The following is a 253,577-nucleotide window of genomic DNA, read 5'->3' as shown; positions in this document are numbered from 1 at the left end:
ATCCAAACCATGTGTACAAAGCGCTGCAATGTCGCAGCCCTCATAGATAAGCACTGTAGTGGCAAGGGAGTCACAGAAACAATGAAGAGTTCATTGAGGGAAATGATTCACTGCAGTGTATTAGATGTGTCTGGTTCAGTACTATTCCCCCCGGTGCTGGCCTTATTGAGATATTAATTGGGATACTGACGCTAACACCCCTCCCCCGCCCCTTTTCCTCAATGGGACCCCTCTGTGGAAGAAGTGAGTTTGTTTTATTTTCTGCTTCTCGTTTTATCTCAGATGGTATTTCTGTATTTAGGTCTATGTTGTCAGTGTCTGGTGGGGATTGGCACTTAGGGCTGTGATCGTGGTAATGATGACTGTTGACGCTCTTGTTGTGACAGTGATATAATCGACCCCCCCCCCCACGCTAGAAAAGTTTACAGTAATTACATGTAATAGAACGTTTGTGCAGGTGTCAAGAAGGCAGGGCACAGGTAGCCTAGTGATTAGAACATTGGGCCAGTAACTGAAATGTTGCTGGATCAAATCCCTGAGCTGACATGGTAAAAATCTGTCTTTCTGCCCCTGTGCAAAGGCAATTAACCCACTGTTCCCTGGGTGCCGAAGATGTGGGTGACTATTAAGGCAGCCCCCCGCACCTCTCTGATTCAGAGGGGTTGGGTTAAATACAGAAGGAACATTTCAGTTGATTGCATTCAGTTGTACAACTGACTAGATATCTTTCCTTTCCCAGTACACATTGTTGGGAGAATCAGGCCCAGAACATCACTAAAATAAGCAGCTTCTGTCTGGACAGATGATACTGTATGGTCACAAAACACAGTCTGCTCAGATCCCGGACAGCGCAGAGACATCTTCTCATGCAGACTGACCTAACAGCTGTATGAGGATATGTGTGGTGTTTTTAAAATAAGAATAAGACATAAAAAGTAACAAGTATTTAAAGAGCAGCAGTAAAATAACAATAGTGAGACTATATACATGGGTACCGGTACAGAGTCAATGTGCGGGGGCACCGGTTAGTTGAGGTAATTGCGGTAATATATAGGTAGAGTTATTAAAGTGACTATGCATAGATGATAACAACAGAGAGTGGCAGCGGTGTAAAAGGGGGGGGGCAATGAAAATATTCTGGGTAGCCATTTGATTAGATGTTCAGGAGTCTCATGGCTTGGGGGTAGAAGCCACTTGCCACATACACAGGCCACTCAGGACCACAGTGCAAAACCCTCGAGAGACACAGACTTCTTCCCAGCAAGAAAGTTTGTGCTTCACCCTGGTGAAAGTCGCCAGCTCTTCCGGCACACGTGCTGGCCATCCAGTGCATGTGTAGGTGCGCAGGGTAGACAGTATGGGATCCTGTTCCGATGCTTGCTTCAGCTCCTCCAGTGAGATGGCTGACTAAAGGAGAGTGTAGAGCATTTGTAAGAGCACTGTTTCGTTGTCGTCTGGCAAGACGGTCGGAGTAGGAGCGTCAAAGGAGCTTGAGAGGGGGTCTGTCACCATGTTATCCCTCCTCAGAGTGAACTTCAGCTGATGGTCATACTGTCTGAGGTGGTTGGCCCATCTGTGCAGCCGAAGTGGCTTGTGGCCAGTTCATGATGCTGACAGTAGCGTTGTGAAGCACTGATGGTCAGTTTGGAGCGTGAAGTGCCTGCCATATAGGTACAGGTGTTATCTTTCACATGCCCAGACACAGACCAGTGCTTCTCTTTCACCCACAGAGTATCGTTGTTCAGTGGGGCTCAAGGCGAGGCGAAGGCATTGGGCCTCTCAATGCCATTCTGCAGCTGTGAGAGGACAGCTCTAGTGCTCCAGCTGAGGCTTCACAGGTGACAATGGTGGGGCAGATGGGATCAAAGTGAGCCAAGACTGGGACTGTGGTGAGCTGGCTCTTCAGTTAGCGGACAGCATCTGAGCAGGCCCATGGCACATCCAGGCCCATGGCTCATCCTTCTTGAAGAGCTGGCGAAGGGACGCTGTGGTCTGAGAGTGGTGGGGCAGAGACCGGAGGTAGTAGGCTGTCATGCCCAAGAACGAGGCCACCTGAGAGTCTGAGGTCGGTTCCAGGATGCGGAGGACGGCTTCAATGTTCGACATGAGCGGGGCAATGCCTTTGGCCGATAGGCGGAACTCCACAAACTTGACGGCTGGAGCTGCAAAGGTGCACTTTCCACCATTCAGGGTCAGATTGTTCCGCAGTAGAGCACTGAATACTCTGTGGATTTGGAGGTCAAGGCCATGGACCACGATGTCATTCAGATAGACTGCCACCCTGGGTATTCCAGCGAGGATGGTGCTCATCACCTTCTGGAAGCAGCTGGGGGCAGAGGTAAGTCCAAAAGGTATGCATGTGTATCTGAACACACCAGCATGTGTGCTGGCTGGGTGGAGGGGCACCTGAAGATAACCCTAGCGCAGGTCGAGCTTCTTGAGGACCGTGGGGCCATGAAATTGTGCGGTCAGCTCCTCAGCTGTAGGCAAGGGGTACTTACCCGGGACAACAGCCTTGTTCACAGCACGGAGATCCACACAGGTCCAAATTCCACCTGACTTTTTGGTTGCGATTACCAAGTTTGAAATTCAGGGGGCAGCATTGACTGGCTTAATGATGCCTGCCTCCTACTGTGACTGGAGATCTTTTGTGACTTCATCACGCAGTGCAAAGGAATGCACCGCAGGGGCTGCATGACTGCGGTCACGCCCGGGTTCACTAGGGGCCTGTGAGTAAAAGCTGTGAGGCAGCCCAGTCCATCAAACAGAATTGGCCAGTTCTGTTGCCATGTGCCGGTAACTTGGTGGATAGCTGACCAACTGTCATCTCTCAGTGCGATCCCCAAGCCTGTGAAGAGGTCGAGGCCCAGGAGGTTGGCACCCCGCTTTGCAACGTGAAATGTGAAGGATGGCATATGCTTGGCGCCGTAGTGTACTGGGACCTGGAGGGTGCCTGCAATGTCTATCTTGGATCTACCATACCCACAGAGGTCAGTGGAGGGCTGCTGGAGTGGTAGGTGACTGAGAAACTTGTAGTAAGTGTAGCTGCACAGTGCATGTATTGAATGACATATGGTTAGTGGAGACGGTTCAGATTTCAGTGTGCTCATGTTGAGAGCGAGATGAAAATAAGGGCCTATTCTGGGTGGAGCGAGTAGCTGTGGCAGAATGACACACTTTAGCCAAGTGATTGTATTTGAACAGTTCTTGCATATTTTCACACGGGCTGGGCAGTTTGAAGCCCATGAATTGTGAGAGCTAGCCCCACAGCTACTTTTGTTTGTTTGTCTGTGTGCCTGCTACACGGGCATGCTGGTGTCTGTGACTGTGTCCATGCTGCTATCGACGTGGGAGGGCGAGCGCAGCGCATGATCGTTGTAGTGAGCCTGCTTGGGCTGAAGCTGCTGTGTGAGAACAGCTGGGGGCTGAGTGTATGCTGCAGAGCTGTCTGTTAGCCCAGTAGAGCATTCCAAAGCCGTATCAACCTGGAGTGCTATTTTAATAGCTCCATCAAGTTGTAAATGATCCGATTCTAAAAGTAGTTTCTCTCGTCTTTTCACATACAGTGCCTTGCGAAAGTATTCGGCCCCCTTGAACTTTGCGACCTTTTGCCACATTTCAGGCTTCAAACATAAAGATATAAAACTGTATTTTTTTGTGAAGAATCAACAACATGAAGTGAAGTGGAACGACATTTATTGGATATTTCAAACTTTTTTAACAAATCAAAAACTGAAAAATTGGGCGTGCAAAATTATTCAGCCCCTTTACTTTCAGTGCAGCAAACTCTCTCCAGAAGTTCAGTGAGGATCTCTGAATGATCCAATGTTGACCTAAATGACTAATGATGATAAATACAATCCACCTGTGTGTAATCAAGTCTCCGTATAAATGCACCTGCACTGTGATAATCTCAGAGCTCCGTTAAAAGCGCAGAGAGCATCATGAAGAACAAGGAACACACCAGGCAGGTCCGAGATACTGTTGTGAAGAAGTTTAAAGCCGGATTTGGATACAAAAAGATTTCCCAAGCTTTTAACATCCCAAGGAGCACTGTGCAAGCGATAATATTAATGAAAGGAGTATCAGACCACTGCAAATCTACCAAGACCTGGCCGTCCCTCTAAACTTTCAGCTCATACAAGGAGAAGACTGATCAGAGATGCAGCCACGAGGCCCATGATCACTCTGGATGAATTGCAGAGATCTACAGCTGAGGTGGGAGACACTGTCCATAGGACAACAATCAGTCGTATATTGCACAAATCTGGCCTTTATGGAAGAGTGGCAAGAAGAAAGCCATTTCTTAAAGATATCCATAAAAAGTGTTGTTTAAAGTTTGCCACAAGCCACCTGGGAGACACACCAAACATGTGGAAGAAGGTGCTCTGGTCAGATGAAACCAAAATTGAACTTTTTGGCAACAATGCAAAACGTTATGTTTGGCGTAAAAGCAACACAGCTGAACACACCATCCCCACTGTCAAACATGGTGGTGGCAGCATCATGGTTTGGGCCTGCTTTTCTTCAGCAGGGACAGGGAAGATGGTTAAAATTGATGTGAAGATGGATGGAGCCAAATACAGGACCATTCTGGAAGAAAACCTGATGGAGTCTGCAAAAGACCTGAGACTGGGACGGAGATTTGTTTTCCAACAAGACAATGATCCAAAACATAAAGCAAAATCTACAATGGAATGGTTCAAAAATAAACATATCCAGGTGTTAGAATGGCCAAGTCAAAGTCCAGACCTGAATCCAATCGAGAATCTGTGGAAAGAACTGAAAACTGCTGTTCACAAATGCTCTCCATCCAACCTCTCTGAGCTCGAGCTGTTTTGCAAGGAGGAATGGGAAAAAATGTCAGTCTCTCGATGTGCAAAACTGATAGAGACATACCCCAAGCGACTTACAGCTGTAATCGCAGCAAAAGGTAGCGCTACAAAGTATTAACTTAAGGGGGCTGAATAATTTTGCACGCCCAATTTTTCAGTTTTTGATTTGTTAAAAAAGTTTGAAATATCCAATAAATGTCGTTCCACTTCATGATTGTGTCCCACTTGTTGTTGATTCTTCACAAAAAAATACAGTTTTATATCTTTATGTTTGAAGCCTGAAATGTGGCAAAAGGTCGCAAAGTTCAAGGGGGCCGAATACTTTCGCAAGGCACTGTAACATCCCCTCTATCTGAAAATCCACTGTCCCTCTGTACCGAGGGAGTGACAGAGAAGTGCTGTCCTCCGCTTGTCTGAGATTGTAGAAAAGTCCATAGCTTCGAGATAAGTGTTAAAACCTTCAAGCCAGTTAATCCACGGGACTGGAGGTTCACCAGGCACGGCAAGGAATGGTGCTGGTGGTGGTACGCTGAATTCAGCCATCCTCATCGCCAATGCTGTATCTAGCTTAGCTGTAAAAGAACGCAGATCTGCACAGATTCACATTGTACATTACTCTGTCATTTAATGACATGTGCCACTCATTCTGACAACCCATTCATCCGTAAAGCAGCACACTGTCGTAAACCATAACAATGTACAGTACGACGAACAGCACGACGTACCATACATAACAGGTAGGTGGATAATTTGTCCAGATCTGCATTAGGTTAACTAGCAATCAGACCACACATAAAATAATTCTAATCTGCATCAATTTTCTATAGAACTCCACAAGAACATAGAGGAATAGATGATAGGCAGCGGAGAGGCTAGGTGCATCATTGAGCATCAAAGAGTCAAGGCCATACAAATGCAATTTACTGTATAATAGATGTCTCTCGTCATATTTCTAAAAATAGTTAAATCACGTTGAATGAAATCCAGAAATTCTAAATAATAATTTGTGAATCGCAAACAGTAAAAGGACATTTTTTTGCTATAGCCTTTCGAATTGTGTCGCTGCAAAACAAAAAACAAGTGTGTATATATATTGTTCTGAACCAAAATATAAATGCAACAATTTCAATTATTTTACTGAGTTACAGTTCTTATAAGGAAATCAGTCAATTAAAAACAACTCATTAGGCCCTAATCCAGTGTCGCAGCTTTCACTGGGGACGGGAGGGACATGTCCCCCCAGCATTCTGAAAGAACATTTTTGGCCGCCCCAGTTTTATTGTTGGAATGTGATACAAAATGAGGCTACGGGGTGATTTAGGACCATGCGGACATCTCCAAGAGGTCAGGCTGTTTGGAGTGTTTATCCCCAAAAAATGCAATATTATGTCCCCTCCACTTCTAAAACCAAAGTTGCGCCCCTGCCCTAATCTATGGAAGTCAAATGACTGGGCAGGGGCGCAGTCATGGGTAGGCCTGGAAGGGCATAGGCACACCCAGTGGGGAGCCAGGCCCAGCCAATCAGAATAAGTTTTCCCCCACAAAAGGGCTTTATTACAAACATAAATACTTTTTGTTCTATTACTGATGCGCTGTCTGTTGCCGATCATCCTTCTCCTAAGTCATCCTATCGAGGAATAACTGCTCGGATTGGAGGCAGAACGGCGCTAAGCTTTCCTGAATAATAACACTTCAATATAGCCTAAATATTTAAATGTTCAAATGTATTACCTTTTATCTGTGGCATTAACACAACCAGTCACAATGTTTTAATCTGATTAGGCTACTTCAAAAGTCTCCTGTAGTCTAAGTCTGCACGTTCATCCACTCCACTCTAATATAATTCCAGCATATAAACTGCACAACGGCCATTCGATGAATGGAAAGAGAAGTCTGTTACAAAACATAAACGTTCAATGACATTTCGAGATTGTCAAACCAAGTGTAAGATGTGCCCCGGAGCAGAAGGCAGACGTTTTACGTGCTCCCAACCGATTGTGTTTTTTTGTTCGTTTATCTGCTACGTTTGTAACTCATTTTTGTACTATTTTGTACATAATTTTGTCGCTACCGTCTCTTATCACCGAAAATAACTTCTAGACGTCAAGACTGCGATTACTCACCAGGAACTAGCAGAATCCTTTTTCTTCTTTCACGACTCTGACGAGAGTCATGGAACAGGTCTCAACCCCAATGATCTGCGTGACGAGGAGGCAGAGAAAGAGAGGCCAGAGGGCGGGCTTCCTTCTGAGGAGTTGGAGGCGATCGAATAAACCCCCACTCCCCTCAATTCTGCTAGCAAACATGCAATCTTTGGACAATAAAATTGGGGAGATTAAACTACCAACGAGACATTATAAACTGTAACATCTTATACTTCACGGAGACGTGGCTGAACGACGACAATATCAACATACATCAAAATATACATCAATATCAACATCAACAAAGCTGGCTGCTTATACGATGTTCCCGGTAGGATAGAACAGCAGCGTCTGGTAAGACAAGGGGCGGCGGTCTATGTATTTTTGTAAACAACAGCTGGTGCACGATATCTAAGGAAGTCTCGAGCTATTGCTCGCCTGAGGTAGAGTGTCTCATGATAAGCTGCAGACCACATAACCTATCAAGAGAGTTTTCTTCTATATTCCTTGTAGCTGTCTACCTACATACCACCACAGTCAGAGGCTGGCACTAAGATAGCATTGAATGAGCTGTATTCCGCCATAAGCAAACAAGAAAACGCTCACCCAGAGGTGGCGCTCCTAGTAGCCAGGGACTTTAAAGAAGGGAAAGTTAAATCAGTTTTACCAAATATCTATCAGCATGTTAAATGTGCAACCAGACGGAAAATAACTCTGGACCACCTATACTGCACACACAGAGACGCATACAAAGCTCTCCCTCGGCAAATCTGACTATAATTCCACCCTCCTTATTCCGGTTTACAAACAAATATTAAAGCAGGAAGCACCAGTGACTAGATCAATTAAAAAGTGTTCAGATGAAGCAGATGCTAAGCTACAGGACTGTTTTGCTAGCACAGACTGGAATATGTTCCAGGATTCCTCCAATGTAATTGAGGAGTACACCACATCTGTCATTGGCTTCATCAATAAGTGCATCGATGATGTCTTCCCCACAGTGACCGTACGTACATACCCCAACCAGAAGCCGTGGATTACAGGCAGAATCTGCACTGAGCTAAAGGCTAGAGCTGCCACTTTCAAGGAGCGGGACTCTAACTCGGAAGCTTAAAAGAAATCCCGATATTCCCTCCGACGAACCATCAAACAGGCAAAGCGTCAATACAGGACTAAGATTGAGTCGTACTACACTGGCTCTGATGCTCGTCGGATGTGGCTGGGGCCAACAACCTCTCCCTCAACATGATCAAGACAAAGGAGATGATTGTAGACTACAGGAAAATGAGGACCGAGCACGCCCCCAATCTCATTGAAGGGGCTGCAGTGGAGCAGGTTGAGAGCTTCAAGTTCCTTGGTGTCCAAATTACCATCAAACTAACATGGTCCAAGCACACCATGACAGTCGTGAAGCGGGCACGACAAAACCTATTCCCCCTCAGGAGACTGAAAATATTTGGCATGCATCCTCAGATCCTCAAAAGATTCTACAGCTGCACCATCGAGAGCATCCTGGTTGCATGACTGCCTGGTATGGCAACTGCTCGGCCTCCGACCGCAAGGCACTACAGAGAGTGGTGTGAATGGCCCAGTACATCACTGGGGCCAAGCTTCCTGCCATCCAGGACCTCTATACCAGGCAGTGTCAGAGGAAGGCCCTAAAAATTGTCAAAGACTCCAGCCATCCTAGTCATAGACTGTTCTCTCTGCTACCACACGGCAAGTGGTCCCGGAGCGCCAAGTCTAGGGTCAAGATGCTTCTAAGCAGCTTCTACCCCCAAGCCATAAGACTCCTGAACATCTTGCCAAATGGCTACCCAGACTACATTCATTGCCCCCCCCTCTCCACACCACGGTCACTCTCTGTTGTCATCTATGCATAGTCAGTTTAACTCTTCCTACATACTCTACATACTACCTCAACGAACCGGTGCCCCCGCACATTGACTCTGTACCGGCACCCACCAGTATTGTATTGTTATTTCTTACTGCTGCTCTTTAATTATTTGTTACTTTTATCTCATTCTTATTCATATTTATTTAATTGCACAGTCGGTTAGGGGCTGGTAAGTAAGCGTTTCACTGTAAGGTCTACACCTGTTATATTCTGCGCATGTGACTAATAACATTTAATTTGATTTGATGCCTTCAATACTGAGTAGGGAGGGATGTATTTTCTGTTTGTCGAGATTGACATACTCTATTTGATCGTGGTGTTGAAAACATAAACCATGATGAAGTGCTCGAAGTTGGTTATTCGGTATGCTGTTATGCATTGCTTATTGGTTGTGTGTGGTGCATTGGCACAGAAACCTGTTAGTGGAAAATCGTTACATATATTTTCTATAATTATAAATACAGTGGTGTAAAGTACTTGAGTACAACTACTTTAAAGTACTACTTAAGTCATTTTTGGTGTATCTGTACTTTACTTTGCTATTTATATTTTTGACAACTTTTACTTCACTACATTCCTAAACAAAATAATCTACTTTTTACTCCATACATTTCCCTGACACTCAAAGGTACTTGTTAAATGTAGACTGCTGTCACGACTTCTGCCGAAGTCGTTGCCTCTCCTTGTTCGGGCGGTGCTCGGCGTTCAACGTCACCGGTCTTCTAGCCATCATTGATCCATTTTCATTTTCCATTGGTTTTGTCTTGTCTTCCCTCACACCTGTTTTCAATCCCATTCATTACCTGTTGTGTATTTAACCCTCTGTTTCCCCTCATGTCTTTGTCAGAGATTGTTTATTGTCAGTGTAGTGTTGTTTGTATAGGTGTGCGACGGGTCTTCGTACCCATATTTGTTTATATACATTTTTCTATTTAGTGTTATGGAGCATGTTACTTGGACATTTATTAAAAGACTCAATTTTACACTCCGTTTGACTCTCCTGCGCCTGACTTCCCTGCCACCTATACACATATCTGACAACTGCTTAGCAGGACAGGAAAATGGTCCAATTCATACACTTATCAAGAGACCACATTGTCATCCCTACTGCCTCTAATCTTGCAGACTCACAAAACACAAATGCATCATTTGTAAATAATGTCTGAGTGTTAGTGTGTACTCTTGGCTATCCTTACATTTTAAAAACAAAAAATGGTGGCATCTGGTTTCCTTTATATAAGGAATTTGAAATATTTATACTTTTACTTTAGATGCTTCAAATATATTTGAGCAATTACATTTACTTTTGATACTTAAGTATATTTATAATCAAATACTTTTAGACTTTTACTCAAGTATTTTACTGGGTGACTTTTCACTTTTACTTGAGTGACTTTCTATTAAGTAACTATACATATAGCATCAAAATGTGGATAGTCAGATTTCCCTGTAGCTGATCAATGTCTGCAGCCGGCTCTGATCCCAGTGTAATGAGACAGGCAGGGAGAGTAAGCTCGTCCATGGTGGTCGCCAAACCCTCAACCTCCTGGCCCGTAGCCCTGCCAGGACCTCTATACCAGGCAGTGTCAGAGGCCCGTAGCCCCGTAGCTCTGCCAGGACCTGTTCCCCAAAACCAAGCTGAAGTGGTCATAGCCATATCCACATTTGTAAACACAGGGTTGCTACAGTTAATGTTATTTGTGGTGGTGACCATTATTTCTGAGTTCATTTTATGAGGGGGAGGGTGCGCACATTTTCTTTACAGTACAAGGGGAGGGTCATGTGAGGTGGGTGCAGTTGCCCCAATACATTTCAAACGGTCCCTAAGATGCTACTGGTCCAGTGTAATGTGTTCCTTTCACCATTCAAAGCTAGTATGTTGGAGAAATACATCAGAGAACATAACATATGTACCAGAAAAGAGATTCAGAGGTGAGTTCTGTACTGTACACAGAAAATAAATGTACGTACAAATCAGACCGTGATCAAATGGATATGGCAGCTGTGTGGGAGGCGTGGGATTGCTTACGGCATATTGTAAAATTGAAAGAAAAAGTTGAGATTTAAGAGAAGCGAAGTGGGTGGAGTGTATCTACATTGGCATGAAATGTGTTTTATTACACTGATAAATTAATATTTGTGTGTGTGTTTCTGTGTGCGCATGTGTGTGAATGAACAGTGCCAATAGAAAGCATACTCCCTTGTAATTTTTTCAAATTTTGCTACGTTAAAGTGGTATTTAGATTTAATTGCAATTTTAGATGTTTTCATTCATCTCAAAAAGTATTTTTTTGCAGATTGTTGACAAAAAAATTGAATACCACTTTGTAACACAATAACGTGAAGAAATCCAAGGGGGGTGTAAACTTTCTATAGGCACTGTACGTGCTTGTGTGTTTGTGTGTGTGAGCGCTAGAGAGAGAGAGAGAGAGAAAGAAATATCACCTGGTGTCGGACAACTTTTTAAAATGTCAAACATCTGTGGAGAAAACAGGGCCTTGGAGAAGCTTTTGTCTCTTGTTCAAAGATGTGACAGAACAGTCTCTCTTTACCCTGGTACAGTCAGTGAGAGTGTTGACAGAGAAGTTGAAAGAGACCCAGAGAGAGAGAGGTGAGTATGGAACAGAAGTCAGGCCGAAAGGGAGACAACAACAAAAAGCCATCTTTAGATGTTAGATCTGACTTGACAAGACCCTCACCATCACCCTGTATTTTTAGGAAAATTGGGTGACTCCGCAAAAAGATGAAATTATCCAAATCTCCATTCTTGTACTTCCCAAGCTATTCCCAATCCTCTTAGACTGTCCACAGAAACCACACAGTTACAATATTTACCTGGTCTGTTGCTGACGGCAATACAGACTGCCGAATATGTCTGATGTATGTCTGATGCTCTGGAGATATTTTGATGGACATTCAAAAGAGCTACTACTTCAGATAATGTTTAATTACCATCCTTTGGGGCCTGCATGTTCCCCTTCGCTCGGTGACATCGTGACACTCTTTCTTGTGGCAACACAAATTGTTAGTAGAGCATCTCTTAATTTGAGGCTGCACCAGCAAAACAGGTCTCTCAATATTTAATGTGCTGTAAAAAAGGGATCAGATGATCTGTGTCAGAGGAGAGGAGGCCCTTGCCAAGCCTGATGTCACTTCATCTCAGGTTTGCGATTTATAAAATTACAGCCTGTAGCTGAGGGCTGACAGGAGAGATTACCAGCCCGCTCTGAAGGAGAGGTGCATCTCAGAGCCCCCCTGGAGCTCCAATCAATTCAGCTCTTGCCTCGGCTTCATTTTTTGTCCATTAAAATAACATCAAATTGATGACAAAGTAAAGCCAGCACGGAGAGCACTGTACAAGCCACCATTACAAAAGGGTACTGGTGATATGCAATGGAGGGTTTTGCATGGCAACATTGCAGTTAATGCTTTTGTTTCTGTCATTAACTCAGATGTTGGAGATGGATGTCCTTTTTGTAATGTAAGAGAAATGTTTTCACTGTTTTATGTAGTGTGAGAGGATAAATCCTCTCCTAGAAATACTAGAGTCTTTGTGTAAAGCTGTAGCGGAGATTTTCAATCCACTGTTTTTATTTGGGGGTTTCAATATAGTAAGCAACCCAAAAGAAAATGTCACCTGTTAAATTTAATTTTGGGACAAGCTAAGATGTCAATATTTCTGAGTAGGAAACATAAGACACGGGATATGGGCAGGATGTAAGATGTGTTTTTAATAAGGGATTTTTCAAAGCGAGAATAAAAGTGGATATATATTTTTTACCCATCCAACCCGGAAGCCAGCCGCACCAATGTGTCGGAGAAAACACCGTGCACCTGGCGACCTTGGTTAGCGTGCACTGCGCCCGGCCCGCCACAGGAGTTGCTGGTGCGCGACGAGACAAGGATATCCCTACCGGCCAAACCCTCCCTAACCCGGACAACGCTAGGCCAATTGTGCATCGCCCCACGGACCTCCCGGTCGCGGCCGGTTGCGACAGAGCCGGGGCGTGAACCTGGTGGCACAGCTGGCTCTGCAGTGCAGCGCCCTTAACCAGTGCGCCACCCGGGAGGCCCCAAAAGTGGATTTTGAGGTCTTCTCGGCTGTAAAAGATCTCACATTGTTTGAGAAGAAGTGGGCTTACTAAGGAGCGGTATGTTTTGTGGAGGAGGGGAAACCATTTTTTGTGGATCAAATAACTCTTTTTTTTTTTTAAATGTATGTTTATTTAAGAATGACACATTTGTTGTTTAATATCTGAAAAGGCAAAGTGTGCCATTATTTGTGTTAATACCTTGGTATAAAATAAAGTTTTTATAAAAACTCTAACCCGGGTGGTGTCCTTCGCACTTTACGTGTGCTCACTTTCACATTCAAACATTTATTTGCTGCCCTGACCTGACGTCGGCTGTCAAACACCCTCTGTCAGTCAGTGGACAGATTGAGTTCCAAATGGAACCCTATAGGGCTCTGGTCAAATGTAGTGCACTATATAGGGAATAGGGTGCCATTTGGGACACAGACCCTGTGCTGGCATTAGCATCCTGTTGGCTTGGAGAGTGTGGCCATTGTCCAGGAGGTGAGTGGAGTGATTCTCTGGAGCTCGCAATGACTCAGCACTCGATGGAGCCAATAATTGGTGGGTGAAGTGTAAATGGCTTGCTAATTTAATTAACCCTGACCACTGTAGGTGAGGGCTAAATCTGCTTTTTGGGGAAGCAGAGAGCCAGCCCGATTCTCTGTGTTTCCCTTTCCACTCAAACCCAGATTCACATTCATCTGGGTGGATGCTGGATCCAGACCACTAGTAAGAGTCACCATTGGGACAAGGCTTTTGTGGAACAGCTGGTTGTTCAAAAGCATAAAATGTGAATATAATTCATGGTGCCATTTGCGGAGGGGCCTGGGGGACAGCAGCAGTGGAGCAATGTTATTTTCCTAATGTGGCTAATGAGAGCTGTGGTGACTCAGGAGCCTATAACACACCACAGCCAAGAGCTTCGATTCCTCACTAACAGCGTCCGGTTATAGCCCCATTTCTAATTAGAAAATGTAGCCCCTTTCAGTTAAAACTCATTTACAGGTGGGTGGGCCACAACGTTCATTTTATGAAGCTAGATAAGGTCAAATAATATCTGTAGTCCAGACCAATCGTACCATAGAGAAATACTAGGCATATTTTCACAGAGGAAGGCTGGGATTCCTGCTTGCTCAGCATGCAGTGAAAGTACCAGCCTCAACCTCACCACAACAAACTGTTGTTTTTAAATCAGAGGATTTAGACATCTCTCACTATATTTCTCTCTCTCTGTCTCTCAATATCTTTCTCTCCTACTATATTTCTCTCTCATTCCATTCCTCTATTCCTCCATCACATCCTGTATCCAAATAAATCTTCTTGAAACCATCTGTCTCACAATGCAACAAATGCCTGTCTGTCAGTCTGAGAGTGGGAGTGGAGAGAGGGCAGAGTGAAAGCACATGGGGATAGAATAGGGCCATTATGGAGGCCAACTCTCCCCAGGTACAACATGGGGCCACATGAGTCAGGTTTAATCAACAAGGGGGTGCAATAGGTCTGAGATTTGTGGGTTTTATTTATTCGCACCAAAGAAAAGACATAACATTAAAGATACAAAAACTGGTAAAACGGTGTGCAACCACACCACAAATGTAAGTAAAACAAACAAAAAATGTGTTCAATCAGTTAAACAAAGCATATTAACTATAATTGTACATTATATACTCAGTTTACAAGAAAAAACATGTTTGATTATGTGTGTGCATGTGTGAGTGTGAGAATAAGAGTCAGGCTACATGTGTAAGAGTCCTGTGTGTAGCTGGTGTAGAGAGTCAGGCGCAGGACAGCAGATATGAGTAATTAACGTACTTTACTCAAAAAGACAAATATTCAAAGTAACATTACGAGCCCACAAAAACGGATCGAATTACAATTAACAATCACTCACAAACACAACCTGGGGAACAGAGGGTTAAATAATAAACAAGTAATTGGTTGAGTGAAGCCAGGTGTGTAAGACAAAGACAGAACAAATGGAAAATGAAAAGTGGATCGGTGGTGGCTAGAAAGCCGGTGACGTCGATCACCGAACGCCACCCGAACAAGGAGAGGGACCGACTTTGGTCGTGACAACATGGATGGGATTATAGGGTAGTTTGGTTCATCAGGCTGACCCGCAGTCTTCCCTTGAAGTTATTGAGGGATGATGATGTTTTTGCAATGTGAAGATAAGAATTCCAGAGTATAGTACCTCTCTATCTGATAGTCAATTCTCTATGTGAGGTGCAGCAGTTGGGAGGGTGAAGGTTATCACAGTGTCTTGTGTTATATAGATGGATTTCAGAATTAATCTGGAAGAATCCATTGAGGGGCTTAGGTAAACTGTCTGGGATGTATGCGTATTTGTAGATGAGAGTTTATAATTGGCATACATTAATGTCGTAAATAGAGAAGATACTGAGTTTCTTAAACAAAGTTGCAGATGGAGCCAGGTAATTAGAGGAGGTGGCTAGTCTTGCAAATGTATTTTCTAGGATGAGTAATTTGTTTAGGTAGGAGACATATGTTCTGGCCCAGACAATATTACAGTAAATGAGATATGGGTAAATTAAGCTATAGTATAGGAAGCAAGCCTGATGAACCAAACCAATAATCTGTCTGATGAAACCAACCGATTTCATCACTTTGCTACAGACAAATTGAATAAGATCTTTGCAGGATAACATTTCATCAATTAGAACTCAGAGGAATCTAGTGGATGTGACTTGTTCCATTTCATTCCCACCAATAGAGATTATGGCGCTTTTTTTTATTTAATTTTTATATTTCTTATTTGTGCAAGTGAATACAATAAAGTGTTTTTTTTTTATTACATTTAAAGATAAACAAATTATCTGGAACCATTCAGAAAATGTGGGAAGTACAGTAGAAGACACAGTAACAAGGTCATTGATATACATTAGGAATAATAAAGGTCCAATTATCAAACCCTATGGTACACATCAGCATATCTTGGCCCTGGTAGATGCACAGGCATTTGTATACATAAATTGTTCTCTATCATGAACATGTCTATATAACCAATTATATGTATAACCATGAAAACTGTAATAAAACAATTTAGAAAGTAATATTTAATGATCTACAAATGCTCAAAGCATCGTCAAATGCTTTGGATAAATCTAAAAAGATGCCAAGAGATCTGTGGAGTAGTTTTTACAAAAAACATATTAGTGCTCAAATAGAATACAGTGTTGATTTAAATGTTTCAACATTCTCTTATACACACATTTTCCTAGGATTTTAGAAAACATGGTAGTACAAATATTGGGAAATAATTTGTCAAATATCTTGGATCCCCAGATTTACAGAGGGGGATAACTTTGGCGATTTTCACATTTGTAGTAACAATACCAGTTTGCATAGATTTGGATGTATGTTAGAGGCTCAGTAAACGAGGAAGACACTGATTTTACCAAAGAGGCACCAACCTCATCATGACCTTCTGATTATATATTTTAAGTTACCAATTACCTCCGTTACATCAGGAGGATCAAATTGAGCAGAGACGGGAAATGTCCCTTAATGTAATCCAAGGGATTTCCATCAGTATTTTCTATTTTAAGTTCTTAAATTCACTTGAAATAACATCAAGATCACTATAGTATCATGACACAAGTCGAGACCCAGATGCAGACACAGAAGGCGATGGTTGGAGTCTTACAATATTTAATTATCCAATAGGGGAAGGCAAGAGAATGTTCGTGGACAGGCAAAAGGGTCAAAACCAGTTCAGAGTCCAAAAGGTACCGAAGGGCAGGCAGAATCAAGGTCAGGGCAGGCAGGATGATCAGGCAGGTGGGAAAGTAGTCCAGAGTCAGGCAGGGGTCAAAACCGGGAGGACTATCAAAAAGAGAATAGCAAAAGGAGTGTGGGAAAAAACACGCTGGTTGACTAACATACAAGATGAACTGGCACAGAGAGACAGGAAACACAGGGATAAATACACTGGGGAAAATAAGTGACACCTAGAGGGGGTGGAGACAATCACAGGAGCAGGTGAAACAGTTAACTGTATTATTTAAGGATTTTTGGGATTTGTTGGTAAAATATCGTTTTTGGTTTGAAGTAGGTGAGTAAATGTGTTCATATACTTTTACTAATTTTCAGAATTCAGGGGAGACAGGATTTTTTGAGCCCGGTTGTAAAGCAAGGTTTCCAGAACCCTTCTGCTGCTCTCTTGCGTGGTTTATCTAAGGGAAAGCAGTGTTGATATACAGAATTAAAAGATGTGAGCAAAGTCTGGTAAGCAGACTCCACATTGCACGCCTGCAGGCCTGATTATTATTAACAAAATCCCAAGAAATATCATCAATCAATATCTTAAAGAGCTCACAATTACTTTTGTTAAATATTCTACATTCCCATCTGTTTCATTTCCAGCTGCCAAGGAGAAGTGGAAAATTGGAAAGTGGTCAGTATAAAGTATACCTGTATTAGCCACATTGTAAAATTATTATCAATAAGGTTGTCAGATGAACTGGTAAGTATTGTGGGCTTATACGTAGATGAGGGGATACAGATAGCTGGGATATAAAGTATTTACTATTGACTGACGTCAGTGAGTGGTTCTCACTTTTAAATACATTTGTTATAATCAGTCAATAGTAAACAAATTGTATATGAATTATTAATCAAATCCAACGCTGGTGCAAGGATATCAATGAAACTACCAATGTCAGAATCGGGTGGCCGATAATTGGATGTATCTAACACATTTTTTGGTGGTTAAAAAAAAGTACAGGAGGGAATTTCTATGAAAAGAGATTCAACATCAATGTTATCACATGTAAGTGCAAGGTCCTCTCTTACAAAGAATGAACATGTTTATGAACAAAAATGGACTCTCCTCCTCCCACTCTTGATGTCCTACAGTGGTTAACAGCGATATAAGGAGACATGTCATGAAGCGTGGTTGTCTCTTCAGTCAATCATGTTTCTGAAAGGGCAACAATGGAAAACAAACTCAGCAAAAAAATAAACATCCCTTTTTCAGGACCCTGTCTTTCAAAGATAATTCGTAAAAATCCAAATAACTTCACAGATCTTCATTGAAAAGGGATAAAACACTTTTTTCCCATGCTTATTCAATGAACCACAAACAATTAATGAACATGCACCTGTGGAACGGTTGTTAAGACACTAACATCTTACAGACGGTAGGCAATTAAGGTCACAGTTATGAAAACTTAGGACACTAAAAAGAGACCTTTCTATTGACTCTGAAAAACACCAAAAGAAAGATGCCCAGGGTCCCTGCTCATCTGCGTGAACGTGCCTTAGGCATGCTGCAAGGAGGCATGAGGACTGCAGATGTGGCCAGGGTAATAAATTGCAAAGTCCGTTTTGTGAAACGCCTAAAGCGCTAAGACAGCGCTACAGGGAGACAGTATGGACAGCTGATCGCCCTAGCAGTGGCAGACCACGTGTAACACCTGTACAGGATCGGTACATCCGAACATCACACCTGTGGGACAGGATGGCAACAACAACTGCCCGAGTTACACAAGAACGCACAATCCCTCCATCAGTGCTCAGACTGTCCTGTAATAGGCTGAGAGAGGCTGGAGAGAGGGCTTGTAGGACTGTTGTAAGGCAGGTCCTCACAAGACATCACCGGTAACAACGTCGCCTATTGGCACAAACCCACCGTCGCTGGACCAGACAGGACTGGCAAAAAGTGCTCTTCATACTTAGGGATAGGCCATTTACGATTTACGATAGCTATTAGTGAAAACATGCCATGCGACTGTTTGAAGACGGCGCCCGACATGAAAATATTTTTCCACCGGCACAGATTTAAAACATTCACAAATAACGATTAAAATTCAATTACTTTTTGAAAATCTTCCTAATTTGTCATCCAAAGGGTCCCAGCTATAGCATGCAATGTCGTTTTGTTAGATATAATCCTCCTTTATATCCAAAAAAGTCTGTTTATTTGGCACCATCGATTTGAGTAATCCACTTGTTCAAGAGGAATCTGAAAATCTACCCCTAAACTTTGTTACAACAAGTGAAAATATGTTTCTATTTACTCCTCGGATTCCCTAAAATGTAATCAAACTATAATATTTCTTACGGAAAGAAGTATGTTCAATAGGAAGCAGGTGTGTCCTGTCTTCATGGAGCGCTCTAACACAAATTGCCAAGACTGTCACTGTACTAAAACTGATATTTATTCGTTTTGAAGTTACAAGCCTGAAACCTTGAATATTTTTTTATTTATTTTACGTTTATTTAACTAGGCAAGTCAGTTAAGAACAAATTCTTATTTTCAATGACGGCCTAGGAACAGTGGGTTAATATAGACTGTTGACACCCTGTGGAGGCCATAGGAATTGCATCCAGGGAGAATTTTCAATATGACCTTTAACTTGCCTTTCTAAGAGGATGGTCCCTCTCAAAAAAAAAGAATCCTGTTGATTTGTCTTTTGATTTTCTCCTACCATATCTATGGTGTTATATTCTCCTACATTTTAACATTTCTACAAACTTCGAAGTGTTTTCTGTCCAATGGTCACCAATTATATGCATATCCTGGCTTCAGGCCCTGAGCAACAGGCAGTTTACTTTGGGCACGTCATTCAGATGGAAATGGAGAAAAAAGGGGCCTAGCCCTAAGAAGCACTAAACGAGTCGCAGTTGTGTCTCCGGGAGTGATGGTCGGATTCACGTTTATCGTCGAAGGAATGAGCGTTACACCGAGGCCTGTACTCTGGAGTGGGATCGATTTGGAGGTGGAGGGTCCGTCATGGTCTGGGGCGGTGTGTCATAGCATCATCGGACTGAGCTTGTTGTCATTGCAGGCTATCTCAAAGCTGTGCGCTACAAGGAAGACGTCCTCCTCCCTCATGTGGTACCCTTCCTGCTGTCATGCTTGTTGAAAGGATCGGACCAAGGCGCAGTGTGATAAGTGTTCATGATAAATGTACTACTCAAAACACTCGAACAAAATAACAAAGAGTGAAAACCGAAACAGTCCTGTCAGGTTCAGACACTAAACAAAAATGTACTACCCACAAAACCCAAAAGAAAAAGGACAACTTATATATGGTCCCCAATCAGAGACAACTATAGACAGCTGCCTCTGATTGGGAACCACACCAACATAGAAATAAAGAAACTAGAATGCCCACCCTAGTCACACCCTGGCCTAACCAAAATAGAGAATAACAACCTCTCTATGGCCAGGGCGTGACACCTGCAGGCTCATCCTGACATGACCCTCCAGCATGACAATGCCACCAGCCATACTGCTCATTTTGTGTGTGATTTCCTGCAATACAGGAATGTCAGTGTTCTGCCATAGCCAGCAAAGAGCCTGGATCTCAATCCCATTGAGCACGTCTGGGACCTTTTGGATCGGAGGTTGAGGGCTTGGGCCATTCCCCTCCATAAATGTCCAGGAACATGCAGGTGCCTTGGTGGAAGAGTAGGGTGACATCTCACAGCAAGAACTGGCAAATCTGGTGCAGTCCATGAGGAGATGCACTGCAGTACTTGATGCAGCTGGTGGCCACACCAGATACTGACTGTTACTTTTAATTTTGAACCCCCTTTGATCAGGGACACATTATTCAATTTCTGTTAGTCACATGACTGTGGAACTTGTTCAGTTTATGTCTCAGTTGTTAAATCTTGTTATGTTCATACAAATATTTACACATGTTAAGTTTGCTAAAAATAAACGCAGTTGAAAGTGAGACAACATATCTTTTTTTGCTGAGTTTACATGTCTGAGAGAAGACAGATAATGAACAAGGTGGTCATTATTTTTAAGAAGACTGCGAATGTTCAAATGAAAGGTAGAAAATAAGCTTGTATAGGAATTAAATAAACTGTTATACAGGTTGTACAGGCTGCTTAACATTATAGTAATTACAGGTGATAAATAACTCTATGGTAAATTTCAGGAAAATGGAATCTGGATCAACATAATCACTGCTGGCTACCATAGATCCTTCTCCCAGATATTGCATTGGCTCCCTTTTTCCCACCGAGCACCAGGTGCACATTAGACTGGACAGAGCCTTGTATCATTATGCAGGAGAGCATATGGGGGAGAGGTGGAGAAAGGAGGAGAGGGAAGGAGAGAGAGATAGGCAAGGAACAGTGGGAGGGAAGGGTGGGTCAACAGCAGTGGTGATACAGAAATAAACAGTGTGCAATTACCAATCTACTCAGAGACAAGGTGAAAAATGGCAGATGTGCCCTTAACTGGAACCAACCAGTGCGACGTGAGAGGATTGCCAACAGAGACGAAGCAACTACACAGTGAACATTCCCTTTGTTTTCCTCTTCTCCCCAGTTGAGCCCAGCCAGACTGCTGATTTGAATAGCAGTTTTGAAAGGATGCTACCTCACTACAGATATGAATCAAGTCTGTTTAATTGGATGTGTGTTTGTGTGTGTGTGTGTGCATGTTGGAGGTTTGTGTGTGAAGATAACTGGTTGAATAAGATGACATGAACAGAACATTACGTAATCATGTTCAACACTATTCCTGGACACAAAGAAAAACCTATATCTTCTTACTATCCACCAACACCCTGAATCAAAGCTTCTATCCATCTTTCAAATGTACCTTGGCTACAGCCATTTTTCACTGCTGGAAATTCATCTCATGTTTTAGTACTGTAGCTTCTGCGTGTTCTCTTATTTCTCATTCCAGTCTCTCTCTCTCACCATGCCTCCTTTTCTAAGCAAAGTGTGTGTGATAGAGGCCGGTTGGGTACAGCAAACAGATACCCAGACTCAGTCTTAAATCAGACACAAACACAGGCAGGGCGGTGACCCCACCTACAACAGCGTCCTGCCGTGCATTTGGGAACAAAGTGTACCTTTGGTCTTGGTCTTACCTTTGGTCTTGGTGTGATTGGGCCTTTGGTCTTGGTGTGATTGGGCCTTGGTGTGATTGGGCCTCAAGCTCTTCTCTGTGCTGGCACCCCAATGGTGGAACAAGCTTCCCCCTAATGTCAGGACAGTGGAGTCTGAATACATCTGAAACCCTACCTCTTTAAAGACTGTATTAAATAAATCCCACAACTTTTGTATTTTCTTCATAGCACTGACTTTTCTGATAACTTCTTTGTTTACGGAAAATAGACTTGCTATGATTGTGATATGTTGTTGTTTCACCTAGTTATTTTAAGATGAATGCGGAAATCCCTTTGGATCAGAGCGTCTGCGAGATTACTAAAATGTCAATGTAAAATGTAACTGCATGGCCGTTCGTAACAATGACGCTGAGTTGAGATATCAGCAAATTGAAATGAACTGAACAACATCTGTTGAAGCCTCCAGTATATGGCTCAGCTGGAGAAGAGGTATTGAACTAGATTAAACTTTTGTTTTACCTGTCATGTACTTCTAGAAGTAGTGGGTGGAGGAGTCAGGCGCAGAGAGCAGGGTAGTTGATATGTGGAATGTTTATTCCCAAAACCACAGTGTCGGTCAACTCCACACACACGGGCGCAATAAGACCCAGTCCAAAACAACAGTGTCGGTCAACTCCACACACACGGGTGCAATAAGACCCAGTCCAAAACAACAGGACGAAAACGGTACGAGAACAAAATATTTCCACAGAAACCACACACATCAAATAACAGAAAACAAGCCCGCACAAAAGCTGGCAGGCCTACCGGGTTTAAATAGCCCACAATCAAAACCTAAACACGAAACAGGTGCAACTAATCAGACACAACTAAATGAAACAGAAAAGGGGATCGGTGGCAGCTACGACGACCGCCGAGCGCCGCCCGAACACGAAGAGGCACCATCTTCGGCGGGATTCGTGACATTACCTCTAAAACCCCAATAACAACCCAATAAGAAAACATGATAGGCCATGACCCTTTAAACTTACATAAAACAATTCCAAAACAATGATGGATTGTCCATAGCTTCACTGAAATGCAACTGCATAACAAACAAAATGCAAGTGTGAATGTGTTGAGGCTGACTACTATAGTAACTAAATGACGTTCAATGTTGTGAAATGTCACTTTCCTTAGTTCTTTTGTTATGTCTTTGTTTTAGTATGGTCAGGGCGTGAGTTGGGTGGGTTGTCTATGTTCCTTTTTCTATGTGGTGTTTTTGTGTTTGGGCTGGCATGGTTCTCAATCAGAGGCAGGTGTCGTTAGTTGCCCCTGATTGAGAATCATACTTAGGTAGCCTTTTCCCACTTGTGTGGTGTGGGTGATTTTCTTTTCGGTTTTTGTTATTGCACGTTGTTATTTTGTATTTTTCTGTGTTCTATTAAAAGAATCATGAACACGTACCACGCTGTGCCTTGGTCTTCCGATCCTTCCTACTAGAAGACCGTTACATGAAAGCTCTTCACTAACTGCAATAGAGCATCTTGAGCACTGACACGTTTATTGACATCCTCCGAGGACTCGCTAACATCTCACTAATAAACAGGGGCGAGAAGAGTACCTTTGAGGAGTCATGTTGACGTATATGTGTTTGACAATGTGAGAAACAAGCTAATTAAGAGCTATTAACAGACAAGCTGGCGTCGGTTAAAGCAACTGTTCCCTCAGCAGTGCTGCCAGTCAGTGTGTTCAGTAGAAGTTGATGTGCCAAGGTGGGTGTTAATGATGTGGAGGCCGAGACGCAGTGAGAGGCTCTGTGTTAATCAGCTCAGGCTCATTACAGACTGCTCTGGTCTGGTCTGTCCTGGTCTGGCACACAGGAGACCTCTCAGGAGAATCAACATGATATAGGTCAAGAAAACCACACGGTGTTTTGAATGTTATTATGCAGTATGTACATATTAGGTTGGGAAAATGTGGATCTCTTGAAAGGGGATATGCATCAAAATAACTATGTGACATGAAAAAAGATTAGCAGGTTTTACACACCTTGTCCAGACCTTTAGCTACTGACATTTCAGCTCTGTGTCACCTGAGATTTTAACCTCCAACATTCAGTCATTTATTTATTTCCCTTATACTGCCACTGAAGTTCCTCTCAAAGGGCTCAGTCCGTTTGTTTGTTTGAACATCCTGAACTCTGATCTGAAGAGAGCATGTGGGCATTAGAGAGCACTAAACGTCTGTGTGAGATCATGACTGCTGTCAAGAGTCCAACACTACCCACCTACTGTACGGAAGCCTTAGAAACCTTGTCCGCTTAACTAGCTAGAATTATCACATGGATGTGGTGAGTGAAAACCATGGATCCAGAGAGATGTGGTGTGAATGTACAAGTGAGAATAAAAAAGGTCTGTTTCTATCTCTTTGAGGCATGAGAAACATGAGAAACATCAGACCCATTATCTGGCTAGCATGTCTATGACTCCTGTTCTGACAGCACAAAGACAGGCTCTCCCTCTGCCACTTGTCAATTTACTTTAATTTCCCCACTGGATTAAAGGACAGGATCGGTAAGCCTGTTAACTAGCAATGTGTACCACAGAGAGTCTATCATCATAGTAATACCTTTTGATTGAGTATGAGGCGAATGTATTTAATTCTGATTCTATTGTATTATTTCAACTATATACTCCTACCTCCATAGAGATCCAAACAAATATATATATATTTTTTCACTCAACAAGACAGGATAAAATGCTGCCTAGAGACAAAATCAGAGGTCAGTGTGTATTTTTAATAGAATATAAGGGAAATAAACCAATTGAATCAAGACTTCAGCAGAAATATGCAGTACATGTTCTCTGTGACACTATGACACTGTCTCTGTGTATTGGCTTGATGGACAAATACTCACTCAGTGTTTCCTGCCTGTCAGGCTGGTTGACTTGGTGGCTGAGTGACAATATCAGCCTGGTTGCGTTGTAATGTCTCGATGTTTTCATTTTGTGTTTACGCGAATTGACTGTGGTGAATTGAGACCAGAGAGGCATGAGTCGCCCGAGTGAGCTGTGCTGCTGGTCGTGTGTGTATGTGTGTATACAATAGGACAGATGCTAAAGCTTAAGCATGTCATGATCAATAAAGGTTTCAAGTGTGGCCAGCTGTATTGTAAACATTTATTGAGAGGCGGCATACCATCCCAAAAACGCTTACATCAAAGTTTGTTTAAGTTTTTTGTGGATTTCTCTTCGCTTAATGACTATCTAGAGCTTTGCTGTTCTCTGACAAGAAATCAAATGATCAATTTGGCAGCTTTTTGGGCTTATAAAGTCTAATAGAAAGTCAACAAATAAAACCAACAAACTACTGTAGTCTCCAAAAGTCATGTCTATGGCCTTATGAATATTTGAGTTGTACAATAGTACATGTTAAAGTTACACGGAGAACATAGCCTTCCCTCAAAGCATCCCTATCTGCCTTCCAGAGAGCCTCCACCCCACAGGTAATAACTTTCCTCTGTCTCCACTCCGACGCCAGCAACACATTGTCTTTACGCTGCCTGCCGTTGGACTGTGCTGTAAGAGCGTTCGACAGTGAGACACCTGTCTCTGAGGCCCCCTGTGGGTGTCTCGACATCCGACGCCTTTGTGAGCTAGACCACCTGCTGTGCCGCCACCCTCGCCCACGCACACGGCCCCTTGATCAGGAAATGCAATCTGGTACAATTTGTGACATCCAGCATCAGTGGTGTTCTCCACAGTAATCTAAACAGTAATCAAAGCCTTGTGTCATAGAGAAAATTGTGCCCAAATCGTACGTCCCTTCCACGGACACGCCCCCCCATTAGTTGTGCTGTAAAGGATGCCTCTGCCGCCACTACCGACAGACTTTCCCTTGATTGCCATTCTCCCCCTCAGATATTACAATAGTGTGTGAGAACTTTTGAAGTTGTCGTTGCTGTGGCTGAGCACTTCCTCTATAGGTGAAGGTCTAGCCCTGCACAGCTCAATCAGATTTCTATTGTGGATACAGACTGTGAATCGTGCCTGTAATTAACCTTGCCTGCGACCTGAAGACATCCGCAGGCGTTACTTCCCTGAGCTAATGCCTAGCCTTGGGACATTCATTTCCACAAGTTGCTTCAGGTGACAAAGTTAGGTGTTGAAGTTACTTCACCAGAAAAGCTAAACGCATTGCAAAAAAAGTATATTTTTTGTCTCATATCATCATAGCACCTGCTGCCAATGTCGTTTAGCAAGCTCTAGGCAATAACATTTGCTGGTTACTCTCAATAAATCATTTTTTTCTGACAACCCTTCCAAAGAGCCTATTGGCATGGAGGTGGCGTCTAATTGTAGATTAACAGACTTGGTGACCCGAAGATACGACCAAGTTCTGTAATCCTCTGTGGCCCTTGGACTTTTATTTGCCTCCAGAACCATCTTCCTAGCTGTGTGTGGGTACAAGATACACATGCGTCCTCTACCAGGCATGTTTACCACTGTTCCAGTCATTAACCTTCTTATTTTTTGCCCTAAAAATGGTAAGTGGTATATTTCATTTTTTAACTATTGTTATGTGCCAATTGCCTGATTTACGAAGGTCAACAACTATTTTGTTTGTGAGTTCTTTGCCTTTCCTCATGGTGATGGATGGCAAATGGATTTTAGATATGTGGAAGGCCACAATAAAGTTTCTTAAACTGAGATGAACTTCAAAACGTTGATGCAGGTTGAATTTTATATGAGAATGTTTAGGGGTTCCAAAAATGTTGAAATGTATATTTATGAAAAAAACTGTCATTCTAAACTACAGACTACTCAGGTAATATATTTCTAGGTGCTGTCTATCCTGAGAAGAAAAAATGTGAAAAATTATATTTTAAAGGAGTGTTTTCAGTCTCAGATGATACTGAATGTGTTGACAACATTACTTAAAAGGGCTACAAACATCCCCTTACAGCGGGTGTTCTCATTTCATGTGACATCATCCCAAAACCTCGCCTCATTTGTGGAGTTGCTGTTGTCGTTGGAGCGCTGCTAACCTGAACGCTGCACAACCTGAATGATGAAAAGAGCTGAGGTAAACACATTAGAGTTGTATAAGTAGCTAAACTGAAAAACACATTTTCATGTTATTGTGTAATAGTGAGGACTTGTTGAGTGGTGTATAATGGCCCCCTGGCTGAGAGACAGAGAGACAGAGAGACAGTGAGTGAGTGGTAAGAGAAGTGCACTGTCGGTTCAGGACCGTGTACAGAGCATCAATTGTTTATTACCATATAGGTACATATGAGTGAGCGAGAACTGTCCCATCCAAAGAGACCATGACTTATTTCACCTCTTACAGACTGCACTATTTTATTCACAGAAGTCTGAAAGTCACACTTAATGCCTCTTGACCAAAAAAGGACAAAAATACAGTGTCAACGCATTTCAGAAATCTGAAGGGAACAGAGAACAACAGGGAGTGGGATATGGGAGGGAGGCGAGGGAGGAGAGTGAGATAGAGAAAGAGTGTTCGGGGCTTCAGCCAGGAGGACAGCAGCCTGTGCTGCGATGGAAGGCGAGAGAGAGGTAGCGAGAGAATGAAGAAACATAACTGTTGTCAGAAATCAAAAGGATAGATAACACAATGTCTGCTTGCTACATGCGAGACAGGAATAGTTCTCCAAACAGGTGGGGATGGCTAATACTGATGATTTGACCAAATATGTTCCTCTGCTGAACAAAGAGAAAACATTCCAGCTTCTCTACCAGAGTCCTCTTCATTTGTTTCCCTTATTCCTGCTCTCGTTGATAGGTTTACTTTAGCTGCATTTATCCTTATCCTACACACACACACACACACACACACACACACACACAAGCACACGCACACTCCTGTGCTCTTTAGATCTGAAATGAAGTGAAAAAGAACTGCAGACCCAGAGTACTGCCTCCAGCTATCTCTGGGATGAATGTGACTATCCCATTAGAAATAAACACCTTATATGCTGCCACAGAACTTTATTTTTATTTTCAGTCTGGTACCAAGATAAACGACATAGTCTGAATTCAACACATGTTCCGCCTTTTGCGAAAAGACTATGGTAAAGTACAGTGCAGGGTGTTAAACACATAATTGAACCTTTTTAGAGCAAACCTCAGACTGGTTCCAGTACAAAACAGTGTTGTGTCTTTGGCATCATTAAAAGTGAAGACTGTTATTTTATCAAATCAATTCCCTGTAATTATTATTACGTGATTAAACTAATCATGGTAATGTAATTAACTAGGAAGTCGGTGCACAAAGGAAAATCTTCAGATTGCAAATGTATAGTTTTCCGAATATAAGTCTTCAGATATTTTAATATCTGATCAATTCATCTTCTATTAATGAATTATTATTTACCTCACGTCAGTCTCATTCCAAACATCGCAAACTGTTAGTTATCTGCACAAACCCAGCCTTTACTATGAATCATCCATACACCAATTGGCTTAATCATTTATTTACTAACTAACTAAATAATCACAGAAATGCACAAACAAACAAACAGTAAATATGTTATTAACAAATGACCGGGAAGATTCCCTAGTGGGCTAAATCGATATGAAGGCTTGGTGGACAAAGGGAAGTGGGTGTGGACTGAGAGAGAAAGACAAAAGGGAGCACTATACATGGTTGATACTTATATTAATTGAAATGCTAATCCTTTGCGCATGAACGCTCACTCATTCAACGCTCACATCATTGAAATCAATACATATGTACGCCCATGTGTCGCCGTGATCTCTGTGGGAATCATCAGTCCGTCTGATGGAGAGTTCATCCGAGTCTCTCTCTCTCTTTCTGTTTCCCTGAAGATCAAATGCTTTTGTGGATAGAATGGATAATTCAGAGTACCATTCAGAAATGTTCTCATAGAATAGATGTTTTGGCGGTTGTTGGTATTCGCATCCCAGGTTTACATAATTTCTAGCTGCAGACTAGTAATTAGTATCTAAGATTTGCTCTTATTCTGTATGTAATAGTATAACTTTAGACCGTCCCCTCGCCCATACCCGGGCGCGAACCAGGGATCCTCTGCACACATCAACAACAGTCACCCACGAAGCATCGTTACCCATCGCTCCACAAAAGCCGCGGCCCTTGCAGAGCAAGGGGAACTACCACTTCAAGGTCTCAGAACAAGTGACGTCACCGATTAAAACGCTATTTAGCGGCCACCACCACTAACTAAGCTAGCCGTTTCACATCCGTTACACTCACCCCCCTTTTGACCTCCTCCTTTTTCCGCAGCAACCAGTAATCCGGGTCAACAGCATCAATGTAACAGTATAACTTTAGACCGTCCCCTCGCCCATACCCGGGCGCGAACCGGGGACCCTCTGCACACATCAACAACAGTCACCCACGAAGCATCGTTACCCATCGCTCCACAAAAGCCGCAGCTCTTGCAGAGCAAGGGGAACCACTACTTCAAGGTCTCAGAGCAAGTGACGTCACCGATTGAAACGCTATTTAGCGCCCACCATCGCTAACTAAGCTAGCCGTTTCACATCGTTACATGTAGGGATCGATAGTCTCAGAGTTCAACCATTTCCAGCCGTGTAGCCAATGCTCCACGTGGAATGGTTAGGAATTCAATAACTATTTGCAATCACAGCTCACGCTGTGGGTTTGCTTAGTTTGGTACTCAAACCTGTGCCACCTCAGTATACACCGAGGTACGCGTGGTCTGAAGAGGATTTCTTCAGGAGGAGGTATTATTCGTAACAGCAGAAAAGGCGGTTCTATGATGCCTGATCATGTCTGTGCTCACGGGGGCAGGCCAATGACTTTGTTAAACTTTAAAGGGAATACAATTCTCTCAAGTTAAAGGTTTATCATCACATTCCATCATTTCACAAATAGTTTAATCTTTACTCATTCATTTTATACAATATTTAGATGCAAACCTCATAATGGAGGCACCTGTATAAACACAAATATGAACCAAAACGGACCGGGTCGTAGCTGGCTTCTCCACCGACCGTTTACACATTCTCCAAAATATGGATATTGTTCCCTTTTCAAATTCTGGAATGTAGTGGAATTTGGCGGGAGTTCCTTTGTTCTACTGTGAAACTCGCTCTCTCTATACTGCATGGCCAAGGGGGAACAGTCTCCGCCAGGGATTTACGACCTGAGATAACAGAACATGGGTGTAGGAGAGAAAGAGAGAGAGAGAGATGGAAGCCACGATCTATACCCAGAAAGGGCCACGTCATAACAACAGCTACATTAAGATAATCACTCCATGATTGTTCCACCTACAGGTTTATCAAAAGAGGATCTAGAATTTATCCCCTTTCCTATTATAATCATAGACTGCTGAAGACTTCTTCACAGTATGAAACATGTATCTGCCACCTGTTTCAATCTTCTGCTCTACAAACCATCAATACACACCGTGAGAGCTCTCACTCTCCCAACAATTTTCTGTGAATGAGTCACATTCCTCTCCCTTAGGCTAGGGTATTTATTGACCGAGTTTCGCAGAGAAAGGGAAAGAGAGAGAAAAACGAGAGGGAGGGAGAAAAATGATGTTGTTGTTTGTTCTGCTCCAGCTCCCCGCTGACCTGAGAGAGTCTGTCCCAGGGGGCCGTGGGGCATTGACTGTGTGTGGTCCCTCTCAGGTCCTCATCACAGGCTTCACTGGCTACCTCATTATACACAGGCTGCTGTGGGCTTAATCTCCTTGTTTAACTGTGTCCTCTCCTTTTCTCTCTCTTGCCCTCTCTCTCTTCCTCCCTCTGACTTTCACTCTCTCCCTGCCTCTCTCTCTCCCTCCCTTGCTCTCCCTCCCTCTCTTCCTACCCCTGTTCTCCAGATGTCAGTCGACTTTGCTGCTAAGCTCTACTGGCCTGGTTTCCTTTTCTCTGCCACTGTTTAATTTGTGTTCATCCTCATCATTGTGCTCCATAGTAACCCTGCCCTGCTTTACAGACTGACATTAGCGTTGAGTAGCAGTGAGTGACATGGTAGACTGTCGATCGGAGAGATGTGTGCGATGTGTGACTGCAGTAACAAGCACCGGGAGATCTGTTGATGCCTGCCTTTGGTGAGTTAATGAACCACCATACAGAACTCCTGTTGCACACTGTGACAGTGTTAGACTGCTGGTGTTTTGATCTTGTCTCTTCTTCGTCTCAAAACAGTGCCTGGGGCTAGGGGCTTTCTATTAAACACCTCTCACATCTAAGCTTCCTTTAACAGTCACTTCACTCTCACTGGGACAGGTACAGTAAAGGTAAAGTTTGAGTACTGTAACAGAGGATCAGAGAATTCAATGAGGAAATACTGTAGCCTACATGAAACAACCGAAGCACAAGGCTATAGGCACTGTATATCATTAGTAAAAAACACTACATAATTAGAATAACATTCCATCTATTATGTCAAACCTGAACAGAGTCATGTTAGATAGGCATGAACCACTAAACCGAGATGGCACCATCCAAACTTGTCGAGTACGAGTGCTCCTATTCGATTTCACTTGAACAGCATTCACCCCCATTTGAGCGTGCTGAATATAACCCAGGGTAGTGTTGTTAGCATAGCAACAAGTAAGCGACAAGCTCGTCTCTGGCCCACATTAAAGGGCATTTGCCATGGATAGGGTCCACTAATTCACACTAATCCATCCAAAACACAATGACCCAAATCCCTTAAATCTGTCAATAGGGAAGCTGAAGCTTCAGATTAAAGGGTCACTGTAATGATAGTGGAAGCACTACTGTGCACTACTGTTCACTAATGACAAACAAGAAACGCAAAGGGCTTTAGAGAATGCACGTCAATGCAAAATATGTTTTATCTAGAAAAACGTCTTAACTACCAAGCCTTTATTATATTGTTGTACATTTGAAATAGACCCTTTGTTTTCAATAAAATGTCACCTGTGAAGTATATTCTGTGATTTTTGCCTTTATATATCAATACCAGTTATTGTAGTTCTATTATTACAGATATTTTGTGGTCAGAGACTCTACAGAAAGCACTTTGATTCAGGGGATCTCTCAGAGGTGAACGTGTATTTACCTCTCCAGCTCCTATAAGAAAGATAAACCAACTGGAGGGGAGAGAGTTTACCCACATAGCAAACATGCTGGACGTGTAGTGGGAGATCATTTTGGGGGAAAGTTATTAAAAGTGCCTTTATCAACATTTCAAATCCAACCCCCACTACAGCAGGAGGGAATGACGCATGCTGTCAAATCCACTGCTGCCAGTTTCCGATGCTCAGCACATCAGATTATCTGGGCTAGTGTAAGCCAGACACCTGGTTTTTATACATCTGCTGCTGAAATGTAATTTAGAGATGTGTCACCACGGTTACACATTAGAGAGGGAGAGAGTTATCGCTTGTGTACTCCGACAGCAAATAGAAAACAGCATTTCCTCAGGTGTGTGGTGGCACTATCGCAACAAATCAAGAGGGAGATCTCTCTCTCTCTCTCTCTCTTTCTCTCCCTCTCTCTCTCTCTCTCTCTCTATCTCATTCACTCCTAGCAGTCAAAATGGACCTCATTCAGTGGATGACTTCAGGTCAGCAGACAGCAGACCTCTGAGGCCCTTTGAAACATACTGTACTGTATGGCACACCACATAGATGGACAAACCAATATTCAGGGACTCTCTCAATTTTCAATGGCCTTTATAGTAATAAAGAAAAAACTATTCAGACAATTTCAGCAATTATTATGTGTTTTGAATATAAATATAATCACATTGTTTTAAATAAAACATGAATAATAGTGGAAGACAATACGGATTAAAGTCTGCTCCTGATGCATCCACTTGGTCCTTTAGTCATTTATTGGTTAAAGTGGAACTGACAGCATTTTAACAGACAAATAAAATCATAAAATCTGTCAAAATATAACATTCCCAGTTTAGGCTACAAAAGCAACTTTATAAGAGGATTTAAAAATAGGTAATATTTGACTCAACATTCCATGAAAAACAGTAAGGCATTGTCAGCATAATAGATTGATGCTGTTCAATACATGTGAAAGAATGCCGCAGTTCGTGGTAGAGTAGTGGGTGAAAACATTCACTTAATGAAAAGGGGTGATATAAATAAAATCCTTTCATTTTGTGTTGTAATACGGTTGGTAATAGGAGAGGTCTTTGGACTTTCCATTTTTGTATTATTTTCTTTGAAAGAACAACTAGTGGGTTTTGAATGCTTCTCCCCTATTTGGGAAGTTGGTCTGCCTGCTCCTCAGTCTGAAAGAGATATTCTGAGAGCAGGTTCTTGGCCCTTTCCTCTGTATATAAAAACTGTTTAAAACTGTATAACACAATAGTGTTTTTGGAAAACTGGTTCATATATCCTAAAGTCAATAGAGAATGTGGCTATGTATATATATTTTTTTCCTGTTAATGTATTGAAGACCTATTTCAGCAAGTTAACCAAGTTTTTGCTGGCTTAGCTAGCCATGTTAATGACGAGCTAACTAGCACCGTTGGATACTGCACTACAATGTCACGCTAGCTATTGCCAGCGGGTGTAAGGGCGTTTAACTGGCGGCAGAGAAGTCAGACGCAGGAGAGAAATAACTGTGTTTCCAACGGCGCAGTTTATTTACAAAAAAAACCCACCGGAAAACATAATAATAAAAATCAATGGGTAACATAACCTGACGCACACCAGTACAGACGTACACATACACTTACAATAAACAATCACCGACAAGGACATGAGGGGGAACAGAGGGTTAGATACACAACATGTAATTGATTGGATTGGAACCAGGTGTGATGGAAGACAAGACAAAACCAATGGAAAATGAAAAATGGATCAGTGATGGCTAGAAGGTCGGTAACGTCGACCGCCAAACACCGCCCGAACAAGGAGAGGGAACAACTTCAGCGGAAGTCGTGACAGCAGGTGGTTTTTTGAAATATTAAGTGAATGTTTATTTTCTTACTACCTTAAAAGGTTTCTATAAAAGGGTTGTACTTGTGCTCTGTATTTATGGATTAATATCTTCACACTGAGGGTATGTATCACTACTGTTGCTCGTATCTAAAAGATATCTTGTGTCCTACCTAACCATTGAACGTGTGGCTGTGACCGTCCTGTCAATGCCTCTCATCATTGTTTGATATCTTTTACTGCAGGTATGCTTTTCTGTATTTTAGTTATTTTCTAAACACAAAGCATGTATACTATACAATCACTTTGTAGATTGAGTCTGAGAGAGATATTCTGAGAGCAGTGAACGTGTGGCTGTGATCATTCTGTCAATGCATGTCATCACTGTTTGATATCTTTTACTGCAAATAAAAACCGAGTCAACCTGAAGTGTGGGTGTCCGTGTGCCTTTCTTCTGGGGCGCTATGTGAAGTTAGTTACACAAGGGCAATGATCACAATTCAGTCATAATGTGACTAATAGGCTACTGTATCAGGGCAAGATGGCGCCGATGGAGATGGCAGCATCAAGACTAGCTCTTGGAAAACTTTGCAGTATTTCTTTTATTTTGTATGTACTATTTTTTACATTATTAGCACAGGAAATGTTTTGTGTCATTACATACAGCCAGAAAGAACTATTGGATATTAAGGCGGCGGTAACTCACCAGAACTACTAGCATTATGACCAGGAATACAACTTCCCTGGAGCAGATCCTTTGTTCACTCTCCCCAGAGCAATTGAACTTACTCCAGGGGCCGACCCAAAACTTTGCCGGCGCAGGAGAGGCACTCGAGGCGGCCTGCTGGTTCAACTTAGGAGGCACGCACACCACCCAGCGCTTCCGAGTATATTTCTCGCTAATGTTCAGTCTTTGGATAACAAAGTTGATGAGAATCGAGAAAGGATTTCTTTCCAGAGAGACGTCGGGCCTGTAACAAACTTTGTTTCATGGAACATGGTCTCTTGGGATACTCTGTCAGAGTTGGTAAAGCCAGCAGGATTCTCAGTACATTGCGCAGACAGGAATAAATATCTCTCCGGGAAGCAGAAGGGCAGAGGGGTGTGTTTCATGATTAACGACTCATGGTGTAATTCTAGGAACATACAGTCACTCAAGTAAATTTGTTCACCCGACCTAGAATACCTCAAAATTAAAAGCTGACCATATTATCTCCCAATAGAATTCTCCTCCGTCATTGCCACGGCTGTTTACATCCCACCTCAAGCCGAAACCTCGACGGCCCTCAAAGAACTTCACTGGACTTTATGCAAACTGGAAACAACATATCCTGAGGGTGCATTTATTGTAGCTGGGGGTTTTAACAAAGCAAATCCCTTTTGGCAAATCTGACTACAACTCAATCTGGCTCCTCCCGTCCTATAGGCAGAAACTCAAACAGGAAGTGCCTGTACTATTCAACGCTGATCTGACCAATCGCAATCCACACTTCATGATTGTTTTTATCACATGGACTGGGATATATTCCCAGGTAGCTTTTTGAAAATAATCTAAACGCATACGCGGATACGGTGTGTGAGTTCATAAGGAAGTGTATAGGAGATGTAGTACCCACGGTGACTATTAAAATCTACCCTAACCGGAAACCATGGATAGATGGTAGCATTCGCGCAAAACTGAAAGTGCGAACCATCGCATTTAACCATGGCAAGGCGACTGGTAATATGGCAGAATATAAACAGTGTAGTTATTCACTCCACAAGGCAATCAAACAAGATAAACATCAGTATAGAGTTAAGTGGATTTGCAATTCAACAGCTCAGACACGAGACGTATGTGGCAGGGACTACAGACAATCACGGACTACAAAAGGAAAACAAGCCACATCGCCGAGACCGACGTTTTGCTTCCGGACAGGCTAAACACATTCTTCGCATGCTTTGAGGATAACACAGTGCCCCCTGATGCAGCCTGCTACCTGCTCCTTCTCCGTAGTCGACGTGAGTCAAAAATTTAAACGTGTTAACCCTCACAAGGCTGCCGGCCCAGACAGCAACCCTAGCCGGGTCCTCAGAGCATGCGCAGACCAGCTGGCTGGTGTGTTTACGGGCATATTCAATATCTCCCTATCCCAGTCTGCTGTCCCCACATGTTTCAAGATGGCCACAATTGTTCCTGTACCCAAGAAGGCAAAGGTAACTGAACTTAATGACTATCGCCCCGTAGCACTCACCTCTGTCATCATGAAGTGCTTTGAGAGATGAGTAAAGGATCATATCACCTCTACCTTACCTGCCACCCTAGACCCACTTCAATTTACTTACTTTCCCAATAGATCCATAGACGATGCAATCGCCATCACTATGCACACTTCCCTATCCCTTCTGGACAAGAGGAACACCTATGTAAGAAGGCTGTTTATTGACTACAGCTCAGCATTCAACACCATAGTACCCTCCAAGCTCATCATTAAGCTTCAGGCCCTGGGTCTGAACTTTGCCTTGTGTAACTGGGTCCTGGACTTCCTGATGGGCCGCCCCCAGGTGGTGAAGGTAGGAAACAACACGTCCACTCCGCTGATCCTCAATACTGGGGCCCTACGAGGATGTGTGCTCAACTCCCTCCTGTTCTCCCTGTTCACCCATGACTGCGTGGCCAAGCACGCCTCCAACTCAATCATCAAGTTTGCAGATGACACAACAGTAGTAGGTTTGATTACCAACGATGACGGGACAGCCTACAGGGAGGAGGTGAGGGATCTGGGAGTGTGATGCCAGGAAAACAACCTTTCACTCAATTTCAACTAAACAAAGAAGATGATTGTGGACTTCAGGGAAAGCAGAGGGTGCAGCCCCCATTTACATCGACGGAGCCGCAGTGGAGAAGGTGGAAAGCTTCAAGTTCCTTGGCGTACACATCACTGACAAACTGAAATGGACCACCCACACAGACAGTGTGGTGAAGAAGGCGCAACAGAGCCTCTTCAACCTCAGGAGGCTAAAGAAATTTGGCTTGTCACCTAAAACCCTCACAAATTTTTACAGATGCACAATTAAAAGCATATTGTTGGGCTGGTATGGCAACCAACCCATTACTGGGGGCAAACTACCCGCCCTCCAGGCCACCTACAGCACCCGATATCACAGGAAGGCCTGTTCCTTTTTATGAACAGATTTTAAGATTAGATTTTTTCTAAAACGCTTTCAGTTCCACTATATTTAACATTTAACATCCCTTTTCAGCCTTAAAAAAAGGCAATAGTATTGCACAGACAGAGCATCATTTGTCAGAGCTCCAATATATTTTATAAATATTGCATTTTCTCTGACAAATTGAACAAACTATAAGCTATTCTGTTTAGGACATATACAAAGCCTGGAAAGTGTATAACCACATACAAATATATCATGATGCATTTTCTCATACAAATGTTCAAAAGTGACATGAAATGAACCAGTAATTAAATGCATTTAAACAGTTAGAAATGTGTAAACAACTATCTGTAGAAATATACAGTACATTATTTACAGTTATAAGCATACAACACTTTTCACCATCCCGTATTAATGAGGTCTGGTCATTAATTTGGTAATTTGGTCATGTGTGTGACTTAATGGAAAGGAAGAGACCTTACACCTATTAATATGTGTATACTCTATGTGTACGAGAAAGTGTATCCTCACTAAGTTGTACACATTTAAACACTTAAACAGGTTCAGAACACACACACACACACACACACACGCACGCACGCACGCACGCACGCACGCACGCACGCACGCACACACACACACACACACACACACACACACACACACACACACACACACACACAGAACCCATTTGAAGTATCACTGTGGTTGGCCCAGGGGTGTGACTACAGGCCATAGCATGTCAGGTAGAGGCCCCTTAGGCTCCCCAGCTCCCCCAGCCTGACTGGCCCAGTTAAAGTCCACTCCGTTCCTCTTCAGGGCAGCCAAGTGCTTAACGTCCAGTGTGGTGAAGGTGGTGAACTGGACCTGATTCCTCTTGCTGGTGGGGGAGTGGAGTGGATCGCTGCGGGTTGGCTTGGCCAGGAGGGTGGCTGAACCCAGAGCCATGGGGTCCAGGGTGGGAACCTGCTGGGAGCTGCTCCTTCTACCCAAGGTGGTAGTCCTCTCTGGGATAGCACTCATACTCAGGCTGCTCTCCAGAGCCCTGTGGCTATCTGTGGAGCATTGTCTCTGCAGGCTGCAGTGGGACTCAATAGAGCCGTGGTTCTCCCGTTTGATGGTGGAGACCTGGGGTGGGTTGTCCGGCGCTGGCCCTGTGCTGGTCCCCAGCCACACCCAGTCGTGCCTGTGCTCCTTGGGGCCGTTGGGGTCTGGGTTGCCCTGGACGGGGGTCTTGTTGACCCGGAAGCAGAAATTATAGGAGGCGCAGTTGAGCAGGAAGGCGAGGATAGCAAGGACAGAGACTCCCACCAGCGCGAAGATGCCAATCTCCAGGTCTGACATGGCTTTGAACGTCTTCAACAGGTCACTCTCCACCATCTGGGGCGGCTTGGGCTGCTCTTTCTGGGGTGGTGCCTCTGCTTTGGGCATCTCTTTCTTCTGGTTGGGGTTTTCCACCACGTTCCGCCAGTCTCTCCTCAGCTCCTGTCCTCTGCCCAGGCTTCTGTCCCTGCCAGGTCTGCCAGACACCTGAGGTTTGTCCGTGCCAGGTTTTCCCCTGGTGGTGGTACTACTGTCAGTGTTGGTGGTGCTGCAGCTGATGCCCTCTCTGATGGTAGAAATGCCACCTCCAGCAGCTTGCTGATCCCTGGCTGTTGACGTGGTGACATCAGTTTCAGTGCTGTCCTGGCAGTCTGGCACGGTGCTCCTGAACGAGCGTCTGTCTCCGTCCCCCTCGATCAGAGCCCGTGGTGAGGTCACAACTGGCGTGAGTTCCCGTGGTGATGTCACGACTGGCTCAGGCTCTACCTCTGACTCTGAACCTTCACTGCCATAGCCAGTAGCACCACCACCAGTGACCCCTCCGTCCATCCTGCTGCCTTTCTGGAAAGTGACCTTAAGAAGCCCATTGCCCACCACCAGCTTGCTCTTCCTCTTAGACTTCTGGCACTCCTCACAGATCCTCAGCTCAGCTTTCACCAGCGCCCCCTGACCCTCACCCTCCGCCACCACAAATGCTGACTGGGGGGTCCGGCGCACGGTCGCCACACTCTTGTCCCCAGAGGTCACAGTCAGGGAGTAGACGCTGCGGTCAAAGAGGTCCAGAGGGGTCACTGAGCCGTCACTGAACTGGATCCAGCAGCTGACCATTGCCTCCTAAACACGGAAATAACACAGAGACAGGATAAGGAGAGGGCTTGGAATTATCTAAAATAGGTCAAAATACAATCAGGAAATCAATATTCTCTCCATGTGCAGAGGGTCAGACATACAGAACATCAATTAATTTCCAAATATTCCCTCTCATAAATAGATGTGTTAATGCATAAAAGTAGGTGGTAAAGCAGGAGCTGATAGGATTTAGCATATTTCCACAGGATTCTCATGCAACCCAATGATTCACAATTACACAGTTATTTCAATTCCTGCATTAGCGTTTTGTCCATTGGGTTGACATGATAGCTAATCCCTAATTTTGTCGGTATCTAAGAATTGCCTCTGTTAATCTCACTATAATTAGCTTGGGGGCTATTGTATCACAGACCACAGTCCTATCACATCATGGCGTGAAACTCAATTTAACCACAGGGGATCAATATCAGTATAGATGGAGAATTCAAACCATTAGCACTAGCCACCAGAGGGTGCAATGTAAATGAATTACTCCCACCACAGTCAGTCCAATAGAACCATAGAGCTGTTAGCTGATAATGAACGATTGAAGCCAGAGGCATGGCCTATATTCTGAGGTGAAATACATTTGCATAGCTTGGAATTGTACTGTACATGACCCATCATAGAAACAAATGGGCATGTGCACTAACTCCGTTCTAATAGGTTGAGTATTGACTGGGTCAAATTAGCGATTGGCCAGGCCCCTGGCAGCACATGGCTGTCATACTGCTGGTTATAGAGTCTGGACTACTGCCTAATGGTATCCCCACTCACAGTTTGGGAAGTGTTTTTGAATGGGCATGCTGCCACGGCTAATGTGTGAGCTGTTAAACTGCGTCCATGCACTCTGTCTGGCTCACAGCGTGGCCACAGTACTACAGTCCTGAGCTGTGGACACTATTAACTCACACACACAGGAATCGCAGGGACAAACCACATGCTGCTAGGCTAGCAGGTTACTGTTATTCACTGTGAAATTTATTATTTTCTTGCTAAATATATGTGAAGAGCTTTTAGGGTACAGGTTTTCCACTATTGCTAATCATTCCCCCCTCAGCTTCAGAATGGCACAATGTGAAGTTGGGGCTTGTTCTTCGGATGTACTTTATTTTGTATAATAGTTTTGAATCAGGTTTGATATTACATAATTTGTCTATTTACCTGTTTGGGTCTCTGCATGACTTCCTGTATTGCAGCCGTGGCAATGATGGCCATGTTTCTCCCTGGGCTGAGCTGGAGGGACAGAGAGAGGCCAGAGACCAGCTGCACTCCCAGCTCTGTCACACTCACTTTGTCTTCCAGAACCCTGACCATCCGCTCAGCCAGGATCGAGTCAGACAGAGGAGACATCACCTGCAACATTATACACACACATTAGAATACACACAAACAAACACACACATGCACACACACAAACATACACACATTACCTGTAGAGTGGTGGTCCCTGCAGCGCGTCCCTGCAGTACTGTCCCAGCATGTAGTCTGGCTATAGATTGGTCTCCCACCCTGAGAGAGTAGCGCACCAGCCTGGTGACATCCACCTGCCAGTCTGGCCCCAGGAAAGTCTCCAGAGACCCCCCCAATCCCCCTATAATGGGGTCTGGAGATGGGTCCGACGGCTCGGCAACAAAGGGTGTGAGCACCCTGACCACGGTGTGTTGGTACTGTAGCATGCAGCCTCTGCTCTTCCTTATCTCCTCCTCTTCCTCACTGTCCCAGCTGGTCCTGAGAAAACAACACTTAATTGTATACTCTTACGAGAAAACTGTCAGCTGGAAGACGTTCAAGAACAATCTGAGAGTTGAATGGGTTTGGGTAGCTATCTCTGACACCAACAATAACCATGCAAACATACAGTGTAGCTCCAGAGAAAACAACAACACCCTACACAATCCATCCATCCACCTCAGTGTATTGACTAAGAACCAGGCAGCGGTAAGACGCTCAGTATTGAGTGAGACCCTGTCCTGTTTTCTGAGAGCAAGTCTATGTCCCTTCTACGGGGAATAACACACTAATGTAACTAACAGTGATGTGATGATAGATTATTATTATAGAGTTGTCATGACGTTGGCCTGGGGGGTAGGTTTATGACAGTCATAAATACCTCTTCCCCCCTATTTCCTCTCTCTACTCTACTGAGGTTACATTTGCAAAACCCTTGGTAAACATAGAGATTCTGTGAACATCAGTAGGTGGGGGGAAATTAACTATATTCTGGTAATCCGAACAATTGAACATATGCGGTGGTACTTAATGAATATGATGTCAGTTCGGTTGTCATCTGAGACTTTCTCATCAATGATAAGATGACATAAACTCTACAGTGGAAAGTCTACACATCAGAGTTATCGGATTCACATGGAATTGTTGTTCAATTTAAATGTTTGAATATAAAATTATTTGTGATGGGATGAAATGTGATTTTAGCTTCTAAAATGTGAGATGTAGGTTTTCATCAGATAGGGCTGCTCACTCAGTAGCCCACCCACGTGAAGAGACAGAGGTTGTAAACTATGAAACACACCCCTTTTCTCCCTTCCTATATAAAGCCTTGAAGACGACATAACTTCCTGTTCCGGGGATGAAGGACGACGGTCCTATGTCAGACTGGTTCAGATAATAACTACAGAACGAAGCCAACATCAGCGTGAGCTTTGGTTGCGAATGGTATGAACTTTGAACTCGTATTCACTACAGAAGTGATACCTCCTAGCCGTTGAGTTAGCAACCCCTGCTGCAAACGCAGGTTAGGAAGGGACAGACAGAGTATCCCGTCTACCACACAACGACGTTATTACAACGTATAACAATTGACCACCAGAGACATTCTTTAAAGGACAAAGGACTCGGTTTGGCAACACGGCCTTCCCATCTACCACCAACCTACTGAAGCGCAGCTCAGAGTAAATATTTATTGCATTTTCCTTTTCCAAATGGCCGGTAATTTAGAATGCATAAGATACTATATTTACGATAGCCCAGCTTCTACCCTTTGTTCCTCAGTCTTCCCGCTCCTTCTCTCAACCCAGACCATTTTCTTTTGTGTAACCAGCTGTCATATCTGTTCCGCCCGCTAGGGACGTTTTCCTTTATGATGTAATTTGTAATCAAGTTATGATTAATTGTGTGTATGTGTAAGTCTGTGTGATTAGTTAGGTATTTAGTAAATAAATAATTAAACCCAATTTTGTATTGCTGATTCAACTTGTTAGCCAGGGTTCGTGCAGATAAAAGAATTTACAACTTTCAGATGAGACTGAATTAAGATGGCGATTGATATTGACTGCTATTGATGTAAAATATTACTAGGTCTTTAAGAGTTTATTCGGAAGATAACAGCTCTATAAATATTATTTTGGGTGTCCGACTCTCTAGTTAATTACATTTAGATGATAAGCTCAATCAGGTGATATTAATTACGGATAAATTATTTTATAGAATAGCATGTCATATCACTTAATCCGGCATAGCCAAAGACACGACAGAGTACAGCAACATGCATTAGTCAAGGCTGATAAACTGGAAGATTTCTATTCCCTACCCTCTCTATCATAGTACCTACTGTATTATTGGAATCATTTATCTGTCTGAACAGCACAGCTCTAGTCTATGAGGCTTCTAAACAAACACGCTTTAGGACTCCTACTTAGATTTGTCAAATAATGGTTTTGGATTTCATCCTTTGTCACTATGCAGTGGGTCACTACTAGTGGCTCTTGTGATGATTTGTTATTAAGTTTTGTGCAAACAAACTGTCAATCAAATCCTTCTTTGAATCCTTCATGATTGCCAAACTCCAGCCTTGCTACAGCAGGTCTTGGCATCAGCTCTCTAATCAGCTCTCTCTGTGGATTTCTAAATAGTATTGACAAAGGCTTACATTGGTATGTGGCCAACATTGGTATGTGGAGAGTTATTATTTAAAGCAAAACCATACCTCTTGGTGCCGGCGGCCACGGGGACTCTCCAGCCCTTGATCTGGCTGAGTTCGGGGTTGGCTATGTCGATAAGCAGGGGGAGGCGGGGCATCCACACACTCATCTCCAGTTGGGCACTCAGGTAGCTGTAGGTGAAGTTGAGCACCATCCTCATCCTCCCCCTCGTCTCCTTCCCATTAACAAACACATAGTCACAACGATCCGACACCTGGGGGGACACAGGGGGATGCTGAGCTATTAAATAACACATCCTCTTCATGAGGAGTATTGTGACGTGGATAGCAAGCTGAAGTCTACTTGCCCATAATGTACTAGCCCCATTAATTTCTTTGTCATTTGAGGTCCCTGTGCCCATTGTCACATAGGCTTCGGTTAGATTCAATCTGGGCCGCCGAGTATCCACATTAGAGTGCGATTAAAATGTTTCCGCTGCATATGTCGGTTCAATCGGAAATTACTGTAACATTTTCAATTGTGTTATAACGCAGATCTTATGCGGCCCGGATTTGATCTAGCCCTCAGCCATCTAAGATTTATCAATCTAAGTGCTGATAGAGACAGAAGAAAGAAAGAGCATGCAGTTGAACCATCATATTGCTATTGTGTGTATGTGTATCTCCCGCTCTTTATCTAGCTTTTTCAAAAATTGCTATGTAAATGTTCTCTCTCTATCTCTGTTTCCCTCTCTCTCTCTCTCTGTCACCCTCTCTCTCTCTGTCTGTCTCTGTCTGTCTCGCCCCCTCGCTGTCTCTTTTCATCTCTCCGTCTCTCTCTCTCTTATTGGAGTAAAGTCCCTATGCCCTTGGCTCCATGAGATCTGCTCTAATAACATGCATTTCACATGCAAGTATGATTTATATTATGGTCTCTGAATGATTCTGAATATGATAGTCATAAGGATGTTTGTCTTGTTCTCTTGCAACATACAGATACGTAGATAAAGAATCTCAATTTGAGCCAGTTCGCTGCAGTAGGAAAATAATCCTGCAGCAACAGGACATGTTAATTATCATGTGGATTATAATTCATGGACATTTTTGTAGGGGTTGATACGTTTTTCGTAAGGGAAAATCAAGTCTGAAATTACAAAGTGGAAATTATAAACTTCAGCAGCCTTTTTAAACCTCAAATACACTACAAGTTTTAATTGTCCTGCATTGTAGGAAAGTTCTCCTGCAACAAGGTGATCAAATTAAGATCCTACAACTGTAGAGAAAAACATTGATTAAAAACATTGGAACAGGGCTTCCAAAGCTGTACCTTCAGCACGTTCTCGTCAGTGGACCTACAGTTGGTATAGTTGGTGACATCGGTGACAGTGCCGTCAGCCTCCACAGCCAGAGTCCTGACTGGGGCAGACACTTTCTTACCAGTCAGAACAGCTGTGTTCATCACATCACTGTCCTACAGGGGACAGACGGGACAGAGTGACTGTGTGAGGCAGGCATTTAACCACACACTCACATTCAAAACTGGGCATTCACATGTAAGCATGCATGCACACAAGAACACACATACACACCCACACACATTTACACAAAGATTGGCATGCACATGTACACACACTCGCATGAACGCACACACAAATGCACAATCATACAATTACATGAACCCGCACTCACCCACTTCCTTGTACAGTTAAGTCTGTGCATATGTTCAACTGCTTACCTCCTAAACATAAATGGACAAATCAAGGTTGGTCTACGGCTGATAAGTTCTCTTTTATAGCTCTATAACCCCTCTTTGAACATGGGTTTTAAAGTGTTTTCTGGCCATGATACTCTCTAATAATATTGGTTCTAATCTATGAGGCGTGGGGGTTGATACAGTGGCTGATGACTGTATGGCCCAGCTGATGTAGATTTAACTGCAGCTCTTGACAGATGTTGCAGGGCAGCCTGTAAGTCATTCTGAACTCAGCAGCACAGCATAACAGCTGCTGACCGCAATTCAGAAAGTCACCAAAACTGACTACCAGTACAATAAAGTTGTATTGTATTGTATTGTATTGTATTGTATTGTATTGTACAGATCTAATGTACTGAAGCAATCCCTATGGGATTTGTAGTACCAACACCGCTTTGAAAAAGGGATTAATTCCTGTCACAAGTACACAGGTGGTAAAACCATCTTCTGACAAACCAGATCTATACCTTGTACTTGTACATTTGGAAAAATTGTATAAAGCATTGTGGCTTTGTTATAAAGATGTTTCATTCCTCCCTATGAGGGCTGTTTGATCCTCAATGAACGTCAACTGCATTAACATTGAAGGAGAGTGTGACCTGGGCCAGAACAGCCCTGATGTTATCAAAGCTAGAGGCCAATACAGCTGGCATTCAGCTGTACAACAATGAACACATCGGCACCCCCCTGACATCCCCCTCTCCAGGGCTCTCTCAATCATGTACACACACGTTATTGTTATTTTATAGCCAACGTCTCCTCCATAAAACATCAAACCAGATGAGAGTACAATAGACATACATTTACAGTAGACCCACACAGTACTTAATTGCCCATCCAGCAAGACTGTAATTCAACTTACAGACACGCTGCAGGGAGAATAAAGTGGTGGTGTTACTGTTAATGCAACTACTGCTGTGTCATACAAACCCAGGTGCATCTGCACACAGGTACATGCACGCATACAAATAAAATGGCACACGTGCACACACATAAAAGGCACGCACACATGCTCCTCACCATGACCAGTGGTGTCAGGCCTACGTAGTCTCTCTGGGTGGTATAGATCTTCATGATGCCAACATCCTTAATGTGTCCTGTTTCCAAATGCCATGTGATTATCTGGCTCTCCAATTGTTGCTCAGTCAACTCCTTGGTCTCAAAGTCAAGCTGCAAGACCTCCAACAGACCCCTGTCAATCCAGAAATACAGTTACATTCACATTCTTCATCCTACTGATATTCACTGTACCACTCAATACAGTGTGTCACAGCTCATGAATGGACATGAATACTGCAATAATCAAGATGTATGCTGCAATCAAGAACAACAAGACCCTCTTATATCTAACATGCACATTCAAACCCACAGTGTTATTATAAAATGATCATAATCTGACCTTAACCTTGCTTACTTACTGTACATGTACTACAGAGATGGGAAACTGGTGGCGGGGGAGGGGAAGGGTGTTCAGAACACTCTGTTTGGTCAAGCAGTTGCTAGACAACAGATGTGTGGATGTCCTTAATGGTTGTCCTTGGTGCTGTCAGTAGGATACTGTGTTGGTTTACTGTGTTGTATTATTCACTGTCTCCCTCCCTCCTGCTCTCTTCATCTTCTCTCCTCAATATCTCCCTCCTTCCTCATCTGTCCATTTGTCTCCTCCATCTCTTCTCCATCTCTAGTCCATCTCTCTTTCATTCTCGGATCAGGCCCACAGATCAATCCCCCTCCCCAAACTTTTTTCAGCCTCTTCAGCTTAGACCTCGAGATAGCTTTGCTCTACATACATGTATACTTATTCATCAATAAAAGAGTTTGGACAGGAACATTTTCACCATATTCCACTCAATTACTTCAGCACAGGAATTGAGGAGAAAGAGGTGGTAATTCCACCTCTTTTTCCTGGAAACCCTCTATAGGGGCTTTGGGGGTCGTAGCTTGTAAATCTGTGGTCTTATCATCAGTTTCAGAGTGCTGGGGTGGGTAGGGGGGTCACTTCTGCCGACCCCTCTGGGTGTTCACTGGTCTGTTCACTGGTTAATACCGCTGCCAGGACTTGGAATATCTGCACTCCTTATCTGGCCCGGAATGTGCCAGCCAGCGGTTAAGCCCGGATAACGCACTGAGGATTACTGATGATTACAGATAAGTGGGCCGGACAGGCGGCGCGCTGAGCCGGGTTGGAGTGTATGTGTGTGTGTGTGTGTGTGTGTGTGTGTGTTTGTCTAAGGGGGATGGTATGTGCTAGGAGGTTGCTGGGCAGAGGTGTGTTTTTCCATCTGGATCAGGAAGTGTTGTGATAGCACCACATAATTGTCCATGTTGACATCATTGACGCTGTGCTGACTAGTGGTGGCTATTCAGCAGCCTGATGGTCTGGGGGTAGAAGCTTTTGGCCAGTCTTACAGTTTCTGCCGTGATGTTCCTTTACTGCCCGCATCTAAGTGACGGAAACGGGAAGAACAGGGCATGGCCCGGGTGGCTGGGGTCCCTGATGATCTTCTTGGCCTTCCTGCAACATGTGGTGTTGTAGGTGTCGTGGAGGGCAGGCAGTGTGCATCCAATGGTGCGTTCGGCTGAGAGTACCACCCTCTTTAGCGCCTTGCGGTCATTTGGCGGTGGAGTTGTCGTACAAGGCTGTGATGCAGCCTGACACTATGCTCTCAATGGTGCTCCTGTAGAACACTGTGATGGCCCTCGAGGACAGGCCAGATTTCTTCAGCATCTTGAGGTGCCGTGTGGTTTGGCCATTTCACCTCCTCGGAAATGTGTACGCCGAGGAACTTTAAGATTTTGACCATCTCCAATGCGGCCCCGTTGATAAAGATGCTCCTTTGATTTGCTGATGTTGAGGGAGAAGTTGTTTACCTGTCACCACCCCGTCAGTGAAATCATGGAGAAATATTCTAGACTGTTCATATCAACACAGTTGATCCCTCCCCCACTGCGATAGACAGGAGGATTACTAAAGTTATTACTGATATCATGATAATCTCAAAGAGCCTTACAAACAACTGATTGACATTGTCATCTACTGTATGTTATTCCTTGTAGTTACAGAGCAGGTTTCCCGGACACAGATTAGTGCTACAGTCTATTTCTCCATTGAGGAATGCTTTTTAGTCCAGGACTAGGCTTGATCTCTGTCCCGGAAACTGGCCCATATTCCATGAGATTATAACTAGGGCCCAGAGTTTTTCCTGATCACATGACCTAACCAGGGAAAACTCTGGGCCCAATTTACGTATAACATCTTATAGAAACCAGGGAAATAAGTGCCTTAAGCAAATATCAGTGCAGCTGTACCACATCTATCAGTTCAAAAGTACTGAATAGTCACTTCAGTCTATTTACAAGGAGAGTGATTAATCACAATGTAACAGATCTGCTCCACACAATAAACGGCAGTCTGCACAGCTGCTGGGACCACACCAACAAGGCAACTGATGAAATTAATTAGTTTTTTCCCTCGATCAAGTCCTAGAATTGCAATCTGTTCTTCTTCCTGACATTTTAACAAAGAGAATTCTGAGAATCTGGAAATCTATAAGAAACAACCTGTTTGTTTCTTCTACCTTTCTCTTCTGACAAATGCTATACATCAATAATCTCACACTTCTCATACCAGTAAGAACATGACAAAGGACGGCCATTGGTAAGATTTAAGAGAACCTACAAAACTCAGGATGTTTGAGGAAAATGAAGGGCTACACACCTTTTCCCGGGATTGGTGGTCTTCCTCTGACACACGACAGAGATGGTATTTGCGCCCCTTCTGCCAGGTTCCAGGGCGATGTCCCATAAGGCTGAGTCACTGGGCCTCGCTGTACTGAACGACATGCCCTTCCTCACTGTGGCTCTGGAACACATAGACACACACAGGTCAGTTAACACACGCATACACACACACAGGTCAGTTAATACACACCCACAGGTCAGTTAACACACACATACACACACACACAGGTCAGTTAACACACACACATAGGTCAGTTAACACACACATACAGGTCAGTTAACACACACATAAACACACACACACACAGGTCAGTTAACACACACACACAGGTCAGTTAACACACACATACACACACACACAAACACACAGGTCAGTTAACACACACACACACAGGTCAGTTAACACACACATACAGGTCAGTTAACACACACATAAACACATACACACACACAGGTCAGTTAATACACACCCACAGGTCAGTTAACACACACATACACACACACACAGGTCAGTTAACACACACACATAGGTCAGTTAACACACACATAAACACACACACACACAGGTCAGTTAACACACACACACAGGTCAGTTAACACACACATACACACAAACACAAACACACAGGTCAGTTAACACACACACAGGTCAGTTAACACACACATACAGGTCAGTTAACACACACATAAACACACACACACACACACACAGGTCAGTTAACACACACACACAGGTCAGTTAACACACACATACACACACACACAAACACACAGGTCAGTTAACACACACACACAGGTCAGTTAACACACACATACAGGTCAATTAACACACACATAAACACACACACACACAGGTCAGTTAACACACACACACAGGTCAGTTAACACACACATAAACACTCACACACACAGGTCAGTTAACACACACACACAGGTCAGTTAACACACACACATATCTCAGTTAACACACACATACACACACACATAGGTCAGTAAACACACACATAGCTCAGTTAACACACACACACACGTCAGTTAATACACACACATAGGTCAGTTAACACACACATACACACACACAGGTCAGTTAACACACACATACAGGTCAGTTAACACACACATAAACACACACACACACACAGGTCAGTTAACACACACACACAGGTCAGTTAACACACACATACACACACACACAAACACACAGTTCAGTTAACACACACATACACACACACATATCTCAGTTAACACACACATACACACACATATCTCAGTTAACACACACACACACACACACAAACACACACACACACACATGTCAGTTAATACACACACATAGGTCAGTTAACACACACATACACACACAGGTCAGTTAACACACACATACAGGTCAGTTAACACACACATAAACACACACACACACAGGTCAGTTAACACACACACACAGGTCAGTTAACACACACATACACACACACACAAACACACAGGTCAGTTAACACACACACACAGGTCAGTTAACATACACACACAGGTCAGTTAACACACACATACAGGTCAGTTAACACACACATAAACACACACACACACAGGTCAGTTAACACACACACACAGGTCAGTTAACACACACATAAACACACACACACAGGTCAGTTAACACACACACATATCTCAGTTAGCACACACATACACACACACATAGGTCAGTAAACACACACATAGCTCAGTTAACACACACACACACACACGTCAGTTAACACACACATAGGTCAGTTAACACGCACATACACACACACAGGTCAGTTAACACACACATACAGGTCAGTTAACACACACATAAACACACACACACACAGGTCAGTTAACACACACACACAGGTCAGTTAACACACACATACACACACACACAAACACACAGGTCAGTTAACACACACATACACACACAGGTCAAATGACATGCACACATAAATTCACAGTCTACTTAAGGGGAACACTTTAGGTGATCTCAACAGCAGAATCTGTTTGAGTGTTATTGAACCATGATTGACTGCTGCAGGGGAGGTGGAGCTATCTGAGGATCACCTGAGAGACTCAGATAATGATAGCAGCCTGACATAGTCAGCACAAGGCTCAGATTCTAAAGTTGCCTTCAGGCAAACTCTCACATAACACACATTCACATCAAAACATGGTGGTTGGTCAAAGATGGTTGGTCAAAGATCAACCTAGAGGAAGCTCTACATGTTTCTTCCACCAGTTTGATTGTACACTCTTATAAAAAAAAGGTGCTATCTAGAACCTTCAAGGGTTCCTGGGAACCCTTTTAGGTTCCTGGTAGGTTCCTGCTAGAACCTGTTTCGTTCCAGGTAGAACCCTTTTGGATTCCATGTAGAACCCTTTTCACAGAGTGACAAGGTTATAACATCTACCGAAAAGACAGAAATGCCAACAGAGGCAGTGTTGCGGTCTATATTCAGAACCACATTCCTGTAAAGCTTAGAGATGATCTAATGTTAAATATTGTTGTAATATGGCTACAGGTTCATCTGCCTCACCTGAAGCCCATTCTTGTGGGAAGCTGCTATAGACCACCAAGTGCTAACAGTCTCTATCTGGATAATATGTGTGAAATGCTTGATAATGTACGTGATATCAACAGAAGTACATTTTCTGGGTGATTTATATATTGACTAGCTATTATCAAGCTGCCCACTCAGGAAAAAACTTCAAACTGTAACCAGGGCCTGCAACTTGGATCCGGTTGTCAGTCAACCTACCAGGGTAGTTACAAACAGCACAGGAATTAAATCATCAACATGTATTGATCACATTTTTTACTAACGCTGCAGATATTTGCTTTAAAGCAGTATCCAAATCCATAGGATGTAGTGATCACAATATAATAGCCACATCTAAGAAAACCAAAGTTCCAAAGGCTGGGACTAATATAGTGTATAGGAGGTCATCCAATAAGTTTTGCAGTGATTCTTATGTTGATGATGTAAAATATATTTGCTGGTCTGTGATGCTGCACTTGAAGCATTTATGAAACTACTTATTCCAGTTACTAATAAGCACGCACCGATTAAGAAAATGACTGTAAAAACTGTTAAATCCCCTTGGATTGATGAGGAATTTTAAAATTGTCTGGTTGAGAGTGATGAGGTAAAAGGTATGGCAATTAAGTCTGGCAGCCCAACTGGCAAACATATTGCAAATTAAGAAATCATGTGACTAAATATAATAAAGATAAACTACACTAGGAAACAAAGATACATTATATAAAGAATGATAGTAAAAAGCTTTGGGGCAACTTATATGAAATTCTGGGGAAAAAATCCAACTCGGCTCCTTCATTTGTTGAATCAGATGGCTCATTCATCAAAAAGCCCGCTGATATTGCCAACTACTTTAATAACTTTTTCATTGGCAAGATAACCAAACTTAGGGATGACATTCCAGCAACAAACGCTGACACTACACATCCAAGTATATCGAATCAAATTTTGAAAGACAAGAATTGTACCTTTGCATTCCGTAAAGTCAGTGTGGAAGAGGTGAAAAAAACATTGTTGGTTGTCAACAATGAAAAGTCACCAGAGTCTGACAATCTAGATTACTGATGATAATAGCAGACAATTTTGCCACATCTTCAATTTAACCCTCCTAGAGGAAAGGCCGGGAGGAAAGCTAAAGTCATTCCGCTACCCAAGAATAGTAAAACCCCCTTTACTGGCTCAAGTAGCCAACCAATCAGCCTGTTACCAACCCTTACTAAACTTCTGAAACATTGTTTGACCAGATACAATGCTATTTTACAGTAAACAAATTGACAACAGAATTTCAGCATGATTATAGGAAAGGACACTCAACAAGCACAGCTCTTACACAAATGACAATGATTGGCTGAGAGAAATTGATGATAAAATGATTGTGGGGTCTGTCTAAGACTTCAGTGCAGCTTTTGACATTATTGATCATAGTCTGCTGCTGGAAAAACATATGTGTTATGGCTTTACACCTCCTGCTCTAATGTGGATGATAAGTTACTTGTCTAACACAGAGGGTGTTGCTTAACTTTTTAAGGCTAGGGGGCAGTATTCGGAAGTTTGGTTGACTGAGGTGCCCAAAGTAAACTGCCTGTTACTGAGGCCCAGAAGCTAGGATATGCATATGATTGGTATAAAACACTCTAAAGTTTCTAAAACTGTTAAAATAATGTCTGTGACTATAACAGAACTGATTTGGCAGGCGAAACCCCAAGGACAATTCATCAAGGAATTTTTTGTTGTTGAGGTCATTGGACTTTTCAATGCTTTTCTGTGACGATGACGACATGAGGGACAACATTAAGATGATGATGGTGGGACAACATTCAGATGATGATGATGATGGGGGACAACATTCAGGTGATGATGATGATGGTGGGACAACATTCAGGTGATGATGAAGATGGTGTTGGGACAACATTCAGATGATGATGATGATGGTGTTGGGACAACATTCAGATGATGATGATGGACAACATTCAGATGATGATGATGGACAACATTCAGATGATGATGTTGATGGTGGGACAACATTCAGATGATGATGATGAATGTGGGACAACATTCAGATGATGATGATGATAATGGGGGACAATATTGAGATGATGATGATGATGATGGGGGGACAACAATCAGATGATGATGATGGTGGGACAACATTCAGATGATGATGATGATGTAGGACAACATTCAGATGATGATGATGATGGGAGGACAACATTCAGATGATGATGATGGGGTACAACATTCAGATGATGAATATAGGAGGACAACATTCAGATGATGAAGATGATGGGGGGACAACACTCAGATGATGATGATGGGGGCACAACATTCAGATGATGATGATGATGGGGGACAACATTCAGAAGATGATGATGAAGGGAGGACAACATTTAGTTGATGATGATGATGGGGGACAACAATCAGATGATGAATATGGGGGGACAACATTCAGATGATGAAGATGATGTTGGGACATCATTCAGATGATGATGATGATGGGGGCACAAAATTCAGATGATGATGACGGGGGAACAACATTCAGATGATGATGATGGGAGGACAATACTCAGATGATGATGATGATGATGATGATGATGGGGACAACATTCAGATCATGATGATGATGGGGGACAACATTCAGATGATGATGATGATGGGAGACAACATTCAAATGATGATGATGATGATGGTGAGACAATATTCAGAATGATGATGGGGACAACATTCAGATCATGATGATGATGGTGGTACAACATTCAGATGATGATGATGATGGGGACAACATTCAGATGGTGATGATGATGGGGGACAACATTAAGATCATGATGATGATGGTGGGACAACATTCAGATGATGATGATGATGGCAAGACAATATTCAGATGATGATGATGGGGGACAACATTAAGATCATGATGATGAGGGTGGGACAACAATCAGATGATGATGATGATGGGGAACAACATTCAGATGATTATGATGGGAGGACAACATTCAGATGATGATGATTGAGGACAACATACAGATGATGATGATGATGATGTGGGGACAACATTCAGATGATTATGTGGGGACAACATTCAGATGATGATGATGGGGAGACCAAATGTAGATGATGATGATGATTATGTGGGGGACAACATTCAGATGAAGATGATGAGGTAGGAACAACATTCAGATGATGATGATGGGGTACAACATTCAGATGATGATGATGGGGGACAACATTCAGATGATGATGACGGGGGGACAAAATTCAGATGATGATGTGGGGACAACATTCAGATGATGTTGATAGGGGAACAAAATGTAGATGACATTAACATGTCGATTATGTGGGGGGCAACATTCAGATGAAGATGATGATGTAGGGACAATTTTCAGATGATGATGATGGGGCACAACATTCAGATGATGATGATGGGGGACAACATTCAGATGATGATGAGGATGGGGGCACAACATTCAGATGATGATGCAGGGGGACAACATTCAGATGATGATGATGGAGACAACATTCAGATGATGATGATGATGGTGGTGGGACAACTTTCAGATGATTTTGTTGGAGGACAACATTCAGATGATGATGATGATGGTGGGACAACATTCAGATGATGATGATGGGGGACAACATTCAGATGATGATGATAGGGTACAACATTCAGATGATGATGACGGGGGGACAAAATTCAGATGATGATGATGATGGGGGCCCAACATTCAGATGATGATGATGATGTAGGGACAAAATTCAGATGATGATGGGAGGACAACATTCAGATTATGATGATGGGGGTCCAGAATTCAGATGATAATGATGGGGGACAACATTCAGATGATGATGATGGAGACAACATTCAGATGATGATGATGATGGTGGGACAACATTCCGATGATTTTGATGGGTGAAAACATTCAGATGATGATGATGATGGTGGGACAACATTCAGATGATGATGATGGGGGAACACATTCAGATGAAGCTGATTATGTAGGGACAACATTCAGATGATGATGATGGGGCACAACATTCAGATGATGATGATGGGGGCACAACATTCAGATGATGATGATGGGGGGTACAGAATTCAGATGATGATGATGGGGACATAATTCAGATGATGATGATGGAGACAACATTCAGATGATGATGATGATGGGGGGACAACATTCAGATGATGATGATGGGGGGACCACATTCAGATGAAGATGATGATGTAGGGACAACATTCAGATGATGATGATGGGGCACAACATTCACATGATGATGATGGGGGACAATATTCAGATGATGATGATGATAATGACGGGGGACAATCAGATGATGAATATGGGGGCACAACATTCAGATGATGTCGATGATGATGTGGGGGACAACATTCAGATGGAGATGATGATGTAGGGACAAAATTCAGATGATGATGATGGGGCACAACATTCAGATGATGATGATGGGGTACAACATTCAGATGATGATGATGGTGGGGGCACAACATTCAGATGATGATGTGGGGACAACATTCAGATGATGATGGGGCACAACATTCCGATGATGATGATGATGGGGGACAACATTCAGATGATGATGATGATGGGGGACAACATTCAGTTGATGATGATGATGGTGGGACAACATTCAGATGATGATGATGGGGGGATAACATTCAGATGATGATGATGGGGGACAAAGTTCAGATGATGATGATGATTCTGGGACAACATTCAGCAGATAATGGGGACAACAATCAGATGATGAAGATGGGGGACAACATTCAGATGATGATGATGATGGGGACAACATTCAGATGATTATGAAGATGGGGGGGCAACATTCAGATGATGATGATGATGTGGGGGACAACATTCAGGTGACGGTGATGATGGGGGGGACAACATTCAGATGATGATGATAGGGGGACAACATTTAGATGATGATGACGGGGGGCCAACTTTCAGATGATGATGATGGGGGCAACATTCAGGTGATGAAGACGGGGGGACAACATTCAGATGACGATGATGATGATGGGGGGACAACATTCAGATGATGATGACAATGATTGTAGGACAACATTCAGATGTTGATGATGATGGACAATATTCAGATGATGATGGGGGGAACAACATTCAGATGATGATGATGATGAGGGGGACAGCATTCAGATGATGATGATGTTGGGACAACATTCAGATGATGATGGGGGGACAACATTCAGACGATGATGATTTTGGACAACATTTAGATGATGATGATGGGGGGAACAACATTCAAATGATGATGATGATGGGGACAACATTTAGATGACAATGATTGGGGTCAACATTTAGATGATGATGATGGCGGGACAACATTCAGATGAATGAGAGTCACTATTAAGTGATAACCCAGTGGCTTAAAGTCCCACTACGCATCCAGACAGACAACTCTTAATCTCCACACATACACACACACACCGACAAGTAAGCTTTATAAATATAATAACAGAGATTTCAGTGCAGTGGATTAGACAGACGCACACACACACACACACAAACACACACACACGCACGCACGCACGCACACACACACACACACACACACACACACACACACAGACACACACACACACACACACACACACACACACACACACACACAGACACTCCCCTTGTCCCGTCTGACTGCTGGGGCGTGTGATTCAGTCATACGCACAGAGACTGGTGCTCAGTGACAGCTGACAGTCTGATCAATACTAACCCAGGCAGATCTGGATCGAGTTCTGGGTCAGGAGCCAGACTAAATCACTCTCAACTAGGTTCACTGAGGCAAGGCCAACATTAGAGCCAAGCAATCCACCAACCAAACATATTGTTACTCCTGCTATGATAAATGAGGACCTTTTTTTTATCTCAATTTAATGGGCCAGTATCAGGAACGAGAAGTGATTCAGACCAACAGTTATTAATTTGCCTGAGGAGGACTATAGAGATGAGTGGCAAAGCCCGGTGACAACAGTCTATTTTCAGCCTGGCTGGAATAGTAAACAGTCCAAGTATGAGATCAGGAAGGGGAAAGGAAAATAAAAGTCAAAGAGGAGGTTGATTAAATAAATCCTTGCCTGAGATCACGTTGAAAAGGGGGAATATGAAGAGAAACTTCCTCAAAGTCAACTCGTCATCATTTCATTCGTAATCTTTTACACCTCCCCTCTTCATCTACTACCTTCACATCTCACACCTTTACAATATATTTAGTTGGGAACTGCCAACAGGCTATCAGCTAAATAAACTGCCTGCCGGAGACCTCCTGAACCTCCTCTCAGGCACAGCACAAACTCATCATCAAAATACCACTTTTTAAAATACACAACGTTATCATCCCCTGGCCTGAATTTGACAAAGTATTAATTTGTTTGGACCAACCAATCACATTTGTTCAGGCAAAAGACAGGGCTGCCTGAAATGTCCTTAAATTACCCGCAATACTGTGGTGCAAATTAAATTACTTGTGTAAAATGAACAGCCATGCAACAGTCCCATTTTTTTCCCCCACAAGTCATTTTAAGTTTAATATTCTATGCTGATATATGCTGTATATGCTGATATTGTACAGTGGGAGTTTTCATAGAAAGAAAGACTGGCCACTTTGGACAGACTGGAAATGGATGGTCTCTGAGCTCTGGCTCTGAGGTAGAGCAGCAAAGATGCTTACTGTAATTGAGAGCCTTGTTCCAATGACTGTGGGACTGGGACCACCGTCAAACACACATGCACACACTCACTCACGTATGGCCGCACGCACACACGCACACACACAAACTCACATTAAAGTCCAGTAGGCAGTAATGGAGCCATGGTCAGATCATCTCTCAACCAAAGGGTTAACCTCTCAAGTCATTTTCAATCAGGACAGGGATTATCTGTCATAAACCTGGGGGTTTGTACTCAATATTGGGCCTGGAGGAGTGAAGTAGAGCATGGATTTTCCCCCAGGAAGAATCACTCATCTCTGAGCCAAACCAAGCCAGGCCAGGCCGGGCCAGCCTCCACATGGCCTTAAACACTGGGCTCAGTCCCTTCAGTCCTCTCCCCTTTCTAAATCTCAGTATGGGGCTATGATTTACAATGGGACTCAAGCACAGAGGCCTAAAAGCATCTGTAGTGGGTCAATGAATTTGGGAAGTTCAGGGGGCATAGAGATTATTCTCTCAAATAAATATAATATCAAGGCCATGAGAGTTTAAGAGTCTTTCACCAAAGTCCTCAATGCTAGTCCAGGTCAGTTTTGTATATTTTTATTTATTTATTAGGGGTCCCCATTAGCTACTGCCAAGGCAGCAGTTACTCTTCCTGGGGTCCAAACACATTAAGGCACTTACATCACACATAAAAAGAACAGTATCATATCATACACCACTACATATCTACAATACCATAATGTATAATTCCACCGTACAACAATATTACAATGTGCGTTTGTGTAAGAGTGCATGTGGTAGTGTGTGTTTGCGTATGTGTGTGTCTGTACCTGTGTGTGTGTCTCTTCACAGTCCCCGCTGTTCCATAAGGTGTATTTACAGTGCATTCGGAAAGTATTCAGACCCCTCAACTTCCTCCACATTTTAATATGTTACAGCCTTATTCAAAAATGTATTAAATTAATGTTTTTCCTCATCAATCTACACACAATACCCCATAACGACAAAGAGTTTATATAATTTTGCAAATGTATAGAAATTAAAAAACAGAAATACCTTATTTACATAACTATTTGAACCCTTTGCTATGAGACTTGAAATTGAGCTCAGGTACATCCTGTTTCAATTGATCATTCTTGAGATGTTTCTACAACTTGATTGGACTTGATCTGTTGTAAATTCAATTGATTGGAAATGTTTTGGAAAGGCACACCCCTGTCTGTATAAGGTCCCACAGTTGACAGTGCATGTCAGAGCAAAAACAAAGCCATGAGGTCGAAGGAATTGTCCGTAGAGCTCTGAGACAGGATTGTGTTAACTAGGATAAGGGGCACTATTTTCACCTCCGGATGAAAAGTGTGCCCAAAGTAAACTGCCTGCTACTCAGGCCCAAAAGCTAGGATATGCATATAATTGGTAGATCTGGATAGACAACACTCTAAAGTTTCCAAAACTTGTAAAATAATGTCTGTGAGTATAACATAACTTATTTGGTAGGCGAAAACCTGAGACAAATCCATCCAGGAAGTGGGATTTTTGTATGTTTGTAGTTTTCTAATGAATGTCATTACAGTATCAATTGATTTAGGACTCAAATTGTACTTCCTATGGCTTCCACTAGATGTCAACAGTCTTTAGAAATTGTTTCAGGCTTGTATGCTAAAAATGAGGGAGTAAGACCACTCTGAATGACTGGACCCTACAGTGTCCCATAGATTTTTCATGCGTACGACCAAGAGCGAGCCTTTCTTGTTTACCTTTTATATTGACGACGTTATTGTCCAGTTGAAATATTATTGATTATTTAGGCTAAAAACAACCTGAGGATTGATTATTAACATAGTTTGACATGTTTCTACGAACTTTACGGATATTATTTGGATTTTTCGTCTGCCTGTTGTGACTGCGTTTGAGCCTGTGGATTACTGAACAAAACAGAGGCTTTTGGATATAAAGAGGAACTTTATCGAACAAAACAAACATTTATTGAGTAAATGGGAGTCTTGTGAGTGCAACTATAAGAAGATCATCAAAGGTAAGTGATTCATTTTATTGTTATTTCTGACTTGTGTAACTCCTCTACATGGCTGGTAACTGTTTGTAATGATTTGTCTGCTGGGCGCTGTTCTCAGATAATCGCATGGTATGCTTTCGCCGTAAAGCCTTTTTGAAATGGTTGGATTAACAAGAAGTTAATCTTTAAACCGATGTATAACACTTGTATGTTTTATGAATTTTTATAATGAGTATTTCTGTTTTTTAATTTGGCGCTCTGCATTTTCACTGGATGTTGGCCAGGTGGGACGCTACCCACGTCCCCTTAGTGAGGTTAAGGCACAGATCTGTGGAAGTGTAGTAAAACATTTCTTCAGCTTTAAAGGTCCCAAAGAACACAGCGGCCTCCATCATTCTTAAATGGAAGAAGTCTGGAACCAACATGACTCTTCCTAGAATTGGCTGCCCGGCCAAACTGAGCAATCGGGGGAGAAGGGCCTTGGTCAGAGAGGTGACCAAGAACCCATGGACACTCTGACAGAGCTCCAGAGTTCCTCTGTGGAGATGGGAGAACCACCCAGAAGGACAACCATCTCTGCAGCACTGCACCAATCAGGCATTTACAGTAGAGTGGCCAGATGGAAGCCACTCCTCAGTAAAAGGCACATGACAGCCAGCTTGGAGTTTCAGACCATGAGATACAAGATTTTCAGGTCTGATGAAACCAAGAATACCAAGTGTCACGTCTGGAGGAAGCCTGGCAACATCCCTACGGTGAAGTATGGTGGTGGCAGCATCATGCTGTGGGGATGTTTTTCAGCGTCAGGCACTGGGAGACTAGTCAGGATCGAGGGCAAGATGAACGGAGCAATGTACAGAGAGATCCTTGATGAAAACCTACTCCAGAGCGCTCAGGACCTCAGACTGGCGCGAAGGTTCTCCTTCCATCAGGACAATGAGACTAAGCACACAGCCAAGACAACACAGGAGTGGCTTCAGGACAAGTCTCTGAATGTCCTTGAGTGCCCCAGCCAGAGCCAGGAAATGAACCCAATCAAACATCTCTGGAGAGACCTGAAAATAGCTGTGCCGCGACGCTCCCCATCCAACCTGACAGAGCTTGAGAAATCTGCAGAGAAGAATGGGGGAAACTCCCCAAAACAGGTATGCCAAGCTTGTAGCGTCATACCCAAGAAGACTCAAGGCAGTAATCGCTGCCAAAGGTACTTCAATAAAGTACTGAGTAAACGTTCTGAATACTTATGTAAATGTGATATTTCCATTTTTTTGCTTTGTCATTATGGGGTATTGTGTGTAGATTGATGAGAGGGGGGGAACTATTTAACGGGAATGTAGTAGGAGATGTTTTTCACAATTTTCAATTAATATTCATGCACAGCCCTACCAATCAGGTGCGCTCCAGCTGTCCTTGTCATGCGCGCTCCTTGTGTTTGGTAGAATGAACTTCCTTTATTCTCTTCAAAAACGGCAAACTCATTATCACATTTCCATGGATTGACATAAGGTAATTGACTCCCAGAATCATAAAGGTATATATTTTAACCACTAACCTGTCGATAAAAGCTTACAGTGCCTTGCGAAAGTATTCGGCCCCCTTGAACTTTGCGACCTTTTGCCACATTTCAGGCTTCAAACATAAAGATATAAAACTGTATTTTTTTGTGAAGAATCAACAACAAGTGGGACACAATCATGAAGTGGAACGACATTTATTGGATATTTCAAACTTTTTTAACAAATCAAAAACTGAAAAATTGGGCGTGCAAAATTATTCAGCCCCTTTACTTTCAGTGCAGCAAACTCTCTCCAGAAGTTCAATGAGGATCTCTGAATGATCCAATGTTGACCTAAATGACTAATGATGATAAATACAATCCACCTGTGTGTAATCAAGTCTCCGTATAAATGCACCTGCACTGTGATAGTCTCAGAGGTCCGTAAAAAGCGCAGAGAGCATCATGAAGAACAAGGAACACACCAGGCAGGTCCGAGATACTGTTGTGAAGAAGTTTAAAGCCGGATTTGGATACAAAAAGATTTCCCAAGCTTTAAACATCCCAAGGAGCACTGTGCAAGCGATAATATTGAAATGGAAGTAGTATCAGACCACTGCAAATCTACCAAGACCTGGCCGTCCCTCTAAACTTTCAGCTCATACAAGGAGAAGACTGATCAGAGATGCAGCCAAGAGCCTCATGATCACTCTGGATGAACTGCAGAGATCTACAGCTGAGGTGGGAGACTCTGTCCATAGGACAACAATCAGTCGTATATTGCATAAATCTGGCTTTTATGGAAGAGTGGCAAGAAGAAAGCCATTTCTTAAAGATATCCATAAAAAGTGTAGTTTAAAGTTTGCCACAAGCCACCTGGGGGACACACCAAACATGTGGAAGAAGGTGCTCTGGTCAGATGAAACCAAAATTGAACTTTTTGGCAACAATGCAAAACGTTATGTTTGGCGTAAAAGCAACACAGCTGAACACACCATCCCCACTGTCAAACATGGTGGTGGCAGCATCATGGTTTGGGCCTGCTTTTCTTCAGCAGGGACAGGGAAGATGGTTAAAATTGATGGGAAGATGGATGGAGCCAAATACAGGACCATTCTGGAAGAAAACCTGATGGAGTCTGCAAAAGACCTGAGACTGGGACGGAGATTTGTCTTCCAACAAGACAATGATCCAAAACATAAAGCAAAATCTACAATGGAATGGTTCAAAAATAAACATATCCAGGTGTTAGAATGGCCAAGTCAAAGTCCAGACCTGAATCCAATCGAGAATCTGTGGAAAGAACTGAAAACTGCTGTTCACAAATGCTCTCCATCCAACCTCACTGAGCTCGAGCTGTTTTGCAAGGAGGAATGGGAAAAAAATTCAGTCTCTCGATGTGCAAAACTGATAGAGACATACCCCAAGCGACTTACAGCTGTAATCGCTGCAAAAGGTGGCGCTACAAAGTATTAACTTAAGGGGGCTGAATAATTTTGCACGCCCAATTTTTCAGTTTTTGATTTGTTAAAAAAGTTTGAAATATCCAATAAATGTCGTTCCACTTCATGATTGTGTCCCACTTGTTGTTGATTCTTCACAAAAAAATACAGTTTTATATCTTTATGTTTGAAGCCTGAAATGTGGCAAAAGGTCGCAAAGTTCCAGGGGGCTGAATACTTTCGCAAGGCACTGTATGTGAGAAGCTGATCCATCCAGTCAATTGATTAAAGGAGAATTCTAATGATGTCATTTATAATTTTTAAACATTCAGTCACTTGTTGATATTTTGTTAACATTATAAAAGCAATATGAACTAGAGGATACAATGGCCTGCAGCATACCACCCTGCATCCCACTGCTGGCTTGCTTCTGAAGCTAAGCAAGGTTGGTCCTTGATGGGAGACCAGATGCTGCTGGAAGTAGTGTTGGAGGGCCAGTAGGAGGCACCCTTCCCTCTGGTCAAAAGATCGCAATACCTCAGGGTAGGAAGGAATTGGGGACATGTCCCTGTGTAGGGTGCTGTCTTTCAGATGGGATGTTAAATGGGTGTCCTGACTCTCTGTGGTCACTAAAGTTCCCATGGCACTTATTGTAAGAGTAGGAGTGTTAACCCTGGTGTCCTGGCTAAATTACCAATCTGGCCCTCATACCATCATGGTATGATCACCTCCAATTGGCCCATTCATCTCCCCTGTAACTATTCCCCAGGTATTTGCTGTAAATGAGAATGTGTTCTCAGTCAACTTACCTGGTAAAATTAAAATGTATTTTATTCCAGCTCATAAATTTACGTTGTGTTACTTTCGTCCCACCCGTCTATCTTGTAGTTTACCTAGTCTAACACCCAAGACTAGTTAACATTATTTTTTAAAACCTATGCTGTCATTTAGTCACTACAGGGCGGTTTCCCGGACAGAGTTTAATTTAAATCAGGACTAGGCAAATTCTACTTAAATAAATCCAGATAAAAAAAATGGCTTTCTGTGACATTGTTTAACTTCAGATTAATAAATTCTAGACTATGGCGTCCCAGACTAAGGTAAATAAGGACTAACCAGTTAATCTTTGTGAAGCCTAATTAGATTCATGATGTGCACTTAGTGCTGATCTGAGGATGCTTCCAAAACTAGGGATGGGTCACCTAAACCAAATAATGGACGGAGTTAAAAGAAAACGTTAAGATCATTTCATTGACTGAAAAAACCCTCTTGAAACAAATTGTGTCAAACCCAACCACCCAATTATAACAGCATGATTCATCAACAGAAATACAACTTCAGGTAAGATACTGTCCCAATCACAGCCAGTTGTGATACAGCCTGGATTCAAACCAGGGTGTCTTTAGTGACACCTCCAGCACTGAGATGCAGTGCCTTAGACCACTGGGCCACTTGGGAGCCCCAATTCATGCACTTATCAGGAGAACATCCCTGGTCTTCCCTACTGGCTCTGATCTGGTGGACTCACTAAACACACATGCTTCATTTGTAATGACGGTCTGAGTGTTGGAGTGTGCCCGTGGCTATCAGTAAATTAAAAAAATTAAGAAAATGATGCCGTCTGGTTCCACTCTCAAATAGGTCCGTGGTTGCAAAGGGCATCAGTGTCTTAACAGAGGGATTTGCCAAGACAGAATACTCTGAGCGCAGCGCAGCCGTATCTAGAAATCTGGTAGTGGCTTCTGATTCAATTCCATTTTCACAGAACTGCTTGTTCAGATATCGGTAAGGGGACTGGAGGCAGGGCATGAAAGGGATAATGAATCCAGTTGTTTGTGTGGTCCGTTTTGGGAAAGTCTCTGTGTAAATGCGCACCCAGCTCACTCAGGTGCTTCACTATATCATATTTGACATTGTCCGTAAGCTTGAATTCTTTTGCACACAAACAATCATACAATGATGGAAAGACCTGGTGGTGTCCTTGTTAATGCAGACAGAGAACAGCTCCAAATGTTTAATCATAGCCTCAATTTTGTCCCACACATTGAATATAGTTGTGGAGAGTCCCTGTAATCCAAGATTCAGATCACTCAGGCAAGCAAAAACATTCCCCAGATAGGCCACTCGTGTGAGAAACTCGTCATATTGCAAGCAGTCAGACAAGTGAAAATGATGGTCAGTAAAGAACTTTAAGCTCATCTCTCAATTAATTTTTTTTTGTCAATACTTTGCCCCTTGATAACCAGCGCACTTGTTGTAAAAGTGTTACATGGTCGCTGCACATATCATTGGATAGTGCAGAAAATACACGAGAGTTCAGGGACCTTGCTTTAACAAAGTTAACCATTTTCACAGTAGTGTCCAAAACGTCTTTCAAGATATCAGGCATTCCCTTGGCAGCAAGTGTTTCCTCAGGTTCAGGAATGGCTGAAAATGCATAGCATTGATCTAAAATTGACCCTAGAAATAGTACTGTTAGGATATCTGGAGAGACCGGGTCAGTCAATTACTAATATACTAATACTCCTAGTAAAATGATTTATCTTCAACACGCAATCTGTAGATACATTAAACATCATAGCATAGTTGAAAGATATGTGTTGCGTAGAAACACGAAGTGGGTGGCCAGCAGAGATAGATGGGATGGGCTGAGGGAAGCTGAGGGTTGGTATGTGGAATTGGAGACAAGTGGGAGTGGAGTTGCTGTATGTGAGAGAGATTGGTGTCAAAATAAAAAATAATAAAAGTACATTTGAATGACACTAAGTGGCAGTATTTTTACAACTAATGCAGGTTTGCCTGAGGCTGATGCCGTGCAGGTGTTTGTACACATGCATATCCACACACTCTCATTCAAATAAACACATACAAGAACACACACATACAGGTAATAGTGCCAGACATGCACACAAACATTTAAAGTTGGCATTGCTGTTATGATTTCAGTTGTCCTTGATGTCCATTGATGTCCATTTTTTTGCATTGTTGTTTGCTGTTTTCTTCTGTCTTTTCCTTTTCTCTCTTTAGTTCATTCTCTTGGTTGTTGGTGCATTAGGGGGTTCTTGGGGGTGGGGAATGGAATTAATTGTATTTTTTTCCGGGGGGGAGGGGGGGGTCTCGAATGGTTGAGGGACAGCTATTGGGGAACTGTGGGGGGATCTTGGAGGGTTACATTTTTTAAAGTAGAGCTGATGTGTGTCTCTATGGATGCGGGCCTTACTAAATGGACAGTTAGAAAATGTGAAGAACATTAATTTTTTTATTTTTTTAAGTAATTTAAAATATATATATATATATATATTTTAATGTGGATCACATTTTTATTTGGCTTACCCCGACGGCATTGTGCAGTTTCCCTGTTTGGGAATACCTGATATAAGGAATTTGAAATTATTGTACTTTTACTTTGATACTAAAGTATATTTTAGCAATTACACTTACTTTTGATACTTAAGTATATTTAAAACCAAATACTTTCAGACTTTTACTCAAGTAGTATTTTACTGTGTGACTTTCACTTTTACTTGAGTGATTTTCTATTAAGGTATCACGCACCACTGCTCATAGGGAGCGTTTCAAGACTGGTGATGGACACCCAGGAGGCCCAGAGACAGATGAGCTGGGGGAAATGTTGAGCCAGCAACCCCTGGAAGGTATCCTCGATGATGACAATTTGGACAGTTCAGATTGGGGACTGTTCCAGTCCTCATTTGGTAGGACACATTCATTCAACATGTGCAATCCCCGGACTCCAGGGAACATGTAATGTGTCAGTTATCTCTTGCACTCCCATAATAAGAATTATGTAATGAACTCAACTCTTGAAGAAATAATGTTCTCTAATGCAGCAATGCAATCATTTTCTAGAGGCTTTTGTGTTGTGTGAGAATTGTGTGAGAATTGTGTGAGAATGCATGAGAAACTGACCATGGAATTTCATGAGCACAAACTAATGTATTTAAAAGAAGAGCATGATAAGAAGATGCTAATCCTTCATGTTGTGTTGGTTATGAAGGAGGAGAGAAACAGGAAGCAGCAGCAGTACCAATGTTCTTCTCAAACCAGCACCAGTTCGGGGTCCCGATATTTCCATTTGTGAATTAAAAACCTTTTTGTTACCAATCCATGTCTACGGTTTGCTTCAATCACTTGAGCTATCTTTGTTGTGAGAAGTGCTGCATAGCAAAAACATCTCTGCAGGCTAGTCCATTTCTGTCATTGTCTGCCTCAACCATTGGAACATCTGGGTCATCTTCATCTTCAATGCAAGGATCTAGGCAGCCATGCTGTTTGAGGTAATTGTGAAGCACTGCTGTTGCAATTATTACAATGCAGCATCATCTTGGTTAAAAGCGTAATGTGTTTCTTACACAGGACATTACTCTTCCATACACCAAGCATGTGTTCCAATATACCTCTGGTGCGGATATGAGCTTGGTTGTACCATTGTTGCTCAGGTCCTATTGCATGAAGATAGGGAGTGAACAAGAAGTTGGTCTGTGCATACCCACTGTCACCAAGTAAGATTCCACTATGTTGTCCACCTTCAAGCTGAGCATACAAAGAGGAATCCTTGATGCACCTTTCCAAAATGCAACAATGTTGGAGAACTGCACACACTTTTTAAATTTATTGAGAACCAGTTTTTACGATTCCTGTACTCCTCAGCATCTGCTGTAGAGAGAAACTTGATGGGAATATGACATCCATCTATACAGCCAATGACTACAGGGAAGTTCCCATATTCATAGAACTCTACCTTGTAGTTGGCTCAGGCAGCAGCATCAGGGAACTTGGTATAATTGTCTTTCAGTTCACATATAGCATTGCAGACTTTGTGGACGATTATGCATACAGTTAGTTCATTTGCACCACACAAATCTCCTGTTTCATGATGGAAGGTTCCAGATCCCAAAAACCTCAAGGGGATCAGTACTTGTAGGGAAGGAGGGATGGGCTTTATCCTAAGAGACTTAGATAAAGCCTTGGCTCAAGAATTTTCTTTGTACATATGGAAATGGTCACAGAAATAGATTTTAGTCCAGGTAATCCATTTTCCTCCATTGCCAAGGTCAACCTTGGGGCCAACATCCATTAATCAGAAGTTAAACCTGCCTCTAGGCCAGGTTTAATTTAAGCCTTCACTTAGATCTAGATGAACTCTAAACGTCCTTCTGGAAATCAGATTTTTAAAAATCTAGACTAGTGCAAGTCTGAGACTAATTTAAACCATTTCTGAGAAAAGGCATTTCAGTTAGTCCAGTTTAAAAGTGCAATTTAGTCTAGGATTAAGCGTCATCTGTGTCTGCGAAACCGCCCCTAGAAGGCTTAACAAAATGACATACATTTGGAACCTTAAACAACTAAACACAACTCTACAACCGAAAAAAAAACTTCTAGGTCCTTTTCTTTACTTACATTGCTCAAAACCTCTTCTTAAAACTAGGCGAAACATGGCCAGACTGGGAGTTTTTTTTTGCTAGGAGCTCGTCCTTCGCATTATGGAACGTGCTGACTTCACTATGTCATTCTATCTTCTATGTTATCTGAGAAAATGGGTGTGTTACTTTGTCCCCTACACTTTGAGATATCAATGTATCAGAAGCTTTTCTGCTGTTTCTTCAAACAAAACAAGTGGAAGAGTGGAAAATGCAAACTTCCGCCGATTGAAATTACTTTAAGGTATACTGATCTAAAACATTCCAATAAAAGCAACTTTATTCTGCTCTGTGATGTGCATCCAAAGCAACGAGTAGAGCTTTTGCAAAACAGACTGAATTGTGTGTTTGGCGCGATAAAGCTGCCTGCGTAATAAGTTAATTTTCACCATAAGGAGTCAGGCAGTTGTTAGTTATTTGTTTTCTTGCTCCATTAAATGTATGCATTATTTATGAACTAAAAAATTCAGAGATCCCTTTTCAAACGTTAATGGGATGTTAAGATATGAAGGCTGCCGAATCCATTACCCAATTATTTCCCTGTCTATGGAAGACTGCCTTCAGAACTTCTTCCAGTCGGGAGTGAAGTAGACTGGGACTGGCACACGACAAGTCTGTAATCTGTGTAGGGAGCGGAACAGCAAGACGACTTCCAGCCACACCAGCGTTCAACCGTCCCACAGCATGGCCTTGGTGACACGCCCTGGCGCCATTCAAGTGCCCTTAAGTTACAATTTAAATGCATGGAACTTATCCTTTGAGAAGAGCCCTTCTTATTCATCATGGTGATAGACTTTTTACACAAGGCCTAAAATGGCAATAAAAAACATTCTGTCTCTAATTTCTGACTACACACAATATTATTTTGTCCTCATATACACAAACATCTTTTTAACAGGAAAAGAGGTTAACATTTGCTATGTGTTCTGAGAATGTTTTCATAATCCATACATAAATCCTATTTCTTAATTTTCTATTATTTATGGATTTATGTTCTGAGCCAGGGGCCAGCACATTATGGTAGCATGCGTCAAGGTAACAGAAAAGGCACAGTAAGACTTAGTGATAAAAGTCATGATGCATTAGTACGACCACAACATATAGACCTAAATTTACATTAAGCAAATAGGATGTAGAATGGATCCATACGTGAGTTAGAGTGTATCAGTGCATGCAGAATACGTTCAGCACGTTTAGACAACACAAAACTCTACAATAGAATATATAGACAAAGTAAGGTCATATCAACACCATTATGTGCAAACTTCACAGCTAATGTATCTGATTGTGACCTGGATATTCTAGCTATGGACTGAACAGACAGTATATCCAAGCAGTGATCTTACCTAGGGCTGTACAATTAATTGAATTCACATGGAAATTGCAATATTGACATGTGCAAAATGCAAACCGCAAGAGATTCATATCGCATGCTATATTTTGACATTTTCATATCGCATGCAATATTTTCAAACGCTGCGTGTAATGTCAGTATTTATAGTTTACTCTGTTTTTTTCTCCTCTTGTGGCTGCATCCCACACATACCAATCCCCGTCCCATCACTCAAACCCTGCAGTTACCTCTCACTGTTAGATCGACTATAAGTTTGCATGCTGTTCTGTTTGATCAATTGCAGTCAACAGATTGTTCCAAATAAGAACGATGCTGCTTTAACTTTAGCTTTTTAATATAAATCATTCTATTTCTATTATTTCAACTGTTCAACCATATGTTTTGATCTAAATCGCAAGTCAAATCGCAATTGCAATATTTGCTAAAAAAAACACAATTCTATTTTTTCCCATATCGTGCAGCCCTACTCTTACCTAAGAGTGAAGCTCTCCACAGCAGACACACTGGACAGGAAGACATAGAAGGTGGCCATGTCGGTGGTCCTCAGTGGTTTGGATGAGGTCTGGACCACCACGGCTCCCCCTAACCTCAGACGCAGGAACGTAGGGCTTCCAGGTGGTGCCTTTAGGATGTTGACACTCCCTACCCTCCTCATGGGTATACCAGATCCCACTGCGCCGCCCCTCCCCACCCCCACATGCTGCAGGCTGTCCTGGGGAACACACTGGCCTGTCCAGTCCCGTCGGCTCTGGAAGTAGATCTCCACGGGAATACCCTGCACCTCTCCCTGTCTATCCCTGCTGTCGGAGCTGGAGGAGCGGCTGGTGGGGCTGAACCAGGCCAGGTCGGGCTTCAACTGGGCAACACAGAAACCCCCTGGGGACAGCAGGCATGCCCCCCGCACCTCCTGCGTCTCACAGAAGGCATACGCCGTCACACAGTGGGCCCCCTCCTCCGTTCCCTTCCTCCCACCACTACCCACCTCCACCCCCTCCCCAGCCCTGCCCCCTCCAGCGTCACCTCCATTGGCCATACTGGGCATGTGAAAGAGGATCCTGATAATGGGGGCAGAGGAGAGGACCTGGCGTGCCAGGATGACAGGGAGGATCCTGCGACTGCCAAGGAGCAGCTCTGGGCCGATGGGTCTCTCCACAGACAGGGAGCCGAAGGTGACATTGACGGCCGGCTGCAGGCGGCCCGCCCCGGGGTTGGTAATGAGGAAGGCCTGCCTCTGGGCTTGCAGGCTGGAGTTCCCCAGCAGCTCCTGGCTGTAGTCCCTCAACAGCAGGTGGTCTGCGTTGAGGATCTGGTAGCCAACTGAAGGGTAGACAGGGAAGGGAGCTTGGTTCTTGGTGTCCTTGGACAGCTCCTGGCAGTGTACACCTAGAGGATAAGATATGAAATACAGCTGTTAGCATAGAGCAAAAAGAAAGCACATAGCAAATGTATGTCTGTTTAAAGTATATAGTAGCATTATTATAGAATGGATTTTCTGAACATTTGGTTTAAAAATGTAATAATGGTGGATATAAAAAGCAATTCTAATGCACAGTGACCCGTGTTTATTCAGTGAATTCAGCAGAATTCTAGAAGAGATTACCAAGCTTTTCAGGGAAGGTTTGCTGAAAAACAATATTTACACCAGTCACTTATCACACTGAAAGTCCTAGCTAGCCCACTGCCCTTCTGCCTCACTATACAGTCCATCATGACACAGCCACACATAACACACACACGCAGACCGACACAACACATACACACATACATACACATTCCACAAACACTCACACATTTTACACTCATCATATGCTGCTGCTACTCTGTTCTTTATTTACTCTTATTATTACCTATCCTGATGCCTAGTCACTTTACCCTGCCTTCATATACATATTTACTTAAAATACCTTGTACCTCTGCACATTGTACTGGTACTCCCTGTATATAGCTTAACTTATGAGTATTTTATTTGATTAAAATCTGCATTGTTGGGAAGGGCTCGTAAACTAGCATTTCACAGTAAAGTCTACACCAGTTGAGTTTGGTGCATGCGGAAAAGACAAATCCAACTAATCCAGCGCAATCACTTTCATTATAAACATCAACGAGAACAAGTTTGCAGCTTAACAGCAGAGCACTACAATGACTAGGCAAAGTATGAAACAAATGTATATAGGAAGTATTTTTCTGCCACAACTTCACTGGATATGTGTAATCCTGTTATAATATACAGGCTATTGTACCTTGTCTGAGCCCTACATTGCACAGTGGTCTTCAGAAAACTACAGGGTAGCTACATTACACGGTAATTACAAAATACATACTGTTGAAGAAGAGAATGGCAACAGTTGTTAAAATACATAACATAACATGCAACAACTGTATAACATCCAACCTGGTGGACAATGTTGTGACAAATATATGCTCCAGCAGGAGTTGGACCCTTAAACGCTTTGGATGTACACAATACATATCCTGCTTTCAATAATGCACATACAGTATGAAAGCCCATGGGATACACAGCCTTATTATACACTGAGTGTACAAAACATTAGGAACACTTGCTCTTTCCATGACATAGACTGACCAGGTGAATCCAGGTGAATGCTATGATCCCTTATTGGTGTCAAATCCACTTCAATCAGTGTAGATGAAGGGGAGAAGACAGGTTAAAGAAGGACTTTTGAGCCTTAAGACAATTGAGACATGGATTGTGTACAGGCAATCTAAGACGAGCTTGGGAAGGGCTTAATGCAATGATGGGAAGAGAGAGTAAAAGAGAGAACAATACAATTGCTGACTGTAAACGACCTTAACTGCTTTAATGGAAGATTTGACACTGTCGATTTTAAAGACGAACGTGAACAAATATGTGACAGCATCCCCAAATCCGTACCAGGCGGGGATACAGCCTGACAGGATGCTCTCTATTGTGCATCTGTAAAAGTGTGTGTTTTAGGTGACAAGTCACATTTTTTCAGCCTCCTGAGGTTGAAGATGCACGCTGTCTCTGTGGGTGGTCCATTTCAGTTTGTCTGTGATGTGTACGCCGAGGAACGTAAAACTTTCCACCTTCTCCACTGCTGTCCCGTTGATGTGGATAGGGGGGATGCTTCCTCTGCTCTTTCCTGAAGTCCATGATCATCTCCTTTGTTTTATTGACGTTGAGTGAGAGGTTATTTTCCTGACACCACACTCCAAGGGCCCTCACCTCCACCCTGTAGGCCATTTCTTCATTGTTGGCAATCAAGTCTACCATTGTACTTGATGATTGAGTTGGAGGCGTGCACGGCCACGCAGTCATGGATGAACAGGGAGTACAGGAGAGGGCTGAGAACGCACCCTTGTGGGGCCGCAGTGTTTAGGATCAGCGGGTTGGAGATGTTTCCTACCCTCACCACCTGGGGGTGGCCCGTCAGAAAGTCCAGGACCCAGTTGCACAGAGCGGGGTCGAGACTAGGGTCTCGCGCTTAATAATGAGTTTGGAGGGTACTATGGTGTTAAATGCTGAGCTGTAGTCAATGAACAGCATTCTTACATAGGTATACCTCTTGTCCAGATGGGATAAGGTAGTGTGCAGTGTGATGGCGGTTGGTCGTCTGTGGACCTATTGGGGCGCTAAGCAAACTGGAGTGGGTCTAAGGTATCAGGTAGAGTGGAGGTGATATGATCCTTGACTAGTCTCTCAAAGCACTTCATGATGACAGAAGTGAGTGCTACGGGGCAAAATGGTCTATGACTCATAGTCACTCATGTGTCATACAGTACATGCTTTTATTTTTTGTTTTCCTAGGCTACCTGGCTAAAATGCTTGCTCGCTAGCCTAACTTCCTTTTATGGCCAGTGTTAGCTAGTTAATATTAGCCTACTACATTAATATACTACATATGTTACATCCATCCTCTCAGTCCAATGGCCAGTACGGAGAATTAAGTAAAACCACAAGTCCAAATCCATATCTCCATCCATGGCTAATTTAGGAAAGGGACAATTTTAGCTAGCTAGCCACCAGAGAACAACAACATAACAAGATGCAACAATTCAAGTTGTTTCTATAAATTACTTATTTATATGTGATAGGAGTGAAGCCAAATCCAAACTGGCTTCCCTTGACACTTTTATTTGGTGCGCCAGGACCATTCACAGTTGAGCTCACTCAGCTTAGCTCAACGCTGATTGGCTATTATTTTATACATGTTTTTTGGGGGAGGCCAAATGCTCTCTGGCTTCCCTTGAATTCAATGCTACGTGCGGAAACAATGTCATACTCTTTATGGAAATTATGAAAACACCGATAGACGAAGATAAATTATTTTATGTTTACATTTTTTTGTATTGGTCAATTTTATCTATCCAGTGTAGTTGGGGCAGCGGTCAGTTGTGAGTGAATGTATCAATGTCCTCTATGTTTTTAGTGTATGCAGTATGATGGACTGACTGGTTTAAATGTGTGTGATGTGAGAATGCATGTGATCCTTTAAATGTAAGGTGGCCATCCTGGATGGACAATAATGTTTTATTCTATTCTGTTCAATTATATTATATATATATATATATATATATATATATATATATATATATATTATATTGTGTATGAATGCCATTAAGAGGCTGAATGGGCAAGACAAAATATTTAAGTGACTTTGAACAGGGTATGGTAGAAGGTGCCAAGTGCACCGGTTTGTGTCAAGAACTGCAACACTGACAGGTTTTTCACGCTCAACAGTTTCCTGTGTGCATAAAAAATTATCCACCACCCAAAGGACATCCAGCCAACTTGACACAACTGTGGGAAGCGTTGGAGTCAACATTGGCCAGCATCCCTGTGGAATGCTTTTGACACTTTATAGAATCCATGCCCCAACAAATTGAGGCTGTTCTGAGGACAAAATAGGGTAATATTAGGAAGGTATTCCTAATGTTTTGTATACTCAGTGTCTATCTCAATAGAAACCCTCCCACTTCTGCCATGCCAGAAGATAGTGTAGCTATCTCTTCATGTATCTGAGAAAACGAGCGACCAGCACTGTGAGGCTCTGTTGGATGACTGCCTGTCTGTACAAGAAACAATGTGTCAGAACCCTGGTATGTAGAAGCAGCCGGCAGACACTTAACCTTTCTCTCGCTGACAGACCCACCAGCTTCCTCTTCCTAAGCCTACACGGCCGCCATCGTTAAAGTGCAACGGCGGAAATTGAAGGTTGATCTGGACATGCCGTGCATCTTTGAAGTAATTTGTCAAAAGGCGTTCTGCAAGTCAAGCCTAAAACACCTGAATGTGTTGTTCTGTTCTCAATGAGTTGACTTTAGACAACAAGAACATAATGATACAGTTCCACAGGGAGGCCAAACACCCTCATGTACAACTGATCACACTGATCAGCCATGCAGAATATTAATGAGAAACCATTAGTATTTCGTTAGAAGGGAGTAAGAAATTGCTAGCCAATTAGTATTGGGGAAATGGAAGGGTAGCACTGCCCTTCATGGCTCAACCTATGTGACCTTTCTCTCACGGAGAGGGTCAATTAAAATCACATTTTCATTTTCAAGGAAAAAACAGGTTTGTGGAGGGTCAAAAGGTGAAATTGTGCACAAAGCAAATATTAAATCTTCTTGACTTTCTAATCTCTCTACAGGCTACACCTGCACAAGTAGAGGGATGAGAAGGCACAGTCACTCACACACAGACACACACCAAACAGCAGTCTGAAATGGTTATCAACAGAAGACAGACAGCCTGGCCTCATCTTCTATAATGCAGGACAGGTTATCTCCAAACAAACACAGTGGCTGTTTCCTGACATCCAGCCTCTTTCTCTGATGATGATTTCCACTCTAGCATCACATCACTTGGCCAAACTGCCCCCAAAACACACACATGTCTAATGAACAAATCATGTCTGCAACTGCCCCCACCACACGTGACTGTACCTGCACCACCCCATAATTGCTGGACTGCTGGGTGAAAGAGTGGTACTGTCCACACAAGGAGGTTCAAGCACACTGATTACAATCTGCTAAATTACTCAAATGTAAATGTAAATGCTAAGTTTTTAGTGTAGGATCTTAATTTGAACCAGTTTGCTACAGCAGGAAAAGAATCCTGCAACAATAGGAAATGTTCATTATTATGTAAATTATAATTAATGGACATTTTTGTAGGGGTTGATACATTTTTCGTGAGGGAAAATCAAGTCGTAAATTTCACAGTAGAAATTACAAACTTCTGAAGCCTTTTTAAACAACAAATACACTAAACGTCTTACAAGTTGTCCTGCAACAGGGTGATCAAATGAAGATCCTACATCTGTGTGCACAACATTAATCTATTTCCTGATGTTACCTGAGGCGTCCGTTGACCCATTATTCCTCAGGTGATTTTCATTAGTACAAATATCACAGAGGGTATACAGTAGTCGTCATATTTTTAGGGAGATCTCAACTGTATAATGTTCATGAAGTTTAAAGTTTACTGGACTCTTTAACTCAGTAATGCATGGGAAAATATGAATGAATGAATAAACAGCAGTCATGCCAGAATACTTTCGAGCAAACATAGTCCTATGGTATCTTAAAGCATTAACTTATTATAGCATTCATGCTCTTTTCGGGATCATCCCCAAGTGAAAAGCATGTTTTTTTTGTTTAGATATTTTTTTTTCATGTAGTATGTAAATAGGAAAGGCCATGTATTCAATAAATGAATGCCTCTAGTCTACATCAATGTATGGACCTACTGTATTAAAATAAGCTATTCCTTTAAATGTGTTTCCAACTGTCAAGCTGTGTTTTTTATCTGTTGATCAATTGAGAGTATCAAAATAAGTTAGAATGGACAAAATGAAAAAATAATTGACCTCAAACCATTTCATTTTCACTATCTATCACAGCAAAGTGGATCCTTACCTGTCAGAAGTTTGAAAATTAATACTGTGACAATTGGCAATATCCAAAAGAGAGGCAAATAAAGCATCTTGGCAAGTTGGACAGTCCTGATTATCTACAGGAGAGCTCTAACAACGTACCAAGAGAACAGCGTCAGACTTTCTGCTCTCAATTGACACACATCTATGGTAATTTACATTTTTTCAATCCCCAACAAAGTAAAGAGCTGTAATGAATATATATATAACTCTATGTTGATAACAGATGCAACGGTAAATTCCTGTTCCAAGTAATAACTGAAGTGTTGTTTAGGTCCACCAGTTTGGGTATCCACTTTACGCTACTTTCTGCACCTTGCCTCCGTCTAATTTTTCTGCGTAAAATTCACTTTCGCTTGTGGATCGCCAAATTGTAGAACAAAGATCCAAGTTGTGGTATTCTTTTACATTCACCGTTTATTGTGGACGCAACAAAAGCAAACTTCACTGAGTAGACTGCGGATATGTTATATCCTGTCCTGGACTGCATATAGAATGAGTAAAAATCAGGTTGAGCGCTGTGCCCATATTCCGTCAGATTAACGATTCTCGTGCGTAATCGCCGTGGGGGAAAGGCCTGCGAGGAAATTAAACGCACGAGAGGTCAATGGGATCTAGTGATTTCTCCACGATTTATTAAAGGCTGTCCCATTTGGAATATGTTGCGCTACTAGTATATAGGCTACAATTCACAAAAGGCCTAGAAATACTTTGTAGGCCTACATGTCTATATATTTTATTTTACCTAATAACTATGCTATTTTTAGTCTATTGTTATTTTGTACTCTGTTTTTGTAGCCTATTGGCAGAGGTGTAGAGGGGGCTAGACAAAGGTATACCCAGTTTTTTTTGAGAGGGCATTGCATATACACTCTTAGAAAAAAGGGTTCCAAAAGGGTTCTTAGCAGATGGATAGATAGGGTTCTACCAATAACCATTTTCACCTGAAGACCCCTTTTAGGAAGATGAGGGTTCTTTGTAGAGCAAAGGGTTCTACCTAGAACATTTTTCATTCTAAGAACCGTTTTTGGAAGAAATGGTTCTTTGATGATTATTTGGAAGGCAAGAAGCATTCTAAAGAGAACCGTTCTGAATCATTTTTTAAAATAGTGCTTTGACCGTTAGTGTTTACCTCAGTGTTTAAACTTAATCCTTTAACATTTAAAAAGATTGATGTGATAATGTTTTAAACTGTACCTATATGAGAATATTTGTACCCAGCAAATTGTGTTACCTAGTGCTGTTTTTTACATTTTAGTGTAAAAAATAGGTAAATTAACATTCAGTGGTGTAAAAGAACCCCGGCCAGGGCTGGTGAATAGAGGCTAGTGTAATTGTGTCATCTTTACTCTATGTAGAGTAAAACCCTCACAACCACACTCATCATTATCATATTTCCCAGAATGCTCTATAGCAGGTTGATTTTTAAATCCGCTATACCCTCAGATGAACCATCAAACAAGCAAAGCGTCAATACAGGATTAAGATTGAATCCTACTACACCGGCTTTGACGCACGTAGGATGTGGCAGGTCTTGAAAACTATTACGGACTACAAAGGGAAACTCAGACGCGAGCTGCCCAGTGTTGTGTCTTTTGCATCATTAAAGTGAAGAATGTTATTTTATCAAATCAATTCTCTGTAATTATTATTATGTGATTAAACTAATCATGTACATGTAATTAACTAGGAAGCCAGGGCACAAAGTAAAATCTTCAGATTGATTTTCCTAATATAACTCTTCAGATAGTTTTAATATCTAATCAATTAGTCTTCTAATTAATGAATTATTCTTTACCTCACGTTAGTCTCATTCCAAACTTCGTAAATTGTTGGTTATCTGCATGAACTCAGCCTTTACTATATATCATTCATACACCAATTGTCTTAATCATTTATTTACTAACTAACTAAATAATCACAGAAATGCATAAACACACAAACAGTAGATATGGTTACAAGGAAATGATAGGGGAGGTTCCCTAGTGGGCTAAGCCAATATGACGGCTTGGCGGACAAAGGGAAGTGGGTGTGGACTGAAAAGGCGGGATAGAACTGGAGTCACACAATTTATAATTATATTAATTGAAATGCTAATCCTTTGCACATGAACGCTCACTCAATCGGGAATAATTGCAATCAATATAAATGTATATTTATATAGTGTCGTCGTGATCTCTGTTGGAATCGTCAGTCCTTCTGATGGAGAGTTCATCCGAGTCACTCTCTTTCTTTTTTCTGTTTCCCTGAAGATCAAGTATTTTGTGGTTAAAATGGATACTTCAGAGTACCATTCATAAATGTTCTCATAGAATAGATGTTTCTGCGGTTGTCGGTCTTCACATCCCAGGTTGACATAATTTCTAGCTGCAGACCAGTAATTAGTATCTCAGACTTGCTCTTATTCTTGAGAGATTGATAGTCTCAGTTGAACCATTTCCAGCCGTGTAGCCAATGCTCCACGTGGTATGGTTAGGAATTCAATAACTATTTGCAATCTTAGCTCACGCTATGGATTTGCTTAGTCTAAACTCAAACCTTTGCCCCCTTAGCTGACCGAGGTATGCGTGGTCTGAAGAGGATTTTCTCAGGAGGGTTTTTTCTTAGTAACAGTATAAAAGGGATGTTCCATGACACCTGATCATGTCTGTTCTCACCGGGGCGGGCCAATGACTTGGTTAAACTTTAAAGGGAATACAATTCTCTTTCATTAAAGGTTTTACATCATTTCACAAATAGTTTAATCTTTACTCATTCATTTGATACAAGAATTAGATGCAAACCCCATAATTGTGAAATGTACATATTCAGAGATATAGTTACAGTTGAAGTCGGAAGTTTACATACACCTTAGCCAATTACACTTAAACTCAGTTTTTCACAATACCTGACATTTAGGCATCGTAAAAATTCCCTGTATTAGGTCAGTTAGGATCACCACTTTATTTTAAGAATGTGAAATGTCAGAATAATAGTAGAGAGAATGATATATTTCAGCTTTTATTTATTTTATCACATTCCCAGTGGGTCAGAAGTTTACATACACCCAATTAGTATTTGGTAACATTGCCTTTAAATTGTTTAACTTGGGTCAAATGTTTCAGGTAGCCGTCCACAAGCTTCCCACAATAAGTTGGGTGAATTCTGGCTCATTCCTCCTGACAGAGCTGGTGTAAGTGAGTCAGGTGTGTAGGCCTCCTTGCTCGTACACACTTTTTCAGTTCTGCCCACACATTTTCTATGGGATTGCGGTCAGGGCTTTGTGATGGCCACTCCAATTCCTTTGACTTTGTTGTTCTTAAGCCACTTTGCCACAACTTTGGAAGTATGCTTGGGGTCATTGTCCATTTGGAAGACCCATTTGCGACCAAGCTTTAACATCCTGACTGATGTCTTGAGATGTTGCTTCAATATATCCACATAATTTCCCTTCTTAATGATGCCATCTATTTTTTGAAGTGCACCAGTCCCTCCTGCAGCAAAGCACCCCGGCAACATGATGCTGCCACACCCGTGCTTCACGGTCGGGATGGTGTTCTTTGGATTGCAAGCCTCCCCCTTTTTCCTCCAAACATAATGATGGTCATTATGGCCAAACAGTTATATTTTTGTTTCATCAGACCAGAGGACATTTCTCCAAAAAGTATGATCTTTGTCTCCATGTGCAGTTGCACTTGTACTTGTTTCCTCCAGCATCGTCACAAGGTCCTTTGCTGTTCTTCTGGGATTGATTTGCACTTTTCGCACCAAAGTGTGTTGTCCACTGACCATTCCCACCTTCTCACTAGTGGAACTTTTGTATCAAATCCCCATTTTGGAGATTTAGGAGTTTGCCATGTGAAATCCTTTGTTCTCTCTATGTGTCTCTTTCTGCATGGCCAGGGGGAGAGAGTCTCCTCCAGGAATTTATGACCTGAGAAAACATAACCTGGGTGTAAGAGAGAGAGAGAGAGAGAGAGAGAGGGGGGAGGATGCTACGATCTATATCCAGAAAGGGGCACGTCATGACACCAGTGACACGAGCCTACCAGATGAGCCTATTGCCTTTTATGCTTGCTTCGAGGCAAGCAACACTGAAGCATGCACGAGAGCACCAGCTGTTCTGCATGTGATAACGCTCTCGGTAGCCAATGTGAACAAAACCTTTAAACAGGGCAACATTCAAAAAGCAGCTGGGCCAGACGGATTACCAGGACGTGTACTCAAAGAATGCGCGGACCAGCTGTCATGTGTCTTCACTGACATTTTCAACCTCTCCCTGACCGAGTTTGTAATACCTACATGTTTCAAGCAGACCACCATAGTCCCTGTGCCCAAGGAAGCAAAGGTAACCTGCCTAAATGATTACTGCCCCGTGGCACTCACGTTGGTAGCCATGAAGTGCTTTGAAAAGCTGGTCATGGCTCACATCAACAGCAACCTCCCGGACACCCTAGACCCACTCCAATTTGCATACCGCCCCAACAGATCCACAATTTCAATCGCACTCCACACTGACCTTTCTCACCTGGATAAAAGGAACACCTATGTGAGAATGCTGTTCATTGACTACAGCTCACCGTTCAACACCATAGTGCCCATGAAGCTCATCACTAAGCTAAGAACTCTGGGACTAAACACCTCCCTCTGCAACTGAATCCTGGATTTCCTGACGGGCTGCCCCCAGGTGGTAAGAGTAGGCAACATGTCTGCCACGCTGATCCTTAACACTGGGGCCCCTCCGGGGTGTGTACTTAGTCCCCTCCTGTATTTCCTGTTCACCCACGACTGCATGTCAAAACACGACTCCAACACCATCATTAAGTTTGCTGGCGACACAACAGTGGTAGGCCTGATCACCGACAATGATGAGAACAGCCTACATGGAGGTCAGAGGCCTGACAGTGTGGATCCAGGACCGAAAACCTTTCCCTCAATGTCAGTAAGACAAAGGAGCTGATCGTGGACTATAGGAAATGGAGTTTGTAGTGGAGACGGTCGAGATCTTCACGTTCCTTGGTGTGCACATCAATAATGACCTTTCATGGTCCAAATACACCAACACAGTTGTGAAGAGGGCACGCCAATTTCACATGGGCCCTCAGATTACCTCAAAAAGTTCCACAGCTGCACCATTGAGAGCATCTTGACTGGCTGCATCAGTACTTGGTATGGCAACAGCTCTGAATCCGAACGCAAGAAGCTACAGTGGGTAGTGTGGGCCGGACACCTAAAATTGTCAAAGACTCCAACCACCCAAGTCATAGTCTGTTCTTTCTGCTACCACATGGCAAATGGTACCGGAGAATCATGTCTGGGACCAAAGGGCTCCTGAACAGCTTCTACCCAAAAGCCATGAGACTGCTGAACAGTTTATTAAACGGCTACTCAAACGTCCTGCTTTTCACCAAATCCTATCAGCACTTGACTCTCGGGTGCACGACATGCAGTACCAGTCAAAAGTGTGGACACACCTACTCATTCCAGTGTTTTCTTAATTTTTTACCATTTTCTACATTGTAGAATAATAGTGAAGACATCAACAATATGAATTAACACATATGGAATCATGTAGTAACCAAAAAACTATTAAACCAATCAAAATATATGTTCTTGTGGCAGACCAGGGGGTTTGGTCAAGACGTTTACACAGATCAGACACAGACAGAGTATGATTAGCTCGGTTTCAAGGGTGTTTATTAAATAATAAATCAAAAGAAAAGGATAGGTCACCCCATGAGACCCTCTCCTGGGCTCCGGGTCTTGCTGTATCCTGTCGGCACACAAACGTCTTCGCTCGGACACCGTCTCCAACTAGACGGAAGTCACCCTACTTCCCCCAGTCCTCCTCTGTGTGCTGCCCTTCTGGCAGCTTTATGGGGCTTGATTACTCAGCCCTTGATTACTCACCAACTCTCCAATCAGCCCCAATTAGTCCTGGGCGGAGAGCCCTTCAAGACCTGGCATGTTCAGCAGATGGAGCCATCGCCTCGTGATGTATACTCCGTCTGTCACCAGGCCTCGACGAGTCTCCCCCTGGTGGCTGACCAGCTGTACGCCACAGATATATTTGAGAATCTAGCCACTCTTTGCCTTGATGACAGCTTTGCACACTCTTGGCTTTCTCTCAACCAGCTTCATGAGGTAGTCACCTGGAATGCGTTTCAATTAACAAGTATGCCTTGTTAAAAGTTAATTTGTGGAATTTCTTTCCTTCTTAATGCGTTTGAGCCAATCAGTTGTGTTGTTACTTGGTAGGGGTAGTATACAGCCCTATTTGTTAAAATAACAAGTCCATATAATGGCAAGAACAGCTCAAATAAGCAAAGAGAAAACGACAGTCCATCATTACTTTAAGACATGAAGATCAGTCAATCCCGGAACATTTTGGTCGCAAAGACCATCAAGCGCTATGATGAAATTGGCTCTCATGAGGACCGCCACAGGAAAGGAAAACCCTGTGTTACCTCTGCTGCAGAGGATAAGTTCATTAGAGTTACAAGCCTCAGAAATTGCAGCCCAAATAAATGATTCACAGAGTTCAAGTAACAGACACATCTCAACATCAACTGTGTGAATCCGACCTTCATGGTTGAATTTCTGCAAAGAAACCACTACTAAAGGACACCAATAATAAGAAGAGACTTGTTGGGCCTAGAAACACGAGCAATGGACATTAGACTGGTGGAAATCTGTCTTTTGGTCTGATGAGTCCAAATTTGAGATTTTCGGTTCCATCCACTGTATCTTTGTGAGTTGCAGAGCTGGTGAACGGATGATCTCCGCATGTGTGGGTCCCACCGTGAAGCATAGAGGAGACTGTGATAGTTTGGGGGTGCTTTGCTGGTGACACTGTTGGTGATTTATTTAGAATTCAAGGCACACAACCAGCATGGCTACCACAGCATTCTGCAGCGATACGCCATCCCATCTGGTTTGCTTTTAGTGGGACTATCATTTGTTTTTCAACAGGACAATGACCCAACACACCTCTGGGCTGTGTAAGGACTATTTGACCAAGAAGGAGAGTGATGGAGTGCTTTATCAGATGACCGGCCTCCACAATCACCGACCTCAACCCAATTAAGATGGTTTGGGATGAATAGGACCGCAGAGTGAAGGAAAAGCAGCCAACAAGTGCTCAGCATATGTGGGAACTCCTTCAATACTGGTGGAAAAGCATTACAGGTGAAGCTGGTTGAGAGAATACCAAGGTTGTGCAAAACTGTCATCAATGCAAAGGGTGGCTACTTTGAAGAATCTAAAATCTTAAATATATTTTGATTTGGTTAATACATGATTCCATATGTGTTATTTCATAATTTTGATGTCTTCGCTATTATTCTACAATTTAGAAAATAGTAAAAATAAAGAAAAAGCCTTGAATGTGTAATGGTCGTCGGTGGCAGAAGGTGAGGACCAAAGCGCAGCGTGGCACTTGTTCATGTTATTTATTTAAACTGACCACTATCAAACAAAGAAACAAAAAGCACAACCGAAACAGCTCCGTCAGGTGCAACCCACACTAAACAGAAAATATAATCACCCACAACTCAAGGGTGAAAACAGGCTGCCTAAGTATGGTTCTCAATCAGGGACAATGATTGACAGCTGCCTCTGATCGAGAACCATTCCAACCAATACCAAATCATAGAAAAAAGAACATAGACTGCCCACCCAACTCACGCCCTGACCATACTAAAACAAAGACATAACAAAATAACTAAGGTCAGAATGTGACAGAATGAGTAGGTGTGTCCAAACTTTTGACTGGTACTGTAAATTTGATTGACTTAAGCCTAATTGCTCCAGGATCGCCATTGATAATGGCTGAATCTGGCCGTAACCACACTCTCCGAGGGTGTCTCAGGGGATGTTGAGATATGCCAAAAATACATTTCCAATTAACACATGAGTATAATACACACTTGTGCATCTGTTAATTAGGACAAATATAAGCACCCACCAAACTATTATTATCATGTACTCCTTTTGCCTAAGCAAGCAAGTCTCAAATATTATACAAATGGCCTAAAATATGTCTATACTGCATTTAATCTTAACCCAGTCTTGTTAAAAAATGTCAGACCCTCACTTGTTGTGGTACACTGAACATCATTGCGTGTAAGATATTAATTGAAATGTCATGCAGCCTCCCATGATGGCACCCTGCAGGGGAAGTGGAGAGATGATGAGATGGGCATTTTTAGGACCGAACGGAGGTGAGGATACGGCTCATCGACGCTGTGTCATCTCTGGATCCACACCAAGACTGTGGCTGAATGCCTGGCTGGCTGAGAGAACATCAACTTTGCAGTAAACTTGCAAGGTTTAATGAGCCAATATTATTGTCAGTCCTGTCCTGTCCTCCTCTCGTCTCGTTGACTCCCTCTCTGTTTGGACTGAGTGGCAGAGGGTGTCCCAGACTCCCAGTGTCCTGTGGTTTGATGGTCACTTGTTGTTTGTCTGTGCAACGACACGTGTCAACACTCATTAATGCCTGAAATAAAGGGATCATGGCTGCCAAGCTGATGCTGTCCTGCTTCAGCACAACCTGATTTTCAATGGAAGTTGACATGGGTGCAAAGGTAGAAGCTTTATGCAGCGACAGACTCATTTCCAAATAAACATCCCATCCCTGACAGCGCAAGCGGGTTAAAATAAATATGTATCTTAGAGAAATTAAAGTGCCTGTGGATAGCTATAAAGAAGGGGTACCTATGTAGCCCAATTGTTTCATGCAAAATAACCAAGGTCGTGCAAAAGTCTGTCGTAATCCATCCTGGACCATAGTGTGTGATATGTTTAACGTTGTCAAAATACCTTTTACCACAAGCCAAACTAGGTGTGGTGGATTTAAATTAGGAGCATTATTTTGTGATGCAGTGTTAGGAGGGAGTTTTGTCTCTCTACCATTATTAAAGCTTCAGCAACGTGCATGTTAGCGGTGGTAGCCATCTGGGAACGGTTCCAGGTCTTAGCTGGGCATTTCAAGACATGCAAACATGCTCTTACGGCAGCTATTAATGGAAGGAACCCTGTTGAGTGGTGGTCTGGTCACTAGTGTTGTTGGCCTGGATAAACTAGCTAAACAGTATAGGTGGCTGAAAAGTTGAATGGTCATCTAAAATGGATCAACCATGTTCAACCCTAATTACCGACAGGAAGCTGGATGGATGTCCAGCTATTCAGACTAATCGGCAGAGAAGTATGAGTCCCTAATAAGGTGATTGGTAGGAGGAGCTTAGTGGGGACGAAAGAGAGGCTGAAAAAATACGTAAACCTGTGGGAAAAAACTGCAAATTATGTGTTTGGGGCTGTTACTCACCATGTGTGCTCTCCTAATTCTCCTCTCTGTTCTTGCTCTGAAATTAGAATAGATTATTTTCTCTTCGGTCCTAAAATGAACACTTTAATAATCAATAGTTCTGGAAGCATGGCCTCACATTGACCCTACGATTTCCCCTCGCTCAAAAAGATTTTGGATCCTTTTCCTGACAATTTCAATCTAGGTGAAACATGAGAAGAACATCCATGAATGATCTGTAAGGACCCAGGTCACTGGATGGTTGGTGGCTCTGTTAACCTTTGCTGACACTAATCCTGTTCTGAGATTGACATTAAAAGCCACTGTGCAGGTGTGTCTTAATCATAGAGATAGAGGACTCATCTTTATACCTGTGCCATTATAGCATCTGTGACAGCATAGGCAGCGCCATTGAGGCTACAACCCATAGGAATCCCCCCTCAGTTGACTACTATGACTACTTTAAAATGGAGGAAGCATGGTGGAAGCCCTCAATGGCGCTGCCCATGCTAAAACAGCATTTTGGCCTCTAGAGATAAATATCATTCTCTATGGTATTAATCTGTCTTCAACCTCTCTACTACTCTCCATTAGTTGAATGATGAGATGGACTTCATTGTATCCATCGAATCTGAGTTGAGAGATTAGTGTAAATCAAATATGCCCGGTACAGTGATGTAGGCTATAGGAAATCTCATGACTTATCATTAGCTCATACAAGTTTTTAAGACAGTAAGAACCATTAAATCATTTCTGAAGCCCTGTACATTGTTGTTATCATGGCCTCCACACAACCTCTAGGGAAATCTGGACCATACTCTTGAGCTGCCTATATGGACTGACTGGCAATAATGCAGGTTATGTCTAGCAGTCAGTCCTTATAGGCAGCTCAAGAATATGGTCCAGAGTTTGTGAGGTAGCTCTGGGACCTCTCCAGAGCCGCAGTGATGGGAGGCATTGCCCCATGGCTAGCCCACTGTGAACAGCACAGACAAAGATGAATGGCTGGGGCCAGGCTGAGCCTCCTTCTCTCAGTGTCACAGGATGACAAATGAAAGTGGCTCTCAGAGCATGGCCACCATACACATCACTCCGCAGGAGACTGGGATGAGTTACAGTCCAATTGGAATTTTTTACATTTACATTTTAGTCATTTAGCAGATGCTCTTATCCAGAGCGACTTACAGGAGCAATTAGGTTTACGTGCATTGCTCAAGGGCACATCAACATATTTTTTACCTAGTCAGCTCAGGGATTTCAACCAACAACCTTTTGGATACTGGCCCAACACTCTTAACTGCTAGAGTACCAGTATCTGCTCTCACAGACTAATGAAGGGGAGGCCACAGTCCTGACTCTTGCTACATCCTGCAGGGTTGAAATGTAAAAGGGTATTGGTATTCCATGTGATCTCACTTTTTTATTTGACTATTTCCCACCTGTGCTGACTTAGGGATATGTGCTTTTTTATAGCATCACTTGTAATGGCATCAACTCAGGACTCTAACACACATACGAACACACACAAACGCAAACACACGGTATATACTCAAGAGACAGTTTATTAGGTACACCACCCATCACAAAAATGGAGTGGAAAAACATTGTCTGGTCCGATGAATCCCGGTTCCTATTGCATCAAGCTGATGGCAGAGTCAGAATTTGGTGTAAGCAGCATGGGTCCATGGCCCAAACCTGCCTGGTGTCTATGGTACAGGCTGGTGGCAGTGGTGTAATGGTGTGGGGAAAGTTGTCCTGGCACATGTTAGGTCCCTTGATTGCAATTGAGCAACGTTTCAATGCCCTGAAGAATTCAATGTGTTCTGCAGGCAAAAGGAAGTCTGACCGGGTACTAGATGGGTATACCTAATAAACTGGCTACTACCTATGTCGGTAAAGCTTCTTTAAACAGGACCACATTATCAAGACAAAAGTAAGTAGTCAAAAAAACTGTGAGGGATTTAAACAACTACCTGATCTGTATAATCTTTATCTTTTGTAGGGATCTCTGCTGTCTGTTGAGGGGTCAGCACTATTAGGACCTGTGAAATATAATTATCTGAAAAGGCCACCCGAAGATGGATGCTTGGATGGAGGTCAGTCGTTGAGAATTTTAAACATCCGATGGCCCCAGGGCCCTAGGGAGCGTTACAGCTCACTCAGGATCCGGAGAAGGCAGCGAGGTGGGACCAGGATGCTGTGATGTATGAGTGTTATCTCCACTCTCTCACTTTTTCGCTCTTTCGTTTTCTGGTTCAGAACATACACAGGGCCCATGTGCCAAATGTACTGAAGCATCGACTCAATGAACCAAAGCAGTGAATCGCAGCAGTTCTTTCCACTCAATCAATAACTCTTTACTGTAACTAGCTACTGTATTGAACAATATTTGTATAAATGAAGGCTTGGATATGTTTTTGCCATTTGGAATCAGTATGTAGAAATAATAATATTGATGCTTAGACAGTTGGCATCAGCAGTTGTCCTGATTAGGTTCTAACAGTGAGGCAGTAACACAATAAGACTTCGCTCGGCTTGGGAAAAAATAAGCAATCGTGGCCAGGGCTGTGAGGGAGCACTTGCGTTTTGCTGGGACTGAAAATAGTGCTATTGGGGATGAAGATCACTGCTGCCATCCTGAGAATGTAAAGCGTAATACAGTAGAACACAGGCTGATCCCTCCAGTTTCACTTAGCTCGTCTAGTGCTTTTAAAGAATGCACTATGGCGGAATAAAAAATAACACAGAAATATATAAATTTGAATATTTATCAGAATCAGATAGTCCATCTGTAACAGAAAGTTTACAAACCCAAAATAGTTAAACTCTGTTAACACATTTCACATGTAGTTTTGCTCTTTATAATATGGGGAGACATACTTAAAAAAAGTAGGATTACATTTTAACAATGTGTACTAATGATTCACAAAACAATGCATAAAACTATATAAATATACAGAAATAATGAAAACTGGCCGGGGCAAACCCTCAAACTTGAACTACTTCAAACTTACTCAGAACAAAACACAACTAAACTATGTCATCAATTGACATACTGTATACAGGCTCAACACTTTACTTCAAGCTTCTATCATAAGGCCTACATTATACTGCATAACAACAACATAACAGATGTCATAAGCAGTTGTCAGCTGTCATGACAGTTTATGTCACCACTTTGTCATCATTATGAAGGCCTTAGGATAGAGGATTGTAGTACAGTGCCACCTCTACATGCAGCGTCAGTAGGCTCTCCCAAAGTGCTTGTTGACTTTGGCCGTGGCGATGAAGACTACCAGATTGATGAGGAAGTACTGTCTCTGCTCTTCCAGCCACACAAGGTCCATCCTCACCTACAACAATAAAGAACTCATACATTACTGTTATTGTAAAGAAAAAAAACAGATGTCCACTCATTGGTTGCTGCTCCCCATATGTGATCATTTACTTACATTAAAGGTTATGGGTGATAATGTAAAATGTAAATATATACAGTACAGATACAATGTTTCCAATGACATGGTCCTTGTCAAATAAACCAACCCAACAAAAAAACAAGTAGGCACAGCTCTGCTCTGCTCAAAGGTAATCTATCCTCTGATGTGTGAGTCATGTGGGGTTGGTTTACCTTGCCTTCTGCATCCTGGTACTTGATCAGGAAGTGCTGACCCTCGTAGTCGTTGGGTGGCTCCTTACTGTTCAGTGCCATACACACGGGTGTGCTGACACACCAGAAGGGGTTCTGGTACTCATCCATCAGGGTCAGGCTCATCATGCAGCAATTCTACACAGACAGACAGAGACAGAAATAGAAGTAGAGAGAGACTTAAACCATGTTTCCAAATCAAATCACATTTTTATTTGTCACATGCTTCCTAAACAACAGGTGTAGCCTAACAGTGAAACACTTACTCAGGGGCAAAGACAAAAAACAGCTGTGATGGAAACAGGCAGATACAATTTTATAAATGCAGACAGATCATTTGTTCGTTTGACATGGTGGGTAGGCAGTGCCTACACATACTGTATCTGTGATCTGTTGGCTAGAGTGCACGTGCCAAGACCAGAGTAGGCACATTTATTATTTAACCAACAGTTTGTGACAAAAAAACGAATTCATTTTTATCCACAACAAGTCCGTTTGGTGGAAACACCACTGGTGGGAAAATGCACATATTTTCTTTATGCAGATTTTACAATATTCGCATGAAAATCTGTCGCCAATTGAACGGAAAGCTAGCGAGAGAGAGAAATAAAGAGATAAATAGACAGAGAGAGAGAAAGAGAGAGCGAGAGGGGGGGAGCGCCAAAGTCTATATGTCAGCTGTTCTGTTATTACAATGACCCCATCATGTAGCCCTGGTGGTTCCAGTAAAGTGTAACCTAAACCAGTCGGAGTCAGTGTTCCCCTACAGTACCTCCACGGTGCCCTCTAGAGCCTCACACTTCCAGGGCAGGCTGATCCTGCCAGAGAGAGGGGTGTGCTGGGACAGGCTTCCCCTGTTGATGACATTCAGCTGGATGAAACCACCATGGACCTGACCTAGACAACCACAACACACAATCAAAGTCAACTACAGACTGCGTATCGTACAGCGGCCCAATGTGGTTCTGAAAGAGAAACCTCCTGGGTACTGGTTTCATTACTTTTGCTACAGTAGAGTTGAGAGAAGTGGCCGGCCATGATCTGGGTAACAGTGTTGTGTAGTATAATGCGGAGCGTATAACCATGGAGGCCGGAGTCAGGGTCCATGTCGTCGAAAGGAGGCTTGTTCTCTGGCATGGAATAGGGGCTGAGAGAGAAGAGAGAAGAGAAAGAGGAGAGAGAAAGAAGAGAGAGGAGAGAGAAGAGAGAGAGAGAAGAGAGAGAGAGGAGAGAGTAGAGAGAAAGAAGAGAGAGAGAAGAGAGAAAGAAGAGAGAGAGAGGAGAGAGAAGAGAGAGAGAGGAGAGAGGAGAGAAAGAAGAGAGAGAGAGGAGAGAGAAGAGAGAAAGAAGAGAGAAGAGAGAGAAAGAAGAGAGAGAGGAGAGAGAAGAGAAAGAAGAGAGAGAGAGGAGAGAGAAGAGAGAGAAAGAAGAGAGAGAGAGGAGAGAGAAGAGAGAGAAAGAAGAGAGAGAGGAGAGAGAGCGAGAGAGCGAGAAAGAGAGAGGAAAGAGGGGAGAGAGAGCGAGAGAGAAAGCGAGAAAGGGAGAGAGAATGATTTAGTTTTTTAATTGAACATGCATGCAACATCCTTTTCTGCTGAAATATAAAAAACTGATTCCAGTCACGCCAATTTGTTCATTCCTAGCCTGTTCCGGAGTCAGGGGCGCTGCATACCACATTGAGGTGCCCAGGAGACTCCTCTCCACCAGCCTGTGGTAGTGGAAGCTGGCCATCACAAAGGCAATGGACCACCGGCCCTGTGAAATGACACAGGGAAATCCCAAACATTATACACTTTTTATCAGGAAACAAACTAACTCATCAGCACACTGTGGGTTAGCCCATCAATTTTCGAATGATGTGATTTAGATGACATACCCTCCAGACGCCAATGACGATGCTAGGCGAAAAGAGTACCAGGGTGACTAGTTGGTCTCTACCGATGACCTGGCCACTCTTAGAGATGGTGTCCCTGTCAAACTTAGCCATCAGAGACCGCCAGCCAGGCCTGAGGTGAGAAGAGGGGAGCAGGCATTTCACTCAGAGGCAAGAAGAGACAAGAGAGAAAGAGAGACACTCACTTATTGATGTTAGGGGAGCTGAGAGCTTGTCTTTTGACACCATCTAGCTGTAAGGTAGAGAGCTGGTGGAAGGAGGGCCAGCGCCCGCTGCTCCAGCACACCGTCACGGACGAGTCAGAGAAGTAGGCACGACTCTGCTCAAACGTCCCCTCCAACCCCCACTTGTCAGACACTGTGATCTCCCAGGTCACACGCTGGCTCCTGAGTCAGTGGAGAGGAGAACAAAATGCATTAGAGTAACTATGTAAACATAGTTGCGGACAATTTAATTGATTCTGGCCCAGTGAGTAGGTTCTGACAATATTACAGCAGCATTGGAGCCTCTGTATGTGTGCGCCTTATAAATGGCATGTTTTATACATGAGCCTGAACAACAGAGGCAGTACAACTTCAGTACTAACTGCAGAAACTGTTTAACCTGAGGATTCTTTCAGTCTGACTGGGCAAGCCTGTGAAAGGGTTGATGTCACTCAACTCCTTCCTCCACTTGGTCTCATTGAAGCCAGCCATGGTCCTGAAGTACAGTCTTCTCCAATAGCCCTCCGGTCTCTCCTGGACCACCACCGCACTCAGTTTATCCAGCACCTGGTGGAGGAAAACACCAATAATAATAATAATAATAATAATACAAAAAAAGACTATGTATAGAAGCACATAATGCTCATAAAAACCTTGGTGTGATAAGTAAAAAGGAGTGTTATGAAATATGAATTGCACTGAACCTCGTCCAAACGCTTGGGCCTCCACTTCTTACTGTGTCCATACTCTGCAGAATACATCTTGTGCCACATTCCACTGCAAGAAAATACTGTGGGTCAAAAATGATGACGTAAAACCAGTCTGCAAGACTGTAGGGAGGAAGAATAGACTACAATGTGACCAGTACTTCACTCCTTACTTGTTGTGGGCCATCTCATAGAATCGCTTGTTGGTGAAGCCAATGGAGAAGAGAGAGAGGGCATCCAGGTACGATAGGATCTTCAGAAGGATCTCCGGTGGCATCCTAATAAAACACCAAATAGACATGATTCAAACATTTATTGGAATGCTTGATCTTTCCCATCTAGTGCAAACACAATTGAGTAATCAGATTGCAGGGCATAGAACCAATAACATATGTTGCTCCATATGTTCTATGCCCTGCAATCTGATTACTCGTGGGTTCCACAGCAACCCACTTTTACCTCTCTATGTGATTCGGTGTGCACTCAGCTGGCTTGCCAGCATGTCCAGTAGACTTTGTAGGTACCCTTGGCAGTGGTACAACTGGCTGACAGAGTACAGTAGCCTTTGCCGCCTTCTTTTTCCTCTTCTTCTTTCGTGGCAGTGTTGGTGGTTCCACACTTGTAGTCGAGCATAGAGAAGGACAGAGATGCAACACAATTTTGTAGTCAACAAAAGTCAGTGGCTAGCTGAAGTTAGTTAGCTACAAACCAGCTTATTGGGGCTCAGTGCATACTATGCAACAGGAGTTGACGACATCACACAACTCATACCTTTGAGTGCCCGGGGAAAATCCAGTCATTTTCTCGCAGAGTCTGCTATTCTCTTTGCCTGTCGGTCCTTGACCCTCTGTTGGCGGGGCATTCTTCAACAAACCCTCTCTGAAACTGCGGAAAAGTTGTCCGCGGCCAATAGCCATAGCTAGCTAGCTAACGTTAGTTACCTACAACAGGAGAAGCTACAGATGCTGTCAAGTTCAAGTTGTGAGAAAGCTCTGTCTAACTAGGCACACTTTGCAAACCTGTAATGACACTATGCAAACAAACCCTCTACCGTCAAGTCTGCAAAAGCACGCAGAATTGCCATTTCTACGTTCTCCTAACACATGAGTGTTTGTTATTGTTATTATCAAATGTAAATGGACCTTTTTCACGTTTGATAAGGTCTGCAAATGGTGAAGTAAAGATCACTGCTGCCATCCAGAGCATATAAAGTGTAATAGCACGGATTGAAGGTGATCCCTTCAGTAGGTCTTCCCTTTCATCTGTGGTAGCTAGGCTATGGTGCAAAATCCATATTCAGTTATGTTATTATTATTATTAGTTTTAATTCATGCAATATGGGTTAGAAATCATTTATCATTCAGGTCATTGAGATATAAAAGGGAAATCATGAACATGCCTAATAAGTCCACTGGTCCCACTCACACAGAAGTACCCTAAGCCTTGACCTCTTTCTCCCCTCTCTCTCCAGATGAAATCCTGTTACTAGTGAGGTCCGGCTGCCGACAAGCTGCCCGCTCGACCCCATCCCCTCCTCCCTTTTCCAGACCATCTCTGGAGACCTTCTCCCATTCCTCACTTCCCTTATCATCCCTGACCACTGACTGCGTCCCTTCTGACTTCAATATGGCCAAAGTTTCGCCCCTCCTCAAGAAACCAACACTCAACCCATCTGACTTCAAAAACTAAAGACCGGTATTCCGTGTTTCTTTTCATTCCAAAATACTTGCGCTTGCTGTCTCTGACCAACTCTCTCACATTCTCTCTCAGAACGATCTTCTTGACCCTAACCAGTCAGGCTTCAAGATGGGTCACTCAACTGAGACTGCTCTTCTCGGTGTCACGGAGGCTCTCCGCACTGCCATAGCTGACTCTCTCTTTTCTGTTCTCATCCTCCGAGATCTATCCGCTGCCTTTGACACGTGAACCATCAGATCCTCCTCTCCACCCTCTCAGGGCTGGACGTCTCAGGCACTGCACACTCTTGGATTGCATCCTACCTGGCAGGACACAACTACTAGGTGATGTGGAGAGGATCTGTATCTACACCATGTACTGTAACTACTGGTGTCCCCAGGACTCGGTTCTAAGCCCTCTCCTCTTCTTACTTTACACCAAGTCATTCAGCTCTGTCATATCCTCACATGGTCTCTCCTATCATTGCTATGCAGATGACACTCAATTACTTTTCTCCTTCCCCCCTTCTGACACCCAGGTGGTGACACGCATTTCTGCGTGCCTGGCAGATATGTGTGCTTGGATGTTGGCTCTCCACCTCAAGCTCAAACTCAACAAGACAGAGCTGCTCTTTCTCCACTTGGTGTTCAATCTTCCCATGTTCTCCCATGTCACCCCACTCCTCCGCACACTCCACTGGCTTCCAGTCGAAGCTCACATCCACTACAAGACCATGGTACTTGCCTATGGAGCAGCAAGAGGAACTGCCCCTCCCTAGCTTCAGGTTATGCTCAAACCTTATACCCCAACCTGAGTACTCCGTTCTGCCACCTCTGGTCTCTTGGCCTTCCCACCCCTGCTGGAGGACAGCTTCCTCTCAGCCCAGTCAAAGTGCCTCTTTGTCCTGGCACCCCAGTGGTGGAACCAGCTTCCCCTTGGAGCTAGGAAAAACATCTGAAACCCTACCTCTTTAAAGAATAGTCCCCACCTGTAAACTAACACTCGCACATGACGTTTTCCCCGTTACTAGCACTGACTTTGCTGATAGCTACTTTAATGCAAATTAATTACTTAAAAATCATACAATGTGATTTTCTGGATTTTTTAAGTGAAGTGTACCTATGATAAAAATTACAGACCTCGACATGCTTTGTAAGTAGGAAAACCTGCAAAATCGGCAGTGTATCAAATACTTGTTCTCCCCACTGTATGTGGTTGTCCCACCTGGCTATCTTAAGATGAATGCACTAACTGTAAATCGCTCTGTATTAGAGCGTCTGCTAAATTACTAAAATGGAAATATGCACCAAAGTAATCCAAACACAATATTCTACAAAATATCAAATTTATTTTTGATAAAAAATGTATTTTTTTGCACATGCACACACACACCATAAATAATGATTTCTATTTTTTGTTTGTATCTTTGATTCACGGAGCAAGCACATAACCGCAGACTTAAACATCTTATCTGGAGGACACCATGGAGAATGCTTGCACTGTTTACAGTAAGAATAAATCTCAATGCACTAAAAAAGGCAGTCTGAAAATCAAGTATAAACATTTAGAAATTATCTATAAATGGAGAAAAGTACAAAAGAGCAACAGTATAGACACTACACCCATTTACAAATAAAGGATTTGGTATTATGACTAACACCTTTTTACAAATGGATGCATAACATAATGCTTAACATTGGACAAATAATAAAATGTGTACTGTATTGCCCGCTGAACATTTCGTACATTCCTTTTTGACAATCCATCATTTGATTTTCTCTCTTTTTTAATAAACATAAAAGAACCCTGTAATCATTATACAGCAGGGTATTATGCTTGACTCAGATATCTTAGCTGATGGGAATTTAGAGGACCCTGTCAGAATAAAACACTGTCATTTTGAGTCATGGATTGACATGTTGTCCATTATGATCATGTCCATCAAACTGTGTCTGTACAGCAACGGAAGTAATGTTAAACTATTACAGAATAGGATCATGGTTTATGAAAATGGGTTAATATATGGTCCTGAAAGGTGTCAAAATACAGGACAATGTTTGTCTAAAGGCAATGACAGCCTCTCCAGTCAATGGATCAGCTGGATGCATCCTAGCACTCAGTTATCCCATAAGCCACATGACTACTGGTTTAGAGGTTGTAGGTACAGTATGTAGGTCATCCCTCCCTTTCCCTTGACTTCAGAAATAGGTTGTCACGAGTTCTAGAAGAGTGTAAACAAGTAAACCTAGACATCTTTACTGAAATGGCTGAGCGGGGAAAATGGCCCTCTTCGACAGACAACAGAACTGAATATTACACCGGCAATGTAGTTAGCAGCACACCACTAAGATCACATGACTCAACTACGTGTCCTCTTTTTAAATAAAGGATGCACAGACATGAATGCACACTGAGCACACAAACTCACACACATAGCCTACACCCTCAACACATCCATACACACAGAGAACTACTTATTTTCCATTCATCAGACAAAACACACCTTTGTGCAATTGGAAGGCAAACACAGAAGGTTGTCTTTAACTAGGCGTTTCATGACAGTTGGACAGCAATGAAACGAACAAACATACATTTTAGATTTCTATCAAACAAAGCTGCAGAGATGCACTAGGGGTTCTTGGCAAAGACTTGTAAGTCTAAAAACAACCTTGTTCAACCATAGAAAATGAGGAAAGTCATGCTAGAATTGCTTTCATAAAGGCCACTGAGATGGTTCAAATGTATTATCCAATGCAGCTCCTTCTCCTGTCTGTAATGCCCTGTGTCCAACTACCCTATAGACTTCTAGGTTCTGTGAGTGATTCAACCCTTTGTCACCATTCTGTCTGTGATATATTGCACTGAATAAAGCCTCTGTATTAGCAGCCAGCATTACTGACAGAATGCCATCAATAGTTGAGTTGTTGCTCCAGTGTTCCAGGAGTATGGTCTCTCCTGGCATCAACATCTCACTGCCACAGCATTGATGTTTTTTGCCACGTCATGTCTGTTAGAGACCTTATAATTGCACAATTGCTATGGAAACCATCTAGAAATGTTAGATTTGTAATAAACAAAAAAATAGGCTACTCTGTTGTTACCCTGCTTGAAACAAATGCACACAAATGGTTTAGCAGCATCGTCCTGACCTCCATTTGATTAAAGAAAACAGTGGAAATGAAAATCCATGTCATGAAAATCCTAGTTTGTTCTACTTTTTCCCCTCTACCTCAAATACATCACAGTTATACAGTATGTGTGAGCAAAGGTCTCATTGAATTTGGCACAAAGTACATGTAAGTATGTGTATTAATCATTAGAACATGTATCACTGAATATATTAGATTAGGCTCACAGGCTCCTGTAATACATACACACATGTTGCAATTGTAGTTGTGTGCGTACGATCAGCTGATTTGATTGCATGTACTGTATGTGATGTACAGTACTGGGCTCAGCTGGGAACAGTTTATTTAACCGGAGAGAGCTTCTTGAGCAGTTTCTTCCCCTTGGAGAGCAGTCCCTTTTTCTTTTTGTTGTCTCGGAGGTCCCTGGGGCCCCTGGAGGGGCTGATGGGCCGCATGGTGCCTGGGGGACACACGGGACGCACCATGGGGGATGCTGCTCGGACAGGCGGGGCCGTGCTCTCTGTGGTATCCGTGGTTACCTGAAGAGAGATGCCATGGAGGGTGGTGGGGGTAGGGGCAGTGCATTACAAAGAAATCAGTAGTCCACTGTGGCCTACTCTTTCTCTTTCTGAGGTAGGGCTACAATAGTACATACAGTCTACAGTCAGCATTGTGTCCCTCAACAACACTTTATCACCCCACTGTCACCTGAGTAGCCCTATCCATCAACAGTAAAGCTATATATCCAAATGGACTTTAAAATATGTTGTGTTAAATAGAGTGAAGGGTTAGGTATGCCAAACATTTCTGCAGTCTAATTCAATTTCCAATAATATTTGAATTTGAAGTTATGTGTGCTGACCTTCAGACTTCTCAGCATTAGCTGTCAATATAGACAAGTATGAAAACATAACTCTGTATAAAGTCCAAGAAAAAGAGAACAGTGTCAATGCAGACCATTATACTTACTGTAGGTTTTCCACTAAATGTGTGTCAAATACCTACGTAACGTTTATGTTTCAAATAGGGCTGGTTTCCCAGACAAGGATTTAGCTTCAAACGCTTGCTCAATAAACATTTGCCATTGGAATAGGTTTTTAGTTCAGGACTAGTGTCCGGGAAACAAGCCATTAATGTTTATAAAAGTGGTTCAGAATAAGGATGAGGTATTGCCTTTTGGGCTATTGTTGAAATCATTCCTTAATACCTCCCTCTCCTTCTGTTGATGGGGACTGAAGACATTGGTGGCGCTGCTGAGGTTTCACACACACAAACACTGAGGAGGAAGCCATCAAACATAGAGCACGACATCGCAACACCACAGATTCTGATATGTCCATCGATCATGAGGGACACCAACAGTAATATACAACACTCAGGGACACAACTGTAGATACCATCCCTCTTGCCTAATGTACTGGACTGGCAACCGATCAAAGTATGGTATGCTACCATACAGTTCATCTAGGACCTTTAAAATGGTCTCTCAAAGATAAAGAGGAATCATTTTTGAATCCAATGGGGATTTGCAGCTCCCATTAGTAATGTTTTTTCAACAACTACAGATATAGGGAACTTTTAAGTTTGCAAAATAGAGCACTATCTCACAGATAATTAGTAGTCCACTACTTTGCAGGCATTAAATCACTCCAATAAATTGTTACAAATTTTTTTTGTAACAATTTTTCTAATTTATGCTGTAAATTAGCATTCTGGTTACACTAAAAAGTAAGGGGAAACACTTTCCTAATTACACAGAATAGTATATAAAACTTGAATGTGCAAGCATGAATAACCATGTTGCTATAAACTTTGTGACTGTGTAAGCAGAATGTTTACTGGCTACAAATGAACCATTTAACATAAGTGTAATCACAATACCCAGCATTAGACCTGTCAGGCTGGTATCTCTAGTTGCTCACATACTGTACAAGGCAGACAGAGCCATTATATGACGTGAAATGAACAATCTTCTTCTGTTTGTATTTGCCAAAGCAGGTGAGGAAAAAAAGTAAATCAGATGTGGTGACGTTTCATTTTCAGTACAACCCACACACGACTATGAGAACAGAAAAGAAAAACAACAAGAATACGCACATGAACACAGGGCGCAAATGAAAATTATTGCTGCTTTTATTGTTCCATTGTACCATTACAGTATGGATGTATCACTGTGGCTGTTATTTCTTCTGGTTTAGATCAAACATGGCATATCTATCAACTTTCATCAGGCCTGAAAAATATATATTTTTGGAAGTGTATGCAGTATACAAAAAGAAACAAAGCCTCTCCCAGGAAATACAGCAGTTGGGCCAAAGTCTACTATTATATAAAATGTATCGAGTTTTTTTAAAAAAAAGGCATGCTTTGTTATATTACCAACCCTACAGTTTACTCAAATCCTTTCTGTCCATTTGGGTACAACTGGTAGATATCAGGAAAGTTTCAGAGGTGTTCATAAAGCACTTATTAATAGACACAGGATCCAGAGTTGAGTTTGGTGTTTTGGTGCAAAGAGGTTACCCAATGATCCTTCTATATTCCTGTGTAGGAATGACTTTAGCCTATTTCAAATCTGTACTCTCTTATGTCACTGGTCTGTGAATATCACCCACCCCGTACGGGCACAGTTAAAGTGTTCTATCTCTCTGTCCACATCAGGCTTTGCTTCTTCCTTTCTAACTCTCAGAAAGGTTTGACTGCGTTTGTCTCTTTCGCCGGCCGGGGCTAACGTTTGTATAGTCACCACTGTCACACACGGACAACACACACACACACACAGAACACAGACGGCAAGTGGAGGAAGCGAGGCGTAAATCAAGAGAGACGGAGGATGGACAGAGGGACTAGCGCTGAGAGCGGCGATGTACCCTTTTGGCCTCGGCCCGGTTGGCGGGCTCATCCTGGGCGTAGCGGGATGGAGTGTCCGTCAGGTACACCTCCACGTCGTCAGGCACTTCTTCCAGAAAGTTGGAGGGGACGAGGCCACGGTGGCCATTGATTTCACCCTGCAGAGAGAGGAGAGGAGGGTGCAGTGGGGATGAGAACCATGGCTAGATCCATTGAACTCTGATGGTCAAACCTGAGGAAAAGAGCCCTCTCCTGGGCAAGAGGACATACTATGTGTATGAGCAGGCAGTTGAGCCAATGGTATTTCTTAAAAATGCAGAACTAAAACATCTGACTTTTACAACCTTTGAATTGCCCTATATAATAATGCTACTACTAACATCACGGAACCCAGAAAAGAGGCATACTCACATAGTAGAACCCGTCTTCGTCAATCTCTCCAAATACAGCGAGGATGTCACCAGCACAGAAAGTCAACTCAGCCTATCAGGAAAAAGAGACGTCATTAATACCCTTACAATGTCTGTCTATCTGGTTACATGTATGTACAGTGTGTGTGTATGTACAGTGTGTGTGTGTGTCAATACCTCCACGTCCACGTTGGGGGAGCTCTCTCTGGGGTCATAATCATAGAGGGCCACCATCCTCCTGGTGGCCTGATGCTGACAGAGGCCTCGTCTGTCCTGCCCTGTGAGAGGAAACAAGAGGACACGCCAGGACAGGAGGTGATATAGTAACAGATATATATGTGGTGTCATAGAGAGATACGTGTGCCCTGCCCAGTATGTTACCTAGAAAAATATGAAATGGGTACAGTCAAAATGGCTCCCAGTCCACCCGCTATGGAATCATTGACTTGAATGAGGATGTCTGTTCTACTCCTTATAGTTCTGTGGTTACCTATTCCAACTTTATCCACTGGTGTGTTGAGTGGGAGGAAGCCCTGCTTGATGAGCTGGTCCATGGTCTCCTCATCTTCAGCCCTGATCTCTGACACCATGTTGCAGGGCAGGAGCCCCATCCTGCCTCCCCTGATCTCCCCTCGGTAGAAACCATCAGTGTCCTTATCACCATATACCTGGAAAGAGAGAGCGAGAGTGAACGAGCGAGCGAGAGACAGGAAACAAGGGAGAGTGAGAGGGGAGGGAGAGAGAGAAATGGAACAAGATTGATTGGAAGCAAAACAAAACAGATGGCAGAAGGAAAAGTATATTTTCAATTATGTTTTATATTGTACATCATTGTTTCCAAACACAAGCACAATATATCTCCTCGTATGGCCTAGCACTGTGTGTGACACCCACCCTGATGATCTGGCCCTCTTTAAAGGGCAGTTCCTCATCTGCTGCGTCCGGGTTGGGAGACATGGACAGGGGGTCGTAGTCAAACAGAGCCACAAAGATCCGGAATGATTCTTCAGGTTCTGACTCATCGTAGTTAGGAGGGGAGCGGCGTTCCCTGTCCCTGTATCCCTCTTAAACACGGGCGAGAAAGAGAACACATCCACCTGCATCTCAATATACAGTTGAAGTCGGAAGTTTACATACACTTAGGTTGAGTCATTAAATTTTGTTTTTCAACCACTCCAACAAATTTCTTGTGAACAAACTATAGTCGGTTAGGACATCTACTTTGTGCATGACACAAGTAATTTTTCCAACAATTGTTTACAGACAGATTATTTCACTTATAACTCACTGTATCAGAATTGCAGTGGGTCAGAAGTTTACATACACTAAGTTGACTGTGCCTTTAAACTGCATGGAAAATTCCAGAAAATTATGTCATGGCTTTAGAAGCTTCTGATAGGCTAATTGACATCATTTGAGTCAATTTGAGGTGCAGCTGTGGATGTACAGTATTTCAAGGCCTACCTTCAAACTCAGTGCCTCTTTGCTTGACGTCATGGAAAAGTCTAAATAAATCAGCCAAGACCTCAGAAAAAAATGGTAGACCTCCACAAGTCTGGTTCATCCTTGGGAGAAATTTCCAAACGCCTGAAGGTACTACGTTCATCTGTACAAACAATAGTACACAAGTATAAACACTATGGGACCACGCAGCCATCATATCGCTCATGAAGGAGAGGCGTTCTGTCTCCTAGAGATGAACGTACTTGGTGCGAAAAGTACAAATCAATCCCAGAACAACAGCAAAGGACCTTGTGAAGATGCTGGAGGAAACAGTTACAAAAGTATCTATATCCACATTAAAACAAGTCCTATATCGACATAACCTGAAAGGCTGCTCAGCAAGGAAGAATACACTGCTCCAAAACCGCCATAAAAAATCCAGACTGCGGTTTGCAACTGCACATGGGGACAAAGATTGTACTTTTTGGAGAAATGTCCTCTGGTCTGATGAAACAAAAATAGAACTGTTTGGCCATAATGACCTGTTTGTAGGAAAAAGGAGGATGCTTGCAAGCCGAAGAACACCATTCCAACCTTGAAGCACAGGGGATGGCGACATCATGTTGTGCACTTCACAAAATAGATGGCATCATGAGGTAGGAATATTATGTAGATATATTGAAGCAACATCTCAAGACATCAGTCAGGAAGTTAAAGCTTGGTCGCAAATGGGTCTTTCAAATGGGCAATGACCACAAGCATACTTCCAAAGTTGTTGCAAAATGGATTAAGGACAACAAAGCCAAGGTATTGGAGTGGCCATCACAAAGCCCTGACCTCAAACCTACAGAAAAGAGGAGGCCTACACAGCTGATTCAGTTACATCAGCTCTGTCAGGAGGAATGGGCCAAAATTCACCCAACTTATTGTGGGAAGCTTGTGGAAGGCTACCCAAAATATTTGACCCAAGTTAAACAATTTAAAGGCAATGCTACCAAATAATAATTGAGTGTATGTAAACTTCTGACCCACTGGGAATGTGATGAAAGAAATAAAACCTGAAAAAAATAATTCTCTCTACTATTATTCAGACATTTCACATTCCTAAAGTAAAGTGGTGATCCTAAGACTGGAATTTTTACTAGGATTAAATGTCAGGAATTGTGAAAAACTGAGTTTAAATGTTTTTGGCTAAGATGTATGTAAACTTCCGACTTCAACTATAGGTCCACTAGGATCCACTACAGTTGTAATGGGTCACAGTCTATGGCATTATGTTACATTGATTCTGGATTCATATCTATAGCATGAGAGAAACAATTTTTTTGACTGAATTTGGCCACTCAGTAACACTAGTGTGTAGTAGTGAGTCATGTTGCGCATGCTATTATGCATGGCCGGAAAGAAGGGAAGAGGCATATATAGTATAGACAGGTGTGTTGTTTACAAGTTATTTACAAGCGAGAGAGCCAAACCATGTAGGTGACTGTGCAGTACTATGGTAAATAATGGATTGAGCTTGCTCATCAAACCAACACTTCATTTTGTAGCGTGCAAGCCGAATTCTGTGGTCAATCCATCAATTGGTCGCAGTATCAGCACAGAGACAAGAGTAAATAATGTAATGTAATGTACATCAATTTGACACCACATATGAACTTATGGCCAGGTTACAGATGGATAGAGATTGAAGAGCAAACCAGACATGATGGGTTACAAAAACACTATGACACACACACACACACACACACACACACACACACACACACACACACACACACACACACACACACTGCTGAACCATGGCATAGTGGTACTGATCTGACTATTGTTTTAGGCTCCACTAAAGTACAGTGGGCCTACAGTTTGTCCAAAGAAAACTATATCTGTCCTGTAGTTGACTCCTTGCTTAGAAACGATAAAATAAAATCATGCCATCAACATAGTGAACATATGAAAACCCAAACAAACTTATAAATATGTATTTCTATGTAAGATGTAATAGGACCATTTCAGTAGAACTTTCTGTAACAGTCATTGAGTTCTCAGCAAGTACAGTGATGCTATATAATTCTTCAATACCCCAGTAAAGGTGTGGTGGGTGGGGTTAAATTGAGAGGGGGAAGGGTTTAGCAGGCTTCTGATGGAGTTCAGTGCAAGGGAGGGAGGGGAGAAGCATAATTTGAGCAGCAGTCATTCCAATCCGCAACAGTGGGCGGCCATCTTCAACAGTGTGGCTCAGCAAGGTGCCATATTGGTGCAGTGCAGTGGATCATGCTAGGCGTTCTGAGACATATTAAGGCAGTCGTTGGCATCACTACTCTTCTCTCGACTAGCGCTGGTGGCTATTGGCTGTGCTTTGGTGAAGGAGCGAGGGATAAACCACAGCACGTACCATTATAGGAAGGCATGGCGCCTGTGGGGCGTCGGCGGGACGACCACGTGCTGTGCCGTACTACACTGCCATAGTAAACATCTTCCGTGACGGGGGAGAGGTTCCCATCACTGTTACTCTCTGTGGTTATCTCTACAGGAAACACCAATCAAACGGTGGTGGTTAAAGCGCGAATGCTACTCATTGGTTGGTTGGTTCGGAGGTCTCTGGTTGGTTGGTTGGTTCGGAGGTTGGCCATAAACAGAGAGCTCAAAAGCAGTTCTTAATAATTAAAATATTCAGCTACATTTGTTACGGTGAAATATGTGTCTGTGTCCGTAGCACCCACAGAACGTTCTAGTAGCTGATAATACTGTACATTGACTGATGTCTATAAGTAAGCTGTCAGTACTGTGAAGGCATGAGCATGGTTCAAAGACACAGAGGTGATCTGCACACAGAGAAGCTCATGGAGGATTAAAACAGGCAGCAGAACATCTACTAGGGCACAGAGAACATCAATGCACAAAAACAATACAACTCCCAGAGTCCTCTCTGGGATAATGTGACCCGACTGACCAATGGAGGGCACCATAAGAGGGTGTCTCTGGGGCTGCGGACCGTCCCGTGGCATTCTTCTCCCTGTCTCCCGATCCAGCCGACCCCCAGAGGGGTTGTTCCCAATCTTAAAAAGATCACACGTAAAAAAAATCTTAATCTTCCCACAACTAGCAAAATGACTTTTGCTTCAAATAAAAGGTCAACCAATCAAGCAAGATAGAATAAGTATTCTAATGTAGACACATGGCTGGACACAGGGGCCATATCATCCAACTGTGGTAAAGGGGTTTGCGTACTTGATTTTTTCCATTGTACAAGTGGTAATCAGAACCAAATCAGTTTACTCGATTTTAATATTTAACATTTCAATGTTAACCTTTGATGAGAGACTACATGAGTGGTATTCCTACCTTGAGTGCATTGTGGGAGTTGCGTCGTCGTCCCTCCTCCAGCTGCATTTCAGAGTAGAGCTCCTCCTCATCCTCTTCCATGATGTCAGAAAGGTCAGAGCCCCGGCTGCTCTCACTGTGGTACTCCTCACTGTGGCTGTAGTGGGCCTGACACACACACACACACACACACACACACACACACACACACACACACACACACACACACACACACACACACACACACACACACACACACACACACACACGAACACACACACACACACACACATAAAGGTGTGAAATTATACTAGGATATCCAGCACCCGGGAAAAACCATTGGATGTGAATATGTACCCTATTACATTCTGTCTTTACCGGCCTGCCCAGCTCGGACCCTCTGAGGAAATCATCTACTGAGGCCCCCTGTCTCCTGAGGCCGTGACCATACCCTTCCTCATCCTCCTCTTCCTCATCTGAGTTCTGTTGGTGGAAGGCCTGGCCCTGCTCATTGTAGACGACTCTCCTCTCCATCTAACACAATCCATAGGCAGATATTTGTAACTTCAACAAACAAATGATCAGACTAGAGCTTTAACCAGGGCAACATTGATTGGCTTTATGTATGAATGACTCACTCTGCCACTCTCTGCAGCCACCCTCTGTGCTGCCTCGCGGGCGATGGCTTTGGCCATTTGGTCTGGGATGGGGGTGCCCCTGGGCTGTGGCAGGATTCTCTGGGGGGAGGGCGAGCGGTGGTTTGCAGAAAGGGGCGCCTCCAGGGTGTGCCCGTACATGGGGGCAGGAGGAGGCTGGGCGGAGGGGGAGCGGGTAGGGTCCCAGGGCTGGCCCCCATGCTGGACCACCTGCTCTTTGGCTTCCAGGTCTCTGGCACTTACTGGTCTCTGGTGGAGCTGGGGGGGTGGGTGGGGCAGCAGGGGTAGGCGGTGGTGGGGAATTGTATGGGGAGGATGAGGCTGGAGGTGCAAGGGCTGTGGAGAACCACTAGGGTGAGCGGGTTGAGGCTGTCGGTGAGGCTGGGGAACAAGATGAGGGGGCAGGGGTTGGAGGTGTGGCTGGGTTTGAGGAGTGTGGTTAGGGAAGGGTTGTCTATGAGGCAGGGGTGAGGGAGGCTGGAGGTGAGGCGGAGGTAGTTGGGGGTGGGGGAGGTGAGGTGACTGGAGGTGGGGTGGGGGGGCGTGGGAGTGAGGTGGAGGGGGCCCTGCGTGTGGTTGCTGAGGGGGCACAGGGGCAGGGTGAGGAGGCGGCAACAGTAGGTTGTTTGGAATGGGGGCAACGTGGGAGTCCTGGGACTCTCCCTGTGCTGATAACGTCCTGACGATGACCTCCCTGGCCTCCAGACACTGGATCCTGTTCAGCTCCACTGTCACATAGTCAGCCAGAGGGTACAACACCTCCGCTATCTGACAGGAAACACAACACACACACCTCGGGTTGGACACAGTTGACATTCAGTTCATCGTTGCATTCCTTTCAACTGCTTTTCAACTGCATTGCTCTTAAATTCAGAGCAACTTCCACTAGTATAGACAGTTTGCCTAATACAGACCCTGTGCAACTCTACAAAGGGAGGATGTCCATATTTAATGTCCACCAGCAGAGGGGGTGAGAGTGCTTTCTAGGGTTTTCACAGGCCCTTGTATATAGAGAATACTAGCACTGACAGTGAGAGCTGTCTAGGTAGCACTGCTGAGCACTAAAGCCCGCGGTGATGTAATGACACAATTACACACACATATCACATACTCTAACACTCTGTAGTTCACTCACTCTCACATACTCCGCTGTCACTTGGGGTATACCCTTACTCACCTTCTGTCTTTTGGCACACAGTTACTGACTCACCTTTTGTCCTTTAGTGCAGACTGCGTATCCGATGACACTGGCTCCATTGGAGGTTCCACTGGGTGAGAGGATAGGGGGCTTCCAGCGCACCTGCAGGACCCCTGGTGCCTGGCCACACTGCACCTGCACCTCCTGAGGTGGTAATGGGGGGCCTGGAGGGGGGATGACACGTTAGATACTATCAACATAGGTTTTACACACACAAACGGTGATGGAGTGGAGGTGAGTGGAGCATTCATGAGTGCTGTTACTTGTTTCATCTCTTTTTTGTTGGGAAATTACGTGATACACAAATCCCCTTTCCCTTTTCCAATGTTGGTTGCATAGACCTAAGGAATCACTATGTAAATGTTATGTAAAATTCAGTCAATTTGGGGGGGATTATTTTAAGAGTGAATCCTAAATGCATGAAACATCTTATCTGATTAACCTCAAACTCTTTAGCTTTGTAATCAGTCTATTCACACTCAAATTGATATTTATTTATCAATATAGTATTTAAAAGCAATTTGGAATGTTCTAGCAATGTATTGTATTATGAAAAAGTGAAAGTAGAAGGCTAAAAGGAACATAGGGAGGTGTGTGTGTGTGTGTGTGTGTGTGTGTGTGTGTGTGTGTGTGTGTGTGTGTGTGTGTGTGTGTGTGTGTGTGTGTGTGTGTGTGTGTGTGTGTGTGTGTCTGTGTGTGTGTGTGTCTGTGTGTCTCTTGTGTGTGAAAGGCATCAGTGTGGGTTGAATGGGTACAGCCTGTTCATTCCTGGTTCACTAGGTACACCATGCAGGACATCACAGTGATGTCACAGCTCAGGCATAGGGGAATGCACACAGATACTGATGTGGTCAAATCAGTGAAGGATAGAGTGGGAGAGAGTTACTTCAGCATATTTAGGTTGTATCCCACATGGAACCCCATTTCCCATATAGTCAACTACTTTTGACCAGGGCTCTGGTAGTGCACTATATAAGGAATATGGTGCCATTTGGGACATAACTTTAATCTATGAGGTATATTAGCATTGAGCCAAAGGGAGGGAAAAGCTGAGGAAGTTACTCATAGTAGTTTCCTAGGTTTTAAAGTGCTGATAGCTTGTTTTCATTCGATGTGTCAGTTGCACATGCCAATCAAAAGCTACTTCCTACTTTTCCCATAACCACCATAACCCAACTGGTCTTCATTCTGACCTGATCTGGAATATGGTCCTGGACCTGGACAAAACATAACAGACATACATAGTACACGTAAGGACGTAAGTCATCTATATATCTATGGACGTTTATCCAAACTTTCTAGAAAACATTATAGATGACATATGAACATGGACAACACAAAACACTTAGACTTAAGAAAAGATCAAACCGGCCTCACCAGCAGCTTGTGTACAGAACTCCACAGCAGCCTCCTTCTTCTCCCTCTGTTCCATGAGCAGTTGCCATGGTACCTGGTGTGGCCGGGCCACCACCCTCACCTTGTATACCGTCATGGCCTTGAGGTTAACAAAGCGCAGCCTATACCTCCCCGGCTTCACCACTGCATGCTCCGCCCCGTCCAGGAACACTGTGTGCCCATAGTTACTGTTGCTGGGCAACCATGAGAGCTCGGCTGAGTCACGCAGGATGTCGTCCACCCGCAGTCCATATGGCGCCACCACCACGTTGGCTCCCACCATCAGGGTGCAGCGCAGCTCGTCCGACAGGCCCCTGTCTGTCACACTCTGCACGGACACGCGGTGCGTATACGTGTCCAGATCCAGCTTCTCCAACAGCGACTTGGTCCTGTCGCCGTAGGGCACGCTGGCACGCACCTCACCATCCACCAGCACGTTGTAGCAGCTGATTTTTCCCCATCCCAGGGGCACGATGGGGGGCTCCCAGGCCACAATGACGCTACGGGCCAACTGCTTGATCAGGGTGATCCTCCGGGGGTAAGGCACAATGTCATCGACCAGATCCTCAGGGTCCAGGGGCCCTGTGCCGTTGCTGCAGGGGCCCAGGGGGTTGCTGGAACCCAGTAGCCCATCCCGAGGGGCCCCTCCATCCACCCCCATCAGGCCAAGTGTGATATGGTCCAGAGAGCCCAGGTCCTCCTCTCCGTCCCCTAGTTGGATGGATGGTTTCTCCTTGTCTTGGACAAACTCCACAAAGTTGGACGGGACCAGCCCTCTCTGGCCGTCCAGCAGCTCACCTGGAGCACACAGAGACAGACAGAGAGAGATGCTTACTTTATTATCAACAAAATATAAACCCACAACCATCTCTCTTCTGCAAATTCCTCTACAAATCTTGTCTCCAAACACGTTATTCCAAACAATTCCATGAAAAAAGACCTTTAGAATTTATAAAGGAATTAATATTTATATGGAAATGTGGTATGTAAAGAAGGGATCAAACGAGTTCAGCAGAATATGGATATTTCTATTGGGAGTAACATGTAGTATCACCCACGATTTTTTGGCTATGAAGATTTAATTGAGCGATTATTCAGTCAGACACAGTAACACCTTCCAGGAACCCTGTTCTGTTCTGACACACAGTAGCCTGATGATAGATACCATTCACACACGGCCATCTCAGGGGGAATCTATGGCACGCTCAAGCCTTTAATGATGCCTGCTGCAAATGTTAACATCAGCTAAAAATAGACCATCTCATCAGTGAAAAAAGAGAAAGAAAAATAATAACGAGAGCCCTCGTGACTCAATGCAAGTGTGATCTGTGTTTTGAGCACTATTTTCCCAGGACAACATGACCCTGTGGTGCTCGTCCTCATGGTAGGGACTGTTCTCTCAGTTCTGACAGAGAAGAAAGGATAGGGCCATGATGCCATCATCACTTTCTCCAGGAAGTACGGGGGGGTTAAAAACCTATTCCTGCACAGTGGATGGAACAAAGGGTGTGTCTGAAATGGCACCCAATTCACTATAGTGACTTAGTGACCACCAACCTATTTCTCTCATCAGTACTGTACTTGCTTTTCAAAGAGATCCTGACTGTCCTCTCCCTCTCTATCTCATCCTTCCAGTCAGTACAGTAGTGAGGCTGGGAGGCCCTAGCTCTCTGTCTGCAGAGGGATATGTCTGTGATTAATCAGAGCCTTGCTGGATTAGCCGTCGAGCTACATGGCTCAGGCTGCATCTTGACAACAGCTTGGTCTGAGCACCAGCATCCCTGTGGTAAATACAAACCACTTCCTCCTCCATGCAGCCAGCCAGGCAGGCAGTAGCTAGACTAAATCTAGGCATTCTCACCCACCACCACCAACACCACCGCCCATGGCTGCAAGTGATGACTCACCAGAGCTGCTGATGCAGGCTGAAGTCTGGGCCAGGGATGCTAGGGGGATTAGCGTAGCCATGGATGAAAAAGCCTTCATAAGTCTAATGAGATTAGATATGACGCGGGCCCTGTTGATACTGATGCCAGTGGTGAAGTGTGTGTGTGGAATGTGTGTAGTAGTACATTTACATTTGAGCCATTTAGCAGATGCTCTTATCCAGAGCGACTTAGTCAGTGCATTCATCTTAAGATAGCTAGGTGAGACAAACACATATCACAGTTGGAGTAAGTACATTTTTCCTCAACGAAGAAGTTAGCAGCAAAGTCAAAGTAGTAGCCCTGGATTCACTCTCACCTTGGTAGAAACCGTCGTCGTCCATGGTGCCGTACACGTACAGGTACTTCCCAGCCACCAGGGGGAGCTCTGCCTCTGGGTGCTCGTTTGGCCCATCGTAAGGGTTGTAACTACACAACAAGAGAGAGGAGGGGGAGTTCAACATATTGATGTGCTCCTGACCACAAGATATACTACAATATTTCTATGGAGAAAAGAGTGCTTCCGATCTGCAGGTTGATGTACTTGGTGATCTAACTCTGGTCCAGGGTGTAACGTGCGGCTTGCTCACACTGACATAACGCCCTGGACCAGAGCCCTATCTGATCCAGCTGTCCCAGGTGTTGTGTGACAGATTGAACAGTCCCACCTGTAGCGGGCGGTGCAGAGACGGACCGTGCCAGTGTAGCGAGGCTTGGACCGGGGCGCAGGGCTGACCTCATCCTCCATCTGCAGGAACACAGGGGCAGAGGAGCAATCCTAGAGTTGCATCTAAATACTTCCACCCTTAACTTCTCTAGGGTAGGGGGCAGCATTTGAAATGTTGGATGAAAAGCGTGGCCAAATTAAACTGCCTTCTACTCAGGCCCAGAAGATAGGATATGCATTAGTAGATTTGGATAGAAAACACTCTAACGTTTCCAAAACTGTTAAAATAGTGTCTGTGAGTATAGCAGAACTGATTTGGCAGGCGAAAACCTGAGAAAAATCCTTTCAGGATGTAGGATTTTTTGTTTGTTTGTAGTTTTCTATTCAATGCAATTACAGTATCCATTGACTTAGGACTCATATTGCAGTTCCTATGCCTTCCACTAGATGTCAACGGTCTTTAGAAATTGTTTCAGGCTTCTATTCTGAAAAATGAGGGAGTAAGAGCAGTCTGAATGAATTGACCCTGCTGTGTCACAGAGCTTCTTTATGTGTGCAACTGAGAGAGTGACTTTCTTGTTAACCTGTTGGATCTCTAGGGACTTTTCCATTTGATTGAGGGGAGAAACCATGCTTCCAAGAACGATATATCAATGAAGAGATATGTGAAAAACACCTTGAGGATTGATTCTAAACAACGTTTGCCATGTTTTCAGTCGATATTATGGAGTTAATTTGGAAAAAAGTTCGCGTTTTGAGGACTGAATTTTCAGTTTTTTTTGGTAGCCAAATGTGATGTATAAAATGGAGCTATTTCTAATACGCAAAGAATCTTTTTGGAAAAACTGAGCATCTGCTATCTAACTGAGAGTATCCTCATTGAAAACATCAGAAGTTCTTCAAAGGTAAATTATTTTATTTGAAGGCTTTTATGTTTTTGTTGAAATGTTGCGTGCTGGATGCTAACGCTAATGCTAACGCTAAATGCTACGCTAGCTAGCTACTTTTACACAAATTATTGTTTTCCTATGGTTGAGAAGCATATTTTGAAAATCTGAGATGACAGTGTTGTTTACAAAAGGCTAAGCTTGAGAGATGGCATATTTATTTCATTTCATTTGCGATTTTCATGAATAGTTAACGTTGCGTTATGGTAATGAGCTTGAGTCTGTATTCCTGATACCGGATCCGGGATGGGGAGATCAGAGAGGTTAACCTTTTATTTTGACGACGTTATTGTCAGGTTGAAATATTATTGATTATTTAGGCTAAAAACAACCTGAGGATTGATTATGAACATCGTTTGAAATGTTTCTACGAACTTTACGGATATTATTTTTTGTCTGCCTGTTGTGACTGCGTTTGAGCCTGTGGATTACTGAAGAAAACGCGTGAACAAAATGATTTTTGGATATAAAGAGACTTTATCGGACAAAAGGAACATTTATTGAATAAATTAATGTCTTCTGAGTGCAACCATATGAAGATCATCAAAGGTAAGTGATTCATTTTATCTCTATTTCTGACTTGTGTAACTTCTACTTGGCTGGTTACTGTTTGTAATGATTTGTCTGCTGGGCTATGTTCTCAAATAATCGTAAGGTATGCTTTCGCCGTAAAGCATCTTACACCGTGGTTGGATTCACAAGAAGTTAATCTTTAAACCTATGTAAAATAGTTGTATATTTTATGAATTATTATAATGAGTATTTCTGTATTTGAATTTGACGCTCTGCAATCTCACTGGATGTTGGCCAGGTGGGACGGTAGAGAGGTTAAACTCTCTAGTTCTACTTCTCTGACAGTTGTCACTGGAGAGTCATGTTTCTGTCCAGTGCTAAACCCATAGGTTTTACGCTATAGCTCAGCTGACTGCTGTCATGTGCTATTATACAGCTGTTCCATGAATAGCCCATCTCTTGGTAAGAGCAGAGATAAAGCACCCTCATGCTTTTGCCTTGAGACTTTGTCTCTGAATGGGAAGAGAAGAGAGGCGTTACCCACCTCTGAGGGGGTCGCCCGTTGTGGGCTGCTGGGGCAGCTCGTTGTCACGGTGGTGGGATTGACAGATAGCAGCTCTGGCCTGTCTCTGATCTGTAGCGGGCGGAGGAACTTCGATATCAGCGGAGTGTTTGCCGAGCTCTCATTGCCTGGGAAACATTGATTTCCACACCAAATAAAGAGCATCTGTCATTCCTTCTGCTTTCATTCATGGTACAGCTATTGATTTCCTGTTCAGGGGAGTACACAGCAAACACTCTACAGTATATGGCCAGGACCTGGCTGTGCTCTTTCTGCCTGACACATCTGCAATGCATTTCCCTGATGCTTAACACTCTCGAACGACACAGCTGACAGGGACCAGGACACAGCCATCACAGAGTTCTCATCGACACACCCCTACACAACACCAAACCTAGGTAATTTCACATTTTAGACAAAAATATAAAATTATTGGTGGTTGGATTTGTTTCATCACACCACCAGATTACAACCATACAGTAGCATTTTCACTGCAGTAAAGTGACAGTATAGGATATCTAGAGCAGTATCTCAGAGCCTTCTAATCTGTGGTATCTGCATTGCTGATTCTGCTGTATGTATTAGCTGGCAGATTACAGTATGTGGGGTTAGAATACTAATGTGTTGGCTCTCATTAGCAGATGTCATATATCAACCCTCTGATCAATGAGCTGTGTTATTGATCATGAATATAGCAGCATTTCGCCCATTTCCACAGTGATCCAGATTTGCCTTGTAGCCTACCGTCGAGATGGGCTGAGAGAGAATCAGGACCTTACTCACACCAGCCAGTTTAGCTGCCAATTTATCTTCTCTATCTGCAAATCTCCCAACGTCACTCCAGCCGGCTTCTAGTAAAAGTCAATGTTTTGATAACTAGATTAAATTACTGTCTTGTTCCATTTTTAATTAATTAATTACCCATGCATAATGTCTGACAGAGCCTCAATTGGAGCACAAACAAGATTGTGTACATAGACTTTCAGAACCGTCCGCTGGTCTTGATTGATGAGATACACAGTTTGAAACAAATGCCAGATATGATGCATGTACTATGACTCTCTAAGGCTAGGCTCTTTTCTGCTTCATATCTATGTCTTCTGACTGCACAATGCTCTTACAGAGGGCAGGGTTGGGAGCTCTCACCTTTCCCTGCCTTCACTGCCAGTCCGTTGAGGATTTGGGAGAGTTTATTTTCCAGGGAAAGGGGAGTTTTTTGTTTGGAGAAAGAATCAGTGCTGAAGATGTCCACAGTATCCGCCTCCAGACGGAAATCTTCCAGGCTCTTGGACAAATGGCCAAACTGTTTAGTCTGTGACCTGCATTTCTGCTCCAGGTCGCGAACCTTGTCCTTCCGTGGACAATGATGTGATATAGAGGGGAGGAGAGAGAGAGACGGAATCAATCAATGGAAGGAATGTTTCTGTGTTCCTATGTAGCAAATCTTTAGAAGGGGATAGATACACTGTATTACATTTATATTTTAGTCATTTATCAGACGCTCTTATCCAGAGCAACTTACATACATTTTCATACTGGTCCCCCGTAGGAATCAAACCCACAACCCTGGCGTTGCAAGCGCCATGCTCTACCAACTGAGCCACAAGGGATCTATTACAAAGCAATGCATGTTTTATGTTAATAAAATGTACATAATATACCTCTACATGACTATGAGTTCAACTAATCAATGGCTTAAATCCTTATCTGGTGCTGCAGATCGCAAGCCGAACCAATTACCGCACGGGATCCCAAAAGAGCCATTTCATATCAACAACACTGCCTGCCAAGTAATCAATGTACAGTATATGGAAGAGGCTGTGTAACACTGATACACTTTGATAACCAAAGCCAAGCACTGTGAAGAGGCTTATAAAAGTATGTACATTAAAGACATTATCTAAGCAGCTCTGAGACAATGATTAGAGCCTTGAGTTAACAACCGTTGGGTTTTCTCTGAAAGCTAGAAGGCTCAAACCCCATGGCTTGCTGGGTAAGAGATAAGACAAGCCAGGGTCCTAGCCAAGGGGAAAGTTGGTTTTACCCAGCAATAAAACTAGATGTTTCAGAGTCAGAACACTGGGCTGCAAGATGGGCTGAGATACAACAACTGAGGATGAATGAACAGCCATCGTTTTCAAACGGAAACAAGGAAATCAAATGTGTTTAGATGTTCCAGAACATCTGGAAGGTGTTCAAAATGGCACTCTATTCCCTATATAGTGCACTACTACCATACAGTGCACTACCTCTGACCAGAGCCCTAAAGGTCCTGGTCATAAGTAGTGCACTATATAGGGAATAGGGTGCCATTTGGGACACAATTTTGGACTGCAGTACAGAGGAGGCAGAAGAGGATCTATAGTGTGATCCAGTACCAACACAGGCTCTGTTCAACTAATATAATTCAATCTAGTTCAATATTAGCATATGTATAATTGCCTAATTACCATAACATATGCACTGATGTGAATTAGAGCCCAAGTGATTCACTGAGACTTTTGAAAGGCTATAGGACGGAAATGACCATGGAGATGATGAACACTGTGTAACTAGATGTTTCAGGGTGGGAAACATAATTATCTGCATTCTGTCCAAATGGTTCTGTTCAGACACAGAAGAAACACATAGAAACACACAATGACATTGAATAAATATGAAAGAAAACAAACACCCAAATCAAGCTGTTACACCGTATGCAATCAATGCATATGTAATACAGTAATCCATGCAAAATCATGTCAATTAATTAGAAAAGAGAACCATTACAAAACAAGTAGGTTTGACGAGTCCCCTATGGGGAAGATCATGTACAATGAATATTCTAAAAGAAAACACCCCAAATCATAACCAAGACAGTGCTGAAAACTAGAAATTATGGAAATTAACATTATGTGTAGTTCATCTTAGAGCCATCTCTTCTCTAGGTTAACTAAACACGCTGTTGGAGTTCTCTGTGCACAGCGCCAGTCCTGATGCAGCTCCTCTGCACTGTAGATATTTAATCATCTGGATGGTTGCCCCCTGAACTCCTGTTGATTTTTCTGTAAAAGAGGTTTCTCCAGAGCCATTAGTGCCGTGGCTGGGATAAGAGCTTCTGATCTTAGCCTGAGCAACGGCAGAGTTCAGCGGTCTAACTGAGTCGTAAAAGAAAGAGTTATGGGCAGGTTGAGGTTTTGCGGACCCAACTCTCTGGGTATTCCACGCTCATCAGTGCTTAGCTCTCCACTCAACAAAAGCCTCCAAAAGCAATACAAATACAGTATTGAGTATCACCTGGAATTAACCAGGCTTACCTCAAAACTAGCTTTTCATGAAAAGCAATACGGATTTGGTGCATTTAAAACAAGGTATTTTTCTTATGCATCAATGTGTCTTGAATACACAAACAAAACCACATGTATCAGTCAATTGACAGCCATTTTGAAAACAGCCACAGAAGCCATCCTCACCTTGCCCACTGGACCTCCATGTCCACTTACCTCTAACAGGTGGACCGCTCCCTCGTGCTCTCTCTCAGCTTCAACCTGAGCCTGGAGAACACAAACACAGTTATATAGGACCTGCAGGTGACACAGTGAGCACTGCACATTCTTTCTCTGTCAGTAATACATCAAGCGTACACTTGGCACAGCTCTTGGTACACTGCAGACATAGAAGAGACAGTCTGAGTTGAACAACAACTCAAGAGGAACTGTCAGCACAAGAGCAGACACATGCAGAACCCTCAGTCGTGTCAGCTCTGCACAGCATGAGCAGGAGAAATAGTCTTAAAGAGACAAGTTCACAGTACAAAGGCAATGAATGCCTCACAGCTGTGGGGTATCTGAGGACAGGGGAGACTAGGCGAAATGGAAAGGGTGCTATGACTTCCAATTTAAAAACCTGCAACTAAGGTGCATCGGAAAAGCCTCATAATATCAAGCTGTTTCATCCAGATTGGCTTTGATATCTAGAAGGACGAAATGCTGTTCTACTCAAGTGATATATCATCTGTGCGATTGGTAATTAAATGGAATCACAGCGCAATAGATTAGGTAAAGGACAAAACAGACAAAGGACGAGGCCTCAAATGAGCACGCTGAGGCAGATGCATACAAACTCGCCGATTGAAACGCAGATAGGCGTGCACACCGACAAACACACACCAATACTCAAAAGCAAACATCCTCATTCAACTCCCAATAACACACACACACACAAACACAATCACACATGCATTCCCTCTCCGTCTCCCTAAAGTGAAGTGCTTGGTTAACTTTAGGCAGTGTCTCTGGGGAGTCTGATCTGTGCTGTGCTGTGCTTGCGGTCTGCACTAATTGCTATGTCTGTCATGGCTCCTCTCTAAACAGAACACACAGGGATTCACACAGCGCTCTAGGAGCTCAGATTACTGCTGCCAATGCAGACAGACACACAATCACAGGAGACTACTGATTATATGGCCCCTTTTACATCCCCATCATATTTCATATCCACAGGCTGAGTTGAAAAACAACTCAAGAGGAACTGTCAGTGCTAGAGCAGACACATGCAGAACGCTCACTATGGTAGAATGTTGTTGTTTTTCATGAGTCATGAGTTACAGTGTTTGGGGGAACATTGCATAGTAGTTGCACAATACTAGTCTCTCTAATAAATGCACACATACTTGACCACTGTTATCATGATGCATTGTCTTTAGTGACCACTGTGGTGATGGTTGGAGTAGAGGGCGGAGGCAAGGTGGGGTGTTATGGGCTTACCTTATGCAGAAGGTGGATCTTCTTCTGCTTGGAGGTGAGGGCAGCCAGGGCCTGCTCATGCTCTTCATCTAACTGCTGCCTCCTCTCAGCAGCCTCTTGCATATGCTGGGGAGACCAGGACACAAACAACGCAGTCAATACATGTTGATATGCTGGGGAGACCAGGTCACAACATGGTCAATACATGGTCATAGTGCGGTAACTATGTCTTGAATGGTTACAACACAGTCCAAACACTTTTACAGCACCCATAATACCAGATGAATACATAAAAAGTCAAAGCAACAAGAATGCTGTCGTTTTCCATTCAAAGGGTATGAAGTTTGTCTACCTCTATTGACGCCATATCAAGTCCGACTCACTGATTCTTGTGATCAATCACATACACTGAGTGTACACAATATTAGGAACACCTGCACCTGAGTCTGTCAAGAACTGCAATGCTGCTGGGTTTTTCACGCTCAACAGATTCCTGTATGTATCAAGAATGCTTCACCACCACCCAAAGGACATCCAGCCAACTTGAAACAACTGTGGGAAGCATTGGAGTCCACATGGGCCAGCATCCCTGTGGAATGCTTTCGACAATTTGTAGAGTCCATGCCCCAATGAATTGAGCATGTTCTGAGGGCTAAAGGGGGTGCAACTCAATATTAGGAAACTGTTCCTAACATTTTGTACACTCAGTGTATAGTCACCCACTCCCAAATGAGTAATTATGACTGTATCTCCAGAGTTAAGAGCAGCTGCCACCGGTAGGACTTGGAGTTAGGGACATAAGATGTTTCTTGGAGCTTAAAAACATAAAGCAGCTTATAAACTCTGACATTCATCTTTTTCTCTCTGGGAGAAGGAAAGCTTCTTTCTCCCCAGAGATGCTCAGAGGTGTCCTGAGCAGGCACTGCTTTGCATAATCACAGAGGAGTCTTAAGCTCTGCTGGAGACCCAGGAGACTCCAGTGACCGAGGGACTGTCACTAGGCTCACTCTGTCAGATGTGGTTGTGGTCATTCAAGAGCTCCAAAACGGACTGGCCTGATAGACCTCTGGCTCTCATACACAGGGATCAGACGCTAGCCCACAGCTAACTGATTCTTATAATCGTCATCATCGGTATCGTTATCGTCATCGTCATCATCCTCATACACAGCAACAAAGATGCAACTTCTCAGTTTAAGACTCCACTTATTCAGATTAGCCAACTTTATGGCAATATTATGTCAGTGAATATCTCTCTCTGAAATTCTGAGGTATAGCACAATCTTGGTTACATGGTTATGCAATGGTGAAAAAGTACAAACTATTATCCCTGAAACATTGAGCACACTGGAAACGAAGGAGAGTGCTCCACTTCAGGAAATCTCTCACTCATATTTTTTTCCTTCTCCCTTTTCAGTCTTTCTCTGCTTTCTCCATCCTCATCTCTCTCCATAATATTCTCCAACATGCAATCTCCACATCCGTCCAAATCAATAGGCAATGAGAAAGTATCACACACTTCTTTTATTTTTTAGGAGCAGGAGTCAATTTCCTCAGATGGGTACATTTTTCTCTCAAATATAGCCTTACAAACAGACAATCAATATTGCATGGAGGGAAGCAGTGATTTGCAATGAGAGTATATTTCACACTGCTATGAGACTGCTGCTGATTGCTATTGGCATACAAGAGTCTAATGAAAAAGAGTTTCCTGCAAAACAAATGACAAAACTCACATACTTTTATTGGGAAGTAAGATGTATTCTATAACTCATAGGATAGACTTTGTAGATATATGCAATTGTCCAATCGGGTTTTCAGAAAATATTGATCTAGTGATCTAGCTTCACCTTAACCTAACCAAATCAGATTGCAAAGGTCTTATAGTACCCTATCTCTGACATTTAATTTCTATCTCATGATTGGCTGACAGAGCTTACTGTTGAGTTGAAAAAACAGTAACAGTGAATGTAGGAGAGCTAGGACTGATGGATGGATGGACGGACGGATGGATTCTCACCTTGAGGACCTGCTCGAGGTTCTCCAGTTTGCCTTGGAGCCGTTTCCTCTCCTGTTGGGCTAAGTCTCTCTCCTAACTCACAGCACTGTAGGTGTGTCCGAGCTGCTCATAGTCTGACCTTACCTAGAGAAAAATAAAATAAGACAGAAATCAAGTAAGGGCAAGAGTGAGTCAGGGTGAAGAAATATACACTACAGGGCCAAAAGTATGTGGACACCTCTTCAAATTAGTGGATTCAGCAATTTAAGATTGAGCACACAGCCATGAAATCTCCTTAGGAAAACATTGGCAGTACTAAAGCGCTCATCTTGGCATCATAGAATGCCACCTTTCTAACAAGTAGGTTCATAAGATTTCTGCCCCTCAACTATAAGTGCTTTTATTGTGATGCTGAAATGTCTAGGAGCAACAACGGCTCGTAAACATCGTATGACCTTGGTTGCAACACTCACTACCGAGTTCCAAACTGCCTCTGGAAGCAACTTCAGCACAGGAACTGTTCGTCAAGAGCTTCATGAAATGGGTTTGCATGGCCGTGCAGCCGCACACAAGCCTAAGATCACCATGCGCAATGCCAAGCGTCGGCTGGAGGGGTGTAAATCTCGCTGCCATAGGACTCTGGAGCAGTGGAAACGTGTTCTTTGGAGTGATGAATCACACTTCACCAGCTGGCAGTCCGATGGACATATCTGGGTTTGGCGGATGCCAGGAGAACACTACCAGCCCTAATGCTTAGTGCCAACTGTAAAGTTTGGTGGAATAGGAATAATGGTCTGGAGCTGTTTTTCATGGTTTCATGGTTTCTAGGCTTCTTAGATCCAGTGAAGGGAAATATCAACGCTACAGCATACAATGACATTCTAAATGTAATTAACATGTTAGATATTACTGCACTGTTGGAACTAGAAGAACAAACATTTTGCTACACTCGCATTAAAACTCCTTAAGGAGGCTGTGAATTTTTCAGCTTTTTGTTAAAAATCGCGCAAAATTTCAACGTCCTACTACTCATGCCAGGAATATAGTATACGCATATGATTAGTATGTGTGGATAGAAAACACTCTGAAGTTTCTAAAACTGGTTAAATCATGTCTGTGACTATAACAGAACGTGTGTAGCAGGCAAAATCCCAAGGAAAACTGTTCACAAAAAGAAATCCCTCCGCCAGTCTCTGTATTGTCTATGGCAAGGGAAAATAGATAGCGACCAGTTTACAGTTCCTACAGCTTTCCACACGATGTCGCCAGACTTGGCAATTTGGTTGAAGTTAATCCTTGGTGAAATGAGGAATAGGCACTTCCTGTCGTCGAGTACACCGGAGGAAGTTATGGAAGAGAGAATATGGACCATGATTTCAAGACTTGCTGCTATTGAATACAGATCGCCCCGTGATCAATTTGATCGATTATTAACGTTTACTAATACCTAAAGTTGGATTACAAAAGTAGTTTGAAGTGTTTTGTCAAAGTTTATAGGCAACTTTTTTAATTTGAAAAAATTACGTTGCGTTTTGGAAAGCAGTTTTTTCCTGGATCAGACGGGCTTCATAAATGGACATTTTGGGTATACATGGATGGATTTAATCGAAAAAAAGACCCAATTGTGATGTTTATGGGACATATAGGAGTGCCAACAAAGAAGTTCGTCAAAGGTAATGAATGTTTTATATTTTATTTCTGCGTTTTGTGTAGCGCCGGCTACGCTAATTATTTTGTTTACGTCCCCTTTAGGTATTTCGGGGGGTGGCATGCTATCAGATAATAGCTTCTAAAGCTTTCGCCGAAAAGCATTTTAAAAATCTGACATGTTGGCTAGATTCACAACGAGTGTAGCTTTAATTGAGTACCCTGCATGTGTGTTTTAATTAAAGTTTGAGTTGTATCGAGTATTATTAGTTGTCACTCTGAAATTTCTGCTGATGTTGATCCCTGTACAGGGACAGCAGCCATAAGCATGTGTTTCTGACAAATACAATTTGATTTGATTTCGATGATTCTGTGCTTCCGACTTTGTGGCTCTTGCGGGGCTCTGTGCAGGCTAGTCAAGTTCCTTTCCTGTTTCAGCACGACAATGCCCCTGTGCACAACGCGAGGTCCATACAGAAAGGGTTTGTCAAGATTGCTGTGGAATAACTTGACCGGCCTGCACAGAGCCCTGACCTCAACCCCATTGAACACCTTTGGGATGAATTTTAACACCGACTGCGAACCGGGCCTAATCGCCCAACATCAGTGCCCGACCTCACTAATGCTCTTCCGGCTGAATGGAATCAAGCCCCGCAGCAATGTTCCAACATCTAGCGGAACGCCTTCCCAGAAGATTGGAGACTGTTATAGCAGCAAAGGTGTGACCAACTCCATATTAATGAACAAGATGTTGGAATGAGAAGTTTCGACAAGCAGGTGTCCACATACTTTTGGCCAGGTAGTGTATATGGAGTGAGTGAGAAGAGAAACATTTATTTTTGTTCTTCCATCAATTTACCTGTCCTTTTTCATTTACAGTGCCTTCAGAAAGTATTCAGACCCCTTGACCTTTTTCCACATGTTGTTAAATTACAGCTTTATTCTGAAATTGATTGAATAAAAAAAACTCCTCAGCAATCTACACACAATACCCCATAATGACAAAGATAAATATGTTTTTAGAAATGTTTGCAAATGTGTTTTAAATAAAAAACAGAAATATCTTACTTACGTAGTAGGTATTCAGACCCTTTGCTATGAGACTTGAAATTGAGCTCAGATGCATTGTGTTTCCATTGTTCATCCTTGAGATGTTTCTACAACTAAATTGGAGTCCACCTGTGGCAAATTCAATTGATTGGATATTATTTGGAAAGGCACACACCTGTCTGTATAAGGTCGAGGCACAGATCTGGGGAAGGGTACCAAAACATTTCTGCAGAATTGAAGGTCCCCAAGAGCACAGTGGCCTCCATCAATCTTAATTTCTTAACATTTGGGGTGTCAGGTAGCCTAGTGGTTAGAGCTTTGGTCTAGTAACTGAAAGGTTGCAAGATCAAATCCCCGAGCTGACAAGATAAACATCTGTCGTTCTGCCCCTGAACAAGGCAGTTAACCCACTGTTCCTAGGCTGTCATTGAAAATAGGAATTTGTTCTTAACTGACTTGCCTAGTTAAATAAAGGTTAAAAAAAATGGAAGAAGATGGGAACCACCAAGACTCTTCCTAGAGCTGGCCACCAAGCCAAACTCAGCAATTGAGGGACAAGGGCCTTGGTCAGGGAGGTGACCAAGAACCTGATAGTCACTCTGATAGAGCTCCAGAGTTCCTCTGTGGAGATGGGAGAACCTTCCAGAAGGACAACCGTCTCTGCAGCACTCCACCAATCAGGCCTTTATGGTAGAGTGGCCAGACGGAAGCCAATCCTTAGTAAAATGGCAAATGACCTTCCGCTTGTAGTTTTCCTAAAGAGTCACAAACCATGAGAAGCAAGATTGAACTCTTTGGCCTGAATGCCAAGAGTCACGTCTGGAGGAAACATGGCACCATCCCTACGGGGAAGCATAGTGGTGGCAGAATCATGCTGTGGGGATGTTTTTTAACTTGCTCCAGAGTGCTCAGGAACTGAGACTGGGGCGAAGGTTCACCTTCCAACAGGGCAATGACCCTAAGCACACAGCCAAGACAACGCTGGAGTGGCTTCGGGACAAATGTCTGAATGCCCTTGAGTGGCCCAGACTGAGCCTGAACTTGAACCCAATCGAACATCTCTGGGGAGACCTGATAATACCTGTGTAGCAACGCTCCCCATCCAACCTGACAGAGCTTGAGAGGATCTGTAGAGAATAATGGAAAAATCCGTATAGACCAAGCTTGTAGCGTCATACCCAAGAAGCCTCGAGGCTGTAATCGCTGCCAAAGGTGCTTCAACAAAGTACTGAGTAAAGGGTCTAAATACTTATGTAAATGTTATATTTCCCAGGGGGGAATATAACATTTAATATAATTGGATATAATTGGATCAGCTCGTTCGGATCAGCTCGTTCAAGGTAACTTGTGAACCCCATGAAATCGTACCGCACCAGTTATTCACAATGTTGTACTTGTTTTCTGAAACAAATTTTTTCAGCCATACCCTCAAATGAAATAATCCATGATCATTTTGGGTTGTGGGTAAAGATTGCGACAAGATCCTCTGTTCTGATATAAAATTGAATCTATTATATATCTCCCCATAATTCCAGTATTCTGACAACTGCACCTAGATGTGATACAATCATTTCTCTACACAGGGGTCAGTTAATGTTCATCTGGGGATCATGAGGGGATCGACCATGAAGAGAAAATGATAACGACAAACACCCGACTAATTGGCTTAAATCACCCACAGCAACGAGTCCCTCGCCTTCCCTCCCATCAACCAGACAGCCCTGGCACATTCCTCTCAGCACTCATTCACTCATATGCCCCCCCCCGCCCTCTCTGATATTGGAAGGCCGCTCTGCTCGCATCTCCCATCGATCTTACGTCATCTGCTTTGAGAAATCGCCCCTCTGATGCGAGGGGTAGACAGAGGCGCCTTTCTCTCTCCCATGTTATTTACTGAGTCTCCACAATCTTATTCACACCCAGAAGGCGAGAGGCGAGCACCTCGGCTAGCGCCCGGCGCTACGCTAACTCTTCCTTTCATCACTGACTCTGATGCTAATGCTAACCATGTCCTCTCAGGTAGTAGCGTCAAACCCAGGCTCAGGTACCTGGGCACGGCACTACTCTGCCCCCCCTCTATTTCATTTCAAAGTCTGACAGATGGCTCCTTTCTGTTGGCCGTGGCATGCGGGCGGAATACGTGAGGAGCCGGATAGGGGATTAGGATGGAGCAAAGTGCCAAGCTGTTCTGTTCTCTGGACACGTGTCAAAGCTGGCCCCGTGAAAGTGACACCATTAGCGCTAGCCGCCCCCCCCCCCTGCCACAGACAGTCACTCACTCACACTCCCAGTCTGTGTGTGTGTTTGTGTGTGTGTGCGCGCGTCCGTCTGCGTCTGGGGGCCTGCTGGATAGGGTTGAGATAGATTTACACACACAGAGGCTGGGAAGTGATGCTGTGATGTTTGTGTCATTTTGGTGTCTTGGTTTTGTTTCCCAGATAACAGTGTTTAGAGAGTAGTAAAGCCTTTAGTGTGGGCATTGACATTATGACTGGCCTATGTGCTATGAGCATGGCCTCTCCACCTCCATTGGGAACGCACTTCAACTCCAAAACTCTACAACGTCCATATGGTAGCCTGTCTGTTATCACTGTCTAGCACATTCTGTTACATCTAACAAATGTCCCAGCATCCATGATACACAATACACTCCTCATCTAATGTATACAATTCCACTTAACCGCAACAAGCATCATCTCCTTATGGAGACAGAGTGAAATTGTGCAAGGGGCTTTCAGTGGATATCGATCTATCAGAGATGGATCACAGATTCCATTAGTTAGTGTAATGTAGAGCCTCCTCTGTGAGAGACACCCCTGGGGCTCTGCTAGGCCAATATGATATCTGCCCATTGATGAAGTGATATAAGCACAGTACTGGGCTGAGCTATATGATGAGGTTGAGGCTAGGTCCCAAATGGTACCCTATTCTCTATACAGTAGTACACTACCTTTTACCTACCTGGTCATATTTGGATGCCTTCAGGCTGTTGGTGGACAACTCAAGGATCAGGCGATTTTTCTCCTGCAACGCATCCAAAGGCTGAGTCTTCTGTTGAGGGAAAGAGAGGAAGGGGGCAGAATAGATGCAGGAGAAAGACACAGAGAGAGAGAGAGAGAGAGAGACAGATAGATAGATAGACAGAAAGAGGGGGGGAATAGATAATTAGTCTCAATGTGACAGTACATTGAATGGTGATATCGGTGCATTATAATAGTGTGTACAGGACAGCAATAGGCTGCAATGAGCTACAATGCACGTTGTACAGTACTATGGCCCTGGTCAAAATTAGTACACTACATTGGGAATGGGGTGTAATTTGTCACAAAGGAGTTGAGAGGCGGTCTTCCCTCTGCCAGATCTGGGGAGGATAATGCCAAATCTCACAGAGTGGAGGTGTGAAGTGATTCCTGCTTTAATACTATTATGTAACAGGCTTAAGTCCTGAACAGAGATACAGCGAGAGAGAGGAGAGAGAGAGAGAGAGAGAGAGGAAGACAGAGAGAGAGAGAGAGAGAGTGAGAGAGAGACGAAGAGACAGAGTGCCGTAAGGGTGGATGCCAGCTCTAGACCCAGGGTGGATGGAGGATTTGTAGGCTCAGCAGGCTCCCTATCATCAAATTGTCTGCACATATGGAGGGACTAAATAAACAATAGACTGCCAATGTGAGTGCGTAAGCGTGTGTGTGCGCCGGAGTGTATGTGTAGATGTTAAGGTGCCGGCACAGAGCGGTGTGTATGGGGGGTGCATTCCTAATCTGATTGTGTAACACATTCTCCCCATCCCTTCCTCTCTCCCTACATTGTAATCTACTGTACTGTACCACCCACTGGCTGTGGAGACACCTCTCCTACGTGGCTAATCCTGATGTTAGTGCACTTCAGGTGCCAGATCAACTTTGTGCCTCAGCCCTGAGAGGACTGAACATGGCCTCTGTGTCAACACCACTGTTTGTCACACACAGACAGAATTGAGGGGGGAGAGACTAGAGAAGAGAGTGGGGGGGGGGGGGGGGTGCTAGAAATATATATACAGTTGAAGTCAGAAGTTAACATATACTTAGGTTGGAGTCATTAAAACTTGTTTGGAATAGGGTCTAGTTTCCTGTTTACTCAGGACCAGAAGCCAGGATATGCATATAATTGGTAGCATTGGACAGAAAAGACTTTGAAGTTTCTAAAACGATTAAACTAATGTCTGAGACTATAACAGAATTGATATGGCAGGTGAAAATCAGAAGAAAAACCAAACATTTTCTTTCTTTTTTTTAGGTCCCAGGCTCTCTCTTCTTATGTAATTCCGTCTCCCAAATTGCAATTCCGATGGCTTCCACTAGATGTCAACAGTATTTATTCAAGTTTTCAGGCTTGTTTTTTGAAAAGTGTTGTAGCTGGGACCCTTAGGATTGCAAACAGAGGAAGATTTTCAAAAGAAAGTGAAACGGCTCTCTATCCACCGGGTGTACCAAACTCACTAAAAGTGGCAGTAATAAAGCCTCTCTTGAAAAAGCCAAACCTTGACCCAGAAAATATAAAAAACTATCGGTCTATATCGAATCTCCCATTCCTCTCAAAAGTTTTAGAAAAGGCTTTTGCTCAGCAACTCACTGCCTTCCTGAAGACAAACAATGTATACGAAATGCTTCAGTCTGGTTTTAGACCCCATCATAGCACTGAGACGGCACTTGTGAAGGTGGTAAATTACATTTTAATGGCATCGGACCGAGGCTCTACATCTGTCCTCGTGCTCCTTGACCTTAGTGCTGCTTTTGATACCATCGATCACCACATTCTTTTGGAGAGATTGGAAACCCAAATTGGTCTACACGGACAAGTTCTGGCCTGGTTTAGATCCTATCTGTCGGAAAGATATCACAGAGATATTTGTCTCTGTGAATGGTTTGTCCTCTGACAAATCAACTGTAAATTTCGGTGTTCCTCAAGGTTCCGTTTTAGGACCACTATTGTTTTCACTATATATGTTACCTCTTATGGATGTTATTCGAAAACATAATGTTAACTTTCACTGCTATGCGGATGACACACAGCTGTACATTTCAATTAAACATGGTGAAGCCCCAAAATTGCCCTTGCTAGAAGCATGTGTTTCAGACATAAGGAAGTGGATGGCTGCAAACTTTCTACTTTTAAACTCAGACAAAACAGAGATGCTTGTTCTAGGTCCCAAGAAACAAAGAGATCTTCTGTTGAATCTGACAATTAATCTTAATGGTTGTACAGTCGTCTCAAATAAAACTGTGAAGGACCTTGGCGTTACTCTGGACCCTGATCTCTCTTTTGAAGAACATATCAAGACCATTTCAAAGACAGCTTTTTTCCATCTACGTAACATTGCAAAAATCAGAAACTTTCTGTCCAAAAATGATGCAGAAAAATTAATCCATGCTTTTGTCACTTCTAGGTTAGACTACTGCAATGCTCTACTTTCCGGCTACCCGGATAAAGCACTAAATAAACTTCAGTTAGTGCTAAATACGGCTGCTAGAATCCTGACTAGAACCCAAAGAATTGATCATATTACTCCAGTGCTAGCCTCTCTACACTGGCTTCCTGTCAAAGCAAGGGCTGATTTCAAGGTTTTACTGCTAACCTACAAAGCATTACATGGGCTTGCTCCTACCTATCTCTCTGATTTGGTCCTGCTGTACATACCTACACGTACGCTACGGTCACAAGACGCAGGCCTCATAATTGTCCCTAGAATTTCTAAGCAAACAGCTGGAGGCAGGGCTTTCTCCTATAGAGCTCCATTTTTATGGAACGGTCTGCCTACCCATGTCAGAGACGCAAACTCTGTCTCAACCTTTAAGTCTTCACTGAAGACTCATCTCTTCAGTGGGTCATATGATTGAGTGTAGTCTGGCCCAGGAGTGGGAAGGTGAACGGAAAGGCTCTGGAGCAACGAACCGGCCTTTGCGGTCTCTGCCTGGCCGGTTCCCCTCTTTCCACTGGGATTCTTTGCCTCTAACCCTATTACAGGGGCTGAGTCACTGGCTTACTGGGGCTCTCTCATGCCGTCCCTGGAGGGGGTGCGTCACCTGAGTGGGTTGATTCACTGATGTGGTCATCCTGTCTGGGTTGGCGCCCCCCCCTTGGGTTGTGCCGTGGCGGAGGTCTTTGTGGGCTATACTCAGCCTTGTCTCAGGATGGTAAGTTGGTGGTTGAAGATATCCCTCTAGTGGTGTGGGGGCTGTGCTTTGGCAAAGTGGGTGGTTATATCCTTCCTGTTTGGCCCTGTCCGGGGGTGTCCTCGGATGAGGCCACAGTGTCTCCTGACCCCTCCTGTCTCAGCCTCCAGTATTTATGCTGCAGTAGTTTATGTGTCGGGGGCTAGGGTCAGTTTGTTATATCTGGAGTACTTCTCCTGTCCTATTCCGTGTCCTGTGTGAATCTAAGTGTGCGTTCTCTAATTCTCTCCTTCTCTCTTTCTTTCTCTCTCTCAGAGGCCCTGAGCCCTAGGACCATGCCCCAGGACTACCTGACATGATGACTCCTTGCTGTCCCCAGTCCACCTGGCCGTGCTGCTGCTCCAGTTTCAACTGACCTGAGCCCTAGGACCATGCCCCAGGACTACCTGACATGATGACATCTTGCTGTCCCCAGTCCACCTGACCGTGCTGCTGCTCCAGTTTCAACTGTTCTGCCTTATTATTATTCGACCATGCTGGTCATTTATGAACATTTGAACATCTTGGCCATGTTCTGTTATAATCTCCACCCGGCACAGACAGAAGAGGACTGGCCACCACACATAGCCTGGTTCCTCTCTAGGTTTCTTCCTAGGTTTTGGCCTTTCTAGGGAGTTTTTCCTAGCCACCGTGCTTCTACACCTGCATTGCTTGCTGTTTGGGGTTTTAGGCTGGGTTTCTGTACAGCACTTTGAGATATCAGCTGATGTTCAAAGGGCTATATAAATACATTTGATTTGATTTGATTTATTTAATCGCTATTTTTGATTTTATGAAGCCTGTGCTGGTTGAAAAATATGTTGATTTGGGGCGCCGTCCTCAAACAATCGCATGGTATGCTTTCGCCGTAAAGCCTATTGTAAATCGGACAACGCAGTTAGATTAACATGAATTTAAGATTTTAAATGATATACGATACCTGTATGTTCATGAATGTTTAATGTTACCATAATTTATTTGAATTGCGCTCCCTCCAATTTCAATGGAAATCTTATCCCTAATATTATTAAAACTCGTTTTCCAACCACTCCACAAATTTCTTGTTAACAAACTATAGTTTTGGCAAGTCGGTTAGGACATCTACTTTGTGCATGACAAGTAATTTTTCCATCAATTGTTTATGTCGTGGCTTTAGAAACTTCTGATAGGCTAATTGACATTATTTGAGTCAATTGGAGGTGTACCTGTGGATGTATTTCAAGGCCTACCTTCAAACTCAGTGCCTCTTTGCTTGACATCATGGAAAAATCAAAAGAAATCAGCCAAGACCTCAGAAAATAATTGTGGACCTCAACAAGTCTGGTTCATCCTGGTTCATCTGCTAACCATGTGTATGTGACAAATACAATTTGATTTGATTTTCATCCTTGGGAGCAATTTCCAAATGCCTGAAGGTACCACGTTCATCTGTACAAACAATAGTACACAAGTATAAACACTATGGGAACACACAGCTGTCACACCACTCAGGAAGGAGACACGTTCTGTCTCCTAGAGATGAATGTACTTTGGTGCGAAAAGTGCAAATCAATCCCAGAACAACAGCAAAAGACCTTGTGAAGATGCTGGGGAAACAGGTACAAAAGTATCTATATCCACAGTAAAACTAGTCCTATATCGACATAACCTGAAAGGTATTATGGGATTTTTTTATCAATAATGACTAAATGAGGTATACTGCACTATAACTGGCAAGAATTCTACCCTGTCTTTCTTGTAGTATTAAATAATGTTTGTTCATTAGGAAGGGATTACATGGCATGTACCTAGGAAGAAAGGAATGTATGTGGAGATAAGAGAGGACAGGGAGAGCTCCTCCAGAGTTATAGTGTCTGGGGGAGCCTGGAACTGTCAGCTGAAGGGTTATAAACTGTGGTTAGACTCATGAGAAAATCCATGTTGGTGTGTATGTATGTGCGTAGTTTAGGATGGTATAAGAAGGAATGTATTTGTGAAAACTTGAGAGCTCTCGCAAATAAATTGGGATCTGATCAATTGTGAGCTGGGAATTCTGTCTGTTTTATTTAAGACCAGAACTTTACAACCTCTGGGTATCAGACAGATAAATATAATTGGAATTTATGAACACGGATTCACTAATTACTTGACAAAGGCCACACAGCAAGGAAGAAGCCACTGCTCCAAAACCACCATTAAACATCCAGACTACGGTTTGCAACTGCACATGGGGACAAAGATCGTACTTTTTGGAGAAATGTCCTCTGGTCTGATGAAACAAAAATAGAACTGCTTGGCCATAATGACTATCGTTATGTTTGGAGGGAAAAGGGGGAGGCTTGCAAGCCGAAGAACACCATTCCAACCTTGAAGCACAGGGGATGGCGACATCATGTTGTGCACTTCACAAAATAGATGGCATCATGAGGTAGGAATATTATGTGGATATATTGAAGCAACACCTCAAGACATCAGTCAGGAAGTTAAAGCTTGGTTGCAAATGGGTCTTCCAAATGGACAATGACCCCAAGCATACTTCCAAAGTTGTGGCAAAATGGCTTAAGGACAGCAATGTCAAGGTATTGGAGTGGCCATCACAAAGCCCTGACCTCAATCCTATTGAAAATCTATGGGCAGAAATGAAAATGTGTGTGCAAGCAAGGAAGCCTAGGAACCTGACTCAGTTACACCAGCTCTGTCAGGAGGAATGGGCCAAAATTCACCCAACTTATTGTGGGAATCTTGTGGAATGCTACCCGAAACGTTTGACCCAGGTTAAACAATTTAAAGGCAACGCTATCAAATACTAATTGAGTGTATGTAAACTTCTGACCCACTGGGAATGTGATGAGATTAATAAAATAAAAACTGAAATAATTAATTCTCTTTACTATTATTCTGGCATTTCACAGTCTTTAAAATCAAGTGGTGATCCTAACTGACGAAAGACAGGGAATTTTTACTAGGAAAAACTGAGTCTAAATGTATTTGGCTAAGATGTATGTAAACTTCCGACTTCAACTGTGTATATATATATATATATATATATATATATATATATATATATATATATATATAGAGAGAGAGAGAGAGATAGAGAGAGAGAGAGAGCACGAGACAGAGAGGCATGGGTACACTGGCAAGCAGTGACATCTCCTCCTCCACCTGTGAGTCAACTATTCACATTGGTCCTGCTAGCTATAAGACAACCCTCTATTCCTAGCCTCGTGAGGAGATGGATTGCTTATTTAACCCTTTGAAGTGTACAGATTGCATCCTGTTATTTATTGAACATTCTATGGATACATCAAACTTGCTGTGAAATTCCAAAAATAGAACGCTGACAAAATTCTGTAAAACTCACCCCACAAAGGGTTAACAAATTAAGACACATATGGTTACAAAAATCTGCAAGTGGAACTGAAAAGCATAGATTTTCAGTAAGGACCGGTGCTCAGCTGTAGAGATATACAACACTGAAATCCATATTTGAGTCCCAGCCTGCCTGGTCGAGGGTGGACAGACCAGGAAAGAGAGAGCCCTCAACACTTCCAGTGACTAATTGACACTGACAGCTCTGGCTGATTTCCTCCATAATCATCCCAAACTCTGTTCTCCCTCTCTCCCCCACTCTCTCTCACGCTCTCTGTGCTTTTCACCAGGTGGTTGCTTCGACAGCTCTTCCCCTTACCTACAGCAACACAATGCAGAGAGAGTATTGACAAATAAAGCATTTAATTGTCCCTTCAGCCTTTATGGGTAACATCACTGCTTTGACTAGGCATCCTTCTTTCAACACCAAACCCACCACTGGTGTGCGTGGCCAAAGAGATATACAGTGCCTTGCGAAAGTATTCGGCCCCCTTGAACTTAGCAACCTTTTGCCACATTTCAGGCTTCAAACATAAAGATATAAAACTGTATTTTTTTGTGAAGAATCAACAACAAGTGGGACACAATCATGAAGTGGAACGACATTTATTGGATATTTCAAACTTTTTTAACAAATCAAAAACTGAAACGTTGGGCGTGCAAAATTATTCAGCCCCCTTAAGTTAATACTTTGTAGCGCCACCTTTTGCTGCGATTACAGCTGTAAGTCGCTTGGGGTATGTCTCTATCAGTTTTGCACATCGAGAGTCCTTCTTTGCTGATGTGAAGAAGAAATGGAATGAAAGCGAGTCCAGCGAGGATTTTGCAGCATAAAGCTGAGTGACTCACTCATTCTTGGAATTGGATCTATCACGTTTCAGGAGAAGAACCAGATGCAGAGAGTGTCGAAGTAACAAATGTGTATTACTAGAACAGAGGGCAGGCAAAATGACAGGTCTAGGGCAGGCAGAGGTCAGTAATCCATATCAGAGTCCATAAGGTACAGAACGGCAGGCAGTCTCGGGGTTAGGGCAGGCAGATGTCAATAATCCAGGGTGGTGTGACAAGGTACAGAACGACAGGCTGGTTTAGGGTCAAGGCAGGCAGAATGGTCAAAACCAGGAAAACTAGAAAACAGGAACTAGAAAAGACATGAGCAAGGGGAAAACCACAGGTAGGCTTGACAAACAAAACGAACTGGCAACAGACAAATAGAGAACTCAGGTATAAATACACTGGGGAAAATGGGGACAATGGGCGACACCTGGAGGAGGGTGGAGACAAGCACAAAGGCAGGTGAAACAGATCAGGGTGTGACAGGATCAAAATAAATAAGTACCCATTTTCTGAATGTCTTTAACCTTTTTAGGATGGGGGCAGCATTTTCACTTTTGGATGAATAGCGTGCCCAGAGTGAACTACCTCCTACTCTGCCCCAGATGCTAATATATGCATATTAGTATTAGTATTGGATAGAAAACACTCTGAAGTTTCTAAAACTGTTTGAATGATGTCTGTGAGTATAACAAAACTCATATGGCAGGCGAAAACCTGAGAAAAATCCAACCGACAGAGTTACTTCTCGTTCCAGTGCTTTTCTGAAGACATAGGAATTCTCCGGTTGGAACATTATTGATGTTTTATGTTTAAAAACATCCCAAAGATTGATTCCATACATCGTTTGGCATGTTTCTAAAGGAATGTAATGGAACTTTTTGAGTTTTTGTCTGGACGAAATGCTCGCGCCTCATGATTACTAGGCTGAACATGCTAACAACAAGTGGCTATTTGGACATAAATTATGGAACTTTATGGAACAAATCAGTCATTTATTGTCGACCTGGGATTCCTGGGAGTGCCTTCTGATGAAGATCATCAAAGGTAAGTGAATATTTATGGTGTTATTTCAAACTTTGTTGATTCCAAAATGGCGGATGTTCCTCTGGCTGTTTTGGGTTCTGAGTGCCGTTCTCAGATTATGCTTTTTCCGTAAAGTTTTTTTGAAATCTGACACAGCGGTTGCATTAAGGAGAAGTCTATCTTTAATTCTGTGATTAACACTTCTATCTTTTATCAATGTTTATTATGAGTATTTCTGCAAAATCAACGGATGTTTTGGAGTCAAAACATTACTGCACGTAAGGCGCCAATGTAAACTGAGATTTTTGGATATAAATATGCACATTATCGAACAAAACATACATGTATTTTGTAACATAATGTCCTATGAGTGTCATCTGATGAAGATCATCAAAGGTTAGTGATTCATTTGATCTATATTTCAGCTTTTTGTGACTTGGCTGGAAAAATGGCTGTGTGTTTTTTCGACTTGGCTATGATCTAATCTAATCATATGTTGTGCTTTAGCTGTAAAGCATTTTTGAAATTGGACACAATGGGTAGATTAACAAGATGTTTATCTTTCATTTGCTGTATTGGAATTGTTAATGTGTGAAAGTTACATATTTGTAAAAATATTTTAGAATTTCGCGCACTGCCTTTTCAGCAGAATGTTGTTGAGGTGTTTATCTAGCGGAACCCCTGCACTAGAAAGTTTTATAAAGAAATGTTTGGACTGTTTAGACTAAATTAATCTGATCATAATGTTTGTGCTCAATTATTTGTGACATTGTGGTCACAGTGAATAATGTAAATTAAGAAAATCTAATAAATCCTATTCATAATGAATTATAAGATGTGTGCAAGCTTTTAATTTTTCATATTTTTTTTGTAAGAATTGATTTGATATTTTTAGACAATACAAAACATACACATAGAAACAACAACTATATCACACCTGTCCAGAAACAACCTGCTCACACCCATATCTCCAGCGCCTGCTCTCTGCCACATTGCCTCAAACTCCACCATTTTGTTTCTCTCCATCGCCCACACGCACTTAAACATTTAAAGGCTGACATTGGATTATTTTAATACTTCTGATAGCCATATATCTAACTCCACCCATAACATTTTTACTTTTTAACATTCCCAGAAGGCGTGGATCATTGTAACCTAATGAAAAATTAACCAGTAAATCTAATTGAACCCTTATGTAATCTTAACATTCTGAATTCTCCCCTTGCCCCAAGGGTAAAAAATGACCCATTTTCAAGCAGCTAAATTGAATTTTAAACCCCAAATCTATTTTGCATGAAGAAACAACCTGTCATTCATCAAACTTTGTAAAGATGTGGGTTTTCCCTCTTCACAATGCAGAAAGACTGCATTTAATCAGTGGACACCACTCGTTTTTATTACAACACACCTGTCATTATTGTTTTCTTTACTATTATTATTATTATTATTGCTGAAGGTACTACATCAGTGTAAACATACTTTTTTTAGCAAGAGATAGCACTTGTATAGCCTAAGAAAGTAGCAGAAATATGCAGAAAGTAGTTTTAAATGCATTTTATTGAAGGGAAACTATATCAGTCTTGAACATTTTTGGCAACATAGTGATATATTCTTACATACTGTACAACAAGGAATTCAACTACAAAATACTAGTCTTCTCCCATTTTTTTTTAACCATTGCCCCAACCCACAAGGTCTATAAACAACAACAATAAATAAGAATAACATAAGATAACTGATATTAAAAAAAATGTGAATAACATAAATCAATCAACTCTAATTAGCACATGTAGGACAATATGCAAGTGTGTGCATGACTTTGAAGATGTATTTCTCATATGTGAAGCACATAGTATTTGATTTACAGTCCTTCTTTGGGGGGCAGAATTGGCATCACCTCCTCTTGCCTGCCCCAGCTGCAGCCTCAGGTGGATCAGGACAAGATTCAGCCCCCCTGTACAGCTTTCATAAGCGCTGCAGAGGCTGCTGTGTGGGGGAGGCGCTCCCTTCTTTGAATGTGTGGGGTTACAAGTGCCTTTCCCAGCTGCCCAGGGAAGACCCTCCTCTTGTTCCGCTTATCAGGCATCCAGGTAGTGTTGATCTTGTTCCATATCATGAAGGCATTGTATGAGGACACATCAATGATGTTATGGAAGATGACCAGGGGCAAGCGGGCACAAATCTTCCTGTAGCTGTAAGTTCCAATCACCTTGTCCAGGTTGTCCATGCCTCCTTTGTTGTGGTTGTAGTCCAGGATGATGGCTGGTTTCCTGTCCTCACTATCACTGGTCTCAGCCATTTTATGCAGTGTGCTCAGGAGGACCACATCCTTGTTCCTCTTTGGGAGGTAAGAAACTAGAGTGGTGGTAGGGGTGAAGGCAAACTTTGATGAGAAGGCCTCTCTCCCCCTTGGTGCGAGGAGTGCAAGGGGGAGCTCAGGCGTGTTCTTTCTAACTGTGCCAACCATTGTGATCTTCCTCTTCAGGAGCTGCTGGCTGAGTTCATAAGAGGTGAAGAAATTGTCACATGTGACATTGTGCCCCCTCAGTCTATCTGTCACATCAAGCAAAAATCGCATCCCTGGTTCTTCTCCGGACCTCCACTGGTCGGCTTCCCTGTGTAGACTTGCATCTTCTAAGCGTAGCTGGATTGTGCGTCACAGGCCACCCATATCTTGATGCCATACTTTGCTGGCTTGCTGAGCATATACTGCCGGAAAGGATAGCGACCTTTTGACAAAGAGATTACTATCAGTAATTAGCATCAGTGTCATAGAAAACAATCACATAAATCAATGATATTACAGCAATACATAATAAAATTAACAGTCAAAATCACTTACATGAAAATAAAAATGTACCTCTGAAATGAACCAGTTGCTCATCCACTGTTACTTCAGTTCCAGCGTTGTAGAGGTATGGCAGACGCTCCACCCATTTCCCCAGACCTCTCTTATGGCCGCCAGTTTGTCTCTCACATATCTTGCAGGTCTTCACTCACGGTTATCAAACCATAGCATTCTTGAGAAAGTGTGAAAGACTTTCAGTGGCATCGTGGCACAGAAAATCACCATTCCACACTGCATCCCAGAGACAACTGTTTTTTTGTTTTTTGTCCATTATGTATTTCCGTTTGAGAAATATTTACATGAAGCCTGGAATAAAATAAAAATTAAATTAAATAGTACAAATATTTAGCTTCTATATGGATAATGGTGTGTGTATATATATTGTGTATATGCTTGTCTATCATATGAATCTTCCCTTTGTCAGATTGGGTTCAAGTGACTTCTGTTTCTTTTTTTTCTGTATTTATGAGTCTGTATATGGTATGTATGTATGTATGTATGTATGTATGTATGTATGTAGATATGTGTATATATGCAGTATGTATGTATATACAGTTGAAGTCGGGAATGTTTACATACACTAAGGTTGGAATCGTTTTAAAACTTGTTTTTTAACCACGCAATACAACCGCAGAAACTTACCCACATCCTGGTTCACTCTCTCCACCTGCCCATTACTCTGACCGAGACCCCCAAACATTCCATGAACGCCTTCCACACCCTGGACGTGAACTGGGAACCCCGATCAGAAACAATGTCCTCAGGCACCCCGTAGTGCCAGAAGACGTGAGTAAACAGGGCCTCCGCAGTCTGTAGGGCTGTAGGGAGACCGGGCAAAGGGAGGAGACGACAGGACTTAGAAAACCGATCCACAACGACCAGGATCGTGGTGTTGCCCTGTGACGGTGGCAGATCGGTCAGGAAGTCAACCGACAGGTGTGACCAAGGCCGCTGTGGAATGGGAAGGGGTTGTAACTTCCCTATGGGCAGGTGCCTAGGAGCCTTGCACTGAGCGCACACCGAGCAGGTGGCCACATAAACCCTCACGTCCTTGGGTAAAGTGGACCACCAGTACTTCCCACTAAGACATCGCACCGTCCTACCAATCCCCGGGTGACCAGAGGAGGGGGACGTGTGCCCACCAAATCAGCCTGTCTCTAACCTCGAGTGGAATGTACACCCGTCCAGCTGGACACTGTGGTGGAGTAGGCTCAACACGCGATGCTCGCTCAATGTCACGCGATGCTCGCTCGATGTCTGCGTCCACCTCCCACCTCACAGGTGCCACCAGACAAGGAGGATGGGCGCAGGATCGATGGCCCGCTCCGCCGTATCAGATAGTCGGGACAGTGCGTCTGTCTTAGTGTTCTGGGAGGCTGGTCTATAGGAGATGGTGAACCTAAATTGGGTGAAAAACATGGCCCACCTTGCCTGACGAGGGTTCAGTCTCCTCGCTGCCCGAATGTACTCTAGATTACGGTGGTCAGCCCAGATGAGAAAATGGTGTTGAGCCCCCTCAAGCCAATGTCTCCACACCTTCAGGGCCCTGACGACAGCCAGCAGCTCCCGATCCAGCACGTCATAGTTTCGCTCGGTGGCGTACCCGAGCGCTGTGAGAGCATAGCTCCAATCCCAGCCTCGGACGTGTCCACCTCTACTATGAATGCCAAAGAGGGGTGTCGTGGCGGAATCAGAATTATTTAGGTAACATTTATAAATAAAATGTTTTATTTATTTTATTGCATGCTTATGTGAGATATGTCATTAGAATGTCTATTTTTGGATAATACTGTTGGCCGGTTGCAGTTATCTGTTCTCTGTCAGGTTTCAGTTACTTGGGCCACAGAAAGGGGAGAGGTCAAGCTTGTCTTCATATGTAAACATATCTTTTAAACAATGTGAAGGGATGATTGAGGGGGAACCAATTATCTCTTGGCTCCACAATGTCTGTGTGCCAGTCACTGTGTCCGTGAGCTTGTCCAGAATGTGTCTAAAATGACAATTGATATATATCCTAATGTCTTGGTACTATGTTGTACCAAGAATGAGAAGTAGAACCTCATTTTAGGAGAGCAAACTGAACGATAATTTATAGCTAATGCTGTCTGGCTATGGAATACTCCTCTCTCAAGTAAAGTCTTCCTTTGTAATGTTACTAAGATCTGTTATTCGTCATATGAGTTGAGATGGATGTGTCTTGGCTATAAATGATACTAAGAACTGTTTTGTAAGGACTCTCAGAGAATGCATTGATAGACACTGAATTGATCTGAGAGGCACAGGGTTGTGATGGAGCTCATATAATTAAAGATGGACTTTATGATAACTCTGACTTGTGTGTGGTTTGCTCTCATGATTTGGTAAATAAAGGAAATTTCCACTACAGGGGTTCGGATGCGCCAGCACGGGAGCCGAGGTGAAAAGAGCCTTCAGGCGACCAAAAGCCCTGTCCGCCTCAGCCGACCACCCCAGACGCAACGGCCCCCACTTCAACAGTGACGTAATGGGAGCAGCCACCTGCCCAAAACCCCAGATAAACCTCTGGTAGTAATTGGCAAACCCTAAGAACCGCTGCACCTCCTTTACCCTGGTTGGAGTCAGCCAATTACGCACAGCTGCAATGTGGTCACACTCCATCACCAACCCCGATGTGGAAATGCAATACCCAAGGAAGGAGACGGCCTGGTTGAAGAACAAGAATCTCGTCAACAAAAGATTGGAAGACGGGGCCTCCCGGGTGGCGCAGTGGTTAAGGGCGCTGTACTGCAGCGCCAGCTGTGCCATCAGAGTCCTGGGTTCGCGCCCAGGCTCTGTCGTAACCGGCCGCGACCGGGAGGTCCGTGGGGCGACGCACAATTGGCCTAGCGTCGCCCGGGTTAGGGAGGGCTTGGTCGGTAGGGGTGTCCTTGTCTCATCGCGCACCAGCGACTCCTGTGGCGGGCTGGGCGCAGTGTACGCTAGCCAAGGTGGCCAGGTGCACGGTGTTTCCTCCGGCGCATTGGTGCGGCTGGCTTCCGGGTTGGATGTGCGCTGTGTTAAAGAAGCAGCGGCTTGGTTGGTTGTGTATCGGAGGACGCATGACTTTCAACCTTCGTCTCTCCTGAGCCCGTACGGGAGTTGTAGCGATGAGACAAGATAGTAGCTACTACAACAATTGGATACTACGAAATTGGGGAGAAAAAGGGGTAAAATTCAAAAAAAAAATGTAAAAAAAAAAATAAGATTGGAAGACTGCTGGAGCATTCTTCAACCCGTACGGCATGACGAGGTACTCATAATGGCCGGATGTGGTACTAAACGCTGTCTTCCACTCATCTCCTTCCGGATACGCACCAAGTTATATGCACTCCTGAGATCCAGTTTTGTGAAAAAGCGTGCTCCGTGAAATGACTCAATCGCCGTGGCAATGAGAGGTAGCGGGTAACTATACCCCGCCGTGATGGAATTTAGACCCCTATAGTCAGGGTTTGTCAAACTGAACATGGGGGATCCCTAACCTATGCACTAAAACGCAGTCATTACAATTCCCCGCCGCGCCTGAATCTACTAGCGCCTTATGCCGGGAAAGAGGGACAAATTCAGGAAAAACAATCAATACATACATGTGACCAACAGGGGGCTCTGGGTGAGCCTGGTACCGACTCACCTGAGGTGTCCTAGCAGTGCTCAGTGTGCCCTCTGCGACCACAGCTGGCACAGGAAAGGCACCCTCCTCCGGTCGCCCTCGCTGCAGCACCTCCTAGCTCCATGGGTGTTGGAGTAGAGGAGCTGGGGGATGGAACTGACAGAACCCATTCTGGATGTCCGCGGGTCACCAGAAAGTTGTCCAACCGAATGGACATGTTGATCAGCTGGTCCAAGGAGAGGCTGGTGTTTCTACAGGCCAGCTCCCTATGGACGTCCTCGTGCAAACTGTACCTATAGTGATCGATCAGGGCCATGTTTTTCCATCCCGCGCCAGCAGCCAAAGTCCGGAACTCTAGAGCAAAGTCCTGAGCACTCCTCTTCTCCTGCCTCAGATGGAACAGTCGTTCACCCGCCGCTCGGCCCTCAGGTGGGTGATCGAACACGGCCCGAAAGCGGCGGGTGAACTCTGGGTAGTGGACCTCGCCGAGTCAGGATCGTTCCATACCGCGTTGGCCCAATCCAGGGCTTTACCTGAGAGGCAGGAGACGAGGGCGTTCACGCTCTCACCTCCCGAAGGAGCCAGATGAATGGTTGCCAGGTATAAGTCCATCTGGAGTAAGAACCCCTGGCACCCGGCCGCCGTCCGGAGTACGAGTCGAATCCCACTGTGCCCAGGCAATGAAGGAGAGGGGGTTGGTACTGGTAGGGGTGTGGCTGACTGATGGAGGTGTGGGAAGGCCATCTCTCTCCCATCTTTCCATCGTCGCCATCACCTGATCCATTGCGGTCCTCAGCCGGTGTAACACTGCCGTGTGGTGTTGAACGCGCTCCTCCATGGACACTGGGGAGTGCGTCCACTCCTGCTGACTCCATAGATGGTGGTGCGGGATTCTGTGATAACGTGCGTCTAGGTGAGAGGTGTAGGAGTCAGGTGCAGGAGAGCAGGCATGTCGGAGAAGCGTGTTTAATCAGTCAGTCCACCAACACAAAAATGGCAGAGTCGAAAATACAAACTATTCTCTCGATACTGAGAACTCGTGGAGGAACAAACACAGTTCCGCCATTCATATACACATGCGTAACCGTGAAAACAACAAACTGTAAATACAATCGAGTACAATACACAAAAGTCTAATCCCGCACAAACTAAGGCAGGCAACAGGTTACCCTTATACACACAGAAATTAACGCAAATGAAACCAGGCGTGAAAAGGAATCACATACAAAACAAACAGAAAAGGAAAGGAAAAAGGGATCGGTGGTGGCTAGTAAACCAGGAAACGCCGACCACCGAGCGCCGCCCAAACAGGGAGAGGAGTTACCTTCGGTAGAAGTCGTGACAGGTGGTAATGCAACAAAATTGGAAAAATGCGAAGGTAGATGAATACTTTTGCAAGGCACTGTATATTATTTTACTGTTCTTTGACAAAAATGTATCTCTTTCAGATTTGGCCATTTCTTTCCCATCTTCTTCTTCAGATACCTCTTCCTCTTCTAAATCACTGTTGTTCCTCATGGACATCTGAAAAAATCTGTTCTACGACCTGTTGGGCACTGAAACGTGCACTCATAGCTTCAGCAAGGAGAGAACTGGGGGGACTGTCATCTGCAGCACCTTTATAGCTTCTGACTGCATTCCGCATTAGTAAACAATGCTTTCAAGAAATGTTTATTTTGTCTGAAATGCTGTTTATTTTGTCTGTGAAGTTGAGTCATGTGTGGGGTCGTGGAGGGGAGATGCTGCACGTGCACAATTATTTTTTTGTTTTGTCTGAGTACAATCAGTAGCACACATAATCTACATTTCTCAGTGTGTTTGTGTGTGTGTGTGTGTGTGTCTTTGTGTTTTTTTGTGGTGTGTAAATAATTGTATAACTGCAGGGTCAAAAATTACCCTAAGTCAATCTTTGTACCCTGGTGGTGTACAGCTTTCATGGAAATATGAACAAAAGCATTTCACTTTTTCTAATGTTGGGGTCACTCTGGGAAAAGTCCAAATTTCAAGTCGAAAGAATATCATTTATTGGGTTTTCTCTGCTGTTAAACATAGTGGCAGGTCATTTTTGACCCGTAAGACAACACAAGGGTTAAATTTACTGCAGGTCTAAAACCTATGTGTTTAACCTTCTGAATGATGATTATATTGATAGAAACCGCCTTTTAATAAGTTCCAAGACAAAGTTACACAACAAAATAATATCAATTTATTTAGCCTAAATGTTTTTATGACTACAGACAGTAGGCTATTATTCCTAAAAAAAAAGATATATTAAATGACCACAATGTAAATATAAATACTCTAAGTTTTGACATTTCTATCTCAGTATCACAGACCAGATTTGCCCTTATGAAAAATGCATCAACCCCTGCAAATATATTAATGTATTATTAACCATGCATTATAATTCTATAAAAGCCCCTTAGATATTAATTTAGAATTCTCAAATCCTCTAGACTTAATTAGATCTACAAGGACATTTTATTGATCTGCCAGTATTTTCATTTAGAAGCCGCCTCTTAACGAGTTCTGAGAGCCGATTGGTTACCCAACAAAATAATATACATTTATTTAGCCTAATTGTTTTAAAGACAACATACTATTATCCCTCACTATTAGGAGGAAAATAGACTCTCATACCTCCATTAACCTCATAAATATGATGGCAAAATGTAGATTTCTGTCTAAACAAACATACCCAAAAGTAACTGCTATTCATGTGTAATTGCATGATTCAGACTTGGTATATGACTTGGCAGCTGTCAATCGTTGTCTCTGATTGAGAACCATACTTAGGTAGCCTGTGTTCCCACTATGAGAGGTGGGTAGTTGTTTCCTGTCTTGTGTATTCACCTGACAGAACTGTTTCGTTTCTTCCATTCACTTTGTTATTTTGTTTTGTGTGTTCAGTCTAATAAATTAACATGGACACTTACCACGCTATATATTGGTCTGATATTTCCTACTCCTCCTCAGACGATGAAGAGATTCGTTACAGAACTACCCACCACAACCGGACCAAGCAGCGTGGTAACCAGGAACAGAGGGTTCTGGACTCCTGGACATGGGAGGAGATTTTGGACGGTAAGGGACCCTATGTTATGAGGAGTTAGCACGGCAGCGCAACAGGGACGAGAGGCAGCCCCAAAAATGTCTTAGGGGGAGGCACACAGGGAGTGTGGCTAAGTCAGGTAGGAGACCTGAGCCCACTCCCCGTGCTTTTGTGGCGAGAGGTGGACCAGGCAGGCACCATGTTATGCCGTGAGGCGCACGGTATCCCCAGTGCGCAGGCATAGCCCGGTGCGCTACATCGCAGCTCCTTGTATCGGCCAGGCTAGAGTGGGCATCGAGCCAGGAGCAATGAAGCCGGCTCAGCGCATCTGGTCTCCAGTGCGTCTCCTCGGCCCGGGTTATATGGCACCAGCCCTACGCACGCTGTCCCTGGTTCGCCAGCACAGCCCAGTGCGGTCTGTTCCACCTCGCCGCACTTCCGGGCTACAGGGAGTATCCAGCCAGGACAGGTTGTCCAGGCTCGGTGCTCGAGACCTCCAGTGCGTCTCCACTGTCCGGTCCATTCGGTGCCTCCTCCACGCACAAGCCTCCTGTCGCAGCCCCACGCACCAGGCTGTCTCTCCGTCTCCTCCCTCCAGGTGCTCCCTCCTGTCCAGCGCTTCCAGAGTCTCCCTCCTGTCCAGCGCTTCCAGAGTCTCCCTCCTGTCCAGCACTGCCAGAGCCGCCCGTCAGTCAGGAGCTGCCAGAGCCGCCCGTCAGTCAGGAGCTGCCATAGCCTCCCATCAGTCAGGAGCTACCAGAGCCGCCCGTCAGTCAGGAGCTGCCAGAGTCGCCCTTTACTCCGGCGCTCCCAGAGTCGCCCTTCACTCCGGCGCTGCCGGAGTCGCCCTTCACGCCGGCGCTGCCGGAGTCTCCCGTCTATTCGGGGCCCGCTGCAAGGGTCCCCAGTCCTAGGTCGGCGGCGAGGGTTGCCGCTCCAAAGGCGCCACCGCGGACAGATGCCCACCCGGACCCTGGACACAACCTTCGGGGGGGTACTGTCACTTCCTGACCTTAGTTCCCTTTTTATGTCTCTGTTTTAGGTTGGTCAGGGCGTGGGTTGGGGTGGGCATTCTATGTTTTTGTTCTATGTTTTGTATTTCTGCTTTTGGCCTGGTATGGTTCCCAATCAGAGGCAGCTGTCAATCGTTGTCTCTGATTGAGAACCATACTTAGGTAGCCTGTGTTCCCACTATGAGAGGTGGGTAGTTATTTTCCGTTTCAGTGTTTTTCACCATTCGGGACTGTTTCGCTTTTTCTTTATTCGCTTGTTTGTTTGTTTCCTGTGTTCAGTGTAATAAATATGACGAACACTTACCACGCTGCATATTGGTTCGATATTTCCTACTCCTCCTCAGAAGAGGAAGACAACAACCGTTACAATAAGTTAATTATTGATGACTAGAGCTGGAAACACATCAGATGGATTCCACAACATGTGAACAATATCAGAAAAAAAGAAAATGGGATTGATAGACCTAACAACTAGACATGGGAAGATGTTTTAGTAAGTGCTGTGAGGTGTGGTCATGGGACGTTTCCAAGTCTCTGAGCCAGGTAGCAATAGTTCGCATTACACATATAAGGTTCTAGGCCTTGCTTTGTCCCACCCAGGTCAACTGCATATCCCTGGAAAGATTATCTCATTGGCTACAAGACTATAATAGCCAATCCCCTGTGTAATGAATGCCTACTGCGTGTAAGCAGGCAACATCATATTCTTGATGCACAAAGATATAGTCGGTGGACATTCAATGTTGCCATTAAGTCATACATCATCAGATAACTTTGGCAATAGGCTAGATTTGTTTCAACGTAAAGATGAATTTCATACCCCCAGTGTAGCTACAGCTCAAACACAGACCACATCGAAGCTTACCTTGTAAATCAAATCAAATCAAATCAAATCAAATTTTATTTGTCACATACACATGGTTAGCAGATGTTAATGCGAGTGTAGCGAAATGCTTGTGCTTCTAGTTCCGACAATGCAGTAATAACAAGTAATCTAACTAACAATTCCAAAACTACTGTCTTGTACACAGTGTAAGGGGATAAAGAATATGTACATAAGGATATATGAATGAGTGATGGTACAGAGCAGCATAGGCAAGATACAGTAGATGGTATCGGGTACAGTATGTACAAATGAGATGAGTATGTAAACAAAGTGGCATAGTATAGTATAAAGTGGCTAGTGATACATGTATTACATAAGGATACCGTCGATGATATAGAGTACAGTATATACGTATGCGTATGAGATGAATAATGTAGGGTAAGTAACATTTATATAAGGTAGCATTGTTTAAAGTGGCTAGTGATATATTTACATCATTTCCCATCAATTCCCATTATTAAAGTGGCTGGAGTTGAGTCAGTGTCAGTGTGTTGGCAGCAGCCACTCAGTGTTAGTGGTGGCTGTTTAACAGTCTGATGGCCTTGAGATAGAAGCTGTTTTTCAGTCTCTCGGTCCCAGCTTTGATGCACCTGTACTGACCTCGCCTTCTGGATGATAGCGGGGTGAACAGGCAGTGGCTCGGGTGGTTGATGTCCTTGATGATCTTTATGGCCTTCCTGTGACATCGGGTGGTGTAGGTGTCCTGGAGGGCAGGTAGTTTGCCCCCGGTGATGCGTTGTGCAGACCTCACTACCCTCTGGAGAGCCTTACGGTTGAGGGCGGTGCAGTTGCCATACCAGGCGGTGATACAGCCCGCCAGGATGCTCTCGATTGTGCATCTGTAGAAGTTTGTGAGTGCTTTTGGTGACAAGCCGAATTTCTTCAGCCTCCTGAGGTTGAAGAGGCGCTGCTGCGCCTTCTTCACGATGCTGTCTGTGTGAGTGGACCAATTCAGTTTGTCTGTGATGTGTATGCCGAGGAACTTAAAACTTGCTACCCTCTCCACTACTGTTCCCTCGATGTGGATAGGGGGGTGTTCCCTCTGCTGTTTCCTGAAGTCCACAATCATCTCCTTAGTTTTGTTGACGTTGAGTGTGAGGTTGTTTTCCTGACACCACACTCCGAGGGCCCTCACCTCCTCCCTGTAGGCCGTCTCATCGTTGTTGGTAATCAAGCCTACCACTGTTGTGTCGTCCGCAAACTTGATGATTGAGTTGGAGGCGTGCGTGGCCACGCAGTCGTGGGTGAACAGGGAGTACAGGAGAGGGCTCAGAACGCAACCTTGTGGGGCCCCAGTGTTGAGGATCAGCGGGGAGGAGATGTTGTTGCCTACCCTCACCACCTGGGGGCGGCCCGTCAGGAAGTCCAGTACCCAGTTGCACAGGGCGGGGTCGAGACCCAGGGTCTCGAGCTTGATGACGAGCTTGGAGGGTACTATGGTGTTGAATGCCGAGCTGTAGTCGATGAACAGCATTCTCACATAGGTATTCCTCTTGTCCAGATGGGTTAGGGCAGTGTGCAGTGTGGTTGAGATTGCATCGTCTGTGGACCTATTTGGGCGGTAAGCAAATTGGAGTGGGTCTAGGGTGTCAGGTAGGGTGGAGGTGATATGGTCCTTGACTAGTCTCTCAAAGCACTTCATGATGACGGATGTGAGTGCTACGGGGCGGTAGTCATTTAGCTCAGTTACCTTAGCTTTCTTGGGAACAGGAACAATGGTGGCCCTCTTGAAGCATGTGGGAACAGCAGACTGGTATAGGGATTGATTGAATATGTCCGTAAACACACCGGCCAGCTGGTCTGCGCATGCTCTGAGGGCGCGGCTGGGGATGCCATCTGGGCCTGCAGCCTTGCGAGGGTTAACACGTTTAAATGTCTTACTCACCTCGGCTGCAGTGAAGGAGAGACCGCATGTTTTCGTTGCAGGCCGTGTCAGTGGCACTGTATTGTCCTCAAAGCGGGCAAAAAAGTTATTTAGTCTGCCTGGGAGCAAGACATCCTGGTCCGTGACTGGGCTGGGTTTCTTCCTGTAGTCCGTGATTGACTGTAGACCCTGCCACATGCCTCTTGTGTCTGAGCCGTTGAATTGAGATTCTACTTTGTCTCTGTACTGGCGCTTAGCTTGTTTGATAGCCTTGCGGAGGGAATAGCTGCACTGTTTGTATTCGGTCATGTTACCAGACACCTTGCCCTGATTAAAAGCAGTGGTTCGCGCTTTCAGTTTCACACGAATGCTGCCATCAATCCACGGTTTCTGGTTAGGGAATGTTTTAATCGTTGCTATGGGAACGACATCTTCAACGCACGTTCTAATGAACTCGCACACCGAATCAGCGTATTCGTCAATGTTGTTATCTGACGCAATACGAAACATCTCCCAGTCCACGTGATGGAAGCAGTCTTGGAGTGTGGAGTCAGCTTGGTCGGACCAGCGTTGGACAGACCTCAGCGTGGGAGCCTCTTGTTTTAGTTTCTGTCTGTAGGCAGGGATCAACAAAATGGAGTCGTGGTCAGCTTTTCCGAAAGGGGGGCGGGGCAGGGCCTTATATGCGTCGCGGAAGTTAGAGTAACAATGGTCCAAGGTCTTTCCTCCCCTGGTTGCGCAATCGCAATGCTGATAAAATTTGGGGAGTCTTGTTTTCAGATTAGCCTTGTTAAAATCCCCAGCTACAATGAATGCAGCCTCCGGATAAATTGTTTCCAGTTTGCAGAGAGTTAAATAAAGTTCGTTCAGAGCCATCGATGTGTCTGCTTGGGGGGGGATATATACGGCTGTGATTATAATCGAAGAGAATTCTCTTGGTAGATAATGCGGTCTACATTTGATTGTGAGGAATTCTAAATCAGGTGAACAGAAGGATTTGAGTTCCTGTATGTTTCTTTCATCGCACCATGTCACGTTAGTCATAAGGCATACGCCCCCGCCCCTCTTTTTACCAGAAAGATGTTTTTTCCTGTCTGCGCGATGCGTGGAGAAACCTGTTGGCTGCACCGCTTCGGATCTCTCCAGTAAGCCACGTTTCCGTGAAGCAAAGAACGTTACAGTCTCTGATGTCCCTCTGGAATGCTACCCTTGCTCGGATTTCATCAACCTTGTTGTCAAGAGACTGGACATTGGCAAGAAGAATGCTAGGGAGTGGTGCGCGCTGTGCCCGTCTCCGGAGTCTGACCAGAAGACCGCCTCGTTTCCCTCTCTTTCGGAGTCGTTTTTTTGGGTCGCTGCATAGGATCCACTCCGTTGTCCTGTTTGTAAGGCAGAACACAGGATCCGCGTCGCGAAAAGCGTATTCTTGGTCGTACTGATGGTGAGTTGATGCTGATCTTATATTCAGTAGTTCTTCTCGACTGTATGTAATGAAACCTAAGATGACCTGGGGTACTAATGTAAGAAATAACACGTAAAAAAACAAAAAACTGCATAGTTTCCTAGGAACGCGAAGCGAGGCGGCCATCTCTGTCGGCGCCGGAAGTACAAGATGATTGATGTTTGTGAAAACGTTGTGTAAAATAAACCCTTCTTTTGCAGATAGGGGCTACAGTTCTCATACCACACTGAATTGAATAAAACAAATCTAACAGGACAGCCTAATAGCTCGGTTAGGTGTGAAAAATGCCGCCAACTTGCAATCTATTCGATGTTAAATACCCTTAAGTTTTAAATGTCTAACTCCAAACCTCATGCAACCGCAAAATGTTGGATAAAGCATATACTGCACAGTATTTGTTCATCAACATCTTATGCTTTCATTAATAAAATATTGAAAAAAATACTTTCAAAATGTAGATGTTTATTTCAACTACTCTATATCTCAGCTACATTTAGTTGCACTTACCCCCAGCACCATGACCACGGGTAAAACCTTGCTGAGATGATCAATGCATTTGTTGCGTTGTTGCGTTGTTGCGTTGTTGCGTTCTAAAGTATTCAGAACCTTTGCTATGAGACTTGAAAACAGAGAGCAGTTACATCCTGTTTCCATTGATCATCCTTGTTTCTACAACTTGATCAGAGTCCACCTGTGGTAAATTCAATTGATTGGACATGATTTGGAAAGGTCCCACAGTTGACAGTGCATGTCAGAGCAAAAACCAATCCATGAGACAGAAGGAATTTTCCGTAGAGCTCCGAGACAGGATTGTGTCGAGGCACAGATCTGGGGAAGGGTATCAACAAATGTCTGCAGCATTGAAGTTCCCCAATAACACAGTGGCCTCCATCATTCTTAAAAAGAAGAAGTTTAGAACGATTCTTCCTATAGCTGGCCGCCTGGCCAAACTGAGCATGCAGGGGAGAAGGGCCTTGGTCAGGAAGGTGACCAAGAACCTGATGGTCACTGACATAGCTCCAGAGTTCCTCTGTGTAGATGGGAGAACCTTCAAGAAGGACAACCGTCTCTGCAGCACTCCACCAATCAGTCATTTATGGTGCAATGGCCAGACGGAAGCCACTCCTCAGTAAAAAAGCACATGACAGCCCACTTGGAGTTTGCCAAAAAGCACATAAAGGACTCTCAGACCATGAGAAACAAGATTCTCTGGTCTGATGAATCCAAGATTGAAATCTGTGTCTTGAATGCCAAGAGTCACTTCTGGAGGAAACCTGGCACCATCATACTGTGGGGATGTTTTTCAGCGGCAGGGACTGGGAGTCTAGTCAGAATTAAGGGAAACATGAACAGAGCAAAGTACAGAGAAATCCTTGATGAAAACCTGCTCCAGAGCGGTCAGGAACTCAGACTGGGGCGGAGGACAACGACCCTAAGCACACAGCCAAGACAACGCATGAGTGGCTTTAGGACACGTCTCTGAATGTCCTTCAGTGGCCCAGTCAGAGCCCGGACTTGAACCCTGTTTTCTGCTTTGTCATTATGGGGCATTGTGTGTAGATTGAAAAAAACGATTTAATACATTTTAGAATACGGCTGTAACATAACAAAATGTGGAACAATTCAATGAGTCTGAATATTTTCAGAATGCACTGTATGCAGAAAAGGATCCCATACCTACTGTCAAATATGGTGGTGGATTTTTGATGTTCTGGGACTATTTTGCTTCCACTTTCCTGGGCCCTTGTTAATTAAGGTTAACGGCATCGTGAAATGTATCCAGTACAAGGACATTTTTTGCCTCTGCCAGGAGGCTGAAGTTTGGCCCCAAGTCAGATCTTCCAGCAAGACAAAAAACCCAAATACCAGTGATGGGAAGTAGTGAACTACATGTTGTTCAAATAGTCGTTGAATTACATTTGGCTTTATCTTGGTGGTAGTTGAACTAAATTGAAATCTTGGTCGTGTTTTCAGTAGTTCATTACTTTGTGCCAGTGTAGCGGTGTAGCTAACTACCTGAACTACATTGTACTTTTATTTTCAAAAAGAACAGAAAATATGGGTAAAGTAGGCAAGATGTACGTTCTTTTTCAGCATCAGACCTGCCTAACTCTCACTTGAAACAGTTTTTGTGTTTAATAGTCTAAATTACACATTATTAAAATTTGACTCCTGAGTGATCTGTTCTTGCAATTTGTAGTCTATGACATTTCAGATTTAGATCAAATACTTTTGACCACTTTCTTTTGGATAATAATAAAAAAAAGACTTTATCTGAGCATGTAAGGCTCCGGGTGTCGTGGGTGTGGAGTCAAATGCAGGAGACAGTGTCATGTACTGTCATGTTGTGTCTTGTCTCTGACCTTTCCCTTCACCCTGTCTCCCTCTGCTGGTCGTTGTTAGGTTACCTTTTCTCCCCCGCTTTCCCCCAGCTGTTCCTTGTCTCCTCTGACTACCCATTCACCCCGTTTCCCACCTGTTCCCTTTTTCCCTCTGATTAGGTCCCTATATCTCTCTCTGTTTCTGTTCCTGTCCTTGTCGGATTCTTGTTTGTTGTGTTTCATGCCTGAGCCAGACTATCGTCATGTTTGCTGTAACCTTGTCCTGTCCTGTCGGAATCTGCCGGTCTATCTGAGCCTACCTATGTTTGGTTATTAAAGAAGCTCTGTTTAAGTTAGTTCGCTTTTGGGTCCTCATTCACTCTCCATAACAGAAGAATCCGACCAAGAATGGACCCAGCGACTTCGGATCCTCTCCACTCAGCCGTCGGGATCCAGGGAGCGATGCTAGGCAGACACGAGCAGGAAGTGTCTGCTGCTCGACATGCCGTTGAGACCCTGGCCACCCAAGTCTCCAACCTCACAGAACAGGTTCACCATCTCCGCCTCGATCCACCGGCCACTTCCAGGGCTTTCGAATCTCCGGAGCCCAGAATCAATAACCCGCCGTGTTACTCTGGGGAGCCCACTGAATGCCGCTCGTTCCTCACCCAGTGTGATATTGTGTTTTCTCTCCAGCCCAACACTTACTCCAGGAGCACTGCTCGTGTCGCCTACGTCATATCTCTCCTTATTGGACGGGCTCGTGAGTGGGGCACGGCAATCTGGGAGGCAAGGGCTGAGTGTACTAACCAGTATCAGGACTTTAAGGAGGAGATGATACGGGTTTTTGATCGATCTGTTTTTGGGGAGGAGGCTTCCAGGGCCCTGTCTTCCCTATGTCAAGGCAATCGATCCATAACAGACTACTCTATTGAGTTTCGCACTCTTGCTGTCTCCAGTGGCTGGAACGAGCCGGCCTTGCTCGCTCGTCTTCTGGAGGGTCTCCGCGCAGAGGTAAAGGATGAGATTCTCTCCCGGGAGGTTCCTTCCAGCGTGGATTCCTTGATTGAACTCGCTATTCGCATTGAGCGACGGGTTGATCTTCGTCACCGAGCTCGTGGAAAGGAGCTCGCGCTCTCCGTCGCCCCCCTCTCCGCATCACTACCATCTTCCTCTGCCGGCTCGGGTGCTGAGCCCATGCAGCTGGGAGGTATCCGCATCTCGACTAAGGAGAGGGAACGGAGAATCACCAACCGCCTCTGTCTCTATTGCGGTTCCGCTGGTCATTTTGTCACTTCATGTCCAGTAAAAGGCCAGAGCTCGTCAGTAAGCGGAGGGCTACTGGTGAGCGCTACTACTCCTGTCTCTCCTTCAAGATCCTGCACTACCTTGTCGGTCCATCTACGCTGGACCGGTTCGTCAGCTTCCTGCAGTGCCTTAATAGACTCTGGGGCGGAGGGCTGTTTTATGGACGAGACCTGGGCTCGGGAACATGACATTCCTCTCAGACAGTTAAAGGAGCCCACGGCCTTGTTCGCCCTGGATGGTAGTCCTCTCCCCAGGATTCAGCGTGAGACGCTACCTTTAACCCTCACTGTTTCTGGTAATCATAGTGAAACCATTTCTTTTTTAATTTTTCGTTCACCTTTTACACCTGTTGTTTTGGGCCATCCCTGGCTAGTTTGTCATAATCCTTCCATTAATTGGTCTAGTAATTCTATCCTCTCCTGGAACGTCTCTTGTCATGTGAAATGTTTAATGTCTGCTATCCCTCCTGTTTCCTCTGTCTCTTCTTCCTTTCGGACTCGCTAACGCTCCAGCTGTCTTTCAGGCATTAGTCAATGATGTCCTGAGAGACATGCTGAACATCTTTGTTTTCGTTTACCTTGACGATATCCTGATTTTTTCACCGTCACTCCAGATTCATGTTCAGCACGTTCGACGTGTCCTCCAGCGCCTTTTAGAGAATTGTCTTTTTGTGAAGGCTGAGAAGTGCACTTTTCATGCCTCCTCCGTCACATTTCTCGGTTCTGTTATTTCCGCTGAAGGCATTAAGATGGATCCCGCTAAGGTCCAAGCTGTCATTGATTGGCCCGTCCCTAAGTCACGCGTCGAGCTGCAGCGCTTTCTCGGCTTCGCGAACTTCTATCGTCGTTTCATCCGTAATTTCGGTCAGGTGGCAGCTCCTCTCACAGCCCTTACTTCTGTCAAGACGTGCTTTAAGTGGTCCGTTTCCGCCCAGGGAGCTTTTGATCTCCTCAAGAATCGTTTTACATCCGCTCCTATCCTTGTTACACCTGACGTCTCTAGACAGTTCGTTGTCGAGGTTGACGCGTCAGAGGTGGGCGTGGGAGCCATCCTTTCTCAGCGCTCCCTCTCTGACGACAAGGTCCACCCATGCGCGTATTTTTCTCATCGCCTGTCGCCGTCGGAACGTAACTATGATGTGGGTAACCGCGAACTGCTCGCCATCCGGTTAGCCCTAGGCGAATGGCGACAGTGGTTGGAGGGGGCGACCGTTCCTTTTGTCGTTTGGACTGACCATAGGAACCTTGAGTACATCCGTTCTGCCAAACGACTTAATGCGCGTCAGGCGCGTTGGGCGCTGTTTTTCGCTCGTTTCGAGTTCGTGATTTCTTATCGTCCGGGCTCTAAGAACACCAAGCCTGATGCTTTGTCTCGTCTCTTCAGTTCTTCAGTAGCCTCCACTGACCCCGAGGGGATTCTCCCTGAGGGGCGTGTTGTCGGGTTGACTGTCTGGGGAATTGAGAGGCAGGTAAAACAAGCGCTCACTCACACTCCGTCGCCGCGCGCTTGTCCTAGGAACCTTCTTTTCGTTCCCGTTCCTACTCGTCTGGCCGTTCTTCAGTGGGCTCACTCTGCCAAGTTAGCCGGCCACCCTGGCGTTCGGGGTACGCTTGCTTCCATTCGCCAGCGTTTTTGGTGGCCCACCCGGGAGCATGACACGCGTCGTTTCGTGGCTGCTTGTTCGGTCTGCGCGCAGACTAAGTCCGGTAACTCTCCTCCTGCCGGCCGTCTCAGGCCGCTTCCTATTCCCTCTCGACCGTGGTCTCACATCGCCTTAGATTTTGTCACCGGACTGCCTTCGTCAGCGGGGAAGACTGTTATTCTTACGGTTGTCGATAGGTTCTCTAAGGCGGCTCATTTCATTCCCCTTGCTAAGCTTCCTTCTGCTAAAGAGACGGCACAAATCATCATCGAGAATGTTTTCAGAATTCATGGCCTTCCGTCAGACGTCGTTTCGGACAGAGGTCCGCAATTCACGTCTCAATTTTGGAGGGAGTTTTGCCGTTTGATTGGGGCTTCCGTCAGTCTCTCTTCCGGCTTTCACCCCCAGTCTAACGGTCAAGCAGAACGGGCCAATCAGACTATTGGTCGCATCTTACGCAGTCTTTCTTTTCGTAACCCTGCGTCTTGGTCAGAACAGCTCCCCTGGGCAGAATACGCCCACAACTCGCTTCCTTCGTCTGCGACCGGGCTATCTCCTTTTCAGAGTAGCCTCGGGTACCAGCCTCCGCTGTTCTCATCTCAGTTCGCCGAGTCCAGCGTCCCCTCCGCTCAGGCTTTTGTCCAACGTTGCGAGCGCACCTGGAAGAGGGTCAGGTCTGCACTTTGCCGTTATAGGACGCAGACTGTGAGGGCTGCTAATAAGCGTAGAACTAAGAGTCCTAGATATTGTCGCGGTCAGAGAGTTTGGCTCTCCACTCAGAACCTTCCCCTTAAGACGGCTTCTCGCAAGTTGACCCCGCGGTTCATTGGTCCGTTCCGTATTTCTCGGGTCATTAATCCTGTCGCAGTTCGACTTCTTCTTCCGCGATACCTTCGTCGCGTCCACCCGGTCTTCCATGTCTCCTGCATCAAGCCCGTCCTTCGCGCCCCCGCTCGTCTTCCCCCCCCCCCCCCCCCCATCCTTGTCGAGGGCGCACCCATCTACAGGGTCCGTAGAATTTTGGACATGCGTCCTCGGGGCCGTGGTCACCAGTACCTCGTAGATTGGGAGGGGTACGGTCCTGAGGAGAGGAGTTGGGTTCCCTCTCGGGACGTGCTGGACCGTGCGCTGATCGAGGATTTCCTCCGTTGCCGCCAGGTTTCCTCCTCGAGTGCGCCAGGAGGCGCTCGGTGAGTGGGGGGGTACTGTCATGTACTGTCATGTTGTGTCTTGTCTCTGACCTTTCCCTTCACCCTGTCTCCCTCTGCTGGTCGTTGTTAGGTTACCTTTTCTCCCCCGCTTTCCCCCAGCTGTTCCTTGTCTCCTCTGACTACCCATTCACCCCGTTTCCCACCTGTTCCCTTTTTCCCTCTGATTAGGTCCCTATATCTCTCTCTGTTTCTGTTCCTGTCCTTGTCGGATTCTTGTTTGTTGTGTTTCATGCCTGAGCCAGACTATCGTCATGTTTGCTGTAACCTTGTCCTGTCCTGTCGGAATCTGCCGGTCTATCTGAGCCTACCTATGTTTGGTTATTAAAGAAGCTCTGTTTAAGTTAGTTCGCTTTTGGGTCCTCATTCACTCTCCATAACAGACAGAGAGTTCAATGCTGCGCGTCTTTTAATCGCACCAACGCACCACAGGGTGCTCACAAAAAGGTTACGTTCCCAAAACACAGGGAATCAAAATGTACAATGGGAAACAATCCCGACCGGACACTAACACGTGCCTATACCACAGAGCCGAAGGTTACATAGAAATAATCCCGCACAACAACCAGGCGGGCCGGCTGTCTAATAAAGACAAACTAATTAAACATCCACAGGTGCTACCACTCAACATACAAGGAGGGGAAGGAAAAACAATCAGTGGCAGCTAATAGGCCGGTGACGACGACCGCCGAGCGCCACCTGCCCGGGAAAGGGAAACACCCTCGGTCGGACTCGTGACAGTACCCCCCCCCCTGACGCGCGGCTCCCGCAGCGCGCCGACACCGGCCTCGAGGTCGCCCCGGAGGACGAGGCGCAGGGCGATCCGGATGGAGGCGATGGAAATCCCTCAACATGGAGGGATCCAAGATGTCCCCCACCGGTACCCAGCACCTCTCCTCCGGACCGTACCCCTCCCAGTCCACGAGGTACTGCAGGCCCCTCACCCGGCGTCTTGAGTCCAGAATGGCCCGGATCGTGTACGCCGGGGACCCCTCGATGTCCAGCGGGGGGGGGGGGGACCTCCGGTACCTCACTGTCCTGCAGGGGACCAGCTACCACCGGCCTGAGGAGAGACACATGAAACGAGGGGTTAATACGATAATAGGAAGGGAGTTGTAATCGATAACACACCTCGTTTATTCTCCTCAGGACTTTAAAGGGCCCTACACACTGCGGACCCAGCTTCCGGCAGGGCAAGCGGAGAGGTAGGTTTCGGGTCGAGAGCCAGACCCTGTCCCCCGGTACAAACACGGGGGCCTCACTGCGGTGGCGGTCAGCACTCCTCTTCTGCCGTCCACTCGCTTGTCATAGAGATTCCTGGACGGCCCTCCAGGTCTCCTTGGAGCGCTGTACCCATTCCTCCACCGCAGGAGCCTCGGTCTGGCTCGGATGCCATGGTGCCAGGACCGGCTGGTACCCCAACACACACTGAAAAGGGGACACGTTAGTAGAGGAGTGGCGTAGTGAGTTCTGAGCCATTTCAGCCCAGGGAATGTATCGTGCCCACTCCCCTGGCCGATCCTGGCAATACGACCGCAGAAACCTACCCACCTCCTGGTTCACTCTCTCCACCTGCCCATTACTCTCGGGGTGATAACCGGAGGTCAGGCTGACAGAGACCCCCAAACGTTCCATGAACGCTCTCCATACCCGGGACGTGAATTGGGGGCCCCGATCAGAAACGATGTCCTCCGGCACCCCCGCGCTGAGTCTGGACCATTCCAGACCGCGTTCGCCCATTCCAGGGCACGACCCGTGAGGCAGGAGATGAGGACACTCACCCTCTCTGCTCCTGAGGGAGTGGGTCTGATGGTGGCCAGGTATAGCTCCAGCTGGAGCAGAAACCCCTGGCAACCCGCCGCCGCTCCATCATAAGCCCTCGGTAGCGTCAGACGGAGGGTGCTGGAGTCGGGAGATGGGGAGTCCGGAACCGTGGGTGCCGAAGGTGGAGAGAGGAGCCCACTCCTCTCCCATCTGTCCATTCTCTCCATCACTTGATCCATCGCGGATCCGATCCGATGAAGGACGGTGGTGTGGTGGAGAACCCGTTTCTCCATCGATGGGAGAGGGTTGGCTGCTGCTCCTGCTGACTCCATTCAATTTGGGAGGTGCGGGATTCTGTAAGGCTCCGGGTGTCGTGGGTGTGGAGTCAAATGCAGGAGACAGAGAGTTCAATGCTGCGCGTCTTTTAATCCCACCAACGCACCACAGGGTGCTCACAAAAAGGTTATGTTCCCAAAACACAGGGAATCAAAATGTACAATGGGAAACAATCCCGACCGGACACTAACACGTGCCTATACCACAGAGCCGAAGGTTACATAGAAATAATCCCGCACAACAACCAGGCGGGCCGGCTGTCTAATAAAGACAAACTAATTAAACATCCACAGGTGCTACCACTCAACATACAAGGAGGGGAAGGAAAAACAATCAGTGGCAGCTAATAGGCCGGTGACGACGACCGCCGAGCGCCACCTGCCCGGGAAAGGGAAACACCCTCGGTCGGACTCGTGACAGAGCAATTGTTCTGTACCTGACTGTATATGGGACTATGCAAATAAAATATAACCAGTCTCTCTTTGAAGTCCTTAGTCAATGTGTAAATCACAAGTAGAGAAGCACATCTATACATGTCCTGAGTACTCTCTCTCTCTCTCTTCCATCTCTCGATCTCTCTCTCCTTGTTTATGTGTTCTTTTCACCAGGTGGTTGCTATGACAGCATTTCCCCTTGCCTACAGCCACAGAATGCAGAGTATTATAATCCCTTCAGCCTCTCAGGGTAACATCACTGCTTTGGCAGCTGCAATGAAGATGTCATCATCCTATGCTTGGTGTGTGATGCTGTGCACCTGTCAGAACAATGTATGGATAAGTTCAGTCTTCTGACATGGCATCATTCCTGTGCCGTGCTAATGTTACCTGATATTAACAACAATGACTAGGCATCCAATCATTCCATACAATGACAAAAACAAAGCATACTGAATATCTCCTAGGCCTATACATGTCAGTCTACCAATCCCATCTTATTTCGTCACTAGCCATGTCTTGGTGAGGGTGCAGTGTAAATGTCTTCAGGATTGTTGGTTTATCTATAACTAAACAGCTATTTTCCTAAATGTCTTAGACATGCACTAAGGAGTGTCTGTGTGCGTGTTTCTTCAGACAAAATCAATTTATCTGGAGCCCGTGGCTCCCCGCTGGTCCCTTTAACGTCCGGGGGGGATATCCTACGTTAATGAGACGTCATGTGGGAGCAGCTTTGTTCCTGGGAACAGCAGGGAGAGACTGGATGCCTCTATTAAGGGGTCTCTATACTGTATCTGACGGGATTACTAGCAGGCAGGCCACACTGAGATACACCGCTGCAGTGGTGGAGCTATACCATAGCACTACATTATATCATCAAGGGGCATCAGAGTCCATGTAAAACAAATGTAGAAGATATCCTTATAGAGAGCCTTGCAGTATTCACTGAATCATGTTAAACGTGCCAATACGTTCAGTTTAGATTCAATATCAACACCAGTCTAGCACACAACTTAGAATGAAGCAATGTATTGGGCATGCACTTTAAGTCATAAGCTAGGGTGGATGTTGGAACATAGCCCATATTTTGTAACTCTGACCCCCATTCCCTCCAGCCACACTACCACTTTGTGCTAGTCCAGTGTGATGTAGGTGATGTAGGACAGCGAAAGGGCAAAGGTAACGTGACATGGCCCATAACCTAAATTTAAAGAGCAGCTGTCTCTTCAGCACCATCTGAGGCCTGGAAGAGTCAGGACCTTGACAGCGGCAGCTAAGCACTCCCAGCCAGCTCCCAGAAACAGAGATGTGGGCCATGTGCCTTCAGTCGTACTATGATAGGGCTTTCAGCTGATTCTATTTAACAATGTTCCTCTCACCTCTCTCTGTTTGTGCTCTACAGGTAGCTCATTCATAAAACACAAGTGAGTGGGGCTAATACAGTGTTTGTGTGTTTGTGTGTGCTTACGAGCATGCGTGACTGCGTGCCATGAGTGTATGAACTCTGTGTTTGTAAGTGTGTGTGTATGCGGGTGGTTGCAGGCCTGTGGGGCATCTCTAAAACAGTGCCGGGTTGAAAAAAGGACTCTGCTGCCAGGACACAGCTGGCTCAGTGCATAACCAGCAGCTTTAGGGAGGGCCTGCCCCTAAGCTCTGGTCCAGGGACAGTCTCTACAACCGTAGTCTTAACCTAAAAGGATTTAATTAATAAGACCCGGTCTTGTGGTGAAGGGCAACTTCTATCTCAACCAACATCAGCCATGAAATCTCTATCGATACATCCCGAGTGGCATCCTATTCCCTACATAGTTCACTACTTTTGACCATGGGCCTTGGTCAAAAGTAGCACAGTATAAAGGGAATGGGTGTCAGGTGGGACACAACCTCTACGCTACAGCAGTCTATTGACTCTGACATGTCTAGGGTGTGTGCTATGTATTCATCTCGCTCCTGCACTGTGTGAGGTGTGTGAGAGAAGAAAAAAAATGTATTAATGGACCTTTGATATACATTTTAAAAATACATGCTACGCATCATTGTCATCTTTGCTATTTGACCAAATGAGCCTGAGCCTCTAAGTCACCAACATAACACAGGCCAGACTTTAGAGTTTGTCCTTGTCCTGCTGCACTGGCCAAAAGGCTGGTTTGATGGGGTAAAGTGATCATGCCCAGCTCCTGAATTGTTCATATATTTTACTGGAGATGTATGAGCAGAGAAACAACATATAAAAAGGGGTGGCCAGAGAGACTGCTTTTAGGGGACACATTCTCAGAGAGGTTTGTGGTGTTAGTTTTGTTTTACGCCCAATTACAAATGAACAACTCCTCCTAGCCTCTATATATGTGAGGCGGTGAGAGGATCGGACACATGTAAGCAACATCGTTTGGGGATTGGGATGGTACTGCGTGCGGTGTGTCTATATATTCCTGCAGATTGCCAGCCTCTCAACCAGACAGTCTAAGGAGCAAACCATGCGTGTAAGGTTGTTACTCCTGAGCTGGCTGCTTGTGGGAGGCACAGAGAAAGACCCCCATCACCTGCCTCCACAAAGCAGGATGAGTCTCAGCCAGGCTTTCACTAAGGAGACAGGGCAGATCACTGCCAAGAGAAAGGCCAGCCCTAGTCAAGAAGGATTAACTTCTCCACTGTATAATACACATCCTCCTCTCCCTCTACCGCGCATAACCTCCCTACCTAGGTTGTGTTGTGTGTGTATTTTTGTGTGTATAATGGAAGGGATCCAGCTGGGGCCAGGGTGAAATGCGTTGGCCCCTCGAGAACAAACGAGCCCCGGGGCTGTGAGGAAAGTGGGCTGTTCCACTCTGGCAAAGAGGGGTCAGGGGAGAGCAGAGCACGCATCAGATGACGTGACTAAAAGAACTTCCAGTCAAACAGATGACATATCACATTTGACATCACTGGGACCTATTGTTCCTATTCGTCACACTGGAGAATATCAAAAGGAAAAAATACAAATAAATCCTCCCCAAGGTTTTTATATCAGTTTGGTGGATAAGAGCTTTAAGGTTACTTTTTGGTGGATAAGAGCTTTAAGGTGACTAAGATTCCCCTTTGCTGGGACTTATACATGTCTGACTAGGACTCCCCCCCACAACACAACACACAATATCCAAATCTCTAGCAAAACATATGACTGAAGAACAGCTAAATAATTCAAGGTGACCCAATTGCACAGTTAAAATGCATGCTAGAAATACACTGAACGGCCCAGTCTCAACCTTCATCCCTGCCACGTTGCTTAGCCCACTGTTTCCATGGTGATGGTACTGTAATGCACATAAAAGATGATCCCACTAGGTCCTGTATGTTTGACTCTACAGTACAGTCAGTTGGGCTTGTGGACCCTCCTCCTCTAGAGAGCCTGGCTCGGTGACACATGTGACTGGATCAGTACTATGTAGAAATGGCTGTCATGTTGGTTGTGTTTGAACAGGACCATTAACAGTCTCCCTGCTGTCCCAATGGCCTGCTCCCCTCAGCCTCAGGGTTTAGTTCTGCTGTGGCTCAGTCCTTCACGACTAATGGGAGATAAGGGTGAGTGAGAGGATGGATGAGGGGAAGAGCGGGGGAGATGGATAGATACTGGAAAGACAGCAGGTAAAACATCAAATAAAAAGACAAGGCTCAAGTCAAAGCAACCAAAAGACTACAAATTATCAAAAAACTACAAACAAACCTAGACTAAGAAGATACTGTAGCATTCTACTGTAAAATGCAACTGCTCAATTCCTGTAGTACTACTACCATGCATGGGGCTGAAACGCTCCCCACTCTCTTCAGCCCCACTGGCTTAATGACACTAACGCTTATGGTGCGTTTGCGACCAGTCAATGCGGCACACACACACGCTCACACACATATGTGAGGTGGGGTAGGGGTCTGTGGCGTTGCTATAGAAACCCCCTATTCCAGGTAAAATATCGGCGGTGAAAGCGCATAGCCGCAACTAACCTCATTTGCACCATATTACACAGTCAGCGTTATCAAATCCCAGGGGGTCAGATGTGTATTCTAAACCAGCAGAACAGTGGTGTAAGCAAAGGCTCCTTACTTAATCTGTTATTCAAACAGGCAGGCAGAATTAAATTAGCAAATTAATCCATGAAAGACGCACAGTCTACATGGGAACATTGAGTCACCTGGTCTGACCCACCTGCAAACACTGATACAGATACAAACTACAGGTTCTGAGGGAAGAGACGGGATGTTTTCCTGTGCTTACACCTCACTTACACACTTTACTGTACTATGGCCACACACTGCACGTGTGTGCACACAAAAACACATGCACATGCTGTGCTGACAAGCAAATGCATCATGGATGGGTGTGTGTGTGTGTGTGTGTGTGTGTGTGTGTGTGTGTGTGTGTGTGTGTGTGTGTGTGTGTGTGTGTGTGTGTGTGTGTGTGTGTGTTTGCACATGTAAGTAAATGCAAACATGCATGTTTTGTGCGCATGTATGTGACTACTCTGAGCCCCCCCACCCCTGGCTCTGTGTCCTCAGGAACATTGAGATTAGTTAAGGCTGTCTTATTCCATCGCTAATCTCAAGACAAGAGGAGAAAAATCAGCCAGACGAGGATTCAAAATAGAAGTTTGGTACCCCCTCCCCACTCCTCTCTCCCTCCATCCCTCCTGTCTCCCCTCTCATCCCCTGGCATCCGGCTGAGCTCAGCTGGTACTGGCTGCCAGTCTGCGCAGAGAATAGAGGGAGGAGGAAGAGAGGGAGTAAGCACATAATGAGGAAGAGGAGGCGGGGGGTGCCCATGAGCCACTCCTGTCACTGCTGCAGCTTCTTCTGTTGTTTGAGGTTTCACACCCACATAATGAGAAAGACAGAGAGAGAGAGAGAGAGAGAGAGAGAGAGAGAGAATGAGAGAGAGAAGCATGCCTGTCGAAATACTGCAGAGTGGGAGTTTAGGCTGTATACCCCTCCCTCCCTTCTTTCCCAGGCCTGAAGACACACACTCTTGTCTTCCCTTGCTCCCTTTCACACACCCACACAAACCACACATAGGCATATATATGTACAGGGTACACTCAGGCACAGTTGCACATGCATTCTTTATCAATATAATTGTAACTAGAGTATAAATATCAGTGGATCTAAGTGATTTAGTTTCAGCTTTGTTTCTAGAACCTACCTTCAGTAGTCAAGTCCCATATCAATGCAGCTATGATGTAGTAAGTGGAGCTAGGCAGTTTCCAAAAAGCCTCCTCCCTATCACCAAAAATACACTTACACGGCGCTGCACAAATTTCTTCTTCCTCTACATAGAATTCAATCAGTCTACGTTGTAGAAGAGGAATATACACCCTGCAGCTAAATATATGACACAGTACTGAGATCAAAGAGCACATTTCTGCTGAGGAGATTCCCATCGTCTCCAACCCATCGGCCAGGAAAAGGGAGAGGTTCATGTCACACAACCAACCTCCAAAATCAGGAAAAGACACCACTGTCTCTATAGTACTTTCTTATTTGCATTTCCCCCCACCCAATCTACGCTCCTCCGCTCCCCTCCTTGCTTATCTACCTCACTTGCTTTGGCAATGTTAACGTATGTTTCCCATGCCAACAAAGCCCCTTGAATTTAATTGAGTGACATCAGGCCTAAGTGACCACACAGACCACACAGCTTTGAGAAATGGGTGGCAGCTTACAGTGAGGCAGAGCTGACAATGCCCAGTGCCCAGTGCCCAGTGTCCATGATGTACAATTGCACTCCATCTTCCAGCTCTCCTCCGGCACAGTATATGGGTGAAGCTTCCCTCAGCCAGCCACAGAGCTGCATGTGCCACACTAAAACCACAAACCATGCAGCCTACACACATTACCGCCATACAGAAATAACCACACACACATGTGCCAAACACAGGCAAGACACCCAAGGGATAGAGAGAGGGAGGGAAGGAGATGAGAAGATGAGAAGAGAGAGAAAGATAGATACTATGCAGTTGTTGGGGGAGGCCAAGTGATGATAAGGAGCAGTATTTACCGTGTCTGCTGACTAGCTACAGTAGCATTGTAGCACGGTGACTGAGATGTTGCTAGTGTTCCTTCCTTCCTATTATCTTGGGTGGCTAAATGTCAGGCGGCTGCAGAAGCAGCGGCGCCTGGGCCTGCGTCTCTCCCTCCCTTCCTCCACCTCTCTCATTCCTCCACCCCCTGACTCTCTGTCCCCCTTTCCTCCTGTCTCTCTCTCTCTCTCTCTGCCTCCTGACTATCTCTCTCTTCTCTCTGTCTCTCTCCCTCCCTTCCTCCACCTCTCTCATTCCTCCACCCCCTGACTCTCTGTCCCCCTTTTCCTCCTGTCTTTCTCTCTCTCTGCCTCCTCTCTCTCTCAGGCTCTCTGGTTGTACAGCTAGCTCCAGAATACCCTTTGCTGAATTAATCTCCTACCAGCAGCAGTAGAGTTCCAGAGGGCTGTACTGCAACATCGGGAGTAGTCCTACGAGGAGGAAGCTGCCCTGCTTGCCTGTCTGCTGGGGGCTGGGCTTCCAGTGGGCTGCCTGACTGACTGCCTCACTACTGACTGTCTGAAAGCTGGAGATAGTTGCTGAGGGGTTTGTCTGAGGGTGGATTGACCCCTCCTCTGATCCCTTCCTCCCCTCCTCCGCTCCCCTACTTGTAGCTATGGAGCAGCATAGTGTATGGGGTGGGGCTAATTGGGCAGTGCTTGACTGATGCTGCTCTCTCTGTCACACACACAAGCAAGCAAACACAATGCTAGCTGCTAGAATGTTAAAAGTGTATGCTGTTGGTGACTGCAGAATGGGTGGAACCTGTTTGAATGTAGTCACATACTGTAGTTCTCTGTCTGTCAGGGCTCTGACGCTGGGGTCTGTATGTATGCAGATTACGTTCCTCTGTATACACTGTGTGTGTGTGTGTGTGTGTGTGTGTGTGTGTGTGTGTGTGTGTGTGTGTGTGTGTCTGTGCAAGACAAACAACTTTTTTTGAAATGTGAAAAATGCTGATCACACACCTGAGCATTGAGCAAGATCCTCAGGGGCAAAGGAGGAGAACGATGGAACGAGAGGAAGAAAATAAGAAAGGATATGGAGTCATAAGAGAGTATGACATAAGAATCAATTGCTCATGATGCGCAGTGCACACCCCGAACCAAAAACATGCTGGATCGGTTGAATAATCTGCTGTGTGTTTTGATGCTTGCTGATGGCAAATTGAATGAGTAATCTTCTCAGTTCTAACACAAATTGAATCAGAGCAAATACACACACACATACACACACACACACAAACACACACACACACACACACACACACACACACCTTCTTCCTCTCATAATTCTATGCCTTAATCAGTGTGAGTGTGTGCCCAGTGCTGTTGGGTCCATAATGACTTAATCTGGTTAGTCAGATTTGAAATAATCCAGGAAGGCCCTACATTTCAATGGTGTCATATTTTTTTGCACATATTGCTCCTTGCTTTAGATCTGGTTTATAAGATTCATATGGCTGAGATTCTATAGAAAATAGACCATAAATGTATATTGCTGAATTTGACTGAAAGAACAGGTGGTATTACTGAAATGGGTCTGCTTTTCCAGCTCTCTCACTTCGAGGGGTCATTTCAGTCATTAATAGCTCGAGGACAGGAGCAGGCAGTTGCCAAAGCAGCGTAACTAAAAACACTTCCTAAGTTGTGTTGATTTTTGGGCCATGTAACACAGCTATTTGGACAAGCAGTAGTAAAGGCTTTCTAAATTCAGATAGCCCCTTCCTTTGGCTAGCCGTGGCCTTTGAACCCTCTATGGACGTCATCATCCATGTGGGTATACTGACTAGTCACCCTTGCATTGCTACTGGGCAAAATCTGTGACTTCTTGAGAATGTTATTTCGCTCTCATTGACTTAGACACTGAGTAAAATATACAGTGTTGCATAGGAGTACAGTATTTGACCCTTTCACTTCTCAATAACAACAAGACACCACAACAAGAAAATGACATTATATCAGTTTGGAAATGAAAAATCTACAGTCTCCAGACCATTCTGCTTCATAATGATAAACAACTCTCAGCACGTGTATTTTCTTTTCATTTATTTAAAACTCAACAGAGAAGGATTATTTGACTATCATAAATAATACACTGAAAGCGTAACAACCCCCCCCCCCCCCCCCCCCCACCCAACCCCATGACTATCATAAGTAATACACTGAAAAGCATAACGACCCATTTTCTCTGCTTTATCAAGCTAGGGATATTTACCACTTCTTTGCTAACAAGCCAAGGTTTTTTTCTGGATCAAAAAGGGTTTGGGCACGGCAGAGGGTGTGGCGAAGTGTGCGGTTGGCCTGTCGGCGTGGCTACATTTTAGAGGACAACGTAGATGCCCCTATCTTAGTGGTGTAGAGAAATGTTTGCATTTTTAAGCCAATTCCCTGCACATTTCTCTATGTATCAGAAATACATTTGAACAGTTTAAAGCTAATTTCCTGCTATTCTACACATTTTGCCATATAGCTGAGAACACGTTTCAGTTTGAATGCTAATTTCCTATAATTCTTTGCATTTTGCCATGGCTAGTACTGCTCTTTTGCTCAAACATAATAATAACATAATTACTGCTAAATTCAGTGTTTTGGAAATTTTCTATTCTCCCTGGCTTTATTTTGGTGATTGTTAGTTCCCAAAGATTATATTCATTTAAAATATATCGGTCAAATATCTACATACTTTTTGTACACACTATATATCTGGTTTTAGTCATTTAAGTTTGCACTGAAAGCATTTTTCCATCCCCAAAGTTTTGGAGAAACACTAAACGATCTCAAATCAAATCAGTTACATTATTAAAAGCTGTCTTCATTCAAAAAGCCTAGAACCTACTTAAATATGTGGGTTAAACTATTTTACAAATGGAAGATAAAACACTTATATGGAAAAGACAGGCTTGACAGTGGAAACCCGGGAAAAGCTATTGGACAGGTGCTGGTGAATTGGGACAACATTTTTATCAGATATAAATCAATTATTTCAAAATAGTATTAATTGCAGGAGCACGCACTTGTGCACACACGCATGCACAAACACCCACGTACACACAAACAAGTAGGTAGGTACAGTAAATAGGTGGTTATATATTTAAACTGACCTTTCAATTACTTAGCCTATGTGCCAGCAATGAGCTCTCTGCTCTGTCTCTGATTTGATTATGGGCTGGCTCAGTCCGTTCAGATCTGGATCAAGTCCGCTTTTATTAATGCCAACACAAACCATGCGTCCAGCTGAACTCAGTGCCCAGGCTGGCTACACCCAGACTGCATGGGACTTGGTAGAGGAGTGGTGGGCCTTCGTAGGCACTCAATCCATTGCTTAATTAACGCAATAATTCATGGGTTACCCCCGTTTCTGTTCCTTTCTGTCACGATACAGCTACTGTATATCTCATTGTGGAATAGAGGAATCGTGTCGGTTCTATACATTTTTTCCTCTATGAAAATGGTGCTGTGCTTTTAGCAGTCTCCTGGAGAGGATAATGGAGTTATGGAGGAGAGGGAGAGGGAGAGAGAGAGAGAGAGAGAGAGAGAGAGGAAGAGGAAGAGGAAGAGGAAGAGAGAGATAAAAGAGCTCTGCTCTGTCTGGGTCAAATTCAATTAGGGAGGATGGAGACCTCAGCTGATGCAGACCCTAGCGAAATCACTTTAGGAAGCATTCACCAAAACAATGTTAATTTCCTGGGGGCGAGTGGATTCAATAGAATTGCAATATAAGGTTTTTTATTGGGATATGTTAAACCAGTGATTATGTCTTTATGCATATGAATAACACACATTATTGACACTAATTATGACCCTGGCACTACACTGTTATAAGCCTTTATTATTAATTAGCAGTTTTTCCAGTTAGCATCCATATTATTATTATCATCATGAGGACCATTATTGAGGGGGCTGTAACGGGGCTCGCACAGAAGAGGTGTTGCTATGGGGACTGTGTCTGGGAGACAGCTGTAGCCTTCTAGCGGGAGCAAGACCCTCCTTAAAGACACACAGGTCATTCCTCATGCAGGGTCTCTTCCTGCTATGCCCTGTCCGTCACAGAAGGGCGACAGGGCTACAGGGCTACAGGCAGGCAGGCAGGCACGCCTCACCTTTCCACTGTGTTAGCTGATGTGTGGTGAGCATTCTAACACAAAATGGTTGCCGTGCATCTCCCAAGTGGGTGCCACATATTGGTGGATTAGGTGAGTTTCCCTCTTACTATGTAAAGTCCTTTTTGTACCTAAGTAGGTAGAAAGTTGCTATTTAAATTCAATCCATAGACAGTGTGGTCCGACATTGCCACCTTGGATAAAGAAGAGCAATAATGACTGTATAAAATAAATCATTCAAACACTGAGCTTCAGTGAGCTCCAAAAGTATTGGGACAGTACCTTGTACTCCAGCACTTTGGATTTGAAATGATACAATGACTACGAGGTTAAATAGCAGACTGTCAGCTTTAATTTGAGGGTATTTCCATCTATATCGAGTGAACAGTTTAGAAATTACTGCACTTTTTGTACATAGTCCCTTCATTGGGACCAAAAGTATTGGGACAAATTCACTTATGTGTATTAAAGTAGTCAAACGTTTAGTATTTGGTCCCATATTCTTGGCATGCAATAATTATACCAAGCTTGTGACTCTACAAACGTATTGTATGCATTTGTGTTTGGTTTGGTTGTGTTTCAGATTCGTTTGTGCTCAATAGAAATGAATGGTAAATGATGTATTGTGTCATTTTAGAGTAACTTTTATTGTAAATAAGAATAGAATGTTTCTAAACACTTCTACATTAATGTGGATGCTACCATGATTACGGATCATCCTGAATGAATCGTGAATAATGGTGAGTGAGAAAGTTAGAGGCATATAACATGCTAACCTTCCGTTATTATAATGATGAGAGGTTAGCATATCTTGGGGGTATGTTTATTTGTGCGTCTGTAACTTTCTCACGCATCATTATTCACGATTACATACACTGAGTGTACAAAACCTTTTAAGGACACCTGCTTTTTCCCAAAATATTTAAGTGCCTTTGAACAGGGTATAGTAGCAGATGCCAGGCACACCGGTTTGTGTCAAGAAATGCAACGCTGCTGGGTTTTTCACGCTCAACAGTTTCCTGTGTGTATCAAGAATGGTCCACTCCCCAAAGGACATCCAGCCAACTTGATACAACTGTGGGAGTCAACATCGGCCAGCATCTCTGTGGAACACTTTTGACACATTGCAGAGTCCACGCCCCAACGAATTGAAGCCGTTCCGAGGACAAAAAAGGGGTGGGGTGCAACCCAATTATGAAAGTGTTCTTAATGTTTTGTACACTGAGTGTTTGTATATATATGTAGCAGTATTGCCCCAGTCCCTCTCCTCGCCCCTACCTGGGCTCAAACCAGGGACCCTCTGCACACATCAACAACAGCCACCCTCGAAGTATCATTACCCATCGCTCCACAAAAGCCGCGGCCTTTGCAGAGCAAGGGGAACAACGACTTCAAGGTCTCAGAGCGAGTGACGTCACCGATTGAAACGATATTAGTGCGCACCACCGCTAACTAGCTAGCCATTTCACATCGGTTACATATACACTATATATACAAAAGTATGTGGACACCCCTTCATATTTGTGGATTTAGCTATTTCAGCCACACCCATTGCCAACAGGTGTATAAAGCAAGCACACGTTCATGCAATCTCCATAGACAAACATTGTCAGTAGAGTGGCTTACTGAAGAGCTCAGTGACTTTCAACATGGCACCGTCATAGGATGCCACCGTTCCAACAAGTCAGTTGGTCAAATTTCTGCCCTGCTAGAGCTGCCCCGGTCAACTGTAAGTGCTGTTATTGTGAAGCGGAAATGTCTAGGAGCAACACTGGCTCAGTCGTGAAGTAGTAGACAACACAAGCTCACAGAACGGGACCAGCGAGATCTGAAGCGCTTGGCGTGTAAAAATAACCTGTGCTCACCTCAATATCGAGTTCCAAACTGCCTCTGGAAGCAACGTCAGCAAAATAACTGTTCGTCGGGAGCTTCATGAAATGGGTTTCCATGGCCGAGCAGCAAGCCTAAGATTACCATGCGCAATCCCAAACGTCAGCTGGAGTGGTGCATAGCTCGCCACCATTGGACTCTGAGGCAGTGGAAACACGTTTTCTGGAGTGATGAATCCCCTTTCACCAACTGGAAGTCCGATGGACGAATCTGGGTTAGGCGGATGCCAGGAGAATGATACCAGCCCCAATGGATGGTGCCAACTGTAAAGTTTGGTGAAGGAGGAATAATGGTCTGGGACTGTTTTTCATGGTTTGGGCTAGGCCCCTTAGTTCCAGTGAAGGGAAATCTTAACGCTACAGCATACAATGACATTATAGACAATTCTGTGCTTCTAACTTTGTGGCAACAGTTTGGAGAAGGCCCTTTCCTGTTTCAGCATGACAACGCCCCCGTGCACAAAGCGAGATCCATACAGAAATGCTTTGTCGAGATCGGTGTGGAAGAACTTGACTGGCCTGCTCAGAGCCCTGACCTCAACCCCATCGAACACCTTTGGGATGTAATGCGAATTGCGAGCCAGGCCTAATCGCCCAACGTCAGTGCCCGACCTCACTAATGCTCTTGTGGCTGAATGGAAGGAAGTCCCCGCAGCAATGTTCCAACATCTAGTGGAAAGCCTTCCCAGAAGAGTAGAGGCTGTTATAGAAGCAAAGGGGGAACCAACTCCATATTCATGTCCATGATTTTGGAATTAGATGTTCGACTAGCAGGTGTCCACATACTTTTGGTCATGTAGTGTATATGTTTGGGGTGGCAGGTAGCCTAGTAGTTAAGAGCGCTGGGCCAGTAACAGAAAGGGGGCAGGTTCGAATCCCAAAGCCAACTAGGTGAAAGATATGTTGATGTACCCTTGAGCAAAGCACCTAAACCTAATTGCTCCTGTAAGTCACTCTGGATAAGATAATCTGCTAAATGACTAAAATGAGAACATATATTCCAGCATCCCCAATCTAGAAAACCTGTCACTATAACACAGTCCCACTCTGGCAACCCAGCCTCTGGTGACTCATGTGGCATGTCCATTCTATTTCACAAAGCTGGAATGAGCAAGAATTCCTCCTGCACAAGGACCATGGTGTTACGGAAATGACTGTTGTGTAACCATAACACAACAATGTGGATGTAATAACAGGTTTATGTGCATACGCAAACACTATTCACTCTGCTAGCATAATATTGTTCGCTGTAAATTATTTATATCAAATTTACATATTTCATAATTGTTCCATGAGTTGATGTATGGCAATATGGAGAGCATGTCAGTGAAGTGGTCATTACCATAAGAGCGTTAAGATACTGGATGGCCATAACAGCTGACCATCAAGTCACATGGATGCCAGGAAGCATGTTCCAGCCTTTAGGCCTATGCGTGTTGGCCAATGACAAGCCATTAGCGTGTGTACAGTAAGGTGCTCTGCACATCTCTGCCATCTCCGCCTTACATCTCCTTTGGGTGAAATTGATTTGGAACAAGTGAGGCTTGCAACAGCAAGAAGCCATTATGGTCTGTCAGTTTCCCTTTACGAATCTGTCCCTATCTTGCTAGTGGGCTTGTTGCCAGGACAATGGCTCCAGCACCTTCCCTCCCTGGACCAGGAGGAGACCCAGAGGACTTCCACTCCTTCCCCCATTTTCCTTTCCTTACTTTTTCTTTGCTCTTCACTTCACCTCCACACACTCTCCTGACTGCACAATCCAAAGTGCCACAGCTCACCAGACCCACACATTTGCTATGCATGAGAGCTTGCCATAAAGACCTATATGCCATAAAGGAACAGGACATACACTCTCTAATCTATACAATATACATTCTCTGAGGACATAGATTGTGATCAAGATAAATGCAGTAAAGAGTATGATAAAATATGATTAGGACTTAACCAATGGCTTGAAGGGCCAAACCGCTGGTTATCTGGAAACCTAACTGATCAAAAGCAGATATGGTGCAATATGCTGAGCTCTGGAGATTAGATGGCACTTTGTGTGTTCAAGATTTAGAGGGCCACTAGCAGGACACAGTGACAAACTCCTCCATCTGGTCTAAGGAGACCCCACTCCCAGGGGCACTTCAAAAGGTGCCATCCCTTAAACCAAGGAAGATATAAATGCAATCCCTTATTATTTGAAGGAGATTAAGGGGTGAAATCTGAAACTGAAACTGAACTGAAGTACAGTTCAAAAGTTTGGGGTCACTTAGAAATGTCCTTATTTTTTAAAGAAAAAGCAACCTTTTTTGTCCGATAAAATAGCATCAAATTGATCAGAAATACAGTGTAGACATTGTTAATGTTGTATGGAATGGAATATCTACATAAGTGTACAGAGGCCCATTATCAGCAACCATCACTCCTGTGTTCCAATGGCACGTTGTGTTAGCTAATCCAAGCTTAACATTTGAAAAGAATAATTGATAATTAGAAAACCCTTTTGCAATTATGTTAGCAAAGCTGAAAACTGTTGTTCTGATTAAAGAAGCAATAAAACTGGCCTTCTTTAGACTAGTTGGGTATCTTTAGCATCAGCATTTGTGGGTTTGAGTACACGCTCAAAATGGCCAGAAACAAATAACTTTCTTCTGAAACTCGTCTATTCTTGTTCTGAGAAATGAAGGCTATTCCATGCGAGAAATTTCACAGAACAGCGCAAACTGGCTCTAACCAGAATAGTAAGAGTAGTGGGAGGCCCTGGTGCACAATTGAGCAAGAGAACAAGTACATTGGAGTGTCTAGTTTGAGAAACAGACACCTCACAAGTCCTCAACTGGCAGCTTCATTAAATAGTACCCACAAAACACCAGTCTCAATGTCAATAGTGAAAAGGCGACTCCGGGATGCTGGCCTTCTAGGCAGAGTTCCTCTGTCCAGTGTCTGTGTACCTTTGCCCATCTTAATCTTTTATTTTTATTGGCCAGTCTGAGATATGGCTTTTTCTTAGCAACTCTGCCTAGAAGACCAGCATCCCGGAGTCGCCTCTTCACTGTTGACGTTGAGTCTGGTGTTTTGCGTGTACTATTTAATAAAGCTGCCAGTTGAGGACTTGTGAGGCATCTGTTTTTCAAACTAGACACTCTAATGTACTATGAAATGTCTAAGTGACCCCAAACATTTGAACAGTAGTGTACATGTTTTCAACACCCCAAATTCAATTTTTTTAGCATCTACCAGGGCTACAGAGCAAACAACTTTCCTAAGACGACAGTACAGGAGGACATAAGAAACACAATGTCATAACTGCCAGTCTCACATAATGACATGTGTGTCCAGGCATAGCCTCCTCCCCAGGGCCTGTCATACAGTAAAGAGGGGATGGGGCTGTGACTGTGGCTGCAACTGCATGGAGCTAGGGATCCAGGGCAGAGTTAGGCCAGTCTGAAGTGACAGCTGACTCAAGGGAACACTGATGCTGCCTCTGTCCCTGCCTGCTGAAATTAGCCACCCTCCAGTGGACACGTCTCCTCATGACTCCCTCTAAACACTCCTTCCCCTCAGGGAGGTGTGTGTGTGTGTGTGTGTGTGTGTGTGGTGAGCGTGTGTGTTAATGGGAGTTGATGAGAGAACACAGATACACTTCTCAGACCTGCTTACACTACACACAGCTCTGTGGAAGGACACAGAACGAGAGAGGGCCGGCCGACGAGCTGATGTGACGTCCAGGCGTCTCACAAAGCATTATGGGTGAATGATATAGGGCTGGAGGTTGGGAAGCTACCGTTTGAAATCCCTAGTGGGGTGTAGTGGTCCTGTTGAGCGCCTAAGCGAGGCACTTACCCCGCCCAGGCACTCCAATATCTAGAGATATAAAAAGCAACATATCCACCTAGACAAAAGCAACCTGTAGTGCATTGCTTTAAAAGGATGCCTGAATTCAATGTACTGTCTCCCTCTCCCTCTTCCTGTACTGTCTCCCTCTCCCTGTTCTGTCACCCTCTCCCTTTTCATGTTCTGTCTCCCTCTCCCTTTTCATGTTCTGTCTCCCTCTCCCTCTTCCTGTTCTCTCTAGCTCCCACTCTTCTGTGATACAGATTTCTCTCTGAAATGTTTCATTATCAAAGTGTATAATGAGGAAAATGTTTCTGAAAGCCAAGCTTGTCAGAACATCAATTTACAGTCTCTCTAAAAGCTTTTCAGACAAAACGGCTTTGGCCTTTGAGTGACCTCTGATTGGAGGGTATTCAAACTACATGAACCACGCCACAATAACACCAAAAGCCAAGAACACAAGTGTTTGTTTTATCTAGGCTGTTATTATTATTTTATTCCTGAACTATGAATGTGTTTGGGTTATTAAACTGAACATTCCAGGGGAGGATTTCCTAATCCTCACATACACACACACACCGCTGTGCAAATCACTTACACTTACCATTGGAAGACTGTCTGTCAACCATCCAGCTGGCACACACATACAGCAGCCCCCTGACAGACAGACCAACAGCCAGACAATCAGCCACAAGCAGCCATGCCACCAACCAGGCAGGAAGCAAGCCAGACAAACCGGGCAGCCTGTGGATCTGTCAACCAGACAGACATATATCCAACCAGACAACCAACCAGCTCATATAGCAGGAAAAGAGACAGATGGACAGATAGATACTGTAGGTGAGACATCTCATTCAACATTGCTTCTTCGGGATCCGTGTCCCTTCCATGGGACGGTTGTGTTGCACTAATGTAAGCTAACGCGATTAGCATGAGGTTGTAAGTAACAAGAACATTTCCCAGGACATAGACATATCTGATATTGGCAGAAAGCTTAAATTCTTGTTAATCTAGCTGCACTGTCCAATGTACAGTAGCTATTACAGTGCAAGAATGCCATGCTATTGATTGAGGAGAGTGCACAATTTTAAACATGAACAGTTATTAATTAACAAATTAGGCACATTTGGGCAGTTTTGAGACAATATTTTGAACCGAAATGCAACGGTTCACTGGATCAGTCTAAAACTTTTCACATACACTGATGCCATCTAGTGGCCAAAATCGAATTTGCACCTGGGCTGGAATAATACATCATGGCCTTTCTCTTGCATTTCAAAGATGAAAAAAAAAGAATGGTTGTTTTTTTCTTTGTATTATCTTTTACCTGATAGATTGTGTTATATTCTGCTACAATCCATTCACATCTCCATAAACTTCAAAGTGTTTCCTTTCAAATGGTACCAAGAATATGCATATTCTTGCTTCATGGCCTGAGCTACAGGCAGTTAGGTATGTCATTTTAGGCGAAAATTTAAAAAAAGGGGGGATTCTTAAGAGGTTTATGACCAGAGAATCAGACATCCAACCAGCCAACAAACCATCACATCCATCTACAAAAAGACAAACAGGGGGCCTCCTGAGTGGCGCAGCGGTCTAAGGCACTGCATCACAATGCTAAAGGCATCACAACAGACCCGGACACCTGCAGGCTGACCTCAGTCGTCAGATGAACGGTGCTTCCTCCGACATTGGTGTGGCTGGGTTCTGGGTTAAGCGGGCGGGTGTTAAGAAGCGTGGTTAGGCGGGTCATGTTTTGGAGGACGCATGACTCCACCTTCACCTCCCAAGCCCATTGGGGCGTTGCAGCGATGAGACAAGATCGAAATTGGGGAGAAAAAGGGGGTAAAACACAAATATATTTTTAAAAGAATATGACAATCAGGACAACATTCTACCTAGAGGATTCAGTCCTAGAGGAATCAAACCAGCCAGCCAATTGTACAACCAATCAGAAAACCAGCCAGTCGGGCTGTAAGGAACCAGCTTCAAGAACTGTTACAGAATCCCCCTGCAGAGGGCGCTGTGGGACTAATTTCCAGCGTGCTGTTTACGTTTGGCTGGCGCAGCCTTATCTAACTCTCCCACTCACGTGACAGATATCGATCCACTCCAGCTCGTGGTTTCAGCCAATCAAACAGTCCCGATGCACTCCACACTCTGTCAATACATTGATGCATCCTGTGATAGGTCAGATGCTCCTAGCTAATCCAGCACTGGCCAGTCGGGTCCATTGCAAGCTCTTTCAAGTGTAAAGTATTAGCTGGGCCTGAACTGTGTTTTCTCCAGTGTCAGAGCGTGGATGGACATACTGTATGTGCATGGGATGTGAAAACAAAGTAAGTTGTTGTCGCTGTTGTTATCTTTGCAGTATGTGCTAGAGTAATAGTATTCTATGTAAGTTTTCATTCTTGTCATTATTATGTTACTACTAATATTGTGTGTGATGATTAGTCACTCTTTACTACTTCCTATTTCGTAAATATTTAAATACAGTCCTTGCTGTTGTGTGTTTCTTTGTAATAGCCTACTATCGGTATAATATATAGATAGTAGGCTATTGCAAAGAAACACACAACAACAATAATATACAGTCCTTGCTGTTATACTTACTGTGCTATTGACATGCTAGTCATTCATGTAGTGTTACTATGTAATATGTGGTTATTAGGTCATTATTAGAAACAGTCCTTGTTGTTCTATCCCAAAAGCTTATTTCTCTCAGATTTTGTTTACGAATTGGATGACATCCCTGTTAGTGAGCATTTCTCCTTTGCCAAGATAATCCATCCACCTGACAGGTGTGGCATATCAAAAAGCTGATTAAACAGCATGATCATTACGTGCAGTATTGTCACACAACACAATACCACCGATGTCTCAAGTTTTGAGGGAGCATGCAATTGGCATGCTGACTGCAGGAATGTCCACCAGAAATGTTGCCAGAGAATTGAATGTTAATTTCTTTACCATAAGCCTCCTCTAACATTGTTTTCGAGAAATATGTCCAACAGTCATCACAACAGCAGAGCACGTGTAACCACACCAGCCCAGGACCGCCACATCCTGCTTCTTCACCTGCGGTATCATCTGTGGGAGGGGGGCACACTATTTCCTATATAGTGCACTACTTTTGACCCGAACCCAAGTAGTGCACTATATAGGTAATATGGTGCCATTTGGAACACAGTCCATGATGGTTGTGATAAAGTGAAACCCAATGAAAGCCTTCCTCATTGCAGATGGACTGGAATAGAGTGAGAGTAGGAAAAAGCCTGAGGTCTGTTAGCTGCAACATCCAATGTGCCAAATGTCAACCTCAATAACACCACCTTTACCACCCTGTGGCCTTGAGACACTACTATACCAACACAGCCTGTGGGATGCTCTCTCTACCTCCATTTATCATGTGACCCTTTCTCTTTTTTATATATATTTTTTGCTTACGGAACCTGGTATTCTCAGGCGGTCTCCTGTCCCAGTACTAACCAGGCCCGACCCTGAACAGGTGTGTTCAGGGTGGTATGGCCACAAGCCTATTTTTTGTACCCCATTTTCTCCTGGAATTTGGTCCCTTGGCTCATCTCTGTAATTCCTCAATAGGCTCGGGAGAGGCGAAGGTCGAGTCATGCATTCGCTGAAACATGACCCACCTGGCCATATACTACTCATCACACTGCTCTCTAAACTGGATGTCAGTCGCACCAACGTGTCGGAGGAAACACCGTTCAATTGACGATCGGAGTTAGCTTACAGGTTCCTGGCCCTGTCAAAAGGAGTCGCTAGAGCACGATGAGCCAAGGAAAGCCCCATCGGCCAAACCCTCCCCTACCACGGATGCGCTGGGCCAATTGTGCACCGTCCTATGGGGCTCCTGGTCAAGGCCAGTTGTCACCCTGTCACCCTACACGTGTCATTGTAAAAGGCAGCTTGATTTTGAAGGTAATACCAGCTCATCACATAAAACCACCCACACACAGAGAATCCCTCTTAGTCATCCACTATAAGAACATTTAGCCTGGTCCTGGCCATATCTGCTCAGGTATATTCAACCCTGCAATTACCTACCCAGCCTACCTCCCTAGTCATGAGGTAGCCTCACCCAGCCTATCCTCTCCCCTCCCTCCACAGCCGTGCTGGCACTAGCCAGTCGGGGCCAAGTGGTATGTGGCCCTGCCAAATCCCACACAGCACTGCCTTGCCATGCCTAGCCCCATTTAGCCCTATACAGAAGCACAAAAGCCTGCATGGTGTCCTATAGACTGTAGACCCATGTAGCCAAGCTCTCCACAGGCCTTCCCAGCTCCATCTAGCCATGGTCCTGCCTAATGTAGCTACTCAGTCTGGCCCAGCCTAACCCAGAGTGTTTCAGAGCTGCAGTCCCAGTCATAGCAGTCTCTCTCAAAGCAGCAGAGCAGAGTAGAGCTGAGGAGGAGCACGCAGCAGACAGACACTTCTCTCTCTCTCTGCAACACAGCAGCATCGCCCACGCAACCAAGTCCATGGGCACAAATCACAAATATGCATGTAAGTGTGCAAACAAACCCACACACACACACACACACACACACACACACCACACCTGGTTAGTCATGATATATTCCTGTTCAGTGGATTGAAGAGGAGTGTCATGGCTGACATCTACTGTAGTTTCTGAGTGTGTGTGTGTTTAGTGTAAACCAAGTCAATACTATACAAGTTTGTTTACAGAGATGTTCTTTGCACCAATGTTCCAATACTGATCTATCCGAGTCTGTGGTGAGAGCGTTACTCGTGCAGAAATGCATATGCTACATTTTGCAGAAGGTTATGGCAATAAGAATTCCCACTGAGACAGTGGCACAACACTAGTGGTGCATAGGGTAAAAAAGCTCCCTACCTCAAAGGCAGTTCCCCCTTTGTCTCAAAACGACTGTATCCTCCCTCTCATCACCGGCCGGCAAGGGTGACGCGGCAGTGGCGTGTACCTACGTGTGTGTGCGCCGTGAGCGTTCCAAAGGCTAAATGGTTGGTCCAGTCTACAGCTCCGAGAGTCAGACGAACTAAGGCTCTCTCTCACACACACACACCATCTCTCAGTTACTCGCTTGTGTTCCCGCTCTCTCTCGCGCTCTCTCCTCCTTAGTAGCACTCGCAGGTTCTCTATCACGACAAACTCCCTCCCTCCCCTACTTCTCAGCCTTTCTCTCTCTCTCCCTTCCCTGTCTCTCACAGATGCACGCGCATGCTCCGTGCAGTCCGCACCCCTCCTCTTTATTCCACTCACAAAAATTCACACACAAACCCACTGAAGGTTGTCAGCATTCATATAATTTGCCTGTGTAAATCTCAGCTCATTGATGTGTAAATGATTGCATCATGGATGAACGTTTCCTCTTCACGCATCTCCTCCCTGAGCAGCCTTCACACCCATGTCTCGCTCTCTCCATCTCTCTCACTCTCCTCTCTATTTTTTTAAATAGAGAAAGGCATGATCTGAGTATACTGGGTCGATGTATTCCTGCCCTGGAACTCTGCTCCTTCTATCATCCTCTTAGCCATGATTCATCATTCCTTTCTTCCCCCCATTCAAACACTGACATACGTCCCTCACTCTTTTCTTTCTATTCCTTCATGCATTTATTTTTGAACTGCTATGTCACCTGTCCTCAACCTAGGTTTGGTATAGTGAGATGTGTGCTTCCTGGCTCTGCTTGGACTCCTAAAAGACCCTTACCTTAAAGTACTGGAGGACATGGGCCAATGGAAAAACCAAAACTAACCAGGACAGACCAATCAAAACTCACCAATGCCAGATCATACCTCTAAAAGCAGAGTGGTGTTTTAGAGAGATTACAATATCACAGCAGCAGGTATTGGTTAAGCAGCTCTCTATTTTACAGGGCTGGAGAGAGGGAGAGAAAAAAAAAAAAATCTCCTCCACTCTGTTGCCTAGCAACGCCAGCTGCTCTGAGAGTACACACTCCCTCCCTCTCTCTCCGTCCTTAGATACGGTTCTTTATAAGCCAGTTGGTTTTCAGGCACAATGCAAAACCCTGTAAGACTCTAGTTGGGAGTGGACAGAAAATGAGTCTGAGGAGGCAAGGTGTCATTTGACAAGACCTTTTAACCACACCCACTGAAGATGCTAATAACACGTCATCATGGATTTCACCCTGTTTCAACCTCTGATTGGTGAATCTAGACATTGCTTTTTACCATTGGGTCATTGGTGCTTTCAGTGAGATATGCTGTCCTCTCCTGGACACATTGACAACTGACTTACAGTACAACATATAAACAGCAAATTTAACAAGGATATGCATAACATTTGGGTTATACAGTGAGGAGGATAATAAGTATTTGATACACTGCCGATTTTGCAGGTTTTCCTACTTACAAAGCATGTAGAGGTCTGTAATTTTGTCATAGGTACACTTCAACAGTGAGAGACGAAATCTACAACAAAAATCCAGAATATCACATTGTATGATTCTTAAGGAATTAATTTGCGTTTTATTGCATGACATAAGTAGTTGATACATCAGAAAAGCAGAACTTAATATTTGGTACAGAAACATTTGTTTGCAATTACAGAGATCATACGTTTCCTGTAGTTCTTGACCAGGTTTGCACACACTGCAGCAGGGATTTTGGCCCACTCCTCCATACAGACCTTCTCCAGATCCTTCAGGTTTCGGGGCTGTCGCTGGGCAATATGGACTTTCAGCTCCCTCCAAAGATTTTCTATTGGGTTCAGGTCTGGAGACTGGCTAGGCCACTCCAGGACCTTGAGATGCTTCTTATGGAGCCACTCCTTAGTTGCCCTGGCTGTGTGTTTTGGGTCGTTGTCATGCTGGAAGGCCCAGCCACGACCCATCTTCAATGCTTTTACTGAGGGAAGGAAGTTGTTGGCCAAGATCTCGCGATAAATGGCCCCATCCATCCTCCCCTCAATACGGTGCAGTCTTCCTGTCCCCTTTGCAGAAAAGCATCCCCAAAGAATGACGTTTCCACCTCCATGCTTCATGGTTGGGATGGTATTCTTGGGGTTGTACTCATCCTTCTTCTTCCTCCAAACACGGCGAGTGGAGTTTAGACCAAAATGCTCTATTTTTGTCTCATCAGACCACATGACCTTCTCCCATTCCTCCTCTGGATCATCCAGATGGTCATTGGTAAACTTCAGATGGGCCTGGACATGCGCTGGCTTGAGCAGGGGGACCTTGCGTGCGCTGCAGGATTTTAATCCATGACGGCGTAGTGTGTTACTAATGGTTTTCTTTAAGACTGTGGTCCCAGCTCTCTTCAGGTCATTGACCAGGTCCTGCCATGTAGCTCTGGGCTGATCCCTCACCTTCCTCATGATCATTGATGCCACACGAGGTGAGATCTTGCATGGAGTCCCAGACCGAGTGTGATTGACCGTCATCTTGAACTTCTTCCATTTTCTAATAATTGCACCAACAGTTGTTGCCTTCTCACCAAGCTGCTTGCCTATTGTCCTGTAGCCCATCCCAGTCTTGTGCAGGTCTACAATTTTATGTCTGATGTCCTTACACAGCTCTCTGGTCTTGGCCATTGTGGAGAGGTTGGAGTCTGTTTGATTGAGTGTGTGGACAGGTGTATTTTATACAGGTAACGAGTTCAAACAGGTGCAGTTAATACAGGTAATGAGTGGAGGACAGAGGAGCCTCTCAAAGAATAAGTTACAGGTCTGTGAGAGCCAGAAATCTTGCTTGTTTGTAGGTGACCAAATACTTTTTTTCCACCATAATTTGAAAATAAATTCATTAAAAATCCTACAATGTGATTTTCTGGATTTTTTTTCTTCTCATTTTGTCTGTCATAGTTGACGTGTACCTATGATGAAAATTACAGGCCTCTCTCATCTTTTTAAGTAGGAGAACTTGCACAATTGGTGGCTGACTAAATACTTTTTTGCCCCACTGTCTGTCATGCAATAAAATGCAAATTAATTACTTAAAAATCATACAATATGATTTTCTGGATTTTTGTTTTAGACTCCGTCTCTCACAGTTGAAGTGTACCTATGATAAAAATTACAGACCTCTACATGCTGCAAAATCGTTAGTGTATCAAATACTTGTTCTCCCCACTGTACTTTAAAGGTAACATAAAAGGTCAAGGCAAAGTCAGAAGAAGGCCACTGGTGAGCTCACATGGGCTAAGCCTTACCTTCCCTTTGGCCTGCAGGTTCCTGGCAGCGATGATTGACAGCTGTCTCTGGATCCACAGCAGCTCTGCCTGAGACTGTGTCAGTAGCCCCTCAATGTCACTTGACCTGTGACCTCACAACATGTCCTGGCAGTCTGGCACACACATCGTATAACACAAAGACACACACAATCAGTATGCTGTAAACAAACACATTCACAAATATAGACTTTGTATAATCAAAAACACAGACTCATGCTCACACACATATACACTGTACTCATAATAAAAAACACAATACAGTTTCATCCCTAGATTAGGTATAAATCCAATGACCTGATGTCAATAGTTTAACAGTGCTGCTGCCACACAACAAGAGCTCTCTGGCTTTCCCCACAGATTGACTGACTGAGTATCAATTCAAATCAAATCAAAGTTTATTTGTCACGTGCGCCGAATAGAACAGGTGTAGACTGTGAAATGCTTACTTACAGGCTCTAAACAATAGTGCAAAAAAGGTGTTAGGTGAACAATAGGTAAGTAAAGAAATAAAACAACAGTAAAAAGACAGTCTATATACAGTAGCGATGCTATAAAATTAGTGAGGCTACATACAGACACCGGTTAGTCAGGCTGATTGAGGTAGTATGTACATGTAGATATGGTTAAAGTGACTATGCATATATGATGAACAGAGTAGCAGTAGCGTAAAAGAGTGTGTGTGTGTGTGTGTGAGTGTGTTTGTGTGGACGTGTTTAATAGTAAAAGAACAAAAAGAACAAAACCTACTGGGGGACATTTTGTTAGTCCCCACAGGGGCAAATGCTATTTCTAGGGTGTTTAGGGTTAAGAATTAGTGTTAGGGAGAGAGAGAGAGCATGGAGATTATTGTACACAGCATTACAATGACAGGAGGAGCCTCTGGACCTAGGCCAGCTTTTATCAGCCAATACTAAGTACCCCTCTCCATCCCTCCGCTCTGCTGCTGTCCTCCTTCCAGCCACTCAAATCAAATCAAAAATCACTCACCGTCATTAGTCATCACAAACATCCCTCGATGATGATTGACATGGTTAAAGGGGTTAATACTGCTTAGCTCACTGGGGGAATTACACAGATTAGACTACAAAGACCACAGGATACTTCATGACACGGATGTCTTTCACAAAGGTTTGATATCATCTTTTATCAGTACTCAGATGCTCCTTGGCTTAATCTGAATATAATGGTTCCTTTTCTTGTTGTGGAGAGTTGGACATGGGTATGGGTCCTTAAAATAGCTAGAATACTTTACCTTAACTGCTACAGCACTGTATGTACTGTAGTCAGCACTTTTTCACGACCGCAAAGTCAACACTAGATGTGGGAAATCACAATTTCTGGGAATTTTCATTCTGGGTCCTAACTTTGATTGATTGAAATGTTGAAATGCTGCTCTCATTCATACACACCCACCCACACACACACATCATGGGTCTGTGTGACACACAATTGGAAGTGACCCATCAGCCTAACATGGCTTTTACCATGAGGATGACCGTATCTCCAGGCTCAGATGGGAGAATCCCTTCTTTAAACCAGTGAAGGTTTTCTCTCTAGGACGTTCCCATTCACTTTAGGCAGCTGCTAGGGTTCCTTATAGCAGGGTTTTACCTATTGTACCTGGTAAGAGAGCAAACATCAGTCTATACATTCACTCTATTAGTGATCTGGAACATTTCCATGTTCTACTTTCTAGCTGAATAATGCCATTATATCATGTGACTCTTTAGCCTAGAATAGAATTACAGTTGAGCAATGTGAAATATAATCATATTTTAAACTGATACCAATATTTTTGGGCTTTAAAAAAGGTGTCTTAATGCAACCCTGTTCCTCGAGTATCCCCAACAGTAAACATTGTTTATGTAACCCTGGACAAGAACACTTGTTATCTAATCATCAAGCCCTCAATAAGCCGAATGAGGTGAGTCTGTCCAGGGCTATAACAAAAATATGTACTGTTGAGCGTACTCGAGGACCAGGGTTGGGAAACTCTGTCTTCGAGGAGAACTGTGCTGAGCCTAACTGTCCTGTTAACCCAAGCCAAAGGAGAGGGCCTTCCCTTTAAGCCGTACACACACGCAAAACCAAATTTGGATACACCTCACAGCTTCTTAATGACTCACCTTGGAGAGCTTCTGTCTTGCTGCAGGGAGAAAGGGAAACAGAGAGCATGGTGTCCCTCTCAAAAGGCAGGAAACGGAGTACCTCATTCCGTTTCAAATGATTTCCCATGACATGCCTGCTGAACATGACCATGACGTATTGTTGTAGGCATGAATGTCTCCACAACAACCCGTACCTTGTCCCCTCACAGGCCACCATGACCTCAAGCATAACTGCACCAAATTTGCAGAGAGCAGTGACGTCTTCTTATTGGGAACAAATGTGAATCCTCATCCGCCAGCCCGAAAGCTACAGTCACTGTCAGGAATAAAGAAGAGGAGATGAGAGAGCAGTTTACCTCTGTACCTCTCCAATGCATGTGACCACAGGCTTACACAAATGCGCAACATGCACTCAACCAGAAAACAACATTGTGTCTCATGCTTGAGCATGATATGAGTCAGTGGTTACCAGGACAACATGAATTAGCACTTGTGTTGTTATTTTCACTCTCTGATCAAGCTTATAGGCAGTATTTTGACAAAAAAGAAAACACTATAATGAAACCTACCCCTTATTGATGGTATTTTTTATTCTGCATTTTTCTACATTTAGGTAATAAGAATTCGAAGGCAATGTACAGTTGGCATGTTGTAACAGTTCAGATGTACAATTATGATCTTCGAGGAGGGATTCCCATGCTTTTTCAAATTGTCCTACCTCTGACTGTGGCAACCATCAACTATTTTTCAAAATACTCTCTCCTCCCTTCTTTTCTGCTGCATGTGACTTGACATTCCTTGGCAGTGTATTCTTCTGATATCAGTTGGCCTGGTCCTCCTCCGTCATGTAATAAAGGCCGCTGTATGACAAAACACAAAGGTAAGCACATGTAGTATGCAGATCCTTGCTTGTATCCAGCCAAATACCAAAGGTGTGTGAATGCATTTGTGAATGTGTCGTGACTCCAGAGATAACGCAGCAGGTTCAGTAGTTTCCATGGTTTCTATTGTTACGTGATAATGTCTTCATTAGATCTGCATCCTTGAAACACTGCATAATGTGTTGTCTTTCTCCTCCTAGCATTCTTGTACCTGGAGCTGCTTGCTGTGTGGCCATATTTGATTTAACCTTTATTTAACTAGGCAAGTCAGTTAAGAACAAATTCTTATTTTCAATGATGGCCTAGGAACAGTGGGTTAACTGCCTGTTCAGGGGCAGAACGACCTTGTCAGCTCCGGGATTTGAACTTGCAACCTTCCGGTTACTAGTCCAACGCTGTAATCAGTAGACTACCCTGCCGCCTGCTACCCTAGTACACATACAGCAGGAGCAGAAGAGGGATCAGGGGAGAGAAAGAAGAAAATAAACACTGATTCTAGAAGGGACATAAGTTGTTATATATGTATGCAAGTTATTTGTGAAAAGTTTCCTATTGGTTGATTCTGATACTTTCCAAGTAGGAAACTCAAGAATCATGTCACCTTAAAGACATCTCGGAAACACACCAAATGGTCAGTGAAGAAACTGACTACGTGCCACATCACCATGGTACTTCCTGTCATAGTCAAGGATTTATGCCGTGTTCAAGGCAGCTCAGAAACTTGGAACTTCCGAGTTAAAATGTATCTAAGTTATTTGCGAAGAGCTTCATATTGGTTGATTCTGATACTTTCCATGTGGGAAACTCATACCTCATCTTTCGAAAATACGTTTTGAAGTCGGAAATGTCCAAGTTGTCTTGAACGCGGCAACAGTCACCATGATCCCTACTGACATCTTCTACATACGGTTAACAAAATTATAAACATGGGCTATAACAACATACAGTACAACACCCTGGAACAAGTGGCACCTCAGCTATTGGTCATAAAATAACATTAACATAACATTTCCTATTGAATGCCAAAAAGGTTCCTACCTTAAAATGACAAGGATAAGGAGGCCAGGTCTGAAGAGGAGTTGTGATCTATAAACACAGTCACTAGACTTGGCAGTGCAGGTCCTGGCTGTGTCCATCTATCCTGGTCAGGACTGTGACATTATAAATACCCTCACTCCTCCTGTTAGTGTGTTCGGATGCTGGGCTGGAGCTGCTAATAGCCTTGTCAGGCAGGCAGGCAGGCAGGCAGGCAGGCAGGCAGGCAGGCAGGCAGGCAGGCAGGCAGGCAGGCAGGCAGGCAGGCAGGCAGGCAGGCAGGCAGGCAGGCAGGCAGGCAGGCAGGCAGGTAGACAGACAGGGGGTTGGAGATAGGGTAGAAGGACAGGAGCGAGGATGGATAATTGTTCAGCTCCTCTGACGCTTTTCAATGAGGCACAAGGAGTTGTTCCAGTTACACAACAATGAGTAGCCGTACAATCGCACTGCTCTAAACATGTTCAAATTTAAATATTCGATTTAAATGGAAAAGAGGAATTGACATGAACCTTCCAGGAAAGCTTTTTTTATACAATGTTTTATTTTTGCTATATTGCTTTGGCCTAAAATAGTTACATTTCAAGTGAAACAGAACATTTAAAGAGACACTGTACATGAGACATCAATCAGATGGATCAACTTTAGACCGGTGATTTCATCTCGAGAGTTACAGACTGCACTGTGGTTAACTTGATCATTTCTTAAGGCACTTGAACAAAACCACAGTCCAAAGGCATTATCAAATATCTGTGTCCAGTCATCTTTTCAACCCTCCTGTATTAATTCAGCCGATTGCAATACTTGGCTAAATTACACCCGTTGTGCTCAATGGCCAGTGTGAGCTTAATGTTCTGTGTATTTTATAAACAGAATAAAAACAGGAGGTTTATGCAGTAGTACAATATTATCATGATGTTTGTCTCAACTCCACGAGTACTCAGTCAGCAATGTCATTTCTTTATCAAGCTAATTATCACAGGTGTGTGTGTGTGTGTGTGTGTGTGTGTGTGTGTGTGTGTGTGTGTGTGTGTGTGTGTGTGTGTGTGGACCTGTATCTGTCAAAAGTGCATTCTGTATGTCTGGTTGAAAAGGTTTACGAGTGAATTAGGAGAGTTTAAGCACAGCCCTCTGGTTGATACTGCAGGTGCCCAGTGTTATCTTCTTCCTCTATGAAATGTACAGCAGGAACTCCTCATTGGAAACCTTAAAAGAAGTCCTGAGTTCACTCACTCAATGAGAGATGAGTCACTTCACCCAGTAAGGCAGTAGTGGGTCATGATAGATATTCCAGCTGGAAGAATTTTCTAGGTTGATCATACATTGCATTTTTTTTTGGGGGGGGGGGCAATCAATCAATCAAATGTATTTATAAAGCCCTTTTTACATCAGCAGATGTCATAAAGTTCTATGCAGAAACCCAGACTAAAACCCCAAACAGCAAGCAATGCAGCTGTAGAAGCATGGTGGCTAGGAAAAACTCCCTAGAAAGGCAAGAACCTAGGAAGAAACCTAGAGAGGAACCAGGCTCTGAGGGGTGGCCAGTCTTCTTCTGGCTGTGCCAGGTGAAGATTACAAGAGTACATGGCCATTTAAAGCCAGATTGTTCTTCAAGATGTTCAAACGTTCATAGATGATAATAATCACTATGGTTGTAGAGGATACAACAGGACCTCAAGAGAAAATGTCAGTTGGCTTTTCATAGCCGAGCATTCAGAGGTCGAGACAGCAGGTGCGGTAGAGAGAGAGAGAGAGAGAGAGAGAGTCGAAAACAGCAGGTCCAGGACAAGGTAGCACATCTGGTGAACAGGTCAGGATTCCCTAGCCGCAGTCAGCCCACTTGAAACTGGAGCAGAAGCACAACCAGGTGGACTGGGGACAGCCAGGAGTCATCAGGCCAGGTTGTACTGAGGCATGATCCTAGGGCACAGGTCCCCCGGGAAGGGAGAGAGAGAGAGAATTAGAGGGAGCATACTTAAATTCACACAGGACACCAGATAAGACAGGAGAATTACACCAGATTGACCCTAGCCCCCCGGCACGTAGACTATTGCAACATAGATACTGAAGACTGAGACAGGGGTGGGTCGGCTGGCACTGTGGCCCCGTCCGACATTTCCCGCTGACAGGGCCAACCAGGCAGGATATAACCCCACCCACTTTGCCAAAGCACAGCCCCCACACTACTAGAGGGATATCAACAGACCACAAACTTACTCCCCTGAGACAAGGCTGAGTGTAGCCCAGGAAGATCTCCTTCACAGCACAAGCCCGAGGGGGCGCAAAACCGGACAGGAAGATCATACCTGTGACTCAACCCACTCAAGTGACACACTCCTCCTAGGGAAGGCATGGAAGAGCACTAGTAAGCCAGTGACTCAGCCAACATAATAGGGTCAGAGGCAGAGAATCCCAGTGGAGAGAGGCAAAGACAACAAGGGCGGTTCTTCGCTCCAGTGCCTTTCCGTTCACCTTCGCACCCCTGGGCCAGACTACACTCAATCATAGGACCTACTGAAGAGATGAAGACTTGAAGGTCGAGACCGAGTCTGCATCTCTCACATGGAAATGCAGATCATTCCATAAAAATGGAGCTCTATAGGAGAAAGCTCTGCCTCCAGCTGTTTGCTTAGAAATTCTAGGGACAATAAGGAGGCCTGCGTCTTGTGACCGTAGCGTACGTGGAGAGATGGGTAGGAGCAAGCCCATGTAACGCTTTGTAGGTCAACAGTAAAACCTTAAAATCAGCCCTAGTCTTTACAGGAAGCTAGTGTAGAGAGGCTAGCACTGGAGTAACATGATCAAATGTGTTGGTTTTAGTCAAGATTCTAGCAGCTGTGTTTAGCACTAACTTGAGCTTATTTTGTGCTTTATCTGGGTAGCTGGAAAGTAGAGCATTGCAGTAGTCTAATCTAGAGGTGACAAAAGCATGGATTAGCTTTCTGCATCATTTTTGCAATGCTATAAAGATTGAAAAAAGCTGCCCTTGAAATATGCTTGATGGGTTAGTCAAAAGAGAGACAAGGTCTCAATGGGGATAGCTGAGCTGACCACACTGACTGTGCTAGTGGCGGACTCCACTAAGTTGGCAGGCTGGCTAAAAGCCTGCTGCCTGGCCTGCACCCTATTTCATTGTGGAGCTAGAGGAGTTAGAGCTCTGTCTATGTTGGTAGATAAGATGAGAGCACCTCTCCAGCTAGGATGGAGTCCGTCACTCCTCAGCAGACCAGGCTTGGTCCTGTTTGTGGGTGAGTCACAGAAAGAGGGTCAATTATCTACAAATTCTATCTTTTGAGAGGGGCAGAAAACAGTTTTCAACCAGCGATTGAGTTGTGAGACTCATCACTCCCCCTAACTGGGAGGGGGCCAGAGACAATTACTGATGGCGACAATTACTCGATGACTGGGGTTGAACAATAACTATGAGACAGTCAACCCCACAATAATGGCTAAAATAATGACACCAACAACCACGCCGACAGCAAGATAAAGTGTTTTCTGTGAAAAAGAAGAGAAGACTAGGAAAAGAGTGGGGAACAAAAATAAAAAAGGGAAATTGAATCAGCCCATTGCCCAAAACCACACTGTATGGTCTTTCATAAAGTCATGAATTAAGAACATGAAAAATGATTTTAAAAATTACTTTTCTTTCCTGGCTAGGAAAACCCAGGGCCCTACCTACAGCCCACAGGCCAGGGGTGGACAGTCTACTAAGTGTAGGCCTTCATTGTAAATAAGAATTTGTTCTTAACTGGCTTGCCTAGTTAAATAAAGGTTAAATAGATAAAATACATGAATTAATAAGTTCTCCCCTCACCCCACTACTTCCGGCGCCGACAGAGATGGCCGCCTCGCTTCGTGTTCCTAGGAAACTATGCAGTTTTTTGTTTTTTTACGTGTTATTTCTTACATTAGTACCCCAGGTCATCTTAGGTTTCATTACATACAGTCGAGAAGAACTACTGAATATAAGATCAGCATCAACTCACCATCAGTACGACCAAGAATATGTTTTTCGCGACGCGGATCCTGTGTTCTGCCTTACAAACAGGACAACGGAGTGGATCCTATGCAGCGACCCAAAAAAACGACTCCGAAAGAGAGGGAAACGAGGCGGTCTACTGGTCAGACTCCGGAGACGGGCACAGCGCGCACCACTCCCTAGCATTCTTCTTGCCAATGTCCAGTCTCTTGACAACAAGGTTGATGAAATCCGAGCAAGGGTAGCATTCCAGAGGGACATCAGAGACTGTAACGTTCTTTGCTTCACGGAAACGTGGCTTACTGGAGAGACGCAATCCGAAGCGGTGCAGCCAACAGGTTTCTCCACGCATCGCGCAGACAGGAAAAAACATCTTTCTGGTAAAAAGAGGGGCGGGGGCGTATGCCTTATGACTAACGTGACATGGTGCGATGAAAGAAACATACAGGAACTCAAATCCTTCTGTTCACCTGATTTAGAATTCCTCACAATCAAATGTAGACCGCATTATCTACCAAGAGAATTCTCTTCGATTATAATCACAGCCGTATATATCCCCCCCCAAGCAGACACATCGATGGCTCTGAACGAACTTTATTTAACTCTCTGCAAACTGGAAACAATTTATCCGGAGGCTGCATTCATTGTAGCTGGGGATTTTAACAAGGCTAATCTGAAAACAAGACTCCCCAAATTTTATCAGCATATCGATTGCGCAACCAGGGGAGGAAAGACCTTGGATCATTGTTACTCTAACTTCCGCGACGCATATAAGGCCCTGCCCCGCCCCCCTTTCGGAAAAGCTGACCACGACTCCATTTTGTTGATCCCTGCCTACAGACAGAAACTAAAACAAGAGGCTCCCACGCTGAGGTCTGTCCAACGCTGGTCCGACCAAGCTGACTCCACACTCCAAGACTGCTTCCATCACGTGGACTGGGAGATGTTTCGTATTGCGTCAGATAACAACATTGACGAATACGCTGATTCGGTGTGCGAGTTCATTAGAACGTGCGTTGAAGATGTCGTTCCCATAGCAACGATTAAAACATTCCCTAACCAGAAACCGTGGATTGATGGCAGCATTCGTGTGAAACTGAAAGCGCGAACCACTGCTTTTAATCAGGGCAAGGTGTCTGGTAACATGACCGAATACAAACAGTGCAGCTATTCCCTCCGCAAGGCTATCAAACAAGCTAAGCGCCAGTACAGAGACAAAGTAGAATCTCAATTCAACGGCTCAGACACAAGAGGCATGTGGCAGGGTCTACAGTCAATCACGGACTACAGGAAGAAACCCAGCCCAGTCACGGACCAGGATGTCTTGCTCCCAGGCAGACTAAATAACTTTTTTGCCCGCTTTGAGGACAATACAGTGCCACTGACACGGCCTGCAACGAAAACATGCGGTCTCTCCTTCACTGCAGCCGAGGTGAGTAAGACATTTAAACGTGTTAACCCTCGCAAGGCTGCAGGCCCAGATGGCATCCCCAGCCGCGCCCTCAGAGCATGCGCAGACCAGCTGGCCGGTGTGTTTACAGACATATTCAATCAATCCCTATACCAGTCTGCTGTTCCCACATGCTTCAAGAGGGCCACCATTGTTCCTGTTCCCAAGAAAGCTAAGGTAACTGAGCTAAATGACTACCGCCCCGTAGCACTCACATCCGTCATCATGAAGTGCTTTGAGAGACTAGTCAAGGACCATATCACCTCCACCCTACCTGACACCCTAGACCCACTCCAATTTGCTTACCGCCCAAATAGGTCCACAGACGATGCAATCTCAACCACACTGCACACTGCCCTAACCCATCTGGACAAGAGGAATACCTATGTGAGAATGCTGTTCATCGACTACAGCTCGGCATTCAACACCATAGTACCCTCCAAGCTCGTCATCAAGCTCGAGACCCTGGGTCTCGACCCCGCCCTGTGCAACTGGGTACTGGACTTCCTGACGGGCCGCCCCCAGGTGGTGAGGGTAGGCAACAACATCTCCTCCCCGCTGATCCTCAACACTGGGGCCCCACAAGGTTGCGTTCTGAGCCCTCTCCTGTACTCCCTGTTCACCCACGACTGCGTGGCCACGCACGCCTCCAACTCAATCATCAAGTTTGCGGACGACACAACAGTGGTAGGCTTGATTACCAACAACGATGAGACGGCCTACAGGGAGGAGGTGAGGGCCCTCGGAGTGTGGTGTCAGGAAAACAACCTCACACTCAACGTCAACAAAACTAAGGAGATGATTGTGGACTTCAGGAAACAGCAGAGGGAACACCCCCCTATCCACATCGATGGAACAGTAGTGGAGAGGGTAGCAAGTTTTAAGTTCCTCGGCATACACATCACAGACAAACTGAATTGGTCCACTCACACAGACAGCATCGTGAAGAAGGCGCAGCAGCGCCTCTTCAACCTCAGGAGGCTGAAGAAATTCGGCTTGTCACCAAAAGCACTCACAAACTTCTACAGATGCACAATCGAGAGCATCCTGGCGGGCTGTATCACCGCCTGGTATGGCAACTGCACCGCCCTCAACCGTAAGGCTCTCCAGAGGGTAGTGAGGTCTGCACAACGCATCACCGGGGGCAAACTACCTGCCCTCCAGGACACCTACACCACCCGATGTCACAGGAAGGCCATAAAGATCATCAAGGACATCAACCACCCGAGCCACTGCCTGTTCACCCCGCTATCATCCAGAAGGCGAGGTCAGTACAGGTGCATCAAAGCTGGGACCGAGAGACTGAAAAACAGCTTCTATCTCAAGGCCATCAGACTGTTAAACAGCCACCACTAACACTGAGTGGCTGCTGCCAACACACTGACACTGACTCAACTCCAGCCACTTTAATAATGGGAATTGATGGGAAATGATGTAAATATATCACTAGCCACTTTAAACAATGCTACCTTATATAAATGTTACTTACCCTACATTATTCATCTCATACGCATACGTATATACTGTACTCTATATCATCGACGGTATCCTTATGTAATACATGTATCACTAGCCACTTTATACTATACTATGCCACTTTGTTTACATACTCATCTCATTTGTACATACCGTACCCGATACCATCTACTGTATCTTGCCTATGCTGCTCTGTACCATCACTCATTCATATATCCTTATGTACATATTCTTTATCCCCTTACACTGTGTACAAGACAGTAGTTTTGGAATTGTTAGTTAGATTACTTGTTATTACTGCATTGTCGGAACTAGAAGCACAAGCATTTCGCTACACTCGCATTAACATCTGCTAACCATGTGTATGTGACAAATAAAATTTGATTTGATTTGATTTGATTTGAATTAGCTTTTTATTTCAGTTGGCTAAAGGGACTGTATTTAGAGAGTTAAATGCAAACTGCTATAGGATATGACAGTATTTGTCTGGGTGTGTGTTCGATGATGACAGACAGTGTTTGTCTGTGTATAACAGTAGTTGTGGGCAGTTTTAGACCCAGACACAAACCAACGATAAGTGCAATAACAGCAAGCAGGATCACCACGGCTATGGCAATCATGGCATACTTCTGCCAAAACAAACAACAAACAGCAGAATGTTAGGGTTGATTTGGAGGCAAACATGAACTGGCAGGTTAATGTTAAGGATGCTCAAATACAAAATAGTCTAGTGCACTAGGCCAAACATGCATCAGTAAAACATATTCTAATCATGTTCTGTTTTAATTGCAAGTCATACTTATTTCCAATGGTCTTAACATGTTAACAGATAGCTAGGTCCATCCGGCCGGCCAGATAGCTGAGTCTGGCTGACTGGCCAGATAGCTGTCCGGCCGACCGGCTAGATAGCTAGGTCTGGCCGGCAAGCCAGAGAATTAGGTCCGCCTAGATGGCCAAACAGCTGAGTCTGACCTAGATACCTAGGTCCAGTCGGCCTCACAGATATCACAGTTACCTGGCTGTAAAAGGAACCTGCCGGCTGACCAGTCACAGTAATCTGTTAAAATGTTTTTGTCCTTCCTCTTAGTTAGTAGTGTGGAAAGACACAGAAAAAAGTGTGTGTGGGTGTTTTCCTGTGATGGCAAGCTAGCTGCTGGTAAAGGGGAGTGGTGTATTAAGGGAGAAAACTAAACATCTGACATTTGATTCATGGTCTTATGCTTCCATCTATTTCAATTATTTAGCAATTGCTTTTATACATTTATTTAAACAATGTGTTGATCAGATCAAAAAGTTTCTATACCTAAGGTCACTGAATAAAGTATTTATCCTTACTGAGGTAGTAATCACTCAGAATTGCAAAATATAACATATGTGCTAGTTCATTTTATCACTTACAACCATAAAATAATAATTTATAGCATAATAATGAAACTGACAGGCAATACACATAACATTATCTGCCAATGTAACACCCCCTTAATATACAAACACACACACTGGACAGAGACAATGAAAATAAAAAGAGCCTTTGCGTCGCTGAGCAGTTCATTTTCAAGAGAGTGCTGCCTGCCGGCCTGCCTGTCATCAGAGTCTGCCTGCCTGCCATATCATTAGAGAAATAGATCTGTGAATAGTGAAAAGTTAATAAGTTATTGCCACGCTTTCACATAGAGGCCTAGATCAAATCACAATTTGAAAAACAAAAGGCCAATGGTAGCAGATACAGTGCCTTGTGGAATTATTCAGACCCCTTGACTTTTTTACCTTACAACCTTATTCAAAAATGTATTACATTCTTATTTTTTTCCTCATCAATCTACACACAATACCAAATAATTACAAAGTAAAAACAAGTCTCTAGAAATGTATGCTAATTTATTAAAAATAAAAAACTGAAATAACACATTTACATGAGTATTCAGTTCCTTTACTCAGTACTTTGTTGAAGCACCTTTGGAAGTGATTGCAGCCTCAAGTCTTCTTGGGTATGATGCTACAAACTTGGCACACCTGTTTTTGGGGAGTTTCTCCCATTCTTCTCTGCAGATCCTCTCAAGCTCCATCAGGTTGGATGGGGAGCGTTGTTGCACAGCTATTTTCAGGTCTTCAGACATGTTCGATCGGGTTCAAGTCCGGGCTCTGGCTGGGCCACTCAAGGAATATTCAGAGACTTGTCCCAAAGCCACTCCTGCATTGTCTTGGCTGTGTGCTTAGGGTCGCTGTCCTGTTGGAAGGTGAACTTTCACCCCAGTCTGAGGTCCTGAGCAGGTTTTCATCAAGGATCTCTCTGTACTTTGCTCCATTCATCTTTGCCTCGATCCTGACTAATCTTCCAGTCCCTGCCACTGAAAAACATCCCCACAGCATGATGCTGCCACCACCATGCTTCACTGTAGGGATTGTGCCAGGTTTCCTCCAGATTTGACGCTAGGTATACAGGCCAAAGATTTCAATATTGGTTTTATCAGACCAGAGAATCTTGTTTCTCATGGTCTGAGAGTCTTTAGGTGTCTTTTGGTAAACTCCAAGCGGGCTGTCATGTGCCTTCTACTAAGGAGTGGCTTCCGTGTGGCCATTCTACCATAAAGGTCTGATTGGTGGAGTGCTGCAGAGATGGTTGTCCTTCTGGAAGGTTCTCCCATCTCCACATACAGTAGGTACTCTACAGCTCTGTCAGAGTGAGCATCAAGTTCTTGATCACAGGCCTCCCGGGTGGCGCAGTGGTTAAGGGCGCTGTACTGCAGCACCAGCTGTGCCACCAGAGACTCTGGGTTCACGCCCAGGCTCTGTCGTAATTGGCCGTGACGTCTGTGGGCCGATGCATAATTGGCCTAGCGTCGTCCGGGTTAGGGAGGGTTTGGCCGGTAGGGAAATCCTTGTCTCATCGTGCACCAGCAACTCCTGTGGCGGGACAGGTGCAGTGCACACTAACCAGGGTTGCCAGGTGCATTACTTTCAACCTTTGTCTCTGGTGGGCCTGTATGGGAGTTGTAGTGATGAGACAAGATAGTAGCTACTAAACAATTGGATACCACAAAATTGGGGAGAAAAAGGGGTAAAAAAAAAAAAGTTATTGATAACCTCCCTGACCAAGGCCCTTCTCCCCCGTTTGGCCAGCTCTAGGAAGATTCTTGGTGGTTACTGGTTTTTGCTCAGACATGCACTGCCAACTGTGGGACCTTAAATAGACAGTTGTGTACCTTTTCAAATCATGTCCAATCAATTTAATTTACCACAGGCAGACTCCAATCAAGTTGGAGAAACATCTCAAGGATGATCAATGGTAACAGGATACACCTGAACTCAATTTCGAGTCTCATAGCAAAGGGGCTGTTTTTTATTCTTAATACATGTACAAAAATGTCTAAAAACCTGTTTTCGCTTTGTCATTTTGGGGTGTCATGTGTAGATTACATTTCATTACACTTTTCACAACACATTAAGTGTTTGCCCTCAGTCCACTACTCTACTACTACATATCTACAATACAACATCCATGTGTACGTGTTTGCATAGTGTGTATGTTCTGGACTTGGGATCGTGAAGAGACCTCTCATGGCATGTATTGTGTGGTGTGCATGTTTGTCCGAGATGTGTCCTAGTAGTTTAAACAGACAGCTCGGTGCATTCAGCATGTCAACACTTTTCACAAAAAAGTAGTGATGAAGTCAATCTCTCCTCTACTTTGAGCCATGAGACCTGCCTTGGTGATAGTATTGTTAAGGCAGATAAATGCTCTATTACAGTATGGACAGACTTCTCCCCATCTTAGCTACTGTTGCATCAATATGTTTTGACCATGACAGTTCACAATCCAGGGTTACTCCAAGCAGTTTAATCACCTCAACATGCCCAATTTCCACATGTATTACAAGATTTAGCTGAGGTTAAGTGAATGATTTATCTCAAATACAATGCTTTGTTTTGTTAATATTTAGGACTAACTTACTCCTTGCCACCCATTCTGAAACTGACTGCAGTTCTTTATTAAGTGTTGCAGTGATTTCACTTGCTGAAGTAGCTGACGTGTATAGTGTTATCTGAAAGTCCATATTGCCCAGCGACAGCCCCGAAACCTGAAGGATCTGGAGAAGGTCTGTATGGAGGAGTGGGCCAAAATCCCTGCTGCAGTGTGTGCAAACCTGGTCAAGATCTACAGGAAACGTATGATCTCTGTAATTGCAAACAAAGGTTTCTGTACCAAATATTAAGTTCTGCTTTTCTGATATATCAAATACTTATGCCATGCAATAAAATGCAAATTAATTACTTAAAAATCATACAATGTGATTTTCTGGATTTTTGTTTTAGATTCCGTCTCTCACAGTTGAAGTGTACCTATGATAAAAAATTGCAGACCTCTACATGCTTTGTAAGTAGGAAAACCTGCAAAAATCGGCAGTGTGTCAATACTTGTTCTCCCCACTATATATATATATATATCATTGAGTTAATAAAGCCGCGAACAAACATGGTCTCTTTTTTGTTTTCTTGCATAAGGGACCTCCAAAATACAGTGGTTTCAGCCTAGCTCTGTGCTTTCTGTGGTGGGGCAAGCTAGCAGAAAATATGTAGTGTTGCGCCGTGATCGGCTCAGTGTTCTGTCACTCATGGGGACACTACGTCACCTCAAAGTCTAAGGGTAGAGCTCAACAATTCAAGCGCCTTGGGTGCTGACATAGAGTTACATTACAAGGCTTTAGGTCATTGTAAACAGATACAATTATGTCAAATCACATTATTCTACAGTAGCTTTGATTGGACTGATCATGTCAACATCATACTTTCAAAATCTTAGCTTGCAGTCATCATCATGAATCAACTCTGACAATCTTCTGGCAAATAATGTTTAATCCTTGTCATCTGAAAATAAATAATGAAGAGAAATTATAGATAAAACATATCGGTGCTCATTGGCCATTGGACATAAACATTACACAGCAAATTGGAAATCGCAAATTTAACAATTTGTGGTTTGGAAGGAATCAGTGGCTAACTGCAAGAATTGCAAAGCAATCATTAGCCTGCTATTCAGTAGAGTCCCAAGTCTGAGATAAACATTCAACATTGGCCATGCTGTTAATGAAGAATGATTTGGGTCGTGCTTAAAACAACTGCTAATTTGGAACTAGAAAATCTAACTTTAGCGAGTTCAAGACAACAGGGAACTCTGGAAAAACGAGCTACGACTGGTAAAATACGTTTAGAATTTTCATCCAACTCGGAATTGTAAATCGGGAACTCTGGACGCTTTCTAAAGCTACGACCTGAAAATTACTGACGTCATCATGATTCAACCTTTTTTTTCAAGTTCACAATTGTCTTGAAAGCACTATAAACCCAGAGAATGCCAAACATTGATGACAAAATTTGCCCACAAAGGACCGCCGCACCAACTTCCTCTTTAAGTTAGCACAGCACAACAAGGTGAGTGCAAAAATGTATTGAATGCTGCGCCATAATATGCCAGGGAGATATGTATACTGTAGCTAAGAAAGTAATACTAAGCTTATGTTGTACAGTAAGCTGTTAGTAGCCCATGTGCTTAACCCTAATAATTTGGTATATTTTCACCTCTTAAAATAATCAGGTAAGTGTAATTAACTAGGAAGTGGGGCACCAAGGAAAATCTTCAGATCACAAAGTTATAATTTCCTAATATAACTCTTCAGAATTTTTTTTATATCTGATCAATTAGTCTTCTATTAATTAATTATTCTTTACCTCACGTCAGTCTCATTCCAAACGTCATAAATTGTTGGTTGCACAAACCCAGCCTTTACTGCAAATCATCCATAATTGGCTTAATAATTTATTTACTAACTAACTAAATAATCACAGAAATGCATAAACAAACACTAGATATGTTACTAACAAGTGACTGGGAAGATTCCCTAGTGGGCTAAATCGATATGAAGGCTTGGTGGACAAAGGGAAGTAGGTGTGGACTGAGAGAGAAAGACAAAAGGGAGCACTATACATGTTTTATAATTATATTAATTGAAATGCTAATCCTTTGCACACGAATGCTCACTCATTCGGGAATAATTGCAATCAATATATATTTACGCCTATGTGTCGTCGTGATTTCTGTTGGAATTGTCAGTCCGTCTGAAGGAGAGTTCATGCGAGTCTTTCTCTCTCTTTCTGTTTCCCTGAAATGCAAAGTCTTTCGTTGTTAGAATGGTACTTCAGAGTACCATTCAGAAAGGTTCTCATTGAATAGATGTTTCAGCGGTTGTTGGTCGTCGCATCCCAGGTTTACATAATTTCTCGCTGCAGACTAGTAATTAGTATCTAAGATTTGCTCTTATTCTGTAGGGATCGATAGTCTCAGAGTTCATCTATTTCCAGCCGTGTAGCCAATGCTCCACGTGGTATGGTTAGGAATTCAATAACTATTCACAATCGCGATTGGCTATGACAAGCAAACTGACATTTACTCCTGAGGTGCTGACTTGTTGCACCCTCGACAACTACTGTAATTATTATTATTTGACCCTGTTGGTCATATATGAACATTTGAACATCTTGGCCATGCTCTGTTATAATCTCCACCTGGCACAGCCAGAAGAGGACTGGCCACCCGTCATAGCCTGGTTAATCTTAAGGTTTCTTCCGAGGTTCTGGCCTTTCTAGAGAGTTTTTCCTAGCCACCGTGCTTCTACACCTGCATTGCCTGCTGTTTGGGGTTTTAGGCTGGATTTCTGTACAGGACTTTGTGACATCAGCTGATGTAAGATGGGTGTTATAAATACATTTTGTCAGGATTTGGCCAGGATTGTTCCGGTTTTGGCCACTAGATGCCCCCATTGTGCTTTTTGACCCTTTTGTTTTCCCTTGTTTCCAGTTATTATTTGCACCTCTGCCTCGTTTCCCTTGAATGTATTTAAACCCTTAGTTTTCCTCAGTTCTTTGCTCTGTGTTTGAATGTTAGCCCCAGCGATGCTGTGAACATTTGTTGCTCCAGTTGGACTCTCTTGTGGTACTCTGTTTTTGTTCTCGTTTATTTTTATTTTTTTACAGCATTTTCCTGCTGTACCTACCACCTTGTGGATTTACCTTTTGTTTCTGGTGTCCTTTGACAGCTCTTTGGTCTTGGCCATAGTGGAGTTTGGAGTGTGACTGTTTGAGGTTGTGGACAGGTGTCTTTTATACTGATAACAAGTTAAAACAGGTGCCATTAATACAGGTAACGAGTGGAGGACAGGGGAGCCTCTTAAAGAAGAAGTTACAGGTCTGTGAGAGCCAGAAATCTTGCTTGTTTGTAGGTGACCAAATACTTATTTTCCATCATAATTTGCAAATAAATTCATTAAAAATCCTACAATGTGATTTTCTGGATTGTTTTTTCTCATTTTGTCTGTCATAGTTGAAGTGTACCTATGATGAAAATTACAGGCCTCTCTCATCTTTTTAAGTGGGAGAACTTGCACAATTGGTGGCTGACTAAATACTTTTTTGCCCCACTGTAGGGGCACCTGTATTCTCATAGGCTGAAGTTGCATGCATATTTCATTTTCTCAGGTGAAGAGGCACCAGCAGCAGGGTAAATCAATAGGAGCGAAGCACCCCTATGGTTCGGATATCCACTCATGTAACTGAAGTTACAATACCCAGTACCTATCAATAATTAAAATACCTATCCAGGTGTTGTAAGATCTGGCATTCATCAGACCTTCCTGATCCCTTGGAGGGCATTTTGAAATATATTAAAACCTCCATTATCCAATCCGTAAACCCCTATTAAGGAAGGGGCCGAAACCATATAGAATCCATGGATTCTATTTCTATGACCGAAATGCGTTGGCACCAACTTCCACTGTCTGCAAAAGTTGCTGAATTTCCTCGTCACTTAAATTTCTTCTCAAATTCTGCACCTTGGTTGGAGCGCGTATCGGCAGCATTCCCTTCCAATTGCAAGTGCCAAAATCATAATTTGCAAAAAGTTAGGCTGCGTTTTGTTGGTCAATTTCTTCAACAGATGATCAGGTCTATATAATTATCAAACTCACATTAGTAATGGAAAGGAAACACAGACTCTTTGTTTAAGTATTAAAACTCTCCTTTAGTAATACAATTGTAGGCAGAAGTTGGTACAGAGTACAGTATGTGACAGCTCTCCCCAGGTTCTGCAAAATGTCTAAGACATCCTGTAACTCATATAGCCTCCCCAGTCCTTGCGTGACTTTCCCTGGCAACAACATTTTAATACATCTAACCTCCCCCTGACAGCAGAAACCATCTTGTCAGCAAGTAAAAGCTCAGAAGTGGGTTTGACCGAAACTTGACCTTTCATCACAAGTTTCGGGTCATAACAAGGTGAAAGAGTCTGAGCATCTTCTGACAGTTGGCTGTTTTCATCAGGCCTGCGGCAGCCTTGTGTTCTCAGAAAAACAGTTGTATTCTCAGAACCTCAGACAGGTTGGGGCCCAGACAGGAGGAGTCTGAGGCGGTTTCCACCTTCTGATAGTGTCTGAAGGGCACAACACTCAAAACAGGTGTTAATACACACAGAGGTCTCCTAAGAGGAGACCTTACAGTTTCTCATAACACAAGATCTGATTGGAAAATACCTGATGTGATTGGTCAAAAGACTAATTAGTGGAAGATATATCAGAATTTGTCTGAATCTCTAAATGCAGCCTAATATGAATGTGCTAGGCCTACATTTAGATTAGTGTTTTGGTCCTTTGGAACATGCTCAAATAATTGTATCCTCAACTTCTCTTTGAGAACTGAGAAATTCTTTCCATAAGGCCGATAAAAGACTAACATCTGTCTAGAACATATTGTAATAAAAAACAGACAACGTCATGTGAAACATTCATAGTCATCTAATATTTGTTTTTTTACTAAAGAAGCTTTTACATAAACAACGGCATTTCCTGCTGCTATACCAGAGCACTCAACTCTTTGACTCAACCATGAAAACCTTTGCGTTTACACCATATACCTGCCCTCCAGTCAAGGAGTGTTTACTGTAAATGCTGAGGATTTTTTCCAACTCATCTTCCTTAGTCCATCCCCTCAGGGCTCAGCTAATAAAGGGAGTTATTGATTAAATACAAAGGAAGGCTGTGTTCACCAGGCACTTACTCTAGCCAAGGTCCCCCTGGTGCCTGTAAGAACTTCAAAGGAAAGGTTTAATGCTCATCAGATACCATTGTTCATTCAGAGCTCTTATTCAGAGCCCTTATAAACTTCATGTTAACCTTGAAGACATAATAAATATACATAATATGACTTTTATTGTGAATACAAGGAATATAAGGCATCTGTGCAGGCACACACACATAATGACAAAGCACAGTCAAGGACAAAGTTGGCTGATATGTATGATGGATTTAATGAGGCTGATTTGAAGGGACAAAGTCGACAGGGTAGTTGAGCTGTGCTGCCATGGAAAAAGCCAGGACTAATGAAATAACACAGAGAAACAAACACAAAGCATCACGTATGCAAAGTCAGTGTGTAGTGTTCTAAAACTGCTGAATATACCCTTTCAATGCACAAATCAAAATGTAATTTCCTTCTTCTTTGTCTTCTTGTACGCTTTTTCCTGCATGCTTTCTTTCCTAACAGAAAGTGGTGGCTGAGCTGGAGGGGATATAGTCACGAATGAAGCGATGCCTTCCATTGTGTAGACATAGCCACGCAAAGCTTAACTGTCACGAATGTTGAATATAATTCTGTTTGAATTTACTCTGCCGATTGTCCGTGGGGTTGGTCATTCAGCTGCTTGAAATTTGAGACAGTATCCACAAGAAAGCATTATTTACCCAACTTTTAGGGTGCCGGTAGAGTCATTGACATTTCTATCACCTGGCACATTAAAGCCATGTAAACAAACTGCCAGGCTTTGGTTAGTATGCATGTACTTCCGTGCTTGTGCCTTAGGTCATGAGAAAAAAAACATATTGTTTGCCACACACAGGTTAAATAATACTTTCCTGTGAATATTTTGTCTCAAATTTTGACCAGCTGAAAGACCAACCTCATATACATTTGTCAGAGTAAGTTCAAATGTAATTTTATTCAACATTTGTTTAGTTTTTTTCTGAATCTATTTAACATTCATGACTAGAGTAGATGGGTCTCTCATGGGAGTGCAAGATGTGGCCAAAAACAGACTAGCAGATTGGTAGAAGATTGTTGCAGCCTTATGTCCCACCTCGGATGAAGAAGATTAATGAAATAGTTTATTTCCTAAATCCACAGCTATAGTACTCTGACACTCTGAACAACCATAGTGTAGACATTCTATTTCTAAATTAACAACTTAAAAGAATGTTGAGCTCTCCCCAGTGATACTTGTTAGTACCTGCACTGTTTGGTGTGTAATTCTATCGTTTTGGACTACACAGTTTACCTACCCATGGGAAGGTATCCAGTCCAGGCGTTAATCAGTCAGCTAATTCTAATTGCAAAGCCCCCACCCACCGGCAGAGCGAGAGACTGAGTCTGAACAGGAGCCAGGAGTCAGTCATGCTAATGATAAAGCTGCTAATTACATTGGGGTTGTAATTTTGGATCTGCTGGTGGGCCAAATTGAGCTGGGCCAGGGATGTTGTCGCAGCAATTGACTTCCCACCTCTGAGGGAATGGGGGGGGGGGGGTTGATGATCATAATTTCAATTTAATTTCTCATTGAGTGTATTCTTACTTCTGGGTAAATCAATAATGCATATTAAGTTGGCAGGTCTGACAGTCCCCAATGGTGGATTAGCAGACTGCCAGAATGGCAGACTCAGAGGAAGTCAGACACATAACCTGTCTAATTGGACAGAGATATAATTAGGTGGTGCCTTACACTACTGAAGGTGAGGAAACGTGGGAGAGTGACCGTGTGGGTGGGCGTAGAAAACAGAAATGCATACAAGTTTAGCACCTACTATATAATCACTAAGTTATATAGCTCTGGGTGAGAAACTGAATGAAAACAAGTTAAAAGTCCCACAGCCATACCATACTGTCTCACCATTTATGTGAAGGGCAAGATAAAAGGGAAATAATATTGAGTCTGGAGATGATGTATCCATTAAATACAGTGAAATACATCCTCAATGTTTGTATCCTTGAGCCAGGAAGGTAGCACAGAGCACTGAATGAGTGGCCTATTAGAACAGGTCTGGGCTATAACAGACATTTTATCTTCACCCAAGAGTTGTTCCTTTTGTTATGGCAAAATTTACACTCACAACCGTAATTACAGCATGTAGTAAAACACTGTTGGCCAGGCGTTGTGTCTGATTAGGATCCATTTGCTACACCTCGCACCCTACTTACCCCCCTTCCCAAACGCTGACAGTATAATTTAACAGTTTTAATAATCTATTAATTATCAGAAACGGAGAGTGTGGTTGTGCCTGGTTTTAGTGCGTCCAAATGTAGATGTACTGTAAGCCCACACGCATGGCACACCTCATTAACCCAGCCAGTGGCTATGTACAGTCCCACTGCCAGGGGACGGAGGTTTGTTCTCTGTGCCCACTGCCCAAACTAATGCCATGGGTCTTAATAACATTTTTAATGATTTATGTCCAAGCCTCTAGTCTGGAAAGAAGTAGAGGGCGCTCAACAAACGTGAGTCGATGTGCAAAAACGTGCTAATCATTGAAAAACAATAGGCACAACGCTCGCTCACCTTTACTTCCTCATTGTTTTTTCAAGTTAAAATATGAATGTTTAAGGGCCTCCCACTAGCGGTCTAGTGGCGCAGCGGTCACTACAGATCCGGGTTCGATCACTGTGTTGCAGCCGGCTGCGACGGGGAGACCCATGAGGCGGCTTACAATTGGCCCAGCATTGTCCGTGTTAGGGGAGGGTTTGGCTGGCCGAGATGTTCCATTGTGCTCTAGTGAATACTTGTGGCGGGCCGGGCACATTCACGCTGACTTCAGTCACCAGCTGTACAGTGTTTCCTCTGACACATTGGTGCGGCTGGCTTCCGGGTTAAGCAAGTGTGTCAAGAAGCAGTGCAGCTTGGCAGGGTCATGTTTTGGAGGATGCATGGCTCTCAAACTTCGCCTCTCCCGAGTCCGTATGGGAGTTGCAGCGATGGGACAAGACTGTAACTGCCAAGGGAGAAAAAACTGCCCATTGCATTGTGGGCCATTGATCCCCCTAGCACTTGTGTGTCCTCACTTGAACAATAGTTACAGTGCCTTCAGAAAGTATTCATACCCCTTGACTTTGATTATATTGAGATGTTGTGTCACTGGCCTACACGCAATACCCCATAATCTCAAAGTGGAATTATGTTGTAATTTTTTAAAACAAATTAATTAATTAATTAAACATAAAAGCTGAAATATCTTGAGTCAATAAGTGTTCAACCGGTTTGTTATGCAAGCCTAAATAAATTACATAATCAGTTGCATGGACTCATTATGTGTTCAATAATAGTGTTTAACATGATTTTTGAATGACTACCGAATCTCTGTACCCCACACATACAATTATCTGTACGGTCCCTCAGTCGAGCAGGGAATTTCAGACACAGATTCAACTATAAAGATCAGGAAGGTTTTCCAATGCCCCGCAAAGAAGGGCACCTATTAGTATTTGGGTAAAAGTACAAAAAACAGACATTGAATATCCCTTTGAGCTATTAATTACACTTTGGATGTTGTCTCAATACACCCAGTCACTACAATGATACAGGCGTTCTTCCTAACTCAGTTGCCGGAGAGGAAGGAAACCACTGAGGGATTTCACCATGAGGCCAATGGTGACTTTAAAACAGTTACAGAGTTTAATGACTGTGATAGGAGAAAACTGAGGATGGATCAAGGACATTGTAGCTACTCCACAATACTATCCTAATTGACAGTTAAAAGAAGGAAGCCTGTACAGAATAAAAATATTCTAAAACATGCATCCTTTTTCAACAAGGCACTAAAGTAATGCTGCAATTAACTTTTTGTCCTGAATACAAAGTGTTATGTTTGAGGAAAATCCCATGCAACACGCAATACCACTCTCCATATTTTCAAGCATAGCGGTGGCTGAATCACATTATGTGTATGCTTGTAATTGTTAAGGACAGGGGGGGGTTTTCAGCAAAATCATAGAGGAAAACCTGGTTCAGTCTGCTTTCCACCAGACACTGGGAGATTCATTAATCTTTCAGCAGGACAATAACCTAAAACACAAGACCATATATATACTGGAGTTGCTTACCAAGAAAACATTGAATGTTCCTGAGTGGCCTAGTTACAGTTTTTAATTAAATTGTCTTGAAAATCTATGGCAAGACATTAAAATGGCGCCGACAGAGACGGCCGCCTCGCTTCGCATTCCTAGGAAACTATGCAGTATTTTTTTTTTTTTTTACGTGTTATTTATTACATTAGTACCCCAGGTAATCTTAGGTTTTATTACATACAGTCGGGGGGAACTAAGAGCAACGTCAACTTACCATCATTACGACCAGGAATAAGACTTTCCCAAAGCGGAACTGTCATCCCCTGGCCATAGAGTGGCTTTTATTCTCTAATTTGGGTAGGCCAGGGTGTGACTAGGGTGGGCATTATAGTTTCTTTATTTCTATGTTTTCTGTTTATATGTTTTGGCCGGGTATGGTTCTCAATCAGGGACAGCTGTCTATCGTTGTCTCTGATTGGGAACCATACATAGGCAGCCTTTTTTCCTTTGTATTTTGTGGGTAGTTAACTTTGAAAATGTACACTCACCACGCTGCACCTTGGTCCAGTCATTTCCACGACGACATCCGTGACAGAACTATAAACCACCAAAGGACCAGGCAGTGTGGCCAGGAGAGGCAGCCCCCCAAAAAAGATGGTCGGCGGAGCCGAGGTAGGATCCAGAGCCAGTCGGGGAGAGGAAGTTGAACTTGGAGGGGAGTGAAGGGAGTGAAGCAGAGACAGTTAAGGAGTTAATGGGGAGATTGGAGGAGAGTTAGGAGAGAGCTGTTGTGCTGGTGCATGAGGCACGACATTCGCGCTACGGAGCGTATCCTCAGTTTAATGTCACATGAGTCAGCTCTCCATACTTGTCCTGAGGTGCGTGCTAGTTGTCTGGTGAAGACTGTGCCAGCCCCACGCACCAGGCCTCCTTTGCGCATCCCCAGGCCTGCACGTCTTGTGCCAGCTCTATGCTCCAGATCTCCAGTGCGCCTCCACAGCCCGGTGAGTCCTGCGCCGGCTCTGCACACTGTGACTCCGGTGCACAGTGACAGCCGTTCATCCTATGCCTGCACTCCTCACGTGCCGGGCTAAAGTGGGCATTCAGGCAAGAGGAGCTGTGCAAGGTCTAAGCACCAGATCTCCAGTGCTCCCCCACAGCCCGGTTCGACCTGTGCCTGTGCTCTGGAGGTGCCGGGCTAAAGTGGGCATTCAGCCTGGAAAAGTGGTGCCAAGGATACCCACCAGATTTCCAGTGCTCGCCCACAGCCCGGTTCATCCTGTGCCTCCTCCAAGGACCAGGCCTCCAGTAGGTCTCCCCAGCCTGGTGAGTCCTGTGCCTGCTCCACGGGCAAGTCCGGGCCTGCAGCGATGGTCCCCAGTCCGGGGCCTGCGGCGAGGGTCCTCAGTCCGGCGCCTGCGGCGAGGGTCCCGAGTCCGGTGCCTCCAGCGACGGTCCCCAGTCTGGGGCCGGCAGCAAGGGACCCAGTCCGGGGCCTCCAGCGAGGGTCCCCAGTTCGAGGGCCGCAACGAGGGTCCCCAGTTTGGGGCCCTTCACGAGGGTCCCCAGTCTGGGGCCCGCAACGAGGGTCCCCAGTCTGGGGCCCGCAACGAGGGTCCTTAGTCCGGTGTCGGCGACGAGGGTCCCCGCACCAGAGGTGCCACCAAAGTGGCAGGAGCCAGAGGCGGAGGGGGGTCTCAGCCCCGCACCAGAGCAGCCGCCGTAAGGGATGCCCACCCGGACCCTCCCCTGTAAAGTCAGGTTTTGCGGCCGGAGTCTGCACCTTTGGGAGGGGGGAGGTACTGTCACGCCCTGGCCATAGAGAGGCTTTTATTCTCTATTTTGGGTAGGCCAGGGTGTGACTAGGGTGGGAACTCTAGTTTCTTTATTTCTATATTTTCTGTTTCTATATTTTGGCCGGGTATGGTTCTCAATCAGGGACAGCTGTCTATCGTTGTCTCTGATTGAGAATCATACTTAGGCAGCCTTTTTTACTTTGTATTTTGTTGGTAGTTATCTTTGTTAGTGGCACTATAGCCCTTGTAAGCTTCACGGTCGTTGCTTTGTTTCTTGTTTTGTTGGGGACATTTACATAAATAAAGGAAAATGTACGCTCACACGCTGCACCTTGGTCCGGTCATTTCCACGACGACGTCCGTGACAGGATCCTCTGTTTTGCCCACCACCCAGGACACTGGATCGGATCCCAGCCGGCGAACCAAAACAACGATGGCGTAAAAGGGGCAGACGAAGCGGTCTTCTGGTCAGGCTCCGGAGACGGGCACATTGGGCACCGCTCCCGAGCATACTACTCGCCAATGTCCAGTCTCTTGACAACAAGGTTGATGAAATCCGAGCAAGGGTAGCATTCCAGAGAGACATAAGAGACTGTAACATCCTTTGCTTCACGGAAACATGGCTCACTCGAGACACGCTATCGGAGTCGGTACAGCCAGCTGGTTTCTTCACGCATCGCGCCGACAGAAACAAGCATCTTTCTGGTAAGAAGAGGGGCGGGGGTGTATGCCTTATGATTAACGAGATGTGGTGTGATCATAACAACATACAGGAACTCAAGAACTTCTGTTCACCTGACTTAGAATTCCTCACAATCAAATGTCGACCGCATTATATACCAAGAGAATTCTCTTCGATTATAATCACAACCGCATATATTCCCCCCCAAGCAGACACATCGACGGCCCTGAACGAACTTTATTTGACTCTATGTAAACTGGGAACCACATATCCTGAGGCTATATTCATTGTTGCTGGGGATTTTAACAAGGCTAATCTGAAAACAAGACTCCCTAAATTCTATCAGCAAATCAATTGTGCTATCAGGGCTGGTAAAACCTTGGATCATTGTTATTCTAACTTCCACAATGCATATAAGGCCCTCACCCGCCCTCCTTTCAGAAAAGCTGACCACGACTCCATATTGTTTCTCCCTGTAGAGTCGCAATTAAACGGCTCAGACACAAGAGGTATGTGGCAGGGTCTACAGTCAATCACGGATTACAAAAAGAAAATCAGCTCCGTCGAGTACCAGGATGTCTTGCTCCCAGGCAGCCTAAACAACTTCTTTGCTCGCTTTGAGGACAATACAGTGCCGCTGACATGGCCGCTACCAAAATCTGCGGACTCTCCTTCACTGCAGCCGACATTAGTAAAACATTTAAACGTGTTAACCCTCGCAAGGCTGCAGGCCCAGATGGCATCCCCAGCCGCATCCTCAGAGAATGCGCAGACCAGCTGGCTGGTGTGTTTATGGACATATTCAATCAATCCTTATCCCAGTCTGCTGTTCCCACATGCTTCAAGAGGCCCACCATTGTTCCTGTTCCCAAGAAAGCTAAGGTAACTGAGCTAATCTACTACCGCCCCGTAGCACTCACTTCCGTCATCATGAAGTGCTTTGAGAGACTAGTCAAGGCCAATATCACCTCCAGTTCCTCGGCGTACACATCACGGACAAACTGAATTGGTCCACCCACACAGACAGCGTGGTGAAGAAGGCGCAGCAGCAGAAATTCGGCTTGTCACCAAAAGCACTCACAAACCTTTACAGATGCACAATCGAGAACATCCTGTATCACCGCCTGGTACGGTAACTGCTCCGCCCACAACTGTAAGGCTCTCCAGAGGGTAGTGAGGTCTGCACAATGCATCAACGCGAGGTCAGTACAGCTGCACAACGCGAGGTCAGTACAGGTGCATCAAAGCAGGGACCGAGAGCCTGAAAAACAGCTTCTATCTCAAGGCCATAAGACTATTAAACAGCCACCACTAACATTGAGAGGCTGCTGCCAACATACTGACTCATCTCCAGCCACTTTATTAATGGAACACTTGATGTAAAAATTGTATCACTAGCCACTTTAAACAATGCCACTTAATATAATGTTTACATACCCTACATTACTCATCTCATATGTATATACTGTACTCGATACCATCTACTGCATCTTGCCTATGCCGTTCTGTACCATCACTCATTCATATATTTTAATGTACATATTCTTCATCCCTTTACACTTGTATGTATGAGGTAGTTGATGTGAAATTGTTAGGTTAGATCAATCGTTGGTTATTACTACATTGTCGGAACTAGAAGCACAAGCATTTCGCTACACTCGCATTAACATCTGCTAACCATGTGTATGTGACAAATAAAATTTGACTTGATTTGGCTGTCTAGCAATGATCAACAACCAATTTGACAGAGCTTGACGAATGTTAAAAAGAATAATGTGCAAATATTGTACAATCCAGGTGTGCAAAGCTCCTAGACTCTGAGAGCTGTAATCGCTGCCAAAGGTAATTCTAACATGTATTGACTGAGGGGTGTGAATACTTGTGTAAATTTAGATATTTCTGTATCTAAAAGCTAAAATGTAGCAAAAATGTCTAGAAACATGTTTTTACTTTGTCATTATGGGGTATTGTGTGTAGATGGGGGAGGGAAACAATCTATTTAATCAGTTTTGATTTCAGGGTGTAACAACAAATTGTGGAATAAGTCAAGAATACTTTCTAAAGGCACTGTATGTAGTCTATTTATAGACAATCACTAGACTGCTGACCTTAGACTGGAGTCGGCTTATGGTGATGAACGTAGGTTCTCTAATGAATGTAGGTCATTAGAGAACTGGTAATGTTGTGTCTGTCATCTGACTCGACGATGAACATTGTATTCCCTCAACAGTCTGAAATCCCCCCCCTTTTTAATTGTATTTATTATTAGCCCATCCACCACCACCCCTCTTCGGAGGCTGAAAATAACTTTTTTTTACAGCTTTTTCTTTTTTGTTACTTGTACATTCTATATACATGGCATTTATTTTTACACCGTAGTTACATAGCAAAATAGTTATTCGATATACAATACATCTGGATAGACGGCACTTAAACACATTTGGTATACATTATATTCGGCCATCAGATTTGCCACCATTTGCTCCTTATAGGACACATCACTGCACTCTATACTCCTCTGTAAACTGGTCATCTCTTTATACCCGTCGCAAGACCAACTGGTTGATGCTTATTTATAAAATCCTCTTACAACCCCTGTTCTGCAGGTCACATTCTGTTAAAGGTCCCCAAAGTACACACATCCATGGGGCGCTCGTCTTTTCAGTTCGCTGCAGCTAGCGACTGGAACGAGCTGCAACAAACACTTAAACGGGACAGTTTTATCTCAATTTCTTTATTCAAAGACTCAATTATTGACAGTTGTGGCTGCTTTGTGTATGTATTTTTGTCTATAACTTCTTGCCCTTTGTGCTGCTGTCTGTGCACAATATGTGTACCATGTTTTGTGCTGCTACCATGTTGTGTTGCTACCATGTTGTTGTCATGTTGTGTTGCTATCATGCTGTGTTGTCATGTGTTGCTGTCTTGCTATGTTGTTGTCTTAGGTCTCTCTTTATGTAGTGTTGTGTTGTCTCTCTTGTCATGATGTGTGTTTTGTCCTATATTTATATATATTTTTTAATCCAAGCCCCCGTTCCTGCAGGAGGCCTTTTGCCTTTTGTAAATATGAATTTGTTCTTAACTGAATTGTCTAGTTAAATAAAGGTTAAATAAAATACATATATAGTATTTTCAGTCATAACTATTATAGATTATGGGCTTTTAAACCCACCCCTCAGCTGCTCTCAGCAAATCCCATCTAGAGTATCTCCGTTAACCACCCTCCTATGATTTCCATGTGCCATACATTTTTCAACTGTGCTGTAATGTCTCACATGCAGTCTGAACCTTTCTAGTTGCATAGTATCTACAGATTGTAAATTAAATATGTATATTTTTTACTAAGAGTGTTACATTGTTGGAAGTTTATCATATATGCACAGTCACTTTAACTATACATTCATGTACATATGTACATACTACCTCAATTGGCCTGACCAACCAGTGCTCCCGCACATTGGCTAACCGGGCTATCTGCATTGTGTCCCGCCACCCACTACCCGCCAACCCCTTTTTACGCTACTGCTACTCTCTGTTCATCATATATGCATAGTCACTTTAACCATATCTACATACTACCTCAATCAGCCTGACTAACCAATGTCTATATGTAGCCTCGCTACTTTTATAGCCTCGCTACTGTTTTTCACTGTCTTTTTACGGTTGTTTTTATTTCTTTACTTATCTATTGTTCCCTTAATACTTTTTTGCACTATTGGTTAGAGCCTGTAAGTAAGCATTTCACTGTAAGGTCTACTAGACCTGTTGTATTCGGCACACGTGACAAATAAACTTTCATTTGATTTGATTGTTGATTGATTGACTATGGCTTTCCAAATCTCCCAACAGTGCTATTTGTAGGATTAGTTGCAGGTAAATTTTGTGATTTTCAGCCACCCCTGAACCTGTGACCAGAAACATAGAGTTAATACCAGAATAAGTGATCTAATGATTCTGTCTTTTCACAGCCAAATCTGCAAAGCTGAGATGGTTGTAGGCCCCGTATTCATAACATTATGTTGGTGGCATTAATCATTTGAATTGAAAAACTTTGAGTTTTGAAACAAGCGTTGTTTTGTGTATCAGTTAATTAACCATGTGCCATGGAATCGGAAACATCGAAATTGTCTTCCGAGCTATTTTGCAACCTTTATGATGCCGCTGTGTAATGCAGCTGGTTGTAATTTTGGATAGAGCAAATATTTCCATATATTTTTGTTAACTGCACGTGTGACATAACTTCCTATTCATAATATCATTATCAAAGATATTTATTTGAGTTTAACCATAATAGTTGTTGTACTATTTGTTCTGTCTTTTCTGAATGATGAAACTGGAATTGCAGCCAGTTTGTTATAGCTTGTTTAAGAAAGGGTGATACTTAGAACAAGGTTTCATTTTAAATTAACCAAAAGTGAGAGGTTGTAATCTGAATAAAAGCATAAAGGACATTTTTTAACAAGGAGTGAGACATTTCTTCTAATCTACTAGAGAACAAGTTAAGAGAGGTTTAATGCTTTAACATTAAATTGTTTTTGCCCCCCCAAACTTGTATTTCATTATATAAATATGCATGTTTAATTTTGTCTGGCTTACCGTTCCAAATAAAGTGAAATATCTTTGTTCATATCATTTGAAAAATGATTTGTCTGGAGTAGGCAGTTCTATAAGTAAATAAGTAACATTAAACTGTGGTATGACTAAAGAGTTCATCCGTGTGATTATTCCATAAAGAGACAGTTATTTACCTTTCCATTATTGCAAGATCATTCTATTGAAATATATTGTTCATTTATTTTTGGAGGGATTTTTGGAGAGATATGAATACCAAGTATGTCTACTTCATTATCAGACACATGTATTGGTAAACTACAGGGTAATGTAAAAGTTGTGTCTTTTAATGATCCAATAACCTAAATATAGCTCCATCCCCATCCCTCTCCACCATGTTTCTACCAGTGAAACATGGTGGTGGCTGCATCATGCTGTGGGGATGTTTTTCAGCGGCAGGGACTGGGAGACTAGTCCGGATCGAGAAACAGATGAATGGAGCAAAGTACATAAAGATCCTTGATGAAAACCTGCTCCAGAGCGCTCAGGACCTCAGACTGGAATGAATATTCACCTTCCAACAGGACAAAGACCCTAATCACACAGCCAAGATAACGCAAGAGTGGCTTCGGGACAAGTCTCCGAATGTCCTTGAGTGGCCCAGCCAGAGCCCAGCCCGATCGAACATCTCTGGAGAGATGTTTTAGCTTTGTCATTATGGGGTATTGTTTGTAGATTGATGAGGGGAAAAAACAATAATTCATTTTAGAATAAGGCTGTAACGTAAGTCAAGGAGTCTGAATACTGTATATATAAATTATATACATACTTTATCAAAGGCCTTTCAAAATCTGCTATGAAGACCAGGCCTGGTTTCTTCATTGCTTCATAGTGTTCTATTTTTTCAAGTTATTGTCTTTACTGTTTCAGTAATAGTGAAATCAGACCTTCTTGCTGTGAATCTGATAGTCTATCATTTTTATAGGAGTAGTTAAAATATGCTAACAGTGGATTTTTGAGAAAATCAATAAAGGTTTGATATAACTCAATTGATATGTCATCAATCCCTGGAGTTTTTCCGGACTGAAATAAATAAATTAATCTCTTCTCTTCCCTCCCTGACCAGAACTTCCCTCGCTTCCAGGAGCTGATCTTTGAAGACTTCTCCCTGTTCATTCTGGTGGAGAACGCTTTGAGGAGGTGGTGCTGCAGTCTGTCACCAAGGACATCATGATGGGTGAGTGGTGGACACGCATGTGGACACTGGCCTGGCATAGACTAGACCAGGGATGGGTAGCATTGATGGGGGTGGGGCCACAAACATTTTTAAGTGATCATAAGGGGCCGCATATGCTCGAGGGGTCTGCGTATCCACATCCAAACCTTACACATGCAGTCAGAGTTGGCTCTAGACTATTGGGAACCCTAAGTGCAATGTTGTTTATTTATAGGGGAATTGATCTGCGGGCCTACAAAAGGACTAGACAAAAGAACTGGGCCTATAGTCATAAAGCGTCTCAGGGTTAGAGCTCTGCTACTCGACCCAAACCCTACGGGCCCCAGCATTATACAGTACATCGGGTTAGGGTCTGGAAGGAACTGGTTGTTTTTATCAATAACTAGGGTACGGACTCGGTTATCACTAAATCGATCACTAACATTTTGAAGCCGAGCCATTTGCTCATGCTCTGCTGTGCAGTACGGTCATATCTTACCAAGATCATAACATGGTGTCAGAAGGGTTTCAACCTTGTCAAATATAAGACAGGAGAGATTCTTTCACAGACATAATAATGTTCCTTAGGTTTTGTCTGAGTTTATGGTGACGAAACAGCTACCAGCTCTCTCATGTCTCTGCAATGAGCAAAAGAGGCCAAGTGTAGCCGTTGCTATGGATACTCACAGACTCAGAACCACCATGAGCAGAGCGCACGCACAGCGAGCTGCGCGCGGGGTGCGAGCGACAGACTGAGAGGAGCAGCTAATGGATATACTAATGGAGGAAGTTATTTTGATTCCGGGTTTCAGGCAGAGCCTTAAATTTGGCAAAAGCAATTGGCCTGGGCAGGGTAAGGCCTGAATGTAATGGGCATAGTGTCAGGACTTCTGGAAGTAGTGGGTGGAGGAGTCAGGCGCAGAGAGCAGGGTAGTTTGATACGTGGATATTTATTCCCAAACAACGCCATACACACGGGCGCTAAAAGACCCAGTCCAAAACAAACAGGACGAAACGGTTCGGGAAATAAAATCCACAAAATGTACACACACCAATAACAGAAAAACAAGCCCGCACAAAAGCCGGCGGGCCTACTGGGTTTAAATAGCCCACAACCAAACCTAAACACGAAACAGGTGCAACAAATCAGACACAACTAAATGAAACAGAAAAGGGGATCGGTGGCAGCTAGTAGGCCGGCGACGACGACCGCCGAGCGCCGCCCGAACAGGAAGAGGCACCATCTTCGGCGGTATTCGTGACACATAGGTAGGGCTCGGGCTTGAAATTCATGCCTGTGCAGGGCTCTACACAGGGTGTCAGTGTTTTTTAGATCATAATGAATGGATGGATGAAGCCAGTAGTGATATTTCTCATTCAAGCACATATTTCTGTTGCAATTTAAATCCCTTTGCTGCCGAACACCTTCATGTTGTGAAGTCATACAGAGAATATCCCCAATGGCATTAGCGTTATCCTTTTTGATATGGTACATTAACTCAAACACGTATTATCGTTTAACATGGTATGCTAAATGAATAATCAATACACACGCTACATTAAACTAAGTAGGTATTATCATTATATGTGATACGTTGAACAAAATACTTTCCTTTATGTTAATGCTTATAAGAGTACCCCTGGGAGTCCTTCAGAGAAAAAGACCACTTCTCATTATTAAAATCTCTGTCACTCTTAGAAAAAAAGTGTTTACTAAGCAAGAGATAGAAGATTACAATGTGGCTGGCTACAAATACTGTAAATATGCATTGTTGGGTGCAAGCGAATCACCATCACCATATCCCTCTTCCTTCCTACTTAATACTCTTCTTGTGTCACACCCTGACCATAGTTTGCTTTGTATGTTTCTATGTTTTGGTTGGTCAGGGTGTGATCTGAGTGGGCATTCTATGTTGTGTGTTTAGTTTGTCTGTTTCTGTGTTTGGCCTGATATGGTTCTCAATCAGAGGCAGGTGTTAGTCATTGTCTCTGATTGGGAACCATATTTAGGTAGCCTGTTTGGTGTTGGGTTTTGTGGGTGATTGTTCCTGTCTTTTTGTTTGTTGCACCAAATAGGGCTGTTTTGGTTTTCCACAGTTCTTATTTTGTATTATACATTGTCCAAGTTATCATCTTTATTAATTAAAGATGTATAAAAATAACCACACTGCGTTTTGGTCCGCCTCTCCTTCCCAGGAAGAACCGTGACATCTTGATGTATCCAGTGTTGAGTAGTGCAGCTGTGACTCAGCGACGTGCCTTTCTATCTCTGCTCGCTCTCCAGAATGCAGGCTTGAAGTCTTTCCAATATGTATTTTCTCTCCTCAAGACGTTCAAGATGTTCTCCACGTGGCCTGCATTTTCCCAGTACAAAGCCCTGGGAGAAGCAACTCACCCAGCGGAGATTCATTTTAATTCAAACCCTGAAAGAAAATATACAGTGTGGAGCAGCGAGGCCTGCGAGCTATCAGACACACAGTTGATGACAGTGAGGAGTTGAATGGGCCTAATCAATGCTAGTGATGGGGCAAAAATAGTATTATTATTATTGTGGCTGTAGCGAAATGCTTGTGTTTCTAGCAGTGCAGTAATATCTAACAAGTAATATCTAACAATTTCTCAACAATACACACAAATCTAAGTAAATGAATGGAAATAAGAATATATAAATATATGGATGAACAATGTCAGAGCGGCATAAACAGTAGAATAGAATACAGTATATACAAATGAGATAGTCTATGTATATAGGCACCAGCCTCTAATGTGCTAGTGATGGCTATTTAACAGTCTGATGGCCTAGAGATAGAAGCTGTTTTTCAGTCTTTGGTCGCAGCTTTGATGCACTTGTACTAACCTCGCCTTCTTGATGATAACGGGGTGAACAGGCAGTGGCTCGGGTGGTTGTTGTCCTTAATTATATTTTTGGCCTTCCTGTGACTTTGGGTGCTGTAGTTGTCCTGGAGGGCGGTTACGGGCGTTGCCGTTGCTGTACCAGGCTGGGATTCAGCCCAGCAGGATGCTCTCAATTGTGCATCTGTAAAGGTTTATGAGGGTTTTAAGTGCCAAGCCATATTTCTTTAGCCTCCTGAGGTTGAAGAGGTTCTGTTGCGTCTTCTTCACCACAATGTCTGTGTGGGTGGACCATGTCAGTTGGTCAGTGATGTGTATGTCGAGGGAACTTTAAGCTTTTCACCTTCTCCACTGCGGTCCTGTCGATGTGGATAGGGGGGTCGTCCTCCTGCTGGTTCCTGAAGTCCACGATCATCTTCTTTGTTTTTTGTTGACGTTGAGTGAGAGGTTATTTTCCTGGCACCCCACTCCCAGAGCCCTTACCTCCTCCCTGTTGGCTGTCTCATCATTGTTGGAAATCAAGCCTACTGCTGTTGTGTCGTCTGCAAACTTTATGATTGAGTTGGAGGCGTGCGTCGCCACGCAGTTATGGGTGAACAGAAGGTACAGGAGGGGGCTGAGCACGCACCCTTGTAGGGCCCCAGTGCTGAGGATCAGCGAAGTACAGGTGTTGTTTCCTACCTTCACCACCTGGGGGTGGCCCGTCAGGAAGTCCATGACCCTGTTGCACAGGGCAAGGTTCAGACCCATGGCCTGGATCTTAATGATGAGCTTGGAGGGTACTATGGTGTTGAATGCTTAGCTGTAGTCAATGAACAGCATTCTTACACAGGATTTCTCTTGTCCAGATGGGATAGGGCAGTGTGCAGTGCGATGGCGATTGCATCGTCTGTGGATCTATTGGGGCGATAAGCAAATTGAAGTGGGTCTAGGGTGTAAGGTAAAGGTAATATGATCCTTGACTAGTCTCCCAAAGCACTTCATGATGACAGAAGTGGGTGATATGGGCCAATAGTAATTTAGTTCAGTATCCTTTGCTTTCTTGGGTACAGGAACCTTGGGTAACATCTCCCTCAACCTCAACCTCTCCCTCAACGTCAACAAAACAAAGGAGATTATTGTGGACCAGGGAACAGCAGAGGGTGCACCCTATCTACATCAACGAGACCGCAGTGGAAAAGGTGGAAAGCTTCAAGTTCCTTAGCGTACACATCACTGACAAACTGAAATGGACCACCCACACAGATAGTGAGGTGAAGAAGGCGCAACAGAGCCTCTTCATCCTCAGGAGGCTAAAGAAATGTGACTTGTCACCTAAAACCCTCACACATTTTTACAGATGCACAATTGAAAGCATCCTGTCAGGCTGTATCACCACCTGGTACGGCAATTGCACCACCCGCAACTGCAAGGCTCTCCAGAGGGTGGTGTGGTCTGCCCAACGCATTACCGGGGGCAAACTATCTGCCCTGCAGGACACCTAAACCACCTGGGCCACTGCCTGTTCACCCCGCTATCATCAAGGTCAGGCGAGGTCAGTATAGGTGCATAAAATCTGGGACCGAGAGACAGAAAAACAGCTTCTATCTCAAGGCCATCAGACTGTTAAACAGCCGTCACTAGCACATTAGAGGCTGCTGCCTATAATCATAGACTAGGAATCACTGGTCACTTAATGAATGGAACACTAGTCACTTTAATAATGTTTACATGTCTTGCATTACTCATCTCATATGTATATACTGTATTCTATACTATTCTACAGTATCTTAGTCACTTAATGTTTACATATCTGGCATTACTCATCTAATGTTTATATACTGTTTTCTATACTATTCTACGATATTTTGGTTTGTTCCGCTCTGACATCGCTCCCCCATATGTATATAGTCTTAATTCATTCCTACTTAGATGTGTGTGTATTGGGTATATGTTGTGCAATTTGTTAGATATTACTTGTGAGATATTACTGCACTGTCGGAGCTAGAAGCACAAGCATTTCGCTACACCCACAATAACATCTGCTAATCATATGTATGTGACCAATAATGGTTAATTTGATTTGAATTGTTTGCAACCATGATTGCTGATTACTGTTTGTCATGTTTTCAGTTCAGTTCAGGACAATCAAGTGAGTCCTTCATAAAGCCACAAGGTCACCATACATGCTTGCAAAGGCCACCTGCTACTGATTTTCTTATGTTTTGGGGCTGTTTCAGAGAAATTACGCTGACACTCATGCCAATGTATCTATAGCAATGTTTGCAAGTACTTCAGATTAGGGAATGTGGGTCTTTTCACAGAATCAATAGATGTATGGTTCTCTTGCATGATGGACTGTAGGTTAAGACCTCCAATTCCTTATAAATAGGACCTTAGGATAAGGTAAATTAGTGACCACGAGAACCTTGGTAAACGGTTCAAATGATTTCAAAATATTCCTTGATAGAGTAGAAATAAAGTGTGGTGGTAAGCTTTGTTTTAAAAGGGGCCTATATCTCCAACTCAATTAATAATGGAAAATGATCTTAGATCCAAGCCGTGTGATAGGCTTGCTTTGGGGAATTGAGCATGTGATAATACAGAAGACAGGGATTAACCCCCTGTGAAAATGTTGCCCTTAATCTCATTAAACACATCTCTTTGCTCAAAGTCTCTCTAGTATTCTGCTCAGTTTGCTGGCGATGGTCCGCAGCTCCAAATGAAAAGCATGGAGAATGATCCTGTAGATCTTAAAGCATTACTTATACTACATTACCTTTTTTCTATGCAGAAACCCTCATCCACAGAGGCTTAGATGCATGGCTCTATGATTGATCCTTTTTCACAGCTGGGTATTATGGAAGCTAGAGGTGCTAAGCACCTTCCTCTGGGGTACCAGAGTGATTGAGGTGTGGGCCGGAAAGCTACTGTGGTATTCTAGACCATGACTGGCCATTATGATGGTGTGCAGCTGGAACAGTTGTCCCACTGGCCCTTAGAAAAAGAATTGTGTATCATGTGAATGAAGGGGGAGGCTAATGTCTGGCCGTTTTGGCTGATTCCTTTCTCAACCATTATAGTCTGCATCTTGCGCTGCACTGGCTAGTGGCTACCAACAGACAGGCAGTGCGTTAGCCCTGTAATCAGGATAATATGTTATTACCATTGTCATTATAAAAACGACTTGAGGGATAGATTGTCTGATGTAAATTGGGAAGGGTTGAGTGGCCATAATGGAATGAAGCCTAAGTCAGGTATCTGGTCAGGACACTTTTGGTTTGCACTTATTTGGTGGCTTTGTACAAATTGCACTTATTTTAATGACCACAGATAGTCAGGACCCTGATCAGAGCATGCCTACTGATAGTGTCTGAGTTCCTCTTCTGTTGATGTTGTCATGCTGTTATACATGTTGACCACTAGATGGCAGGCTTGTTTGATCAGTTCGGGTCTCTACTTTTTTATGAGCAGTGAAGCATAGCGCTAAGCAAGCAGTGATCACTATAATTGCTGTTGTTTGCTTTGGTCTGTCGTGTGTCCTCATCAAATATAATTTTGTCTTTGTTTGGAACCTAGACAGACATTAGATGACTTTGAGGATCAAAAGTGTTCTCTGTGCTAAACTTACTTTCCTAGCCTTAGGCTACACACGGACAGTGTGTGCTTCTCTGTGTGTGTGTGTGTGTGTGTGTGTGTGTGTGTGTGTGTGTGTGTGTGCAACTGTGCATGCATGTTTGTGCGTGTGTATGCACAGTATATATAGGGTATCAAGGTCACTGCGTTCTTCATAATGTGCACAGTGATGTTGTCTCAAGGTGAAGTCCATTGAATGCCACGTGAGGCAGGGGGGGGAGGGAGTCAAGGAGGCAAGTAGGCAGGCAGACAAGGAGGGAGGCAAAGATGGAGGGATGCAGGGATGGAGGAAAGCAGGGATGGAGGGGGCAGTGATGAATGGAGTCAGTGAGGCATGGAGGCAGGCAGGCAAGGAGGCAGGCAGCGAAGTGGCAGCCGCTTGGTTCTCAGGCACTCAAATGCAGCCACATAGCTGTCACCACAGATTTACAACCACTAAGTCATCATAAACAGCGTGACGTGCACTAAACTTTAAGTTCAGTAAAGCATTGTTCTACACGTGATAAAGGTCATACAATTGGAATACCACAGTCCTAATACCACAATACCACAGTCCTATTGTCTTTTTATGAAGTTATGTACTGTGTATTAATGCTCCGCCTCCCCCGCAACAACTCTCCCATGTGTATGAGTGTGTGCATGGAGAGAAACAATGTTTGTAATAAAGTATACTGTAGAAATTGCAGGAAAGGTTCCAATCATTGTGGTTTCCCACCACCAAATGTCATGCATATCCAATTGTAAAAATTAAAACGTTTGATGAGAGGGTCCCTTTTCCCAGTGGCAGTGTGGCCTAACTAGAAACATGCAAGCAGAGGCACGGGTTTAATTTCCATCGGAACACAGTGACGTCTCTTCAACAAAATATTTGTTAAATCTTTTCAAAAAATTCAAACTTCAAACTTCAAAACTCTCTCACTTGAAAATTTGTGAGGGTTCGGTAATGGGAACTGAAATAGCACATCAGCACAGCATTCCTACAGGGACAAGCATGCCTGCTGAACACAACAAAGATTTGATTTGCTCTCCCTATATATCGACACTCAAGTGGATGTACTTCATTATGTGGAAAATTGGTTGCCGTTCACGGTATTAGTGGTTGGAAATATAGCTTTTCAAGAACAACAGCAATGCTGATAGAGCAACCTGTACTCAGGGGTAGATGTAACATAGTTAATGAAAATCCAGGACACTCAAATTAGTATAATATGTTACATTTCGTATGGTATGTATACATTTGTGGATGTCCATCATCCATTTCACATATGTTACAAATTACAATTTGTAAATGGTCCACCCACACAGACAGTGTTGTGAAGAAGGCGCAGCAGGGCCTCTTCAACCTCAGGAGGCTAAAGAAATGTGGCTTGTCACCAAAAACCCTCACAAACTTTAACAGATGCACAATCGAGAGCATCCTGTCGGGCTGTATCACCGCCTGGTACGGCAACTGCTCCGCCCACAACCGTAAGTCTCTCCAGAGGGTAGTGAGGTCTGCACAACCTATTCCCGGGGGCAAACTACCTGCCCTCCAGGACACCTACACCACCCGATGTCACAGGAAGGCCAAAAATATCATAAAGGAAAACAACCACCTGAGCAACTGCCTGTTCACCCCGCTATCATCCAGAAGGCGAGGTCAGTACAGGTGCATCAAAGCGGGGACCGAGAGCCTGAAAAACAGCTTCTAAAGGCCATCAGACTGTTAAACAGCCATCACTAACATTGAGTGGCTGCTTCCAATATACTGACTCATCTCTAGCCACTTTAATAATGGAAAAATGTATATAATACATTTTTCACTAGCCACTTTAAACAATGCCACTTTATATAATGTTTATATACCCTACATTACTCATCTCATATGTACAGTGGGGCAAAAAAGTATTTAGTCAGCCACCAATTGTGCAAGTTCTCCCACTTAAAAAGATGAGAGGCCTGTAATTTTCATCATAGGTACACTTCAACTATGACAGACAAAATGAGAAAAAATATCCAGAAAATCACATTGTAGGATTTTTTAATTAATTTATTTGCAAAGGGGTTAAAGTTATAAATAAGGTTAGGGTTAGGATGTGGGTTAAAGCAGCATTTCCAAACTCAGTCCTGGGGACCCCAAGGGGTGAACATTTTGTTTTTTTGCCTCAGTACTACACAGTTGATTCAAATAAGCTGAGTAGTGCTAAGGCAAAAAACTAAACTAAAGTCCCCAGGACTGAGTTTGGGAAACGCTGGGTTAAAGGGTTTAAGGTTAAGATTACGGGAAGGGTTAAGTGTTAAGTAATTGATAATTAGCTAAAATGCTAAATTTGTCCGTGATGAGATTCGAACACGCAACCTTTGGGTTGCTAGACGATTGCGTTATTACCTACCCATCCACCTTGACCAATCACCCTCCTTTTGGTTTTTCCTTTACTGACATTCTGTCTTATGTAACCATACCAAAGATATCATACACATTTGAGTATCCCGGATTTTCATTTACTATGTTACGTCTAGTCTATGAGATCAAGCTGGACAGATGGTTCTTAACCCTATGGGCCACTCAACTAATACAAATTGCTTTGTTCATTAGAGTCTGTCATAATCAACTCGGAACTAAGAAGGGAACTCAAATGGATTGTTTGTGACGCAATACGGTAGGAAGGAGCATCATACAGTGAAGAGAGCCTATAGCAGTTAATTACTTTATTTCCAATCCGATAGATCCCCACAGCCTTTCCATTGTTGATCAATTTCTTGTCTTCAGTAGTTGTCTGGCCTGCTTTTCTTTTCTCCGTCAGTCAGTAAAAAACAAAATAACCTTTTGCATTTAACTTAATCTGCTTTACTCTTTGAGTTTCTCTCTCAGTAGGCTACAGTGTGTATTTCTCATTTGTCTCACTTATTTTCACGAAGCTCATCACTAAGCCAAGGACCCTGGGACTTAACACCTCCCTCTGCAACTGGATCCTGGACTTCCTGTGGGGCTGCCACCAGCTGGTAAGAGTAGGCATCTGCCACGCTGATCCTTAACACTGGGGCCCCTCAGTGGTGTATTCTCTGTTCACCCACGACTGCGTGGCCAAACACTCCAACACCATTATTAAGTTTGCTGACGACACAACAGCCTGATCACCGACAAAAATGAGACGGCCTATAGGGAGGAGGTCAGAGAACTGGCAGTGTGGTACCAGGACAACAACCTCTCCCTCAATGTGAGCAAGACAAAGGAGCTGATCGTGGACTACAGGAAAAGGCTGTCCGAATAGGCCCCCATTAACATTGACGGGGATGTACTGGAGCGGTTCGAGAGTTTCAAGTTCCTTGTTGTCCACATCACCAATTAACTATCATGGTCCAAACATACCAAGACAGTTGTGAAGAGGGCACAACAAAACCTTTTCCCCCTCAGGAGACTGAAAAGATTTGGCATGGGCCCCCAGATCCTCAAAAGGTTCTACAGCTGCACCATCGAGAGCATGATGACCGGTTGCATCACCGCCTGGTATGGCAACTGCTCGGCATCTGACCGTAAAGCGCTACAGAGGGTAGTGCGAACGGCCCAGTACATCACTGGGGCCAAGCTTCCTGCCATCCAGGACTTACGTACTAGTCGTGTCAGAGGAAAGCCCATAACATTGTCAGAGACTCCAGTCACCCAAGTTATAGACTGTTCTCTTTGCTACCGCATGGCAAGCCGTACCGGAGCACCAAGTCTAGGACCAAAAGGCTCCTCAACAGCTTTTACCTTCTACCCCCAAGCCATTAGACTGCTGAACAATTCATAAAAATCACCACTGGACAATTTACATTGACCCCCCCCCCGTACACTCCTGCTACTCGCTGTTTGTTTGTTACCTATGCATAGTCACTTAGCCCCCACCTACATGTACAGATTACCTCAACTAGCCTGTACCCCTGCACACTGACTCTGTACCGGTGCCCCCTGTATATAGCCTCGTTATTGTTATTGTTATTGTGTTACTTTTTACTTTTTTTTTTACTCTTCTTGGTAAATATTTTATTATTCTTCAACTGTGCTGTTGGTTAAGGGCTTGTAAGTAAGCATTTCACAGTAGTCTAGTAGTCTGCAGCGTGGTGGTTTGTGTTTGTGTGTAGGTGTTGTGTTCCCTTTTGTGTGTGTTTGTGTATTTGTTTAGATGCTGTCTCCTTCAGATACTTCTCAGCATCTACCTCTAGGCCTGTGTGTTCCTGCTCCCCCCCCCCCCCATGCACACCCTGAAACAAAACCGCCTCTGCTTTGACCCAGTCATGTAATCATAGCCTGAAGCTTTGGTGCTTTACTCTGCCCCGGTGAGGCTATAATTAGTGGGCAGCCTCGTCCTCTCCGTCCATACCAATGCCCTGAACGCTCCCTGCACTAAGGTTGCCTAATTACAAGGCAGAGAGCTGTGTTTATGCAAGATGGAACCAAAGCCATGACATAACTTTCTTCTTTTCTCTTTTGGGGGAAATCAAAGCAGAAAACAATGATAAATAAATCGAAAAGAATCACTCTCAAAAGGATCATTTTTATATGACTATAAAACTTTATAAAACTCTAAGTAATCATGCTATGCATTGGATAAGTACCAATAAGTCTTTATTATGAAGCTGTTGTTGAATATTTACATGTTTTGTTGTGTAGACGTTTAGTGGCACAGTAAAGCCACTGAGTATTTTGCCAGTGAGCTGTGGCCGACCACAGTTAGGCCTACTGCATGTAGTGTCCTAATCAACTCGGAACTCAAATGGATTGTATAAGTGGGGCTCTGCTGTGATGTACTGTAGATGCGTGTCCGTGAGCTATAAGTATCAGATCTCCCATCCTCTACTCTACTCTACTCTACTCTACTCTACTCTACTCTACTCTACTATACTCTACTCTACTCTACTCTACTCTACTCTACCCTACTCTACCCTACCCTACTCTACTCTACTCTACTCTACTCTACTCTACCCTACTCTACTCTACTCTACTCTACTCTACTCTACTCTACTCTACTCTACCCTACTCTACTCTACTCTACTCTACTCTACTCTACTCTACTCTACTCTACTCTACTCTACTCTACTCTACCCTACTCTACTCTACTCTACTCTACTCTACTCTACCCTACCCTACTCTACCCTACTCTACTCTACTCTACTCTACTCTACTCTACTCTACTCTACTCTACTCTACTCTACTCTCTTTCCCTCTGATTCTCTCTGTTCTGGTTGAAAACAGATGACGTAGTTTTCCATCGGCTCCCTCAAACAACTACAGCAATGTGGATAATTTACCATGCCATGTTTCCATTGGTTTCCACACATGACCATTCAACCTGAACATGGCATGAAACAAAAATGAATCAGATCAAAGGTGTGTTCAGAACAATAGACTATATTTAGAGATCCCACACATCAGTTGCACAGTGCAATGTGCAGTGTAGCTCCAGCAACCAGAGTCCTTAGATCTCTTTGCCCCCCCCCCCCTTCTCTACCTCTCTCCCTCTCTATCACTCACTCTATCTCTCCTCTCTCTCTCATCAGACAGTGATTGGGACCAGGCAGATATTAGTACAGGTCCCAGAGAGGCACCGCTGATCATCCTCATCGTCCCTCTCTTTGACATCTCTACCTTTCTAATCTCATCTCTATCTTTAATTATGTCTGATTGTCCTCTCACATCTATTATTCATTTTGCCTTTAGCTATCTCCTTTGTGTCCCACTCCTGAGGGGCCCAGGTGAAATGAGAAGATGAAATATGCATTTTCATAGCAGACAGAATGGAGGGGTCCACTCCTGAATTAGAGGGGGTAGAGAATAATGACAGCCACTTCAATTGGCTCTTTAGTAAGCCGTCTTTGACATTTGAATAGCGAGAAAAAGTATGGGGACTGTGTCACTGAGGTGTTACCTCTAACGGCCTGTTGGAGGCAGTGTGTACACTTCTAAGTCCCCATTGAGCCATAGGCTCTGGTTTACTGTTCAGTTTTCACCATACAGTACATGCTATGTATATGACTAATAAACAGGGGGATGAAGATAGGAGAGTTGTTCATCATTTTGTATTTTGATCTCAGCCCCAACAGTATGGCTTACATCCAGAGTGAAGGTTCAATAAAAGTCCCTGGCTCCCCACCCTAATAGACAGAGACAGTGTCTCCTTTGAATCGCCTGGAACTGTTTACCTGTATACTATATGAAGAGCACAACAGAAATAATAAAGTATCACCCAAGTAAGTGTCTGGCCGCTGGCTAAAACAGTATGTTAACACTATTAGAATACGGGCTCTGTGCTCTGGTTCTCATTCTAATCCAGGATAATTCCAATATTCCAACGACCTTGGTCGGCAGACACACTATTTTCCTTTTGGTATTCATTAGTGTACGAGATTACTATGCTGCGCATTTCCTTCTTCATTTTCATTGTTATCATCATTCTTTAAATCTGTATTCTGTTTTGATGTATTTGACAGGCACCTGGGGGGGGACAAGGCTTAACCATTGCAACTCCAAAAAACCAAGTTAAAAACAAGTGGGCTCAGGCTTAGCCCGTCACATAGCTTCTGCTTCTAGGCAGCACCTCCCTCCATCTCAGACAAATGGGGGAAGTCACGCACAATTTCACACACACACATACACACACACACAATCTGTGTCTAAATTCAACAATAATGCCAATTATTGTGTACTTTACACAAGACTAATTGCTTACTGTTTCAATTATAATCGTAATTATAATCGACAGGCCAAAACACTGTCTAATATAACTATTTATTTGTTCATTTTATTTGTTTTTAATAGTCTATGAATATGTACAGTGCCTTCAGAAAGTATTCATACCCCTTGACTTATTCCACATTTTGCTAGGTTACAGCCTACATTTAAAATTGATTAAAACATGTTTTTCTCACCCATCTACACACAATACCTCATAATGACAAAGTGAAAACTTGTTTTTTGAAATATTGGCAAATGTATTGAAAATGAAATGCAGAAATATTGAATTTACATAAGTATTCACACCCCTGGGTCAAAACAATCACTTTTGGCAGCGATTACAGCCGAGTCTTTCCGGGTAAGTCTCTAAAATCATTGCATACGTAGATTGTACAATATTTGCACATTATTATTCCAAAATCATGTTAAACACTATTATTGCACACAGAGTGAGTCCATGCAACATATTATGTGACTTGTTATGCACAGTTTTACTCCTGAACTTATTGAGGCAAAGGGGTTGAAAACTTATTGACTCAACACATTTCAGCTTTTCATTTTTAATTAATTTGTAACATTTTTAAAAGACACAATTCCACTTTGACATTATGTAGGCCAGCAACAGAAAATCTCAATTTAATCTATTTTAAATTCAGGCTGTAACATATCAAAATGTGGAAAAAGTGGTTTGAACACTTTCTGAAGGCCCTGTACATTATGGTTTATCATTCCCTCACCATTTCAATGGTGTGTAGCGAGCCTTTAGGAAAATAATATTGCATAACTGACAGTTGAATACCATACCTGCAGAGAGTTGTTGGGGAGTGCTGATAAAAAACACTAACAGCAACAAATATTCCGGAAAGCATCCAACCAGGAATGCCAAGTCCATTATAATGTGTCGGAACATCACAGTTACATTGGTACAACTACAGAATAGCAGCCTAAGCAGAGACACCAACACAAATTGCCCCATGTCGCATTCCCTTTACGAGATGCCAGCTTTGTCAAAAGCCATCGGAGTCTGCCGTGTGTATACGGTCCCTGCCAAAACTCCAATCTCTCTTTATGCTGAGTCCTCTCTGTTGTGTTTGTGACAGCCTGTTCATTGGACTTGACAGTGGGCCATGTTTGGGCTGTGCAAACGCTCTGGCTAGGACCTTTTCTCAGACGGGTTACAGTAACACAAGATGACAGGCGTCCGCCACTCGCCACATTGCCTTTTGTTGTCAAATCATTGCCGTAGCAATTCAATTAGTCATTTATACTGTATGTGTCCCTGTAGTAAACTGTCTGGGGAGAGATTCCTTTGAATGATGCTGTGAGGGCTGCTCTCAATTTCTCAACTCTTTAGGGACTGAGTTGTGCTAGTACAAACTGAGTTTTTTTCAAGTTTATCTATGGTAACAGTGCATTCACAGGACTTATAGTAGATCAGCAGGCATCTGACGTCTGGGTATGAAAGAGAGTATTTTTCTAATTTAATGACGTTACCAGTAAAACTGTCCTCTGGTCTGTTTTTACCTCAGGCAGTCTACCCAGGCAAATTACGTTGATATTTCCACAGCCTTTCAGTCCCAGTCAGGGAAATGTCAGACTGAGGCGGTAATAACAGGTGTGCTTAAACCCCTTTTTGTAGGTGTCCATTAAGGCTGTGAGAGAACAGAGGAGCCAGCACACTGTTCCATCACCAGTGAAAAAGGTGATTTATCCTTAGACTGGAAACAGATGGACACTTTTCTTGGGGTTGGGGGATCAATGTATTCGCCCTGCTGTTATGCCTGGGATACAATCTAATGCCCTCTGGGTGTGTTATTATATGCCCCTTTGCCCTTCCAGTCTCCAAAGTGCATTCTTTGGTGGTGGTATAATTTCCCCCAAAATGTTTTATTCTATGCTTCAGAACCAAAAAGTTGCATTTCGTGATTGTTGACCAATGAGAGGCGGTGTGCATATCTGGATTAATGAGCAGAAAGAACTTGTTTTATTTCCTGCAGTTTCACCTGGCAAAAACTAAGTTTGGCCTACGTTTATCATTGCCTAGTTAAATAAAGGTTAATTAAATAAATAATATATATATATTTATAATTGTATCATCCATATAAAATACAGTTTAGAAATCTACTACTGACTCATCTTTGCCAGAACAATAGGCTACCTGGCGATTTGATTGATCAGTTTCATATTTCAGAGGCTTAGTTTGGGTGGCTACTGGCTTTATGTCTAAAGATAAGCAGTTGTAACATTACACTGCCTTCAATATTATGGGATGAAGATGCAACATATTCTGGGGAATTTATTACAATGTTTGTGAAGAAGAACAGGGCTACCCGGCTGGCAACAAGCACTCTGCAGGCAGGCTGCTCTCCAAAGTAATGGTGCGGTACAGACAGAACATGCTTTCCATCCGATCTTACCTCCAGAGAAGTGACATTATATATCCCTAGTTGATATTGGGTGGCAACATTAATGAATTTCAGTTCCAAATGTAGGTGTAAAACGCATCACCATTTACGGCTGTATTAAATTTGCCTTGCTGCCCAAACTCATTTTCACGGCCAAACACTATTCCACGCCCACGGATGTTAGCCTCTTCAACACAATGAGTCTGTATCTGACTACCTCCCTGACCCTTCACCAACAGTGGGGAGAACAAGTATTTGATACACTGCCGATTTTGCAGGTTTCCCTACTTACAAAGCATGTAGAGGTCTGTAATTTTTATCATAGGTACACTTCAACTGTGAGAGACGGAATCTAAAACAAAAATCCAGAAAATCACATTGTATGATCTTTAAGTAATTAATTTGCATTTTATTCCTTGACATAAGTATTTGATACATCAGAAAAGCAGAACTTAATATTTGGTACAGAAACCTTTGTTTGCAATTACAGAGATCATACATTTCCTGTAGTTCTTGACCAGGCTTGCAAACACTGCAGCAGGGATTTTGGCCCACTTCTCCATACAGACCTTCTCCAGATCCTTCAGGTTTCACAGCTGTCGCGACTTTCAGCTCCCTCCAAAGATTTTCTATTGGGTTCAGGTCTGGAGACTGGCTAGGCCACTCCAGGACCTTGAGATGCTTCTTACGGAGCCACTCCTTAGTTGCCCTGGCTGTGTGTTTCGGGTCATTGTCATGCTGGAAGATCCAGCCACGACCCATCTTCAATGCTCCCACTGAGGGAAGGAGGTTGTTGGCCAAGATGTCGCGATACATGGCCCCATCCATCCTCCCCTCAATACGGTGCAGTCGTCCTGTCCCCTTTGCAGAAAAGCATCCCCAAAGAATGACGTTTCCACCTCCATGCTTCACGGTTGGGATGGTGTTCTTGGGGTTGTACTCATACTTCTTCTTCCTCCAAACACGGCGAGTGGAGTTTAGACCAAAAAGCTATATTTTTGTCTCATCAGACCACATGACCTTCTCCGATTCCTCCTCTGGATCATCCAGATGGTCATTGGCAAACTTCAGATGGGCCTGGACATGCGTTGGCTTGAGCAGGGGGACCTTGCGTGCGCTGCAGGATTTTAATCCATGACGGCGTAGTGTGTTACTTATGGTTTTCTTTGAGACTGTGGTCCCAGCTCTCTTCAGGTCATTGACCAGGTCCTGCCGTGTAGCTCTGGGCTGATCCCTCACCTTCCTCATGATCACTGATGCCCTACGAGGTGAGATCTTGCATGGAGCCCCAGACCGAGGGTGATTGACCATCATCTTGAACTTCTTCCATTTTCTAATAATTGCGCTAACAGTTGTTGCCTTCTCACCAAGCTGCTTGCCTATTGTCCTGTAGCCCATCCCAGCCTTGTGCAGGTCTACAATTTTATTCCTGATGTCCTTACATAGCTCTCTGGTCTTGGCCATTGTGGAGAGGTTGGAGTCTGTTTGATTGAGTGTGTGGACAGGTGTATTTTATACAGGTAACGAGTTCAAACAGGTGCAGTTAATACAGGTAATGAGTGCAGAACAGGAGGGCTTCTTAAAGAAAAGCTAACAGGTCTGTGAGAGCCGGAATTCTTACTGGTTGATAGGTGATCAAATACTTTTATTATTACTTTTATTATTACTTTCAAATACTTTCATTTTATTGCAAACTAATTACTTAAAAATCATAATGTGATATTCTGGATTTTTGTTTTAGATTCCGTCTCTCACAGTTGAAGTGTACCTATGATAAAAATTACAGACCTCTACATGCTTTGTAAGTAGGAAAACCTGCAACATCGGCAGTGTATCAAATACTTGTTCTCCCCACTGTATGTGCAGCCTCTGCCGAGTCCCCAACAACTAGATGTTCTGGATTTAAGGGAAGATGGAAAGAGAGCCTGTGAAGCAACTTCCTCTTTTGGACATTAACAAAGTGACACCAAAGACAATACAGGTTGAAGATGGGCAGAAACTGCTTCTCCAATAGAAATCCCCGATCACACTTCTAGGTGATGTCATGGAGATGTTGGCTAGCTAAGCTCATGTGCAAAAAAAAGTTGTCTTGACTGTAGGTTGTGCCTTTAGATTTCAAGGAAATGAACATCTAAAGAATAACTGTTTACATCTCTCATTGACTTCTCAAACCCCAAAACCTGGCCTGATGTCTTGGTTTGTTTTGCAAGCGTTCCCAAAAGTCTCGCAATGTTGCCCCTCTGGGTTTAGAAACTCTGTGGCGACACAGTATGTACTGTAGGGGATCTAAATTCAGGCATTTTTGTTTTACGCCTGCTACGTTAGGTTACCCTTCACCGAATGCGAACACATTCGGCGCCGTCTGATTGATTCAGAAACCGAAAGCTGATTGGTCAGAGACGATCCTATCGCTGATGACTTTGTTTTGTACAAAGCCCCTCATCACCACAAACAACTTCAATGATTGCAGTCTCAGATTAATGTATGTAGCGAAAGACAGAGCAGCAAAATAATTTTGTGAGAGGTCATGCTAGAATTAAACGACGGGCTACATTTTCGAGAGCTTGGGACTATAAGGTTCTATATGCATTTTTGTCCAAATGTAGTTATTGACAGAGCTTTGTTCTGTTAAATGTTCTCTACCTACACTAGAGTGCCTTGCGAAAGTATTCGGCCCCCTTGAACTTTGCGACCTTTTGCCACATTTCAGGCTTCAAACATAAAGATATAAAACTGTATTTTTTTGTGAAGAATCAACAACAAGTGGGACACAATCATGAAGGGGAACGACATTTATTGGATATTTCAAACTTTTTTAACAAATCAAAAACTGAAAAATTAGGCGTGCAAAATTATTCAGCCCCTTTACTTTCAGTGCAGCAAACTCTCCAGAAGTTCAGTGAGGATCTCTGAACGATCCAATGTTGACCTAAATGACTAATGATGATAAATACAATCCACCTGTGTGTAATCAAGTCTCCATATAAATGCACCTGCACTGTGATAGTCTCAGAGGTCCGTTAAAAGCGCAGAGAGCATCATGAAGAACAAGGAACACACCAGGCAGGTCCGAGATACTGTTGTGAAGAAGTTTAAAGCCGGATTTGGATACAAAAAGATTTCCCAAGCTTTAAACATCCCAAGGAGCACTGTGCAAGCGATAATATTGAAATGGAAGGAGTATCAGACCACTGCAAATCTACCAAGACCTGGCCGTCCCTCTAAACTTTCAGCTCATACAAGGAGAAGACTGATCAGAGATGCAGCCAAGAGGCCCATGATCACTCTGGATGAACTGCAGAGATCTACAGCTGAGGTGGGAGACTCTGTCCATAGGACAACAATCAGTCGTATATTGCACAAATCTGGCCTTTATGGAAGAGTGGCAAGAAGAAAGCCATTTCTTAAAGATATCCATAAAAAGTGTTGTTTAAAGTTTGCCACAAGCCACCTGGGAGACACACCAAACATGTGGAAGAAGGTGCTCTGGTCAGATGAAACCAAAATTGAACTTTTTGGCAACAATGCAAAACGTTATGTTTGGCGTAAAAGCAACACAGCTGAACACACCATCCCCACTGTCAAACATGGTGGTGGCAGCATCATGGTTTGGGCCTGCTTTTCTTCAGCAGGGACAGGGAAGATGGTTAAAATTGATGGGAAGATGGATGGAGCCAAATACAGGACCATTCTGGAAGAAAACCTGATGGAGTCTGCAAAAGACCTGAGACTGGGACGGAGATTTGTCTTCCAACAAGACAATGATCCGAAACATAAAGCAAAATCTACAATGGAATGGTTAAAAAATAAACATATCCAGGTGTTAGAATGGCCAAGTCAAAGTCCAGACCTGAATCCAATCGAGAATCTGTGGAAAGAACTGAAAACTGCTGTTCACAAATGCTCTCCATCCAACCTCACTGAGCTCGAGCTGTTTTGCAAGGAGGAATGGGAAAAATGTCAGTCTCTCGATGTGCAAAACTGATAGAGACATACTCCAAGCGACTTACAGCTGTAATCGCAGCAAAAGGTGGCGCTACAAAGTATTAATTTAAGGAGGCTGAATAATTTTGCACGCCCAATTTTTCAGTTTTTGATTTGTTAAAAAAGTTTGAAATATCCAATAAATGTCGTTCCACTTCATGATTGTGTCCCACTTGTTGTTAATTCTTCACAAAAAAATACAGTTTTATATCTTTATGTTTGAAGCCTGAAATGTGGCAAAAGGTCGCAAAGTTCAAGGGGGCCGAATACTTTCGCAAGGCACTGTACATAGGTTAATACCCCAATTCATGTTGTTAAGTTCAAAATAATGAGAAAAGAATGTAAAGCCAATTATCTCAGAATCATATTTTTGCAGGTAGAACCTTATAGTCCCAAGCTCTCACACAGTGATTGTGAGCGCATGGTCACATGTGCACACCTTGATGGGCGGAATTCGCAAGTTTTATACCACTCCTTTTTGGTGGTTGCGAGTCAAAATGTTTGAAAACCAATGGGATGCATGATAGCGGCAACAAGTGGAGTTGGGTAGGATATAGTAATTCATGGTAGGCTACAGTACTTCTTACAATCTTCTATTTTGACTGGAATTGTGTTGGTTATTGTTAATAAGTGAAGCAATTATTATTCTTCAAAAAGGTTTTGCTAAATACTTTACTCATCAGATTGTGCTGCTTTCCCCTCTTCTTGTAATAATTGCTCAACAAGTCTGATCTTGGTTGATGGATATTTTTTGGTTCTTGGGGTGCCCTTTTTTTATTCTCCTGCGCATGATTTCATGAAGTCAGTTAGTTTTTACTGTGAAGATACCAGACTTAATTTTCAATGTATCTTTGTGTGCTCTCACCCTCATTAGCAATGTGAAACCTCTCCATGGATTCTTGTTAACTTGACACAGTAGAAGGGTGTGTGTGTGTGTACTTGTTTGTGTTCCTGTGCATGTTTTTCCTTGGGCGTGCATGTTGGCCCTGCCGTAGCTGACACACGCACGCACGCACGCACGCAGGCACACACACACACACACACACACACACACACACACACACACTCACACACACACACACACACACACTCTTCTTGGTATCAGGCCTGAGTACTCTCTCGGGCCTCTCTTTATTCACAATGTTTCACCTCCCTCCATGTCATTAGCACCTTTCCCAGTGATTTTCCCTAAGCTGCTTCCGTGACAAGTGTTCTGAAACTCCATAAAACGTAATCTAGCTACTGTACTTCCAGCATGGAATGAGTTCCATGGAAATGCACTGGATTGGATTTTGGGGGTAATGTGTTGGCACAGAACAATACATTTTTAGCGTCAATGGGTCACTGAGTTTTATCTGCAAAATGTGTTGGTTAAGTAGGAAGACAGGCGCTAAATGCCAAGGCTTGCATATCGAGTCGCCACACCTGCCATTCGTTGTCATGAGTCTTGCTGGAAAGCAGGCCTAGTTCCCCAGGCTTGGATTCCATGCCTCGTCTATGACATCATCACTGAGCTCCCTTTGAAAATGTTCTTCATGCTTCAGTCATCCGGATATGACGGAAACTGTATTTTCTTCACGCCAGCCTGCCTACTGCACTGGCTCCTGTGAATGTGTTTGTGTGGTGGGGGATACACCTCACAAACCCCCTCGCCTCTGCTGCCATACTGGCACAGTCCTTCCTCCTCCTTTTCCTCCACTTCCTTCTGTGGATGGAGCAACCTAGGATTCACATATTGAATGAACATGCAGAGACAGGGCCATTAAGCTAATATTTTGTTTCTAACAACAAGTTTTAAGCCAAGCAATGCAGTTCAATATCATAATTTGCTTGCACTGCCACTCAGTTTTGTATGTTATTGTCCTTCCCCCTTCCCACAATGATCTATAATTACATGTGGTCATCTCCAAGACAGGTGCCTTTTCAGTGGACTGTGATGTCCTGCAAGTGGTAGTGCTTCCGAGTCTTTTTGGGGAGTTGGCTCATTTGGCTTCCTTCACTTAAAAGATCAGGCTCATTTGGTTCTCAAACAGCTATTCATTCAAAATGATTTAAAAAAATGACCTAGAACAATGATTTTTGGTAACACCTAGAAACTACATTGTAAAACCCCAAAAGTATTATTTTTACCACACTGATAAAAATGAGCATAGACCAGAATGCACGCGCTCCCCAAGCTCACCAAAAAAGGTCTGTTCAAAAAGAGCCGCTAAATGGCACGAAGAATTCTGGGCGGTCTCTCTATAAAAGTTGCTGGCCACACACCAATACATGGATTTGACAGTCAAGCAATCATTTAAATAGCAGCCAACCGTTGTTACTGTTTATGTCCTATTCTGGGTCGTGATTCATTTACAGTGTAAGTTAATAGGAAAAGTGGTCTGTTCCCTTTTGCGTGATGGTAGCCTCCTGAAATCAACATTCAACATTTCAATAAATAGATACAGTTGAAATCAGAAATTTACATATACATTAGCCAAATACATTTAAACTCAGTTTTTCACAATTCCTGACATTTAATCCTAGTAAAAATTCCCTGTCATTGGTCAATTAGGATCACCACTTTATTGTAAGAATGTGAAATTTCATTATAATGGTAGAGAGAGTGATTTATTTCAGCTTTTATTTCTTTCATCACATTCCTAGTGGGTCAGAAGTTTGCATACACTCAATTAGTATTTGGTAGGATTGCCTATAAATTGTCAAACGTTTCAGGTAGCCTTCTACAAGCTTCCCACAATAAGGGTGAATTTTGGCCCAGTCAGATTTGTAAGGCCTCCTTGCTCGCACATGCTTTTTCAGTTCTGCCCACAAATCTTCTATGGGATTGCGGTCAGGGCTTTGTGATGGCCACTCTAATACCTTGACTTTGCTGTCCTTAAGCCATTTTGCCACAACTTTGGAAGTGTGGTTGGGGTCATTGTTCATTTGGAAGACCCATTTGCGACCAAGCTTTAACTGATGTCTTGAGATGTTGCTTCAATATATCCACGTGATTTTCCTTTCTCATGATGCTATCTATTTTGTGAAGTGCACCAGCACCCCCACAACATGATGCTGCCACCCCCGTGCTTCACGGTTGGGATGGTGTTCAGCTTGCAAGCCTCCCCCTTTTTCCTCCAAACATAACGATGGTCATTATGGCCAAACATGTCTATTTTTGTTTCATCATACCACAGGACAATTCTCCAAAAAGTACGATCTTTGTCCCCATGTGCAGTTGCAAACCGTAGTCTGGCTTTTTTATGGCGGTTTTGGAGCAGTGGCTTCTTCTTTGATGAGCGGCCTTTCAGGTTATGTCGATATAGGACTCGTTTTACTGTGGATATAGATACTTTTGTACCTGTTTCCTCCAGCATCTTCACAAGGTCCTTTGATGTTCTGTGATTGATTTGCACTTTTCGCACCAAAGTACATTATCTCTAGGAGACAGACGCATCTCCTTCCTGAGGGGTATGACGGCTGCGTGGCCTCATGGTGTTTATACGTGCGTACTATTGTTTGTATAGATGAACGTGGTACCTTCAGGTGTTTGGAAATTGCTCCCAATGATTAACCAGACTTGTGGAGGTCTACAGTTTTTCTGAGGTCTTGGCTGATTTCTCTTGATTTTCCCATGATGTCAAGCAGAGAAGCACTGAGTTTGATGGTAGGCCTTGAAATACATCCACAGGTACACCTCCAATTGACTCAAATGATGTCATCTAGCCTATCACAAGCTCCTAAAGCCATGACATTATTTTCTGGAATTTTCCAAGCTGTTTAAAGGCACAGTCAACTTAGTGTATGTAATCTTCTGACCCACTGGAATTGTGATACAGTGAAATAACCTGTCTGTAAACAATTGTTGGTAAAATGACTTGTGTCATGTCATGCACAAAGTAGATGTCCTAACCGACTTGCTAAAACTGTAGTTGGTTAACAAGAAATTTGTGGAGTGGTTGAAAAATGAGTTTTAATGACTCCAACCTAAGTGTATGTAAACTTCCGACTTCAACTGTATAAGCCAGTTCTCATCTAACCAACATGTAGTCCTATAGGTTATTCCAAGTAGCAGCATTTGTATAGTGTTAGTAAACAGTGCTACACCCCTGTGCTATTGATTTCAGCGTGAAGTCGATGGAAGTGATGCTCCACTTCAAAAATCTAGCTGTCTTCTACAAATTGTCTTCTATCCTGTGATGTACACATTATTTTCAGATTCCATGTGGTTTTTGAGCTGTCCTAGTTTTCACATGGTCCTCTCCAAAGCAGCGGCCTTTTCAGTGGTCTGTGATGTCCTGCACGTGGGTGTAGGCAAGGGGAAAAGGATTTAACCCAACCCCTCTGAATCAGAGAGGTGCAGGGGGCTTTCTTAATTAACTTCATCAGTGCCCGGGGAGCAATTGTTGGGTGTTAACTGCCTTATTCAAGATCAGAAGGCATATTTTTCCACTCTGTCTGCTCAGGGATTTTAATCATTGACCTTTCGGTTATTGGCACAATGCTCCTAACCGCTAGGCTACCTGCCACTAGTCCTCCATGTGTGTGTTATTCTTCTGATTGACGTGAGGCCTGAGTGTATGGTGTAGTGTGTGTGTTGTGTCCTCAGCTGCCCAGTGAAGTGGGCTCTACTCTGTCACATGGACAAGGTTAAGGAACCGAAACAAAGCAGCCATAATGATTAGTATTAATAAACCCACCTAATTAAACAACTTAACCCCGACTAGGCTCTTCAGGAGAGACGGAAGCTCCATTGTTCTTGAAGAACAGGACTGTATCAATCACCTTCTCAAGCACGAGGACATACTGTATATTCATGTGCAGGTGTCACCCAGGCACACAGCATGGATCCGTGGACATAGCTTGAGCAGTAGGTCTGCATTGAGGCAGAAACTGTGCTTTCATTGAATTACCAATCATTTCAATGTGCATTCCACTAAGATCAACTGTGTATATCCAATGGTTAACCCATCTGTTGTAGCCTCAAAATAGCTCAGGGTTAAACAGAAACTAACATTTTTTACTGTAAGTGCTTTTATCACTTCAGTTTTCCAATGGAATTCAATATAGTACTGTTTTTCTTCTATTATCTGGAGAATTCCATTGAAATGACAGAATATCTATAACCGGGGTAAAAATATTCCTGCTGAGGAACAATATATGCATCTCTGAATAACAAGTATTTTTTTGTGTTCCATTAGGAATAAAGTGGGAGAGCAAATAAAATGTATGCTGTAAGATGGAATAGATTTTCCCTTTAGAGGAAAAACAATCACTGATGTGAGACAGACACACCACAAACACTACACACACACACATACACACACAGACAAAAAAAGAAGATAGTCTATAAATTGCCCATGAAAAGGTACGCTGGTAGAGACTGAGACACTGCCTGCTGAGTCCCATGGAGGGGAGAGGAGGAGCTCCACAACAGGAGGGCCATCTCTCACCACTCACCACATACTGTTGAACATGACAGGCCTCCTTTCCTATCACTTTGACATGCCCGTCTGTCTGTCTCAGTTTGGTCTAGACTAGATGAGAGCATGCAGGCCAGTATTCTCCAGCTCTGCAGGTGCAGGAGAGAAAATAAGCAGTGATAGGCATGGAGTCGATGCCATTAGTTATTCTAGGGGTGCATAATCACAGAGTGTGAACTCCATTCCATTTGTTTAGTCTCTTTCCATACATATGAGAGTGTGATGAAAAGAGAGGGATAAAGACATAGTGGATCAGACAGATGGAAGCCATGGAAATTACTTTTTTTGGAAGAGAGTGTGTGTGTCTGTGTGTGACTGCGGAAGGCAGGGCATGCTTGCATGTGTTTGTGGGCATTTGCATGTTTGCCTGTGTGGAACAGGCTTGTCTGTGTGGCGCATGTGAGTGAGTTCCAAAGTTTGCCTCATCTAATGAATGTTGTAGTTGAATCCCAGTGAGAGGAGCAGCCTTGGTGCACCAGGCCAGACAGTCCTATCAGAGTGGAGCCCGGCTGGCAGCAACCAGGGGACGTAGCTAATCAGGTGTCAGAAGATCGGACACAACAAAACGGATGCTGTATCCCAGAGAACATTAGACGATTAATTTAGCCTGAGCCTGTTCAGAGCCTGTACTGAGTAGAGACACTGTCTTGCCCATGCTGGTTCTGTGGCTCATTGAGAATGCAGACACACTAATCAGGATCTCAGGCGGTGAGGCAGACAGGCTAAAGCGGGCAGACAGGCTAAAGCGGGCAGACACATACCTGTTAGCTGTCTGATTGCAACAGCTGTTAGGTGGCCCCCCTCTCCCCCAACACACCCTTCAAGATGATGCACGGCAGAGCCTGAGAGTAGTGATCAGTGTGGGTATAGAGGCAGAGAGGGCCAGCTGTACCCCTCTCCTCACAGATGGCCCTGTGATCTGGCAACACTGATAGAGAGCAGGCTGCCATCCTCTGTTTGTTCTTCATCAGGAAGTAAAATGAAGGTCTCTTGCACCATTTTGTCCCCCCCGTCTTTGATGTTCAGATGGTTCAGATTCACTGGATCTGTCATGGTTGTAGTGGGTGCCATTTTACAGGGGTCTTGGGGCAGAAGTTGTCACACTGTCTCATTTTGTCAGTTCCACATGGTGTAATATTGCGTCATCACTTTATTCAGAAGGCGGTGATGATTAGGCCTTGTAGGGAATACTCTTTCCTTCGTTCCTTCTTTCCTCCTCCTCTTTCCGGCTCCATCCCGCTTTCCCCTCTTTACAAACTTTTGAACCTATTTTGGCAATGCTCTTGTGACATGACACAACAAATCTGTACTCATAGTAGGACACAGAGAAGTGTATAACTGGGAGAGAGAATGAGAGAATGTGAGAGGAGAGAAAGGAAGGGAGAGAAAGAAAGAAAGCAGTGGGACTCACGTAACACCAAGTCTTAATTAAAGCCCCTAGCTCCAGAGCTGTGACGCAATGCGGCCCACAGGGTTCATTATGTGTGGTGTGAAGAGCTCTCTAATGAGATAAACGCCATTATTATTAAAGACACAGAGGAGCAGCATTCTCCATGCTGCTCAGATGAGACTGCATGGAGAATTTGGCACACAATAGGATGTTCTTGGTTACAGTAGATTGGGATGTGACACATAAACCGACCTCTGTAGAAGATGATAACCTTCTGAGCTGTAATGCTCTGGCTGCACCCTACAGTACTAAGGAGCAAGGCAATTTTATTTATTAATATAGACCAACATGGAGATGGAAGTGCTGTGATTGGGTCACATTATTCTAAAGTGAGGCAGATGAAAGATAATAACAGTGGTGGTAATGGTGGGGATGATGATAATGATGGTGGTGATAATGATGTAATGATCGTGGCTGTGATCAGGAGGGAGACGGTAGAATGATGCATCGTTACAGAACGATCATTAAGACTAAGATTGCGTCTCTGTTGTTTTAGCACCTGTGTCTGTGTTCCTTCTTTCTCTCCCCCTCTTTTTCCCTGTCCTTCCCTCTCAATCCCCCTCTCCTTATCTCCCCTCTCTTTATCTCTTTCTTACCTCTCACTTTATCCTCTCTCTCTCTCTCTCTCTATGATGTGTGTGTGTCTGACAGATGAGAGGATAATGAGAGTCAGTACAGAAGGTGCTGTTCCCGGGTGAGACATGTCACCATCTCTGTCGTTCTCTGGACGACTTCAACCAGAACCGGGGACATGTTCATTACCAGCCACCTCCACAGTAATGACTCAGAAAGCAACTAAAAAACACCACACAACTGTTAATAGAATCTCACTCTCAGCACGCCTAAAAAAATAAATATGCAAGCGGTGTCATTTGCAAGCGTAGTAGCAACTGTGTAGGATGGGGAGTGTGCATTTGAGAAACTGTCTCAATCTCAGTAGTCAGCAGCAGAACAACTCAAACTTCCTTACACCTCAAACTAGAAGCGCTAGTTGAATGGGTTTTGTATAGGTGACCTGACATGAATTGTGTGACTTTTAAGACATTTTCCTTTTGGAGTCAGGGCTTTTGTTTTGGTTCAGAGTTTGTTCTATGAAGACTGTTTGTTTGTATCTGTTTGTCTCTACTAGGCTCTGCCTTACCAGTCTGTCAGTCTCTGTATATTTCTATCAGTCTTGTGTTTTGCGCCTGGGGGTGTGCTAATGTAATGGCTGCTGGTTGTTTCTGGCTCAGGTGTCTATCAGTCTGTTTGTCCCTATGTCTGATTTGGTCATCTGGGCTTGCTAATGGAATGGCTGTTGGTTCTATCTAAGCCTTTGCAGGTGGTGTATGTGTGGTTTGTGTGGGGTGTATAGCGCTGTTCCTCCCTGTCATCGTCCTCTCAATCCTTTAGATCAGCACGCTAGGATCTCTGTGTACGATGGGCCGTTGGTCGCCCCACTGCTAAGTCTTCCACTCACACACTCTGTCACACACACACAGTAATTGTAAATGAGATTCAACAGACAAATCATTCACATGCCCACTCTGCAACATCCCATGGCTTTCTTCCCTGTAATTCGTGTCTGCCTAAGGAGCATTCCAGAGGCATCATCTGCTCTGAAAGTCTCTGGTTCTTTTTTCTCATCTATTTCTATTTACAATAACACCCCCTTTTCTTTTCCTCCTTCTCCCTCCACTCCCCAGGCCCCAGGGAACGCCATGGCATTTTTAATGCCCTGACTGACGGAGGTCGTCAACAAAACACACTATCAAAAACAATTGATGGTTGTGCTGAAAGGAGGCCTGCCTGCAGGGTACTACCATGTAAAGTGGTGAGCTATAGAAGTGTCTCATCCGCTCAATTGAAAAGAACATCTGCTCCATTCCAGTCGCAATAATCCATCCCTGAGTTGGATGGAGTGGGCCGCTCTCTGTCTTAGAAGCTTTCTGGTGGATTGGCCCAGTCTCTGACTGTACACACTACCTGCTGTGTCGATGCAGCTGGGTTTTGCCTAAACACTGTTTTTGATTGTGTGTGTTTGTGTGTGTGTCTAATGGATGTGTTACACGGAGCGGAGCAGGTAAACCCAAGAACAGACTCAGACGAGGAGACTGGGATATTGAAAAGCTGGTGAAAGATGAGGTGCAGGCCAGGGGAAGCTTGGGCGGGTTGCAGGAAGCCAGGTTCTGAGGCTGAGGCTGGAGCGAGAGGAGTTGGGGTTGGGTAAGTAGGTCTGGAGCGGAATCCAAGGAAGCAGTGGAGTGGGTGTTCTGGGCAGGGTGGCAGGACTGACGAGACGCGGGGCTGGAGGCAGGGATCAGAGTCAAAGCAGACAGAACTGTAGCGGAGAGAAAACAGTGTCAGGCAAGGGAAAACAGGCACAACATGAAAACAGGATCTATGCATGAGCCGATGGCTAAAATGCAGACTGACTGAGCAGAGGCTACAATCTGGCAGCATGGAAGTGGCAGGGCTGAGTATTTGTAGAGGTCTATGTGGCAAATGCCTTATCAAACTCATCCTATCACACAGGCCAGTGTGTGAGAAATGATAGTAGAAATGATTCAATGTTGAGGTGCAACACTCATTTTATTAATGGTTGAGTGTCCTAAGTGTGTATGTTGTTTTGACTTCTTAGACCTTTGATTTGATTGGGCATTCTTGGTGTGTGTCTCCTATTGATTGATTCAATAGGAGTCACTATTGATCCACACAGAAGTGCCTTCGGGCCTGCTGTTAGCCATGTCTGGTTAGGATGTTGTTAATCAACTGGCCATCAGAAACAAATATTATTTTATGAGCATGATAAGTCATTGTCAACAGTATGGCTTTGCTCCCGCATAGCATATTATAGCTCTATACTCTTCCTGTCATGTAGTTGTGCATCCTTTCTGCAGATTTCTGCAGATCCACCTATTGCCCCGTAACACTCACTTCTGTCATCATGAAGTGCTTTGAGAGACTAGTCAAGGAGCATATCACCTCCACCTTTACTTGCCACCCTAAGAACCACTTCAGCTTGTGTACAGCCCCAACAGGTCCACAGACTATGCAATCGCCATCACACTGCCCTATTTTTATTTGTATTTTACCTTTATTTAACAAATTCTTATTTTCAATGATGGCCTAGGAACAGTGGGTTAACTGCCTGTTCAGGGGCAGACCGACAGATTTGTACCTTGTCAGCTCAGGGGTTTGAACTTGCTACCTTCCAGTTACCCCTCCTGTACTCCCTGTTCACCTATGACTGCGTGGCCATGAACACCTCCAACTCATTCATCAGGTTTCCAGACGACACAACAGTAGTGGGCTTGATTACCAACAGTGACGAGGCAGCCTACAGGGAGGAGGGGAAGGCACTCGGAGTGTGGTGTCAGGAAAACAACATCTCACTCAACGTCAACAAAACAAAGGAGATGATCGTGGACTTCAGGAAACAGCAGAGGGAGCACCCTTCTATACACATCGACGGGACAGCAGTGGAGATCACGGACAAACTGAAATGGTCCACCCACACAGACAGTGTGGTGAAGAAGGCGCAACAGCACCTCTTCAACGTCAGGAGGCTTTGGATTGTCACCTAAAACCCTCACACTTATACAGATGCCCAATTGAGAGCATCCTGTTGGGCTGTATCATTGCCTGGTACGGCAACTGCACCGCAAATGCAAGGTGCACCTCAAACGCAAGGCTCTCCAGATGCTGGTGCGGTCTGCACAACGCATCACCGGGGGCAAACTACCTGCCCTCCGGGACACCTACAGCACCTGATGTCACAGGAAGGCCAAAAAGATCATCAAGGACAACAACCACCCGAACCCCTGGGTGTTCACCCCACTACCATACAGAAGGCGAGGTCAGTACAGGTGCATCAAAGCTGGGACCGAGAGACTGTTAAAACAGCTTCTATTTCAAGGCCATCAGACTGTTAAACAGACATCATTAACACCGACTCGAGTCATTGGCGACTGTAATAAATGGATCACTTGTCACTTTAAATAATGCCACTTCAAATAATGTTTACACATCTTACATTACTCATCTCATATATACAGTAGGGAGAACAAGTATTTGATACACTGTCGATTTTGCAGGTTTCCCAACTTACAAAGCATGTAGAGGTCTGTAATTTTTTATCATAGGTACACTTCAACTGTGAGAGACGGAATCTAAAACAAAAATACAGAAAATCACATTGTATGATTAAGTAATTTATTTACTCCCCACTGTATATACTGTATTTTATACCATCTATTGCATCTTGCCTATGCCACTTGGTCATCACTCATCCATATATTTATATGTACATATTCTTATTCCATTTCTTTAGATTTGTGTGTATTAGGTAGTTGTTGTGGAATTGTTAGATTACTTGTTAGATATTACTGCACTGTCAGAACTGGAAGCACAAGCATTTCTCTATACTCGCATTAACATCTGCTAACCATGTGTATGTTACCAATAACATTTTATTTGATACCTGTGGAGAAGCAGGCTTGCAGGCTTTAACCTCTCTGGGATATTCGGGACGGTAGCGTACCACCCCGCCAACAGCCAGTGAAAGTGCAGGGCTCCAAATACAAAACAACAAAAATCTCATAATTTAAAATTCCTCAAGCATACAAGTATTTTACACCATTTTAAATATAAAATTCTCATTAATACAGCCAGTGTCTGATTTCAAAAAGGCTTTACAGCGAAAGCACCACAAACGATTATGTTAGGTCACCACCAAGTCACAGAAAAACACAGCCGTTTTTTCAGCCAAAGCGAGGAGTCACAAAAAACAGAAATATAGATAAAATGAATCACTAACCTTTGATGATCTTCGTCAGATGACACTCATTGGACTTCAAGTTACACAATACATGTATGTTTTGTTCGATAAAGTGCATATTTATATCCAAAAATCTAACTTTACATTGGCGTGTTATGTTCAGTAGTTCCAAAACATGCTGTGATTTTGCAGAGCCACATCAATTTACAGAAATACTCATAATAAACATTGATAAAAAGATACAACTATTATACATGGAACTTTATCTAAACTTCTCCTCAATGCAATCGCTGTGTCAGATTTTTAAAAAACTTTACGGAAAAAGCATACCATGCAATAATCTGAGTATGGCGCTCAGAGACCAAAACAGCCAAAGAGATATTTGCCATTTTGTGGAGTCAACATTAGTCAGAAATAGCATTATAAATATTCACTTACCTTTGATGATCTTCATCAGAATCCCAGTTCCACAATAAATGTTTGATTTGTTCGATAAAGTTCATAATTTATGTCCAAATACCTCCTTTTTTAGGGTGTTTTGTAATCAAATCCAAACGCGCGTGCAAGTCCAGCCGAACGGTCGGACGACAAGTCCAAAAAGTTAGTTATATTAGGTCATAGAAACATGTCAAAAGAAGTATACAATCAATCTTTAGGATGTTTTTATCAGAAATCTTCAATAATGTTCCAAACGGAGAATTCCTTTGTCTGTAGAAAAGCAATGGAATGCAAGCTAACTTTCACATGACCACGCGTCACGAGCTTGTGGCAATCTGCCAGACACCTGGCTCAATCCCCTCTCATTCGGCCCCCCTTCACAGTAGAAGCATCAAACAAAGTTTGAAAGACTGTAGACATCTAGTGGAAGCCTTAGGAAGTGCAAAATAACCAATAACCACTGTATCTTCGATAGGCTATGAGTTGAAAACCTACAAACCTCAACTTTCCCACTTCCTGGTTGGATTTTTCGCAAGTTTTTGCCTGTCATATGAGTTCTGTTTTACTCACAGACATCATTCAAACAGTTTTAGAAACTTCAAAGTGTTTTCTATCCAAATGTTCTAATTATATGCATATTCTATTTTTTTATGGATGAGTAGCAGGCAGTTTACTCTGGGCACCTTATTCATCCAAGCTACTCAATACTGCCCCCCAGTAACCTAGAAGTTAACACTGTGCTATCTTTGGTATGGAACATGAATTCTGAACCTTTACTGGTGTGTAATGTACAGTACAAAACTATTCACTTGAGCTTTCTCTGACTACAATGGGATCACACCTTAGAACCTTGGGGCTTATACCATAAACTGTGACTGTATTGGAGGCAAGATTCTTGATTTTCTTACTCTGTTATTGTACCCATCTCTCCTAAAATACATATTATCCTCTCTTTAATTGAGACATAGAGGCTCTGGTCAAAAGTAGTGCACTATATAGGGAATAGGGTGCCATTTGGGACATAGACACATTCTTTTCACTTCAGGCAGCCACCCACTCTATTATGTTCGCTCATCCAGTGGAGTATTGTTGTCAGAATCCTACGGGGCCAGTAGCATGGTGTGTCTCAGTGTCTTTCAGAGTCCTACCGGGCCAGTAGTGTGGTGTGTCTCAGTGTCTTTCAGAGTCCTACTGGGCCAGTAGAGTGCTGTGTCTCAGTGTCTTTCAGAGTCCTACCGGGCCAGTAGCGTGGTGTGTCTCAGTGTCTTTCAGAGTCCTACCGGGCCAGTAGTGTGGTGTGTCTCAGTGTCTTTCAGAGTCCTACTGGGCCAGTAGAGTGCTGTGTCTCAGTGTCTTTCAGAGTCCTACCGGGCCAGTAGCGTGGTGTGTCTCAGTGTCTTTCAGAGTCCTACCGGGCCAGTAGCGTGGTGTGTCTCTGTCTTTCAAAGTCCTACCGGGCCAGTAGCATGGTATCTCAGTGTCTTTCAGAGTCCTACCTGGCCAGTAGCGTGCTGTGTCTGTGTCATTCAGAGTCCTACCGGGCCAGTAGCATGGTGTCTCAGTGTCATTCAGAGTCCTACCAGGCCAGTAGCATGGTGTCTCAGTGTCTTTCAGAGTCCTACCGGGCCAGTAGCATGGTGTGTATCAGTGTCTTTCAGAGTCGTACCGGGCCAGTAGCGTGTTGTGTCTTTCAGAGTCCAACCAGGCCAGTAGCGTGGTGTGTCTCAGTGTCTTTCAGAGTCCTACCGGGCCAGTAGCATGGTGTCTCAGTGTCTTTCAGAGTCCTACCGGGCCAGTAACGCGGTGTGTCTCAAGCAGTGCAGTATGTCTGTCCACAGGAGTTAATGTGACGGATCCTGTTTCATCTATTAATACTCAATCCAGTTACACTTTGCCTGAGAGAGAATCGTTTACGCAAGACATATCAAATTATCCCTAATTGATAATGACCTTTTGCTAGTGGTCGTGACTTCTTTTCACTTTATCACTTGTACTATCCACTGCTCTCTACTCATCCCAGCTCATTTGGAAGAGATCAAAAGCAAGAGATTTTCTCCGCTCCACAAAATGTATTTGAATTAACCATGTTGATATTCATAGTGCTCTCCTCAGGCAAAGTACAGTATCTATAATGGTTAGTCACACAGCCCAATGAGGTAATGTATTTTCTCACAGGCCATGAACAGCAGTCTTTGTATTGACTGAACCCAACATGTTGAGTTAAATAGTTCAGGCTCTTTGTAAATAATCTCTCCTAGTGAATGGACCCTGAGCTGGACCCAGTAATGAGCGTCGTCACTGACCCTTTCCAAATCCCTCCCGGCACCAGGCTTGACACCCCAGTTGTAAACAATGAAGCCACAGCTTCAGCAATGCCGGGTTCACTGGGCCGCTCAACTGTGAAATAGACCTTAAACTGTGAGCAATTACTGCATAATGATCCCAATGCCTATTCCCCTCAGACCCCTGCAATGATAATTAATAAAGAAAAGTTTTAATTACAAATCCCCATAGGTTTATTTGTATGCTAAATAAAAAGGATTCAAAAGTTTTGATCCAGTGTGTTGTTGTAAGGTTTGTGCAAGATTTACAAAGTGCCTGGGATGTTTTGGATGGACCAAAGATCCATAATTCTTCCATTACCTGCATCAGTATGCAGTGGTGATTTTAGGATGGAAATATTGGTGGGGCAAAAAAATAAATAAGTGAGGATGCATTCCAGATAAACCACTACACAACACGACACTAAACAATACCTTAACGGTGACAAACGGTGCCCACAAACAGTTAGGGCCTACATCTTGTCAGCCTTGTCTGGCAGCGTAACAGTTAATTCAGCCTCATTTATTGCCTTTAAAAAAACATAGTTGACATGGCTGACTTGCTTAAAACAAATGTGGATTCTAATGACAATTGAGATGTACAAACTATGGCATAAGGGGACGACAAGCGGATAAGAGGCCATCTGTAATTTCGATTAAGACATTATTGAGCGAGCTAGGACGTCGTAGTCCATATAACTATTTGTTTAGCACTTTTGAAATGTACCTCGACAGAATTCAGAACATGGGCCATTCCTACAGTGTTCTCCCTGTACACCAAGTCAGAACCGTAGGATAAATAAATGGGGCATATAAGCAAACAATGTAAGCTCTTACAATATTCAATGATTATAATTCTCTAAACCAAGTCAGAACAGTAGCCAAAATTAAGAGGGTTAAATAGATCAAATTATAAGGGTGATTCGTAATGTTTATGTCCAATTGCCGATGAGCACCGATGCATTTTATCAATAATTTTTCTTCATTGTTTCTCTTCATATGACAAGGATTAAAAATGATTTGCTAGTAGATTGTCGACATTATTCATGAAGATGACTGTTAGCTAAGATTTTGAAAGTATGATGACATGATAAGTCCAATCAAAGCTACTGTAGATATAACATGATTTGACATCATTTTATCTGTGGCCAATGACCTTGAGCCTTCTTGTACAGGCACTTCTAATGTAACTCTATGGCAGCACCCAAGGGGCTAGAATTTTCTAGCTCGACCCTTGCACTTTGCGGTGACGTAGTGACAGAACACTGAGCCAATCACCCCTCCTTTTCCTGCAGTTCACAATCTGCTGCTTTGTCTTTCTCACAATGAGGGAGAGGTCTTGGCACCACACTGCTGGGTCTCTGAACTCCTCCCTATAGGCTGTCTCATCATTGTCGTTGATCAGGCCTATCACTGTTGTGTCGTCAGCAAACGTAATGATGGTGTTGGAGTCGTGCTTGGCCATGCAGATGTGCGTGACCAGGGTGTACAGGAGGGGACTTAGCACGCACCCCTGAGGGACCCAGTGTTGAGGATCAGTGTGGCATATCTGGTGTTGCCTACCCTTAGCACCTGTGGGTGGTCTGTCAGGAAGTCCAGGATCCAGTTGCAGAGAGAGGTGTTTAGTTCCAGGGTTCTTAACTCGGTGATGAGCCTTGGTGTTGAACTTTGAGCTGTAGCCAATTAACAGAATTCCCACATAGGTGTTCCTTTTGTCCAGGTGGGATGAGGATAGTGTGAAGTGGACGGGTTGTGGTCACCCCCTCGTGGGGGGGCGAATCTGACAGCTAGTGAGTAGGTGGTTACTCTCTCCACAATAGAGGCACAGGTTTTCACGTAACCTCCGTGGCCCATTTGCATGTGTAACGGATGTGAAACGGCTAGCTAGTTAGCGGTGGTGCGCTAAATAGCGTTTCAATCGGTGACGTCACTTGCTCTGAGACATTGAAGTAGTGGTTCCCCTTGATCTGCAAGGGCCGCGGCTTTTGTGGACCGATGGGTAACGATCCTTCGTGGGTGACTGTTGTTGATGTGTGCAGAGGGTCTCTGGTTTGGGCCCGGGTATGGGCGAGGGGACGGTCTAAAGTTATATTGTTACACATGGGTTCGGGGCTATTGGTCCATGGTGGATGAGAGAAGGGCCTGGAAGACTCGCAGGCAATGGGCGACTGTATTGGGCTGCGGTCCACCAGTAGGTTGTCAATGGATATGGACATCTGGATGTATTGGTTTAGGTCCGTTAACCTCTCTGGCGCAGGCGTTCCGCTAGCGACCCACCTCGACTTCATCCGGTGAAATTGCAGAGCGCCAAATTCAAAATACAGAAATATTCATAATAAACATTCAGAAAAGATACAAGTGTTATACATCGGCCTAAAGATGAACGTCTTGTTACTTCAGCCGCTGTGTCAGATTTCAAAGGCTTTATGGCTAAAGCATACCATGCAATTATCTGAGGACAGCGCCCCGCTTACAAAAGCATACAAACATTTTCAAGCCAAGTAGAGGAGTCACGAAAGTCAGAAATAGCGATAAAATTAATCACTTACCTTTGATGATCTTCATCTGGTTGCAGTCACAAGAGTCCCTGTTACACAATAAATGTTTGTTTTGTTCGATAAAGTCACTCTTTATTTCCCAATAACTCAGTTTTGTTGGAACGTTTTATTCAGTAATCCACTGGCTCAATGGCGGTCACAACATGCAGACGAATCCATCCTAATAGTACCGGGAAAGTTCGTCGAAACTTGGCAAATGATGTTTATAATTAATCCTCAGGTGGTCTATTGTCTAAATAATTGATAATATTTAATCCAGACAATAGAGTATTCAAATGAAAGGAAAAACAACGAAGGGCGCGCAATCGGTCATGCACGCAAACCAGCTCTGCTTCATTCTACAGTCCACTTACAAAATTGTCTCATTCTTCGTAATTTTTCAGAAAACAAGCTTGAAACAATGTCTAAAGACTGTTGACATCTAGTGGAAGCCATAGGAACTGCAATCTAAGTCCTAACCCATTACATGGGTTAGACAGAGAGCTGGTATCAAGCGCAGAGTGGAGCAGGTGTTTAACGAAAGGGACCATAGGAGGAGGCAGTTAGCTGGGTCCAGGGGCAGGCAGAAGGTCATACACGGTAGGTCCAACAGTACAGGCAGGGAATAGGTAAAAGGTGTTGTGAGTGAGGCAGGCAAGAACTGTCATACACGGGAGGAGAGAAGGACGGGAGAAAGCAGAGCTCCGAAAAGTGTGTCTCAAAACAAACAATACCTGACAGTGATGGGGTGCAAGGAACTGAACTAAATGGTGTGGGATGACATGCAGGTGTGTGAACAAGTGATTCGAATTTCGATAATTGGGATCTGGAGAGTGAGCTGCAAAGTGGGCTGCGTTCTAAGTGTCAGGGAATGTGAGTTGGACGCAGACGTTATAATAAGGCTGTAACGTAACAAAATGTCAAAAGGAAAGGGTCTGAATACTTTCTGAATGCACTGTATGTTGAGTAATGATCTAATTAATGGAATAGAACAAGAGACATACAATTGTGTCTCAATGTAATCAAGATATTAAGTGATTGTTATTTTCAAATACGATCTCTTTTTGGGCATAGTTGTGGTCAATTTGCAATATACAAATTATAATATATAATTATGTTCCGCCCGCTTGACCATCCACTCAGACAAAAATTGGCCAGTGGCTGAATCTGGTTTCCTACCCCTACTCTAGAAATAGCCACTGAATCCTCTTGGCCAGTAATGAATCTAATTCCATATGCTGCTTCATGGAATCACTTCATCACTGTCAATGCTTCAGCTCTGTGAGGGCTAGGGCCGGCTCCAGATGCCCATATCGGCAACCCAAGCCACCCGCCCACCCCCTCACAGAATAACCCTGAAAGCAAGTTCTCTATCAATTACTCAACACTCCAACAATGGCATGTAACCCAATGCAGCATGGGTAATGGATTCCATTACTTAGGACCTTGTTGTAGTTATATTTTTTTATTGTTATTTTCTTTCATTCTTTATTTTCTTGTTCTGCTGGGTTTATCTGAGCCTCTCTGTTCCCCGCCTCCTGCATTAGCGCCCCTTTTCTCTTCTGTAATGGAGGGATTGTGAAATTGCTTCTTTTTTTCTCTCTGAGCCATATTCACCGCCTTCTCAGCCATCGGCTAATACGCTTTTGATTTACTATGGTCGTTGCCATGGAGTCATGACACACAGCACAAAGCAGAGCAAAGTAGGACATGCAAATGACAGACACCCAGGCTATGTCCTTGAGTGAGGCCAATGCCCCTGCATCTTCTCTCAAGTGGAGCCTAATTCTGCTGTGGCTATCATCTCTGTCGCTTCTCCCTCACATTTTTACTACATTAGATTTAATGTACACAACCGTTCAAATGTTTGGGGTCATTTCGAAATGTCCTTGTGAATGAATGAAAAGCACATTTTTTGTCCATTAAAATAACATCAAATTGATCATAAATACAGTGTAGACATTGGTAATTTTGTAAATGACCATTATAGCTGGAAAAGGCAGATTTTTAATTGAATATCTACATTGGCGTACAGAGGCCCATTATCAGCAACCATCACACCTGTGTTCCAATGGCACGTTGTGTTAGCTAATCCAAGTTTAGCATTTTAAAAGGCTGATTGATCATTAGAAAACCCTTTTTCAATGTTGTTAGCACAGCTGAAAACTGTTGTGCTGATTACAGAAGCAATACAGCTGGCCTTCTTTAGACTAGTTGAGTATCTGGAGCATCAGCATTTCTGGGTTCGATAACAGGCTCAAAATGCCCAGAAACAAAGACCTTTCTCCTGAAACTCCTCAGTCTATACTTGTTCTGAGAAATGAAGGCTATTCCATTTGAGAAATTGCCAAGAAACTGAAGATCTCGTACAACGCTGTGTACGACTCCCTTCACAGAACAGCGCAAAAGGGCTATTACCAGAATAGAAAGAGGAGTGGAAGGCCCCGATGCACAACTGCGCAAGAGAACAAGTATATTAGAGTGTCAAGTTTGAGAAACAGACGCCTCACAAGTCCTCAGCTGGTAGCTTCATTAAATAGTACCCGCAAAACACCAGTCTCAACGTCAACAGTGAAAAGGCAAATCCGGGATGCTGGCCTTCTTAACGTACTTGCAAAAGGATTTTCTAATGATCATTTAACCTTTTAGAATGATAAACTTCGATTAGCTAAGGTAACGTGCCACTGGAACACAGGAGTGATTGATAATGGGCGTCTGTACACCTATGTAGACTTTTTTAACATTTTATCTTTATATACCTAGGCAAGTCAGTTAAGAACAAATTCTTATTTTCAATGACAGCCTAGGAACAGTGGGTTAACTGCCTATTCAGGGGCAGAACAACAGATTGTCAGCTCGGGGATTTGAACTTGCAAACTTTCGGTTACTAGTCCAATGCTCTAACCACTAGGCTACCCTGCTGCCCCAGTACTTCCTGTATATAGCATCGCTATAGTTATTTTACTGTTGCTATTTAATTATTATTTTTAGTCATTTACAACATTAACAATGTCTACACTGTATTTCTGATCAATTTCATGTTATTTTAAATGGACAAAAATTTGCTTTTCTTTCAAAAACAAGGACATTTCGAAGTGACACCAAACATTTGAACGGTAGTGTGGGTCAATGGTGATTTGCTACAGGTATGATAAGAATTTCTGAAACTTAATAGTGCCAAAGAAATAGACCAAAACTATTCAGTAAGTGTTTCAGGAGTGAATAGTATAAACCTGTGGGTTTAATTGAGGATAATTACTCTATTTCATTTTGTATTTGAGATCAGAATGCATATTATAGGATGAATACGTTTTCCCTATCAAAGATCCTCCAACTACTTCTACTTTAGATTATTTTGCATCATTAATATAATCATCAGGT

At 43.8% G+C, this 253,577-nt stretch overlaps 3 protein-coding genes across 3 annotated transcripts; all 3 read right to left on the bottom strand.

Moving 5' to 3' along the window:
- Positions 1–37,543: 37,543 nt before the first annotated feature.
- Positions 37,544–76,740, bottom strand: LOC139409918 (transmembrane protein 132D-like). Its single transcript, XM_071155331.1, has 9 exons — positions 76,268–76,740; positions 69,835–70,744; positions 48,368–48,511; positions 45,670–45,841; positions 44,224–44,367; positions 42,963–43,171; positions 40,450–40,747; positions 40,181–40,372; positions 37,544–39,001 (listed from the first exon to the last, which is right to left on the bottom strand). Exons 1-9 carry the CDS (start codon positions 76,332–76,334, stop codon positions 37,544–37,546), a joined length of 3,594 nt encoding a protein of 1,197 aa, XP_071011432.1. The 5' UTR covers positions 76,335–76,740.
- Positions 76,741–88,365: 11,625 nt separating this feature from the next.
- Positions 88,366–93,089, bottom strand: LOC139409917 (F-box only protein 15-like). The gene is made up of 12 exons (XM_071155330.1): positions 92,792–93,089; positions 92,480–92,638; positions 92,194–92,298; positions 92,018–92,090; positions 91,714–91,880; positions 91,296–91,496; positions 91,093–91,222; positions 90,889–90,971; positions 90,218–90,363; positions 89,989–90,113; positions 89,199–89,354; positions 88,366–88,923 (listed from the first exon to the last, which is right to left on the bottom strand). The coding sequence occupies exons 1-12, from the start codon at positions 92,935–92,937 to the stop codon at positions 88,813–88,815; spliced, it is 1,602 nt and encodes a 533-aa protein (XP_071011431.1). The 5' UTR covers positions 92,938–93,089; the 3' UTR covers positions 88,366–88,812.
- A 2,014-nt stretch (positions 93,090–95,103) lies between these two features.
- Positions 95,104–178,242, bottom strand: LOC139408598 (RIMS-binding protein 2-like). The gene is made up of 22 exons (XM_071152668.1): positions 178,033–178,242; positions 125,096–125,185; positions 119,459–119,581; positions 117,461–117,565; positions 116,198–116,248; positions 113,862–114,066; positions 112,698–112,843; positions 110,695–110,774; positions 110,346–110,455; positions 108,084–108,899; positions 107,900–107,923; positions 106,719–106,870; positions 105,491–106,276; positions 105,231–105,386; positions 104,874–105,020; positions 104,482–104,587; positions 100,980–101,149; positions 100,576–100,753; positions 100,263–100,363; positions 100,087–100,158; positions 99,696–99,833; positions 95,104–97,364 (listed from the first exon to the last, which is right to left on the bottom strand). Exons 4-22 carry the CDS (start codon positions 117,560–117,562, stop codon positions 97,167–97,169), a joined length of 3,738 nt encoding a protein of 1,245 aa, XP_071008769.1. The 5' UTR covers positions 117,563–117,565; positions 119,459–119,581; positions 125,096–125,185; positions 178,033–178,242; the 3' UTR covers positions 95,104–97,166.
- Between the last annotated feature and the right edge of the window lie 75,335 nt (positions 178,243–253,577).

Source organism: Oncorhynchus clarkii, chromosome 5 (assembly GCF_045791955.1).
Source record: "Oncorhynchus clarkii lewisi isolate Uvic-CL-2024 chromosome 5, UVic_Ocla_1.0, whole genome shotgun sequence".
NCBI lineage: Eukaryota > Metazoa > Chordata > Actinopteri > Salmoniformes > Salmonidae > Oncorhynchus > Oncorhynchus clarkii.
This window is presented reverse-complemented; position numbering and strand designations above follow the sequence as displayed.

What these genes read in the sequence shown, in the direction of transcription:
- LOC139409918 (XM_071155331.1), bottom strand. Translation starts at nt 76,334, where the DNA reads ATGCTTTATTTGCCTCTCTTTTGGATATTGCCAATTGTCACAGTATTA. An exon ending in AATTTTCAAACTTCTGACAG is followed by an intron (nt 70,745 to 76,267) that starts GTAAGGATCCAC and finishes CTTATCCTCTAG; the next exon opens with GTGTACACTGCCAGGAGCTG. An exon ending in GCCTGACACCACTGGTCATG is followed by an intron (nt 44,368 to 45,669) that starts GTGAGGAGCATG and finishes TGTCCCCTGTAG; the next exon opens with GACAGTGATGTGATGAACAC.
- LOC139409917 (XM_071155330.1), bottom strand. Translation starts at nt 92,937, where the DNA reads ATGGCTATTGGCCGCGGACAACTTTTCCGCAGTTTCAGAGAGGGTTTG. An exon ending in ACACCGAATCACATAGAGAG is followed by an intron (nt 92,299 to 92,479) that starts GTAAAAGTGGGT and finishes GTGTTTTATTAG; the next exon opens with GATGCCACCGGAGATCCTTC. An exon ending in GGCCCAAGCGTTTGGACGAG is followed by an intron (nt 91,881 to 92,017) that starts GTTCAGTGCAAT and finishes TTCCTCCACCAG; the next exon opens with GTGCTGGATAAACTGAGTGC.
- LOC139408598 (XM_071152668.1), bottom strand. Translation starts at nt 117,562, where the DNA reads ATGCAAGAGGCTGCTGAGAGGAGGCAGCAGTTAGATGAAGAGCATGAG. An exon ending in AAGAGGGCCAGATCATCAGG is followed by an intron (nt 100,754 to 100,979) that starts GTGGGTGTCACA and finishes CTCTCTTTCCAG; the next exon opens with GTATATGGTGATAAGGACAC. An exon ending in AGTGGATAAAGTTGGAATAG is followed by an intron (nt 100,364 to 100,575) that starts GTAACCACAGAA and finishes TTCCTCTCACAG; the next exon opens with GGCAGGACAGACGAGGCCTC.